This window comes from Phascolarctos cinereus, unplaced genomic scaffold (assembly GCF_003287225.1).
Source record: "Phascolarctos cinereus isolate Bilbo 61053 unplaced genomic scaffold, phaCin_HiC Scaffold_726;HRSCAF=1367, whole genome shotgun sequence".
NCBI classification, from domain to species: Eukaryota; Metazoa; Chordata; class Mammalia; order Diprotodontia; family Phascolarctidae; genus Phascolarctos; species Phascolarctos cinereus.
The window spans coordinates 57852145-58068640 of record NW_027556098.1 but is presented as its reverse complement, the minus strand read 5'-3'; the positions used below and the strand labels follow the sequence as shown (position 1 = coordinate 58068640).

The following is a 216496-nucleotide window of genomic DNA, read 5'->3' as shown; positions in this document are numbered from 1 at the left end:
TGGAAAAATTGATATAGTGAGAGAGCAAAGCCTACTACATTTCTCCCCTTATTCCTCTAGGGATACTTCTCAGGGATTGGATTGTCTGTCTCTAATGCCAATGATGGGAATGGGTCTGAACCCCTAAAAGGAAAAGATCATGTCTTTGGGATCTGGACCCCAAAAAGGAAAAGCCCTTGGACTTTGCCACATGGCCAAATCTCTGGCATTCTCATCTGAGGCTATATTCCCATCAACTGGCCTTTCATTATCACCTGTGCCCAATCTCCCAATTCTCTGTTACCCTTAATCTAGCTTAGCCCTCCATTGTCTTACCTCCCTATGGCGCAGGACACTTCCCATCCTTAATCCTATCTAGGCTCCATTCTCCCTTGGCTGTGTGGTCCAGGTGCCTGGCTTTCTGTTACCTCTCAGTCATCCTAGCTTATTGGCCGCTCCCATCCAGATGCTCCTTAGACCCCTCCTCCAGTCACCCCAGACTACTTGTCCACTCCTAGATCCCTCCCACAGTCTTTCTGTATATAAGGTCTATCAGGCCTCCATTAAGATGCTCAGATTCTTAAGATCTGGCCTGCTTGCATTAGAGATACAAATGCTCAGGTTCCTTAAGAGTCTGGCCGATATGGTGGATCTTAAATAAACCTTGTCTTTGGCTGAAAGAAAGCTTGAATCAAATTCATTTGGGTAGGACCCACATGTCATGATTTGGGGTCCCAGCACCCCTAAACCTCCAAATCTCGACATCACTGGATTGAAATTCCCATTTCAGTCTGAACTCCCTACTACTGTTAGCAACCAGTAACTAGTGTCTGAGTTCCATTTAACTAATATCAGTTAGCTTTTTCAAAGGGATACTTGCTTCAAAGACATTGAAGGTACAGAAAGCACAAAAGTACAAACATTCCGCTCCCAACACCTCAAGGGCACACTTTACCCTCTGCTATCTTGGACTCTGGGGAGAATGGGTCTCCAGATGGAGCTCAAGCAAATGAGTCCTTATCTCACTTCCAGTTTGCTCCTGGAAGTCACTCCTTACAGAGTGGAGGCTGGCTGCAAAACCCAGCATGGATTTGACCCCCTCAACATCAGTTGCCTTACCTGACCCCTTGAAACTCACTCACAAAGTCGTAGCCCCAGTTTCACCTAAAATGAACAATGAGACAAAAAACTGAGGCCCATATTCATAGGCTACATGTTGGCATTGTGTTTCTTTCATAACATTGTCTTTCTGTAGCATACCGATAGCAGGAAGCAATCAGCAGAAGAGGAGGGGCCACTGTTCTGGTGGGTTAATGTCCTCTGACTATACTTTCAGCCTTACAGCCACAGCCAGAGGCTTATCCTCACTGTATGGTTAGCAGACCTGAAGCAGTTACAGAATGTCTGCACATACTCTAAATCTCTCCAAGGCATCTACCATTACACAATTATTACTCTTCTGGAAGAAGAGTTCCCTGGTGTCTGCCATGTTCGGGAGGTTGGTTGAATCAGAGGATATTGCATGTGCTCTTAAGGACTGGCTGAGTGACCTGTCTCCCATTGAAGTCATACAGACTCATCTGTTATTAAAATGTTCTGAGCTGATTGTAAGATATTACAGTATAATAAAGGTGTTAGAAACAGTGAATTGGGAGGCAAGTTTTAATTCCAATTTGGCCACTATAATCTGTGACTTGGTTTCCACACCTATAAACTAAAAGGTTTGAGGTAGATAATCACTAGGGTCCTTTCCATCTTCAACATTCTCTGGCCCTATCAATGATTATTAAATTGCCTTTATAACTTGGCCTGTGTTTCTACTTACTTGACAGTAAGCAGATTGCTTTGACTTTCTGTGCCTTGATTTACTCTAAAAAAGTGCAGTGTTTCCAACCTGAGAGATGCCAATTCATTTTAATAAGTATGCATTAATTATATACATAGAGGGTACTTGCTAGTTGCTAGAGATACAAAAATATGATGCCATGCTTTTAAAGACACCTTTTTTTATGACACCTTGCTAGGGGATGGGGTGGGATGGGGACACAAGTATGAATCACATGTATACAAATAAATATAAAATGAAGAATGAGAAGAGTATAGCAAAGGGACTGAGCCCATTCCAGACATTAACATAAGGAAAAATGAGAATTGGGAGTCTAGTCTGCCTGGAACATTGAAATACTATTGGGGAGTAGTATGAGATAAAGCTAAAAAGGTAGGATAGAATCAGTTTGTGAAGGTCTTTAAATAGTAGAAATATGACATTATGCAGTAGAGAGCTACTGAAGATTTTTGAATATCAGAATGGTATGATCAGACCTGTGCATTAGAAAGGTTGACTTAGGCAGGCTGGGACAGACTTGACCTATTAACCTTATAGAGAATTTGACAATATTCAGTTCCTTATTAGGTTACTAAACCATTTTAGATTATATTTCTAAACATTCCTGGCATGCAGAATCTTAAAGTTAAAAAGAACCTCAGAAGTCACTCAGTTAAAAATCCTTTTATAGATGAGAAAACTGAGGTCCGAGGACTGCACTTGCCCAAATTCAAAGATAGCAAGTTAGGGGAAGAGTCAGTACTTGGAATCTTCCAAATCACAGTTCAGTATTTTTCCCCAAAATAATAAACCCAGAGGGGAAACACAACACAAAAATGGATGGACCCTTTTTTGAAGAAAAAAGATTATATATACCAAATGGTGTGAATGTTTGGGGAAAGAAGTCATCTGGAGGCTTCATTGAGTAGATAGAACTTGAGGTAAGCCTTGAAGAATAGGTAAGTTTTGTATAGGAGCCAGGAAAAAAGGAGGCAGTGGGCCATGACAGAAAGATTCAAATGCAGAAATAAGGTTGTATGTCCCACATCAACAACAATCTATTGGAAATTTAGAACTGGATGTTCTGTCCCTCAAATTCAACTTGTTCAAAACAGAACTCATCATCTTTCCTCCCCAAACTATCTCTTTCCTATTTCTTTCCCCTTTTTTCTAATTACCCAGATTTTCAGCCTTAGAGCCCATGTTTACTCTCCCCTTACCCCATATATACGACAAATTCCTAAATCTGGTGAACATATTCTCCCAGCATGAATGGCTGAGGTAGCCTTCCTTGGGTGTACCTACGGGGGGAAAAAAAAGAAAAGAGTTAAAAAGTTAAGGGATTTTTTAAAAAGTGAAATAGCAAAGATTTTAAGTGGAAAATCTCTCAACCCAGTGTGCAATTGAGTAAATCAACAAAGAGGATCCTAAAACTAATAAGAAGAATGAACATTAAATACACAAAGAGCAGGCAAAGATCACAACAAATGTAAGACAAAGGAAAATGAACTTAATGCCTGATGACATATAGAATCCTGTGGATTTCTAAGAGGCATGGAAGAAAAAACTTGAAAACAGCTCAAGACAAAATCTATTTTTTTTAAAAAAGGAAAGATTAGGATGGCTATAGGTCAGACCTTAGAACTTTTGATGTAAAGATTTTAAGACAATTAGCAGTTAAGAAAAAAATAAATATGGAGAGTCTCACAAGAAGGGAAAGAATTCTGGAATTCAAAATGCTGAAGTGAAGGAAAATCTGGCATAAAAAAAAGACAACATTAAAAGAATATATGTATTTATACAAAACAAAATCATTGACATTATAGACAAGATGCACAGAAATACCTATTTGTAAGGATCATAAGTCACCCAGAAGAACATGGCACACCAAAAAAAATTCAAGCATCACAGTGCAGGAAAAATAAGAGAAGACTTCGGAATACAGGTGACAGCACCAATTGAGAGAAAACCATAGACCACCTTTTAAGAAAAGTACTTCAAATTCAACAATTTCAATGATAAAAAAAACTAATTTTGCAAGTGATGACAAGAAATACCTTCAAATATAAAGGGGGAAAATTGAATATACAAAATTATTTAGCAGCACTGAAAAATTGCAGACAAAAATGGAAATAGTACATACTTAAAAGCAAAGAAACTCAAGCTGCAACCCCAAATGGTAATCTACAAACCTGTGCCTAATTACCATTTAAGAAGCTAGATATTCAACAAAAGAAAAGCATTTGAGGCATTCCTATAAACATACCAAACAATAAAAATACAGGAAAGGTATAAATAAGTACAACTACTAAGAAAGAATGAGTGATGAAATCACTTACTCCATGTAGAGACGTTATTTTTTAAAAGAAAGACTGACTTATCAGGCAAAACCAAAATAAAACAAAAAAGGGGGTCAAGGGATCCTCCATCAAGGGATGTTTAAAAAAAAAAGACATGAAGGAATTACGATATAAGCACAATTTAAAGAAATAGAAGTTAAAGTGATGAGAACTAAATAAAGGACCATGGACAAACCATGAAGCAACTAGATGGTACAGTAGATAGAGCATTGGACCTAAAGTCAGGAAGATCTGGAAGAATTTAAATAAGGATTCAGATATTAGCTGTATGACCGTGGGCAAGTCACTTAACCTTTGCTTCCTCAACTGTGAAGTGGAGATAACAGGGCTGTTATGAGAGGTTGTTATGAGGATCAAATAAGATAACATTTGTAAAGTGCCTGGCACATTGTAGGCACTACATAAATGTTTTCCCCTTTCCCTAAACCCATGATCCCCAGTCCCCCTACAAGAGAGTCAAGGTATTTTATGGAATAGAAAAGCAGAGTGGGAAGGTGCATAAATAGAGAAGGGAACTGAAGGATGTATGGCAATGGATTATGCACCCTTATAAAGTCTTTTGCTGAACATCAAAAGTTTGATGATTTCTAGAGCCTATCAGAAAAAGAGACATTTGGGAGGACAGGAGAGAATGAAGAAGAGTCTTTGAAACTGGAAGGTTGAAAAAAAAAAGATTTCACTCCAATGTGGGCAGTGGAGATGACCCTGCTGAAGGGTACACTCATGAGAAAAGATACATGCCTGTGATAGGAGATAGAGACTTCATTGTGAATTTAGTGGGAGGGGAGTGTTGAACTGGGAGGCCACCATCCCTAAAAGAGTATTGTGCCTGTGGCCTAGAATAGGAGATAAATTCCTAAGGGCAGTAGGCATACATAATGGTGGTAGTGGGTGGGATGGAGAAAATATAAACCCAGAGATGTGATGCCATAGCCTTTGGGAAAGAAAATGATCTTGGTTAGAGTGGGAGGGTGGGCTTAAAACAATTTGGGGCACTGAGTAATTTCTATCACATGGCATTGTTTCTCTTCAACAGCGCTTCTTTAACAAATTGAGCCATTGAAGAGCGAGACCCAGCAGAAAATCAGGATGATGAGGTCAATCTAAAAAATCCCTAATAGAAATTGGCTAGGAGAGAAAGCTCAAGTTCAGTAGTTCAGAAACTTTAGCCACAGATTAAAGGAGTAATAAATAAAAATATGTCCATAAATCAGAGTAAAGTTAGAATAACTGGAAGGAGAGACTTAGGAAAAAAAGAGAAGAAACAAAAGAAAGCAAAAGTTTTTTTTTAAAGTGCAGTAATAAGAGCTGCTATGAATATTTTTGTACATGTGGGTCCTTTTCCCATTTGCTTGATCTCTTTGGGATATAGCCCTAGAAGTGCTATTGCTGGATCAAAGGGTATGCACATTTTTATAGCCCTTTGGGCATAGTTCCAAATTGTTCTCCAAAATGGTTGGATCATTTCACAACTCCACCAACAACGTATTAGTGTTCCAATTTTCCCACATCTTCTCCAACATTTATCATTTTCCTGTTTTGTCATGTTGGCCAATCTGATAGGTGTGATGTGGTACCTCAGAGTTGTTTTGATTTGCATATCTCTAATCAATAATGATTTAGAGCATTTTTTTATATGACTATAGATGGCTTTAATTTCTTCATCTGAGAACTGTCTGTTCATGTCCTTTGACCATTTATCAATTGGGGAATGGCTTGTGTTCTTATAAATTTGTTTTAATTCTCTATATATTTTAGAAATGAGGCCTTTATCAGAGGGACTGGTTGTAAAAATTCTTTCCCAATTTTCTACCTTCCTTCTAATCTTAGTTGCATTGGCTTTGTTTGCGCAAAAACTTTTCAATTTAATGTAATCAGGAATTATCCATTTTGCTTTTCATAATGTTCTCTATCTCCTGTTTGGTCATGAATTCTTCTGTTCTCCATAGATCTGATAGGTAAACTATTCCTTGTTCTCCCAGTTTGCTTATGGTATCAGCCTTTATATCTAAGTCCTGAACCCATTTTGACTTTATTTTGGTATATGGTGTGAGATTTGGGTCTATGCCTAGTTTCTGCCATACTCTTTTCCAGTTTTCCCAGCAGTTTTTTTCAAAGAGTGGGTTCTTATCCCAGAAGCTAGGGTCTTCGGGTTTATCAAATAATAGATTACTATAGTCATTGACTACTGTGTCTTGCATATTTAACCTAGTCCACTGATCCACCTCCCTATTTCTTAGCCAGTACCAAGCAGTTTTGATGATTGCTACTTTATAATACAATTTAAGATCTGGAATTGCTAGGCCACCTTCCCCTGCATTTCTTTTCATTAGTTCCTTTGATATTCTGGACCTTTTGTTTTTCCAAATGAATCTTATTATTTTTTCTAACTCTATAAAATAATTTCTTGGTAGTTTGATTGGTATGGCACTGAATAAGTAAATTAGCTTAGGTAGGATTGTCATTTTTATTATATTAGCCTACCCATGAGCAACTGATGTTTTTCCAGTTATTTAGATCTGATTTTATTTGTGTGAAAAGTGTTTTGTAATTATGTTCATAGAGTTCCTGGGTTTGTTTTGGGAGGTAGACTCCTAAATATTTTATAATGTCTACAGTATGGATGGAAAATGCTGTCCACATCCAAAGAAAGACCTATGGAAGTTGAATCGCCATCACTTATTTTTACCTTCTGTTGAGTTTTGTTTCATCTTTCTGATGGTTCCTCCCATTGGTTTTAATTTTTACTTACAACTTCATTAATGTGAAAATATGTTTAATGGGTATGTAAATGTAAAGCCTATATCAGATTGTGTGCCGTCTTGGGGAGGGTGGGGGGAGGAAGGGGAAGAAAAATTTTCAACTCAAAAGCATATGGAAGTGATTGTTGATAAATCAAAATAAATTAAAAAAATAAAAGTGCAATAATAAAAATATAAAAAGCTGGAAGAGAAGAGAGGAGATTTTGAACTAACACTCAACTAAGAGGAGAAAGACAAGGACAAAAGAGGAGGATGGAGAATTAAGCAAATAAAATAAAAATAAATCAATATTTAAAGCAAAAACCCCAAATTAAGGAAAGAAGATAGGCATAGGGAAGGGAGAAAAACCCCATGGGAACACAGTTTCATTAAGTGGTTTGAGTAAAGTAACTGAAGGGACAAATTCATGATGTAAACAGGAGTTTTCAAAATGTTTTTAAACCATTTTTTTTAAACAAAAGAAACAAATGGAGGAAAACATAAGCCTAATTCTCATAACTTTAGATGTGATTGAATTAAGCAATCCTGGTGGATGTTTATCACTGAAAGGGAATTCATACTAGAATTCCAGATTCAATCAGTAATAGAAAAATAGGATCAGTTAAATACTAAAGAAAGTAATATCAAAAAAGTCCCCAAGGAGAGGCTTCCAAAGGATTAAGCATTTAGGATTGATTACACAGGGTTACTAAGCCAATGTAGAAACCCTCACCCTATCATTAAGTATCTCATAGCCCATAGTAAGACAAGAAGTTTAAGTCTATTTGATCACAAAAAGGAAAATATAAACAACTACCAGGTAGACATTAGCATTTTAAGGATGCTAAATCCATACTTCTTAAATTAGCCTCAGTATCAATACTTGTACAGGATTCAGTAGACAGGAAATATCAGCAGTTAAACATTAAACAAATAAACAAATAAAAAAGTCTGTAAATATGTCAAAAAAGACTTGTTTGATTTGTAAGGGAAATATGCACCAGGAAAAAAAAAGTACCTCACATTTAGAGCCTGAAACAGATTTTTTTTGCTATTTTTTTGTAATGAGGCAAACAAATGGATACAGCTAAACCAGTTCTGAGAGGAAAATTTATAGCTTTAAAAACTTTCATCAATAAAAGAAAGAACAAATTTTAAAAATCTCTAAAAATAAGTAAAAATTCCCCAATTAGGTAAAATTAGAAATTAAAGAAGGGATTAATAAAATGGAAAACAAAAGAACATTGAATTGGTAAATAACACTAGGAGCCATTTAAAAAAGACTAATAAAACAGATAAACAGTTATCTAATCTGATTATAAAAAGAGAGAGGAAAACCAAATCATATCAAAAATAAAAAGGAGAGCTCATAACAATTGAAGAAGAAATAAAGTAAATTATCTGAAACTACTTTTCCTGATTACATACTATCAAAAGTAATAATATAGAGTATATAGATGAATACTTGAAAAAATATAAAATATCCAGAATAACAAAAGAAAGACTATTTAAATAATACAGTATCTAAAAAAAAGAAATTAAAGAACCCATGAATTAATTCCCAAAGAAAAAAACTCCAGAATTAGATGGATTTACAAGTGAATTATAGCAAATATTCAAAGAACAATTAATTCCAATATTACATAAACTGTTTGCAATAACAAAAAAGAAATGACCTTTCCAATCTGTTTTACTTTTTTTACCCAAGTTTTTATTGACATCTTTTGGTTTTGTTTTTTAATCACAATAATTTTCCCTAGTAGCCCTCCCACTTTCCTCTGTCAGAAAATTATCCTATATTAAAACAATGATATTTATAAAGCAAAAGACAAAGAAAAAAAGAAGAAAATATTAGAGTAACTGATTAATATAATGAAAAAGTCTGAAAATATATGCAATGTATAATATGTATGGACCTCCCATCTCTGAAAATAGATGGCATGGGATTGTCTACTCACACCTCTTAATTCAAGTCATATATATTATCTATGATCTCTTTGGTGGTATAAGCATGGTAATAAAATTGCTGGGTTAAAGGGCATGAACATTTTGGTCATTTGATTTTCATAATACCAAATTGCTTTCCAAAGTGGTTATAGTGATTCACAACTCCACCAGCTAGTGTACACATATCTCTCCTCACGGCCTGTTCAACATAATTCATCATCTTTGCCAATTTTCAGGGTGTGAAGATTGTTTGGATTTCATTTTTCTTATGATTAGTGATTTGGAACACTCTTTAAAGAAATTATGTATATAATTTATATTTAATATTATATATAATATATAATTATACATATAATTTTGTTTATTTTCAATAAACAAAAATTTGCCTTCTCTTCCTTCCCTCATATCCCCTCTCCTATTAAGAATGAAGGAAAAACAAAACCCTTGTTACATGTATAGTCAAGCAAAACATTATCCATGTCAAAAAAAAATGTTGTTCTGTGTTCTGGGTCCTTCACCTCTCTGTTAGGAAGTCATTACACTGATCAGAGTTCATAATTCTTTCAAAGTCATTTTCTTTACCACATTGCTGTTTTTGTATAAATTGTTTTCTTGGTTCTATTCACTTCACTCTGCATCAGTTTATATAAATCCTTCCAGGTTTCTCTGAAATCATCCTCTTTTTACGGTATAATACTATTCCATTACATTTATATAACATAATGCTCAGCTTCCAATACTTTGCTATCTCAAAAAGATCTATAAATATTTTTGTACATTCTCAGAATTTGTTTGTCTATATGCTTCTATGGGTATTAGAATCACTTAGCTAAAATGATTCAATTTTTGGAATCCTATCATTATTAATATGATGTCAAACAATATAAAGCTAACTTTTTATTTAATTTTTCCCTCTTCTTTTTAATCATATTGTTTAGAGAGTTAACAATTTTATTAATCTTTTCAAAGAATTATCTTTTAGTCTTATTTGTCATTTTTATAATTACTTTGGTTTCCAGTTTATCTATTTCTCCTCTAAGGTTTAATAGCTCCCTTTTTGCTTATTTTATTTGTTAGCTTTCTACATGCCTATTCAGTTTGTCAATATTCTCCTTTTCTATTTTTTTAAAATGTAAATTGGTAGGTAGATTTTTTTTCCCTTGCTGATAGCTTCAGCTGAATCCCAGAAATTTTGGTATGTTGTTTCATTGTTATTATTTTCTTTCACATAATTATTCATTGTTATGGTGATTTGTTCTGCAACACACTCAGTAGCCCCTTGCAACATGAGGTGGATAGCCTTCACCATACTTGCTATCTGTTATTTATGATGGTCTCATGTAACCAACAATTGATGGGAAAGGGCTAAACTGTTCAATGTAAGCTGAGGGATATCTTTCCCCTTAAGAGTGATCAGAAAAGCAGCTTTGTTTTGAACCCCCCAAAATGTACCCGTAGACCAGAGATATTTGAGTTAAAGTTGCAGGGATTACACCATTTTCCAAATAAACATACAAAATACAAGTTATAACCAATCAGTGGTCAAGTTCACTGGGAGGTCTTAACAAACAAGTGTTGGCAGGCGAGCATGTTGCACATTGTTGGGAAGTCCAGCACGCATGTAATGACTTGTTTACAATATGGGTAAATGATGAAATATTGTGTCATCAAAATATTAAAAAGCAATGAAACCTGGCAATATTAATATAAAAGGAGTTTGCTTTTTTTTTTTATTGACTTTGCTTAAACCCCCTTCATTTCCAGGTGAAATAATGGTGATGATGCTGTTTAGGGGCAAGCCTAACATCAGCATCATAATAGTTCAGGTTCAATGTTGGAATGAAATAAGACACTTGAGAGTCATTGAACAGTTAATAGAAGGAGTTTTACCTTGCCCTAACACAGCAAAGGTATGTGACAAGAATAGAGTAACACTTAGCCTCTCTGGTCATGGCCCCTCTCATCTCCATGTGGAAACTCATCTGGTCATCAAGTATGGTTGGCATTTGAGTGATCCACTTGGGTAGTCGTCAGATATCTCTCAAGTTAGATGGGCCCCATATCCATGTGAGTGGGACTTTTTATGATCTTATGTGAATAGGAAAATGCATCAAGGAAGGGGAGAGATAATCAGACCCCAGGGACAGCTTAGTTAATTTTTAGGGAAAATTAATTCCTCTCATGGGCAAATAGGGGAAACCTGGTCCTAACACAATGATGCTGCTGTTGAAGATGATAGAGATACTAATGACACTGATCATTGAAAGAGGACATGATGATGATGATGATGATGATGATGATGATGACAATGACGATGATAGTGATGATAATAATGATGATAAGGATAATGATGTGGTTTTTTTCATTAAACAAAAGAAGTGAATTTTTCGTCTCTCCTCAGCACCTACCACAGTACTCTGAACACAGCTGATAACTGAGGAATAATAAACATTGGTTGAATTGCATTGAAGGAAGGGACAAAGGTTTTGTTACCAGGTTTCAGCTACTGCTTCCCTTCTCTGCTATTTCTTTTAGGTTAGTAGGAGAGAGAATGCATTAGAAAAACACTCTGCACTCTTTAAATGGTGGCTGGAAGACCACTTGATAATGTTCAGAAGGGGATTCCTGCTTTAGTAAAAGTCACATTATTTGATTTCTGAAATCCATTTGAACTCTGAGACTCTGTGGTTCTTTGGTTTTATATATTAGCTAGCCTAGGCTAAGGCCAAGTATCAGGTAAGTTCCCATTAGGTAGGATTTAACCAACACAGGTCAAGTTCCCAGCTGACTCCTATAACCTAAAGATATATGAACCTGGGAAGAAGGTCTCCCAAGATATATCAATATTGCCATATAATACAGTTGTCTATATATTATATGGTAACTAAAACTATTTCCTTGAGAGTTACACAGAAAAACCAAAAAGGAGCCTCAGAAATGGAACAAAATGGAATGGAGGACTAGAAATCTAATATTTCTTTGAATGCAGAAACTAACCTCAGTCTCCAATATCACCCCAATTGTTCATTCAAGAGATGTGATCTAATGATATTACCATGTGCTCTGGGTCTTTTGGAACAATGTGGGGCATTCCAGTTAATTACCAATTACCAGTAGAATATTAGTATTTCCCACCCCACCCCACCCTCACTTTCCTTAGACCATAATTGAAGGCAACTAATGTCAGACTCTTGGATTGTATTCTCTTCAATCAACAGATGGACTCTGTGGTGCTTGTGATTTTATGTGGGCTCTTTTCAGGTAAGTTTACCGCTACCAAGCAGCTAACTCAGGTACGTGGAAAGTAGGGTGTGTGTGTGTGTGTGTGTGTGTGTGTGTGTGTGTGTGTGTTTCTATTCTGACTCTATTGCATATTAATGATATTAATGCCTCAGGCCCTTTTTGAGGTAATTTCTTCCTTCTGTAACCATACAACTCCAGCTTCCTAGTCTCCGTGGCTGTTAGGAACTCTCCAAAGTACAGAGTTTAGAATGACTATGTTTTCTTTTTCTTTTTTTTTTTAATTTTCTCAACTATATTTATTTTATTTTTGCTTTTTTGGGCAATCAGAGGTAAATGACTTGCCCTGGGCCACACAGCTAGTAAGTTTCAAGTGTCTGAGGCTGGATTTGAACTCAGGTCCTCCTGACTCCAAGGCCGGAGCTCTATCTCCTGCATCACCTCGCTGCCCCTCAGAATGACTAAATTTCACACCCCATTCACCTGAGGTATCCTGTAGCCGTCTCCTCTGTTGCTACTCCCTCTCCCTATCTGGAGTAGCATGCTGGACCAGAACTTGAGAGATCCTGTCCCACTCTTGGGGGCAGTGAATACACTCGGTTCTTATTATCCACGCTGGGGCCAAGCTGTCCTGCCCCAGACATGCTTCACATCTATCCTTTTAAGGACATCTTGTTGCTAATCCCACCCTTCTCTCTCTCTGCTTCCTACCTTTGGTTTTTGGCAAGAATCATCAAAACAATATTGATACTGCTTCTATGAAAGATGTGAAAATGGTGACAAAAGACTTTTCTGTGGCTTCACTTACCATTCCTGTAATTCCCCAGACCCACGCTCACTTCCTTAGCTATCACTCTCCTACATGTGTGGTTCTCTTTCCCCACTCCACCCATAGAAGTCATACACTGTAAGCTCCTTCCAGGCAGGGACTACGTCACTTTTATATTTGTCTCCCCAGTTCTTAGCACAGGGCCTGACATATAATAGATACTTAATAAGTGCTTTTTCATTCATTCACCTATCTATCCATTCATCCATCCTGCCAATTTACTGTAGCCTAGAGTCTAGGCAAGGGTCTCAGCGCATATTATGCCCAGGAGAAGATTAGGGGACAGAAAGTTAATACAGCGCAATGTCCCAGTGTCAAGGCCTATGAACCGTAAGACATTCAAGCTAAAGAGCAAAAGGATCAGTGCCACTCTGTGTTTTGCCTTCCAGGGAAATAGATTGTCAAGGAAAATAAACAAGCCAGAGTGCTCAGGAAGAAAAGGTTAAAGATTAGAATGTCAATAAAACCAGAGGAACAGGCTAAAGTGATCACAGCTGGAGGCTAAAACCTGTAATCTCATTTTACTGCAATGACATATGACTTGTCAGTGATATTTCTTATTCCTGGTAGATAAGACATCACTGCTGAGTAATAATCATAAAAGAAAGGCAAACTTAGGCCTAAGTATACAGGCTTTAATTAGGTTGGCTGTCTCCAATGGAGGAGCTCCCCTTTCATGCCTGTATATAATGGAATAGCATTAGGATCATTGGTCTGAAGGGAAAGTTTCAAATCCAGTAAATTCTTCACGTTTTTTTTTAAGAGCACTTTATTCATTAAGATTCTAGTTTCTTCTCCCCACTTCCACTTAAGGTACATTGAATCATTTTATTTGACCAGAATAAACCTAGGGGCAGCCTGGTGCAGTGAAAAGAGGTAGGAAGGAGAACCTGCCATCCGAGGACCTGGATTCAAATCCCACCTGATGCTTACTACCTGTGTGACCTTAGGCAAATTATCTAATCTACCTCAGCCTCAGTTTCCTCATCTGTAAAATGAAGGAGTTGATGAAATCTTGGGTCACGACCAAAAAATGAAGCAACAAAAGCAAGATAGTGCATCATGACAGGTGCTGGGGAAAGATAATAAAGATAAATAAGGTAAGACTTCCAAGGTCAAAGAGCTAAACGCTGTTCACAGGTTCTTCTAGAGCTGCGTTCTATTTACAGTCAATTTAAGAAGAGAAGAGGACATAAATGTGTTAATCACAATTTTTGGTGATGATAAGGGATTAAGAAGTGAGTAGTAAGGAGGGAAAAGGTTAGACATCTTCAGTAAAACATGAAGGAAGGAGGGAGATTCAAACTTCAGTCCCTGTTACCCCTTAGAACTTTCCCTAGTTCACAAAATCAGTTTTTTCCCATTGAAGTAGGGGCTAAGCAAATGTCTGCTTCAGGTGTATTCTGTTCTTCATTTACCACTCTTACGGAAGTATTGAAATTTGTGCTGAGTCAGCTCGAGTGACCGCATTGTTTCCAAGCTTGCTTGTTTTCTGGTTAAGTGTCAACCTATCTCTCCAGAAAGGAGACATGTACTTTGATCCCATCCCCTTGACCTTTGCTTTGATAACTGCTAGTCAGCAGTTATCCACATGGGCTTTCATGCCATCCTCCTTCTCTAATCTCATTTCCCTACAATGTGGCCATGGGGTAGGAGCTAAAATATAATGGCTTATCCCCTTTTGGAAATGTGTACCTATCAGGATTGTCTTGCTCTCATTACAAAACGTTGTCTTTTTCTATATTGCAAAAGCAGTGGGTGGTTTGAAATTATATCCCGGCTTCTTTAAATGCTTAGTAGCCTTGAGGTGCTTAATAAATTCCTTTTAATTTTCACTACCGGAGTTTGCTTCATTATTGAGGGCAAAGGACCAAACAAAGAAGTTCTTTTAACAATTTGATAAGCTCAACCAAGAGAATACTTTGCTCAGGGGTGCTTACTGGGGAATTCTGTTCTGACACTTTCAGCCCCAAAACTGGACTTTTGTCCCCTGGTGAGCAGAAACTGACTCCCCTGGTGGTCAGTCAGCCATGAGGTGATCAGAGAATTTAATTCCTGAAACTCAAGTAGGATAAGGAGAAATAGGTCTTAAATCTAAATTTTGATTTTTTTTCCCCCTCTTATTTTGAATGAAGAACAGAAGAGGAAGGCAAGGTAAAAGGACCTTGCTGTGTGTGTATGTGTGTGTTTCCCTCATTTGCAAGAGAAAAACCAGTATTCATATGATAGGATCAGGTGGGGCTAACCTTCTCCTAACTCCAGGGTAGACAAACTACTAAAGCTTGGGCATAAGAACCCTGCCAAATTTTGTCTAACTGAGCTTCACAATTTGGATTGGGAAAGTTGTGGAATAAAAAAAGAAAAGAAAAGAAAAAAAATTTGGCCACATAAAGGATGGGATCTTGACAATTATAGTCAATCAGATGTGAAATGCTAAACAAGAAGGGAAAGGGAAATTTAGAAAAATCAACAAGGGCACACATGGAAGGACTGTCAACCCCATCCCCCGTATCTCCTAGGCCTAGACCCTGCTGTGGATAATGGGGATAAATAGCGACAATGACAGGAAGATGGAGGTGGGTAAGAACCAGGGGTGTCTTTGGGAGGCACCTCATTCCCCATCACCGAGCTTCTGTGAGAGGACACCGAAAGGCAACTTAGAAGGATGTGGGGAGACTGATAAAATCTTAAAACAGATATATTAACTCTCACTATCTTTTGACCAGACTCAGTGTGAGATAAGGAGGAATACTGTGAGAGTCTTTCTGCCTCCATAACTCTGGTCAGGTTGGAGAAAGCAGAGATAAGGATAGATAAGGAAAAGGAAGGAGTTTTTTTTCCTGGTTTGTAGAAACCAGTTTGAAATGATTCAGAAGAATGTAATTGTTTAGGTAAATTAGTAGGCTTTAATCTAAGTTCACTGGAAAGTTATAAAAGAAAGGAAGAGAGAAAGTTTAGGCAAGTAGGGATAAGAAGAAATGGGCAGAAAGTTAAGAAAGTGGTAGTTTGTTTGCATTAACAGTGTGAATAGAGGGCTTGAAAGTAAAGGGTTTGGAGTTAAAAAAATTTTTGGAGTATTTGAACTATAATTTTATTTACTTATTTAGTTTTAATTTTTCTTCCACTTAATAATATTTTATTTTTTCCAATTACATGTAAAGATAGTTTTCAACATTCACCTTTATAAGATTTTGAGCTCCAAATTAATTTTTTCCCTCTGTTCCTCCTCTCCCCTCTCCCCAAGATGGCAACCAATCTGATATAGGCTATCCATGTACAATCATATTAAACATATTTCCACCTTAGTCATGTCATGAAAGAAGAATCAGAACAAAAAGTAAAAATCAAGAAAAAGGAAAAAAAGAGAAAATAATATGCCTCAACCTGCATTCAGACACCATAATTCTTTCTCTGGATGTAGATAACATTTTCCATCATGAATCTTTTGGAGCTGTCTTTGTATTGCTTGTAATCCTTGTATTGATGAAAAAAGCTAAGCCTTATCAAAATTGATCATTATGTAATGTGGCTGTTATTGTGTACAATATTCTTTTGGTTCTGCTCACTTTACCCAGCATCAGTTCATGTAAGTCTTTCCATGTTTTTCTGAAGTCTACCTGCTCATCATTTCTTATAGCACACTAGTATTCCATTACATTCATACACTACAATTTGTTCAGCCCTTCCTCAATTGATGGGCACCCCCTCAATTTCCAATTCTTTGGCACCAAAAAAAGAGCTGCTATAAATATTTTTGTACATATGGGTCCTTTTCTATTTTTTATGATCTCTTTAGGATACAAACCTAGTAGTAGTATTGCTGGATCAAAGGGTATGCACAGTTTTATAATAGCCCTTTGGGCATAGTTCCAAATTTCTCAGTTTGGAGTTTTAGTCATAATTTCATTACTACATAACAGAGGTTATGTTTGCAATTTTTGTGTTTTTGATCATATTCAAATAAGAAGGATATTAAAAATTTATTTTGTTATTCTTTATGATATGGAAAATATAATATAGAAATATATTTGTAGCATTGAATTATTTGAGTATAGCATACCAGAATTCTGTCCTTGAAGGATCATTAGAAGGGTGCATTTTAGTCATAATTTCATTACTACATAACAAAGGTTATGTTTGCAATTTTCGTGTTTTAGAAAATCATGGATCCTAAAAGAGGGGTGAAAATACAAGACTGTCCCTTTAAATCTTTGGCAGTAAACTGTCTGAAAGGAGCTGGCCCTATAATTTGAAGTGTTAGCAGTAAATGGCCATTGGGACTATTGAGATTCTATATGATTCCATTTGTAAATATAGAGTGAGCTGGGATTGAATCTATTCTAGTCTCACTTTAGGTGAGATGTGTTCTGTTAGGATAATTGTGATCTTTGACACTTTATAAGTAAATCAGATCTTAATGTTTTTACATTAATATTTGATATTAAGGCAATGTGTTTAGAAACTGCAAAAATAAGTTTTAAAAAAAATATAATTGGTTCAAAATTACCCAGTATTGGTCCTGAGTGCAATCAGCATAGAATACCAAAAGTGATAAGATGAATGAGATTTTCTATGTAAGATAATTTGGAGATGCACTCAACTGAATTGATGTTATTTGATTGGTAAAAAGTTTTACTTCATGTTTTAAATTCATACTATTGAATATGTTATTATTATGTTTTAGAATTTTTTCGTATTGTAAATCTAGGAAACCATTCATTGCGTATGAAATGCTGTTAAGAGGATGGTGCAATTGCATTAGTAAATTAACTCCTCTTTTGATATGGATGCTGTGAAATTATTGTTATTAAAGTCTGGTGTCATAATGTTAAAACCTATCAAGTATTTCATTGGATATATTTTGCTTTAAAGGGAGAAAAATAACTACTTACTATATGGGAATAAAACAAAACAAAACAAACAAAAACAAGAGAGACCTTGTAAAACTTTCTTCTTGGGAAAGGTCATAAAATCTTATCAGCCCTTATCAGCCCAGAAGTTGCTAAATGTTGTGAAATTCTAAAATAATGGATTGGTTTACTGAAACACAGGGCAACTAGGTGGCACCATGGATACAGTGCCCGCCCCAGAGTCAGGAGGACCTGAGTTCAAATCCAGCTTCAGATACTTATTAGCTATGTGACCCAGAGCAAACTCATTTAACCCTGTTTGCCTCAGTTTCCCCATCTATAAAATGAGCTGGAGAAGGAAATGGCAAATCACTCTAGTATCATTGCCAAGAAAACCCCAGATGGGTTGGACATGACTGAAATGGCACAATAAGAAAAACTAAAACACTGGAATCCCTTCTTCCATCACAAACACTCATCACCAAAATGTGTATGTGTGTGCGTGCATATGTGTGTGTGTGTGTGTGTGTGTGTGTGTTTGTGTGTGGGGGGGTAGTTATAAGTTGCTTATTGTATAGAAGTGATTTACATAATGATTTGTGATTATGGAAATTATGAAATTATACCCATATTAGTATATATCGAAGTTACATCTTGAGCCAATTTAGTCTCAACAGACTCTAGTTTTAAAGATTTATTTTTGCCTCTTGTCTTAAGTCTGGAAGCTTACAGTAAGTAGTCAGTGGGGTTTTTCTTGGGGGGAGAGTTCAAGTGAATTATCATATATGTAATATCTATATGGAATTTCAGAGTGTGATTATTTTCTTAATTTCTGACTGATTTTTTTTTACATCAAGATGTGTTTAAACTATAGGAAAAAAAGAAAATAAATGAAAAGGATGATATTGGTATATGTACATATACACATACGTGTGTGTGTGTGTATGTGTGTGTGTGTGTGTGTGTATCCTGAAAAACTTTTACTGTTAACTGTTATTGCAACAATATGAGAGAAATAACTATATTGAGCCCTAAGCTGTGATTTGTGAAATTGCCCCTTGAGGCAATTAGGACTGTAATTTGATATTGTAACAGGTTTTGATTTCACTTATGATTGCCTAGATTGTTATTAAGCTCAATAGTCCCCCATTCATGGGAATGAGTTATCCAAAGGGAGTGCAGCCTGAGAAAGGCTATGAGTGGATGTCTGTCCCTGGGAAAAGTTGAGGGGACAACTTTGCATAAGTGAAGGTAAGATTCTCTTGACTCAGTTTCCCATTGTGCTATTTCATTTCTGAACAGAAAAATTTTCCAACTGGTTAATTGTGAGCCTGGCTATAAAATACCCTGCTAACAAATGTGAAACTTTGCTGTTGACTATGACTCATGCCCCCATTAGGGCTTATGTCAGCTCAGTCTGTGCCCTTGAATGGACGTGCTAATATTGTCATAACCATGTCCCTCCCTTTTGCTTTTGTGGCAGAGTTCTATAACCAAGGCAGGTGAACTGTGGAAGTTTTGTCATTGCAATACTAAACCTATTAATTAATAGACTAATATTAAAACATTTCAGTTACTATATAATAGGACACAAGCATGAAACATCTTCCTATTTTTAATCTGTATTTGTGGTTATAACTCCATAGTTCATGCAACTAGGTAAGTGAGTTTTTAGGCTGGCTATTCCTTGTATCAGATTAGGCCCTTGAAGTATCTCATTTTTTCAGGATGAGATGAGGTTAATTTACAGATCCTAAAAGAAAAAAAAAAGAGGGATAGGATAAAGATAATAGACATATTTTAAAACATTTACTGTAGTAATAAACTTTGAGAAAAGCAACAAGATTAAGCTGTTAGAACTCTAAGGACTAGGATGTGTGTGTGTGTGTGTGTGTGTGTGTGTGTGTGTGTGTGTATACACACATATGTATATGAACAACCATCAAAATGTTTCAAAATGGGACATACTGGTTTTGAGTATATTTTAGAAACAAGCTCTCAAAATATTTGAATTAAGGGTTTTACATGTAAAATTGCATTAATAATTGTCAAGAATTTTAAAATCATGTCTTTTTCATATTTTGATAATATTAAGAGACAGAAGTGCTTATTTTCCAAGTCAGGACCTCAAGGATCCCTTTCAAGAATAAAAGTAGACCTGTAAGGTCTGAATGAGTTTTCATCACATGAGCTAATTACTGAAAGACCAATCTATTAGATTGTGTCACATTTACTAAATTACACAAAATCTTATCACTAGCAGGACTTAGCAGCATTACGTAGAAAGTCTACAAAGTCACCTGGAACCCAGAGATGGTTGAGGAAATGCCTCCACAGACTTGCCTTGATCCATACACAGATGTTTGAGAGATGCATAGGGTCTGTTAGCCAGACCCCTGAAGATCATGGACTTTGCAAAAGGACTTGACACCCTTTAAGCTACTGCTATATTAGGTTTACTCATCTACTGTAACTTTGCTTATGTTAGTCATGCATTGTCATGCACCTGTTACCTGTTCTGTAAGCTGTTATCATTTCTTCTTGGACTGATGCTACTATAGGAACTGAGGCCCTTGTATCGCATGTTTGCTGGTCATGGTTTGCCCATGGTGTTTATGCAGAGGCCCTTCCTTTGGTTTTTAGCTGCCTTACTTGTTGAGTCTAACATCTCATATAAGGAAACTGTGATGAAAGGGGAGTGAAAGTGGGTACCTTGCAATCTGAACACCCACAGAGTCACTATGGTGCAGAAATTTCCCTTAGCTAAAGTATCTATTTGTGGGTTTTCTCTTGTGTGTCCTCCTAGAGATTGTGTACTGTTGATGTTTACAGTGTCTCCCTTGGTGCAAAGAACTGATACCCAAGCCAGCTCCCATATTTACAGGCAACAGAGATTGGAATGTGGCAGCTGAGGATAGAGGAGCAATATAGGTCTAAATGTGGAGCTACATCATGGGGCAAATTACTGAAATTTGTGCTGAGTCAGTCCAAGTGATGCCATTGTTTATAGTCTTGCTTTTCTTCACGTGTCAACCTGTCTCTTGGGAGAGGTCCTTTACTAGTCAGCAAGTAGCCACATGGGCTTCATCACATCTCCCTTATCTCTAATCTCATTTGCCTATGATGTGGCAATGGATAAGGAGCTAAAATGTAATGGCCCAACCCCTTTTGGAAATGTGTACCTATCAAGATTGTCTTGCTCTTAAGTGAAATGAGCAGAACCAAGAAAACACTGTAGGCAGTATCAGCAATATTCTGTGATAATTGGCAATGAATGACTCAGCTCTTTCCAGCAACACAACAAGTACAAAGGACTCATGAAGCAAAATGCTATCTATGTCTAGATAAAGAACTAATGGACTCAGAATGCAGATTGAAGCATATTGTTTCCCTTACTGAATTCTTTCTCATGGTTTTATTTCCTTTTGACACAGTGACAGTGACACATATGAAAATATGTTTTACTTGATGGCAAACTGCCTATCATTTTTCAAAAGAGGGGAGGAGAAGGAGGGAGAAAAATTTGGAACTCAAAATCTTGTAAAAATGAATGCTAAAATTGTTTCTTGATATGTAATTGGGGAACAAATAAAATACTATTTAAATTTTTAAAACTAGGCATAAAGAGTCTACAGCCAAATAAATCTAATTATAGTTTAAAAAAAAAAAGATTGCCTTGCTCTCATTACAAAAAGTTGTCTATAAAAGCAGCAGGCCTCTCTCAATGCCTTGAGGTGCTCAACAAACTCGTTTACATTTTCTCTACCTGAGTTTGCTTCATTATTGAGGGCAAAGGCCCAAACAAAAATTTTCCTTTTAACAGAAGGAAATGGAGTACATATGTCTTGGCCTATCCTTCTAAAGACCTGAATGACTCAAAATTGGAACGAGAAGATTTGTGTTATTTACCCACTTCACAAAAAGTCCAGTCTTCTGCACTCAGAGGACAGTGTCCAAATTTTCTTCCTAGAGTTGAAATAGATCCCCTTTAGAGAGTATTTGGTTGGATCCAAAAATGCAGGTAGTATGCAATCTAGTACTAATCACAAAGAAGATTCTACAGGCAAAATGGCTTCCAAAAAGAAAAGTTTTAATGGAATATTTCATTTTCTCTCTGTCTCTATGATTTTTTTTGCAGTTTTGTATCTTTTAAAAAATTTACTTATTTTTAGTTTTGTCTCTATGATTCTTAAAGGTATTTGAATACACATGACACTGTAAAGTTGGTAACATTCTGAAACATTCTTGATTTTCTCTCTTATAAATACAGTGAATTTCATAGAGATCTTAAATGATTGTCTATGGATTTAAAATTTACCTTTTGTAAAACTGACTTTTGCAATCAGGAACTATGGACATTATGAAAAGGTAACCTCTTTTTGAAAAAGAAGACATAATGAGATTCAATGTGCCATAGAATAGCAGGCTTAAGTTAGTATTTTAATGAAAAGCTTCATGCTGAAAAGGGCAATTGTGATGACATATACAAGTCTCCAGCATCCTCAAAAATTTGCTATATCCTACGATGCCTGCAAGCTATCATCCTAAATCTCTTCTCACTTTCTCAGCCAAATTCCTTTTAAAAAAAAAGCTTTCCTCTAACTCTCCTTTAAACCCTGTGAAATCTGGCTTTTGACTTTATCTAAAGTTACTTTATATTTAACTGAAGTTCTTCTCTACAAAATTGCTAAAGATCTCTTAATTGCCTAATCCAGGGGCAGGAAACCTGCAGCCTAGTGGCCCTCTAGGTCTTCAAGTGTGGCCCTTTGACTGAATCCAAACTTCACAGAGCAAATCCCCTTAACAAAAGATTAGGGCCTCTAAGAGCCTCTTCTTAATACTCATCCTTTTTTTGATCTCTCTGAAGCATTTGACACTGCTGGCCACCTTTTTCTCTTGGATATTCTCTTTGGATTTTCATGAGCCTGTCTGACTGATCTTTCTTAGTTTCCTTTAATGGATTACTACTCATATCATGCTCCCTAACTGTGGGTCTGCCAAAGGCTCTGTCCTGCATCCTCTTCCATTTTCTTTCTCTACTCTCTTTTGGTGACTTCATCAGTTTTAATGAGTTCAATTACCAAGCCTGAGGAGATGACTTTTTGATCTATGTCCAGTCTCTTTCTTGACCTACCCCAGTCTCTTACCACCAATTGCTTCTTGAATATTTTGAACCTAACATCTTAGATTCATCTCAAATGTAACATGTCCACAACTGTACTCATCATCTTTACTCCTTTTCCTTGCCTCCTTCACCTGCTATTCCTCTTCCAAACTTCCTAATGACTATTGGGATCATTGCTATCCTTCCAGTACCCAGTTTTGCAAACTCAATGTCATCCTTAAGTCTTCACTCTTACCCCACATTTCAATTGCCAAATATTGCCAATTCTATCTCTACATCATCTCTCAAAATCAGCTCTTCTCTCCACTCACATCACCTTAACCCTGGTATAGGCCCACTCCCATGCCTTGACTATTGCAACAAGTCTCCCCTTCAATTTATTCTTCACACAGCTGCCAAAATGATTTTCCTGAAGCATAGGCCTCATCATGTCACTCCCTACCCAACAAATTCTTGTGGGTCCCTAATACCTTTAAAGCCCTTCAGAACCTGGTCCCAACCTCTATTTCAGTGTTACACATTAGTCCCTGTAATATTCACTATGGTCTGGTCAAACTATTTATTCCTCATATATAGCATTCCATTTTTGTTTTTTGTTTTTGTTTTTCAGGCAATTGGAGTTAAGTGACTTGCCCAGTGACACAGCTAGTAAGTGTCAAGTGTTTGATCTGAGGCTGGATTTGAATGCAGGTCTTCCTGACTTCAGGGCCGTTGCTCTATCCACTGAGCCACCTAGCTGCCCCTAGAGCATTCCTTTTTCCATTAGAATGCAAGCTCATTAGTGAGTAGGGATTGTTTCATTCTTTGTACTTGTATCTCCATCTAACATTTAACATAGAGACTTACACATTTTCAGTTGTGTCTGACTCTTTGTGACCCTTTCTTGGCAAAGAAATTGGAATGGTTCTTCCATTTCCTTCTCCAGCTCATTTTACAGATGAGGAAACTGGCAAACAGGGTTATGTGACTTGCCCAGGATCACACAGCTAGTAAGCATCAGAGGCCAATTTGACCTCAGGAAGAGGAGTCTTCTTGACTTTGGGCCTGGCACTCTTTCCATTGTACCACCTAGCTGTCCATAATTATGCTGAACTTAATAAACACTTGCACAATTGCACTAGGTATCCCCATGCTTGGAATGTACTCCATTCTTTTAAAGTCCTTGGTTTCCTTCAAACTCAGCTTGAGTCATTAAAAACTTTTCCCAACCCTGCTCCTTTTCCACCCAGTTATGGTGCCCTGTCTCCCAAAACTACCTTGTATTGATTTCATGTGTGTGTGTGTATGAGTGTGCGTGTGTGTGTGTGTGTGTGTGTGTGTGTGTGTATATCTTATCTCCTTGGTTAGAATTTAAACCATTTAACATCAGGGACACTTTTTTATCCCCAGCACTTGGCACGGTATTGGCACATAGTAAGCAAGTAGTGAATGCTGGCTGATTGATTGATTTGCTAGCTTAATGTCTCAGTGTTGTTACAAATAATTCCATCATTAGGTAGGAAAAACCTAGATGATAACATTATTTAGCATCCTGTGGCAATTTCATCAAAAATATTTTAAATGCTTATACTAACACTCTTGGCCTTAGGATACATCTGATTTAAAAAGGCACATCCTCTGGAACAACGGAAGTTTACAATTCTTATATACGGATACTAGAATGGTTTACTATTTCCTTTTTCAGCTCATTTACAGACGAGTAATTGAGAAGTTAAGTGACTTGCCCAGGTTCACACAGATACTAAGTGTTTGAGGCCAGATTTGAACTCATGAAGATGAGTCTTCCTGACTCTAGACAAAGCACTCTATCCACTGTGCCACCTAGCTGCCTTTGCTTTATCTTAGCTGTCATCTAGAAGAAAACAAAAAATAGCATACATGGGTTCAGTGAACAATTTTTATTGAATGGTTGATTAGCACTGATTATGGCACATAGGCATTTCATAACATGAAAGAAATGGAAAGCAACGAACCTGCTCTCAGGTTGGAGCAAAACTGTAAGTACATACAGAGAATAACATATAAGTCATATGAATTAACACTATACACAATATGTAGGGAACATAGGAAAGAGTGTGCTAGTGAGCTGGGGTTATTGGCAGAGTACTTCCTTGTACAAGGTTTTGAGTCAGAGGCAAAGGGAATGAGGACTGAATGTAGGAATCAGGAGAGACTCCTGGCTGTACCACCAAGGAAGTGGCCTTGTGACCTCATAAGCAGGTTCCTCCCCCTCTTCGGGCCTCAATTTCTTCATCTGCACAATAAAAAGGTTGATTGGATGAAGTCTAAAGTTCCTTCCCACTCTCTGGGTCTGTGAGAGAAGGTGGGAGAAGGAAGAGATAGCCCTTAAGAAAATTAAAATGGTCACAAAGGTAGGGAGTGAGAATCAGGGCACAATGAGTGAATTTTCTTGACTAAAGTCTGAGAGTAGCAAGCAAGGAAACTGATGAGACAGATTTGAAGGGAGGCTTCAAAAGCCTCCCTTCAAAAGAAGACTTGATGGCAGAGGCAGTCAGGTGTTGTAATTGGAAAAGAAAATCTAAAAACCAAAACAATAACAACCCAATAATCCACTTTCTGTAATGGGGAGTCTAAGTGCTTTGAATTCCTCTAAAAAGGGGCCTTTTCAGTTTTTCAGGAGGAGCCCCCTTTTATAGACTAAGAAAAGAGCAGCTGCTGAAGTCAAGACTGTAGATAATCCAATCAGCCTCAGAAGTCCTGGTACAGAAGGCAAGTTCCTCTCCAAGAAGGTGGTGGTGATTGGCTGGGCTGGCACATCCTAGATAAAAGAACATTTTATGTTAGTCCTGGGACAGGTGGAGGCACAGGGCAGTTGGTGACACGGGATAGAATGCTGGGGCTGGAGTCAGGAAAACTTGAGTTAAATCTGGTCTCAGGCACTTACTAGCTGTGTGATCCTGGGCCAGTCACTAACCCCTGTTTGCCTCAGTTTCCTCATCTATAAAATGAGCTGGAGAAGGCAATGGAAAACCACTCCAGTATCTTAGCCAAGAAAACCCCAAAATGGGGTTACGAAGACTCAGACATGACTTAAACAACTGAACAAAAAGGTGAAGAGGCAGACTAATGTTTATATCACAGGGTCACAGGATCTAGAGATGGAATGAGCTTCCATCATCCATGGTCACACAGGCAGCAATGGATATAAAGAACCCAAACCAAACAGACTTTATTATGCTTAGATGCTTCTGTGTAATAGACTAAAAGCCAGATGGGGGACTTTGGCCAAGCCATTTCCTTTCTTTGAGAATCAGCTTTCACACCTATAAAATAAAGGGTTGAACTTGGGCTCTCTAAAATCCCTTCTTGCCATGATTCCCATGATCTTCCTTTCATGGTGGCATTCTCTTCTATTTTTGAAATGATGGGGGGCATTGTATTTATTTGAATTTTTTGGTTTTCCCTTGATCGGGGGAGGAAAGTTAGCCAGTGATTAGGTAGGGATGGTGGTAGAGCATCTCCAAATATGTTATTCAATCAGAAAGCTTCCTGGCTGAGTGATAGGGAACCTGGCAGTGTAGAATGTATGAATGAGCTAGAATCAGCACACTCAAATCAGAAAATCCCAAATCGGTGTGGGAGTATGTTATGGTGGAAGGCACCAGACAACCCAGAGCTGGAGAGATTCGTGGGGCAAGTAAGGCGACACCTGGTGATCTTAGTTTATAAAACTTAATCATCTAGCCCATTGCTTGTTAGCTGTCTTTCACATACATATCTACTAACCTTATCCTAGTAAATTATTTATAGATTGGTGTAGTCTCTTTTCCCTTATAAACAAATCCTTGACTATGCTACTTGTTACAAGAATTTTTTTTAAGTTTTCTTTTTCTAATAAGGTGGAGAGTGGGATAGAGAGAAAATAGATTAATTTCTTAAAATAGAGGGATGGAGGTGGTGCTACATTTTGAAATGTTGTACCCACTTGCAGATGAGGTCATTGTATTATTAGTTTTACTTAACTCTTTTACTTTGTTACAAGATACCTAGCACATAGTGGAAATAATTCATAAATATCTGTAATATGAAAACAAAGCACATCAATAAAACTTAAAAAAAATAATGAAACTCTAAACAAACCATTCTTGTATTTTGGAATGTGGATGGCACAGGTAAGAAAGGAAAGAGGGAAGGGATGCTAGGATTCTGGCATCTAGTTATAGTCCAGTAGAAGAAGGGTAAAGGTAATCATTTATCATATGCAGCAAATCTCTGAATTCATGGTCAAGCCACCCATGTGGACAATGGACTTAGTAACTCAAAATCATCAAGCAAGGTTATTTACAAAATAATCAGTTAAACTGGGTATGATATCATCTGTGAATGTGGGAAGCTGAGGCTGGTGGAGGGCTGGAGCTCGGGAGTTCTGAGTTTCAAGGACAGTCAGGTGTCCATATGAAGCCCGGTACTGACAAGGTGAGCCCCTGGAAGTAGGTCCATGCAGCCACCAGGCCGTCTACATGCCTAAGGATAGGCAAATCAGCCTATGTCAGAAACAGAGCAAGTCAAAGCTCCCATGCCAATTCATAGGGAGATCATGAGTACCCTCCTCACTTCCAGACTGGGAGAGATAGGGATCTCTTTTTCTTGCTGTCTCTCTTTTTTTCTTGAAAAACAAACACACATACATATATGTGAATATATATGCACATGCATACATATATCATATATATATTCATCTCCATGAATTCAAATCTGGCCCCGGATACTTTTTTTTAAGTGTAAAACTAAAAAACTTGTTTTTCTTAGTTGTCTCTTATGAAGCCTTGCTGCCAATGAATTTTATCTAGATGTTCGTGTACTTGGTTGTCTGTTTCAGACTGCACCACTTCCTGAGGTAGGTTTGGACAAGTCTATGAGTATTTTAGCTTTTCATGTTTCAAGATCTGCTTCTGGGTCATATCCATTGTACCCATGTCCTAAATCATATGCACAACCATATAATGTAGCTTTCTCTCCATCTTCATCTTTACCAAAAGGAGAGGTCTAATGATCATGAAGAAGTGAATTTTTTCAGGTATGCTTTGGATTCAATGGTCACTGAAGATCCTTCAAACTGTGAAATTCTATGGATGCTTCTGTGCATGAATAATTTTAGTCCACATTCACCCTGAAGCCTACTTCATTGTCTCCATCATTTGACTTAAAGCCATCCTTCCATATTTCTGTTACATCCTGCTTTATGTTTCTTAATAAGCACTACACAGTGTTCAAGAGTGGGACAATTTTTACTTTCATTCTGAAGCCTTTCTTCATGATGTCTAGCATCATGTTAGCCTATTTGAGCCTGATGCAGCACGAACTTTTTGGAGCAGAACAGTCACTAAAAATACCCTTTTGAGATTAAAGCATCAAAAAGGGTCTCCCTCATTCCCATTTACCATTTTCTGAGATTTTCCCAGTTTTCCCTTATCACTTGACTTTTCACAACTCAGAAAATCTTAATGTCTTTTGTAAGATTAGAGATTTTACCGAATGCTTCTCTTACAGATCATTTACAAAAAATATTAAACAAGACTGATCTTAGCACTCATTTCTGAGGTTCCCTTCTATTCAGAAAAAAAAGTTTGTTCCTATTCTTTTTACCTTTTATTTTCTATCTTGTTAGTTCTTTGTGACAAAAACCTATACAACCCTCCCATCTCCAGGCCCATCGCATTTCCTTAAAACATTCTTTGGTTGAAGCACATAAGCATTTATTTTATGCCATTCATCCTGCTAAGCACAGGGGATGCACAAATATACACAACCTTTTCACTTCCAGGCCCATGGTAACTCCTTAAAATATTCACTGGGTGAAGCACATAAGGACAAAAAACCAACATATTCTTTTCTTAATTTTAAAAATAATAACAATTTAATTTAGTAATAATAAAAGAGATTTATACTAATGTCATCAGATATTATCTGAAGCCATTAGTACTTCTGATTACCATGAGACATCACTTACCACAGATTCTGGTTCTGACTTCCAGATTTCATCCTCTGGAATTTTCCCCATGGCATGTAATACCTGAAATGAGAGCATTTCCCAGTGAATCCTACAGCTTAAATTTAACTTGTAAACCTGCAATAAAGGAGAAAAAAAAGAACTCTCTCCTCTCCCTCATCCACCCTCCCTTTCTTGCTCCCCTCCTCAGTAAAATGAAAGACCGCCAGGTCATCAGTTAATCATTGAGTAGTCTGTATCTTTCCACCTCCCTTAGTAAAACAGAGAATTGACCTTCCTCTTTGGTTACAACTGACTGTTTCAAAGCCAAGACCTCAATAAAATGCACAGATAATGCAACTCCATAGATGAAGTATAAATAAGTGTATGCATTTATAAAAATGACTGTAGTTAATTTTTCGCCCAAGAGCGAGGGCTCAAATTGCTCCCTACCTCCTATTACCCTTTCATTTTATTTTTGAAAAAACATATCTGAACTTGTTATCTATGTATTTAATTAGTCATTTCCTGGCCTGAACTGAATTTCCCAGGCTGCTGTTCTGGTTTTCTTTCTTAACTTTTCTGCTCCAAATAGAGGGCCTTTTTTGGGTGGGGCTTGGGTGGTAATCAAGGCAGAGGAGGAAACAGTATTGTAGAAAGAACTCTGAATGTAGAGTTAGGAGACCTGGGGGGTTCAAATCCTAGCTCTGTTATTGTCTCTGTAATCTTTGGAGCTCACTGAACTTCTCTGGGCATCAGTTTCCAAGTCTGCAAAATGAAAGAGTTAGACTGATGAATTCCAAAGTCCTTTTCAGCTCTAAGTTCACATGATCTTAGACGTCATGTATGAGTTACATGTCTCAGTAATGGACAGAGTGGTGAGTCTTGGTGCAGAAAGTTATCTGCAACCATTTAACTGTCTCTCTTCCCTCCACTAGTGTAACAGTCTTGCTTTGATGGGTGCTAGGAGAGGGACATCACTTGTGTATTCAGAATTTCAGAGAATGTTGCCTTCCAGATTCTGAGGTTGGGTTTTTAGCAGTGTTATAATCTGCTGGCTTTTATCAAATATAATACAGAAAAGGAGAATTTTTAAAAAAGATATGTTGTGTATAATACACACATATATATTTGGAGGACTAGATCTGTGATTTCTTGGTTTAGGGGATTCTTGGTTAGGAAACACTTCCCAACAATGCAGGTCAACAACTGTTTTGCAACTGAGTCTTAAATAACTGTCTGTGTAGCTAAGTGGCGAAGTCGATAAAACACCAGACCTGATATCAGCAAGACAAGACCAGGGTTCAGATTTGGACTCAGCTTACATGCTGGCTAAGGCAAACTTAACCTCCGTTTGCCTCAGTTTCTTCATCTGTAAATGGGGATTATAGTAGCACCTACTTCCCAGGGTTGTAGGAAGCATCAAATAAGACAACTGTAAAGTTTTAAGTACAGTGCTTGGCACATAGCAGAAGGTATATAAATGTTAGCTATTTTTATTTCATGACTTTCCCAAGGTCGCATAACTGGTTTGTGTCAGAGGTGGAGCTTGGACACTTGAGACACCAGTCTTCTATGCACTAGCCTGTAATTCCCTCTCTTTATATACAAGTGATATTTTCAAATGATAAAAAAAAATGCCTTTTACCCTACTTGGTGACTTAAAAATATGAGCATAAGAATAAAACTAAATTTGGTACAACAAATTGCAAAAGCTCCCACAACAACCTCTTCTACCTATAGGAGATAAATAGTATGTGAGGCTTGTCTAGTTGGTTTATTCAGGGTCATCTTTTAGAAGTCTCAAATGTGAATTTCTAAAAGTATTAAAGCTGGAAATAAGCTGGAATAAGTATTAAAAAGAAGTATGCAAATGAATTCCTAGCTTTATCAGAAATGAAGGAAGTTTAATTTTTGAAATTTTGGGTACATCTCAACTTTAAATTGTTTCAGCCTCTTATTCAATAGTATTGTCTTATGGACAACTTAGTTCTAGCTTATTGGATTTTAGGAGGGGGAAGGGAAGAGGTACATTTGCATTCTTCATATTGGGAAATTATTATAAATAATGTGACATAATTCTCTAGAAGGAATAGAACAAAAAGCGTGGGATATTTATTTTTGTAATAACCTCAAGAAACTTGGAAGTTGTTGATTTACTTTTAAATCTCTAAAGCATTCTGCTCATATGAAGGTTGAGGCGTTGGGAAAAAAAAAAAGAATTCCAAAGTGGACATGGGATCAAAAAGAGAGTTTGGGATGTATATGTTGTTAAAATTGATACACGATCTTTTACAAAAACAAAATGTACAAATGGAACTTATGCTTCCATGTCCAATATTTAAATTTTTTGTTTGTGTATACGAATGTTTGTTATTGTGATAGTTGCTTAGAAAATAATTACAAAATTAATTTAGTTTTAAAAATAGACGTTAGCTCCCTTCCCATACCTCTCTAGCTGCCCTCTCTCCCGCTTCCACTGCTCCTTCCATATATCCACTCCAGTGTGTAGCAGTCTCCGTTCCAGCAAAATAAATCCTGCCAACTGGCTGGCGAAGAATCCTTGAAACCAAAGCAAAGAGAAAGAGAGGGGGGATAAAAAGGGAAAAACAGCATTAGAATTCCAAAACAAATGTTCTTGTTATGGAATGAACTACACTGGCTGTGTTCCAGGGAGAACAACAGTAACCAAGGACTAAAACTTGCCCCGGCTCATGGTGGTATGTAGGGCACACTGAACAAAAAGAAATGAAACCCGGCAAGTGCCAGTCCCTGCCCTTTCCCTGTTCTCTATAAAGTGGGATAGAAAATAAATGAGGTAAACCACACTTTGGGGCCTCTAGGTGGTGCAGTGGATAGAGTGCCAGGCCTGGAGTCAGAAAGACTCATCTTTCTGAGTTCAAATGTGGCGTTGGACCCTTACTAGCTATGTGACCCTGGGCAAGTCACTTAACCCCATTTGCCTCAGTTTCTTCATCTGTAAAATGAGGTAGAGAAGGAAATGGCAAAGTACTCTTAGTATTTTTGTCAAGAAATGAGGTCACGTGACCCAAAAGGGGTCTCAGGGTCAAACATGACTGAGCAACAGTGTCTCTTCATTGGATCCCCAACCTTAGGAGACCTGCATCGCATTCAAAGGAGCTTAGAGTTGGCAGGGATATTGGAGGCTATTTAGTGCACCTCTTTCACTTCACAGTTGAGCAAACTGAGGCCCAGAAAAGTTCAGATTTATCTGAGATCACATGGCTTATTAATAGGTGGTTAAACCGAGACTTGATCTTTGAGATGTTTATCTGTTCAATTCATCAGGTTCTGGGATTTTGTAGGGATGGGCTGTCTTTCTACAGTGTGGTCTGAAAGTCTTTTGCAATTTAGTAGATGGCCTTCATAAGATGCTATGCTCAAAGCAAGTTATCAGCTTGAAGTCATCATCCGTTGATGAGTCTCTCTGAGCTTAGCTAGGCAGGCTTAGCTAAGTAGGCCCACCTGTGGGCTCGCACTTGAAGTTTTGCCAATGTGTAAAAGAATTTGCCACTAGTTAGACACTGTTGGCAAAGCCTTCAAGAACCCAGGGTTACCACAATGCCATGATAAGGCATTAAAGTCTAAAGTTAGGGGGGAAACATGATTAATAGCAATGAAAAATAGTATCCTTAACCTTAAAAAAAAAAGCAAGCCAACAGGCAACATGATCACAAAAAGGCCACCTATCGTGTATTTCTTGTTACAGGTAAGATGAGGTAAGACATATCAATTTGCTACTGAATTGACTATATAATGATATTTCAAAATATCCTAATAAAAATCTTTTTAAAATGGGCATTCTACTTTCTCTCAAAGGTGGTGGTTAGTCAACACTAGCCTTGGTCTCCTAAATTAGAAGATATCAGCACACATTTGATAGCCTAAGGTAAGACCCTTAACAGCCTTTGAACCTGCACCTAAACGACAGTTCAAATCTAACTCTGTCATTTAGGTGGCATTGCTCTAAATTTGGAGTCTGAATAGCCTGGGCTCTTCATCTTAGCTCCTGTCTCTCTGATTGTGGCTTAGGTAAGTTAATAAACCATTTTATGTTTCAGTTTCTCCATCAGTGAAAATGCAACAATAAATCAGGCCTGACATTTTCAAGAGAATGTTTTTAACAATGAAAGTAAATTATATGTGGAACCCTCAATGTTCAATTGATCCCTTTCTACCAGGGAACACGTAAATAAGAGACAAAGAATTACTTTCCAGTTTATTCTGTTGTTGGGCTATGCTTTGTCAGCCCAACACATCTAGTTATCCCCCCTTTAGGTTTCCTTATAATAGAATAAAAGTGGAAATCAAGAATATGTTGACAGAAGAGCTAATGCTGAGCTAAGGCGTTAGATTCTTGGCTGTCCAACTCAACAGTAACTTTCATTGCATGTAGGTTTAAGTGGGGGGGGTAATGGCACCTCAAAAATTGCCATAAATCCATTAAATCTGTATTGTTTTGTCTACATTTTATTGCCTTTCCTTCTTCCATACCATGTTCAGTCACTGTTTCCTCTAAAGCATTGGAATAAAAAAACCATATGCATCTGCCTACCACTGATACATATGAAAATGGTACAAAACAACAGAAAGGAGGGAAAAGAACTCAGAGAATCATATAATTGCAGAATTTTAGAAATAAAAGGGAAATTTCAGACCCACTACCTCATATTTCCTGATTTAGAATATATCCATTCTAATATAAGCTAATATCAAGTGATGATTCTAGTTCTTGAAGACCTTTCTCTCCTTTTAGAAAACATTACAAATAATGTCTCTTTCCCCCCAAAATAAGCTGAATGTTTTATATATATATATATATGATATTCACATCGTAATAATGTTTTGTTATTGCATCAAAGCTTTACATTTGGAAACAAAGTTGCCGCATTGCCAGGAAGGTCACTCACAGCAAACTGAGAATGGTTTCATCCAGAAAAACGTATCTGCTTTTTGATAATGTCAACCTGTTTCTCAAACATTCTAGGTTAAACAAAACTTATCCCACATTTTCCAAAGCAATTTCTTCCTTTGTTTGCAATTTACTTGTCAATTCTTTATGCTATAAATTCCTTAGGACCCAAGTCTTCCTTAAATCTATGCATTACTGACAAGCACAGCTTGTGATATGACCACAGAGAATTCCAACAAAACCATGATCCTGATGACCTGGGACCGCTGAATGAAATCATTCTCAGTTTGCTGAAAGCAGTAGTGGCAGCCTTATGGTGCCTTTATTTCTAGACACAGTATGAGGCTTTTGACATGGTAATGAAACATGTAGATGATCATAATACACAAAGAAGCCATTTGGGTTAATTGGAGGAAAAAAATAGAGACATTCTCTATATTATCTCCTAAGGAAAAAGAAAAGGCTTCAAAAACCAGTAGCATAGCTCTGTAGAAAGCTACTCGATGCATCATGAATATTGACATAAGAGTAGATGTCCTCTAAATGAGAGGGAATTGAGGCAGTAGGTCTGAAATGTCCTTTCCAACTCTGAAATTCTTTTTTGTTTTGTTTTGTTTTGTTTTTCTAAAATTCTTAGAACCAAAGAAAGTCATAGCTGAAATCAACCTTAGTGATCACCTTCATCACTGGGGATCTTGAGACCTCCTTTCTTGATTTTTACCAGTCACCTGGGCTAGTTGACTGCTTGCAGGACTTGGATGAGATGAGAGCACAAATATCTACTCCTTCCAGTGAGACAGATGATCATGGGAACTACCATTTTCCCTGTACTTGCTTCTATTTAAGGTCCTTCAGGACTTACCATCTAACCTGCCTCTATGCCTGTAGACTTCCAACATTATGATTTGAACTTCTGTCATCTAAGAGCTCTCGGTCTTGCCATTTACCTTACCCCTGACCCCTAGGTCTTCTGCACCATTCCATACACCCTGCTGCAGCTGAGCTTTCTTTTAATTTTATGTGTCATCTTCTCCCAAATACATTTTATGTTCCTTGAGGGCAGGGACTATTCTCTCTTTTTTTAGTTGTATCCCCTGTACTTAGAAGAATGAATGACTTAAAATAGGTGCTTAATAAATGTTTTTTCATTCATTGATTCACACATTAATTCATTTATTTATTCATATACCCCACAGCTGTGAGAAGATGAAATAATATTTGTAAAGCTGTATGCAAGCCTTAAAGCACTATATAAATTCTAGCTATTATCATTATTATTATTATATAAGTGAGGAAACTGAGGCTCCAGGTCACTCAGCAGCACAGGCAAAACTGGAATCCAGACCCCCTGATGCCTAATCCAGTGTTCTTTCTATCTCGCTATTTTGTTTCCCTTAGTTATTCTGACTTAGTTTCATATCCAGACCAAACTGATTGAAATAATATGGTTGGTACCAATAAATTACTGCGTAAGATGTTTCTGATGCCCAAGATGATTTTTCTAGAAAATTTTCTTCTCTTTATTTGCTACCTCCCCAAACTGATGTCCTCTCTTTACCTTTCAGTTCCAAAAATGTAGGAACTATATTCTATACCTGTAGCTTCCACTCTTAAAGCCCTTTACAATCTGGTTTTTTCATCACCACTCTGCTGAAAAACCTATTTCCAGGTTTACTAATGCCCTCCTTAATGACAAAATCTAGTAGTTCCCCCCCTCCATTTTTACTCTCCTTAACAACCCTTCAGCCCTTGATACCATCACTTTATTTTTGATACTTTCTTCACTTTTGGATCAGAAATTTGGACTCTTCCCTTTCACTTATCCCTCACATTCAATTAGTCACAAAGTTCTATTGATTCCTTTCTTTAATATATCTCTCACCTCTGTCTCTTCTTTTCTGTCTTTAGGGCATACACTCTGGTCTGGACTTTCATTACCTATTGCCTAGACTATTGCAATAGCCTCTTAACCATTATCTGATTCTATTTTCTCACCTCTAATCTATCCCTCACACCATTATAGAGTAATCTGTCTAATATATAGATCTTTCATGTGACCTCTCTTCTCAAAAACCTCCTGGGTTTCATCTCTCACCTAAACCCCTGGCATACATCACCAACTGCTTACAGGTCAGCTCCAGCTACATGTCCTATAGGCACATGCAAAATGGAACCCATTTATCTTTCCCCTGAAACCTAGCCTTCTTTCTGACTTCTCTATTTCTTTCAAAGGCATCACCATCCTCCCAAGATAATCTCAGGGTTATCCTGAACTCTTCACTCTCTGTCATTCCACCCCCATCCAATTATATGTTATATCTTACCAATTTAACCTTACATTTCTCAAATCCATCTCGTTTCTCTACTTATAATACCAACATCCTAGTCTATACACTCTTCACGTCTCACGTATGGACTCACCTAAAATTATGGCAGTAGTCACCTGTCTCCACCCATTTCATTTCTCCAATCTGTCCTCTATATGGCCGTCTAACTGATATTTCTAAACATAGGGCTGACCTCGTGCCACTCACCTGCTCAAGAAATTTTAAGTGGCTTTCTGTTGCTTATTGGACAAATACGAACTCCTTCGGTTGACATTTAAAAGTTCTCCAATTTATCTTTCCTAATTTATTTCACATTATTTCCTTTGTCAGCTAGGTGGTACAGTAGATAGAGTACTGGGCTTGGAGCCAGGAAATCTGAGTTAAAATATAGCCTCAGATACTCACTAGCTGTGTGACCCTAAGCAAGTCACTTAACCTCTATTTGCTTCGGTGTTCTCAACTGTAAAGCGAGAATAAGAATAGCACTCAACTCCCCCAGGGTTGTTGTGAGGATCAAATGAGATAATATTTGTAAAGCACTTAAGACAGTGCCTGGAACATAAAAGGTGCTATATAAATGCTATTAGTTTTATTACTTTACAAACTTTATATTTGAAGCAATACTTGTCCCTGGTACATGACATTCCAGCTCCCACCTCTGTAACTTAGGAAAGGCTGTCTTTTATGCCAGGATGCTCCTCCTCCTTACCTCTGCCTCTAGGAATCTTTAGTTTTCCATGATAATAAAGGATACATTCTAACATTACTGTGTCCCTTTTATCTGTCTAAGTGGAGCATTTGAAAGTTGCTTCAGAACATACCCTTACAATGCCTTGCACATAGTAGGCACTACTAAATGTCTGTTGAATTGAAAACAAAAACAAACAAAAACACCCTCCAGTGGTTTACCATTGCTTCCCAAGGTCTTCCATATTCCAACTCCAATCTTTCAGCTTTATTTTTTTTATGACTTTCCTTCATGTACTTGAATCCAGCTCTTTTGTTCATCATCCCTCATTCTCCTGCCTTTTGGGGTTTCATACATGCTATCTCCCAAGCCTGAAATGGACATTCTTTCCTTCCTTTAAGCTCTGATTCAAGCAGCACATGTTCCAGGAAACCTTTCCTGAGACCTTCATCTATAATTGATCCTTCTTGAACCTTGGGTTTTATAATGGTCTCCCTTATACCATTATCTGGTTTTTCCCCTGTCTGCTAGGTTATAAACTCCTTGAGGGCAAAGATTGTTTTTTGTTTCATTTTTTAAATTCCCATCATTTAGCACGGTGAACTGTACAAAATAGGTGCATCATTTGTTTAACTGAAAATAGGCAGCTGTATCCTGCAATCAAGAAGCAAACTTAAAAAACTAAGAAGCCCTCACTTATTTTTAATGTCAGAAATCATTGCATTTCCTTTCATATTGCCATTCATGTGGACATTTTAATAAGTACCATTTTAGAAAGTACAAACTCAACAAAAAGTTACCATTTCTGAAGCTACTTGCTGATTATTGGAATTAATATTCTTAAAAACATAGTAAGAGGTATCATGTTGGCTTGAGAGCCATCCTTGTGGGCAAGAATACATGGTGCCATGGGATCCACAATTCCTTGGCTCAACTCACATGCCCCTCCCCTCCCTTGGACCCCATCCCTCTCCCACGGGGAAACTTTACTTAAAAGAAGAAAAAGCTGCCTTTGGGGCCTGATTAACTTCAACTTCCCTGATGCAACTTCCTTCCCCGCTTTGCATCCTGCCCCCCACCCCCCAATCCTTAGTCAACATCAATAAGGTCCAGGACAAAGCTGACCCTGAGCTGTGACTAGCACCAGTTTTCTTGATGCACCTCCCTGATCATTTAACTGCATCAAAAGTCCCAGGCACATGGAGTCTGGGCCTCTCAGATTTGGTAGGTGCTTAAGACCACACAACTCACCATATCCTGATGACTTACTGACCTGACGTTATTTCAGATGGAAAGAAGGGGGGGGGGCATCTCCAGAGAGTCTGAGGCTACTGGACCCTTGTTGCATATCATTGCTATGTGTTAGGGCAAAGTAAACTTCCTTTGTTAAATATTCACTACCTTATGACAGTGCCTCACTTTGTCTCAATATCGAACCTGAACTAAGGGTGTTGTAAGTACAGCTGTGCCTCCAACACATGGGTTCAAAAAACTGGATCATCCACATGAGCAGTGATGGGCAAGGGACTTATCCTCACCATTCCTACAAGTTACAGAGAGGTGCTATCTGCATTGGTGAAAGGATTCCCCTACAACGACGAGACTGGGTACAGACCCCATCATCTCCTCAATAAAACAAAGACAGAGCCTGAGATATTGATTTTTATAATGAAAAGACAGCAATAGAAATATAACGGTGCTGAATTCTATCTACTTAATGTTGAAAAAATAGAACTCAGAGACTGAATTTGTATACCAACTTCAAAGAGAATCTTTCTTAGCTCACCCCAAGGCTCCTGTACATAAGTTCCACATACAGTACCTCCCATACTGAGTCATTATTCCTGGAGGGAAGTAAGTTGTGTAGCAGCCTCCTGAGTATTGTTCCTCACACCAGTTCTTCTCTTCATAGTGCACTGGCTGTAAGACAATTAGGACAGTTTGAAAGAAAGTCAAAGGAAGACAACACCAAACACTATCATAGCTTCTTTCCTAAACAACCTCATCTTCGAATCTCAGAGTTCCGATTCTCCTGCTATTATAGGATTTGGCTTTGGGCCACCAGTCAGCAATGTCCAAGTATATGGAAAAACAAAAAACAAACACAAAAACGTATTAAGAACTCTAACTTTGTAAGTTAGAATACATGTGATACATTCATATATTAGTTCCCATTTTACATGTCTTAAGTTTCCATTTCCCTTTTTACAAGTTTTCGCCCTTTGCATCTATTTCCTTGGAAAATGGATTATTTAAGAGGCATTTACTGTTTAGCATTTTGGGATCGGAAAGGGTCAGAAAACTAGGCCAATCTGGGAAAAGGGTATATCCACCTTGGGTATGTGGGCAGATTAGAGAAAACTCTGTAGTGGTAAGGAGTGACAGCATGTCCGGGTGGGGGGGAACTGGGAAGAAATATTATGAAAACAAAACATAACATTTCTTCAAGAGACAGGAGCCATTCATATTTTGAATCTATCTTACCATTACAAACGATACTTTCTGACACAGTATGACATTACTGTGTTCACTTTATCAGATTCATTTGGCAAGCTGAACACACAAAATTTGTTCAGAGTGTGCTGTCTGCCTGTAGTTACAATAAGCTGCCACCAAAAGCTGGCGGTACCTTGGTCAAAACCAGTCAGAGTTCACACTTAAATCCAATTCATGTGCATGTCAAGACATCATCCTCATGATGTCACTGGTTCTCTTCGAGTATGAAAGACAAACAATAAGCAGTGCACGGTAGATCTATTCCATGGATGTGGCTTATTGGCGCACAGAGATGAGCAAGTTCTTTTTCCCTTACAAAAATAAAATTCTGTACAAAAATGGAAAGAACAGTGGGATTGGACCCAAGAGGCCTCAGGCTTGAGTCCTAAATTTGTCACTGACCGCTCATTTGACCAAGGAGAAGTGATTTTTCTCTATTTGGATCTCAAGCTTTCTCATCTATAAAATGAGAGGTTTGCATGAGATGATCTCAAAGGTGCCTTCTAGCTCCAAATCCCGTAATGTTATAGTGTTTTTGGGAGGGCATGCCAATATTCCTTTTAGGTTAAAACTCATTAAAGACATGTTAATACTTGAATATACAGTGTAGTAGAAACTAAACTTAAAAAGATTAAAAATGGTACATTGTTTACAAAACAATCATAGCTTAGATTTGTAAAGCATAGATTGAATTTTGTAAAATTCTTTCCCTACAACGACCATGGTGAGTGTCACATTCAAGACTTGACCTTTGGTCCTCATTAGACCTCATATCTCTTGCCTATAGGTTTTACCTGGGTCAGAAAACAACTCCTGGTACTCTCCTAATGGGGTTAGGAGCTGCTGCTTATTAATGTCCAAAATAGTCTGTTGGATCCATAAGAGCAGGTAAAATATTCTATTCTTTTCTGATTCTCCCTTAGAACTAACTTAGCATAAGGCCTTGCAAACAGTTGACCCTAAATGAAGAAATGCTGAATGAATAAATGAATGAATGGATTGGATTGCATATAGGGTACTTTGGTTAGATTTTTTCCCCCATGGTTTATTTTTATGTTAATCTCTATGTTTGTTTATTTAAAGCTTAATGGACAAATGGCTTTTGTACTCACTTTCAAAAGGTGATAAAATACATGTCAAAATATTTCAAAATGAGCTGTCTAGTGATTATACCCAGAACATTAATTAATAGGCAAAAGCCAAGAAAGTGAAGAAAGAAGATAGATTTTGCTGTTGCTTATGAACTCTACATTAGGGCCCCTTGGTTTATAATAAAATGTACTAAAAGGGAAAGCACCATCTAAGAGCCTTTGAATTTAAAAGGAGAAAAAAAATCTTCTCTTTGAATTGTTTCCATAGTTACTCAAAACACAGCTTTCAAATGCTGCTTCAAAGAACAAAAACGAGAGAAGCAGCGACAAAGGTAGTCAAGCATACAGGCAGGACCGCCTCTAGGTGGATGGGCTGGCTAAATCACACCATGTATTTTGCTGCTACTCTTCCATTTTCTACTCTCCCACCACCCTTTTATTTTATTCCAGTAAAATTAGGGTAAGATAAACACCGAAGTTGTCTTAGAAAAGGGAAAAAAAGTCCAGAAGAGCAATCTATGTACGTGGAAGCTGGGGAGGGGAAATCACCCTATTTGCTTTGCCTGAGTGATAACCGCAGTGCTTGCAGCTGGAGGTTTATAGCCTTATTTATAGACCTATCAAGCATTATCTTCAGGTTGTCACTGCCTTTTCCTAGTGTTGCCACTTCGATCTTTCTTGCTAGCTACCTTCTCAAGGCCCTCTTTATTTGACAAGAGCAAGGTCTCCTTGAAAGTGAGGGTCCTGGGCAACTGTCTGGTTCACCAAACCTGTCAAGAGCAGTATTGATATACAGGTTTGTGAGGTCACTAGCCAGCCAGGAGCTGACTCAAGATAGACACCCTTTATGTGGGTCCTGGTATAGACAGATCACACATGTAATGGAAGAAATCTTTTCTTTCAACCTGCTTCTTACACAGAACATTGTTAATCATATCATCACTGACTTAGTGAGTCCCCCTTTGTGGGGGAGGGAGGAAAATCTGGCTAATTTTGTAGGAAGTATTGTTCTTACATTGAGTGCTTCTTTTGATCCCAAAACCTTTGCATAGAGTTCGCAGAGTTTCTTCTTCCTTCAAAGGCAAAGTAGAATCAAATAAGCACCACCTTAACTTCTACTTCCCCTCCCTTACCTCTCAAATAAGACGTTGCTTATTCATTATTGTTTTATTTTAACTTGGCTAAAAGGGTCATTTCATATCCAAAACACAAAACAATAAAGATAATGAAATGCTCAAACATTTTGAAGGCAACTTTTCAGGTCAACAGAATCACTAAGCAGGTAAATCAATCACTTAAGGTTTGCTGTAGTTTATACCAAACTGATTGTCATACAGTACAGGCAGTGCAATGTTGAGGAAGGAATGATGGACTGGGAGTCAGACGACATAGATTTCCATCCTAGTCCTCCTCCTTATTAGCCATTATTATTTCCCCATCATTGGGAAAAATAAAGACAGGTCTGCTTGTAGTCTCTAACTCATTGTTGAGAGGATTAAATGTGATTATGTAACTAAAGCATTTTGTAACCACAAACATTAGATAAATGTACTTAATATAGAACCTTAGTATTGGTTCAGCTCTCTCATTTCACAAGGGAGGGAAGCAAAGCCCAAGAGAGATGAAGTGAGTTGTCCAGGGCCACATAGTTAGGTAGCAGCATAGTTAGAACTAGACCTAGGTCTACTGACTCCCAGTTCAATATACTTCCCATTGCACATTGCTTCTAAGGGAAGACAAATGTCACTTCCTTTACATGATAAGAAAGTGGAAAATATACCTTTCTGGTCTCCATTATCAAGATTCTTAATAGCATTGCACAAATATTACCTCATTTTATTATTACAGCAATCCTCAAAGAAAAGATCTATTATTACCTTCATTTTACAGTTGAGGAAACAAAGGCAGACAGAAGTTAAGTGACTGGCCCAGGATCACACAGCTTGAGTGTTGAAGGCAAGATTTGAACTCAGGTCTTCCTGACTCCAGGACCAATGCCCTATTTACTGAGCCACTAAGCTTCCTTTAAGTGACAGACAGCTTATTTTTTTTCCATTGGGCAATGGGGGTTAAGTGACTTGTTCAGGATCACACATCTAGTGAGTGTTATGTGTCTGAGGCTGGATTTGAACTCAGGTCCTCCTGCATCCAGAGCCCTTGCTCTATCCACTGCGCCACCTAGCTGCCCACAGACAGCCTTCTATAATATACGTGCTGTAGATAATTCAGTACTGATAAGACTGGGGAAAGATATTTAGCCAGAAGAACGACTTTTCTGACAAGAATATTCAAGACAATATAGGGTGTCCTGCTTTCTATAGCTAATTAGATCAGTCTGATTAGAGTAGCAATTGCCTCTAATAAATTCAAAGAATACAATATTTAGTAAATGACGATGAAGTATCTGTCACCTTTGAAAAGGAAATGAAGAACATTCATCAGATGCTACCAGTGAGTAAGTGGCTCTATTTAAGTTGTTTTATAAAGTGCTCTGTGGATTCCTGACTGGTAGCATCTATTCAAATAGGAATTTACTGAATAAATTAAAAGAGTTAAGACATCTCCCAAAGCAGATGCTTTAAGTAGGTTCTTGGCAGAAAATCTTTCTCCCACCATCTGAATGAAGGGAATGTATGGAAAATTTGAAGAGTACCCTCCCCATTTCTCATGTGGACAAGTAAAAGAGGTTCATTTCTACAAGATCCCACAGCATGTCACTTAACCCCCTTTGCCTCAGTTTCCTCATCTGTAAAATGAACTGGAGAAGAAGTGGCAAAGCACTCCAATATCTTTGACAAGAAAATCCCAAATACGGTCATAAAGAGTTGGACATGACTGAAAAATGACTGAACAACAATAAAAATCATCCCAATAATAAGCATGTTTGTGCTGTTAATTTAGTATTTACCACATATTGCTTTGTATTGTCCAGGGTATCAGTCTTATCTTCCTCACTAGACTATACTTTTTTTTTAAGGCAACTGGGGTTAAGTGACTTGCCCAGGGTCACACAGCTAGTAAGTGTTAAGTGTTTGGTCTGAGGTGGGATTTTGAGCTCAGGTCATCTTGACATCAGGACCAGTGCTCTATCCACTGCACCACCTAGCTGCCCCTTAGACTATAATTTAATTAAGATCAAGGACTGGACCTTAACTATTTTTGAATTTCCCCACATAGACCTATTACCTTGCTCATACAGAGTACTCAAAATGGCAACTGTTCTGCAGAATGAATTAGAAGACCGTTTTTTTTTTAATGCCAGCTTCATACTTTTCCTAAAATAGCTTCTTAGCACCTCAGTAATTAACAAACGACCAGTATTTTGTGATATGTATATAAATTGTTAGATGTTCTAAAATTCACAATAGTAAACTGTTAAATCATAAGCTTTATTTCTTACCTTTCTTCTTTGGTAAGACGTGCCAGTTTCCTTGCTTTATGGGCAAGAATAAATCTAGAACATAAAAAATAAGAAAAATAATATGAAATTGTCTTCCCTCTTGCCCTGCTCATGTAACTTTAAACACTAATAGCATTCTGCTTTAAAAGATTGATAAGAATGTCCCAAAATAATTTATTTTGTCCTCATACCCCTTTTATTTGCAAGTTATTCCAATTCTAGGTACTGAATGCCACTTTCAGTCTTGAGGAATTCTGGGGGATAAATAAATGTATCATTTTGTTGGCAGTCCAGGTCAGCATCATATCGTTTTCCTTCAATTGTCATAGAATGATAATTGCCTATTAAAATTCCCTACTTAGCCTCATTCTTTGCCAAGTACTTTCTGTCTAAAAAGTATATCATTATTCTAATAATTTCAACAAGACAACCTTCCTGTGAACTGCTGTCTTTCTAAACCCAAATCAAAATGATGATAGATGTAATAACTGTCAAAATGTAAACAGAATTCTACTTTTTAAAAATATGAATTTAGTAGACATTTTGAAAAAGTAATAATGCTGATTTATGGAACATTACACTTGAGGAACCATTTTCTTGTGTAAGAAGACATTTCAAAATGATTTTGGTTCATCTTTCTTAACAACATTAGTTTCTTCTTTTTCAAGAAGCAAAGAAAATAAAAAAAAATATATCCTTCATCACCATAAATGCTTGGACATTATGAAAGGATACCCTATCTTTCATTCTTACCCTATTATGGCAGCATAAGTACCATCAGGCTTGGTGTCATCTAGAGTATAGGCAATTGGAGCTTCTTCCCCTTCAATGATCATACTTCCACAGTAATCTGGGTAAACCAGAAAGAGCAGAAAGAACTGAATTTTCCAGTTAAATCACTTCCAGGTTCAACAATGCAACATTAAATTCACTGAGTAAAACTGGTTTATTGTTTGGACAATAAATGCAGAAAGATCAGACAAGTGATTTATGTTGAAAGGAAAGGTAACCAATAGATCATTTCCCTTCTTTATTTCTGAAAATAAGGCTACAGATTTGGGGTGGGGGGAGTAAAAGAATATAGTACTAAGGATAAATGCATGATTGATTTAGTACAATCTTGTCATTAATTCTGTTTCCAACATAATTTTCTGTTCCTTTTTATCTAGAGAATAAGAACAAAAATGCAGTATTTCACCACATAATCATTGCAGATTTCATGCCAAATTTTTTTGCAAAAAGTGGAGTGTGACCATTATGTAAAGCTTTTAAAAATTGTGCTGGTATTACCTAAAAATCATTTGTTACTAAACTGTCTTTGGTACAAGATTAGGATGCACAGAATACTTGTGAATATACGTTAAAATTGAATACTGACAATGCGTGTGCAATGAGAATTCTAGGTTCGTGGCAATGCCTGAAAGATAAATGCATACCCATATGCCACTGGTGAATACATGCTGCTCTGTTAACCTTTTAATCAGTGTGTGAGGAACAGAATTATACCATGCAACAATTACGCGATGAAAGCTTATAAACCAATTTTTGAACTGGAGTGGTGGAGGAACAGGGTGCAATGATTATGCAGTGAAATGTGGTAAAAAAGAAGATTAAAAAGGTAAAGGATTCTAATAGTTTAATGCAATATAGAAATAGTGTATCATGTCTAAAAATCAGGCAATTTGCAGGCTTTAAATTTATGGTTATTTTCTTTGTAATTTCCCCCCAGGACATATATGACAACAACCATTTGTATTAAATTTTCAAAGAAATATCAGTTATCTGAGAGACAATGAAAATATAGATAATAGAAATCTACCAATAGGACAAAATCTTCACTTCAACCAATCATTTTAACTTCTTTCATGTAGGGAACTGGTGAACCCCTTGTGTTATCTCATTTCATATTGATGGGTCTCCCCTGACCATTCACAAAATTGATGTCAGATCTAGAAAATGGTGATACCAAGGCATGGCGAAGATGCAATGTTTAGAATCTGAAATATTAGAATATACACTAGAGAAAAGCTCATGATGAAAGCTGTACTTGATCCCTCATTTATTCAACAAAACAAGTCATTGGAGTAATAAGATTATAACAATAACTAGTATGTTTATAGCACTTTGCAGTTTGCAGAGTGCTTTAAAATATCTCATTTATCCTTACAACAAGCCTGGAAGGTAGTTTTATTAATATAATATTATTACAGATGAGGAAACTGAGGCACAGAGAGGATAAATGATTAGCTTGAGGTCATACACTAGTAAACATCTCAGAGACAGGATCTGAACCCAGGTCTTCTTGACTTAAGGTCAAGGGGTCTACTCACTGCACCACTTAGTGGCCTAATGAAGATTTCTAGTACCAATGTATTCTTTAAGTTGTTAGAATAATTTTATAGATTTTGTAATACTTCCATGCTTTGGGAAAACATGAAATCAGGGCTCGAGTTATCGTTTTGTTGATTGTCTAGGCTTTATAAAGTAATAGGGGCAGCTAGGTGGTGCAGTGGATAGAGCACCAACGCTGGAGTCAGGAGGTCCTGAGTTCAAATGTGACCCCCATACACATAACACTCAACTAGCTGTGTGACTCTGGGCAAATCACTTAACCCCAATTGCCTCACCCCCAAAAAGAAAGTGATAGAGAAAATATTAATCAGTAAATTAAATTTAAAAGTATGGTCCATGGACCTTCTTATTCAGAGTTAGTTATTAGATAGTTAAACATTTTTACCTGCACACTCCTGCATGGTAAGTATATATAAAATGTATACAAAATAAATACAAAGTAGGAGACGTTATCAGATGGGGAGATCAGGAAAGACCTCATGCAGGAGGAAGAATTTGGATTGAGTTTTAGAGGTGAACTACATCATATCTAAGGTCCCTTCCTGAGCTTACATTATATGATGCTATTAAGTAAGAAGACTGGCTTTTTTCTCTCCCATTCCCCTCTCTCCTGGCACCTTGCTCCTAGCCGGTCACTTCAGAGAAAGTGCCAGCTCCTTGTTATAGAACCACTTTTAATCTTCCTCAGCATACCTTCTGCTGAAATGCTATTTATAAGTACCAAAGCTGATTAATAGGATTTTCATCTCTTCTCCTTGTTTATCCTCTGAAGAGACATGGCTAAAAGACGAATAAGAGAAAGGGAGAACTAAGGAATCCAGCTGACTGCTTCTCAATCAATGGCTCTCAATACCTTGGTTTCTTTCTATAGATACTATTTTATTTTTTAGTAATGTTTTTATTTTCCCCCAATTACATGTTAAAATAATTTTTTAACATTTTTTAAAAAGTTCTGAGTTCCAAATTCTATCCCTTCTTCCTCCCTGCTATGGTAAGCAATCTGAAATAGGTTGTACAGGTGAAATCATGTAAAACATTTACATAGTAGTCATTTTATACAAGAAGACTCAATGAAAGAGAAAGGAAGAAGGAAAGAAAGAAAGAGAAAGAAAGGCAGCATGACTTTGGTTTCTTACAAAGACATTCTCAGCCTACTTGAGATGGTGGGGGTGAGGAATAGAGAAGACTGAAGGAATTAGATTTTGGGAAGAGGGAGGACTGGGATGGATGATAGAAGCAACACTAACTACAGTACAAGGAGGACAGATCACAACTGATATGTTTCCATCTTGAAGTTGAAAGGTTCAATGAATAGATAGATGGCTGGACAGGTGGATGGGTGGCCACTAGTTGAGGCAGAGAAGAGGAGGCTCCTTTCTTCCTTACTGTGTCTGGGAAACTCATCTGTGCTAAAGGTTTAAAAAGATTGGAAAGGACCTATCTAGAGAATCCACAAACTAGATCAATTACATCAGTCTGCAAAAATTAATGGTCTAATAATACTTAAATATTTTCCTTTTAATTATCAAAATTCTATCCAATTCTATCCAGTTTATTAAAAGGTAACATACATAAATGGCTAATTACTATTTTCAGAGATCTGTGACTTCCTTGGTATGGGTATGCCCTCTCCGACACAGATCAGAACTCCTCTTTGCCTTAGTAGACAATATTCACAAAAAAAATCATCACATGGTAATGGCCATTCTTCTACTGACAAACTTCCTTGCATTTGGTTGCAAGTTTGCTAGGATGATAAACATAATCTGTCACCTGGCCCATACTCAAAATCTTTTCATTTGTAGAGTTTGTACTCCACTGGTATTACCTTTGAGAATTCAAGGTCACTTCCATGCCATGAGGAAGACTTGGAAGAAGACTTAAGTGGTAGGAATGATGAATAATTGGTGCATAAAATCTGCATGGCTGATTATAGAATTTTCTCATGGACTTTCTCATGCTTTAGTAGACTGATTCCAGGCAGTTATCCTCAAGGATTATTCTAAATCGAGCTTTGGAAACAAAAGGCCAGGGTTCATGTCCTGACTCTGCCTCTTAGCAGCTGTGTGATCTTGGATAAATCACTTTTCTTTTCTAGGCCTCAATTTCTCATCTGTAAAATAACTTTTTGGATTACATGATTTCTAAATTCTCCTCTAATTCTAAATCTATGATAGTAAATTCCATTTCCCTCAATCTGTCAACAGGTAATGGTGTTTTACCTTAGCCATCTTATCTATTTAGGTAGATCAGAATGTTTCCTAACCCATTAAAACCAGAGATAGCAACAGCCACAAATCCCTTCCTTCCTTTCTTAAGATGTTACAGTAGAAAGAGATATCTGAAATTGTTTAGACCATGACCGTCCCAATTTTCAGGCAAGAAAACTGAAGTTCAGTTTCTGAATTGACTTAATTATTTAATTGTCTTGCTGAGATCACACAGGTATATTAAATAATAGAGCTGAGAATCAAACTCAGATCCCCTGAGTCCAAATTGAATGTTGTTCTCTGTATGCCACAATGTATCTAGGTTGAAGGAAACTGACTGCTTGAAAAAACTATCATATATATCATGTTAGTTATGTACTGAGTAGCAGTTAGTTTCAAAGAGCGATTCATTTTATTTCTTAAATGAAATCATGACTCTTAACTCAAAGTTCTAATTTATTAAATTGACTTTCAATTCCATTCAATAAACATTTATTGACTGCTAATTCTGTGGAAGACATTGTATTAGCTGAAGAAGATAACAAAAGCTAACATATGTGTGTGTGTGTGTGTGTATAGAGAGTGTGTGTATACATATATGTATATATATATATAGAGAGAGAGAGAGACAGAGACAGAGACAGAGAGACAAAGTAGAGAGACAGAGAGAGGCAGAGAAACAGAAAGAGACAGACTGACAGAGACAGAGAAAGAGAGCTTTAAAGTTTTCAAAATGTTTTACATAATTATCTCACGTGATCTCCACAACAAACTGTGAGGTAGGTGCTATTATTATCATTTTACAGATGAAGAAACTGTGGTTGAGTCAAGTTAAGTGCCTTCAGAAAGCTAGTAAGGTCTTCCAGATTCCAAGTCTTCTGTCCACTACACCAGCTCACTGACTCATATAGATGGAAAGATGAACAATACATGGTTGCTGCCCTGAGGGGGATAAGTGGGAAGACTAGGTACGTCCATACAACAATGTAATTGAATGCATAGTATACAATTGCCTAAGAGAGGTACAAGGAAAGTGCTATGAGGAGGAAGGATCATTTCTGGCTGAGGGAATCAGGGAAGGATTCGTGGAGATGATTTTGAGATTTGAGACTTAAAGGGTGAGCTGGATGTCCAGTTCCAGAGATGTTGGGAAGGAGAACTGCAGACTTAGAGAACAGAACATTCCCTAAAGACATGGAGGTAAGAAAGGATTCAAAAAATGCCAAATAATTCATCTTGGCAGGAGTAATGAGCAAATGAATAATTATATTAGATGAGGCTGGGAAGGTTGTTTGTGGAGAGCTTTGAATGCTAAGTTAGAACTTGAAACTTGTGTTTCATGACAATAGAACATTATAAAGAAAGAGAGTGACAAATCCAAAATAATGTGCATTGGTGGAGAGCAAGAAGAGATAAAGAGCCCTCTAAGCATTTTTCTTAGCAGACCTCTGGAATATTCATAGAAATAAGATACCTACCCTTTTTCCTCCAAAAAGGTTCTTGGTAATATACTATACATTTGATGACTGAACCCAAAGGAACGCGACTAATCAACTGGTTTCTCATCATTGGTAAGGGTGGGTTATAATGAATCTTCATACCCAATACTGGAGGAATAGCACTAATGACATATTTGGCCTATAAGGAAACAAATGGCAAAATATAATAATAATAATAATAATAATAATAACAATAACAATAATACAACAACAACAATAATAACAATAATAATGAAATGTATTTTCATAGGATCATAGATACGGAATTGGAAGAAATCTTAGACTCAATTGAGTTCAACCTTCTTATCTTACAGATAAGCAAACTGAAACCCAAAGACATTTATTGACTTGTCCAGAGTCACACAGTTTAAGTGTATGAGGTAGGATGTGAACTTGGGATTGACTCCAAGTCTAGCACCCTATCCATCACACCAAGACAATCATTACCTATTCAGAGAGCTCACATTATTATAGGTCTTTGAATGTTAACTCAAAAGGAGAAAATACCACTTCTGCAAGATAAGAGAATATTTTTCATTCTTCATTAGAAAAGATACTACGTTAGGAGTCTGGTAAAATCTGGCCATATTTAAGTGCTGGGGATTGGCAGAACTCCGACATAAAATCTTATCATTAGAAGGGATTTCAAAGGTTATTTGGTCCAATCTCCAAATCAATCAATTGTAAAATATTTATTAAGTACTTACTACATTCTAGGCACTGTGCATGGCACTAGGGATACAAAAACAGTGAATTAAATGCTCTCTATTTCCAAGGAGCTTTAATTCTAAAAAGAGAGGAATCTTCTTTTGCCCCATCTTTGACTAATGATCATTGGGGCCTTCCTTGCTGGAGTGTGGTAACAAGAATTTCACCACTTCCTGAGTATTTCACTTCGTAAGAAATTCACAAGGTGTCCATTTAATTTTTTTGATAGTTCTAACAATTAAAAAGTTATTCATTACATTGAGCTGAAACATCTTAAATTTTAAATTTAATTGTTGCATCTTAAAAATCTGAAATTTCCAACCATTGGACCTACTTTTTATCCTCCTTCCTTCCCGTCCTTCCTCACCCCTACCTCTGTAACTACCTGGAAAAAAAAATCTAATTTCTATTCCACATAATTCATCAAGTATTTGAAGACAGTTATGATTTCTTCTCTCTCCTCTTCTTCATTTATTTCCTCCAACTGTTACTCATAAAATATGGTTTTTAGCTCCTTAATTATTCTAGTTACTTTCCTCTGTACATGTGCAGTTTATCAGAATTAAGAAGAATACCTGAGATGTCTTCCAAACAGTTCAGAGTATAGAGACCAATGGACTTTACCTCTTGCATTACAGAAACTACATTTCCACTGTATGAGTGCATTATGGCAGCCTATGATTACACTAATATTTTTATTTACAACAGTTAGAATATTGACTCATTTTGATCTCATGAGCCACTAGCTTCCAGCTTTTTTGTCCTCCCTACCCTATGAACTACTGTTAATATAGTTTTCCTGTATCTAAAACGTGTTAAGTTGGCTTGTTTTTAGTCTAAACAAGGAATTCTACATTTTATCTTATTAATTTCAACCCATTATTACTATGGATTAATCTTTCAAAAATTCAAATTTTGCTGTTTGATATATTAGCTATTTCTTCTTGCTTTTAGGGCATCTTTAAAATTTGCTAAGGGACCTTTCTATATCTTCATCCAAGATATTGATAAAAATGTTTAGTAATACAGGACCAAAAAAGAATCCTTTGGCATGTGTCTAGAAATCTTCCTTTAACTTAAATTAAAGTCATTAATCACTGTTTTTGAGTACTTCAACAAGCCAAAAATCAACCTTAACTAAACATATTTATATATCTTAAAAGATGTTTGTTAAATGCTTTGGGAAATTTGGACACACTATGTTTATAACATCTCCCTTAACCTTCTGGTCTAATAACAATTTTTAAAAGTATTGTTTTCACTTAGCATAACTTTTTTAAAATTTTATTTTTTTAATTTATGGAATAAAACAAGCATTTCTATAACATAGTGTAATGAAAAGATAATTGCACATGAAACTTCAAATCTATTATGTACAGCTTGTTATTTCTTTTAAACATATAAAGTTATCATGTAAACTTTTTTCTTCCCTCCCACACCCCCAATCCTAGAGATGGCTATCATTAGACACAAATCGGATATATATATATATATATATATATATATATATATATATGTATATATATATATATATATATATATATATAATATATATATATATATATATATATATATGTATATATATATATGTATGTATGTATACGTATACATATATGTAAAATTATTCTATACAAACTTCTATTTATCAATTCTTTTTCTGGATGCAGACAACATCTTTTTTCATTGTCTTTTATAGTTTATTTGGGTATTTACAATAGTCAAGATGATTTATTCACTCAGAACCATTCTTAAAACAATATTGCTGTTACTGTATACAATGTCCTCTTGATTCCGCTCATTTCATTCTTCATTACGTCATGCAAGTCTTTCCATGTTTTTCTAAAATCATTGAGCACATCATCTCTTATAGCACAGTAGTATCCCCTCACAATCATATACCACAACTTGTGCAGCCATTCCTCAATTGATGGGCATCCCTGCAATTTCTAGTTCTTTGCCACCACAAAGAGAGCTACTATAAACATTTTGGAACATATAGGTACTTTTCCTTTTTCCCTAATCATCTTTGGAAATAGGCCTAGTAGGGGGTATTGCTAGATCAAAGGATATAGACAGTTTAATAACTCTTTGAGCATAATTCCAGAGTGCTCGCTCTCTCTGGATAATTTTAATTACATTAAATTTAAAAAGATCTTGCACAAATAAAACAAATGTAGCCAAGATTAGAAGGAAAGTAGGAAATTTGGGGAAAAATTTAAAGACAGTTTATTAGAAAAAGGTCTCATATCTAAAATGGATAAAGAACTTTGTCAAATCTATAACAATATAAGTCATTCCCCAATTGATAAGTGGTCAAAGGATATGAACAGGCAGTTTTCCAATGAAGAAATCAAAACAAGTTATAGTCATATGAAAAAGTACTCTAAATCATTATTGATTAGAGAAATAGAAATTAAAACAATCTTGAGATATTATTTTATACCTATTAGATTGGCAAAAAATGTTGAAGGGAAAAGAGACAAATATTGGAAGGGATGTAGAAAAATTGAGATGCTAGTTCATTGTTGGTGGAATTGTAAATTGATTCAACCATTTTGGCCTAATTTGTTCTAAATAATACATTCTGGCTCCTAGATATAATTTATACAACTCTGAATCATATATATATGTGTGTGTATATATGTATATATGTATATATATATATGTGCGTGTATATATATTATATATCTATATCTATATCTATATCTATATCTATATCTATATCTATCTATATCTATATCTATGTCTATATATCTATATATCTATATATATTTTGTTTTTAGGCAATTGGGGTTAAGTGATTTGCCCAGGGTCACACAGCTAGTAAGTGTCAAGTGCTTGGTCTGAGGCAGGATTTGAACTCAGGTCCTCCTGATTTCAACACTGGTGTTCTATCCACTGCGCCACCTAGCTGCCCCCTATATAAATATATTATTAATTAAAATACTATAAGGGCTTAAATTACCTCATACATCTCATGATTCAGTGTCTCCACAATAACTCTATCACCTGACTGATCAATATGAATTACAGGCCTTTCCAGCTTTACTCGGTCTCCGAGAAGTTCCATTATCCTCTCACTAACTTGACCAGAACCTCCAACAAACTTCCTTTCCTGTAAAAGAAAGACATGCTGTAAGAGGTGGGATAGAGGGAAAAGGAAATAGAATTTTTAATTTCCTCCTCTCAATGACTGTCTTTATTACCATCCTTCCCACTTTCATTTTGTTCTTCTCTTCTCCTACACTCCAGAGGTATATTTAAATCTTTATTGGCTGACTGTGGGTCAAATGTAATATAGGGAGGAAAAAATAAATTATTATTAATACCATTTGTTCTGGACATTGAACTTCAATTAATGCAGACAAAGGAATAGAGAGAGATGTAGAAGAAAGGGAATGAGAATACAATGAGAGGGAGATCACAAATGCTCGAGAGGAATTTCCAAAGAAATTTTCATTTACTCAGAAGAAAAATAATTGCTGCAAGGTTTCCTCATTACACTTCACTGTAGTTCTGTTAAATTAAATTTATTACTCTAAAGACTGTATACCCAATTACAGGAAGTGGACTGATCACATCCACCTCCAGTGTCTTTCCCTGGCACTTCCTCCTCCCATCATCATATTGTTGAAGAACTGGAGCTCTTATAAGCTGATTAGCGGTGGTGGTGACGCCTGCATGAGCTACAGCGATTTTCTTCTCCCTCTCTATTGGCTTCTGATATATTTATTTTGAGTTCTTCATAGATGGTGGTGTTCCATATCTTGGTGCTATACAGCAATAGCAGTAAAATGATAGTATTAAACAAAAAAAAAATTGAGCACTTGCATTCTTGGCAAAAATACAAAAAAGATCTTGGTAACTGGTCCTGTCATTTCCTGGCAAATAGAGGGAGAAGAAATGGAAGTAATGTCAGATTTTATATTCTTGGGCTCAAACATCACTGCAGATGCAACTGCCTCCATGAAATTAAAAGACACTTGCTCTTGGAAGGAAAGCTATGACATATCTGGAGAGCATACAATAAAGCAGACATCAACTTGCTGACAAAGGTCCATATAGTCAGAGCTATGGTTTTCCCAGAAGCAATGTATGGCTGTGAGGTTTGGGCTATAAGGAAAGCTGAGCACTGAAGAATTGATGCTTTCAAACTGTGGTACTGGAGAAGACTTTTGAGAGTTCCTTGGACAGTAAGGAGATGAAATCAGTCAACACTTAAAGAAATTAATTCAGACTATTCACTGGAAGGCCAAATATGGAAGCTGAAGCTGAAATTAGACCATAATGAGAAGACAGGACTCATTGGAAAAGACCCTGATGTTGGGGAAAATGAAGGACAAAAGCAAAAGGGGATGGGAGAAGATGAGATAGATAGATAGTGTCATGGAGGCAATGAATTTGAGTTTGCACAGTCTTCAGGAGATGGTGGATAGAAGGGCCTGGGATGCTACAGTCCATTGGATCACAAAGAGTTGTATGCAACTGAATCATTCAACAACAACAACAACAACAAATTCTTGGCACCTATGAGACCCTAGACAGGGCTGTAATTTGGGCTATTCTATTTAAAAAAAAAACTGTTCCAACCATTCTAGACACTGAAAAAGAAAGCGGTAAGATTTTTTAAAAAGCAAAACAAAACAAAACAAGCTCTCAACATCTGACTATCTGAAAGCCATAAAAATGTGTTCATGTGGATTTTATATTTTAAAATTTAAAAAAAAATCTTACTGACAATATACTCAATGTGTCCATATTTTTTTTGTTCTTACTGTCATTTTGTTCTAGAGCTTCATAAACATTCTGTTAAATTTTTCTAAAAATCTTTGGTCACATTGATTCCAAATGTGTAATTACAAAAATTGAATATATTTAGATTTTTGTCTTAAGATTACAAGTCTGTTATTTTGAATACCTATCAACAAATAGTGCCCTTCTAAAAATATAATAAGAAAGTTAAATTACTATACCACCCTGTTCTTTCTCTTTTTCTCTGTCTCTCTCTCCATGTCTCTCTGTGCATGCTCTGTTGTTCTCTCTTGCTGAAGTAACTTTCTAACTAGCAACATCTGTTGATAATTGTGAGTACCTGTCCTCCATTGGTTGTTGAAAGAATTCTGGTTGTGCCCCCACACTGCTTCACATACCACAGGAACCAAAGGGCAGAGACTTCATGTGTCTCAGCAGTGACACAGAGATTCACAAACAGTAGGGCAAGCTGTTTGGCAGATCTGTATAGGAAACAAAAGTGGAATCATCACTGCAATCATCCCCAGGGAAAAGCATGTACTTCATTCTCCAAGAAATGTTCAGATGAAAAATTTAGATGACAAGATAAAAATTAATACTGTCAAGCTCCTCAGTCTATAGATGAGGAGACCAAGATCAAGCAATGTTATGTGACTTGAGAGGCAGCATGGCATAATGGATGGAACACTCTAGGTATGATAGTTCTTTTCACCGACAGTAAAGCACAGGTACCACCATGCCACCTCTGTTATACTCAACAAACTCTAGTTATTTCCTTCTGTTACCAGGATTAAACGCAAAATCCTTCATTTGACTTTCACCATCTAGTCCTCCTCCCTTACCCCCCACCTTTCCAGTCTTCTTACATCTTATTACCCCCACCCCCACCCCTTCGATCCAGTGACATTGTGGTCTCCCTGCTCTTCTACAAACAAGATACTTTTTCTCTTGGCTCTGGGCATATTCTCAGGCTGTCCTCCATGACTGGAATGCTCTCCCTCTTCATCTCTACCTTTTGGCTTTCTGCAAGTCCCAGCTAAAATCCCACCCTATACAGGAAGCCCTTCCTAATCCCTCATAATTATTTTCTATTTATCCTGTATATACTTCATTTGCACATATTTATTTGCTTGTTTCCTCCATTAGCTTGTGAGCTACTTGAGGGTAAGGACTGTCTTTTGCCTTTCTTTGTATCCCCACAGCCTGGCATAGTGCCTGGCACACAGTAGATGCTTAATAAATGCTTACTGACATACAAATAAGCAACTTGCAGCTTTAGAGTTGCCTGGGGCACTGAGAGATTTAGTGACTTGTTTATGATCACAAACCTACTATGTGTCAAGAGGAAGTATACTCTGCCACACTGCTGCTCCTTATATTGGTGAAACAACAATTTCTACCCTAACTTGGTCCCCATAATGCTGTTCCCCAGGCATCTTGACACTATGCCACCACAAACATACTGCTCCACCTCTCCCCCCAGCCACCTCTTTCTTTTATGTGTTTCCTTCCTCTATTACAATGCAGACCTCCTAGAGGGCAGGGGCTGTCTTTCTTTTTGCATCTGTATCTCTAAAACTTAGCACAGTACCTGGTATATAGTAAGTGCTTCATAAATGCATTTTTGTTCATTTATCATAGAGTTTTGAAAAAAATTATTTTCCTTTCACCAGTCATATCTTACTAAAAGTTACCCTCGAAATAGTGAATTCTCAAATTCTCAATGGATTTGTGATCTCACTGATAGGGGTACTCTGACCAGTGATACAGACTGAAGACAATTCATGCCTTTTCATCCTGTGTGACTTTTGTCCAAGCATTTCTATAAATCCTTTATAGGTGGTCCACTCAATGTGTTTTTGCGCCTTTTCCAGATTGTCAAACATTTCCCGGGTACTACTGGCTGTCTAAGGACTATCCCTCACCTTCATTAGCCTGCATCTCTATGATAATAAGCAAAGCAAAATAGTTTATGATTTTGAGAATCGGTTAGACGTGAAAATAAAGGTCCTATCACAGAGACCCTTAGTTGTAGCTCTGGCTAAAATTCTTCTCATATTAATTACATTCATAAAGTTTCCCTGTCTGCTGCACAAGACATGATTCTTAGATGTTGAGTAAGTTCTATGCAGTAGTTGAAGACTTTCTCCAGGATGAACTGATGTTGAAAACGCTTTTGCTCTGGGAAAAAGGCTACCCTCCTTTATAAATGTTTTACTCAGAATTCTCTGATACACAGCTCAGTTGTGTGTTCTGATTAAAGACTTTCCCATGTTCATTATGTTCACATAGTTAATCACATTCTATCTTAGTCTGATGTTGAATAAAGTCACAGCTTCAGGTGAAGGCTGCTTCCTATCGTATTCATAAAGTAACTCTCCACTATGAATTTTCTGATGAATATCAAAGATTGTATTCAGAAGAAAAGTTGTCTTACCCTCATTACATTCATAAGGTTTCTCTCCAGTGTGAATTCTCTGATGTTAAGTAAGCTGTGAGATTTGTTGGAAGGCCTTTACACTTTCATTTCATTTATAATTCTTCTCACCACTATGAATCCTCTCATGTTCAGTAAGAAATGTGTTTTAGCAGACCTTTCAAAATTTGTTACATTCATATGGTTTCTTTCCAATGTGAATTCTCAGATGCACAAAAAGTTGGGTGCTGCTGTTGAAAGCCTTCCCACATTCATTCATTCCACATTCTCTCCCCCGTGAATTCTCTATGTACAATAAAGTTTGTGTTCAGAAGAAAGCTTTCCCATACTCATTACATTCATGTGATTTCCCTCCAATATGAATTCTCTGGTGTATATATCTAAGTTGAGTGCTCCTACAGAAAGTGTTTCCACATATACAAAGTTTCTCTCTAGTATGAATTATCTGTTATTGAGCAAGATGCGATCTCCTCTGGAAGACCTTCCCATAATTATGACATTTTGTAAGGCTTCTCTTCAGCATACGGTCTCTGAGTTTCAGTGAGGGTGGAATTATAACTGAAGGACTTTTACCCTCATTATACTTAGGGGATATTTTTGAGCAGATTATAATAGTTTCTGAGGATAGTCTGAAACTATTTCCATATGTATCACCTTTAGGGAGAGTATTTCCTAATGATGCTTTCTATTGTGGAAAATGTACTGGTCTCAGATTAGCAATTCTAGCAAATTTACTATGGTCATACCCTCTCACTTGATTAAGATGGATGATTTTTACTAGTTTAGAATGTTTTCCCTTATTGCTCTGCTCTCTCTCCAACCTGGCAGAATATTGCCAGGCTTCTCACAACTTGGAGATACAGATGCTAACCATGAGAAAGCTTCCCGGGGATAATTTTACCACAGAAAGGCACAGTGTGGGAACTGATTCCTAGTTTTTAGGCTGGCCTCCTAACTTGCACAGCAGATTTCACCTCTAGCATCTAAGGTGCTTCCCTTTGCCCCAGCTGGTGGATCCTATCTCTTGGAAATGATAAGTCCCAGGCAGACCAAGTTCCTGGAGTTATCCTGCATTACCTTCCTATACAGCTCCTTCAGGGAAGGGTCTGGGAGTTTCCACTCTTCCAGGGTAAAGTTGACAACCACATCCTGGAATGTCACTGACTTGTGGGGGGTTACTGACCTCTTGTTCCACAGTCAGAAAGGAATCTGGGTGTATTGGCCCCTGGAAACCAGAGGCAGAATTGGAAGCCCTGTGCATGTGCACTGGTTAGGTATCCTGTGGCCCTGAGGGAGACCAGGGTCCCTACTCCAGAACCTTGGGATTCTAGAAGAACCAGCTACAGGACTGACTTCCAGTACAGGGCAGGAAGTGGAAATGATGAGATTGTTCTGGAGTACAAAGGTACCATTTTGGTATGGTAATGCAGAGATAGACATGATATTGCAGAAGCAAAGCTGATGCATGTATATGATGGGTACCTTCCTGCTAAAACCAACAGCCTCAGGAGGCCTGACCACCAGACAAGACAGCACTGGGTGTCCCTCCTTCCCTTCCCTTCTAGTTCCTACAGGGCTGCCAAGGGAGACAGCTGAGGTCTCTGGTCCTCTGCCCACAGTGACTTTACCTCAAAGTCTTTACCTTTTCTCTCCTTTCAGAACTGTGACCTGAGGCCACGTGTTTGTCTTCTAATACCATTAAAACATAACAAAACCATGCATAGACTCATTATCATTTTAACCTTTAGGACCCTTAAGTATAGTAGGGTTCTAAGAACACATTTGTTTCTTGTTGCCATATTAACATGTAAACAATTCATCCCCACATATTCCCTTTCAATTAAACATGTATGTGTTGCTCAGCTCAGATACTTCTTTTTTTTTTTTTAGATACTACCTTCTTTAGGAGGCCTTTCTGTTTTCCCCCACTGCTAGAGCCATTCCTTTGAGATTATCTTTCATTTACACTGTTTATCTTATATGCACTTTTTTTGTTTATCTGCTCCATTAGACTGTGAGCTCACTGAGGGCAGGAACTGTGCTTTTACCATTCTTTACATTCCCTCCACTTAGCATACATAATAAATGTGCTACTGACACATAGTAAGTGTTAAATCAAAGATGTATAGTATTTTCTTAATAAATGCTTGTTGACTGACTCACAGACTTGCCCAAGGTGGTATAAGAGTTAGGATCTTTCCACAACACCATGTTCTCCAGGTTCACCTGCTTTGTGGCTAAGCAGCTACTTTACAAAATCATCATTCACTATCTGACACACACATGGCATGAATAGGGAAGCTAAACCTGCAGCTTTATAGTTAACAGCAGCCTTTAAAATATTTCAGTTCAGTTTGTCAAGGAAGGCAAGCATGGAATAAAGGAAGTAAACCTGAACTTGGAGACAGACCTGGGTTCTCATTCGGACTCTGCCAGTAAGGGACCAGCTTTGCTTTGGGCAAGTTACATTTTCTAGGCTTTTTTCTTTCCCTGTAACATGAGGACACGTGACTAGATGATCCTCACTCTTATTTCCAGCTCTCAATTTCTATGACTCTTAAGTATTTATTGATCATCTGCTAATGATACTACCATTGTAGTGAATTTAAAGTATTAGGTATGTGCCCTGACCTAATGCCAGCAATTTCATCAAAAAGGCATGATCTTCATTGAATTATTGTTGTTGTTGTTGAGTTGTGTCTAACTCTTACTGTTCTCATTTAGGGTTTTTGTGGCAAAGATACTGGAGTAGTTTGCCATTTCCTTCTCCAGCTCATTTTACAGATGAGGAAACTGAGGCAAACAGAGTTAAGTCGCAGCAGGGTCACACAGCTAGTAAGTGTCTGAAGCGGCAGTTGGACTCGGGTTTTCCTGACGCCAGGCTTGGCATTCCATCCATTGCACCTCCTAGCTGAGGAAAGAGCTCAATTGAAAGAGTAGGTCATGTGTGACTGCTCATGTAGTGTGGAGGAGCAAACAGCAGACAAGGAGTCAGGAGACCTATGTTTGAGGCCCGGCTCTGGCATTTATTAGATCTGTAGCCATGGAAAACTCATTTAAACTCTGAGTTTCAGTCCCACTAACTGGAAAATTCAATAATCCTTGCACTATTTATAATAAACATATCATAGAGTTGTTGTATGGAAAGAACTCCATAAATCTATAAAGTCCATTTTTATTTGTGAATCATAATAATAAATATGTTTTTGGGCAGGACACTTAAAACAGTACTTCTATGCAACCATAATAATACCTAACATTTACATAACACATCAATATAAGATTGTACACGAGTGACAAACTGTTGGAGCCAAGACTCTAAGGCCATTTTGCCCTACTGAGTCAAATGTTTGTTTTTTTTTTTAACCAGTAAACAATAATCACAGTAGAATCTTGCATTTTTCATACATCGCAATGAATTGCGAGGCTGGGAAGATAGAATTTGCTATAGAAAATTGTAAAAACATCACTCCCTTGGCATACCCTAGATCTACAGACACAGACCATTCTCATGAAGATTGATGCAGATGAAACAGAAGGCATTAGGGCCAGTACTTGAAGATGCCTCCTTAATCACTTTTTTTTTTGAGTATTAAAAGTACTTGATCTTTTTCATTCTTTTGTAATATCAACAGTGAAGTATCTCTCATACCTATAGATGAGACTTGAACTTACAAAATCCTCTGGCAGATAGAACCAGAGTTAACTTTGTTCAGTGATTTGCATATACTTAGGAATATTGCCCAGATTGTGCCATACAATTAGATGGACTACCATAATGAGAATTTGCTAACCAGATGTAGTAGGTCACAGCTGTTTCCTTCAAGGCATGAGGAAAAGTCAAGTCAAATGCATCAGTATTTCCTGGACTCTATTCCCTTTTAATTTTGTCATTCCTATTTTTATGCTATTTCCTTTTTTAAGGCTATTTTCCCATGCTGATTCCTTAGCTCTTTTGATTTGGGTATTTTATCCTGCATTCTCACCAGGGTCTTTTTGCCCCTATCTTTCTTCCCTTTTCATCATCCCACCGAGCAGTGTGATCAACAAGAATAGTGTAGATATCAGCCTAAACATCTATTACTACTGCATTCTCCTTCTACCTCCATCAAGGGTCATCATACTTCTTTATCAGAAGTTCATAGTGCCACTAGAAAACAAATAACCCCAGGGCAGCTAGGTGGCACAGTGGATAGAGCACTGGCCCTGGACTCAGGAGGACCTGAGTTCAAATCCAGCCTCAGACACTTTACACTAACTAGCTGTGTGACCCTGAGCAAGTCACTCAACTCTGATTGCCTCACCAAAAACCAAAAAACCCCAATAACCCTCTGAATCAGGGACAGCCTCAAATTGTCTTCTTACTCAGGGACGAAGACAGATCTGTGATCTCATAGATTCAGATTCTCTCTCCACTGATGCACACTACAATTCTAGCATGCCTTTTTGTCTTTTGTGCTCTTTAGCCATGTCTTTCTGTAAATCCTCCATAGATATACTCACTATCCTGCAAGCCTCCTCTAGCTCTTTTAATATATCAAGGGTATGTATCATTGTAACATTCCGCTATCTATCCATAATTTCTCATTCTTATTACATTACCAATCCATCTCTTTTGCTGGTCACACATGTCCTGCATGCTTTCCTTAACAAATTACAAGATACTGATGATCACCATTGTCCATATCTGTTCACAGCCATTCTGTTTGATGAAACAATCAGTCAACAGTCATTTATTACACATTTACTATTTGAAGACACTATGCTAAGAGCTGGGGATAAAAAGAAAAGCAAAATCATGGTCACTGTCCTCAGAGAGCTCAAATGAAGAGGCATACCTCTGAAATATAGGAAGCAGACTCAACAGTGATGAGATAACATGAATCAGTTACAAAATAGAGTTGGTTTGGTGTGATAATCGAGAGAATCAATTGTATTCTGTCTCCTGAACACTGACTTCATTTTGTGCTGCCACATGTATTATCTGCCATCTTTTTTTTTTCTGTAAACCATCCATGAGAAACTAGATGGTATAGGCCATTTACTGTTTCAAACAACTCAACTAAAACTCACTCCCACCTCTCAACTTGGAAAGCCCCTAATCTTTCCTCTAATTAGAAATTAGATTATCTAATTTTGTATCTTTGTATTTTGTTAATAGTTTTTAAAAAAAAATAATTGGTCTTATTTGATTAATTGTTTTTAATACATAAAAATTTGTCTCACTCTGTATTCAGGGTCTTTGGACTGAGGAATCCAATGACTCATTTGTTATGTCTGTTTTGCTAATAAATCTTACAGCTCAGGTTTGTGTTTCCTTGGTTATTATAAATTATCCATCAAACGGCCACCTACAACTTCCTAAAATGAAGCATTTCTCATTTAAGACAAGTGAAAGAGTGGGAAAATATTACAGAAACTACTTTGCAATATAAATCTTCCCCCATTCTATTTTCCCTGGATGGCTTGTTTATTTTTCTTCATGAACAGTCCTACAAATCTAATCTGATATGGAGCAGGCGATGAGCCTGTGTGCTTGAAAGGATTTGTTTTAAATCTGCCTGTTTCTAATCAGAGCTACTGCTATACCACCAAATGACCAACTGCTATGACTGTAAATGTTATGGTTCTTAACGGTAATTACCTGCATTTCTAATTGTGTTTTCCTTATTTATTGCTCCCCTTAAATGATGCCCCAGGACCTGCCAATGCAATAAGTAATAAAGGAACACTATAGCAAATGCTATTTTCACTTCAATGCAATATTCCAAATGAATGTTTGGGTATTTGCTTTTGATGGATGGCAAGCTTTTCTTTGATAGGAGAGATACTGCTCAGCAATTGCTAACTCTCCATTTACTTCAAGAGATATTACAAAATTCTCATAATAAAATTAAATCACTTAAATTTTTTAAAAAGCTATGCCATTAGCAATTTTGAGGGGTTGGGGGTGAAGAGGCAATAACAAAAAAGAACCAAGCATGACAGCTTGTCAGCTTGTCACAATTCCATTATTGTCAGCAATTACGTATGATACATCTGTTGATTCTAGTCCCACATATACACAAAAGCAAGTTTCAGTACAACAGAAAGAGATCCTTTGCCAATGGGATCATTGATTAGCTGAAAATACTTTTAAAAATAGTCACTTTGCTTTTTCTGGCCTCAGTTTCCTCATCTGTAAAACCAGAAGTTGTACTAGATGATGTCCAAGGTTCCTTTCAACTCTTAAAGTCACTTGAGATATACCTATTTCTAATCAGCCAGATTTCTAGTCTAATCTATAAATTACCTGTTCTTTGCCTTTTATAAATATTATTATGAAATAGAGAGTGCTAATGTAGGAAACCAAGGACAAAAGGCACATGAGAAGTGACAGTGTAGTCTTCCCTAATTTCTTCCCTCAATCCAACATTGTGATGAAAGCTGGTCAAATATTATCTTCATTTTAATATTATCATTCATATTTTGCCATCTAGGTGGCGCTGTGGATAGAGGGCTGAATCTGGAATCATGAAGACCTGAGTTCAAATATGGCCTCAGACACTTACTAATTATGTGACGCTGGGCAAGTCACTCTGCTTGCCTCAGTTTCCTTATGCATAAAATGAGGATAGTGATAGCAAATCCCAGTGTTGTTATGAGGATTAAATGAGATAATAATTGTAAAACAGGATAGTGCTTGGCACATGATAGATACTATATGAAAATGTTAGCTCTCATTATTATTTCTTAGCACATGAATAATTGATGCATAAAGAGGGGGAGTGGGTTGCCCAAGGTTACAGAAGATAGAAAGCAGTAGTACTGGAACTCAGGCACAAGTCTCCTGACTCCAAACCTGTTGCTTCTCTCACTATAACTAGTTAATTAACACTAAAGGAGGATCAGAGGTATGGTGGATGATTAAGTAAATCATGTTTTTGAATTGTGCCTTCAAGCTTGTAGGTGAATAAGGGTATGTCTGATAGTCTGGGAACTTATTCCAAAGAAATTATGAAAGCATACTACTAAAACCAGAATTGGAAGACGTTGCAAAGTTGTTCATTTTTTCCCATCCTGTCTGTCTACTGGTTCCTTTCAACTCTCTCCACTCCGCAAAGAGCCTTACGATAGGAGATTTGTGTCAAAGCTTCCTCCAAATTTCTGGAACATTCTTAAATGTTTAAAAATTTCTTCTGCATACAAGATCATATAGTAGGCTCTTAATGTAATGAATTGAATTGCATGGAAATAAAGGGAGCTCAAGCTCCTCAATCAAGCACCTAAGAGGAATAAGGAATTATTTTTTTAAAATGATTTTAATAAATTTAAAAATTTAATAAATTGGAGTGCTCAGAAGCACTACAAATGGACACGTGACTTAGATATAGAGGGTGATGTCAAAAACAAATTAGGGGAGCAACGAAGAAATTACCTTTCAGATCGATGGATAAGGGAAGTGTTCGTGACTAAACAAATCCTTTTGAGGATTATGGAAGATAAAACAGACAATTTTGATCATACAGGATTTTTAAGTTTTTGCACAAGCAAATCAAAATTTAGTTAAAAATAAAAGAGAAATAGACAACTGGAAAAGTTTCTTTGCAGCAATTTTCTTTGATAAAAGTCTCATTTTTAAGACATGTAAGAAAATGATTAAAATTTATAAGACTAAGAGCCGTTCCCCAATAGATAAATGGTCAAAGGACAGGAAGAGGCAGTTTTCAAAGGAAGCAACTTAAACTATTGGTAACTCTTTGGAAAAATACTCTTGGTAACTAATTATTACAGAAATGAAATGAAGGGAACTTTAGGTCTACTTCACAGCCACCAATTTGGGAAAGATGACAAAAGATGAAAATGACAAATGTAGAGGGGCTGGGAAAAGTCAAACTACTGCATTGTTGGTAACCTCATGAATCTGGCCAATTCTGGAAAGCAACTTGAAATTAAGCTCCTAGAGTTACAAGCCTCAGTTGAATATACTGGTCCATGGAAGACTGTTTTGTCATCAGCAGCATCTGTTGTAGTAAAAAAGAGCATTACATCTGAAGTCAAAGGATCTGGGTTCAAATTCTATTTATACCTCTCCTTGATCTCAGTTTTCCCAATTTTAAAATAATAGAGTTATATAAGATAATCTCTTGAGGTCCCTTTTTAAGATTCAAAGTTTAGTTCATGTGTCTCGACTCAAAGCCATGTTTGCTTTGGGCGTGTATCTTTATGCCTTTGTCCAGATTTACATCTAGATCTAACTATTTTTCTCCAAGCACAAAATACCTACTGAACTCCAACATATAAAAAGAATTTTATCTATTGGTTAAGATATAAAATGTGGGCCCAGACCAAGTCAATCCATTGAAGTGAGGTCTCCCTACCTCGCCTCTTGCCCCCACCCAATACTGTGTACATAATTTCTATATACTTATATGTATATGTGTTGTCTTTCCTGATAGAATAGAACCTTTCTGAGTCAAGGACTGTTTCATTTTTATTTTCTTATCCCTAGCTCTCAGCATATGCCCAGTACAATGTAAATGTTTAATAGACACCTAATGATGGATTGGAGGGATCCATCAAGTCTGAAAGAAGTATGCAGTGTTCTGAGAATAATTCATGTATTTTATTTCACCAACAGTGGTGGGTTAAAATTAAAGAAATAAAAAGACAAAACAAAATGGAAAATTATTTTTGTTGATATAACTTTTTTTAAAGTAAACTTTCGTGGAAAAAAGCAGTTCAATTCTGATATGTTCCAGTACTTTTCTTACTGTAACTTTAGAAGAGTGTAATTCCATTTGATTAAAAGTTTAATAGTTTAAAATGGCGCTAAGACTTTTGAGACATCCTGTATCATATACATGGCCTGGTCAGGTACCATGTCTTCTAATATTCCACCCAGTGACTAGCAGTGTCCGGCATATAACAGAAGCATGTTGAATTAAATTGCTAAATCAAAATGAAAGATTATATATTATTCAGGAATTATGTGGGAAGTTACTTCTTACTCAGTCCAGCAGATCTTATCCAATAGCTCCTTCATTGTCATGAAATCCCACTCTTCTGCGAGAGGCGCTTTCCAGGGAGCATCACTTGGAATCTATGCAGAAAAGTGCAAAATGTTTTTCCATTTCGTTATCATTTGGGGATATCAGTCAAATAGTATTTTAAAGTGTAACTTAGAGACCACAAATAAAGCTATGTGTCTGTACTATGCAATTCCATAAAGTTCAACTAGACAGCAAGAAGACAGTGTAAATACATAAGCTATTATGTTTTTAAATATTAAGACAGAGATAGATAGATAGATAGATAGATAGATAGATAGATAGATAGATGGATAGATAGAATGTATGTATGGTGTAATGGATAGAGAGTTGGCCTCAGATCCAAAACAACATGGATTCAAGTTCTTAATCTCATGTATACTGACTGTATTTGTTGTTGTTGAGTCATTTTTCAGTCACGCCCAATTCATTGGGACCCCCATTTGGAGTTTTCTCAGCAGAGATACTTGGAGTGGTTGGCTACTTCTTTCTCCAGCTCATTTTACAGATGAGGAAACTGAGGCAAACAGAATTAAGTGATTTGCCCAGGGTCACACAGCTAGTAAATGTCTGAGGGCAGATTAGAACTCAGATCTTCCTGACTCCAGGTCTGGTGCTCTCTCCACTGAGCTATCTAATTGCCCCACACTAACTGTATGAAACAGTCCAGGGGTGGGGAATCTGCAGCTTTGAGGCCACATGAGTCCTCAAGATCCTTGGGTGTGGCCTTTTGACTGAGTCCAAGTTCTACAGAACAAATCCTTTTATTAAGGGAATTTGTTCTGTGAAGTTTGGATTCAGTTAAAGGGCCACACTTGAGGACCTAGAGGGTCACATGTGGTCTCCAGGCCACAGGTTCCCACCCTGAACCAGACCAATGTATTTAAGCTCTGAGTGCTCCCAGGCAACTGTCTTAGACCATAAATCACAGAAGAGTTGTTCATCTACTTTGATAGAGAAGATTTTTCTCACTGGGTGTCTGCCTGCATTGATGAAATGAAAGGACACATATATGTGTGTGTGTGTGTGTGTGTGTGTGTGTGTGTGTGTATATATATATACACACACATATATGTATGTATGTAAGTATACGTATATACACACACACATGCATATGTATATTTTGTATATCATTCAGTCATTTTATTTTATATGTACATATTTATTTTTTGGCCTGGACCTTTGATGAAATCAAAGTCTCCCCCTTCCCCTCCCATCTGTGTGTATACATATAAACATATGCATGTTACAGTTATGTGTACACATACATGTGAATATATGCACGTGTACATTTTTGCATGTGTATTTGTGGGCATTAGCCAGTCTGCCCTCTGTTTTCATATGGCCTACAGGCTAAAAACAGTTTTTACATTTTAAAATATAATACAATTTTGTAAAATTATTCTTAAGGGGTGAGCACAGTGGGTCAAATCCAGTCTTATGAGTCATATTTGCTAACCTCTGCATTACACCATACTGCCCTTTCTATGAAATATTTTTTTGATGTTATTAGAATTATTTAAATTGTTACCTTCACTGCCATAATTTTATTTGTTTGGCATTCACATTATTATTTCTACTTATTGAACTCTATTAACTGAACTCTTGAATTCATGATGAAACCTTTTCTTTCTTATAATAAATCTTGCCTTTAAATAGATGGTCCCCAGACATGTATCATGATGTCTAATTCTAATTTAAAACCAAGCCACTGTGTCAGATTAGCCTAATAAAGAAGTGATTGGTGGAAAGGAAATACACAGATGAAGCTTCCCTGGATCTGCCCAGAGAGGGAATAAATTTGCCTCTGAACATGTCAACCCAAATTCAAAATACTTCAGAAATGAGGTCTGTTGTTATTTAGTCATTATGACTCTATGTGACCCCATTTGTGGTTTTCTTGGCAAAAAAATATTAGAGTGGTTTGCCATCTCTTTCTCCATGTCATTTTAAAGATGAGGAAACTGTGGCAAATGAGTCAAGTGACTTGCCCAGGGTCATACAACTAGTAAGTGTCTGAGGCTGGATTTGCCCAGTGGTCTATCTACTGTCTCTTCAATTTGCTCCAATCTACATTTCCAGTTTAATTTCACTCTTTACACATTCTACATACTAGTCAAAGAGACTATTATCTCTTTCCTGAATGCAAGCTTCCATCTCTGGCTTCCTATAACAGACCATGCTCCACATTGGGAGAGTGAGCCTTCTTCATGGCCTCCATGGACCTCTGCATCCAATTTTCTTAAGGTACTCTTTGGGGAGCTCTCTCTTGTCCCTCCCTCATATGTATTGTCTCATATGTATTATTAGTCGTGTCATATTCCCTAGCGGAAAGTAAGTTCCTTGAGGAAAAAGAACTGTCCTTTTTCCTGTTTTATTCCCAGAACCTCATATAGCCCTTTGTGTATTATGGGCATCTCATAAATGTTTCTTTAAATGCTGGCAGAGAAGTCAGAAAATTGAGACACTAATGCACTGTTAGTAGAGATGTGAACTGTTCCTACCATTCTGGAGAGCAATTTGGAACTATGCCCAAATAGCTATATAACTGTGCATACCTTTTGATTCAAAAATAGCACTACTAGCTCTGTATCCTAAAGAAATTAAAAAAAAAATAAAAAGGACTTATATGTATAAAAATATTTATGGCGGCACTTTTTATGGTGGCAAAAAACTGAAAATTGAAGAGATATCCAGCAATTGGGGGAATGGCTGAATAAGTTGTGGTATATTATTTTAATGGAATACTATTGTGCTATAAGAAATGATAAGCAGGATGATTTCGAAAAACTTGGACTTATATGAACTGATGCAGAGTGAAGTGAGCAGAACCAGGAGAATATTGTATTCAGTAATAGCAATACTGTACAATGATCAACAAGAAATGACTTAACTATTTTCATCAATATAATGATCCAAGAAAATTCCAAAGGACTCATGATGAAAAGTGCAACCTACCTCCAGAGAAAGGACTTATGGAGTCTGAATGTAGATTGAAGATGCTTTTTCTTCACTTCACTTTTAGGGATTTTTTTTGTCTGCATCTTCTTTGACAACATGACTAACATGGAAATATGTTTTGCATAATTGCACATGTATAACCTATATCAAATTGCTTACTCTCAGGGAAGGAAAGGAAGGGGAAGGGAGGGAGAGAATTTGGAACTCAACATTTTAAAAAATGATGTTAAAATTGTTTTTATATATGTAATTAGGAAAAATAAAATATTATTTAAAAATAAAAAGAAAAATGTTTCTTGAATTGAAAAGAAGTGGAATGAAGCTCTGTGTAGAGATGTGGAGTCATAGCCTATATGTTGGAGAGAATGAAGACTTGGGGAAGCATCAGCTGGTCCTAGTTGGTTCTGAATCAATGACCTACTGCAAGCACCATAAAAATAGAGAATTTTAAGTAATTTTAAAAATAAATGTACTATTTATAACAGTAATTGTGCATCAAATTTTCTTTTTTCCCTTTTTTTGTTGAGCGCCATAAAGAATGGAAGGGAGATAAGATAACATAAAAATTAACATAGTTGAAATGTGATCTTTTCAAAGCTTAGGGGAAAAAAATGTATTTTCTATTTAACTGACCAGCTAAACAAGAAGACTCTGTGCCTCATCAAAGAAGACTGTACAGGCTCAAACATTAATACCTGTTTTCCCATGTCATCCATCGTTCTCCATAAGTTATTATGATCCAAGAATGTGATAGGGTTCCATACCGGAGGAAATGGACCTTTGAAGGGATAACTTTTGCCCTGTAATGTATAAGATAAAAAAAAACTTTGACAAAATGTTCTATAATCTTTCATCCCTTTGTGCATGTTTATGCTAATTTCATTATAATGAAAACTTTCAAAGGAGCAATATTAGACTTTCAAACATTTTGTCTTAAAACACAGCACATAATACAATTCCATCCTATTGAAGAAAGAAATGATTAACTAAAACATGGATTCTTAACATATATTCTATGAACTTGGTTTTAAAAAAATTTTGATCATTGCATTTCAACATAACTGATTTGCTTCATAACCACATGCATTTTATTTTATGCATTAAAAACATTATTTTGAGAAGGTATAAGCTTTAACAAAAAGGGATCCATGACATTCCTGCATTAATCAAATTATACAAGTGAGGCAACCAGAAAAGGCCCAAGATATGTCTAGTTTGTAATGAGGCTACAAGATCATAATTTTAAGTTGGAAGGAAGATCACTTAGTCCAAGCTCCTCATTTTTCAGATGAGGAAACTGAGGCGATTTATCCAAGGTCACACAGGTAGCAAATGGCAGGTAGTTTGATCCCTGGTCCTTTGGCTGGAAGTCTTTGCACTATTCCATTCTGTTTGCTTGAAATGTGGTATACAACATAAACTGTAGCTCACATGTATATAGCACTTTATTTTATTTTATTTTTCAATCAACAAACCTTTATTAAGCACCTACTGTGTGCCAGGCATTGTGCTGAGGATAAAAAGATATATTTTAAATTTTATTTTTAATTTATGGAACAAAACAAGTATTTCCATAACATAGTTTTAATTAAAAAAAAGATGATTGCTCATGAAACTGCAAATCTACTACATACAACTAACTATTGCTTTTAAAATACAACCAAGTTAACATTTAAATTTCATTTTTTCCCCTTCTCTCCCCTCACCCCACCCTAGAAATGGCCAGCATTAGACACAAATAGGTATACACACATACACATACACGCACATATATACATAGAGATATATATACACATATGTATATATATATATATATATATATATGTATGCACGTAAAATTATTCTATAGATACTTCTAAACAAATGTCTGAAGAAAGAGGCGTAAACATCATGATTCCCATTTTATAAATTTGTAAACTGGGACTTAATGAGGCTAAATGATTTCCTGCAGCTCTACATCTTATAGAGGGAACACTAGAACTAGGACTCAGATTTAAACCTGACTCTGTCTGGTGTCCTTTCCACTATACTGCATTGTCTCATCTAAGATTTTATGAGATATAGGCACATTAGGGGATCATTCAGTTGAAAGTAACCCTGACTCACCAGAAAATATTATTCTTGAACCTATTTTGTTAGTAGAGATGTGAGATGAAGTTAAAAAGATAGAAAGTGATTTCCTATTGTCTTTCTGATATTATACTAACATAATACATTGCACATAATAAAGGCTTAATAAATGTTTATTGAATTGAATTTGTTGCAGATTTTAAATTTCATAAGGGGAGATGCTGTCTCATGCTTCTTACCTCCTTCTCCTAGTGTTTTGTATATTACTAGTCAATAAATAGGTCCATGTTTATTTTCATAGAGCTCTTAGGGCAGACTGAAGGGCAGGAGGTTTTGTGGGAGAAAATAGCATTGGATTAGGATTTGCCCCTGCTCTGCCACTACTAACTAGTTGTGGGATATCAAGTCAAGTTATTTCTCTGGCTCTTAATTTTCTTATCTATAAAATGATGGGATTAGACTGGCAGAGTTCTAAAAATTTTATGATGAATTTCTCACCTAGTTACCTTATTTTGGAGATGCTTTATCAGTGTTCCTCCTAGAATATGACAGCTGGAAGAATTTCTTGAGAGTCATTCAAAATGGTATATTTGTTAGGGATACGCCTGATGCCAGTATCCTGTTCAGGTTTGATTTGGGGATGAAATAAGATGCTTGTAAGGCATAGAACAATTAACAAAAGGAGGCTTACCTTGCCCTAAAAATTTGCGACAAGAATACAGTGGTACTTGGCATCTACACAGCTCTCATCTCCATATGGAAATGCTTCTGGTTGGTAGGACAAATTGGTGACTCTTGTGGCCTTCAGATGGCCACCAAATCTGATAGCCTCTAACTCCATTTGGGTGGGATTTTTTATGCCCTTGGTTGGCCAGGAAGCTTTGCCAATGGAGAAGGACAGGTGAGGTCCAGAAGACAGTTTTTGCCTTGAGGGTAAATAAATCCCTGTTGTGGGAGGAGGAGCTGTAACCTTGAGAGATATGGATCCCATCACGATATTCAAAAAAAGCCCTAAGTGTAGAGTCAGAAGATTAGAGGTTATTCTGGGCTAGTAACTTCAATCCTTTGTAAAATGGGGATAATAATAGTTGATTACCTACTTCTCTGAGTTGTTTGGGGAGGAGGGAAGTGTTTTGTAACCACCTACCGAAATGATTATTGTTATTACTGACTAGAGATGATTTACATTAAGTTCTCTGGCCAAACAATTCTCTCTAGGTATCCGTTCTAGCGCAGTTTGGAGCCACAGGCTAATGTGGGGGCAGAGAGACTCACGAATTCATGACTTATTAAATAGCCATCCCCTTAAATATGATTTACAGGTAAATTTTATTTCTTCAAAGTCTCAGAAAAAGAAAAAATAAAGACTACTTTGTTGCAAAATAGTTTAAAAAATCAGTAATTTCCATAGAATAATCAGTCTATCAATAAGCATTTATTAAGTACCTACTAGTGCCAGGCACCATGCTAAACCCTGGGGATGTAAAGACAAAAAAGAAAAAAACAGGCCCTGTCTGCCCTTGAGGTATTCACATTCTATTGGAGGGGAGCCATGTACATATATAAATGTATGCAGAATAAATGCAAGGTGCTCAGGGAGGGAGGGCACTAGAAGATGGTGGGATCTAGCTCAAAATGCCCACTCTACAGCCTTGGATATGGGACTAGAGCTCAGGAGAAAAACTTTGGCTTTACATAGTTCTGTGACTCATCTGCATAAAGATGTGATTAAATTGATGGGAGCCGATGAGGTGACCAAGAGACTGAATATAAAGAAAGAAGCTCCTGATCAGAGATTTGGGGGATATCCACAATTTGGGGGTGTGATATAGATGATTAGCCATCATATGAGGGTGAAAAGGAAAACTTAGATAGGTATCAGAATCAGTCCTGAAGACCTAGAGAGAAGGGATTGTCCAGAAGAGTATCAAGTGTAACAAGGACAGCAAGAATGATGAAAACAGAGAAAAGATCATCATATTTGGCAATTGTTTGGTTTTGGTAAATTTTGGCAATTGTTTAGATTGTTGGTAACTTTGGAAAAGAGGACTTTGAGAGATGACATCAGAAGCCAGTTTGCAAAGTGAGAGAAGTAATTTTTTTCTATTATATTAATAACCAGTATTAAATTAGGATTAAGGCTTTTTCTCTTTATTTCCTCATTCAGGGACCAGCCCCTTTGTAACAGTCACCCAGTATATGAAGGACAAGGCTGATAGATGACATTGCCCAATCCTCCAAGAACGTGCTCCATGATCTCAGGCAGGGCTTCTCTCAACTAGCAGACCTTATTTCTGTTTAGAGTGTAAACAAAATCTAATCGAGGTGGATTCCAGCCCCCCCAAAAAAGCATTAAGCCCATTTCCTTGTATCCCTCATTGGAGTTTAAGATAACTCAGCTCAAGAAGGAGAAAACCAACCAGAGAGGTCTGGGTAGAGGTAGATTTCTTTGTCCAGACTGCCAGTCACAACTGAGTCTCGTGATCACTAGAGAAGATTAGAACCCAAGGGAGTATTGGGCAATCTGCCAGAGGAGATAGGAGACAAAAAGATCAAGGGCACATGTTGGCCCTTAGAGGGTTGGCCTTGGAAAGAAGAAGTGCTTCATTATCAGAGACTAGAAGAAAGGAGGACAGAATATGGGATAAAATCAAGTGGTTTTGAGATGAAGAGAAAGGGACAAAAGAGGGAGCTGATGGTAAATGGACTGGATTTTCTCAATAAAAAGGTGAGGTAATCTACTGAGAGGGTTGTGGTGTGAGAGGTTTGAGGAGATAAGATAAGGAATGGAATAGCTTTGGTGGCAGGTAGAATGGGGAACTGAAGCAAAGTATTACTTTTACACAGTAACAGCAACATTGAAAGCATGATCTTAGCTATTCTGATCAAGGCAACGATCCAATACAATTTCAAACCTGTTTGGTTTTTTAATCCTTCATTACCTGGCCCCTTCATATCTTTGCAGTCATCTTGCACCTTATTCCCATTCATGTAATCTGTGATTTAGTGACACCAGTCTTCCCTTGTTCCATGCACAAAACACTCCATTCCCTACCTGCATCCATTTTCATTGGCTGTCCCCCATGCCTGGAACTCTCTCACTCCTCATCTCGTGGCTTCCTTTAAGCTACAGCTAAATTACCAACTTCTGTAAGAAGCTTTTCCCAGTCTTCCTTCATCTTAATGCCTTTCCCTCAAGTTTATCCATCAACATAACCTGTATAACTCTTGTTTTTACATAGCCATTTGCATATTGTCCTCCTTATTAGACAGTGAGTTCCCTGAGAGTAGGAACTCTTTCTCGTTTTGTTTTTTGCCTTTCTATCTCCAGTACTCAATACTATGTCGGGCACATAGTAGACACTTAGTATATGCTTACTGACTGCCTGAATGACAAAGGAGGTGAGCTTCCTGAGTGATGATGGCAAGGAGACAGTCTAGAAGTGACAATAGAAAGCAAGAAGTATTTTGAATCACTCTCAAAGGCTGATAGTGGGTGTGGGAGAAGATATAGCCCGTACTGGAGAGGAGGAAGAAGCTAAGGTCTCAGTAAGAGCAAATCAATGGAAGGTATATGAAAGGAAGAAGTCCACAATGAAAGACATTTATTATGGAATGGAAATCCCAGGGGACACATTGGAAGGGGTGCACAGAGTTGGAATGGGAGATGGAAGAAGTAGGATTGAGAAAGATAAGACGAGAGAACAGGAGATAGGGTTGGGGTGGTTTGCTCCTAGACAGTGGTTAAATAACAAGGATGGAGAAGGTAACACATGATGGGAGTTCTCTAGTTACAGAAGTGAAGTAGGGGTCGGATGATTTAGAAAGCTTACTGTGTCTGTCCACTTTGAGACTCATAACAAAAAACTTTTGAGAGAATTAAATCACATCATTTCAGAAAACTAGAAAGTCATTGAATTGGGGGAAATTGAACTTGTCCATTAGAAAACATGATATTTATTTTAAAAAGAGGTGATAGGAGAGTCATTGAATTTACTTTTTTTTTTCTGGGAATGGAGCAGGGAATTTAGAAGACTGCTTATGAATAGGCTGCTATGGCTAGGACATTGACCAACACCACATGGGTATTTTGTCTTCTACTAGAAGCTAAATGGGAGCAGCTGGGTGGTGCAAGGGATAGAGTGCAGGGAGTCTCATCTTCCCGCATTCAAATCTGGCTTCAGACACTTACTAGCTGTGTGACCCTGGGCAAGTCACTTCCCTCTGTTTACCTCAGTTTCCTTATCTGTAAAATGAGCTGCAGAATGAAATGGAAAACCACTCTGATATGTCTGCCAAGAAAACCCCAAATGGGATCATGAAGAGTCAGACATGACTGAAATGACTGAACAACAAAAAGAGGATAAATGGCTGGAAAAATTCAGACATAGACTTAGCTTCAGGTCCACTCTTCCTTGTTCCATAGGAATGTGTCTCTGTGCAGAAGGTATAACGTGAATATATGCACTACCAGGGCTGGAGGTGGGAAGAAGAGAAAATGATACTCCTGAATATCAGAGAACACAGGAAAATCCAGTGGCATAGGAGAAATTCCAAGTCACCAGAAAACATTCTGCAAAGTAACTACCACTCCCAGAAAGGTTTAAGACATTGAGAGTTTGACCCCTTTGGGGGATATGGAAGGAAGTTGGTAGGAAGATGGGGTCTGTCCTTTTATAGGGCTTGTGAACTGAGGAGACAACTTGGTTGGCAATTATGACTAAAGTGAAACCCCATTGTGATGTTTTACAAATAATCAGAAGCTGAATACTTCATAACAGAAAAAACCTTGTGAGGGCAATATATTTAAAATTCCAAACAAAACACTTTTCAGACAGTTCCTTTGACTTTAGCTAGACATTTGATGATTCTTTGTAATGGAGGAAATCACCATTATTCAAAACACTTCTGCCTCCTACTTGTTCTTCTGTTCCTGCTCTCAGCCACACCAGTCTTGGTATGACCCATTCTCTTGAATGCAGTTTCTTGGCTAAAGCTCCTGAAGCTGGTATGATCTTTGGACTATTACCTTTTGCCCTTTTGATTCCTAGAACTTGATCTTTCAGCACACTCAATCCTACCTCCCACGGAGTTTATCTACCCTCTCTCTTATTAATCACTCATTAAGCTTGTCAGATGCCAGTACCTTTCTGTTTCCTTCCATTGGAAAGGAAACTATAAAAATAAAATAAAAAAAAGAAATAATGAGGTCCTTTATGTGAGTAAAAGGTCAAATGAGTGTAAAATGATCCATGATTTAAAAAAGGAATAAAATCTCATACTTGTTTAGTATCCATAACCATTTTTCTCCTTGGTTAGTGTATTAAAGAAGCTCATTGCTTAGTAAAATTTATAAAAGTAATTAAGATTTTCAAATGGGTAAGAAAAACATCGCATACAGAAAAGCATTATTATATTCATATAATCTCCATGCCTCAATGAGTCAATTTATTACCAAATAGGATAGAGAGGCAATATTTAGCTCCTAGAGATTTATATATGTAGTAGGCTTACCATTCCTTCCATTTTATCATTACGCTTTCCACAGAAATGCTCTTTTACCGTTCTTTACAGTTTCCTGAATATGCATTTTTGAAGATGGCAATTCAGAATAAGGGGAGGAAAGTCAGGTTTTGGTAAGAGATCTACACAAATACCACGAAGTTTAGGAATTTTCTATGGATTTCATTTATCTCTACTTATATGTGTTATTCTTGGTCATCCAAATAGCCAATCGGTCAACCATGAATCATTTATTGATCTTTCATTGTGTTGGTGGGAAACAGCATGTACACATATAGTAATATATAAAATATATAAAAATATAAGATAATTTAAGGGAGTAGGAATTAGCAGCTGAGGGAAATCAGGAGAAGCCTCATCTAGGAGGTGTTAGGCACCTAAGCTTCCAAGGCAGTTAAGGATTCTGAGAGATGGAGGTGAATTGGGAGTGCATTTTAGACTTGGGGGAAAGACTAGGACAATGACATGAAAGGTGAAATGTCCATAGGCCATTTGAAATCAAGGCTCTCTTTTACTGACTGGACTTTTGGTTTCTCTGAACTATGATCAAAAAGCAATTTGGAATCATACACACAAAGTTACTAAACAGTGCATTCCCTTTGATCTAGTTGGGTTAATACAGCTAGGCTTACAACGTGACTAATGTGGAATTATGTTTAATATGACTGGACATGTGTAGCCTATATCAAATTTCAAGCCACATTTGGGAGGAGAGAGAGGAGGGAGAAAAAAATTTGGAACTCAAAATCTTGTGAAAGTGAAAGTTGAAAACTATCTTTGCATGTAATTGGAAAAAAATACTATTAAGTGGGAAAAAATACTGCTAGGCTTATACCCAAAAGTATAAAAAGAAATAGGTAAAGGTTTTATATGTACAACAATATTTATAGCAGCTTCAGGTGTGTGAGTATGTGTGTGTGTTTGTGTATGTGTGTGTGTGTAGTAAAAAACAGGAAACTAAACGGATGCCCATCAATTAAGGGATGGCTAAATAAGTTTTAATACATGAATATGATGGAGTGCTATTATACTGTAAGAAGTGGAACAATGATTTCAAACACACATACAAAGACTTAACACGAACTGATGTCGAGAGACGAGCTGAATCGGAAGAACAATTTATACCATAACATCAACATTACAAAAACAAACAATTTTGAAGACTTAAAAAAACTGATGAAGAGTAAAATAAGCAGAACCTGCAGAATGGTTTACATAATAGCAACAAAGCTATAAAGACAAACCACTTTGAAAGATGTAAGAACTATGATTTTTATTGATGACCAACCATGATTCCGAAGGATCAGAGACAAAACATACTGTTCACCTCCTAAAAGAGAGGTGACAGCTTATGGTACAGAATAAGACATATATAATTGTTACAGTCAATGAGGGGATTTGTTTCCATTTTTTTTTTTGTCCAATGACGTGGAGAGATGGGAGAGAGAGAACACAAAAGTCTTTTAATTTAGAATAAAAAAAAATAGGTTGGGATGGTTCTAAAGATGTGGAATGCTACATGCACTTTCATTTGAGATCACTGTTTTGCTCATTTTGCATAATTGATTTACTTTGTTACAAGATATTTCCCACACAGTTGGGGGAGGGAAGAAATCTGTAAATGTTTGTACTATAGAAGCCAAACTTTAAAATAATGATTTATGCCCCTAAAAGATCCCTAATAAATCATGAGATAAGTGTAGACATGTCTAAAGGAACATATCGCATAAATATGTGTAACTGAGTAGTTCGTCTAGGAAGACTATAATATTGATGAAACTGATGTCACATCTGGCTCCTTGAGTGGTCCAATTAGCTTTGCTTGCTTCCATGGCTAGAGACATGCCCATCAACTGGGGAATAACTAAACAAGTGGCATATGATTTTGGTATCATACTGTCGTGCTATAAGAAATAACAAGCAGGGTGGTTTCAGAAAAACTTGGGAAGACCTAAATGAACTGAAGCAAAGTATTACTGTTACACAGTAACAGCAACATTGAAAGGATGATCAATTGTAAAAGACTTAGCTATTCTGATCAAGACAACACTTCTTCACATTGGTCTTAGCCCTCAGGAACTACCAATACTTTTTTATAAGCCTTATTTATTTTAGTATTTGAAGTCAGCTATTTTCTCTCTCCTCACCCCAAAAGACTTTAATTTGCATTTCCTAACAACTTATTTAGCTACATAAAAATTGCTGCAAAATTCCTTTTTAGAAAGAATTACTGGCTGTCAAGATAAATCCTTCAGAACTGTCTTCAAGAATTCTTTACTTTTATGGTTGGAGGTCACCTTATTTGAAATTTCTGAGATTATTAGAGGAAAACACAGTTTTGACTTAACCTTAGAGTCTAAGATCACATATTCCCCAAACTTCAATGTATTCTAAGAGGACCAAAAACCTTAAGCTTTTTATTCTGTAGAGTTAAAAAAAAAGTTAGATTAATACATTAGTATATGATCCTAGTTGAGGTTCTTTCAAGATTCTATTTAAAAAAATCTGTGATAGTCAAAAAAACCTTTTTTTTGGAAGAGGGGTGTGTGACTAGATGCTATTAGAGCTGAATGTCTCCTCTGCTTACTCGTTTCTGAAAATTTATGGTAACTTCCACGTCCCAAGTTTGACCAGTGAAGGCTTTCCAAGGTTAATCTCTGTAGTCTTCTTGTCTATGTCACCAGAAATGTGCTTGGGAAAGAAACTGTCACCTCTCTCTAAGACCCACAGTCCTCATCTGAATCAGTGTGGAGAGGATGAAGGACCCTTCATTAAAAATAATGAGTGTCATGGAACCTGGTGGAACTAAGGGTAGTCTCTTACAGAACCATCCCCTTTTTTTCCCTCCTTCTCCAGTGGCCTGACAACCCTTGAACTTAACATTCTAACAACCTCCTTGATTCTTCTTTGTTTGACCATGCTGCCACTCCTGGGCATGAAAGTATTATAGGATCACAGATCCACAGCTGGTAGGGACTTCAAGAGACCATCAAGTCAAACCCTCTCATTTTACAGATAAGGAAACTAAGTTTCAAATCAGGTCTTAAGACTTCTCTTATGTGAATGCATTGTAGAAAAGTCCTATGGCCTTAACATTACTGGTCTGGAAGACTTTTGGGAAAATACTCCCAAACCTCAAAATCAGGTAGCTAGGTAGCACAGTGGATAGATCATGGGACTTACAGCTAGGAAAACACTGAGTTCAAATCCTGCATCACTATATGATGGTAGGTAAGTCACTTACCCTTTATTTACTTCAGTTTTCTCATCTGGGGACGATAACAGCATCTACCTCTCAGGGTTGTTGTAAGGATAAAATGAGATAATATGTATAAAGTGCTTTGTAAACTTTACTGTACTCTATACCATTTAACTATTTACCGAAAGAGACAATGTCATGTAGTTTACTCAGTTAATAAAGGCACTGTAGTGTTGCTACAGAGGAGAAATAGAGATAATTGTTTGCTTCATATGTGTGCATATCTATCTCTCCATATGTATGTATGTATGTATGTATGTATGTATGTATGTATCTACCTGTCTATCTATATCTATAAAACCATTTCAAAGCCTGCAAAATGTTCATATATACATCAATTGACTTTCTTGATAATGCTTCGTAATTAGTAGAAAGGAAACTAAAAATGACAATTTAGTTTCCTCTGAAACCATCAAGCAACAGATTGAGACTTAATTTAACTACATTTACTGGAGTGCCTTAAAATATAATGCCTCAAACATGAATGATTGCTTATTAATGCAATAGTTAAACAAGAATCATACTTTAAATCCATATTTTGGATTTTTCTCAGTTCAGGACTTTCATACACTCTGTATTTCTTTCTTTTCATTAAGCATACTGTCAACTTGCTACTCCTTTCCACAAACACCACAAAGACTGACTATTAATGCTTTCTACAAATATCACAAAGCCTCATATGCAACCAATGGGAATTCATTTGACTGAATATTCCCTTGCTGACAAAGGGATCAACCAGAAATCCAGAGTATCTTGCCATGCCAGAACCATTGGATGGCTGAGAATTTATACTCAGAAAAACAATTTAAAATTGTGAAGAAAAAAAAAGTCTTTAGCTCTTCTCAGTAATGCAAGGATCTAAGACAACTCCAAAAGGCTTATGATGGAAAATGCTATCCACATCCAGAAAAAGAACTATGGAGTCTGAATGCAGATGGAAGCATATTATTTGTTCTCTCTCTCTCTCTCTCTCTCTCTCTCTCTCTCTCTCTCTCTCTCTCTGTTTCTTCTTTCTCTTAGTTTCTCACATTGGTTCTAATTCTTCTTCACAACATGACTAATGTAAAAATAGGTTTAATATGAATGTATACGTATAGCCTATATCAGATTGCGCACCATCTAGAGAGAGGGGGAGAAAATTTAGAACTCAAAACCTTATGGAAGTGAATGTTGAAAACTAAAAATTAATTAATTAATTAAAAAAATAAAGAACAAAAGTTTTTCTTTTGTCATAGTAGGTGCACATCTGTTCTAAGGATTTTTAAAACAATTTCTGAATCCTAAGTCCTGTGACAATCATGACCTAATGTCTTCAGTCGTTGCCAAACACTCTGGCTAACCCGCAACAACTGTAATGTCTCCTAATCTGAATTAGTTATACTCCTAACACAGGTATCCAGAGATCAAGTGCTCTCTTCTTCTTTCAAAGATATTATCTGAATATATTTGATGTCCCTGATACATAGGATAAACACTCTTGTGAATCTGCTTTGATGGAGTAAAGCGGTTAATTGATTTGGGAGGAGAGGGCAAACCCAAGAACCAAAGGGATTAAAATAATCTCTTTAATGCATCCATCCTGATTTTTTTCTTAAAATACTTACTGAGTTTTCTCCAAGAGCTAACAACAATTTTTTGGGGGGAGGGGGGAAATCATCATATAGTCTTAAAAAAATTAACCAGTGCTGTAATTTTACTGGTAAGAACATTACCTGCTCTGCAACTTTTAGGCTTAGAGAGCTGCCTAGGTCATTGAGGTACAATCTCTCTGCCTACGGTCACAGAGCCAGTTGTGAGAGGTAGGACTTGAACCTAGGTCTTCTTGTCTGTCAGAATTGCTTTTGATCCATTGTATTTGTTGTTGTTGTTCAGTTATTCAGTCATGACTCTGCATGACCCTGTGTACCATACTGTCTATGGGGTTTTCTTGGCAAGGATACTGGAGTGGACTGCCATTTCCTTCTCTACCGGATTAAAGCAAACTGGTTAAGTGATTTGACCAATGTCAAACAGCTAGTGAGTGTCTGAGGCCAGATTTGAACTCAGGTCTTCTGTTATATTACTAATCTTTAAAGTGGCGGCTATGACCTGACCCTAAGGGGTATATAGTGAAACAGTTAAGGAGTAGGAAGATGGGTTACATACCATCTTCCCTGCAATAAAGCCTTTGCCGGTCCTCCTTAATGCTACTGTGTTCTTGTGAAGATTATCTTCAATGCATCCTGCCTGTATCTCATTTATACATAGTTGTTTTTATGTTGTCTCTGTTAGATTATGAGCTCCTTGTGGAGCTGGGACTGCTTTTTGCCTTTATTTATGCACTTAGCACAGTGCATGACACATAACAGAAGTATAACATATGCTTACTGATTTGTTTCCAGCACAGACATAGCTTATCCCCTTATCCTCTCAAATTTCCCTTTTTCCTCCCTACCCACTCCCTCCATTGTGTAAACTCCTTCCACTGTACAAGTTCTCAACCTCACTTCTTTTGCTTCAAGTACCAAAAGTTCAGGGCGGTTACAACCTAATCACAACCTGTGTGCCCTTCTTACCTCCCTTAGTAGCTGTGAAGGTACTATTAGGAGATCTCCCACCTCCCCACCTAGCATGCCCATGCCCAACCTCCCAGAACACCCAAGGCTACAAAAAGCACCACTGTGTCGGGCTCTGGGTTTCAGGAGTTGGCACAATAGGGGCCTTGATACTACATTCTTTTTCATTTTGGGAAGGACAGTGTACCGCATAGAATAAGCAGATTTGGGATGGGTTGGTATATGCATTACACATCTCATTATATTTTTCATTGCCCACAAATTCAGTCTTCTTCCACATTGCCCTATTATTGTGAAGGTTACCACTGTCCTTGTAATCACCCAGGTGATTCCATTTCAAACACTGTGTTGCTAACTAAAGTGGCCTATCTGCTGTTCCCTGATTATGGCATTCCATCTCCTTCTTCCATGCTTCTGTTCAGCTTGTCCTAATGGCTGGAATGCTTTACCTGCCCTTCTCTCCTCCCTTTTTCTTGGCTCCTTTCATAGTTCTTCCTTTTGTTAGTTCCCTCTTCACCTTCATAGGATGACACTACTTTATATGTGCCCTTTATTTCTTTAACTCTGTACATGTTCTCCTAAAATGTTAGACTTCTTGAGGGCGGTGACATTTTTGCTTTCATAACTCCAGCACTTAGCAGAGTGCTTTGCCCATGGTACTTAAATGATTTGAATTGAATTAAATTGTAAGTTAACAAGGAAACTCCTTTCTCCGACACAAATTGTAACCTACGAAAAATTGCTGTGGCTATAAGTCACCATATCACCCTATGACTGACCTGGTGATAAGCTTCTCTGGATATAGGCTAGTTCTTAAGTAACTTCCACCATCAAGCATATAGGAAAAATCTCTCCAGCCTTTCTTCCTCGGACTACTAGATAAATTAATGCCAAGGAGAAAGGAAAGTAGAATTATTGCTCCTTGTTCAAAGATATTTGTCTTCAACGTTTAAAGGCTGCCTCACTAAATAGAAAAGTATTCTCCAATCTCAGGCAGCTAAGTGGAGCCATGGATAGAGTGCCAGGCCTAGAATCAGGAAGATTCATCTTCCTGAGTTCAAATTTGGCATCAGATACTTAATAGCTGTGTGACCCTGGGCAAGTCACTTAACCCTGTTTGCCTTAGCATCTCATTTATAAAATGAGCTGCAGAAGGAAATGGAAAACCACCCCAATATTTTTATTTATTAATTTTTTATTAATTTATTTTTAGTTTTCAACATTCACTTTCATAAGATTTTGAGTTTTAAATTTTCTCCCCCTCTCTCTCCACCTCCCTCCCCAAGATGGTGCGCAATCTGATACAGGCTCTACATATACATTCCTATTAAACATATTTTCACATTAGTCATGTTATAAAGAAGAATTAGAACCAATAGGAGGAACCACAAGAAAGAAGAAACAAAACAGAAGGAAAAAAAAAGAGCAAATAGTATGCTTTGATCTGCATTCAAATGTTATAGTTCTGTCTCTGGATGTGGATAGCATTTTCCATCATGAGACTTTTGGAGATGTCTTAGATCTACCAAAGTTAGTCATTCCACAACATGGCTCTTACTGTGTACAATGTTCTCCTGGTTTTGCTCACTTTACTCGGCATCAGTCCATACATGTCTTTCCAGGTTTTTCTGAAGTCTGCTTGCTTATCATTTCTTATAGCACAATAGTATTACATTACATTCATATACTACAACTTTATCAGCCATTTCCCAATTGATGGGCATCCTCTCAATTTCCAATTCTTTGCCACCACAGAAAGAACTGCTATAAATACTTTTATACGTGTGGGTCCTTTTCCCATTTTTTTAATGATCTCTTTGGGATATAGTCCTAGAAATGGTATTGCTGGATCAAAGGGTATGCACATTTTTGTAGCCCTGTGGGCATAGTTCCAAATTGCTCTCCAAAATGGTTGGATCAGTTCACAACTCCACCAACAATGTATTAATGTTCCAATTTTCTCACATCTTCTCCAACATTTATCATTTTCCTGTTTTGTCACATTAGCTAACCTGATATGTGTGATGTGGTACCTCAAAGTTGTTTTGATTTGCATTTCTCTAATCAATAGTGATTTAGAGCATTTTTCATATGACTATAGATAGCTTTAATTTCATCATCTGAAAACTACCTGTTCATATCCTTTGACCATTTATCCATTGGGAATGACTTGTATTCTTATAAATTTGACTTAGTTCTCTATTTTAGAAATGACACCTTTATCAGAGACACTAGTTGTAAAAATTCTTTCCCAGTTTTCTGCTTGCCTCATAATCTTGGTTGCATTGGCTTTGTTTGTGCAAAACGTTTTCAATTTAATGTAATCATTTTGCATTTCATAACGTTCTCTATCTCGTTTGGTCATAAATTCTTCTGTTCTCCATAAATCTGACAGGTAAACTATTCTTTGCTCTCCCAGTTTGCTTACAGTATCAGCCTTTATATCTAAATTGTGTATCCATTTTGAATTTATTTTGGTATAGGGTGTAAGATTTTGGTCTATGCCTAGTTTTTACCGTACTCTTTTTCCAGTTTTCCCAGCATTTTTTGTCAAATAGTGAGTTCTTGTCCCAGAAGCTGGGGTCTTTGGGTTTATCAAACACTAGATTACTATAGTCATTGACTACTGTGTCTTGTGCACCTAATCTATTCCACTAATCCACCACTCTATTTCTTAGCTAATACCAAACAGTTTTGGAAATTCCTGCCTTATAATACAATTTAAGATCTGGTATGGCTAGGCCACCTTCCCCTGCATTTCTTTTCATTAGTTCCCCTTGATATTCTGGACTATCTTTTTTTGTCCTTCCAGATGAATCTTGTTATTATTTTTTCTAACTCTATAAAATAATTTTTAGTAGTTTGGTATGGCACTGAATAAATAAACAAATTTAGGTAGAATTGTCATTTTTATTATATTAACTCGGCATACCCATGAGCAACTGACGTTTTTCCAATTATTTAGATCTGACTTTATTTGTGTGAAATGTGTTTTGTAATTGTGTTCATATAATTCCTGGGTTTGTTTCAGCAGGTAGATTCCTAAATGTTATATAATGTCTACAGTAAGTTTAAATGGGATTTCTCTTTCTATCTCTTGCTGTTGGGCTTTGTTGGTAATATATAGAAATGCCAATGATTTGTGTGGGTTTATTTTATATCCTGCAACTTTGCTAAAGTTGTTTATTATTTTGAGTAGTTTTTTACTTGATTCTCTAGGATTCTCTAAGTATAACACCATATCATCTGCAAAGAGTGATAGCTTTCTTTCTTCTTTGCCTCTTCTAATACCTTCAATTTCTCACTCCAGTATTCTTTGCCAAGAAAACCCCAAATGGGGTTACAAGGCGTCAGACATGACTGAAAAATGACTAAACAACTACTGAACTAGGTGTCAATTTACTCATTTGTAAAATGGTGACAATACCTGTAATGCCTACCTTTTAGAACTTTTTTGAAGGTTAAATGAGTAACTAGATACAAAACGCTTTGTAAACCCTAAAGTCATATCTCAAAGGTTTCCAAACAAGGTTCTCACACTTCTTAGAGTATGTGTAGCTGGTCAAGAGGATTACGTATTTGACTTTGTTCTGATAAATGTTTAACAACTTTATGATTCCAAATATGTTTTACATTCTACACAAAATTTTCTTCATAAAAGATGAACATATGAATATATATAAACTATGTATACAACTATTTTTTACTTAATTCTTATGTACATATGAATGGTAAATTATAAAATTTCTTCCCTTTTATACTGAATGCAGGGCAAGTTTACTGAAATTCAAGGGTACAGAGACTACAAAGGTTTGGGAACTTCTGTATTTTGTCCCTATCAGTCACTAACATTATTATTTAACCCAATTGATTAATAAAGGTTCTAATCCAAGGCTCGTAAGCATTGGAATGACATCCAAGTTGGCTTTATAATTGCATGGGACTTTTTCTATTTTGTGTGCCATTGAATCTCTGATGTTTTCTTATAATTGGTGACAATCAAATTTGGCACAAACCTTTTTTTTCTTTTTTCCTTTTCTTTTTTTTTTTCAAACTCATGATTTAAATGTCATCAATCTGGGGTCCCTGGTTAAAATTTCAAAAAAATCCTCTTTAATCACTGCCTCTCTTTCCTTTGGCACACCATACCCTAAAATACAAAGGTTATTTGCTCAGCATTTACTCCTCTGGTAGCACTATTGAGAAACTCTAGCAGTTCTGCACAAAGCTTAAACAGAAGGACAAAACCGATTTTCTACAATTAGTTTTGCAATAGCCCAGTGAAGCTGAATTTTCCCTTCTTTTGTCCTCTAGCATAATCTCCAAATCACCTCCTACCCCATTCTATTCATTAATACTTTTATCTGTACATGTTAGCTGTGCTTATTTCTCCTGTTCAGCACGAAATTCTTTCCAGGGAGTTACCAAATCTTATCTAGTAGAGTCCTTGTGGGCAGGGACTGATCTGTTTTCCATTCTTACCTCCTTAACACCCAGCGTAATGCTTTGAATATAGCAGGTAGTTGAACTGAATCAAACTGAGTTGAATTGAATTTTTAAGATGGTTCCCAAATAAAACATTGAATTCTATGAACAATCAATAAGTATTTACAGACTCATCCAGAAGGACTACTACAAATTCAGTCATGGTGGATGATTTTAACCAATTAGTCTACATAGTGAATTTGTATGCACATCATGAAGTCCTAATGGATTTCATCCATCATTTTTCAGAATTACTTGAATTTAAGATATATCATATATTAATTCAATCTGTGTTTGAAGGGGAAACATTATTTTTCTGAAATATTTGTCATTGCCAGAAAATGTGGGGATAGTGTGGTGGTGAGGGGAATCATTAAGCCCATCTCAGAAATTTCTAGACTCTTAAATGTGTCAGACAGGTTTCCTGGTGCCAGATTAGCTCTAAATAGTATGTGTGAAGCTCATGTGAATCAGGAGGCTGTTCCTGTGTGAAACAAAAGCATTTTCCTATGGATTTCAACCATCATAAGCAAAAAACCAAAACAAAACAAACTATGATTACAAGCAAGCACAATGTGAACTTTGATCCAGGCATAACAGGACTGGGGATTGGAGTCTGTCTCAAATTTCTTGGTAATGCTTAATTTTTTTAACCAGTCCTGAGGCTCTAATATAGAAGATTGGGATGTTTCCATATTTTGTCTTGCAAATTTAGTTATTTAAATATTTTCTTTCCCAACTTGTCTATTCCAATTCTATCTCCATTCTTTAAATGTAAGAAAAGCTTTGGACTCTATTAACTCTTTGGCAAAATTCAGTGCCCTGGAATTACAATTATTCTCTCTACCCACCCCAATTGTTCTTCCATTTCTCGACTTTATAGCATCCTTAAATAAAATGTTTTCAAGCAGATTTCAAGTTTGTGGCTATTATTAAAGGACAGTCCTTATTGCTCTTTACTCTTATAGAATTTGGCTAGCAGTCGCAACAACAGCAAGCAGAATTTGCTTCATAGGTTACTCTGCTCCATCTCTTACATTTACTAGCTGTGTGACTTGAGCAAGTCATCTGATCTCTCCTAGCCTCAGTTTCCTCATTTGTAAAATAAGGATGATAATAGCATTGACTTCAATGGGTTGTTGTGAATATCAAATAGGTTAACATATGTAAAGCACTTTGTAGATCTTAAAGGGCTATGTAAAGCTATTATTATTATAATTATCTCTGTGCTTCTTCAATATAGATCACCCATTTTTTTTGTTTTGTTTTTTGTTTTGTTTTGTTGTGTTTTTAGGCAATTGGGGTTAAGTGACTTGCCCAGGGTCACACATCTAGTAACTATCAAGTGTTTGGTCTGAGGCCAGATTTGAACTCAGGTCCTCCTGACTTCAGGTGCTCTATCCACTGCACCACCTAGCTGCCCCCCATTTTGATAAATGGGGCAGCTAGATAGCACAGTAAATAGAGTGCCAGGCATGGAGTCAGGAAGATCTGAGTTCAAATCTAGCCTCAGACATTCCCTACCTGTGTGACCCTGGGCACATCATTTCACCCTGTTTGCCCCAGTTTCCTCATCTGTAAAATGAGCTGGAGAGGGAGATGACAAACCACTCCAGTATCTTTGCCAAGAAAACCTCAAGTGGGGTCATGAAGAGTCAGAGATGACTGAAACAACTGAATAGCAACAACAACCCACCTAACTCCACGTCTAACACTTACTTCTCTCACTATGCCATGTTGTCTACCGTGTTGGAAAAACTAGAATTTTTTTTGACAGATGGTATTCAATGCTATTGCAACATGAGGAGAATGGCGTGTGGGCAGAGAGGTGGTGTTGTGATATCAGTGATTGAAATGATGCAGAAGTGTAAGAAACTGCTTTCTCACAACATGCTATGTTTTCTCTCATCCACTGACTCATGCCACTATATGTAAATGGTATAGTTTTAAGGTCCTAATAGTCTCCACACAAGAACAGAAAGTTCTTAGAGTGTTATAAAGAAGTCCACAGCCAAAGTCTGTGACATCCACAATGGGAGACAAAATGCTTAAATGACAATTTTGTCAAAAAAGATCTCAAAGTTTTGGTGCACTGAAAGTCAAGTCAGTAAATGTTTACATGCCAACTCTGTGCCAGGCACTGTGCCAAGTAAACACTGTGGCACTGCGACTTCAATAAGAATTAATATTGTGACACAGGCTTCACACATAAGTACTTAATAAATGCTTTTTCATTCATTCATGACAGCCCAAAAGCTGATGCTATCTGAGTTTGCATTAATAAAATTTCAGTGAAGAGAATGATATAGGCAATTATTCTGCTCTCTTTTCCTCTCAGACCACATGTAGAGTACTGTGTTCAATTCTGGGAACTAAATTTAGGAAGGATATTGACAAGATGGAAAGTTTTCAGAGGAAGGAGACCAATCTGGTGTGAAGACTGGAAAACATGTTGTTGAAGGAAGTAGAAATCTTAAGCCTAGAAAAGAAAAATTTAGAGTTATGAGAACTGGCTTCAGGCGTGTAAAAGACTGTTATGTGGGAAAGGCATTAGACTTGTTCTGCTCAACTTCAAAAGACAAAACTGGAAATAACTGGTGAAAATTGCAAACTGGCAGATTTGGATTCTAATAAGGACAAATTTCTTAACAATTTGAGTTATGCAAAAACGGAATGGGCTGCCGCAGGTGGTAGTGGGCTCCCTCTTCAGAGTAGGCTTTCAAGTGAAGGCTGGAAAATTACGTGTTAGGAATATTGTAAAAGAGATTCTTGGTCACGTATAGGTTAGACTAGATGGCCCTGGACATCCCATCTAACCCTGAGAGTATAATTATGTGAAAGTTCAGCAAATTATCAGTCACTAGAGACAGGGCACAAACCAATACTATTGATTATCTTGTTGATTTTGGAGCTAAACTATTCCCATCACTTGACAAATTGTAAACAGATCTCTCTTTGTGCCTAAGGGAGTTTATGCTTACCTACATTAAGTTTTGGTTTCAAACATATAAATCTTCTTAAACAAAGGAATTTCCTTCGTCAATGACCTAGTTCCTACCGATTACCAGAGTCCACCAAAACAACTAGATGAAAGCCAAATCACAACGTTCCTTAAAATTTGTCTTTTCTTTTAATTAGATCAATCCAAGAAGAAAAAGGAAAGCAATTTTACCTTAGTAAACTGCTATACTGTAAACTGTGCTAACTGCAATTTCTGAATTTTTTAAATTTTATTTTTAATTTATGAAAACAAGCATTTCCATAACAGAATAATAATAAAAAATGACTGCACATGAAACTGCCAGTCCACTAAGTAAAACTTGCTATTCCTTTTAAATATATAATAAAGTTATCATGTAAATTTCTTTTTTTCCCTTCCCTCCCTCCCCCTCACCCTAGAGATGGCTATCATTAGACACAAAGAGGTATATATATGTAAAATTATTCTATACATACTTCTATTTATCAGTTCTTTCTCTGGATGCAGATAGCATCTTTTTTTTTTTTACCACTACTAGATCTATTAACAAATATAATTAAGGAAAAAGGAAAAGAACCTATATGTTCTAAACTGTTTATAGCAGCTCTCTTTGTGGTGGCAAAGAACTGGAAATTGCAGGGATTCCCAATAATTGGGAATGACTGATGTTTTCTGAACGAGATTCAGTCTCAACAGATCATATTGTTCAGCAGTAACAAATGAATCATTGGCATCAGAAAAGTGAGGAAAACACCTTCTGGATTATAGTGCTTCAAGCGAAAATCATTGTTTAACCAGACTGAAAATTAAATCTTAATTAAGCTGTGATGTTTTATTCATGAACAAAGTTCTAAAAAACTACATGTTAACCAGAGTGGGATATACAGCAATACTAAAAATGAATGATACCCTGGAGAATCATAAATAGTTCCAAAAGAGATCTTGTCAGACAACTGAGGGGAGTATATGTTCATCACAGGGACAGTTAATTTATTTAAAATTTTTTAGGGACAAGAGAAAAGATGGCTAATGTCTTAGGAGGTGATCTCAGTAGCACAATACAGTAAGTCAGCAGATGGTACAAAGTTACGTGTGTGGTATTTAGTCTTGTGGGAAGAATTCTTTTAGCTGGATAATTTTCCAATGATGAGTTGCCTTATAATTTCCCCTTCTTGGGTGCCTTCCATTCTCTTTATGAAACATCCAGGTAGTAAAGTGCATAGAATGCTCGGCCTGGAGTCAGGAAGACCTGAGTTCAAATATGGCCTCAGATACTTGGCAAATCATTTAACCTCTGCCTGCTTCAGTTAATTTTAAAATGGGGATAATAATAGCACCTATAGTAGAGTTGTTGTAAGGATCAAATGAGATAATATTTCTAAAGTGGAGGGCTCATGGTAGGAGGTTAATAAATCTTGCCTAATTTTTCTCTTAAGGCGCTGTGGTAGCATTTCCCACTGAAAGAGCCCCAACTTCCTGATACACCAGTTTTCCATTAAATTCCTTACTAAAACATGCAATATAGCCTTAAAGCTGTAGGAACTTAGTAGTTTGAATTCTTGTTACATATAGAAATTTTCAAATATTTCTTGTTAAAAATAGTAAATTACTTATGTCAGATGCAAAATACTCCCCAATTAAGAGATGAAGAAGCTGTCACTAAAGTTAAATCAACATTTCTCAAAGTGTGATCTGGATAGGTACCTTTATGAGTCCCTGAGACTCTTTCAAGGGATCTGTGAAGTCAAGATTGTTTTCATAAAAATATTAAGATATTTTAATTTTTAACATGGTAAATATTGAGAGATATAATCTGCATTAACAAAAGTTCTTTGCGGTGCCTAGTAATTTTTAAAAGATCAAAACATTTGAAGACTGCTGTATCAAATCACTATTTAGCATGGGAGGTGGGCCAGTGGAGGGGAGGAAGAGATAGCAGATTTTATTGCTGTCTTTGTTTCTTAAACATATTCCTTGTTGCTGAATTTATTCATGAAGCATTTTAAATTTCAGAAAGCAAGACATATATGTGTGTGGATATATGTGGATATATATACACACGCACACATATATATGTATATATAAATCTTTCTACAAATATTTGCACGAAACCATCACAGATGGTTCTCAGTTAACAGCCAAGTTATTTAGAAGAGAATACAGGGCAGAAAGACAGGGGCAGTTTCTACAAAGCAGTGGCCCAACTTCTTCCATATAAACAGACCTGGATTTTCTACTACAGCTGTCAGGTGAAGGAGAACTTGGAAGCTCTCAAGTCTTGTGACTAATTCCAGAAATGAATCCTGCTAACAGAAATGTATTTGGAACATAAATCAAGAAAGAGAGAAATGAACCCCAGAACTCCAGACCAAATGCTCAATTTTGAAAGCTATTACAAACATAAGATATTTATTATCATAAAGCCTTCTATGGAAAAGATCTATCAGGCCTCAAAATAGATAATAGTTAAACTAATATTTAGAAATCTTTGGAGTCAAACTGTCCGAAGAAATTGTTCTTTTGTAACTGAGGTTAAAAAACTAAAATGAAAACCGGAACACTCACCTAAGCTTCAAATTTCCTCGCTTAGAGGTCAGAAAATGTCAGGGCTATGGAAGAGTTATGAGTCCAAAGAGCTCTTTCAACTTGATAGTAGCAGAACAATGAACAGGGGCCAGGTGCACCATGTTGTTTACATCATAGCCCTGGTACCCATCTTAACTCCCTTCACAATGCCTGGTAGAATTGCAATATCACTGCTGAGGTTGGTTACTATAATCAATTTTCCACCCATCAACAGTACTAAGTTGCACTAAGAAAAAGATCAATCTAATGCATAGCTTTTACAAATAACAAAGTTAAAGGAACAAGGTCACTTGCAAATTCATTGACTTGTGCCAAGAATATGTAATCTATGATCACCTCTTTTTTATAGATAATGTTCTAGAAAAACATCCAGGGTAAGGCAAAAGCCTATTAAAAATTTGTAAAATAGGCGTAAATTATAATCAAATCTAAACAAGGAGACTTAAAAAACAGCGTGGGCAGTTAATTTTATCTTTTTAGTGGGAAGTAGTGATTGGTGTTCAGTGAATCTCATAATTCATATACCCAATTCTTAACCATACATCTATAGCAGAAAGGGATCTTGATTGTCATATGGCCCTACACTTCCATTTTTCAGATGAAGAAACTGAATATCATAAAGTGTCAGAGGAGAATTTGAATTTAGGCCTTCTTCTGACTGTCTGACTCTTCCTATTGTACTAAAATGTTCAATAATTTTAAAAAATGATAATTATGTCTTGCTGCTGGATAAACCCAGAAGCAGAGTTGATGTGTTCATGAAAATCTAAATTTGATATGGAAACAAGATATTTGTTTAAAAATTAAGAAGTATTTACCCTATAACACCATTAATAGTTGGTTTTTATTTCCTATCATACTAAATTGTTTCTTATGCATGTTCTGATATTTGGTCTACTTGCTATTATCACCCACTAAACATGGTGATATTTAACATAATCTCTCAGATCTCTTTGAAATATAATTTCTTGGGCAAAGTATTGTGATACTTTCAGTCAGCTTTTAAAAAAATCACAAGATACAACATAGCTTACAGTATAAAACTGAAAGAAATCAACAAATTAAATCTCAAACATATTTCTGAGATTTTTCAACTATTATTTGGTTAAACAACACTTTCATTAAGTAGGCAATGACCCTAAGTTAATGCCTTCTCTTTATAGGGTCAAGACCCCACATAATTCCCACTAAGGAATATGAATGAAATTAAATTTTAAAATGTACGTAAGTGATAGAGATAGAGAAAAATACAAGGGAATATCATATGGCCCTTGTAAGTAGAAACATCTGTGTAGAAGGTTTAGCATCTCTCAGATGTGAGTCTGAGCTTACCTTGACGTGGTGGATGAGACGCTCTACTTCATTCACTTTATAGGTCTCTAATCCCAGCTCTTTAGCTAACCTTAATATCCGATTCTGGGTTGGCCCAACATAAGATCCTCCAAGGTCTACATATTTAACATTTTTATTCTGGTTTTCCAATAAAAAAGAGAAAAAAAGATATATTATTGAAAATAATAAATAGAGAAAACTAATCAGCATGCTGAGATTTAATACTTTACCCTACCTATTGCCTTGAGTGCATATTTGAAACACTTTGGGTTAATATGCCTACTTCCTCGGATTATATTTATTTGAAAATTTACAATATCATCAAATATTGTTATTGTTTGCTTTTCTTAACTAACAACAAATGGTCTCTCTCTCTTCATATGTAAATAAAATACATAACTATTTAAACGTACAATGTAAAGGCACAAATGTTTATACATGTACATAAAATATTATTACAAAATCTAAAAATACATGTACATGTGTTACATATAATATAATTACACAAACACATATGAGAAAAGCTGTTATCCTATTTAGACAACCAATATCTGGATAAAAAGAATCACATGGTCTATAACATTTACTCTTTTTTGGGGTGGGGCAGCTATACACTGAATCTGGATTACTGAGTTTTAAAATAAGACATGAAATGTTATGAATTCTCTCCATTCACTTCTTCAGCCTTGTTTAGATAAAGTACCTAGTCATTTGGATGCCCAAGAGAAAAGCAAGGGATAAAATTAAAATTCAAACCACTCAGTATAGTTTGCTAGTCTATCATTTGGAAAGTCACAGGTGGACAGGGAAGGTACAATTAGAGTTTAACTTGTTAAAAATCTCCACATCCTTAACAATTTGAAATTTGATAACTGTTTTGACTCAGCTACTAAAGAAATAACCTTCTATGAATTAGAGCTGATCAACAACATTAAGGTATGGTATGCTTCCTCTTTAAGTATTATTCAAGAAGAAGTTGGGGGACCATTTGGCTGAGCTGCTGTAAAAGAGTTTTCAGCAATTAGATGGAGAAAGTTGGACTAAAATATGCTCTAAATTCTTCATTTATTCAACAAATATACATATACATATATATACACATGTGTGTATGCATACATATCCTCATACATATTGGTGAGGCAATTGGGGTTAAGTGACTTGCCCAGCGTCACACAGCTAGTGAGTATCATGTTTCAGAGGCCAAATTTGAACTCAGGTCCTTTTGACTCAGGGCCTGTACTCTATCCACTGTGCCACCTAGCTGCCCCGTCAACAAATATTTGTTAAGACATCTACTATGTGCAAAGCACTGTATTACGTGCAATGAGGAATGCAAATATGTATAAACATGTTCTTGTCTTCAATAAGCTTATGATACAATAGACATGATTTTAAAATGTATAGAAACAGCTGAAATAAAAAGCAAAATGACATTAATGCAATAAAAAGGTATAAAAAGTTCTATGAGACTTCAGAAGAGGAAGGTATTGCTTTTGACTAGGAAATTAAGAAAATGCTTGAAAACAAACTCATTCCAAGCAGGGATTGATTCATTCTTTGTACTTGTATTCTCCGTGCTTAACACAATGTGGGCACATAGTAAGCACTTAATACATAATTGATGATCTATTGACAGAGAAGTTATCATATGAAGTGCATTTGAAAATTGGCAGAACTTTGATGGACAGAAATGCAACTCAGGCATGGGAAATGCAATATCTATTATATGTCAGATAAGTGATCTAAACTAAGGACTATATGAATTCAGAGGAAGAAGGGCCCACTTATAGTTGCTGTGTTGAGGGGGGTATCATGGAAGTTAATATTTAGACTAGGTACAATAAATGGTGTGCTTTAGCTAGGGCAAGAGTTTCATAAGCAGAAATTACAGGCATTCATAGTAGAGAGAATAAACTAAGTAAAGATATGGAAGTGGGAAAGCACAATACCATATTTAGGAAATAATGAGGAGTACAGGTTGGCTGGGGCATAGTGTTGATAAGATAGGTTGGAAGCAAATTGTGGAGGGAATTGAATGCTAAACTAAAGGGCTTGAATTTTACTAGGTCGTAAATGGAAAGGCAAGAAAGGTTGTTGAGCAGGTAAACATCATGATCAGAGACAGACTTTTCAAATACGCATTCTTGCTTGAATTATTGGAAGCTCTAGAACTACTTCAATCTCTAAAGAACTAACAAATCTTGGGCAGAAATCATTGGAGATACTAACTAACCAAAAAAAAAAATGAAAATGCTGCTATAACCCTCTGATTTTTTTTATGTAAGGGAGTGGGAAAGGGAAGTTATTTTCTAATTTGCCCATCTCAAGTTCTGATTACTTACTCTTACAGTAAAAGTTCTTCCACCTACTCGATCCCGGGCCTCCAGCACTACAACACTCTGTCCAGATTCATGAAGCAATTTGGCTGCTGCCATACCTGAATGAGAAAGGAGAGCAGAATCATCAGATTCCAATATTCTAAAAGCCTCCACTTACTCTAGAATGCATTGTCATAGTTTCCAGATCCTTTCTGTATCATACTAACTAGTGAAACCTCCTAAGTACATGAGACTAAGTGAACCATCCACTAAGTGAATGGATATTTCTAATAAGAAAAAAGCACAGAAAACATTTCACATCTGGTAAAAAGTCAATTGTACAATCCTAGGTCTGACTATATAAAGTAAAGCTTAGCTGAACCCATGGTGATTGTTCCAAGAAATGTGTTGACCACACCTGGGGCAATATACAAAACTAGTTAATGATTATGTTAATATATGTATATTACTTATATATATTAACACAAAATATATAAATAATATTTACATGGATGTTATGTGTATATTATTTATATAGTCTATATAAATGAATAACATAGTATATAAATATATGAGTTATAAACTATAAGAAGTATATATTATTTTATATATTACATTAATATTACCTCTATACAATAGAGACACAAAATTATTTGATTATACTCTGTGTGTGTGTGTGTGTGTGTGTGTGTGTGTGTGTGTGTGTGTGTGTACACAAAAGCCCAGGAAGTCTGGGTCTTTGCCACCATAAGAGCACATAGGACCTGTTATTAGGTTGATATTTTTGTAAAATACAAATAGACAATACCATAATAAGTAAGTATGTAAAGAAAAATACTCCACAGCCCATATCACATTGCTTAAAATAATAATCTATGTTAAAGCTTTCACTGTGACCAACTAAATTCTTCTTCCTTGACTTGTGGAGTTTATTCTCATGAGGAACACTGACTTTCTCATTCTTCATACTCTTGGATGAGATTTCTAAGGCAAGCCTTTATTAATAAATTTTATTATTTAATGAAATACATTTTATTTAATTTGTAAATTTGATTAATAGTCCTATGATATAGAAAAGCACATCTTGAAAAAAATGCTATGAAAAGGCTTAACCAAAGTAGCCTGCTGACAATAGGTCCCAAATCATCTTACTATAGTGAGAAAAGGCAACTGAAAGAACTTTCATTTATTTTTGCTACTGTACAATGAAATGAAATGATGATAAGTTGTTCATTAGACTAATAAATAAAAAATAGTTGGGCAAAAAATTTGTTAGTTTTAGCTAAAGAAAATGACCTCTGATTGTCTTTTGTAGGAAGTACAATTTGAAGAATCTGAGACACAGTAGTATGAAAAACCATTTAACAAGAGAAAAAAAACATCTAAGGTATTCCCATTGGAAAACATTTCTACTTTCATCATTGATCTCACCACCTAACTTCATGCTTCCTCACTATGAAGAACAGCAATTAAAACAGGAACTTTTCAATTTCTTTTGCTGTACTTGTTTCTAATTCACATTTTGGTTTTTTATCTTTATCTGGTAGTTAGCTAATACTCCAATTTAGTGTAAAATTAGAGGACTTTTCAAAGTTATAATGAAAACATTAGTTAGCTAACTAGTTCCAGTAGCTTTTTATTCATTGTTTTTAACAAAGCAAATGTTTTTAGAGATGCACAGTTTTCCTTTTGGAAACAGGTCTGATTTGGCTCTTGTTTTCCTATTTACTTGAGCATTCTATTCACTCTGTCCTTGGGTGTTAGACCCTTTAAAAAAAAAATTAAAGTCTAGAATCCATTATAGGGAACTGAGTGCCGAAAAGAACATCTGAACTACACCCTCCACAGCACCTGTGGAGGTTGAAAGTGCAAAAATGAAAATGAGTATGTGAACGAAAAAATTTAGGAGATAGGTAGCTGGAAAATTGGCCCAGGGCTTACCAATTTCATCCCTCTGAGTTAAGGCTCTTAAAATTTAAACACTTTGATTCAGAAATGGTAAATAATTCACTGAAGTTCTACATATTGCATTCTCAGTTGAGCAAATAAAATGACATGAATACGCAATGGCGTAACTCTGTCACTAATAAACTCTCTCTTTTTGGCAATAGTAACATAGAGGATAAGCCCAGAATACCCTCCTAGCTGCTCTTTAAAATAATGTTATTCTGAATTTGAAAAACAGGAACTGAGCATTTCTATGTACAAAGAAGAACAATAACGAAAAAAGATTACATATGAAACAATAAATCACCAGTATGTCTAGGTTATTTCTTCTTTAAAAGTTTATGATAAACAATCTATTAGTCTCAAAAATGTATATGACGTAGATCCATTTTCAAACATGTCCAATGTGTGGATTTGTTTTGATTGTGCTTGAGTGCTATGCCAGGATTTTTTTTTGTTTGTTTGTTTTTTTTGTTTTAGGCAATTGGGGTTAAGTGACTTGCCCAGGGTCACACAGCTAGTAAGTGTCAAATGTTTGGTCTGAGGCTGGATTTGAACTCAGGTCCTCCTGACTTCAGGGCCAGCACTCTATCCACTGCGCCACCTAGCTGCCCCATGCCAGGGTTTTTTAAAAAGGGAGAGATAAGGGAGGGAGTATAGAGGGGTTCTTGATTTTATGCCCCCTCCAAAAAAAAAAAAGAACAAAAGAAAGAATTTTCAGTGAAGCATTTAAAAGCGTACCTAGAAGAGAAAAGATATTCAGAGGAAAACAAAAGTGAGCATCTGGAGTCAGGAAGACCTGAGTTTAAATCTGGCCTTAGACACTTACTACCTGTGTGACCCTGGGCAAGTCACCTAATCCTACTTGCCTCAGTTTCTTCATCTGTAAAATGAACTAGAGAAGAAAGTGGCAAATCACTTCTGCATCTCTGCCAAGAAAACTCCAAACGGGATCATGAAGAGTTGGACATGACTGAAAAATGGCGCATCAACAGCAGTACATCATCAACTGCCTTTTTGGATATTTTGAAATGCATGTCCAATGGGCATCTCATACAAGTGCAAAACACAATTTATTATCTTTCCTCCAAAAACCTACCCATCTTCAACACTTCTCTATTACTACTGAGGATATCATGATCTTTTCAGACAATTAGATTTACAACAGGTTCAGAGCTATCCTTCACAGCTCATTCTTCCTTTGCCCACATATCCAATAAATTATCAAATCTCACTATTGCTATCTTTGCCACCTTTCCTCCCCTTGCACAGCTGCTTTCTTAGCACCTCATCGCCTCTCACTCCAGACTACTGAAAATAACCTCCTGATGTTTGACTTGATTGCTTATCATCTGGCAAGTGGGGAGGAGAGGAAAGGAGGGATAGAATTTGGAACTCAAAACTTTAAAAACAAAAAAAAGTTTAAACAATTGTTTCAACATGTAACTGGGGGAAAATAAAATATTAATTTAAAAAAAGGGGAAAAAAAAGAAAATAAGCTCCTAATCTGTTAGCCTGACTCAAGGCTCGCTCCACTCCAGTCTCCCCTTCATACCAGTGTTGAAATGATTTTCCTAAGTCTGACCAAATGTCACTCTTCTACTTGATAAACTGCAGTTATTCCTCCAATAGGAACAAATAGCATCTTCTCTGCAGGGAATTAAAGTCATACACAATCTGGCTCCAACCTAAATTTCTAACTTTATGACACATGACTCCCCTTCATACACTCTGCAGTCCAGTAAAGTTGCCCTTCTTAATGCACATCATACCTGACCCTGCACTGCCTGCCTCCATGCTGTTGTCCTGGCTGCCTCCATACCTGGAATGAACTCTTCCTTGTTCTTTTATTTCTCTTCTAATTTCTAATTAGTTTTTCAAGACTTAGCTCAAGTGTTACCTTCGGGAAGCCCTTGCTGATCCCCAAGATACTTGCATTCAAATAATCTTTTATCTTTTATCTATTTGTGCCTATTTTGTATATTTAACTATATGTACATGTTCCCCATGATAGAAAGTAAGCTCCTAAAAGGCAGGGACGGTTTCATTTTTGGCTTTCTATCACTTAGCATGGTGCTTGGTACATAGTAATTGCTAATAAATGCTTGTGGATTGATTCATTGATTGCTAAAGGCAGCTGGTGGCACAGTGGATAGAGCACCAGGCCTGGAGTCAAGAAGGTATGAGTTGAAATTTAGACTTGGACACTACTAGCCATGTGGCCCTGGGCAAGTCACTTAACCTCTGTTTGTCTCAGTTTCCTCAAGTGTAAAATAGGGATAATAAGAGCACCTAATTCCCAGTGTTGTGAGAATCAAATAAGACAATATTTGTCAAAAGTACTTAGCACAGTGCCTGGGATATTTAAGGCACTATGTAAATAGTTATTGCTTTCCCTTCTCCCCTACTAAGACATATTCAAATCTGTCCTTAAAGAAAAGTAAGCATACTAAGAAGTTGTTTCTTGAAAGAGATTAACTGAATTGTGTATCATACACGCACACCATAAAAAACCAACAACCCATAAATGTTTGTTGCTCCCATAAATCTTAGCATCTAATGATTCTGGTTTTCTCTGTGAGAAAATCAGAGACAGAAGCTGTGTAACAGAGCTGGATAGCAAATGCATAGGTAAATGGAAGGTGAAAGGCCAAGGGAAGAGGTCCTTTAAAAAGCCTCTTCGTCAACTAGAAAAATATCAAAATTGAAGTACGATGGGTTTGAAAGAAAATAGTCTGCCTCACACATCAATTACAAAGAGCTCTTTGCCTCATCAGTAAATTTTGTTCATATTGCAAGCCAAAATATTTTTTAAAGGATGACAATATATTTATTTTGAAAACATGATGAACAATCCTAATTTAAAAACTCCAAGTAGTTTTCCTTTCAGAAGAGTACATAGCTCAGTTCTAAGCTGCCAAAGGGAAGAAGTGATCTAAAATCTACAAATGAATCTCACTAGCACCTTGACATTTCTACCACAATAATATTCATAAAACATATCCCTCTTGGTTAAGAATTAGAGGCAAAACAGGCTCTTGCCCATCACTTTTGAGATTCTTTCTCAAGTAACGGCTTTATGAAGCCAATAGCCTTCATTTCAAAAGTCCAAAAAGCTTTGATGTAGAAAATGCTTTTTTGCTTGCTTATTTGTTTTTAAGAGTAATTCAAAATATATACATGACCTAGATATAAAGAGAGATACTATAAAAAAAATTTGAAGGACATGGAACACATTACTTATCAGACTTATTGGATAGGTGAACAATTCATGAATAAACAAGAGATAGAAAGCAAAATGAGGCACAAAATGGATAATTTTGATGAAATTAAAAAGGTTTTGTACAAATAAAACAAGTGTAGGCAAGATCAGAAGGAAAGCAGAAAACTGGGGAAAAAATTTGTAGACAGTTTCTCAGATAATGGTCTCATTTCAAATATACAAAGAAATTTGTCAAATCCATAAGAATATGAGTCATTCTCCAATTGATAAATGGTCAAAGGATATGAACAGACAGTTTTTAGATATGGAAATCAAAACAATTTATAATCATTTGAAAAAATGCTCTAAAGACATCATTTAGAGAAATGTAAATTAAAACAACCTTGAGATATAATTTTACATATATCACATTGGCTAAAATTGCTTAAGGAGAAAATGACAAATGTTGGAGGGGATGTGGAAAAACTGGGACCACTAATTCATTGTTGGTGGAATTGTAAACTAATCTTACCATTTTGGAGAGTAATAGGGAATCATGCCCAAAGAGTTATTAAACTGCCTATATCTATACCCTTTGACCCAGCAATATCACTTCTAGGTCTGCTTCCAAGGGATGAGAAAAAGGAAAAGAACTTATATGTTCTAAAATATTTATAGCAGCTCTCTTTGTGGTAGCAAAGAACTGGAAATTGCATGGATGCCTGTCAATTAAGGAATGGCTGAACATGTTGTGGCATATGTTTGTGGTAGAATACTACCGTGCTATGAGAAATGCTGAGCTCAGTGATCTTAGGTAAATTTGGATAGACTTGCATGAAATGATGAAGAGCAAAATGAGCAGAACCAAGAGAAAGTTGTAACAGCAATATTATTTTAAGAACAATTTTGAGTGACTAAGCAATTCTGACTATTATAAATACCCAAATTAACTGAAAAGGCCATATGAAGGAAGATGCTATCTGCATCCAGAGAAAGAACTGATAAATAGAAGTATGTGTAGAATGATATTAACTACACATATATATTTGTGCCAAATGGTAGCTATCTCTAGGGCAGAAGTGGAAGGGGGAAAAGGGAAAAAAAAGGAAAAAAACTCTATTGTATATTTAAAAGGAATAGCAAGTTGTACATAATAGATTTGGAGTTTCATGTGCAATCATCTTTTTTATTGTTATACTATGTTATGGAAATGTTTGTTTTATTCCATAAATTAAAAATAATTTTTTTAAAAAAGAGTCACTCAGGTAGAACAAAGACCATTACAATATGAAACCAAACCTCTAGTCTGTGTTGCTGAATGGAATTCAGATGTCAATGGTTGAACTCTCTTAAATGGAAAAAAAAGAGAAAACAGTGAACTTATAAAATAAAAATAAAATCCAACAACAAAACTGTCTTCTGAGTGATAAGAATCTTTTCATCTCCTCAGTGACCTGCATCAGTAGAAAGAATTCTGAGGAAATCAGAGGTCCTTAAATATTAAAAGATATATATTTACTAGCTATATGATTATGAACTAGTCATTTAACCTATCTCAGACTCAGGCAACTCTCTAAGACTATAAATTGAAACTATATTGTCATCTGTAATGGTGAAAGGAGTTGCTACTCTGGGAGTTCCCATAAGAAGTCCTTAATATATTGGAGTTTACTTGTGTATCCTCTTATACATACATACATATATATATATATATATGTATATATGTATATATGTGTATATATGTATATATATATATATATGTATAACCTATGCTTCAAAATACTAATGTACGTTTATACAACCCTTTATAGTTAAGAAAGAACGTTCTCCTATGCAATGTAATTATCTCAAATTTAAAGATAATTAAACTGAAGCTTATGGGTATCCACATCTTTTGTGTTGGTGGCAGAGTCAGCCCTCAAACCCACACAGGGACCCTGACTCTCAGTCCAATTCTCTTCCCACTATATTACACCACAATGCCTTCTAATTCAGAGATTGGTGAAGTAGTTGATCAATGTAATTTCTTGAACCCCCAAAACCAAAATGTTTAAATATAGACAATTTCTCTGTGGAATTTCAACGATTATGATTTTTTTAATCCAAAAACTTTTCTTACCCAGTTTTTCTAATGATGGGACAAAGGAAGTTGAGGAAATCAAGACGGATAGAGGTTAAATGACATTGCTATAAGTATATGAAGCTGGATTTTAATTGAAGCTTTTCTGACTCTAGGACCAGTGCTCCAACTATCGCACCACCTACCTGCCTCTAGGTAGCAAGGTAACTTATTATTAAACCATTCACTTCTCCATTTGTGTTTCCAGTTTTATTGCAATATTGATAATTTGCAGACAAAATGTGGAATTATGTCATTCAAGATGAAACTGCATAGTAGAAAAGTCAGATGCCAAGCTCCCTTGGAAGTAGAACAGCTTCTGTTCTCCCTGATCTTCTAAAGGGATCAACATCTAAAATATAAATCCTAGTGACAAGGCACATAGGATTATGGAGGGCTTTGCCGAAGCCTCAAACTGTGGGAAGACTTTTGCTCTGATCAAGTTGACTGAGGGTAAAAAGCAGCCAGCTTTCATTAAGTTACTATAGCAACCTGATACCCAGATGCAGCTACTTCGGGATACTAAAATGAGATTGCTTTCTAGTAGGATTCAGGCTATGTTTAAAACCATTAAAAAAAAGAGTTATTCCCTCAAACAGTACATGCAAATGACTGTATTTTATTGAAATAATAGCAATCATCACAATTCTTTTTTTTTAAGTGTTTCAGCTGTTCTCCTTTCCATTTTATTGTTTGCACAGAGTTGACTACCTTCTGCATTTTGCAGTAGTTTTAGGTAAAATAGATTTCCCCTTACTTCACCATGGGCTCTAAGGACAAAAGAAGCAAAGAACAAACATGAAAACATGAAGCTTTTTCTAGGTTGGGTGTCTAGGCATCATTACTTCCCCTTTACATGTGTGCAATAGATACACAGCAAAGCTTCCAATTTGATACATCTATTCAACGAATACTTTTGTGAAAAATATAATGCAGAATATGGCAGGATACTGTTCTCTGAAATGGCTTTAAAGATTAAATAAAGCAGTTGTCTTAATTGCTCTAGGAGATATTTATTAATATTTATCATAAATATTTATCATCAAAGCAGAAATATAAAATTAGCTGCTTTCCCTCCAAGCAAAAGATTGGGTTTCTCCTCTAGAATATCTTTGTTCTAGCCAAAGATAATTAAGTACAAAATAGGAGATTCTTAAAAGACAGAATTCCTATCAGATAAGCTGCAGTATATGCTGAGAACATAATTGGGGATAGGGGAGAGAGAAAGAGAGAGAGAGAGAGAGAGAGAGAGAGAGAGACAGACAGAGAGACTCAGAGAGACATACAGAGACAGAGAGGGACAGAGAGACAGAGCAGACACATAGACAGACAAGAGACAGAGAGAAAGAGGCAGAGAGAAAGACAGAACCAGAGAGGTAGTGCCAGAGACAGAGAGAAACAGAAAGAGGCACAGGCAGATACAGAGATATAGAGAAACAAAGTCAGAGAGAAACAACAAAGGAATCAGCAAACCAACAGGTCCATCTAGGCAACTAAGTTCAAGGCAAAATTGCTTCTAGGGACTATCTTTCTCCCTCTCTTCTGGCTTATCCAGTAAGTTTGAGGATCCTGAGCCAGTAGTTTTGTCAGCTCCCCCTTTATAACAACTTTATAAAAATGCACAGGGAGATAGGTCGTGGCAGTGTGACAAAAGCAAAAACAAAAAAATCAACCGAACAAACAAAAACCAAAGTGGGAGGAATAATTTGTTGGGGGAGGGAGGAGAGGACAGGGAAGGAGGAGTGGAAGGGGAAACTCCAATAAATGAATGAGGCTAAAATAGTGTGATTTGGGGAAAATGTTCTGATCTTTGAGACAGGACATCTGGGCTTTAAGTCTAGGTTCTGATGCTAACTAGTTGTGTGATTGTGAGTAAAAGTCCCTTCACTTCACTGGAGCTGAGTTTTTTCCTCTGTGAAATGAGGGGATTCTAATTTAATAAAACAATATCATTTTATATTATCTCTAATCTAAGGTCTTTTCCAACTCTTCCTTCTGTGATTTCTTTTTTAGGAGGGGAGCTGAAATTTGAAGAGGCAGTTTGGTGCAATGGATATGATACTGAACTTCAAGTCAGGAAGGGCTGGGTACCACTGCTGCTTCAGACATCTGCACTCTATATGACCATGGTTAAGTCACTTAACATCTCTGAACCTTAGCTTCCTTATCTGTAAAATGGGAATAAAACATCTTTATCTTAAATACCTCATAAGCTTGTTGTGAAGCTCAATCAAGATAATGTATTATTGCTGAGTAAACTTCAAAATTGTTACTTAAGTGGTGATGATGATGATGATGATGGTGATGGAGGTGGTGAAGGCATTGGTGGTAGGTCGACCACAAGGCAATTGATTGCTTCAGACAATCAGGAAAACAAACTTCTTAATTAAAGGTGGGTGGGTCCAGTTATGATCTGGTGGATATTAAATAGACTCATTGGATTCTTTTATACCTACCCTCACAAAAGATTCTAACCAAAACTTTGACTTTTAGCCAGCATTAATTACATTATAATCAATCAGTTAACACGTTTATTCAAGCACTTACTGTGTAACTATGTGGCACAGTGGATAGAGCTCTGGACTTGCAGTCAGCAAGATCTGGGTTCACACTTTCTCAAACACACAGTAGTTGTATAACCCTGGGCAAGTTACTTAACTTCTCTTACCCTCAGTTTCTTATTCTGTAAAATGGGGATAACAATGGCACCTACCTCACAGAATTGTTTGTGAATGAAGCGAGAGAATATATTTCGGGATAGAGATGGAAGATGAAGTGTTGTGTGCAAAGAACAGCAAGCAAGCCAGTATAGCTGAAATGTCAAGTAAATGGAGGTGAATAAAGTATGAAAACTGGATAAACAGGAAGAGACCAGGTTAGGGAAAGTTTTAAATGTCGGCCCTGGAGGAAATAGGGAGTCACTGGATTTTACTGAGTAGGTATTGTTTGTCCTTAGTTCTTGAAGAGGACCGGTGACATCAGGAGTGTGATGTCTCGACTTGCAAGTGAATTGGATTTAAATGAGGCAGGGCTGTGCAAAGTCAGCAACCTCACTTTTCCCTCCAGGGTCATCCCAGTCCAGTAGCAGTGGGAGACCTTGGCCTTTTTAAGCTCAAGTCTTTCCCAGGTCTCAGTTTATCTGAGGTAGCACTCATTCAGTGATTTAAGGTAAGGTAAGAAATGAGGCAAAAGAGGGCCTAGTTTGCCTACTTAAAAAACAAAAATCAGACTGGGAAGGGAAGACCCTCAGGGTTTCTGGTCAGAACAGGAACAATGGCTATTTACACTCACCCTGACTCATCAAAACTCAAACAATGACCAAGTGAGGCTTGGGCTAAGTAGGTAGGTGGTATGGGCGGACCAAGGTTTAAGGAAAATCACTTGGGCAGCTATGTAGAGAGTGGTTTGTAGCAGGAAGAGACATGAGGCAGGAAAACAATTAGATGGCTATTACAACAGTCCAGGTGGGAGGCCATGAGGACCTGAACTAGGGTGGTGGTGGCACAGGTAGAGAGAAAAGGATATACAAGAGAAATGTGGGTGAATCTAAGAGTTTTCAGTCTTGTACAGCATTGGAAACCATAGGCCTTAGGAATTAAATGCAAAGTAATAAGTAACAGCAAGAGTTTGTGAATGATCCATTAACTAAATAGTCAATGAAATGTTTGAATTCATGTATTAAGAAATCAGATGTAGTCAAGAGCACTGCATGACCTGCTAATTTCAAGCCAAGAGCATTTCATTGAAATCCCATGAATTGCAGGATGGCTGATAGCATATTTTCTCATTAAATTAGAAACTATCAAAGCTATTTTTCCAACTCACCCAGAAGCAAACTATAATTTCATATATGTGTGTGTGTGTGTGTGTATGTATATATATATATATATATGTATGTATATATATATATATGTGTGTGTGTGTGTGTGTGTATGTATGTATGTATCATCTTTCAATAACAGAATAAAAAGTTATTTATGCACATGTATGTATGTATGTGCATGCAAGTATGCATACATATATATGTAGACACACATATATGTATATTTATACATATTCCCCATTATGTTAGGTATTATTAAATACTTGCCAGCTTTCCAATATAACTGTGATAATTCAACAAATATTTGTTAAGTATCTACTGTGTGCAGACTATGGTGCTAAGTTGTTTCACAGTTTCCATGGAAAGGAACCTTTGGGTTCTGTGGCATCAGCATTTTACAGATGATGAAACTAAAGCCAAGGAGGTTAAGTGAGTTGCCTAAAGTCACAAAGGCGGTGAAAGGAGAGATGAGACTTGAATTGAGATTCTCTCACTGCAGACCCAATGCTCTTTTCTATTGCACCACGGCACCTCCATTGGAGGAAGACACTATGTTTGAATGATTCATATGCCCTGCCCTCATGGAATGTATATACCCTATTAGGGAATAGGACACATACGCAAATAAGTTGGATATATAAAAATATAAGATAACTGCATTAGAAACTACAAAGTACTCGGCGAGGTCCAAAGGGAGAACTTTAATTCTAATAAATGGGGCCAAGATAGACTTTATAGTGGCTGGATCACATTACTTTCTGCCTTTGGACTTGAAGGAGGGAGGATGAGAATGTGATTAATTTAGGTGGCTAAAAACCATATAAATCATCAGCATTCCTTTATATCACAAAGAAAATTTTGCAAGAAGAGATGGTAAGAGATACCCTCATTTAAAATAACTCTTGTAGTATAAAATACCTGGGAGTATACCTACAAAAGCAAACCCAGGAACTATATAAATGAAATTATAAAAAATATTTTTGTACAAATAAAATCAGATTTAAATAACTGGTGAAATATTAATTGTTCATGGGTAGGCAGGGCCAATATAATAAAAATGACAATTTTGCCTGATTTATATATTCAATGCCATCCCAATTCAACTACTAAAATTTTTACTAGATTAGAAAAAAATAATTATAAAATTCATTTGGAAGAACAAAAAGTCAAGAATATCAAAGGAAATAATGGAAAAAAAACATAAAGGAAGGAAGTTTAGCAGTAGCAGAGCTTAAACTACATTATAAGGCAGTAATTACTAAAGCTATCTGGTATTGGCTAAGAAATAGAAAGGTAGATCAATGAAATACAGTAGACATACAATTTATAGCAGCAATAACCTTGTATTTGACAAATGTAAATACTTAGGATTTTGGGAGAAGAATTCATTATTTGGTAAAAATTATTGGGAAAATTGGAAAGCAGCACAACAGAAATTGGGCATAGACCAAAATCTTACATCATTTGGCAAGATAAGGTAAAAATGGATATGTGACCTAGATATAAAGAGAGATAGTACAAAAAAATTTGAAGAACATGGAACATATTACTTATCAGACTTATGGATAGATAAACAATTTATGAACACACAAGAGATAAAGAGTAGAGTAACGGGTGAAATGGATAATTTTGATTGCATTAAATTTAAAAGTTTGTGTACAAGTAAAACAAATGTATCCAAGATTAGAAGGAAAGCAGAAAATTAGGACAAAAAATTATAGTTTCTCAAATAAAGATCTCATATAAGAACTCTGTCAAATCTATAAGAATATAAGTAATTCCCCAATTAATAAATGGTCAAAGGACACAAACAGCTAGTCTTCCAATGAAGAAATCAAAACAATTTGTAGTCATAAAATGCTTTAAATTATTATTGATTAGAGAAATGCAAATCAAAACAACCTTGAGATATCATTTTACACTTATCAGATCAGCTAAAATGATTGAAGAGGAAAGTGTCAAATATTGAAGGGGATGTGTAAAAAATTGGGACCACTAATCTATTACTGATCCAGCCATTTTGGAGAACAATCTAGAATTATGCCCAAAGAGTAATTAAACTTCCTATAACATTTGACCTAGCAATACCACTATTAGGTCTATTTCCAAAAATGATTAGGGAAAAAGGAAAAGAACCTGTGTGTTCTAACATATTTACAGTAGCTCTTTTTGTGGTGGTAAAGAAGTGAGAATTGTGGGGATGCTCATCAACTGGAGAATGGCCAAACAAGTTGTGGTCTATGAAATACTTCCGTATTATAAGAAATGATGAGCTCTATGATCTTAGAAAAACATAGATAGACTTGTATGAAATAATGAAGAGCAAAATGAGTGGAACCAAGAGAGTGCTGAATATAGTAATAGCAATATTGCTTTAAGAACAATTTTGAGTGAAAAAATCATTTTGACTATTATAAATACCCAAATCAACTACAAAGGACATAGGAAGGAAAACACTGTCTGCATTCAGAGAAAGAACTGATAAACAGAATTATGTATTGATTGATTATACATTTATGTATACATATATTTACACACACATATACAGCTACGTAGATAATTGTGTCAAATGGTAGCCATCCTTAGTGTGGGGGGGGAAGGAAAAAGGTAAAAAAAATTTATACAATAACTATTATATATTTAAAAGGAATAGTAAGTTGTACATAATAGATTTAAAATTTCATGTGCAATCTTCTTTTTAAAAAAATTATATTGTTATGGAAATGTTTGTTTTGTTCCATAATTTAAATTTTTTTAAAATTTAGGTGGTCAATCCAGTAGTTTTTGTCTATGAATCTGATAAGGAGTCCAAATCATTACATTGTTAAGTCTTACCTCATTGAGCTTTTATTTAGAAAGCATCTTCCAATGTGGCATTAACAAAGACTTAAAACAAAAAAGGAAAAGGATGATGGAATCAATTCTCCCATACCACACACCAGCATGCCTTAACCTGCACTGCCTAACACCTTTCCCCTCCTATGTAGACTCATGTTACTAATTACTAATTTGCATTACTAATTGCCAGAAGCAATGGTCTATAAGGGTTTGCTCTTCTCAATTGTAAAATGTGGCAGTATTTTCCAACGGCTAACTGGAAAAACAGAGTACCAAATGAATTGTTAAGAGAACAAGATAGATTAGCAAAGCACTTGGGACAAGAGAAAGAAAATGATAATCCTATTAAAATAACAATCAGTTAACATTCTGATGTATGTATTTCAAACAGATCATGGATACTGACAAGTTGATTTTGGATAATAAAATATTCTAGATAATATAAATATTCTAGATTCTAGGTAATAAAATGTAGATCTTCTCTGTTCTCCACTTAATTATCTAGTGAATGTAAACAGTGGCAAAAGGTCTCATACTACTACTTATTCCTATAGTTGCAAAAATAGGAGATGGTTTTAGCAGTCTTTAGTAACAATATACTAAAAAGCCGCAAGGTGGTAATATCACTCTACAGAAATTTCGTTTTTGATCTCTCTCTCTCTCTCCCTGTCCCTTTTTCTCTGCATGTTTTTCTAGCAAAGGGCAGAGAACCAGATCCAGGAGGAATCATGGATCCAGAAAGACAAGACTTCAAGGCTTGAAGATGTTTCAAAGAGCATGATCTCTGGCAGCTGAAAAGAAAGCCAACCACGGGATTACAGAGAGAAACAGCCTTAGCCCTTGGAGGTTGTCCCAAGGGAAGGAGAAGAGCCAGAGGGCCCAGTTGAACAAGAAGCTGAACGGGGACTTGTGCAAACAGGGGAGCAACATAAGGACATCACAAGAAGACAGATTATCTGGGCCTTGTGTACTAGAAGCAGCCATAAATGTTCCCTTATATAGGTGTCTCACTACCAGTGTACTCTAAGTTTGTGCTTACTCTTCAGAGGGACACTGTTTATTTGTGGGAGAGTTATCCCCTGTTGACGAGAGAAATACTTTGTAGTAACCATTTTTCTGATGCCTTCTTAGTAAATACACTTGCTATTTAAAAATGTTTTTATTTAAATTTCTGAGTCCCAAATTCTTTTTTTCCCCCTTTCTTTCTGGCTAGGCAATGGGGTTAAGTGACTTGCCCAGGGTCACACAGCTAATAAGTGTCAAGTGTCTGAGGCTAGATTTGAACTCGGCCAGTGCCCTATCGACTGTGCCACCTAGCTGCCCCAAGTCCTAAATTCTATCCCTCTTTTCCTCCATTCCCCCCCCACACACTCCCTGAGACAGTAAGCAGATATAGGTTATAAATGTGCAATCAAGTAAAATATTTCCATATTAGTCATTTGGTACAAGAAGACTCGAATAAAAGGAAAAAAATAAAAGAAAGTGAAAAATAGCATGCTTCAGTCTGTATTTGATCAATATCAATTCTTTCTCTGGAGGCAGATAGAATGTTTCATCAGTCATTGTATTGCTAAGAATAACTAAATCATTTACAATTCTTCAATGAATAATATTGCTTTTACTATATACAATGTTCTCCTGGTTCTGTTAACTTTACTATGTAGGGATCAGTTCATGTAAGTCTTTCCAAATTTTACCGAAATCATCTCTTGTCATTCCTTACAGCACAATAATATTCCATTGCGATCATCTGTTGTACAGAGAAATCAGTGAGCGAGACCCAGACATAATTTAAAATGTGGGTTTATTAGTGCGTGGCTGCAAGGGGTATGCACATCCAAATCAAGCAGCCCCGATCAGGGGTCGAACTAGGGTTTATATGGAAAAGAGCATAGGAAAGAAATGCCAGGAACACTGATGAGGTAATCCAAAGGTGTAGGTGTCTTTGGGGGCTATGGATGGGAAAGTACAGGGAGTATACCGGACAGGGAGGGGGATGGATCTTTGGAGTCTGGCAGGAGGAAGAGTCCTTGGGCTGTCCAAGGACATCCCTCTCCCTTTGTCTTGATGAGAGAATGCGCTGCAACAGGGGAAAGCTTTCTCACAACACAGGAGCTTACTAAGGAATTGGGAGGCTTCCAGAGACATGATCTGAGGTCTAGGGCCTGAGCAGCCCAGCTCTGTGTAGCTGTACCAGGAAGAGAGATAAGGGTCATGCTGAGGACCATGCATGAATAACTGCTAGGCACAGTGTCCTTGGGCTGGGGAGTGGTTGTCAGAGGCAGTGTTTCTGAGACTAGGGAGAAATTGGGGCACAAGTACAAGCACAAGCACCCAAGCACCCCATTATTACGGATCAGAGATCACACAAACCAGACCAGGTGTCCTGGTCTCTGGTATAAACATAATTATGTAAAGCAATTATATCGCAAGCTTTCTTATCCATTTGTGTTGGAGGTATGGGCTATGCTGAGCTATGCTGAGCTATGCAAGAGCACATTTCACTATTGTTTAGATTTAGGAGGAAAGAGGTCTAGGGCAAGATTAAGCAGTAATTTCTGCTTTCCATGGCTTAATGGGCCCTACTGCCTAAAATGATAAAATACATTACACATATACCCCAGCTTGCTTAGTCATTCCCCAATTCATAGGCATCCTTTGATTTCCAATTCTTAGCCACCATAAAAAGAGCTGCTAAAATATTTTTGTACAAATAGGTCCTTTTGCATTTTTTTAGATGTCTTTGCCAATGCATCCAAATTTAAGGAGAGCAGAAAACTAGGAAATTTGCAACAAGTATCTCTGATAAAGGCCTCATTTCTCAAATATATAGAGAACTGAGTCAAATTTATAAAAATACAAATAGTTCCCCAGTTGATGAATGGTTGAAGGATATGTACAGGCAGTTTTCAGATAAAGAAATCAAAGCTATCTATAGTCATATGAAAAAATGCTCTAAATCACTATTGATGGGAGAAATGCAAATGAAAACAACTCTGAGGTACCACCTCACACTTATCAGACTGGCTAACAAGACAAAAAAGGAAAATGTTGGATGTTGGAGGGGATGTGGGAAAACGGGGACACTAATGTGCAGTTGTGAACTGATCCAACTGATTCTGGAAAGCAATTTGGAACTATGCCCAAAGGGCTACAAAACTGTGCATACCTTTTGATCCAGCAATACCACTTCAAGGTCTATATCCCAAATACATTTGCTTTGAGCTAATTAGGTCAGTGGGCAGCTAGGTGGCATAGTGGAATGAGCACTAGGCTTGGAATCAGAAAGACTCATCTTTATCAGTTTGAATCTGGCCTCAGATACTTACTAGCTGCATGACACTGGACAAGTCACTTAACCTCTGACTCTCTGCCAAAAGGATCCACTACAAAAGGAAATGGAAAAATCATTCCTGTATGTTTGCCAAGAAAACCCCAAGGGTAGATATTGTCAATAGGGTCAAAAAGAACTGGACATGACTGAACAACTGAGCAACAAAAAAGATTTAACCTATAATCTTGTGAGAACCAAATTGGGAGTGTAGCCCAGAGCAGGTGCTATACTTGGAAAACATCATGAACTCCCAAAGGTAAGAAAATGTCAATAACTACTGGTCCATGTGCATACTTTTCCATGTCTATAAAATCTTTACGAAAATAATCTGCATACCTATTGATGGCTCTCTGATGTGGGTATGTAAAGGGGACAGATAAGACTTTTGCAAAATAAAGATTAAAAAATATTCTATAGTAGGTCACATCTTTACAGTGGTCTGTAATACATGATGTTATAATTCTGTGCTTATTGTTCTTTTACTATAAAAAGCATTTGATTGACAGTTAAATGATGTTTTCCAGGCTCTTTCCCAACAAGGTATTGCATGTCTGTACAACAAAATCATAGAATATTGCTTGAAAGTGAACAGATAATTTTGTTCAATTACTCTGTAATTAGTAATATCAAGACTACAGAGTAAATACTAGGATTTCTCTAGAAACTCGTTTTGAAATGACATTGTATTGCTATGATCAAACCCTCTAACATTTCAGAGCTCTTAAAATAATGCCCACAATCATTCAAAAGTGTTCAGACTAACTATTAACATGGAAAAAAAACACTGGAAGATCACCTATTGTCCAGATAATTATATATAGTTGAAAAGATGACTCATAGACCTATCAGGGAGAACTAGACACTGTGAATGAGCAATGAGTTAATTGAAAAGGAGAGAGCTAAATTTCCTTTGCAAAACTACTTGTGATTTCCCAATAATTTACAAGATATATTATTTACTGACAGCTTCTATTTGTCAATTTTAGTTTTTCTTAACATACTCACCAAAGCATCATTTCTTTCAACAAAGAATTTAAATTTTTTTTTTAAGTCCAGCAAAACCATATTATACGTTGTGTGTCACATCCAGTATTCCACTTCTGTAAAGAAAGGAAGATCTTTTCATGTCTTTTTTCTTGGCAGCCAAACTTAGTAATTTTGCTTCATTGCATTTAGTTTTGATTGTTTTGCTACTGTTCTTTCCATATATGTTGTTGTAGTCATTGGTTATTTTTTTTCTTGGTTCTGCTTATTTCACAATACATGAAGGTCTATATTAATTAGCTTTTATTGGATTATGGTCTATAAGGGATATGTTTAGTATTTCTCCTTTTAAACATTCATTTATTTTTTCTCTGTATTCAAGTATATGTTCTCTCTTTATAAAGGTGCTGAGAAATACACACACACACACACACACACACATATATATATATATATATATATATAATATTTACATTTAGAATATCTTTCAGCTCTTTCTCATGCTTTTCTATATTCATCATATTCATTGTTTTATACAGCACAATAATATTCCATTACATCTGTGCACTGTTCCCCAGTTAATGACCATCTGTTTTATTTCCAGTTCTTCTCTACAAAATTGTTGTTAGAAATGGTTTGGCTGAACTCCTTGACTAATGACTAATGAATCTCTCTATCAGGAGGTATGAGCATTTAAGTTTCTTCCTTCATATATTCCCAAGTTGTTTTGAAAAGAACTAGACCAGCTCACAACTTCACCAACGGTATATTAATGTGGCTGTTTTTCCATAACTCCACTAAAGTTAACTATTCCCATCTTTTGTCATCTTTGCTAATTTGCTAACCTTAAACCACTGGGTATGAGGTAAAACTTCAAAGTTGGTTTAGTGTGCATTTCTCTTACCATTAAAGACCAGAGAATTGTTTCACATAATTGCCAATAATTTTTAGTTGTTTTGAGAGCTGTTTGCTTGTATCCTGTAGGAAATGACTTTTGGTCATATATGGGTGTAGATGCGTATGTGTACATGTATGTGTGTATCTATATAGGTGTGTGTATTTGAATAAATGTTTTCAGATTCTTATCAGAAACATTTGATACAAAGATTCCCCTCTCCATCCCCTAAGGATAGACTTCTTATCCTAGTTGTATTAATTTTGTCTGTGTTTAATCTTTCCAATGTAATGCAATTGAAATATTTTATTCTATCTTTTGTGATCACCTCTGTTGCTTGATTAAGAATATGCTTCTTAGGGGCAGCTAGGTGGCACAGTGGATAGAGCACCGGGCCTGAAGTCAGGAGGACCTGAGTTTAAATCTGGCCTCAGACCAAACACTTGACACTTATTAGCTGTGTGACCCTGGGCAAGTCACTTAATCCCAATTGCCTAAAAAAAAAAAAGAATATGATTCTTGGTTATAGCTATGAAAAAGTAACTATTTTACTTCTCTTCTAATTTTTTGTTTTATGATTATGACCTGTAATATTCAGTTCACATGTCCATTTTGAGCTTATTATAATAAATAATGTAAAATGTTGGTTCAAGTTTATTTTCTATCAGAATGTTTTCAAGTTTCTCCAGAATGTTTTGTCAAATAAAGAGTCCTTCCCTAAGTAATGTATACTCTTGATTTGTTGAACACTGGGTTACTGAGTTTAATTGCTTATCTAGTATGTTTCATTGAGCTACTTAGTCTGTTACATGATCTAATTTTCTATTTTTAAAAAAGGCACCAAATGTAATTTTGATGATTATTATTTTATAGTATAATTTGACATCTAGAAGGTCCTAACTCCCACCCCCCCATTTCCCTTGGAGATCTATTTTTCTTCCAAATTAAATTTGTTATTATTTTGTTTACCTCTATAAAAGATTACCTTGACAGTCTGGTTGGTATAATACTAAATCTATAAATTGATTTAAATAATATAATTTTAATTATAGTAATATAGCCCAGCCATGATCACTGAATATCATTCTATTTATTTAGGTTATTCTTTATTTCTTTAAGGAACATTTTATCCTTTTATCTCCATAGATCTGAGTATTCTGTGGAAGATTGATTCCTACATATTTTATGTGTATTGTAATTATTTTGAATTTGAGTATTTCTTCTTGAAATCTGAAAATATTTCCTCTTTGAGTTTGTTATTGCTGTGTTGAAAACACCATTGATTTTTATAGGGTTAGTATGTATGTTAGTATATTCTTTACTGAACTTAATTGCTTTTTTTTTTTGCTAATTCTCTGGGATTTTCTAAGGAAAGCATCATAGCAGTAGCAAAAGAGATAGCTTTGTCTCCTCTTTGTCTATCTTTATATCTTCAATTTCTTTCCATTTTCTTATTGCTATGCCTATGATTCCTAGAATTATGTCAAATTACAATGAGGAAAGAGGGCATTCTTATTTTATTAGGAAAGCTTCATATATTTTCCCTTTTGCATATTATACTGCAGGGTTTTGGTTTTAGGTAAGTACTTTCTATTGTACTTTTAATACATTTTTCTATGCTTATGCCCTGCAGGGTATACACACACACACACACACACATATACATATATATATATATATATATATATATATATATATATATATATATATATATATATATATATATATATATACATACACGCACACACAAAGATGTTGTGCTTTATCAAAGGCGTTTGCTGCATCTATTGATATCATTAGGTTATTTTATATTCTTTTGTTTTTATACATTTAATCATATTATTTTCTTAATGTTGAACCACCCTTACACACCTGGTATAAACCCTTCTCTTTGGATGTATTGTTATATTCTTTTTGCAAGGATTTTATTTTAAAATTTTAATTCCTACACATCAATGAAGCTAGTTTATAGTTTTCTTTGCTTTACATTTCCTGGCTTAGTTAATAATACTATATTTGTCATATAAAGATTGGTAGATTGTTCTATTTCTCAATTTTTGAGAATAATTTGTATAATATGGGTATTAATTGTTCTTTAAAAGTATGACAGAATTCTCCATCTTGATCAGGGTTTTGCCTTTTTGCAAAGTATGAATATCATAGTTCCGAGTAGGTACGTATCTTTTTTATGTGTTCCTTGTATTAGCTACTATTTTTACTGTTTAAGGTCTGTAACAATGTGATTGTTTTTCTTTTACATTTATTTGTAATTTGTTATATAATTTGTTTTTGTAAAAATGTTATATGAACGGAGACATACTTGGGTATATTAATATGTATATGTTTATATATGTATACATACATATATATAGTGTGTATATATATATGTATATATTACTGCTTCCAATCAGAAGATGCCATAAGTTTTTCAGCTTAAATTCTCTAACAATTTGTTCAATTCTATATTTTCCTTTTCATTTATATTTGTGTTACATTTGTCCAGTTGCAGAGAGGAAAATCAAAATCTTTAACCATTATTTTGTTACTAGCTATATTATTTACAGTTTAGGTTTTTTCTTTATAATTTATTTGCTTTGCCATTTGGCACATATGTTTTGCATTGATATTAGTTCATTGTCTATGGTTCCTTTAAGCGTTATTCTTTTTAATCTCTAATGATATTGCAAATTTTTGCTTTGTCTGTTAACATGATTATAGTGACTACTTTTTGAGATTGATGTGATGAACAGTAAGTTTTGTTCAAGTCTTATTTTCATTTGTATCTTTACCTTCTAGTAAAATGATGACTATACAACAGAAAAGAGAGGCTAGAAAGTAAATGATGGGGAAACTTCTTTTAAAAGGTGTAAACTGAATAAACAGATAAATCAACAGAGAGTATCTTAAAATCAGAAGTAAGAATAAACAAAAATTTAAGGAGAAGTAAAAAAACCCTACAACTCCAGTAACAAATATCATGATACAAAAGGAAATAAATTAATGCCTGATGAAAGACAACTCATGGATCCCTCAGAAAGTGTGGAGCAACAAAAAGTTCAAGAACGGTTGAAAGGAAAAATAATATTTATAGAATAAAAAATCCAGAGTTACTATATGTAGAAACTATAGTAGTCAATATGGTATTTTTAAGAGGCAAATTAGCAAAATCAAAAAAATGTAATCCATGATGAAAAGGTTACTTATGGAGATTTACCACAGATCTCTATCGTAGGATAAGACTAGTCAGAAGGTAGTACATTTTTTAGCTCTCCTGCTCCACCAAGGCTCTTCTTTCATTCCTGCTTCTTTTAAAACAGTGGATGCAAGGATGTTTATTCAATCACTATAGCAGTGCATGTAGGAGGGCTCCCTATCCTAGTCAAGCCCTAATATACAAGTCTAAAAGTTTGGTGCATGGATTTGGGTAGAGGAGATCTGTGGTGTTAATTCAAACAGGATTTTACCTTATCAGGGTTTCTCTCTTCTTCTGCGGATTTAGATGTAATCACTCTACATATAGCACATAATTCCTGTGAGGTTTAGGGGGATGAAGGATAGGGTTTAAGTGGTTTATAAAAAGTTTTTGGAGAAATCCCCTACCTTGTTGGTTATGTGGCCTAGAATTTGCATATCACTTTTAATGACTGCAAGTTTCTCCCTGAAGCAAAGGCAATATTTATTCTTCCAGTGATGCTATATGGCTTCAGGTTAGGAAATAGCATAGTTTCCAAAAAATTAAAGTCTCAGGTTATAGTGCAGGAAAAAATGAGAACATTTCTTTTGGAGTCAGCAGATTTGGGTTTGAATCCTAGATCTGTCAATCATCCATAAAATAAGTGGCTTGGTCTAAATTACTTCCAAGGTCCCTTTCAGCTCTAAATCTATATTCCTATGACCTTATTATTATTGTTTAGTCATTTTTCAATCATATCTGACTCTTTGTAACCCCTTTTGGGGTGTTCTTGATATACTGGAGTGATTTGCCAATTCCCAGAAGAGAAAACTAAGGCAAACAGGGTTAAATGACTTGCCCAGGGTCATACAAATAGTAAATGTCTGAAAACTGACTTGAACTCAGGTCTCTTTCTGACTCCAAGTCCAGCACTTAATCCTCTGTGCCACCTAGCTGCCCTTTCGATGACCCTGTAGTAGTAAATGTTGTGAATAGTCTATAATGTATTACCAAGGAAAAATTGCTCCAGAAAAATGTTGTCAGGAATGTCTTCAGAGACAGGTATGGAGCAAGAATGAATGAAAAAAGGAAAGAAGCGTTTATTAGGTGCCAAGCTCTTTACTAATATTATCTTATTTGAGCCTTGCAACAATTCTAGAAAGTAGATGCTATTATTATCATTTCCATTTTACAGTTGGAGCAACTGAGGCATATAGAAGTTAAGTGCCCAGGGTCACACAACTAGTTTCTAGGTTATTTGAACTTAAGTCTTCTTGACTACAGGCCCAGCACTTCATTTACTGCACCACTTTGATGCCACTGGACAGACAACCGGGAAAGTTCCATATGCTGCGTGGTATCTACTGAAGTCTAGAGGAAGGCGCCTAGAATGTTGAGTGGGACTTTGCTGAACAAAAGATGCACAGGATATAAAGGTATGGTTGGGCTGTGATTTGCACCATCGAAGAGAATACCCATATCAGTAACATTTGATAAATTCAATACACAGATTGTTGAAGCATTGAAGTATTAAGTTTTATTTTTAGAATAAGTTTTTATTGATATCTTTTCTGGCTTTTATATTACCAGATTTTTCCAGTATTCCTCTCCCTCCTCCTCCTCCAAGAGCCATCGTATATCACAAATAGCATTTTTTTAAAGAGACAAAAAAAAAAAGAGGAAAAAAAATCAGCATAATTAAACTATAAAAAAAAAGTCTGGGTGTATATACATATGTATGTGTATATACATAAATATATGTCTTTGTATGTATCTATTTGTAAATATATCTGTGCTAAATTGTAGCCTTCTGGTGGGGGTGGGTGAGGAAGGGGGAAAAAAGAACAAAGTAAAAAGTGCACAGCAGAGAACAAAAGAAAACTAATAAGGAAGCAAAGAAAAGATGGACAGCTTTCAACATAATGTGGAGTATTCATTATGTAAGCTTTCTTGAAACGGAAATTTAGTGCTGTCTATTTTGAATCCTCTCATATTCTGCTGTGCACATGACATGCTTTTTTTCTTTCCTTATTTTGTATTTAAGTTTCCATATTTAGGTTTATAATATTTCTTTTTCTTTTCTTATTGTGTGTTTAAGTTTCAGTAATAAAAAAAGCAAAAAAGAGTAAAAAAAGTCTGGGGATATATGAAATATATAATGCTTATGGACCTCTCACCTCTGAAAATGGGTGAGGTGGGAGTGTCAAACTGTTAAGTTTTATGTTTTCCGATCTTAACTTTAAAAGGGAATGAAGCGAGACATGACACAAACTATTGTGAAATATCATGCATTTCTCATTTAAAGAAAACAATTTAAGCTAAGATGTTATGGGAGTGACATTTATTGACTGATCCAGACCTATAGTTTCATTTGTTTGAACAACTCAGACTGAGAAATCTCCTTCAAGCAATGCAGATAAACAATTATTCTGCAATATCATAATCTTGGAGAACTGCCTAGGACACCAAGAATGTCTCTGTTAATTTTAGTTATACAACAAGTATGTGTCAGAAGTGGGACTTGAAGCCTGGTCTTTCTGTCTCTGAGGTGAGCTTCCCATACATTATACTATGTTTCCCCTCATTGGTATTTTTAAAGTGTTTTAAAATTTACTGTGTATTTCACATATTTGATCTTACTTGATCCTCTCAATAGCTCCATGAAATAAGCACTATGGGTATTCTTTGTCATCTCTGTTTTACACATGAAGAAATTAAGTCTCAAAGTAGTAAAGGGTGGATTGTAAAGTTAATCACAAAGGTAATATTGAAGGCGAGATTTGAACTCTGGTCTTCTTAATGCCATGTCTGGCCCTTTACCACTATATCATGCTAGAAGCCTGGGTTCTGGATTCTTCAGTCCCAGCTAATTTGACAGGATTTGGTGATTGACTGGAGAGAGCTAAGTCAGTGTTTCAAGCGGGATAACTGAGAGAATGATTGTATCTTTGATTCAAAAGAGCATGACTGGACAGTTGCCTGGTTTAGAGTAAAAGAATAAATATAGAATTTGGTCTGGTGAAAAGAATAATATAATTTCAAAACTAGAAGAGAAGGTTCAGACCACAGACTGTAGATGAGGAAAATAAAATTTAGAGAGATTAACTTCAACAAGGTGTCTGTCTTTGGTTCTATGTTGAAACAGAGTAACAAGGAAGATGAGGAATGGACTTATCCTCCCAAGGGCTCTAGATGAGGGCGGATGAAGAATTCAAAGTCCCAGGAGACCCTGAAAGTAATTTAGCTCTTGGGAACAGAAGTAAAACTAATTAGCTTAGTGAGATCTGCAGATGCCATCACAGTCTCTGGTTGATCTCACCTCTTTGTTCTTAAGTGAATTCCAAGACTACCCCTACTGAATCTGGCTACACAGGAAAATGCCATTTATGGGTTTTTGTCTCTCCTGAATGTCAGCAAAGCATGTTGAGTTGCTTTCTAGAAAGAATTAACTTTTAGCTTTTCTCCTGACCATTCTTCAGATAAATGCTTCACTGTAAGACAGTTTTGGCCACCAATAAAATACAATACTTTTTTTCATGATACTGTGCTTTTATATCACATAGAGCTGCCATACCACAGTCCCATTTCAGGGAGCTCAAACCCACCTGGATCCCTTGCAGCTCTGTAAAAAGGAGAAGGATCACAACAATATGTGTGTGGAGATTAAAACCATATAAAAGGCATTTCAAAAGAAGTTCACTTATCTGATTAGACCATTCAATTCCATTCAGCAAGCTTTTAATTACAGTAGCAGAATCAACCCATGGCTATTGCTGATATACCTGAGGAAAGGACTCTACTCCATGGAAAGCAGCTTTGAGACATACACTCAAAGACCTTCATTATAAGATTAAGCACTACCTCTGTAGAGCAAATTTACCAAACGGTAGATTTCAAAGCAAGATCATAAAAAAATCCTGGCTAAATTATTTAAGACAGTTAGTCAATCAGTCAGTCAATCAACAAGCATTTATTAAGCATTTTCTATGTACCAGGCACTGTGCTAAGAACAGGGGATACAATGAAAGGCAAAAACATAGTCCTTGACCTTAAGACATTCTAAGGGGGAAAATGCAAATAATTAGCTTTCTAGATCTACGCAGAACCTAGGATCAACTGATCCCACCTTATGAGTTTAGAACTGCTCAGGGAAGCAAGAGAAGGGAGTTGTATTTGTTTTTGTCCCCCTCCACTTCATAGTATTTTATTTTTTCTGATTACATGTAAAGATAGTTTTCAACATTCACTTTTATAAGATTTGAGTTCCAAATTTTTCACCCTCCCTCCCCCATTCCCCGAGACAACAAGTAATCTGATATAAGTTGTACATGTACAATCATGTTAAACATATTTCCACATTAGTCATGTTGTGAAAGAAGAATCAGAACAAAAGGTTGGAAAAACCACAAGAGAGAATAAACAAAACCAAAACCAAAACCAATAAAAGTGAAAACAGTATGCTTCAATTTGCATTCAGATTCCATAATTCTTTCTCTAGATTTGGTTTTTCCTTTTCTTATTTTGTACTTAAGCTTATAATGTTTCTTTTTCTTTTCTTATTGTGTATTTAGATTTCAGTAATAAAAAAGAAAAAAGAAAAGTAAAAAAAAAGTCTGGAGATATATACACATGAGTCTTTTGGATCATTGTATTGTGGAGAAGAGCTAAGTCTACCAAAGGCGGTCATCACATATTGTGGCTGTTACTGTGTACAATGTTCTCCTGGTTCTGCTCACTTCACTCAGCATCAGTTCACGTGAGTCTCTCCAGGTTTCTCTGAAATCCACCTACTGAGCTGACTCTTAAAAAAGCCAAGGAAGCTAAAAGTATGAAGTGAGTATGGAGAGGATTCAAAGCATGGAGGACTGGCCAATGCAAAGGCATGAATGAAGGAGAAAGAGTGTTATGTGTGAAGAAAAGCAAGTAGCCCAAAGTATCTTGTTTATAAAAAGGTAGGAAGGGGACAGGCTATGAAGGGCTTTAAATGTCAAATAGGATTATATATTTGATCCTAGATGTAACTGAGAACAATTTGAATTTATTGAGAAAGTGGGTGACATGGGAGGAACTAAACTTTAGGAAAATCACTTTGGCAGCTGAATGGAGGATAGATTGGAGTAGGTAGAAATCTGAGGTGGAAAGATTTATTAGAAGGCTATTGTGAAGTCTAGGCAAGAGGTGATAAAGGTGTGAATGGAGAGGAGATATATGCAAGAGTTGTTGTGAAACTAGAAATGAAAAGACTTGACAACAGACTGGATATGTGGACATAACAAGTCTGTGAAAGTAAGAGTACGTATTTCCTTCAGCTGTTCTGAAGAAAAGTCAAAACCAAAATTAAAACAATTATCACTCATAAAGCAAGCCAAACATGGAGCTTCAGTGCAGGGTGGAAGGAGAAGGAAGGTATAGTGAGTCTCCAGTCACTCAAATTTTCCAGGCAGAGGCAGGAGGATACTAACTATGTGTCATATACTCTACATTCCAGACAAACTGACTGACCTATTGCTTCTCTTATATAGCATTTCACCTGTATCTAGGTACTTTTACACAAGTGATTTCCCATGAGATGTCCTCCTTACTTACTTTTACCTCTTAGAATCTCTATCTCTTTTCAAGATTAGTTAAAATAACATGGCCAACAAGGTGGAACACTTGATATTTTCTTCAATCCTTACCACCTCACATACCTCTCCAAAATAGGAATTAAGTACAAGAGATAAAATGATTTCAGCTGTCTGAGACATCAACAACCCCAAGAAGGTAACAATTGGATGAACTAACAGCAGAAAAGGCTAATCTCTAACTTGTAACATGCTTACTCAGCAGCCCCTTCCCCAAATGTCCATTAGGCTCTGGTAGGGCTACACAGGACAACCCATATGCTTGCAACCAAACTCAACTCTACCCCACTCCCCATCTTTCCTTCTAATGTCAAGGAAAAACAAAAAGAAAAAGCTTATTTTGGATGATGAAAAAAAGATTGAAATTACCAAAGATCCCAGGAGGAAGGAAACTAATCAGAGATCTTGAACATAGGCAAATAAACCAATACGGAAGGTATTAATAACAGAAAGGAATATGGCCTCCAGATCAGCTAAACAACTCTAGACATCTATGAATAAATACTGAGATGAAGGAAAGTGAATCAACATCTGATGAGGCAGAGGACCTTTGGACTCCTAAGAGAGCATGGAGTCACAACAGAACATTCTGAATAGTTTAAAAGAGAAGTAAGAATTCTGAAAGTAGAATTATGGGAGACTAATGGATTCTCAAGAGAGAATGGAACCACAGCAGGATGTTCCTGAATGGTTAAAAGAAAAATATGAATTGTGAAAGCAGAATTTCTGCACAGCAGAAATAATTGGCAGAAGAGAATAATTTTAATCAATGGTGGCAAATCTCATCAAAGAAACTAGAGGAATAATTGATTGGCAATGCAAATACACAAGGTGAAAGATAACTTGGAAGAAGAGAAGAAAAAAGCAATAATATTAAAAACAAAGCATGATTTTCATATAAGCAAAGCATATTTATCTCAAAAACAGGATGAGTAGAGAAAACTTAAGGATTGTAGGTCTCCCAGAAGAATATAACAAATCAAAAAATTTAAACACAGACATGTAGGAAATAATGTAGAAAAATGCCTAGAATTTCTAAACACACAGACACAGTGTCAGTTGAAACAATTCATGGATGGAGTCCAGGGGAAAAAAAAAACAACCTGTGCTGTAAACGTCAAGATACACATCAGTTAACTTTAACAGTTCCATTGACAAACAACAAATTCTTCCAAGTGTCCAAGTGAAAAAAACCTTCAAATATATAAGGGAAAGAAAATTTTAATAGCACAAAAACTCAGCTGAAGTACTGCTTCCTACAGGAGGCTTTCTTCCTTATCTCCTTTAGTGCCTCCATGCCAAAATTACTGTGTATTTAATAGCTAGCATTTACACAGTGGTTTAAGGTTTATCAAGTGAGATATGTATATGTATACGTATATGTATGTGTATATGTATATGTATGTGTATGTGTATGTGCATGTGTATGTATGTATGTATTTATGTGTGTATATATATCATCTCATTTTATCCTCACAACAGCACTATTATTAGCTTTTTAGTATTGTATTGTGTTAGTATAGTACTATATATGTGTGTATAGTATTATAACATATATAGTATTATACATATATAATATTGTACATTATATATACTATTATACATATGTATAGTATTATAATATAGTATTAGTATAGTATTACATATTAATATAATATTAATTAGTATATTGAATAATACCACTGTTTATATGAGATATATTATCTCATTTTACCCTTGCAACAACTATTATTATTTCCACTTTACAGACCAAGAATCTGAGGCAGATGGATGTTAAGTGACTTGTCCAGGGTTACACAGCTATTAAGTTCTGATTTGAACCTATATCTTCCTGATTCTACATCTAGCACTCTATTCATTCTCTACTTAGTGCCTGGGATTCCCTTTGTATTTATTTATGTATATACATGTCATTCTTCCCATTGAATGGAATCTAAGCTCCTTAGGACAGAGACTGTTTAATTTTTGTTCTTGTATTCTAATATAGTGCCTGGACTATAGCAGCTTGTCAATAAATGCTTATTAATTGATTGATTGTTCTAGACAAAACAGAATTCATGACTTGGGCAGGATGAGGGTGGAGGTGAAGGAAGAGGAGTTAAAGGGATAGGCAGTGAACTCCTAGACCTCTGAGATTTTTTCTATGTCTCTAGTGTCCATGATCACATAGAATTATACTGCCATGTAAGCAACTTTATTCACTTCCTGAAAGAAAACAGGCTGAGTTCTTTTCTTCCTAACCTTCCCCTCTAATAAAAATTTATACACTTAAAATGTAGGGAAAAGATTCACTAAGTTGAAAGAAATCTCAGTGTATCAGTAACTGGTTTATCCTCCTGCCATCATTAACCATCCCTTTTAGGAAAATATATAGAAATAACAAAATACTAACAACTTTGAAAATACTAACAATTTGCATTTTCCAGAATACAAATGTATATTAAATTCTAATAATAAGTTCAAGTTTTTTCAATACCAAACTCAAGCTGGGAAAGAGGGTTACTCTTTATTATTACTTTTTTTTAAACTAGGCAGCTCTTTTAATTTTTTTTCTTTGAATGTAACCTACATATTTTTGTTGTTATATCTTTATTTTATTATGGTGTTAGCAATTAGAATCCAGTAACATAGTTACTATTGTGCTTTCTACACTAATAAACTAAATCTGATTATTGTTCTTTAATTGGCGGATTGAATTTGGCATTAGCAATCTTTAACTCCACTTCCATTAATCAACTGGAATCCCTTAGTTTATAGGAATGGAAAGAGTGACTTATGAAAATATATACCCACATAATATGATTTACTAAGTCTGTTGCACATATACACTTCCATTCATTCATTAATATCTACCTCATTCAAAGGAATGACATTATAACACACGCTAAGTGGTATCATTCAGTCAGTCAATAAGCATCTATTAAGCACCTACTATGTGCCAGGTACTGTGCTAAGTGCTTGGGATACAAAGAAAAGCAAGACACTCCCTCTTCTCAAGAAGCTCACAATCTTCCAGAATTCAGTGCTTTCATCTATAAAACAGTAATGACAATATTTGCACTACCTACTTCACAAGGTTATGAGGAAAGTATTCTGTAAATCTTAAAATGTGATGTAAATATGCTATTATTTTTATTGCTATTATTATTAAGGACACATATATTTCTCATTTTCTTTTTTTCCTTTTTATTTTTTTTTTTGGTGAGGTAATCAGGGTTAAGTGACTTGCCCAGAGCCACACAGCTAGTAAGTGTCAAGTGTCTGAAACCGGATTTGAACTCAGGTTCTCCTGACTTCAAGGCCACAGCTGTATCCAACTGAGTCACCTAGCTGCCCCTAGGACATATATATTTCTGCACTAAAGTATGTTTAGTAGCAGAATGAATACAAAATTAATGTAAAACATAGGGAGTTGGCAGACTAAATGTGTCAATTCTTGATTATTCTTTCTAATGGTATGGACAATCCAAGAACAATGTATAATATAAAAATAACTTTGATTTGGCTTCAAAATGCAGTGAAAGACTTAATCAGACCTTTTTATGGGGGAGTGGGGGAATGAAGCCAGAGGGTTTGGACCTGTGATTTAATCCATGTGGGCAACTAATTTGTGACTCATAGTCTTAAAAGGCTTGTTGACGAGGCTGAGAGGTTAAATAACTCACCCATGTTCACACAGGAAATATGATTCCAAGGCTAGCCTTTTGTCTTCTACTATGCTCATTCTTTATTTGATGATACTCATGATTAATGTGTAATAAAGAGCAACTAACAAATCCATTAGTTAGGTTCTTATTTCTGCTTCATTGTGGACATGAATATTTTCCATTTTCAATATTACTCTATCTTCATTAATATTAAATAAGGCCCGTTGGATTCAGAGGAATGGTGCTATTCCATTCTGTGTTCCCAGGGAGAAGAAATAAGGAATGTAGAGCTGGCATGATAGAAAAGTTGTCTTCCCATTAAATATAAATATTAAGCATTCTCTATCTTCCTAAGTGAAATACATTAGCTGTATTTTACACTAAAGTAAAGCTAGAGTCTTTTTTGTTAGAGTTTTAAGAATATGATGGGAAACTTATTAACTTTTCCATCTATACTATCTCACTTGGTGATTTTGTCAGTTCATGGACTCAGTTATCATCTCTATGAAGATGATTCTCAGTTCCATTTAGCCAGAGCTCATCTCTCTCCTGACCTCCAGTCTCATATCAACAATACCTATTGAACACCTTGAAGTAAATGTTCCATAGGTATCTCAAACCCAACGTGTTCAAAACATTCATTATCTCCTCCCCCAAATAATCCTTTCTTCTGAACTTCCCTATTACTCTCAAGGCTACACCATCATGCTAGTCACCAAGACCTCATGTTCAGGCTTGACTCATGACTCAAACTCAACCCACATATCCAATCTGTTGCCAAGTCTTGTCATTGTTACCTTCACAAACATCTCTTTTATATGCCTCCTTCTCTCGACTTACAAGGTTGCCATCTTTGTGCAGACCTCCATCACTTCATATCTAGCTCTTTGCTTTCTGGTTGGTCTCCTTGGTTCAAGTCTCTCCTAACTCCAATCCAATTCTCTACTCAGCTAACAAAGCAATCTTATTAAAGTGCAGATCCAGCCATGCTACCCTATCTAGTCAATAAACTCCATTGGCCCCCAATTAAGCCTTCAGGATCGAACACAAAATCTTCTGTTGGGCTTTTAAAGCTCTTCAGTCAGGCAGTTTTCTACCTTTGTAGCCTTCTTTTCTTTAAATTTATTTAAATATTTGCTTTTAGTTTTCAACATTCACTTCCACAAGATTTTGTCTTCCAAATTTTCTCCCATCTCACCTCTCCCCCACCCCAAGATGGTGTGCATTCTGAATACCCCTTCCTGTAATTTGCCCTCTGTTCTACATTTCCCCCTTCTATTTTCCTGTAGGGCAGGATAGATTTTCATACCCCATTGCCTATATATCTTATTTCCCAGTTGCATGTATAAACAATTTTTAACATTTGTTTTTAAAACTTTGGGTTCCAAATTCTCTCCCTTCCTCCCTCCCCACCCATCCTCTTTGTAGCCTTCTTACTCTTTATCACCCCATCCCAACACATATTTTGTGATCCCCATTGATCAGGGGCTACACAATAGAAACTGGAGCCTAACAGACTGACCCAAACCAAATATAAAGGCAAGATACAGGAAAATGTGGAGTCTATTACATTTATGTTAGGCCATTTGTCTGTTTTTTAGAAAGGCCTTTGCAGATTTCCAAAAGGCACATAGCATTTAAAACCAGAAGACAATGTAGAGATTATTTAACTTAATCTGCTCAATAAGGGAAAGAATGCACAAAATAAACTCACTTGGCTAATTTCATAAGGAAATAAGAGAATTGATATTCACAGGCAGGTCTTCTTACTCCAGATTCAGGGTATCATCTGCCATAATGTGTTCTGAACTTGTTAACAGCAGACGGTTTTCATGCCTGTACCACTTCATTTCCAATTATATGGAAACAAAATGTGAACACCTACCTTCATTTAACTCAGAGGGGGAAAAACATTGTGCTGGAAAATGACAGTTCATTACAGTGCAGAGACCACTTCTCCCAACTACCCAAGAGAGTGTGTATGTCATTGACATGTACGTTAACTTGGATTTGGTAGGACCATGGGAGGAGTAGATGTGGTTACAGTTGTAAGGGATGTGTTTTCTTGGGATACAATATTTTTGTCTGCCTTAGCTTCTGGGTAACTGAACTACCACTTGCTCCCTCCCTTTCACAGTATCTTTTTAATTTTTTCCCAACCTTTAAGCAGGTTTATCTCTGGGCAACACCATAAAATACCCAGCTTGCTGTGGAATCATAGGACAAAAGTGAGAAGCAGGTCCTGTCATAGGACTACAGAATCTAGAATTGGGCAGGACCTTGGAGAGCGTCTTCTCCACTTCTTCATTTAAGATGGCAAAACAAGACCCAGAAAGGTAAAGTGTGACTTCCCCAAGGTCACACAGCTAGCAGATCCAGAAGCTAAACCCAGGTCCTGTGTGTCTTGTTTTCCAGCATAATGACTGGCACATAGTAGGTGCTATATAAATGCTTATTCCCTTCCTCAAACCTAAACCCCTAGAAACTTTCACCTGCTTTCCTCCCTGTTTTTCTCCTAGCTAATTATCAGTGAAGGGCCTTAAAGTATCTGCATTTTGACAAAGTCTAGGAGACCTAAAAACTTTCCATACCAAGAAAGGAATTAGTATCTCTAAAAGTGGAGTTCCTGACTGGTATAAGACATGTCATGAATGGTAGCAAAGGTGAGTAGCAGGCAGATACATTTAAGAAGGGGAGCATAAGCATCCTTTAGCTTCACTATACTGTATTGGCAGCTGCTGACTCCACCTATGTGTAAAGCTAGCCTTATGTTCCATATACATGTTAGCACAGTGCAGCAAGTGTATCAAGAGAAAATATTGGATTCCCCCCATCATGATCATGCAAATAATTAAAATAGATCCAACAAATATTTGAGGTTTCCCTACAAAGCACTTTACTAGTCAGTATGGAGGAATATAAATAAAAACAGTACTAGCCTAAATAACATGCATATTCATAACTCTCTGATGAGATTTTATCCACTATGTTTAAAAATTTACATCCATGGATACTAACCCAATATCTTTCAAAGCATCAAAAATGACAATTTCTAAGCAGCATGGTCAAAAGATTACTTGCCAAACCCTACAGTATTTTTTGAGGCAGCTGATTGCACCAGGGTTAGAGCATTCAGCCTGGAGTAAGAAGTCTTAAGTTCAAAAATCCAGCCTGAAATACTAGCTGTGTGACCCTGGGCAGGTCACTTATTGTTTGCCTCAGTTTCCTCATCTGTAAAATGGAGATAATAAAGCACCTACCTCATAGGATTGTTTAAGGATCAAATGAGATAATATTTATAAAAAGCACTTAGCACAGTGACTGGCATTTTGTAGGTTTTATATTAGCCCTTCCCTACTTGAACAATTATCTCTCACTGAAGAGTGAAGAACTGAATGAGAAAAAGTGTCGCATTCTCTCAGAATCAAGAAACCTTGGAGGTGGAAGGAATTTTAGATATCATTAAATTCATGCTATACTTTTTACAAATGTGGAATTGAGGCCCAGGCAAGGCATAGGAATTGTTCAAGGTCACTCAATACACGCCTGGCAGAGCTAAAAACCGAAGCCATGGTCTCTGCAATCCTAATCAAGGATGTATTTGCTTTTTAAAAATTCCTTTTTCTCAACCTGGAAAGACTTACATGAACTGATGCTAAGTGAAGTAAGCAGTACCAAAAGAACATTGTACACAGTAACAACATTGTGCAATGATCAACTTTGATAGACTTAGCTCTTCTCAGTAACACAATGATCTAAGACAATTCTAAAAGACTCGTGATGGAAAATGCTATCCACATCCAGAGAAAGAACTGTGGAGTCTGAAAGCAGACTCTTTCTCTCTTTTTTTCTCCCTTTTTCTTCGTACTCAAGGTTTTCCCCTTTTGTTCTGATTCTTCCACAATATGACTAACGCAGGAATATATTTAATATGATTGTGCATGGATTGCTTGCTGTCTTGTGGAGTAGGGAGAGGAGGGAGGGAAGGTGAAAAAATTTGGAATTTGAAATCTTAGAAAAGTGAATGTTGAAAATTAGTTTTACATGTAATTGGAAAAAATAAAATGCTATTAACTGGAAAAAAATTCTCTTTATCTTTACTAGAACATTTTCCCATATGGCACATAGATTGAAAACCATTTAAAGAGAAACAGTTTTCCTTTCAAATACAGAATTTAGAAGAGAATGCCAACCATTTGCTTCTAAGAAGAGGTATTACTGCTTGAATAGTTAAAATGTGAGGTAGTGGGAAGACCATCAAGACTATGAAATCAGAGACTTGGGGGATCCAGATCTTGGCTGTACCATTATTGACCTCAGGCAGCTTCTTTAATATCTTTGAAACTCAGTTTCCTTAAATGTAAAATTAGAATAACAATTACTTCACTAACTGTCCCACAAAACTGTTGCAAGGATGAAATTTGACAATGTATGTGCTAGAATAATATGAGATCCAAAGTCAGAAGACCTGGCTTTGAATTGCAACTCTTGTACTAGTTACCTGTGTGGCTTTGAAACAGCCACTTTAACCTTGTTTCTGTACTCCAAAATGAGAAGTTTGAATGGTAATTTAAATAAACAAATGACTGAAATGAGTTAGAACTGAGAAACTCTAAAGTCCCTTGTAATTTTATCCTATAAAGATTTCTAAAATTTAAATACTAATTAAATGCTAGTCATTGATAAGTAACTAGGACTTGTTCACAATAAGTGGCGCATTTTGCATAGAATCTGCCAACAGAGTTTGTGAAAATACTGTGCCCTCTTAACTGTTGTTTTTGGAAGACCAATGAGATCATTAGTAACAACTTGACTTGCTTGTGAATTGCCATACTGGGTGTTGGGTGAAACAGATGAACACCAAAGGTGGATGAGCAGCCTTGAAAAGAGCTGAGCAAGCCCTCACACCAGAGGTGCTAGTCCTCCTGAACACCATTGTCCTCTCTTCCTCTGCCCCTGGACCAGTAAATCTGATTTATGAATGTTTAGCAAACTTTCCTTCATAAAAAGTACAAAGGGAAATTAAAGCTTAGCCTAAGCTGAATGATCATGAATTTCCATTTTGTGCATTTAAAAAGATTTTGTAGGGATTATTTTGTAGTTTTTGGAGGCCGTCCGCTATAAATAACAATCTTTTAAAGCTCTCTGCTATTTTGACAGAAATTTAAAGCTACATTTTTTTTAAAACAAAGTAACAAACACACCCATAATGTCTCGCCTATATTTTTCAAAAAATTGTCCTAGGATCATGAAGTGGTAGATGAATTACACTGGATACATTGGGATGTACATGGAATGTGCTTAACTGAGGGACATATTTGTCTTGTATGCCAACTCCGTGGAGTACATTAAGTACTCTTGACAGAGACAGTGTGCATCCTTAACTTCTTTCCCTAACATGGCACCTTTTCCCTACTCTCTTCTTCCCCAACCTTTTCATCTTCCTTTTACTTAATGGTTTTCCCCATTAGAATGTAAGCTCCTTGAGAGCAGGGACTTGTTTTTTTGCTTGTAAATGTATTTCCAGCTCTTAGTACAGTGCCTAGCACATAATAACTGCTTAATATTTTTCTTAACAATATGTTGATCTTTACATTTCTTTTTTTAATTTTAATTTTCTTTTTATTTTGAACTTAATCAACAAACATATTAGACATGTGAGGTTAATGAGAATCAGAAGTCAAAGCTGACAACAAGACTATGGATGTCAAAGACTGGGAGGATAGTGCTGTCCTTGACTTTATTAGAGAAAACTGAAGATGATTTGGGGAGGAATGATAATAAATTTTATTTTGGACATGTTGAGTTTATGATGCCTATGGAACATGCACTTCAAAATATTTTTTAAAAGGTAGTTGCTAAAATGAAACTGAAGGTCAGCATAGAGACTAGATATAGAAATATAGATCTGGAAATCACATTCAGAGATTACAATTAATCCCATGGGAGCTGATGAGATTATTTACTGAGGGCATAGACAGTATAAAAATAAGATAGTATAAAAGAAGGGTTTTCTTAACAAACATACTGGATTGGTTTGTCAGTTTCTTCTCCAGCTCATTTTACAGATGAGGAAACTGAGGCAGACTGGGTTAAGTGACTTGCCTAGGGTCACACAGCTAGTAAGTGTTGGAAGCCAGATTTGAACTCAGGAAGATGAGTTTTCTTGACTCTAGGCCCAGCACTCTACTCTCTGTACTGCCCAGCTGCTGAGCTAACATTGATACAGTGCTTATTGTGGTCCAGGAACTGTGCTAAGCACTTTATAATTTTTGTCTCATTTGATCCTCATGACAACCCTTGAAGGTAGGTGCTTTGATTGTCCTCATTTTACAGATGAGGAAACTGAGACATACAGAAATTAAGTGAGTTATCCAGGGTCACATAGCTTGTAAGTATTGGAGTCCAAATTTGAAATCAGGTCTCCCTGACTCCAAGTCCAAGGGCTGTACTCACTATACCATCTAGCAGCTTCCTCTAACAGTAGAGGCAATATGGTAGAGAAGACTGAATGGCTGGGATGATTGCTAAATTTCGTGATTCCTCCTCCTCTCCCCCAACCCCAAAGCTGGTAACTATCTTTTCTCTCTTGGTGCTGCTTGGGGGCAGTGGGCACTTGAAGCACTCAGTTCTTGTGTTTGGTTTTATAATTATCTATTTTACAACTTTGTCTATTTTATAATTATTTATGTCAGTGTCATCTCCTTCTACTAAACTTTGTGTCTCCCCCTAGCACCTAAGACAGTGCTCTATATTGGGGTGGAGGATACGATTTCATTAATGTGGAGAATTCCCAGGGGAGGGATTTTTTTTTTTTTTACAGATCAACAACTCCACTGTAATTCATAATCTCAAGAAGTTGCTTGGGCCCCTGGGAGAATACATGATTTGCTCAGGGTTACACAGCTAGTAGGTATCAGAATTAGTACTAGAACTCAGGTCTTCCTGATCTTTATCTTATCTACTATCCCATGCCACACCTCTCTCTGCAAATGCTTAATAATATTTACTGGATTAAACTGAATAAACATTTTACATTTCAATTACTGAATATAAACTATTGTTCAGTACCATCCAGTTCTTCATGACCCTGTGGGCCATAGCACGCCAATACTGTCCATGGGGTTTTCTTGGCAAAGATACTGGAGTGGTTGTCATTTACTTCTCCAGGTTAAATGACTTACCCAGAGTCACACAACTAGTACATGTTAACTCAGGCCATTCTGACTCCAGGTCCAGGACTTCTTATCCACTGAGCCATCTAGCTGCCTCTGAATATAGACTATACTTCCAGCTAAATCTATGGTTGTATAAAACCTGAGTGTAACTGTGCTCTTAGTTTTACATTTTTATCACCTCTCCTCACCCCCAATATCTTTGTGGCAAATGAAAAGAGAGCAGTGGTGACAAAACTGAATAAAACCAATTCCTTTGAACTGAAATATAAAAACACTTTTTACAATAAATATATTTATAGTAATTTTATGTAATTACGTTTAGTGCACACACAAACACATATCTTTTTTGTTTCCTTTCAAAGAAATATCATTTTAATAATGCAATCTAGAATATGGCATTGCCTATTTTCAGACAAATACAGTACATTTCCTGGACTGTTTTAATGAAAAGGAAATGTTATCCTTAACCCAACATCCTGTGAAAAGCATAAACCTGAATAATATTCATCACGAAGGAAACAGAGCTGGACTCAGAGTCCTAGTACGTTGAGTACACTTTAGCAAGTTGTTTAAATTTCATCCATTTCAATTTGTTTTGAAAGGAAGAAAATTTGAACAGTTAGTTTACCTTTCCCCCAAACACATTATGATAGTCTTGTTTGCTTTTCTCCTACACAGAAACAACCGTCACACAGGCTATACTACATTTCATAAAAAAAGAGGTATGGCTCATTTGGGTCACAAGACCTCTCTTTTGTGGGTACTCATGATTAATACTATACCTTTGAGCATAATAGTGGGTCTTTGATTCCAGTTAATTGGCATTACATAAAAAGATTATCTTGATTAAGCAATCAATATTTTCTTTCTATATCCTTAAAGCAAATCAAACACAGAACAAGCTTCATATACAAGCTACAGAAGACACCTACAATTTAAGAGGAATATTGTTGTTTCATCAGCAGCTCCAGAGGTTGTGGTAAAAGGCTTACCTTAGCTAGATGCCTTATCTAAATGATTTTAAAATCAGCTGTTAGATGTTTGATTGTAAAATCACTTTGTGGTTCTAAGAATCTTGGGATTTTAAGGTTGAAGCTGACCTTCAAGAATCCTGGTCCAACCTTCTCATTCTATAGAAAGAGAAACAGACCCATTAAAAGGGAAGGGGCTTTCACATGATGTGAACTACACATATAATTCAATGGAGCTCATACAGAAATAGTATTGTGTCAAGGTGCCATCTTACTACTATTCTTTTATGTTTAATGTTGTGATGACTACTGCAAAATGGAGAAATAATACCAGTAGCTAGTTAACACTTAAATAGTGTTTTAAGTTTTACAAAGCTTTTTACAAATATCACTGAGTCCTCACAACAACCATGTGAAATATTATTATCCTTATTTTACAAATGCTGAAAGTGAGGCTGAGAGAAATTAAAGAACTTGTTCAGGGTCACACAGCTAGTAGTAAGTATCTGAGGTAGAATCTGAACTCAAGTCGTCTTGACTTCAAGTCCAGCACTCTATTCACTATTGCCTAGATACTTTTCATAGTTGAATAAATGTATGCAACATTTAGAACTGAACATGGAACAATTGATTGGTTTAAGATGGGAAAAGGAGTGTGACAAGGCTGTATGTTGTCACCTCATTTATTTAACTTCTATGTGGAGTACATCATGTGAAATGTCAGGCCAGATGAATCAACAGCCAGAATTAATGTTGCCAGGGGAAACAACAACAACTTTAGGTATGCAGAAGATACCATTCTGATGGCAAAAAGTGAAGAATTAAGAAGCCTCTCAAAGAGGGTGAAAGAGGAGAGTATAAAAGTTAGTTTGAAGTTTAACATAAAAAAATCCACTAACATCTTGGTAACTGGTCCCATGACTTCCTGGAAAATAAACGAAGAAATGAAAGCAGTGTCAGATTTTATATTCAAAGATCACTGCAGATGGTGATTGCAGCTGTGAAATTGAAAGACACATGCTCTTTGGAAAGAAAATGATGGCAAATCCAGACAGCATACTAAAAAGCCAAGATAATCACCTTGCTGACAAATGTCCAGATAGTCAAAGTTATGGTTTTTTCAGTAGCAAAGTATGGCTGTGAGAGCTGAACAATCAGGAAAGCTGAGTGCCACAGAATCAATGTTTTTGAACTGTGGTGCTGGAGAAGACTTTTGAGAGTTCCTTGGACAGCAAGATCAAATCAGTCAATATTTAAAGAAATTAATTCAGACTATTCATTGGAAAGACAAAAACTGAAGCTGGAGCTTAAATACTTTGGCCACATAATGAGAAGACAGGACTCATTGGTAAAGACTTGAATGCTGGGAAAAATTGAAAGCAAAAGGAGAAGGGTTAGCAGACTTACCCAAATAAAAAGTTCAATTCAACTCAAGTTGCCTTTATGTTCCAGGCAATGTGCTCAACACTGGCAATACAACAGAGGCAAAATACAGTCTCTGCCCTCAAGGAACTTATAATCTAATAGAGGAGACAATATGCAAACCTATATATACAAAAGAAGTTATATTCAGAATAAATAGGAAATAATTAACAAAGGGAAGGCACTGGAATTAAGAGGGGCTGGGGAGGGCTTCTACAAGGAGGTGAGATTTGGGACTTAAAGGAAGCCAAGGATGTCAGTAGTCAGAGCAGAGGAGGGTGAGCATTGCAAGCATGGGGGACAGCCAGAGAGAACGCCAGGAGCCAAGAGATGGAGTGTCTTCTTTATGGAATGGCCAGGTGGCCATTGTCACTGGATCAAAGATGTGCTGGAGGAGTAAAGTGTAAGAAGACTGGGAAAGTAGGGGGGCACTAGCTTTTGAAAGGCTTTGAATACAAAACAGAGCACTTTTGTACTTGTTCCTATTGGCAGTAGGAAAGCACTGGAGTTTATTGAGGGAGCCAGCATGATCAGACTTGTGTTTTAGGAAAATTTTAGTTGCTGAATGGAGAGTGGATTGGAGTGGGGAGAGACTTGAGACCCATCAGCAGGCTATTGCAGTAATCAAGCTGTGAGGTAATGAGGGCTACACTAGAGTGGTAGCGGTGTCAGAGGAAAGAAGAGGGGGGGGATATTTGAGAAATGTTGCAAAGGTGAAATTGGCAGGAGTTGGTAACAGCTTTATATGGGGAGCGGAGTGAGACATGGTGAGGTATCGAAGATGACTCACTTCTGGATTGTAAACTTGAAGGACTGGAAGGATGGTGTTGCATTGTATAGTAATAGGGAAAGTAGAAGTGGGGTTGGGAGAAAGATAATGAATCCTGTTTTGGAGATGTTGAGTTTACCATGTATACTGCACATCTAGTTCAAGAGGTCTAAAAGGAAGTTGAAGATACGAGATTGGAGGTCAGCAAAGAGATTAGATCAGGAAAGGTAGATTTTTGAATTATCAGCATAAAGATAGTAATTAAATCCATATGAGCTGACAAAATCACCAAGTGAAGTATTATAGACAGAGAAGAGAAGAGAAGCCTGATAGACACCTATTGGTAGAGAGTATGATCTAGCAAAACAATCAGAGAAGGAGTGGTCAGATAGGTAGGAGGATAACTGAGAAAGAGAGAGAGAGAGAGAGAGAGAGAGAGAGAGAGAGAGAGAGAGAGAGAGAGAGAGAGAGAGGTATCCTAAAAACCTGGAGAGAAGAGAGTATCAAGGAGAAGAGACTGATCCATAGAGTCAAAGGCTGCAGAGAAGTCAAGGAGAAAAGGCCACTGGATTTGGCAACCAAGAGACTATTAGAGACTTTGGGGAGAGCAGTTTGGGTGGAATAGTAAGGTCAGAAAACAGATCATAAGGGGTTAAGAAAAGAGTGAGAGGAGAGAAAGTAGAGGCACTGATTGTAGACAGTCTTTTCAAAGAGTTTAACTAGAAAGGGCAGAAGAAAAATAGGATGAGAGTTAGCCAGGGTGGAAGATCAAGTAAAGGTTTTTTCAGGATAGGGGAGACCTGGGCATGTTTGTAGGCAGTAGGAAATGAACTAGTAGAAAGGGAGAGCTTAGGATCAGCTAGGTGGTACAGTGGATAAAGCACTGGCCCTGGAGTCAGGAGGACCTGAGTTCAATTCTGGCCTCAGACACATAATACTTACTAGCTGTGTGACCCTGGGTAAATCACTTAACCCCAATTGCCTCACCAAAAAAAGGAGAGATTGAAAATAAGTGAGAGACTTATCAGATTGGCTAATATGACAAAACAAAACAAAAAAAGAAAAATGTCAGAGAAGACATGGAAAAATTGGAACACTAATGCATTGTTGGTGGAGTTGTGTACTGATCCAACCATTCTGGAGAAAATTTGGAATTATACCCAAAGGACTATCAAACTGTGCATAGCCCATGTAGTAAGTAACAGAATTGAGTTTCAAACTCAGGTCCCCAAACACAGCCAATTTTATCTCAACAAGAGTTGAACCTCCTTATTTTGACAGATGGAGACCTTAATAGTGACTATCATCTTTTTAGTCTTGTATAATTTTCAGGGTATAATTTGAAACCTCAGAATTGTTTTTATTATCATTAGTAATTTGGATTAGATGTTTTCAAATGATAATTTCTATTTTGTAATTCATGCTTTGGAAACTGTTCATAACTTTTTGCCACTTATTACGGAATGATTCTTGATGCTATATGTTTATGTCAACTCTGTATACCTCTTGGACATGTTTTTATATTCTGTTTAGTTGTATGTAATAAAAACTGCCTATTTTGTCTTTTATCATCTCCTCTATCCTTGGTTGGTTTAAGAATTCTCCCCCAGCAGTGGCTACAAAAGATTCTCTTCTAATTTTTAATGGACCCTTTGTATTCAGTTCTAGTAATTATTTTAAATATTCTATATGGTAGAAGATTTTCATCTAATCCTAACTTCCGCCAAACTATTTTCCAGCTTTTCTAGTAGTTCTTTTGAATATGGAGTTCTTCACCAAATAATTTATGTTCTTGAGTTTATCAAACATTATGCTATTTTTAAAGATTCTTTTCCTTCTTGTTTACCTAATTTGTTGCACTGATTTGCTTTTTAATTGTACCAAATAGTTTTGATAACTACTGTTTTATAACATAGTTTTAGGATTGGTAAAGCCCTCTTCATTTTTTTCCCATTAGTTCTTTTGTTATTCTAGAACTTTTGTCACTCCAGATGAATTTTGCTATTGTTTTTCTAGTTATATAAAATCATCCCTGGTCATTTGATTGATTGATAGCACTAAATTTGTAAATTAATTTGGATAATATCATTTTTTATTATACCAGTACAACACAGCCATGAGTAGTGAATAGCTTTCCAATTATTTGTCTTCTTTTACTTAAAAAAGTGATATGCAGTTGTATTTATGCATCTTGTATATTTGTTGTTAGGTTAACTATAAGATAATTTATGCATTTTTCATTTTCTCAAATGGAATTAAACTTATTTCTTCATGGTTCTTGCTGGTATTTTACAAAAATACTGAAGATTTGGGGATGTTGTTTTATATTCTGCTACTTTGCTAAAATTATTAATTGTATAAAACTATTTTATTTACTGATTCTGCATTTGATGTACTGATGTTTATAAATATACTATGACATAATCTTGGAATGGAGATCACTTTGTTTACTCATTGGTGACATTTACAAATATACCTCAGAGATTTTGCAGATTTGGTTCCAAGCCACCACAATAAGGCAAATATCACAATAAAGTGAGCTGCATGAATTTTTAGTTTCCCAATAATACATATAAAAGTTATTTATACTGTAAAGTATGTTTACTGTAGTCTGTTAAGTGTACAATAGTATTATGTCTAAAAACACCCAGTGTATACGTACCTTAATCAAAAAATACTTTGTTGCTAAAAAATGTTACCCATCACCAGAGCTTTCAGTAAATTGTAATTGTGTATTATAATGTAAATTATTTTCCTACTATTAAATCATCTATGCAATTTGGCACAGCAAATTATTTTTAGGATATATTGTTGAAGGGTTTTTTTTTGGAAGATTTATTTAACATTTTCACATCAATATTCATTAGTAAATATGGGCTACAGTTCTCTTTGTTTTATTTCTCCATATTCTGGGTAGCAGAAACTTATTTGTCTTGAAAAAGGAAGTTGACAGATGTCTTTCTTTCCCTATTTCTGAAAAGAACTTTTGTAGGCAAGTACTAACTGGTCTTTAAATGTTTGAAAGTATTTACTTGTAATAGGCATCTATTCAAGGAGGGGTATTCTGGGCAATTCATTTATGTCTTCTTCAATTTCTATTTTCTGAGATTTGATTATTTGTTATATTGTTTTATTGGTTTAATTGTTTCATATTTTTGTAAATAGTCCTCAGTTTCCTTTGATTCTCAGTTTTGCTGGCATATAAATACATAGATTCTTTATCTATCTTTAATATGATGTTTCTTCTAATTTCTTCTCCAGTTGTAAATTTACCTTGTTCATTTTTTTGACAATTGATTTTCCTCCTTCATTTTCCATATCAGTTTTGTTAATTGTTTATCAATTTAATTAGTCGTTTCAAATTGCTGTGCTTAGGGATTTAAAAAATTTTTTTATAGGTTTAAAAAAATTCCAACCTTTTCCAATTTCCAGATTTCTTCTTTTGTACTTGTTATAAGATTGCAAATTTATTGTGTTTTCTAGCTATTCTAATTGCATGCTGTTTGTTATTCTTATCCCATTTTGTAAATAAAAGTTTTAAGAGAAATCTGTTTTTCTCTGAAGACTGCTTTAGTTGCATTCAGTAAGTTTTGGCTTCTTGTCTCATTAAACACCACAGAGCTTGCTTTGTGAGTTATTTGTTTGCATATTGTCTCCCTCATTAGATTGTAAGTTCTTTGAGGGCAGGGAGTGTCTTTTGTTTCTTTCTATCACCAGAGCTTAGTACAGTGCCTGACACATAGTAGGTGCTTAATAAATGTTTATTGATTTATTAAAAATTGCCTTTTCCATAATCATTTTTTGTTTCTATGATTTATTTCTTTGACCTACAGGATAACTTTACTTAGCTTCCATTCAGGTCTGAATCTTTTTATCATATTTACTTTATTAATTATTATTTTATTTTCTATAAAAGAAATTTTCATTATGTCTTTCTTTTTATATTTGTTTTTAATTTCTTTATGTTCTAAGACATCTTGCTTTGTATAAGTACAAATGCTAAGATACTGAGAAAGGTGTGGATTATTTAATATTCCCATCAAAAGTCACAAAATATCAATTTGTTCAGCTACATAGTAGTTTCCTTTCTTATAAGCTTTCTTTTGGATAGATCTAGATATAATAGACAAGTATTAAAATCTCCTACCATCATTTATAACTATCAATATATTTTCTCCAATTTGCCTAGATTTTCTTTTAGGAACTTAGAAGCTATGCTATTTGGTGCATATGTTTTAGAAATTATTTTCACATTGTTTATTATACTTTCAAGCATAATATAATTTCCCTAATTAGTTCTCTTCATGTTATCTAGAGTCACATCCTGTGTTAAGGTTGAGTCTTCTTATCGTATAGGGCGTTCATTTGTTCTTTCAATACTGTTTTCTTTTGACTTTGTTCGTATATTTTTCTTCTATAGCTGCATCTTTTCAATAAAACTTTTTTTCAGAAGATATATTAGTTTTTGAATTTGTTTCTGCTCCCCCTTTTAGAGTTGTTGATTTCTACCATAACAGTGCTAATTCACGGATTTTTCACTTAATACTTTGATTGCTTTTCTGAACATTCTCTAAGTGTTGTTCTAATGTCCTTTCCTGAGGGCCTTGCAGATTTCTGGAATGCCTTAATTTTATGGGTATTTCACTCAATTTACTTTCTAAGTAAAGTAGTTGTTCACAGAGAGGGTCTTTTTCTTCTAAATTCTGTTCACTTCTCCTCAGTTAGCTTTTGTCTGATTATGTGTTACTCTGCTCTTTGTTTTTTATTCCCAGTATATCTTTACACCAGCTGTCAAGCCATTTATACCTGAGATCTTAATACTTTTATCTTTTGAATTCTAGCCCTGGAACTTTAGCACTCATTGGTAAGTGCCTCCTAAGGTCTACTATTTTATACTAGAACTAGTTATGCCTGACTTACTTTCTAAGCATCTTCTCATCAGTGGCCTTGTACCACCCAGGCCAAAATCACAATCTAAGGACTTAACCACATTATACCTTTGCAGTTTTGGAACTAGTTATCCCTTCCACATCATGACCTTCCCCATCTTGGCTTCACTATATCACAGGTTGGCATAAGTGGGAATGTTTTGTGGAAGTTGCAGACAACACAAAAAGTTTAGAAACTCAAATGCTAATATACATGTGTGTGTATCTATCTATCTATCTATCTATCTATCTATCTATCTATACATATATATTTAAATAATTTTTAATAATCATTATCTTGGAGATTCAGAGCTTTTCCTAGTCCCCTTCTCCCAAAGTCCTGACTTTAAGTTCAGTTTTTCTCAGAAGGACATTACTAATAACAAGATTGCATGGACATTCCTTATCCTGTCAGTCCCCATCTAAGCCCACAAATAATTTAATCTGAGTTAGGGAACCCCCATCATTTTCTGCTTAGGCTTGGGTGGAGACAGATTCTTCTGTCTAGATAGCCCAATGCTGGGAGTGGTCTGTTATAGAGATATTTTCACATTCCAGGGGTGAAATGATGATGAAGTGACATGCTGAAATCATGTATAAACTGTGCAGCTTAACCTCAAAATGAATCCAGTTCCAGACTGGCTCCCTTAGGGACCCTAATTCTAAACTGCAGCAGCCACGCAAGCACATCGCACTCTTTGAGAGAAATAAACAATGGATTCGGACAACCTAACTCTGTTTGTCTTTCTTAAATCAAACTCTGTGTAAGGTTGTGCCTGGGACTCAGATTAGGACTGGGAACTAGAGACTGGATCCTCTCCTGAGGGACTGGGACTGCTTACTGCTCAGGACTTATTCTCCTGAAAGTTCTGGCCCTGACAGGGTAAGTAAGTACCTTCTCTATCCCCTGTTCCTAAAATTGGACTCCTGCCTGTCTGGTACAATCTGAATTTTTCTCTCTGAGATGGCTCAAGGGGCAAAGACCACTTGCATAGGTCTTCTCTGAAACAATATCCTCTGCAATTAGGTAAAAGTAATTAGCATGTGATGAATTGTATTGTAATCTCAAATGTGTTACTTATGAGTTGGGCTTTTAGAAGATGTGGGAAAAAAATTAAGCAACTGAAGATAACCATGAATTTTGACTGGTCTAGATAGAAATGGGTTTATCTTAAAAAGAAACCAAGCAGGGGCAGCTAGGTGGTGCAGTGGATAAAGCACCAGCCTAGAATCAGGAGGACCTGAGTTCAAATCTGGCCTCAGATACCTAACACTTACTATGTGACCCTGGGCAAGTCACTCAATCCTGATTTTCTCATCAAAACACAACAAAAAAACTAAGCCAAAAAGTCAACAACAAAATTAGATTTGTGCACTTTGTTGTCTTGTTATTTTGCCTGTGTTTGTAAAATGACTGTATCATGTTTGTACTGAAAGATTTAAAATGCAGCCAGCCAGAAAATTTCTAAAGACTGTGGTTAAAGAGAACACTAGAAAAGAACTCCCATCTTAGGTTTTCAGGTGGAGATTGACTTTTTTGGGGGGTTCCCAACACTGGCCAAGTTGGAGCTACAAAAATAGTTAGATAGTAAGTAACGGAACTGAAAAAGCAGGGTGAGACTCTCTAAAGAGTTAATTTGGAAGGTGGGATCAGAGAAAGGATCTTCTCTCTGAGTAAAAAAACCAAGTTTACTTTTTTTCCCCTTTGGATGAAGCTCTAGCAGTAGCTTTAAGCTGATAAAGATCTAGAACAGGCCTGCACAACATCACGTGGCTTATGGCCCGCCAAAGGATTTTGGCCTACAAAATACGTAGAGAATGTAAATCAGGCGTGCACAACATCCAGCCTACAGACTGCTTTGGAGGACTGTATGTTGTTCAGGCTTTATCTAGACCCAGCAGCCCAAAGATAGCAAGGGTTGATGAGGAAAAGCTGAGAGATTTTTGTTACTCCAAAGTTAGATGAATTCAGGTTTAATTAAATGTACAAAGCTAAAATTTGTAGATTATGTTTAAATTAAATCTACAGAAATGTCTTTGCATCCCTCCCCCCAACATATGTGATAGCTGGGCAATGTATTTAAAACTGCAAAAATAAGATGTTTGGTTTTGTTTGTGTTTCTTTGTTTGGTCTTTGGGCACTTTAATGAAAGCTTTTATATCACAGCCTTAAATGCAATCACTTTAGGACTTCAGTTATTTGTTTAAAATGTTATTAACATTGTGAAAGCTTTTGGGGTGTGTGTATGTGTGTGTGTGTGTGTGTGTTTGTGTGTGTGTGTGTGTAATGTTTATGAAGGGTATGAGAGAAATATAGCTCTTCTGATTAGTAAATTATTAAGTGTTAACTCTCTCCAGATTCTAAAAGGTGAAGAGAAGCAGGACAAAAAGGGAGGGGAGTGAGTATGATTTTTACTTTGGAAAACTGTGTTAATTAGGCAGTAAAGCCCTTTGTAACTTGTTAATAGGGTTTGGGAATAGCCAGAACCCCACTCTTGTATTTCAACAGGAACTTAAGTCACTTCATGTCTCCTAAAAAAAATTTTGTAATCACTAAAAACATCTAAACAGATTTTTGAAAAGGATTTGTCCCACAAACTTCTTTCTTTATTGGGACTAAGAATAGACAGTGCAGGTTTCTATCTTCTTTTGGGAGAATAAAAGCTCTTGGATCTCCCAGAGAACACCTGAATTTTGGGATACGCAGATTAATGAAGAAAGCCTCTTGGCTTGAAATTAACTCTATAGCCCAGAAAAAGTAGGGTTGTTGTAAGGATCACATAATTGTAAAGTGGTTGGCACACTGCTTAGCATAGGGCAAACACTATCTGAATGTTAATTGTTTTTATTATATCTTTAATTAGATGTAATTGCTTCATATCTGGTAACTTTATATGGATTTTTAGATGTGATCAGCATACAATGCCAAAGGTGATGAGATGAATGATTTTCTGTGTAAGGTAATTTGGAAGTGCATCCAACTAAACTAAGGTCACCTGACTGGTAATTAATTCATTTTGTTTTAAGTTTAAATACGTGATAATTGTTTATGGTATGGTTATATTTCTAACGTTTCTTATATTGTGTAATTTGGTAAAGAATTGTATCACCTATGTTGTTAGAAAAGCAATTTCTCCTACAACCTAGATGTCGTTAGATTAAGAATTATACTGTCAGAAAAAAGAAAAGAATGGGTTAGGAAGCTGTTCGGTCATTCTATCTGACCATGTGTCACAATATTCTGAAGTACTGTAATTTAAGAAATCATAAACTTCCAAGTTTTGTCTATATTTAAAAGGAAGTTTCAGCTAAAATTATTTGGCTGTCACTTATGAATGTTATGAGACTGTTAACTAAGCTGCTTGGAGTTATTGTTTTAATCAAGTATTTACAAAGGTTTTTTTTATGAAAGGAAAATTGGTAATTATACAAAGAAAAGACCTTGAAAATCTCCTTTGTAATTCTTATCAACCCTGTGCAAAAGTTTTCTTTATTGTGGAATTCCTCCTAAGTAAATGAGAATCCTTGCACAAAATAGGGTGTGATTTTCAAATCTGTTTTATCTAAGAATATATTTATATGTATTAATTTGGAAGTTTGTGAGCTATAATTTTTAAAGGCCTAGTAAAACTTTGTTATTGTGATAAGGCTAATTGAATGAGGTATGTTCTTGGCTTATAAAAACTGAATCTTCTCCCCATTACAAACACCTTTTTGACAAGACAATTTAGGTAATTAGGAATTTTGTGCTTGGGAATTTTAGTTTGTTATAATACTTTGGGGATTTATTTACGATGCTTAAAGACATTTTACACCAACTTAGTTTTGAAAATTCCAATTTTAGAGGCTTCAACTAATGTACTTCATGAAAGTTTAGTGAATTTTCCTTTTAACATTGGGATAAATTTTAAAGCTGTTTTAAAGAAAGGGACATACTTTTACAAAGAAATGTTTGTAAAAATCTTTTGTATAATATTTAGAAGACCTACTAATTTTCATTTGCAAGCTAATTTATTTTGATAATTTGATGTTGATAGCAAATTATCAAAGTCCAAACCTACTGTGAATTTCCAAGTTTCATTCCTAGGTTTATTGTGTCCTTGGACTGGATGCTTTCAGAGAAATAAGAGTCAGAGTCGGCAGCTCAATGGAAGCAGCATCAGAGATCTAAGGCTATTAATACTAAATTAATTTATGATTGATAATAATATATAAATAATAAAGTGATTAATACTAAAGCATCTGAATTAGTGTAATGAATTGTAAATGGGAAAGATTTTGCTGTTTTGATCTCAATTCATTGTCATTCCATGGCCTAAGCAAGAGTTGAAACCAGTGTTTGAACTTATATGTATAAGACTCAGCTCCTGAAGTATCTCATTCTTTCAGATTGAGTATGATTAGAGAAGGGTAAACAGGCTTAAGAAACAAAGATGCAAATCTATTGAGTTGTAAGGTTAAAGTCAGGAACTTCTTTTGTTTTTGCTTTAAGGAACAGGATTTCAGTACAGAGTTATGTTAGTGAAGAGTAGCAACTTATGAGCTATCTTATGTTATCTTAATGGGAAATTTGATTTTACTTATGTTTGTTATTTAATCTGGAATATTCACCTTAAAGATGTTTAAAGGGATTCTGAGAGTAATAATATTTTTCTGTGAATGAATCTCTTACTCTTCCCAATGTGGGACTGTAATCACATATGTGATCCTTGAGATTTGAACCCACCAGAAACTGTTATTATTGCAACTTGCTATTCAAGACCTTATGGGACTGTTAACTGATGTTATTCTGAGTCTTACTCCAGGTATGATCATCAATGAATGCTATTGAGCCAATGGTCCATGATGCCAGCAATTTTATGGGGTCTATGACCTGCATCTATAAACTACCAAGGTTGTTCTTATAGGAAAAGCTAGGAAAACAACTATTTTCATGAACCGAAGTAGGATTGTCCTGACTCAACTTCCCCAATAAGATACCTGGCTGACTTTAAGCCTGGCTCAATGCAATTGGCCATTTACATAACTTTTGCCTGGAACTGACATGAAGTTAGGGAAACATTATTCCCTTAGTACAGTTATGTCCCTATTCTTTTATAGCAAATTTCTATAATCAAAAAGTTTTGTAAGAACAATATTAAATCTATTAAATAATACATTGATACTGGAACATCTCTGAGTTACTATAAGAAGACTAGCTATATATTCCTGTATAATTAGGGTCCTTTAATTCCTCATAATGTTATGGGGATAATTAGGTCAAAGACTTATGAAACCAGGATATTATTCTGTTATTTAATTACTGTCTCAGTTCTGTTACAATTAGTTAATTTTACAAGAATAATGGCTTGTGTCTTATTTTACAAATGCCTTAAAAGAAACATCCACTTTAATTGTAGGTTACTTAATTGAACATGACTAAAAGTTAGAAATGTTTTTACTTGATATGCACTCTTCTAAAACTGATTCCTTAATATATTTATTATAACATATATATTCCTGAACCTTTTGTTATAATTGTAGTTAATTTGACAACTTTTTAAATGAATTAATTTATGTATCAGAGTCCATCTTCTTATAAAAAGTGTTCTGTTATTAATTCCTTACTTGAATTTCATCCTCCTAATGGGGGAATGAATGAATAATGAGAAGTATAAAAACTGGTAAAGTGAAGTATAAAAAATGGGTTCTAATTTTTCTGTTTTTATTTGAGTTTCCTAGACATATCAACATGACAATTGGCCAACCTAAAAAAATCTAAGTTCCCTGGTCTAAAAGGCTCCCATTTTGATTTTATAGTATTAGAGACATAACAGTCTTTCATTGTTTGACCTGATTATTGGCAAAGTGATTTAAAAATGTGTCAAGACCAATTTTGTAGGACATTTTTAACAAAGAAAGAGGATCTCTATAAGCAGTCTAAGAAGACAATCAGCTGGAAACTGCTCAAGCCACATACAGACCAGAAAACTTCATCAGATGGTGTCCAGACTGATGTATGAGGTGACACTTCTAAGCCTTAATGGACAATTGTATTCATTGTTCACTTTTTCTCTTTTTGTCTTTTATCTGTACAAGTCTACTTACTAAAAGAGGACTGCCCCCTTTTGATTTTTCAGTGCATTGATCAATTTCTTCTCTTCTCCCACCCCCCATTGTTACCCATCAAAAGTCCCAAAACCTTTGATGAAGTGTTGGCCATATCAATTAGTGATTTATAATGAGGTTGCCTTGACCCTCCTTATTCTGGTCAGCCCCTACCAAGCTCACAAGTAATTTAATCTAAGTTAGGGAACCCCCATTGTGTTCTGCTCAGGCTTAAGTGGAGACAGATTCTTCTGTCTAGATAGCCCAAGGCTGGGAGTGGTCTGGTATGGCTGAGAGTAGTCTGGTATAGAGATATTTTTACATTCCAGGAGTGAAATGATGATGGAGTCACATGCTGAAATCATATACAAACTGTGCAGCCTAAACCCAAAATGAGCCCAGCTCCAGATTGGCTCTCTTAGGGAGCCCAGTTCTAAACTGCAACTTCCATGCATGCATGTTGCCTGTTTTAAGAGAAATAAACAATGGATTCAGACAACCTAATTCTGTCTGTCCTTCTTAGCCCAAACTCTGTGCAAGGTTGACATAAACACATACATACATACATGCACATATACACACACATATATACATATATGTATATATTATCTATGTATACATATGAAATATCAACATATTTTATCTTTTCATACCTAAAAATTCAGACTTGTTCTCTGGTATGAAAGGAGGGCCAAAAAAATTTACCCAGATCTTCTAGGTTGTGGGGATGCTGTGGAAGGGATAACTGTATAATCAACGAATATTGCCCTTACACCTGGAAAAGGTGTGTTGGTTTATTCTCCATAGCTCCATTCCCCAAACCTGTAACTTTCCAAACCAAACATGCTTCTCTGGCCACTACTTCCCTCTATGTATTGTGTCCTCCTAGAAGAGTTCAAGCTTTTTGAAGGACAGGTACTATCTTTGTTTTTACAATTTTATCCTGACCGCTTAGTACAGTGCTTCATTAAGCGCCCTTAATATTTTTAAAATTCATTCTTATCCTCAATATTTCTAAAAGCCCAGAGCTGTCATGCTCCTTGCCTGTCCTTTAGAACTGTATAACACCCGTTTCCTTCAGAGGTTGAGAGTAGCCAGTTTAGACACTGCTGCAAGAAGAGATTAGGAGGCCATTTTAGTTAGACCTATTCTTCCCCTTTCCCAGATGTACTCCTCTGAACAACACTTTACTTTCTGGGGTTGGCTTTCTTTAGTACCTAGGTTGACCTCAAGGAACTAGTCAGGAAGTGGTGCTGAGGTGAGAGAAACAAATTGTGAGAAGCATTTGAATTGGGTCTCTTCTCTACCTTTTTATCACTCATTCTGCTAGTTGCATATTCAACCCTATAAAGTATTAGTTATCACCAGCATTGCACTTCTAGGACCCTCCCTTCTCTGCAATCTTCTCCCTTGGGCTTTCTGACATTATTTTTACTGCTACATAATTACCTTCCTTTTGATCTTCCAGACTGTTTGATTCATGAGCCTCAACCAGCTCATAAACCAGCCCAAACCAGTTTGGTTTCACTCCAAAACGAAATGTCCAAAATTGCAGTTTTTGCCTGAGAAATACAGGGTTGTTACAAACCAGCACAGATACAGGCAACAGGAATGCCAAGTGGTTGATTTGCTTTTGAACTAGATTTCAGTTACTTTTTCTATAAGAATTACCCTGAGGAGAGTTCATTCCCCTTTTCTCCTCTAATCACCATTTCTGCTTCACTTGGGGCCATTTTCTAATGCACTTAGGGTGGAGGAAGAGAAGCTGTGTCCTAGGTGTTACCAAGGATTCTGTCTTTAAATCCACTAAGCTGCAGAAACACTGTGAACTACATTGGTGGAAGCATTACCCCACTGACAAAATTACAAATCCTTAAAGTATTAAAATACTTAAGTCCTTCTAAGTATAATTCTCCTTTTATGTAAAATAGAAGTCAAGATTTGAATATTTTTGCCTCCTCTCCATTATCCATTATCATTTCTTCAGTGACACCTACCTGAAGTGCTATCCATTCTTTAATTGTCTTCCTGCCTCCAAATATTTCTTTAAGCTCCTTCTGTTGTCCTTGGTAAGTTTTATCTATCCTGACATTACTCCTACTGGAACTCTTTTTTTATTCATCCTCAGTTAACTCCCCTCATTGTCATCTTCTACATACATCTTTTAAAAAATCTAAGCTGTTCAGCAAATTCCCTGTGGATAATGTATTATCCTTCACTCCCTCTTCCCCTACTCCTGTCTTAACGGATGAGGTAGCCCTTTTTGCCAAAGCTATGTCCTTTATTGCCTACCTTTCTCATTTTCTCTCTGAACCTGCCCCTTTCATTATCCTTTTCTTCCTCCCTAATTTTCAGCTTTTCTTTATATCCTTGTTATTTCTTTGCTACTTAGGAGTATGCCCAGATCTCCCTTACTCAAAAAATTAAAAAAAAAAACCTTTTATCATCCCCTCAAATTATAATTCTATATTACAGTCAAACTTCTAGAAATAGCCACCTATACTCATTGCTTCTGCATTTTCACTTCCCGCTCACTTCTGAACACCTTACAGTCTGGTTTTCCATGTCTCCCACTCAACTGAAACTGATCTCTCTAATGTCTTTTCTTGGTGCTCATATATCCTTATTGACCTCTCTGTACTGTTTGACACTGTTGATCACCTCTGCCTTCTCAGATTCTCTTCTCTGGATTTTTCTCACACTACTCTATTGTGGTTTTCCTATCTGTCAAGCTGATTCTTCTTGGTCTCTTTTTCAGATTCATGCCCAAGTTTCACAGGTCTCTGAACCCCAACAAAGGTATACCCCAGGTCTCTATCCTGGGCTCTCTTCCTCTGTCTTCTGAAGATTTTCTCTTCCTACACTCTCTCTTTTGGTTATCTCATCAGCCACTACTGAGTAGACTATCAGTTTCTTGCAGATGGTTCTCAAATCTATATATCCAGACCTCATTTGAGCTCTAGTCTTGTATTGCCAACTTCCTGCCTGATATACTCACCTGAAGTCAATAGGTCTAAAACCGAACTGATTAATTACCAAAATTATTTTATTGAGCTAGAAAAAAATAGCAAAATTCTTTTGGAAAAACAAGAGATGAAGAATATAAAAGTTATTAAAACTATAAAGGAAGACAGTTTAGCAGTGCTAGATCTTAAATTGTATTATATGGTGGTAATTATCAAAAGTATCTGATACTGGCTAAGAAAAAGAATAGTGGATCACTGGAGTAGAGTAGATACACAATACACAGTAGTAAAAAATTTGGGGGATAACTGAAAAGCAGTCTGGCAGAAACTAGGCATAGACCAATATCTTACACCATTTATCCAGAAAAGGTCAAAATGGATACATGACCTAGACATAAGTAAATTAGAAGAACATGGAACATAGCACATATCAGATTTATAGGTAGGAGAAGAATTTATGAATTAACATGAGATAGAGAACATTGTGAGATGTAAAATGGATAATTTTTATTACATTAAAGTTTTGTACAAATAAAAGGAACTTTTGCAAAATTAGAAAGAAAGCAGAAAACTGGGAGGGGTTATAGATTATTTTTTGGATAAAGACCTCATATCACAAATACATACAGAACTTTGTCAAATTTATAAACATATGAGTAATTCCCCAATCGATAAATGGTCAACGGATATGAACAGACAGTTTTTAGAAGAATAAATCAAAGCTATATATAGTCATATGAAAAAATTCCCTAAATCATTATTGATTAGAGAAATGCAAATTAAAACAACTTTGAAATACTATCTCATACCTATCAGATTGGTTTAAATCATAGGAGAAAATGACAAATGTTGGAGGGCATGTTGAAAAATTGGGACACTAATACACTCTTGATGGAACTGTGAACTGATCCAACCATTTTGGAGAGCAATCTAGAATTATGCCTAAAGAATTATAAAACTGTGAAGATACCCTTTGACTCAACAATACCATTATTAGGTCTGTTTCCCAGGGTGATTAGGAAAAAAGGATAAGAACTTATACGTTATAAAACATTTATAGCAGTTCTCTTTGTGGTGGTAAAGAACTGGAAATTGAGGGGATGCCCATCAATTGGGGAATGGCTGAATAAATTGTGGTCTATGATTGTGATGGAATTCTGCTGTGCTGTAAAAAAATTATGAGCAGTTTGATTTTTAGAAAAACATGGAAAGAGTTGCATGAAAAAATGAAAAGTAAAGTGAGCAGAACCAAGAGAATGCTATATACAGTAATAGCAATATTGCTTGAATAGTAACTGTGAATGATCAAGCTATTCAAATCAACTACAAAGGACCTAAGAAGGAAGATGCTATCCATCTCCAGAGAAAGAACTGACATAGAGACATATGTATTGTATGGTTTCACATACATATCTGTGTCAAATGTTGGCCTTCTTTAGTATGGGTTTGGGAGGGAGGGAGAGAGATAGCTCAGAATTCAAAATGTAAAAAAAAAAATTAGTTAAAGAAAAAGATTGCCAAAGATGGAAAAAACCCAAAACAAAACTGATTATATTTTCCCTTAAACTCATTCCTCTTCTTAATTTCAGTATTTCTGATGAGGGTACCTCCATTTTTTTCAGTCACCCCAGCTGTCAACTTTGGATCCATTAGGACATGTAGATGTTGTAAAAGTAAAATATATCAATAAAACTTATTTTTTTTACAAAAGAATATCCAATCCCTCTTGCGTACCTTCCCCTTGGATTACAAAATTCTACCTAACCCTTCTTTGAACTTTTTGAAATTTCATCTTCCCAAGTCTATGGGATCTATGAACGCAAGACTACCATTTTCTTTATCCTTTTTTAGATAACAAGATAACTTATATCACATATTATCTAATAAACGTTTATTAAATTGAGTTGCCAAATCCCTCTGAAACTCCAAGATATCAAAGTCACTTTCAATAATACTTTTTAAACAAGTTCTTTATTTTCCAGAGTCACATTCAGAAAAGAGTTCTCCTTACTCCCTCCTCCTTCTTAAGGAATCTTCTTAATTGACTGCAAGGACTCAACAATAATAAATATCTGATTTCTTTGATTGGTTGATTGTTCCTACCCAGAGTGCAACCCCTTTTCTTTACTTTTTCTAATCTTTCTCATTCTTCAGGCCCAGTTTAGATCCCAACTCTTAGAAACACATTACCCAGTAAGTGTTCTTGGATCATAAACTTAGAGCTTGAAAAGACCTTGCACGTCTTCCAGTCCAGCCCCTCCTTCTACATAAGAATCTGGCAACAAAGCTGAGGAGTGGCTAATTATTTCCTGTGTCCCTAACAAAGGTAATAATTAGTAATAATTAGTAAGGTAATAATTAGTAAGATCAGAATTTAAATTCAAGTGCTCATTCCAAATCCTTTGCCTTTTCCACTCCATCGATTTTTTCACACTGTCCAACCTTTATAGTACTCCCAGTGTTCACTGTAAATTTAATATATAATTATGTGCTGTTTTGGATTGTTCACCATTGTTTCACATATGATAGTTTTATCTCCTTAACAGATTCTTAATTCCTTGAAATCTACTTTTTCTTGTTGACTGATAAACTGAGCGTCCCATTTGCTTACCATATTAACACCTGAGGTCAAGGATGGATCTGGTTTTTGTTCTTTAGAGTGAAAAGTATGCTGGAAGTAGAAACTGTAAAAAATTAGCATAAGATCTTTTTGTTTGTTTGTTTGTTTTGACAATTGAGATTAAGTGACTTGCTCAGGGTCACACAGGTAGTAAGTGTCAAGTGTTTGGTCTCAGGCCAGATTTGTACTCAAGTCCTCCTGACTTCAGGGATAGTGCTCTATCCACTGAGCCACCTAGCTACCCCCAAAACAGCATTTTTAACTACTTGCCCAGAAATATAATTTGATCAAGTTTTGTTTTCCAAACTCCACTTCGTATTGAGGCAATTCTATTCCTCTTCAGTTATCGTTAAAAGGAGCTGAGCTGTGTTATTTTAGACAAGTCATCTAGCCTCTCCAAGACTTGGTTTCTGTATCTGTAAAATAAAAAGGAACAACTAAACAAAACTCTAAGATTCCTTACAGTTCTAACATAGTATAGCTTCCTGTCAATGTCATATTTTGTAAGCACTAGACAGACATTGCCCTGCCTTCTTCTTCCTCTGTTCCTAAGCAAAGAAAAAGCAGGATTGTTTCCCAGTTTTTCTGCTATACTACAGTTATGTAGCACATAGAGGCAGCCTGCAATTGTCAGAGTGAATCCCCAGACAAGACTTTTCCAGGCTTAAGGTGCTCTGTGGATTTTCATTCTCTTGAAATCACAGCTCTCAAGCTGCCACTGAAATATTTATCTTTACTAGTTGTAAGGAGTAGGCCTAACTGAGGCCAGGAATATGTTAGCTCTGTTTACAAATTGGAATGACATGAGGCACTTGGACACAATTCAGTGGTTAAGAAAAGGAAGTTTACTTAGCCATAATACAGAAAAACAGGAATACTATAGGGCTTAGCTTGGGTCAATGATAACTGTCCTTCATTTCCAAATGGAGGCTGGGGATCAGGGCAGAATGTGTTAATTTCACTGCCTTAGGGGACATCTGCCAAACCTTGAGAGCTCAATTCCACATGGATAGCCTTTTTTATTTCCTTAGGTGATAAAGAAACCTTGTCAGTATAGCTAGAGATTACAGAGTCAAGGGACAGGCAGCTTCAGCATTTCTAGATCAATCAAAGCTTCTTTCCAATTTTGTAGCCTTTCAGAAAACAAAACAAAACAAATGAAATAACAGCTCAAACTGGCTGACCATGCCAGTCAGCCAGAGTATACAATTAGTTTAATACAAAGGCATTTACTGAAATGGAATAGCAAGAAAAGTAGCCATAAATTCTTTTCTCTATAAACCCGGGGCAAGCTCTTCCCTAACTACACAGAGTATCAATGGGAAGAGCGCACACACATGGAGAAGAGAATAAACATTTATATAGTGCCTACTATGTGCCAGGCATTGTTCTAAGTGTTTTACAAATATTGTTATTTCATTCTCAAAACACCCCTGGGAAGTAGGTGTTAACTGTGCCATTTTAAAAGGAATCGGTTTGAGTCCTTTCTCTTCTGCCCAGTATAAGCTTAAACATTTTCAATGCCATTGTAATCTGGTACAGAACTTCATTTATGCACATACATTAATGACTGATATTGATTTGTGACCTGCCTGTAACTTAAAGTTTCAGAGGGAACATTGAAAAGTCAGTGTGGCACAGAAAGGCCAAGAACCTAGGTACCCAGACTTCAATGCTGTCCCTCCCTCCACCATACCATACAGTCTTTCTTGGTTGCATCTGGTGATCCCTTGAAATTCAAGGGAAAAAAGGTGCAAATATCACACTGATATATGTATCAGCAATGATTATCCAAGTTAACATTTTTATGTAAAATTTAAATTATGGATAATACAGTAGAAGAGGTCACTATGTTGAATAAAGTTTATTAAGTCTCAGTCATAACTCAACAAATGAGTTTCTACTATGTATGTAACTGGGCTAGGCACTGGGGATGCAGAGAAAAAAAAATTCCTGCCTTCAAGGGGTTCAATCTAATGGGTAGAAGGAACCCTGTTGTACGAGGCTTTAATAACTACAACGATCAATAACTTCCAGGTCATTTTGGGATCAAAAGGATAATTGAAGTTCCCCTGTTGCCTCCAGGATCAAATACAAACTCCTCCACTTGGGTCTCTGGTCTACCTGTCCAGACTTACTGCACTTTACACCACTTGATGCACTCTGGCTAACCCAAATCAGATGACTTGCTGTTCTTCATATACACTATTCCATCTCCTGAGTCTGTGCCTTTATAGGCTGTCTCTCACACTTGGAAGGCACTCTCTAGCTAGTTTCCTCCAAAGTTCAGTTCAAATCTTACCTCCTACATTATGTACCTCATCCTCATGTCCAACCCCTAGATGCTCCATTAGATCATATGCTCCTTGAGGGTAGGGACCATCTTTTGCTTCTTTTTGTACCCTTAGCACTTAGCACAGTGCCTGGCACACAGTAGGTATTTAATAAATGGTTATTAATTGATGGTGCCCCCATCAAAATCACCTTATGTTTAATATATATGTGTATGTATATATGTATATATGTATATATGTATATATATATACACAAATATATATATATATATATGTGCGTGTGTGTGTATGTGCGTGTGTGTGCAATTTGTATCTTTTCATGAGTATATGTTGTTTCCCTCAATAAAATATAAGCTACTTGAGGGTAGGGATTGTTTTGTTTTGTTTTTTCTCTATCTCCAGCACCTGCCATAAAATATGGTACAATATAGGCACTAAATTAATTAATAATAGCTAACATTCATATAGTACTTTAAGGTTTACAAAGTATTTTACATATATTAACTAATCTGATCCTCACAATAACCCTCTGAGGTAGGTGCTATTATCACCCTCATGTTGCAGATGAGGAAACTGAGCCCCAGAGGGAGTAAATGATTTGTCCAATGTCACATAGCTTGTGTCTGAAGCAAAATTTGAACTCACGTCTCCTGACTCCAGGTCTTTCGTTCTACCAACTGTGTCACTTAACTGCCTGTTAATTAATTAATCATGCTTATTAATTACATATGATTGTAATAATACTGCTTATTAACTCTGTTGATTATTTCAAATTTATCCCTCATGACATAGTTGTTTGCATGTTGTCTCCCCAATTAGACTGTGAGCTTCTAGAACTGGGACTCTCTTTTACCTTTCTTTGTAAGCCCAGCACTTAGCACAGTGCCTGGCATAAAGTAGGTGCTCAATAAATTGACTGACCAACAATTAATAATAATACATAGTAATCAATGTTTATTGATTGCTTAATTAAATCATCTGTTCAGCATCATGTTGCAATAAGTTAAGGCCCAGAAAGCAAGCCTCACTCTGAGCTTGGCATAACAAAAATCCTTTGTGTTCACCCTCTGGCAAAATCAATTATTATCTGAGCTCGGGCAAGTACCATGTTCTGGTCATGAAGCCCAGCTATGAATCAAACTTGTTTCACTGGTGCTGTTACTCATCACTGTCAGGGCTACAGCCCACTGTGTTAGCCTTTGGTATTAAGTATTGAGATCTCCCCACACTGCCTCAGGTCCCCTCCCCACTAGGGGTAGGGCCCTGGTGCATGTGTCTAGATGCCCTCTTTGTTTTGAAGGCCTTTCCCTCACTTTGAAATTAAATTTTTGTTTGATTCCTGATTCTCCAGACTCTAGCCTGCTCTGTCAGGTTCCCATCATCCACAGATTGGAGGCTGGTTTGGTTCAGTTGACACTACTCAGATACCAAAGCAATATTTCTAAAGAGCAAGTTTGACTATGGTCCCTCCCTACTCAACAAAGTCCAGTCGCTTCCCAGAATCACATAGCAAATCATCTGTTTGGCTTTTAAAACCGTTCACAACCTGATCCCTTTCTACTTTTCCAGTCTTCTTACACTGTACTCTCTTCGTGTATTCTGTGATCCAGTGACACTGTCCTCCTTGCTGTTCCTCAGACACAACGTGTCATATTCTGACTTGAGCCTTTTCACTGGCTATCCCCCATGCCTGGACTGCTCTCCTTCCTCTCTTCTGCCTCCTGGCTTCCTTCAAGTCTTAGGCAAAATCCCATCTTCTTCAAGAAGCCTTTCCTGGTCTTTCCTTCGGAGGAACATTAACTCTGTTAGTCCGCCAATTCTTCCAACACAGGTGTTTAATATGAGTCATCCTTGATTTCAGTGATTCCTGCTTCCATTTGAACCAGGGCCCTAGGATTGACTACAAACCCAAAGAGGAAGCAGCTTAGAATACAGCACCTTCATTTCAAGGGCTATAACCATCTTACTCCAAAGTTTCTTTTTTTTTTTTCACACCAAGTAAAGTTAAAACTCATTTGACTGGCATCTAAAAACTCTTTTAAAGCCTGCTAAGCTCACCTGCCAATCAAACTATCGACAAGTGGGACAATCCCTTCCCCCTTTCCCCCTGGATTTTCTCCTATTCTCCCTACTCTTTAGATTCTTTCTGTCTGCTAACTCCATCACTGGGCATCAAAGAAAAAGTCTTTTGGACTGCGGCCAAATACAGGCTAAGTTAGCCAGTATACAGTTCTTGGGAATGAAACCCTCTCAAGTTTCCTGAGTAACAAAATTCTTTCAAGTTGACTAGAAAAAACCTTCTAAAAGAGATGCAGGAAAGGAACACCCTTAAAAAGCAGAGTGCCTCAGATTGTCATTCTGCTCCTTAACCACAAATCTTTAGCGTTGAAAAGTACCTTGAACACTACGACCTTGGCGTCCCCTTAAAGCTTGCAGCTGAGTGCCCAACCCCTCCCCGCCCCCGCCAGCGCGTAGCACAGTTCGAGGCACATAGTAAGCTGTTAAAAACTGTTTACTGATTGATTGAAAGGACCTTCCCCTTGGGACCTTACACTGAACTTTGTCTTGAACCTCTTTAGCACTCTTATCGGGTGATGTGTATTGCATAATTATCAGTATGTGAGGCCAAAACATCTATTAGCCTAGATTCGAGGACAGTATCTTATGCAAACTCTGTATCTACCCCCTCCAACAGTGTTTTGAATACAATAAATGTTTAATAGGTCATTTAGTAAAATTCTAAGATTTTTACGATGCTCCCATTTTGTATTCATGTCATTCAAAGGCTTAATTTAATTCTTTGCCCAGAGTTTGTTTTTGAGTCAGACTGCATAAATAACACAAGAAACACAGGAACCGACACACAAGATCTGAGCAATCATATTGACCAGGTCTGGTAACAAGAGGCTTTCACATGCATTTTATCATCACAACATCCCTATGAGGAAGGTAAGTCAGCTATTATTAACCCCATTTCAAAGATGGAGAAATCGAGTTTCAAAGCCGTTATAGGGACTTAAACTGGGACTCAAAGCCAGATCTTTTGGACTCCAAGTTGAGTATTCTCTGTACTAAATACATACCTCTCCACCATTCCACTAAATCACACGGCTTCTCACTACAAACATCTCAACATTTTTATGCATTACTTGCAGATTTGCTCCTAGTGCGACAACTCTGAATTTACTAGTCTCTCTGCTCCCTCTTCTACCCCCAAACTGTCTTTACCTACAAACAACCAAAGCAAGCCAGGAATACAAAAGTTTGGCCTGTAACCCTAATTCCCCGCAGCTCCTCTCACCCCCCACCCCAAACCCCGCAGTCACTGTTATAGCAGGCAATATGGTTTGCCTCCTTCCCTCTCCCATTACAATTCAGGGGCCGCAATCCAAGGTGGAACTGCCACCGATTGCGGCAAGAAGGAAAATGGAGCACAGGGTGAGATCCCGGCTGATTTATCTGTTTCTAGCTGGGCCAGGAGGGTATCGGAGTTGCGTTATTCTTCACACTCACTAGCACCAAAGGAGTCGGCAAAAGCTCTGGCCAGAAGACTTTGCATTTAAGACTCTGCACTCCTGCTGCCTAATCCCTGAATGGCCTGATTAGTTTTTCCCAGGAGTTGAGAGAGAAGAGTGGGACGCAGCGCGATCAAGTCACAGGATCGGGGTCTCAAGAGTTAGAAAGGAGCTTTCCGATTCCTCCTCCAGCTGTGGCGCAGTCACTGGATCTTTAACCAGTACCTCAGCTCGCCAGAGCTGCTGAAAAAAATCCCCAGGGCTATCCCTCAATCTTCACCCCCTCATCCTCCTCCTTTCCTCCCGATCCATTTCTCCACTCCTCCTTTCAGCGGGTTAGACTCAAGCTCAGCCTCTGCGTCAGAACCAAAAGGGAGGGTGGGAACAATCGAAGGGGCAAAAACCCCGGTCAGACTGACCTGAGATTCCTCCGCCCACCACGATCACATCGTATTTGTTGCTCATGGTGCACGTTCACCCGACGTGGCTGTGACCTCAGCTGTTTCTGTGTCTGCTCTGACCTCTGGCTCAAGTTTCTCTCCACAAGGTCTCTTGGGCTGAGCCCTCGGTCTTATATATAACTGCTCCAAAGGGCTCAGAAACTGCTCCGCCCGCTAATACGCCAAGGGCTGGGGGAGGAGAAGTGGGTTTAGTAAGAAGGAGGTGGTGCCACAGCCACCACCACCGCTCATTCCCTCCCCTTCTATCCCAACCCCAAATCTCACTCCCCCTGCTAAGCTCACCTGCCAATCAAACTATCAACAAGTGTGATAATACTTTCCCCCTTTGCCTTGGATTTTCTCCTATTCTCCCCACGTACACACCCCAGTGCTTCTTGATACCAGACTAGAGGAAGGGGAACTCGGACCTGGGCTTCGAGATTGGACAAAAGGGGTTAGTTGACGGTTCGGAGAGGAAGCCACTAGCTGAAGGATCTCAACTTTAATGCTAAGTTTAGTGTTCAGTTAACCCTGGTCCACTTTGCTTTTCCTTTAGTGCCGTCAGTAGTCTATTGAGGTCGGGGGATGGGAAAAGAAATGGAGAAAAACTTGAAAGAATGGGGAAGCTTAACCGCAACAGGATTGTAACGATTTGACGGTAGCTGTCCATAGCGTAGAGACAATAGGTGGAACATGACCGCTTGTAAACTCCCAAGTTCTTCTACCACCAGAAGCTTAACACATTCCTTTCTCCCCACTCCTTACATATTTTTAAATCCTAACCTTCGAGCCCTAATTCTCTCCTGAAATCCAGTACCATCAACTTCCTTTTGGACATCTCCTGAATATCACCAAAGCATCTCAAACTCAAAATGTTGAAACCAGAACTCAGTATTCTCCCTTTCCCCATCTTTCCATCTTGGAAATTCCTCTGTTTTCTCTGGCGGAACTCATCTTCTCAGGTGCTCAACTTTGTAAGTTCAGGGTTATTCTCAATTTTTCCTTCTCACCTACTTGTAGTTGTTGTTAAGTCGTTTTTCAGTCACGTCTGACTCCTCCCGACGCCTTTGCGGGTTGTCTTTGCAAAGATACTGGCGAGGTTTACCAAGGCTTTCTTCAGCTCATTTTACAAATGAGATAACTGAGGCAAATAGGGTTTAGTGACTTGCCCAGGGTCCCACAGCCAGTAAGTAACTGAGGCTGGATTTGAACTTCTGAAAATGAGTCTTCCTGACTCCAGGCCTGGGACTGTATACACTGTGACACCTAGCTGCCTAGTTTCCTGACTTATGCCCACCCAAATCTAATCAGGTCTTCATTTTTATCTCCACAACATAACTCAAATTGATCTCCTTCCTTCTACTCTCACAGCCAACCTCCCCACCCCAAATTCATCGTCTTGGGCTTGGAGTATTGCTAATGATCCTGCTAAATGGCCTGTCTTTCCCCTCTCTCACCATCTCCAATTTATGTGCCAAAAGAGTCTTCTGAAGGCATGTCTGACCACAGGACTCCCTCCCTCAAAACTCTTTAGTAGTAAATCACTGCCAACAAAAAATGACATAGTGCCTACTATGTGCCTATTAACTCTGGGGATACAAAGAAAGGGTTGGATCTGTGATTTCATTTGGTATAGGTAACTCCTATGTGATGAAACTCCTTTACTTTGCAACCTCTGCTAATTATAATCTTTGGGAGTGGTCCAGAGCAGTGGGAAGTTAAATCAATTATCTAGAAGTTAAACTAAGGCAGCTAAATGGTGAAGTGGATAGAGTGTAGGGCTTTCAGTCAGAAAGGCTTATCTTCCTAAATTCAAATGTGGGCTCAGACACTTCCTACCTGTGTAACCCTGGGCAAGTATCTTAACCCTATTTGTCTCAGTTTCCTCAACAGTAAAATGAACTACAGAATGAAATGTCAAACCACTTCAATGTCTTTGCCCAGAAAACCCCAAATGGGATCACAAAGAGTCAGACACGACTGAAAAATGACTAAACAAAGAAGTTAAACTAAGTATCTAGGTATTGTAAAGCCAGTAGCTGTTAAAGGTAGGATTTGAACTCAAGTTTCCTAATTCCAAGGGCAGCTCTCTATGTACTAGACCACATTGCCTATAATAGCCGAGGGCATAGATTATCTCATTTGGTCACATAGCCCCATAAGGTAGGTACTATTATTATACCCATTTTATAGATGATGAAACTGAGTCTGAGAGGGGTTGACTTGCCTGAGTCACAGCAATAAAGTGTTCCAGGTAGGATTAGAAGTGAAGTCTTCTTGATTGCTAGTCCAGTGTTGAAACTGTCTATAAAATAAGACACAAACTCCCCAACTGATGTTCCAGTTCATCAATAGCCTTGCTCTTGTTGACCTGCCTAGTCTTATTTTCATGAACTCTATACTTTAGACAAAGAAGACAAATGACACCACACTTGCTAATCAAGACCCACTTCTGCACACACTGTGCCATAGGCCTGGAATGTTCTTGCTACCTGTTTATTTCTACTTGACAGAATATTTACCTTTTTTCAAGGCTCAACTTTGGGTGCAATCTCCTCCCCAAAACCTCGTATCTCCCAACTTGTCAGTATTTCTTCCATCCTCAGTTTTACTGGCACTATACACATCTCTGTTCTATACTTATATGCTAGAATATAAACTCTTTGAAGGAAGGGATTTTCTTTCTTTCTTTCCTTCCTTCCTTCCTTCCTTCCTTCCTTCCTTCCTTCCTTCCTTCCTTCCTTCCTTCCTTCCTTCCTTCCTTCCTTCCTTCCTTCCTTCCTTCCTTCCTTCCTCCTTCCTTCCCCTTCCCTTCCTCCCTCCTTCCTTCCTCCTCCCTCCCTCCTTCCTTCCTTCCTCCTCCCTCCTTCCTTCCTTCCTTCCTTCCTTCCTTCCTTCCTTCCTTCCTGTTTTTTTCTCTCTCTCTCCCTTCTTTTCTTTTTTCCTTCTTCCTTCTTCCTTCCTCCTTTCCTCCTTTCTTCTTTGTAACCCCATGACCTAGCACAGCACCTTCCTAATAAGTGTCCATTGAATGTAGCAGAAGACCCAGCTCCAATGCCATCACCTTAGGCAGCCTTCCCTGAACACCCAACATGGTAACAGACTTCCCTGACCTACAACTTTGTTTTGTAGCCAAGTCTGGTATTGTATACTATTTGTAATTGTGTTTTTCACCTTACATTAAGTCAGTAGCTATGTTTTCTCTAATTTTTTTTTCTCTCGTGTCACTTAGCTTGGTGCTCCGTGTAAGTACAGCAGGTGTTTAATAATAGAAGCCACTAAGTGGCACAGTGAATAGAATACCAAAACTGGAATCACAAAGACTTAAATTCAAGTCCAGCCTCGGACATTAGCTGGGTAACTCTGGGCAGGTCACTTAACCTCTGTTTACCTCAGTTTCCTCAACTGCAAAAATGAGGATTACAACTGCACCTACCATGAAGGGTTATTGTACCAAATGAGATAAAATTTGTAAAGTGCCTGACACATAGTAGGTGCTATATAAATGCCTTTTTTCTTTTCCTTTTTTTTTTTTACTATGCCCCCATTTCAGATGAATGACTTTAGTGAATAAATAGATAAGCATATCCCTGTGGGTTTGGTTCAATTTTGCTAAAGAATGCATAGCAATCTATTAGACTTAACATTTAAAACACAATGTGAACCCTTAGAAACACACAACAAAACCTAGAATAAGACCTGAGGATTTTAATATACATAGCTCAGTCTTCAGGGATTATATGGAGATGGATTATGGCCATCTCCTAGCCATTCCAAAAAGCATTGGTAGAGAAACACAAGGCTCGCAATAGACTGGGAAGAGTAGAGGATAGCAATTGAACATATAAAATTTTGAGATTTAGAACCGGTTGGGATTTTAGATGTCATTTAGCCTAACCTTCTCATTTTACAGTTAGGGTAACTGAGGCCCAAAGAAGGAGAAGTAAAGTTACCTGCCAAAGGTAACGGATCTGAGATTCAAACCCAGAATCTCTTCTTTCAAACGTCATGTAGCTTTCATATCACTTGATAACCTTGTCAGCCTTCTCTCCTTTACCCAAATATCCCTCAGGCTGAGGATGGCTCATTTGTGCCACCTTCCCTTCTTTCTCTGGTAAAGGCTGCCTTTGCAGTTTAATTTAGAGTAGAACAACAATAAAAAGATGGCCTCAGAAGAGCAATTTATATGGTGTGATACGAGCCAGGCTTCATATCAAGGCAAGTACATCCTTGATTATAGCTGAGTATAAAAGGCTCAGAGACAATTTAGTTACCAGACATATTGCTTCAAAACATTCTAAACCTAAATATTTATTCAAGTTTGTATAGATGGGGATGGGGTGGAACTAAGCTTGCCCAGTCCTTAGAGCATGCTTGATATGCTGTGCCTTCTGCACATCAGTGTGGAAATTTAGCCTGCTTTTGGAAGTGTGTGATGGATGTGCTTTTCCCTCTGCAATTCAGAACACATGTAGGTATCCTGTGACTGTTTCCTGTTGGCTTATCATAAGGTCCTGAAAAGCTTCTTGACTGGCTACTGAGCCAGCACTGAGTGAGCATGTAAAAGGCATGACCAAAATCTCTCTTTCTTTCAATGGCAACTGTCAAGTGAGGAAGAATAAATCCACATTTGATGTCATCCTATATCTTTCCCCCTTTCATGGCTAAACTCCTTATGGAATCTATCTACAACTTGTGTCTCCAATTCCTTTCTTTCTTAACTCTTTAAGATCTCATTTCCAAATTCATTATCTAATTGAAACTACTTTCTCCAAAGCTATCAATGATTCCTTAATGGCCAAATTTAATGGCCTTTTAAAAATTCTTATTTTTCTTGACTTCTGAAAAGTCTCTGAAACTGCTGATCATCCTCTTTTCCAGAGAGAAGGAGACTCACTTCTATCTAGATTTTCATGGCTGCTATGTTCTACTTCTTTTTCTACCTGGTTGACCACTCCTTTTTAGTCTCTTTTGTTGGATCTTCATCCAGGTCACTTCTGCTAACCAGGAGTGTCCTGAGACTTCTTCTCTTCTCCCTCCAGACTATTTCATATACTATAATTTCTCATCAGCTCCTATAAATTCACTTATTCTACCTATGAAGATGATCCTTCGATCTATTTGTTCAGCCCTAACTACTTTCCTGACTTCCAGTCTCACATCTCTAACTGCCTAATAGACATCTCAGAAAGGGTGTCCCATCAACATCTTAAACTCAATCAATCCAAAACTGAACTCATTGTCTTTTTCTCCAAACCTTCTTCTCTTCCTAATTTCCCAATCACTATCAAGAATGCCACCATCTTCCCAGTCACTCAGGCTCACCTTATAGTCAAACTGACATGCTGGAGTCCTCAATCTCTCCCCCTGCTTATATTCAATCTATTTCTAAGTGTTGTCAATTTTGCTTTCATTATATCTCATGCGTATGATCCCTTTTCTTCTCTTATATGGCCAATACCTTAGCACAGGCTGTCATCACCTCATACCTGGACTAATGCAATAGACTTCTGATTGGTGTCCCTTCCTAAAGTCTCAATCCATTCCCCATTATATCAGAGTGATCTTCTTGAAGAGGTCTGACCATGTCACTGCCCTATTCAGTAAACTCCAGTGGCTCCCTAATACCCACAGGATCAAATATAAAATCCTGTTTGTCTTTTAAAGCTTTTTATAACCTGCCTACAACTTATCTTTTCATCTTCATTACTCGTCTCTACATACTTTGTGATTCAGTGACATTGGCCTCTTTGCTACTCCTTAAACAAGACACTCCCTCTCTTTTTTAAATTGTATTTTATTCCTTATTTTTTCTTGATAATCAATTAATTTATTTTGAGTTTTCAACATTCACTTCCATACGATTTTGAATTTTTATTTCTTCTCCTCCCACTCCTCCCCCCCAAGATGGCATGCATTCTGATATAGGTTCTACTTATACATTCTACTTAGACCTAGGTTCTACATATACTTATATATCCACGTTAAGCATATTTTCCTGTTAGTCATGATGTAAATAACAATTAGAACTAATGGGAGGAACCACGAGAATGAAGCAATAAAACAAAACAACAATGGAAAAGGAAAGCAAATAGTATGCTTCCATCTTCATTCAGACTCCATAGTTCTTTCTCTGGATGTGGATAGCAATTTCCATTGTGAGTCTTTTGGAATTGTCTTAGATCCTTGCATTGCGGTGTGATGCTCCCTCTCTTAACTCTGGACATTTTCATTGGTTATCGTTCATGCCTGGAATTTAGACCCTTCTCATCTTTGTCTTCTACTTTCCCTGGCTTCCTTCAAGTCTCAGCTAAAATCTCACCTTCTTCAAGAAGCTTTTCCTGGTACTTCTTAATGCTAGTATCTTTCCTCTGAGATTATCTCCAATTTAGCCTGTATAGATCTTGTATGTACATAGTTGTTTTTCTTGTTGCCTCCCTGTTAGTCTGTAAGCTTCTTGAGGGCAAGGGCTATTTCTTTTCTTTTCTTTTTTTTTACCTCTCTTTATTTGCCCAGTGCTTACCCTGGAAAATAATAGGTGCTTAATAATGCTTGTTGACTTCACTTAATTTGACCTCTGGGTGAGGAGAGAACTAGTGTCAGTACCAGCAGGAGAGGCTGCTGTGGATACTTGGTCTCCCCATCCAGGCCTCCAAATGGTCATGGTGCCTATCTTAGAAAAATGGGTATCAGAGATGGATGAAGAAGCTTATAACAATTTAACCTTCAAAAGTCTGGAAAACCCAACAGACGTCCAATAATTGGAAGTTACAATAGTCAGCTGGTTGCCTCACAAGCTGGGCTGTGTAAGAACAAGCTATCAGGTCCAAATTGCTTGAACTAGAAATTAGTAAGTCAATCTGGTAGCTGAAACAGTATGTCCTACAAGCAAAAGAGTGATTCATCCATTGGCTCTGCCACACTTAGAAGAGAATCTTTCTCAGGAACTGAAGTAAAGAAAAGAATGTTCCCCATTTCAGGAGAATAGATTTGTACTTCAGTCTTTGCTATGCCTTCTCAGCAAATATTTATTTGAAAAAGTTTTTAGCTTTCAGTCATTTTTCAGTTATGTTTGATTCTTCATGACCTCTTTTGGGTTTTCTTGGCAAAAGTACTGGAGTGGTTTGCCATTTCCTTCTTCAGCTCATTTTATAGGTAAAGAAACTGAGGCAAACAGAATTAAGTGACTTGCCCAGGGTCACACAGCTATTAAGTGTCTGAGGTCAGATTTGAACTCAGGAAGATTCATCTTCCTGACTTTGGGCCAGATGCTCCATCCACTGCACCACCTAGCTGCAAGTTTGAAAAAAACTAATCGATATTAATTTATTAATTGATACTGATGAGAGAGCAATTGATTGAATGATATTGGGGCAGTAATCACTGATTAGATGATTTTTTTTAGGCAATTGGGGTTAAGTGACTTATCCAGGGTCACACAGCTAGTAAGGATCAAGTGTTTGGTCTGAGGCTGGATTTGAACTCAGGTCCTACTGACTTCAGGGCTGGTGCTGTATCCACTGCGCCACCTAGCTGCCCCTGATTAGATGATTTTGAGGAGATCCTACCTAGTCAGTTGACATTAGATAGTAAGATAAAGCAGTGATGGAGGAGAGGAAGAGGAGCTGTGTCAGACAGAGGCTTGTGAGAAATTGTATTTGAAAAAGCCCCTTTAGCTTTTGTAGGTTCCTCATTTTGGGGACTTGACCTGCCAGTGCAAATGTGAATTGGGAATGTGGCCCCAGAGCCCATGTGCTATGCAGAATTTTTGAAGTACTTTACACATAATAACCCCGCATAAAAGGTTGTGTTAGTATTATCCTCAATTTCATATGATAAAACTGAGGCTCAGAGACTTTAAATGACCTCTTTAAGACCACAGTTAGCGTCATAACCTGAATTGCAATTCAAATTGTCTAAGATCAGTGATTTTTCTATTGCTCCACACATATTGACAAAACTTATAAATGTTCTCACCACACTTCCCTACATAATTGGCTATAGTAGGGAAGAATTTATGAGGTGGCCTATCAGGCCAATTTCAAGTCAATTATATACTGTTTGTAGAAGATAAAGATTTTCCAAAAAATCTGTCGCTTCCAAAGTGTCAGTCATTATATAAATATATTACTGGTTATTACTATTAGTTAAAGTCATTACATGTTATTCTGTAAGGGAAACAATCACAGAAGTAAGGTCACAGAATTTGACAGATGGAAAGGACCTCAGTGGTTACCTAGTCCAATCCTGTACACATGAAAAAAACAAAAACAAAAAACCTCCACTATAACAAAATGCTTCAACACTTTCAGTGAGGGGAACCCACTGCCTACTGAGGCAGTCCATTCCATTTTCAGAAAGGTGGTTTTTTTGTTTGTTTGTTTGTTTGTTTTTGCAATTTTTTTCCCTGACATTAAGTCTCAACTGGGATTTTTGCAATTTCTACCATTTATCTTGAGACAGCATGATGGCTCAATGATTTGAGCACTGGTTCTGGAGTCAGGCAGACCTGTATTCTAATCCAACCTCACATGCTCACTAGCTGTGTAACCCTGGGCAAGTTACTTAACTTCCATTTGCCTTAATCCTCTGGAGAAGAAAATGGCAAAGCACTCTGATATCTTTGTCAAGAAAACCTGATAAAGGGTCATGAAAAGTCAGACACGATTGAAAGACTAAACAACAAAATCCCCATTTATCTTGCTTCTGCCTTCTGGAGCCAAACTGAACAAGTTTAATCTTCTACCTGACAGTCCTACAAATATTTGAACACAGATATGAAGCTTTCTTTCTATAAGCAAACATCTGCTGTTCCTTCAACCATGCCTCATATGACAAGGACTTGATTCCCTTAACTATCCTAGTCTTCTTCCTCTCTATGCTCTGCATATTTTTAATGTCCTTATCCTGTGTCATCCAGAATAGAGCACAATGCTTCATATGGGGTCCAACCAGAGCGGATCACTGGAGGCTTTGCATCTCCTACAGAACGCTCAGATTGCCTTATTTTTCTTGGCTTCTGCATCACATTGTTAAGTCATATTGAGCTTTCAGTTCACTAAATCCCTTAGATCTTTTTAAGACAAACTGCTCTCTAACCAGGCCTCCACCATATTGTATTTGTGAATTTGGTTTTTTCCGAGCCCAAGTATAAAACTTTATATCTATGCCCATTAAGTATCAGTTTATTAAATTCATCTCCATACTCTAACTCTTCAGGAGGTATTTTATCAAATGCTTTTTTAAAGCATAACTAAGCTATGTGAGCAACATTCCTGACCTATCAGTTTGGTAACTGTGCCTTTTGAAAAAGAGAAATAAGATTAATTTCTCATGGCCTTGATGAAACCATACTGGCTCTTTGTAATCCTCTCTTCTTTTCATAGGTAACCATGGTTTTAATGATCCATTTTAGATTTCTCCCAGGAAATAAATTCAAATTCACTGACATAGTTAGAAGACTAATTTTTTCCCCTCTTTTAAAAATCAAGATAATATTTGCTTTTCTTTCATTCTATATAATCTTTCAAAGATTACTGATAGTGGCTCAGGAAACACATTTAACTTCTTTCAGTTCCCAAGGATATAGTTCCTCTGCTTGAGGTGACTAGAATTCATGAATTCTCTTCCTATTTTAAGAATCTATCCCTTTTAGACTTTAGCAAAATTGAAAGTCATAAAAGATAAGATCAGAGGGAATGAAATATAAGGATGAGGCCCTTTTAGGTATAATCTAATCATACTGTGCCTCTTAAAGGTTATGAAACTTTGAATAGCTCAGCTGTTTTTGAAAAAAAAATTAGAAACAATGATTACTTCAGTAGTTGTTCTTTAGTTACTCTCCTGCCTAGGAAACAGGAGAATTTGGAAAGAACACTGGGTGGTTGCCACAAGCTTGTGTGAGGTCCCTTGCTAATTTGAACCAAGCTCTGAATAAGGAAGAATATTCAGTACGACCAGCTTTCAACTCCTGCCTGGAATGTGCTAAAAAACTTCAGAGCCAAAGCCCTGAAAAAACAGAGTTAGAGAGGCTTCTGCCAATCTTAGGCAAAGGGATTCTGCTTTTTCTCAAAGCTCAGGAATGCCCCAGCTAAAAGAGTCCAATTCCATACCATTCAAATCTAAGGATAGTCAAGCCTAAGTGGTGGGAATGATACCTGCCAATTAAAGATTGAACCCGAGGAGTCCAATGAATTAACCGTCACAGCAGAGTTGTCACGCCCTGTGAATAATAAGTTCATCTCAGCCACCTATCCAGCAGAGATGCAATGCACTGTGAGTGACAAGACCACCTGAGCCGTTCAGTCTGACCTAGCAACAGGTGACACACTCATCATTCATTTCATACTTTGCAGTGGACTCCATGAGAACTCTGTAGTTGTACAGTTGTGAGTTACTTTGGCCGCATATGCTCCTTTCACACTTGCCTCACTTCTATTTAAGTTTGTGTCCTCTGTTCCCCATGCACTGAGTACATTTATGGAAGATTAGGTCCCAAAGATCGGGGGCAGGGAGGAAAGAATCTTTTGTAACTACTGCTTTTGCTATGCCAAATGAAAAAATGCCTTTGTTAACAGGTAATGAACCTATATTTAAGAACCTTTGGGATAGGCGAAATCTAATCTACCTGGTCTTCCAAGCAGAGAAAACTGTAGTGGTCAAGTTTAAACATTAATATTGTTTTTTAGCACCAGTGATACTATGTGGCTGCAAATTGCTAAACCAGGGGTAGGGAACTTGCAGCCTTGAGGCCACATGTGGCCTTCTAGGTCCTTGGGTGCGGCCTTTTAACTGAGTCCAAGTTTTACAGAACAAATCCTTTTATTAAGGGGATTTTTTTCTGTGAAGTTTGGATTCAGTCAAAGGACCACACTTGAGGACATAGAGAACCACGTATGACCTTCAGTCCCACAGGTTCTCCACCTCTTCTCTAAACACTGTGAACACTTTCTTCTCCGGGTTGTACTCTGGAACTCCTTTCCTATGCTCCAGCTCTTCATCCTGAACCTTCACTCTGCCCTGGAATTCGCACATTGAAAGTACCACTTCCCCTTTGGCCTCTCCTTCTGATTGTGATTGTTCCCAGAATCTCCATTTCAGGAGGATGCCCAGGCCATCTATGTCTCATTCCTCTTCAGGTTGACTTCTGGACTTCCTCCACCATCCCCTCAGTTTTGTCTCCCTCCTCTTTCAGCTTCCTTGTGTGTGTTGTCTTCCTCCATTAGAATGTAAGCTCCTTGAGGGTAAGGACTATACTTGTTTCTACTTGTATTTATATTCCCAGTGCTTGGCAGATAGCAAGCACCCAATAAATGTTAGTTGACTAGATAAATGATGGGCTATAGCTCATGAAATAACATAATAGTTATCATTCAGGAAATATATAATTAAAAAGGGAGACGGGCCATTTATGTTGGGAGAGTGACAGATAAATGCACAGTCCCAAGTGCTTCCATTGGTACCCATGAAATGTCAAAGAGATTACTTTCACTACATTAAGTATATCCTTTATGGATGCTTTGAGGACAAGGTGTGCATAGAACAAGAAGGCATGGAGTGTGTTGTGATTTGCACTGTTGGAAGGAGTGTCCATATTGATGAGATTCAGTATTGAACTAAGCCGCCTCTCAAACTATGACTGTAAGCACTTTGAGAAATGAGATGTGGACTTATTTGTACTCTTTTTTGTCCTTCATAGAGCCCATCATATTGCATTCATATACTTAGCTCTCTAGCTGTGTGACCCTTATTAAGTATGCTCATTTTTTTGAATGAATAAAAACTATATGATACACAAATTCAGGTAGTGTAGATTTGCAGAAATGGTCATGTTTCCCAGCATTTTTCCTGATACCTGCCTTGATGGCTTCTCTTTTATATAGAATATGACAGTTGAAAAGGACCTAAGAGATCACGGCATCACTGATCCTATAGATAAGGAACCCGAGGTTAAGGGAAGAATAGTAAATTGCCTAGGGTCCTATTGCAAGTCCTTTTCTCTGTTTTCACTCTTTGTCTTGCTTCTCTTATTCCTTACAACAAGAAATTCGGTTTCCCTCTAGTTTGAGTTATTTGGCATTGAACACAAATGAAACCTATGTGTCTTTTAAGATCATATTATATTTTTATTTTATTCTTTATTAGAAGATTGGCAAAGAGATAGTGTCTCTACTGACTCATTCCTTGCAGAAGGGTATTTCTACAAGTCTTTTGCCATGGGAATTTTTGATAAAGATATGGGTGGTACAGAGCTCATCAGATATAATCTATGTTGTACAGTTTGCTTGTGTGAGGAGGAAAGAGGAGGGGGAAGGAATGGCTTCCTTTGAAATCATATTATTTGGATTCTTCCACCTCTACTTCCCAAATATACTATTTTAGGGGGTCATTTTATTATTATTGTTCCAATCATCCTGGCTAAATACTTGAATTTATCTTTCACTATTTTTTTTTTGTGATTCTGATATCCAGTATGTCATCAGATTTTAATATATTTTCATTTCACCTGTCTCTCAGATTTATCTCTTTATCTTAATCTAGACTTCTGAAATAGCCTTCTAGCAGTCCTCTCTCTTTGCCTTCCAATCCCATCCTAAATATTCTGATAGACTAATCTTCTTAAACACTGCTTTTTTCTTGTCACTCCCTTCTCAAGAATTTGCAATGGCTACCAATTGCCTTCTATACCAATCCTAATCTACTTTCCCAGGATTTCAAATCCTTCCTAATATTGCTCTACCCTAGGTATTAAATCTTATTTCATATTGTTTGCCAGGGAATATAAATGTAAAGAGTCTAGAGTAAGTTATCTCAGTTTCCTTATCTATAAAATGAAATTGCGGCAGCATGGTATGCTTTGTAGAAAACTAGAGCCACAAAGATTTTGGTTCAAGTTCTGTAACTAATACAACATATTAGTTATATAACCATAGACAAGCCATTTAATCTCTTGGTTTCTAAGGTAACTCTCTATGACCATAAATTATAGATGAGTTATTAATCTACATTAGTGGATAAAATTTCTATCTCTGGCATCGTATACTGAGATATCAATGTAGCTCAAGACAAAACAAAAAATGGGAAGGGAAAGGAAATGCTGGTATTACTTCCCAGGCCTGTAATGAGAAAGGCATGTTATAAAACTTAAAGCATTATAAAACTGTGAGTTTCTATTATTAACAATTTTGTTGCCTTTTCATATTTTCTTTATGCATATTTCTGTAATCATAGTGTATATTATTCTTTCAGCTCTGCTTTTTACTATATATAATTTCATATGTGTGTTTTGATGTTTCTGAATTCTTCATATTCATCATTGGTTATGGCATAACAATACTTCATTATACTTGTATGCTATAATTTATACAACCTTTCCCAGTAATTAGGCACATAATTTGTTTCTAGGTTTTTATTATCAAAAATAACCCTCCTGTGAATATTTTTGTATGGATGTCTTTTCTTGCTGTCATTAATTTCCATGCAGTATAAACCCAATAGTGGTATCCCTGGATCAAAGAATATATGAATAAATTTGTGTGCTTTCTCACATAGCTCCAAGTTGTATAGAATGGTTGGACTAATTCAAAAATTTACAATCTTCCTCCTTTTTTAAATTTTTTTTTATTAGTAATATATGGAAATGCTCATGGCTTTCATTGTTTTATTTTTTGTCTACTATTTTACTGAAGTCATTGTCTTAGTTAATTTTCTGTTGATCCTCTAGGATTCTCTAAGTAAATCATCATTTGTCTGCAACCAGAGATAATTTTGCTTCCTTTGTGCTTATGTGGATTCCCTCATTTTACCTTTGTTTTATCTTATGTAATAGCCACCATTTCTAGTATTATATCAAGTAATAGTAAAGACAGTAAAGTTGTTATTCTTGCTTCACTTCTAATCCATTTGGGAAAGTTTCCCAGGTTTCTCCATTTCAAATGCCACTAGTTCTTTGTTTTAGATAAACATTTTGATCATCTGTAAAAGAGGTATTTTCATCCCTTTGCTTTTCGACATTTTTAGCAAAATAAGTGTTATTGGAGATTTTTTCTTCATATATTTATGTAGATATATGCTTGCTACCTTTTTTTTTAATACAAATCTGATCATGCTAACAATTTTCCTTACATTTCTGATATATATCCAACTTCGTTATAATAAATAATCTTTTCGATGTGTTCGATGTGTTTTAAAAGACTATAGTCTTGGGGGCAGCTAGGTGGTGTAGTGAATAGAGTACTGGCCCTGAAGTCAGGAGTACCAGGGTTCAAATCTGGCTTCACACCAAACACTTGACACTTACTATCTGTGTGACCCTGGGCAAGTCACTTAACCGCAGTCGCCTCACAAGAAAAAAAAAGACTATAGTCTTAAAAACTTTAAATTTTCTTAACTTGTAACAGCATTTATTTCATAGCAATTGTTGCCTTTGTTAGCTTGCAAAAAATTGCATAAATATGCCAACATGCAAAAAAGTCCAAGAAAGAATTATATTTGAAATCATGAGCTTCTGTTATGTACAGTTTCTTTTTGACGTAACGTCTATCTTTTATCAATCTATCTAAAATTTAACACAATAGTAACAATACTATTCTATTTGTGTGTTCTTTTTTTGGTGCATTCCTTGTTTCCTTTTATGGATTTAAAATGTTTTGTTAATGCTCTTATTTTTACATATTTGTCACTATCCACTAACCTATCATTCCCTGTCTCCTTCCCCAAGTAGAAGCTTTTCCTTAATAACAAATGTACGTAGTCCAACAAAATAAAGCAACTCATGCCCAAGAATGCATATCTCATTCTGTATCTTCAATCCATTACCTTGCTCTCAAGTTGTGGGCAACATGTTTCATCATTAGTCTTTTGAAATCACTGTGGTCTGCTGCTTTGATTAGAGTTCTGAGGTCTTTTGAAATTGTTTTTTTTCCTTTTTGTTATTGATGTTGTAGCTATGTAAATTGTTCTTCTGGTCTTGCTTATTTCACTCTGTACCACTTTTCACAGGTATGTCTGTATTTATCTGAATCTATCATATTTGTCATTTCATACTGAGCAATAATATTCCATCATATTTATGCATCACATTTTGTATGACCATTTCTCAGTTGAGTGGGACTGTTTTTATTTCCATTTCTTTGCTAATGCAAAAAAAAATCTTTCTGTAAATATTCTTTTAGCTGCAAGTCCTTTCCTTCTATCCTGGATTTCCTCATTATATAGGACTAACAGTAGTATTATCAGATCAAAGGTATGCACAATTTAGTGATTTCAGGGAAATAATTCCAAATTGTTAGTCCAAAATGGTTGAAACAATTAATATCTCCCTCAATAGTGCATTAGTGTGTTTATTCTATTGCAACCATTCCAACAATTCCTATTTTCCTCTTTTGTCATCTTTGCCAATTTGATCAACATGAGGTGGAACTTAAGGGTCTTGTAAATTTGTGTTTCTGTATTAGTCCTTTGGAACATTTTTCATACGGTTGTAAATTTTTTCTGTTTCTTCATATGAAAACTGTTCGTATTCTTTGATCATCAATCCATTGAGGTATGACTCTTGTTCTTATATATTTATACGTTCTTTATATGTCTTAGTTATAGACCTTCTCTATGATTGAAATTATTCACTTTTTAATTTTAACAATGATGCTGGACCCAAAGGATAGGAAATTAGGTTCTAAACCTACCCCCTTTCCTTTAGGGGACCTTTTATTCTAGACTTAGGTGTGTAATCTAGTGGGTAAAGTCCTGGTATGGCACTAAAACTATACATTAGCATAGGTAGTATCATCATAGTAATTATATTTACATGGACCAACCATGAAAAATTAATGCAAGTCCCAAAAGACTTAGTGCATTTTTAAGCTTTGGTAGCTTAGGACGCTATGTTTTGCCAAAATTGTTTACCTTCATTTATTTTTATAAAAAGTGTTTCATAGTTGTATTCATGTATTTCATGAATATATTTGCTACACTTCCAGATATTTTACATATTTTATAGTTATTTTGAATTATTTTTCTTTTTCTGTCTTTTCCTGCTTTTCTTTTTTTACTCTGAAAGATAAATGCTGACAATTTTTGTGGGTATCTTGGAATTTTTTGAAGTTATTTAATGTTACAATTAATTCTTTGGTCAAAATTCTAGGGTACTCTGTGTATACCATCATATCATTTTCAAAAAGTGATATTCTCATTTCCTCTTTGTCAGTGTTTATTCCCTCAATTCTTCCCAAATCTTATCACTAGAACTGGCATACATAGAAGATATTAAATAATAGTGGTGAAAGTGGACATCTTAACTTTACTTTGCTATTTTTGGAAAGACATCTGATGTTTTTCCATTACAGATGTTGTTGGTTATGATTTTTAATAGATACTTCTTAGGACATTAAGGAAAGGTTCATTTATTTCTCTGCTTTCTAGTGTTTTCCTAATATAAATATGTTGTATTTTCGCAAAAGCTTTTCTACATCTGTTGCTATAATCATGTTTTTTAAACTCTTTTTAAAAATTAATATGTGCTATTATGTTTATAGTGATAGGGATAGGGGATGGATGTGTAGTTGCATTAGTATTTATATGGGACTCCTGAGTGAGAAAACTTCCTCTACCAATGCATGTTGGTACCTTCTCTGCAACCTGTGTTCTTTAGAGTTGCCTAGACTACTGAGAGGTTAAATGATTTATAGAGAATCAGGCCGACATGTGCCATAGAAGGGACTTGGACCTAGATCTTCTAAATGAATGAATGAAAAAGTATTTATTAAGTACTTGTTATTTGCCAAACACTGCACTAAGTATTGGAGATATAAACAGAAAAATTTGATACAATTCCTGCAGTTCCTATTTGGAGGAGATAATACATTAAAAAAAAAGTTTTCCTGAAGGGCAGGTAGAAATGCTCAGAAATACTCTGGATATAATGGTTAGGGACTTAGGACTGGATAAGTAAATCTGAGAATCATTAGTATAGAGATGATAATTGAATCTATGGGAGCTGATGGCATCACAAAGTGAAAATACAGAAAGAGAAGAACAGAGCTTTTGGGGATACTCAAAGTTAATTGCCATGATCTGGATGAAGTTCCAGTGAAAGAGACTGAAGAATGGTCAGTAGGAAGAAAACCAGGAGAAAACCTGTCTGTCTGTCTGTCTGTCTGTCTGTCTGTCTGTCTGTCTCTCTCTCTCTCTCTCTCTCTCTCTCTCTCACACACACACACACACACACACACACACACACACACACACACACACAACTAGAGAAAAGAGAGTATGTAGGAGAAGAGAGTGATTGACATTGAGAAAGGCTGCAAAGAGGTCAAGAATGATGGAGATTGAGAAAAGGCTATTTGGTTTGGCAATTAAGAGACCACTGATAATCTTAGAGAGAGGCATTTCAGTTAAATGTTGAGGTAGGAAGCCAGACTGCTGAAAGCTAAAAAAAGAGGAAGTGGAGACACTAATAGTAGATTGTCTTCTTAAGGAGTTTGTTTTAAAGGGAAGGAGAGATGTAGGTTCATAACTGATAGGGATGAAAGGATCCAATGAGAGTTTTTTAAGGATGGGGGAGACATAGTATTTATAGACAGTAGAGAAGCATACAGTAGGGAAAGACTGAAGATTGGTGAAAAAGTGTGAATGATAGAGAGGACAATTTACAAGAGAAGATGGGTTGGAATAGGATCCATTTTGCTTGTAGAGGTGATTGTCTTAGCAAGGAGAAGGGACACTTCTTTTTTAAAATTTTATTTATTTTTAGTTTTCAACATTCACTTCCACAAGATTTTGAGTTCCAAATTTTCTCCCCATCTCATCCCTCCCCCACCCCAAGATGGTATGCATTCTGTATATCCCTTCCCCTAACCTGCCCTACCTTCTATGTCAACCCCCCTTCTCTTATCCTCTTCCACTTCTATTTTCCTGTAGGGCAGGATAGATTTCTATACCCCATTTCTCAGTTACATGTGAAAACAATTTTTTTAACATGTGTTTTTAAAACTTTGGGTTCCAAATTTTCTCCCTTCCTCCCTCCCCACCCAGCCCCATTGAAAATGCAAGCAACTTGATACAGGTTATACATGTGTAGTTATGCAAAACACTTCCATACTAGTCATGTTGTAAAAAACTAAGCATATTTCCCTTCATCTTATCCTGCCCCCCATTTATTCTATTCTTGCTTTTGACCCTGTCCCTCCTCAGAAATGTTTGCTTCTGATTACCCCCTCCCTCAATATGTCCTCCCCTCTATCATCTCTCTGCTCTCTTGCCCCTTCCCCCCCATTTTCCTGTAGGGTAAGATAGATTTCCATACCCAGTTGAGTGTGTATGTTATTCCCGCCTTAAGCCAAATCCTATGAGAATAAGATTCACTCATTCCCTCTCACCTTCTTCTGTTTCCCCTCCACTGTAAAAGCCTTTTCTTGTCTGTTTTATGTGAGATAATTTACCCCATTCTACCTCTCCCTTTCTCCTTCTCCCAGTATAATCCTCTCTCACTCCTTAATTTTATCTTCCAGATATCACCTCTTCATCTTCAACTCACCCTGTGCTCTCTATCCATCCATCTATCTATCTATTTATCTATCTATCTATCTATCTATCTATCTATCTATCTATCTGTCTATCCACACATATAATTTTTACCCTCCAACTACCCTAATACTGACAAAGGTCTCATGAGTTACAAATATCTTTCCATGCAGGAATGTAAACAGTTCAACCTTAATAAATCTTTTATGATTTCTCTTTCCTGTTTACCTCTTCATGCAAAAAAAGACACTTCTTCACATGACAATAGGGTGGAGAAGAGTGTGGCAGAAGCATTTGAGTGATGTGAGATGAAGAACAAGGAAGAAACGGGAACTTTCTGTGAATAGTCTCAGTATTTTCAGCCAAGTATAAGACAAGTTTCTTAGCTAAGAGGGTGAAAAAAGGGGCTGTGAGGAGGGATAAAGGGATAAAAACAATTGGAAAAGCTGCTGCAGTGTGTTGGATAGTGAACTGGTTAGGAAGGTATAAAAGGGTCACTGTGCCACATTGAGGACCCAGTTAACTTTATGTAACATAAATTTTCAGTGGAACTGATCAACACAGTCCCATCATCATTCAGAAGCATAGGAGTAGGAGTGAGGGAATATGGGTGGATGAGAGGAATCCAGGCTCATTAAGGCTTCACAGGGCAAGATCAGCATAAAGAGTTAAAGGATTCATGAGAATGAACAGTATGGAACTGAACTGGTTTACTAAAAGGTAAATACAGAAAAAGGAATATAGAAGAGCCAGCATAAAGATGACAACCTGGGAAAGAATCAAGAAATGAAAGAACTGGAGGTGATAGCAAGGATAAAGAACAGGGTTAAGGGTCACAAGGCAGAGGTAACATTGGAATGACAACAGATTGTGATTAGATGAAGAAATTTAAGAGTTCTTGAGCATGAATGTGGCACATTTGTGGGTGATGGCAAAATCAAGGTTATGAAGATCTTTGTAACTAAGTTGGAGTGCAGAAGTATGTCATAAAAAACAAATACGTTGATGAACTGGGAGGTTAGGCTGTGTGGGGGAATGGCAAGATGTATGTTGAAGTCCTGTAGTATGAGAGTGGGAATTGTGGATGAGAGAAAGGCTGAGCTAGACACTGAACTCATTAATTAAGCAAATAGAGTAGATAACAGCTACAAGAATCTTGATTGGGTGATAAATATGAATTGAATGAACCTTAAAGGAGAGGTTACTGAATAATGGTGGTAGAAAGCCTGGAAGTAGCAAGGAGTATCCCCTACCACAACCAATGTGGGTAAGGATGGGGAGGGAGAGGGGTGGCATGAGTGAAAGTACAAAAAATGCTGGAAGAGGTGGCCAGGAAAACTGTGTTTTCAGAAAGGAACCAGGTTTCACTAAGGGCAATAAGGTAGAAGGAATGACAGAAGAAAAGGTTTAATGAAATCAAATGTTACCTATGGAACAGGCATTCCAGAGAATCCAGTGAAAAGGTGGATGGCTTTAGAGTGGGATATTGGAGGAGATGGGTTAAAGGAGGGTGGGGAAAAGTGAGAGAAGGAGAACAGAATTTGAACAATTGTAGTTAGAAAGAAGGGTTCATTCAGACTCACTGGAATGAGGCAGGAATGACATTCAATATGTTAATCATTGAGAATTGAGTTCAAGAAGATTATTATTGTCTCTAGGGGTTCATCCTAAGAGTGGAGTTTCACTAGTGTGAAAGAGGGGTAGGATACTAGGCAACTAGTATTGGGTTATAAGAGGACAGAGATGGGAGTGTAATGGCATGGCTTTGCAATGTCTGTTTCCCTCCCCACCCCACCCCATGCCTGAAATGCATGGAAGACCTCTTCTTCTTCACCTCTTAGGATCTCTGTCACCCTCCAAGACTCAGGTCAAATTGTTCCCTTCCTCAGGCAACCTTTCCAAGTCTCTCAGCATTAATGCATTCTCCCCTACAGATATCTTCCATTAATATATATCTATTTATGGAAATGTCTTCTTCATCACAATATAAGCTTCTTGATGGTGAGAACTGTTACTTTTCATTTTTCTTCATTTCCAGCACATAGCACAATAGTTGGCAAATAGTAAGCACTTAATAAAACACCCTTTTGATTGATTCTTCACATCTGTCTGCCTATCAGTGTCCAAAGGTCTTTTTGAGTTTTAAGACAACTTTGCCTTTCTTGTCCTACTTCTGTCTATCTTAATAACCATCAAGAAATACAAGCATTCAATTCACAAATAAACATTTCTTAAGACTGTACATGAAACTGCAAGCTTCTATTTGGTATTGTATTAATGCACTCTTGGTAGAACTGTGAACCAGTCCAACCATTCTGGAAAGCAATTTGGAATTATGCCCCCAAAGCTATTAAACTGTGTATGCCCTTTTGACCCAGTGATGCTGCTATTAGGCTTTTACCCTAAAGAGATCAACAAAAGGGGAAAAGGTCTCATATGTACAAAAACATTTATAGCAGTTCTTTCATGATGGCAAAGAAATGGAAACTGAGGGGGTGCCTAAAAATTGGAGAATGGCTGAACAAGTTATGGTATATGGATGTTATGGGATAATATTATGCTATAACAAATGATGAAGGGGTTCATCATGAGTGAAGTCATTCAGTGCTTTAGCAATAGCAGCATAATGTTTACCAAATTTACAGAAGTCAGCAAATCCTATGAAAGTTCTTAGGTCTTGATGGTCCCAAGTTAAGGGCACCATGAAACACATACTTTATAGAGACTGTAAAGTTGTACCCATTAATTGAAAGCTTTAGATAATCTTCCTCTAATCTATTCACCTCTTTTATCAGGAATTCCTCATGTTATTTCAGTATCTTCCCAAGATAATGTTAAATTTAAGTATAACAACATTCGAATATAGTTCATGTTTCCAACTACTTTCTGTGATAGTTATTGGATAATGGCAGGTACCTTCAAGGTGCCTTGAGGCATACAGTAACACTGCTAAAATACAGATGAAAGCAGTCTTCTCTTTGCCTTCTTCAATAGAAATCTGGTAAGTGTCATTGTACGAGCCTAGTACTAATAGTCCCTGGCTGCAACAGACAATCCAGAGCACCTTGAGCTCTTGACATGATATACTCATCTCCTTTGGTTACCTTGTTCAAAGTCTTTTTGTCTACAAACATGTGTGTCTTACCACTACTACAGATGATACAATGAGTTATTGATTCTATGATGATGCTATTGACAATCAAGTCTTTGAAATGGTCTTTGAGTCTATCCTTCTCAATCGATAATCAGCCAGTAAACATTTATTAAGTGGCTACTTTGTTCCGGGCACTGTGCTAAATACTGGGAAATACAAAAAGAAAAATCTTCTGAGATTGTTCCCACAATGGTCAAGGTCAGTGAGATGGATTTTGTGATTGTTTCTTGGGCATGTCCCATATCCCACTTGTACCATGAATCTGCTGTCTTGCTGAGCTTCTATCTCAAATACTCTTTCCATTTTTATGGAACTGAGGACCCATTGATGTAAAAATTTCCAGGATCTATTTATGAAATTAAAGAGTATGTGCCTTTTTGAGGTTAAGTGTTACCTGACTTCCAGTATGCCCTCTGTATAGATTATCAAAGCATGAAGGTATTTGAACCCAGCTCTTTTTTTCTCAGTATCTTGCTAATATCTTGACCAGACTAGGTCTGGCTTAGAACTGATTCTAATTTATTCCAATTGGTTCCAATTATTTAGAATTAAAATTGGTTCCAGTTAAGGCTAATGTGTTTCTGAGGGTGCTAGTGGGTTTGGACACACTAGAGACAATATCCTATTGACACTAGCAAATCCTTTGTGAAATTTTGAGGTCACCCAATCTATCCCAAGTATGGATACTTCTTGTCACTTAAGTCAATTAAGGCCAAATCTTTTCAAAGGTTGTAAAGATATTTTTCTTAACATATCTGACAGAATGACTTGGAACATGATGGCCACTTATACTCTATTGTTAAGAACCGGAGGACAGTCCACATCCTCCACCTTCACTGTCAACTAAATGCTCTTAGATGAGGCCAAACCCATGTTACACATAGAATCAGAAAAAAGATTCAGAAGGGAGCATAAAAAACAAACAGGACAGTTGTGTTGCTATCTAGTTAAAGTTAATAGACATTAGTATTTTGTAACAATGTATAAATACTAAAAGTTTAATCCCACCCCCACCCAGGTGTATTTGGTGGTCCCCTAAAAAAAGCCCTGTGATGCTTTATTCTGTGTATGTGAGGAAAGGAGACATGATTTCTGATTGGTTGAGAGGCTTATGGGAAAGAGGAGCAGAAATGGGAAAAAGGAGTCCAAGGGCAGACTTTGAATGACTAATAGGAGTCCTCAGTGCCTTAACCAAGCATGTGGATCAATTTGGCGCCTGAACATATCTCTTGATTCTTAGTGCTTCCGCCCTGAGGAGCTGCGAAGAAGCAAACTTCTAGGGTGAAGTATTTTTCTTATTAGTTGATTCTGTGTTTAGCACAGTTTCATAGCTCCTTTACTCTTGTGTATTCTAGCTTTTGAACTAATCTGTTCAACTTCCCCCATTACTTTTGTACTGTTTGCTTCAAAATAAGTATGCATGCTCGCTCTCCATGATTATTTTTTGTGTAAAAATTTTTGATGGGAAGGGAACTAAGTTGGCTGAGAGTGAACTACCACTCTCCCAGTCTGTGGTGGGATTACTTCCCACATGGAGTGATCAGGGACAGTGACTTTTGTCTAGAAACCCTTATGAGTTCCAGAATGGAAATATCTGACATGGAACCACAGATATAATTCTAGCCCCAATACCCCTTCTGAAGATAGTAGCAGGAATAATTGTCAGTCTTCCTTGGAGACATAGAATGGGTCAGTCTAGATCACAAAAATCATGTGATATACATGCTGCCTTGTGTCCCTGTGGTCCAGTTCTTCAACATGCTATAGAAGTTTGCAGTTTCCCACACAATCTTTAAAAACATTACTTATTTATGAACTTGAATGTATTTGTCAATGGTGATTAAATTTAAAGTAAATTTATGAAAAGTATATGTAGGTTAGTGCCTACAAAAATAAGAACAAAATATCTAAAACAATTGGAAAGTTGTAATACAAGAATACTATACAGAAGTGGTGTGCTTAGTTATATAAAACTTACTGTCATTGAGATTTGTGCTGGTGAGCATTAGTTAACATATTAATTTCATTGTTAAAGACTAATTCCTAGAAATAGATATTATGCAATAAAACGTTGAATCACATATCAGAATGGATTTTTTAAACCTATAGCTTATCTGACAAGTTTTTCCATGTTGAAACTCTCATGTGGTTGCTCCTTATTTACTTAATCAGAGGTAGAGCTTCAGAATGACTTCCAAACCAAGCTCACATAGAATTTTTATTCATACTTTTCACTATAAAGGCACCACAGAAAACTTAATAATCAAGCTAAGAGACCAAACAAAACAGATTTATCTTGAAAAAAGACACACTGGTGAATTCTACAAAAATAATTAATCATATCTAGGAAAAAGTAGTTTATGGGCCTCTGGGTGGGTGGGTGGGGGCCTCTCAACATTTTTGGTTTAATTCCTCAGCCTCTCAAGGACTAGAATGAAAACAAAGAACAAAAGAGTTAGAAGGAACAGAAGAAAGAACAAAAAAAAAAGAAAGAAGAGAGGAAAGGGAAGAATGGGAGAAAGGACAAAGAGAAATTGATCATCTCCTCCCATCATACTTTAAAGTATATGTGCCAAGGGGCAGCTAGGGAACACAGTGGATAAGGAAACAGGCATAGAGTTAGAAGGACCTTAGATACTTGCTAGCTATGTGACCCTTGGGCAAGTCACTTAACACTGATTGCCTCAAAAAAAAAAAAAAGTAAACATATCGAATTCTGATTCTTATACCCCTATGATATTCTGCTGATTTTACCCTTCTTCAGCTAGAATTTTGATAAATTGTTTATTTTCCATCCAATTAGGATGATTCATGCTTCTTACCTATCTAAGGAAATACAGTTAAGATGAATGAAGAACCCAGCCCTGTGCTAGATTCTGTGGAAGATAAAAAAAAAAATCAGAATCTCTCACTGCAAAGAGCTCACAAGCCTAATTTTTTTTTAAGGCAGTTGGGGTTAAGTGACTTGCCCAGGGTCACACAGCTAGTAAGTGTCAAGTGTTTGGTCTGAGTCCGGATTTGAACTCAGATACTCCTGACTTCAGGGCCAGTGCTCTATCTACTGCGCCACCTAGCTGCCCCCCCACAAGCCTAATTTACAAGCCTTGCCTTCCTACAGGTAAGACTAAAACATTGAATTAATGGTAATTAACAATTAGTAGTAAATTACAGTATGATAGGAGTCTAATGGGTAGAAGGCTGTTCTGGGAGTCAGTAGGACCTGAATTCCAGTTCACCCTCTAACATATACTAGCCTTGTGATTACAGGCAAGTCACTTAACTTCTTAGAGGCTATGATTTCGTCACCAGTTTGCATTAGTCAAAGTAGTTACCACATGGAGACTCCTCAGTGGTAATGAAATCACAACTCCAGAACAATATATGTATGTATGTATGTATGTATGTATGTATGTATGTATGTATGTATGTATTATATATGCATATATAATATATGATAAAAATAAATAGAATATGGCCAAGTTCTGGTTGATATTGTTCAGGGTACAAGCACGATATAGTATGAGCTCAGGGAAGAAGAGTGTCAGTAGAAGTCAGAGTCCTTAGGGAAAGTTTAATGGAAATATGCTTGTATTGAGCTTAGGAGGATGGGTAAAATTTGACTAGAAATAGAGGAATGGGAAGAGAATGACAATATGGGACTGAGAAAAGAACTCAGAAATAATAGGCATTTGCAGGGAATTGTGGCTCTTAATTCTCCATATCACAGTGAAATTTCTAGACTTAATAAAAAAGAAGCTTCTGGGTCCTCAATAGAAAGACTGGAAGTATGGTTTTATATCACTGTCTCTAGCCTGGAGGATTTTAAAGAAGCAACAGAAAATAATTCCAGAATCTGGAAGAAAATCCTTAAAGCTAACTTATTCAAAAAAAGATAGAAAACTTATAGTCCTATAAAAATGATAAGATTTACATATACTTGGATGAGATCTTGGGTAGCATCTCATCCAGTCTCCTCGTTTTACAGGTGAAGAAACGAGGTCCTCCTCAGTGAATTGTTTTGGTGGGGATAGAGATGAGATTGGAATCTAGGCCTTTTGATTCCAAATTTAGGGTTAAGATAAACTTACCCTTAGAGGTGAATCCTGCCCAAATGAAAACCTGATGCTTCAGTTAGAGGACAGAGCTGAAAATGCAGTTCAATTCCTTTCCGTTTGAGGAAAAGAAGAATCATCTTGGACAAATAGAACCTTTTTATTTATCAAACTTGCTTTTAGGACAAATGGTAGACCCAAAGTACAAAAGGAATAATGAAGAAGAGCAGGAATGAGTTCCATTAAGATCAAAGAAGGCCACTTCTAAGTCCCAGTGTTCAACGGGCGTGTGCCAAATTTAGGAATTAAATTGCCCAGTGAAGATGAATTGTACTTCAAAAATGAAGATCTAAAGGCTAAGTGCAGGGATAATAGTTTTGAACAGATTATTCTATGCTTGCAATTTTTTACAGAAACTAAATTATTCAGAATAAAGTGTATGGAAAGAGTAGGAGGCAGCATTTGAAAAGAATTGGACCCCGATCTGATGTGACTCACTCTAGAAAATGAAAAGTGTCCTGTCAATTTGGCTGCTCTTTGAAATCAGCACATAGAACACTAGTTGATAACCTGAAGTGAGTAGATCGGTCAGTTCTGCTATAATGAGACATACATGTTCCCAAAAATCACTATGCAAAATCAAACACCAAAACTCACAGGGCTTATGAGAAAAATGAGGGTAGTGGCACAACACTCAATAACTTCTTCAGTGACACATTAAAAAAAAGTTAGGAGCCTAATAAAAATGGTAGCACAAGTTTATATGTGTTAAATGATTAAGAAATACAGTAGTGTGTCAAAGGTCACAGGCTACTGCCTGGCTGGTTCCCATAAGTCTGGGCTAGCAAAGAGCTATCTAGAAAATGTTGGGGTAGAAGAAATGAGTATGGACCAGCCTTCCTCCTCCCATCACATTTCTTGCACCAGAAGATATAGAATAAATATGGCATTTTTTCCTTAAAAAAGACCTGACATTTGATTGTGGAAATAGTTTTCATAAGGGTTGCAGTTAATGAACCATTGTGAAGTGGTGCCATTCCCCCCGCCCCTCCACATTCTTGCTGATTCTAGTGAACTAAACCATGCATAAGCAAGTTTCATAATATATCAATATCATTGAAACAAATTCACATTTTCAACATAAGCTATAGCAGAGTGGACTATATTTGGTTGTTTTCCCTTTATCACCTTGCCTGAGACACACTATTTGAAGCAATGAAAAAGTCATAATTTTCATTATGTTGATGCCTTGCTGAATTAAATAATATAATGTAATACCCCTCTGGGGTACTTCCTCAGTTTATTCTCTCACTCGTATGTTGGAACTCCAGAGGGCAGTTGCTACATTAGTTAGCTTGTGGGCTTCTAAAGCTGTAAGTTCACAAGGCCTAACCTACGTGCTTTTCATGAAGAATCAGCCGGTGGATAGAGCTTTTAGCCAAGGCAATTACTGTAATTGCATTACAAAAGAAAAAAATTGTTACAAAATATTCCCCTACAGAAACACAGGACTCACTTTGCCACAAATACACATTGGAAGGGTAGGCTCAATGTTAATGAGACACATGTCACAGGATCCCTGTCTAGCAAAAGCAACTCAAAATTCCTTGTACTGAAGTACTTTCTTTGTAGAGTTCTCCTGTAGCTCCTCTTGGGTGCAGCATTTTTTCTCAGAAGGTTACTCAGCTGGGTTCCTGGGGTCTGCACCTTTCCATAGCTTGCTTTCTTCTCTGCTGCCATGGATCACTACATTATTTGAAGAAGCTTCCTCTTTCTAGTGACCACATTTCTCTATTTGTGTTTGTCTAGAATGTGTTTCTGCTTACTTAGCTGTATCTTGATTTCTTTTAAACTAATGAACTCTAGAACTGCTTTGTGGGGAGGTCCCACTTTGCTGCTAGAAAGCATTGTTAATGTCACAGGGAAGAATGAGTAATCTCTCTCTTTCTTCCCCCTCTCTTCCATAGGAAGCTCCCAGGCCTGGGCTGTCTCCTACTCTGCAATTGCTGAAATTCATTCAGGGTATAACTATTTAAAGCCCCCAAAGATATGGCTAATTTGTTTGCTTAGCCAATAATATCGATCCCTTCTTGACTCAATTTCAGGGTTGTTCACATCTCATAAAGACATATACTTTTTTAACATATGAAAACCTTATCATGTGTGACTACTTCATGTAACTCCATCAACTGATCTGGGTAGGTGTGTGGAGATCACAATCCCCAGCCCATTACAATAGCAAGTATAGGCAGTGAAATTATTTAATCCTAGCTATACAATAAATTAAGGACATCTTTACAATGGGAGTTATTCTTTTTTCACTTTGTTGTTACTGTTTGTTGTCAGTATTGGATAATCTTAGGGAGCCAGGAAATTAAAATCTTTTGGTAGAGTCATTTCTTTTTATAGATGTATTAATCAAAAGTTAGGATTCATGATATTAATAGATAATAGAATTAATAAAGTTAGTGCAGCAAAAACAATGGAATACTTTGAGTTCATACACTGAGTTCTCATTGATGTGAGCATGCCTACTGGTACAAATCAGACCCATCCATGACTTCCTTACCTCTGTGATTCTTGTCCACATGCTTCCACAAATTTCTCATAGAAGTTTTTTAGAAGCAATCACTGCTTTCATAAATTTTTCAGAGAAGTTCTCCCAACTCTCCTGAGTCTATTTGTGGCTGTATGAGTTATTGATAATGTCTGATGTGCCAACCCTTGCGGTCATTGTTGGTAATGTGTTTCAGTCTGCTGACCTATATGCATCTCCTCCTTAGTCTGGAGGTCATCTATATTTTTTATTCTTCTTGGAAAAGATGAATACATATACTATTAGGGCAATCTGGCACAACTGAAAAAAAAAACCCAAAACAGTAAAAACAAACTCCCCCCACTTCAGTGGCTCCAACTCCTGTCTTGTGATAAACATCTCCTCTTCCCTGTCACAAAATTTCCTCCAGATGAGAAGACAACATCTCTCTATCTGGACTATGAATCTCAGGATTACATGGCCCCAGGCTAAACACAGATTATTAAAAGAGCCAAAGGAGGTCTCCAATACCTGGGGTAGATATGCTATGGAGGAATTATAGAAAGCTAAAAGTGAGAATCATGCAGAACAAGAAAGTTTGACTGGGTTGCTATCTTCAAGGGCGGAAGCAGTACCCACACTGATGAGATCATAGACCTACTGAAATATTGAACACAGGGCTGAATAAGCTGGAGGAAGTCAGGGTTAATCTTACAGAAACAACTTGGCACTGTCTAGCAGCTGTCTCAACGCGAATAGGAGTCCTACCTAGCAGCCATTAGACTTCTCTGTTCATGGCCATTGTGCCCACCTGTTGGCCTAGCACTATCTGCAGATGCATACCTAATTGTCCCTTACACAGGCAGTACTGACAAGAGCCATTAACATCTCAAGGATATTATTTCACTTTGACATAAAGGAAAATATAAGAGATGGCAGATCCTCTTGCCTTCTGTGGATCATGATCAGCATTGAGTGTTCTGTGTCCAAGGGGAAGCATTTCCTAGTCCTCTTCATTGTTGCTATTATCTCTTTCCTTCTTAACTCATGCATACACTTGTTCTTCCTCTTCCTCCTCCTCCCTCTGTCCACATGGGGAGTTATATCCTTACGTCAGGTTTTGATTGCTTATACTTCGCAAGATATCTTGGGGATTAGGGGCTGGTTCCCTATTTCTTTCTTTCTTTATTCTGTCATTGTTCTTTTTTTAAACTAGGACAACTGATTATTTTCCCTCATGTAGTTTTCATTCATGATTTTTTGAACTATAGCTAGGTAAACCAGGCTTTGATAAAGCCCATTGGGATTCAAATAGAACTACTTGATTATGCCTTTAAACCCTTTAAACACTCTGGTTCTCACTGATTGGCCAATAATAGGTCTCAGCCCAGGCCTCACTTGGAAATTGTTTGGGTTTTGATGGCTCAGAGTGAGTGTAAATAGCAGTTGTTTCCATTCTGGCCAGAAAAACTGAGGGTCTTCCCCTCCTGGATTGATTCTTTAGGGAAGTCAAACTAGGCTGTCTTTTTTTTTCCCCCCTTAGGGAATTGGGGTTAGGTGACTTGTCCAGGGTCACACAGCTAGTAAGTGTCAAGTGTTTGATCTGAGGCCACATTTGAACTCAGGTCTTCCTGACTTCAAGGCCACTGCATCACCTAGCTGCCTCTGCTTCAATCCTTACTTAGCCTTTTAATCACTGAATAGGCGTTGCCTCAGAAAAACTGACACCTGGGGAAAGACATCAGCTTAAAAAGTCCAGGGTCTCCCACTGTCTCTGTGGCCATCGCCAGTTGCCTTGACCTATGTCTTGCCACTAGACTATGATGACTCTGGAGAAGAGAGTGAGGCAGATGACTTTGCACAGCTTTACCTAACTTCAATTCAATTCACTTTCAAGTCAAGACATCACCCTCCTGGTGTCATTGATCCTCTTTGAGAACTAAGGACAAACAATAATGCATGCACTTATCTGTTTTCATGTTATATTCCTCTATGTGAATTGTAAGCTTCTTGAGAGCAGGGACTATTTTTTAATTTTATCTTTGTAACTCTAATTTCTAGCAAAATGCATTGTATATGTCTAATAAATGCTTCTTGGAGTATTTGGTTAGGACCAGTCAATTTCCTGTCCCCTTCAATTTCTTTCCTGGTGATAGTGAAAGGTGAGCTTATTAGAATCAGCTCCTTATTTATCTTGGAACCTTTATCAGAGAAAATTGCTGCAAAGCAAGTTCTTAGTTAATTATTTCCATTGTAATCTTAGCTTTATTATATTTGTTACATTAAAACTACATAGTCATATATGATCAAAATCATTCATTTCATCTTCTATAATCTTATTTCTTAACTTAGTCATGAACTTTTCTCCTATCTGTACATCTGATATGTAATTTCCCCAGGTTTCTCTAATTTATTTAGGATGTGACATTTTATATCTAGGTCGCATATCCATTTGGATCTTATCTTTGTATAAGGCAGAGATTCTATTTGGCCTACTGCCCCCTTCTAAAAAAATTACTCAGTGCCCCCCTGAAAATCTACTTTCTTTAACTCTTTAACAGTTTTTTAAAAAAAATTTGCATCATTTCAAAAAATATAGGTTTTTTTTTAAATGACACATCTTAAATTTAATAATTTATTGTAAATTTGTGGAATTTTATTCTGCTCTGAAATTGTGATAATGCAATATTGTGTCATGTATAGTATATAGTATAGTATATATAGTATATATAGTATCACACTGTAAATAAGTTATTACATGCACATATTCCTGCCAATGCATGCATGCTGGACTTTCCCACAATGCCTGACAAGCTCACTTGCCAACACTTGTTTGTTAAGACCTGTCAGTGGACTTGACCACTATGAGTTTTAACTTGCATTTTGTGTGTTTATTTGGAAAATAATGTAATGACTATGACTTTAACTCTGTTACACAACAGATGAAACATGTACAAACGGTTTTTCAAAATTTTCTTATCTTCTTTTCCTGATGCTTCCACCATCTCTTTATTTTTACTCAATACCTCCCCAATTACACCCAAGACTATTACCACCCCTCTAGATCTTTCTAGCACCCCCTAGGAGGCACTATCACCCACATTTGGAATCTGTGCCTAATTTGTTTAGGATGTAACCGTTTATATCTAGGTCACACATCTATTTGGATCTTATCTTTGTGCAAGGTGTGAGATGTTGGTATAAATTTAATTTCTCCCATACTGCTATCCAATTTTCCCAGCAGTTTTATAGTGAATCAAATAGTAGGCCCATATCATTTTAGTCCTTTTTATAAACATTGTAGGAAATCTTTCTGTACAGTATTTAATCATTCATCCATTATCATTCCTCAAACAAAAATCTTTTGAGCACCCACTATGTCAAGCCCCTGCTCTTGCCTACAGTACAGGGATGGAATCTTCTGAAAGTCAAGTATATTATGAGAAGTACTTCATATAAGAACACTAGTTCGGGGCTAGGCTCATGAAAAGCTCTGAGAAAGAACTTGAACCAGGTGTCCTGACCCTAAATCTAATGTCTTATCTAGCTGTGGGTTATTGGGTAAGTTATTTCTCTGGGCCTCAGAATCCTTATCTCTATGAGCTACAAAGACGTTTACTATCACTTATGAAACTGGGCAGCCCTTTTCTAGTGACCTTTAAGCTGAGCATATTTTCTGCCTGTTCTACTTCCTACAAATTCAGGGGACTTGAAATGCCTGCTGGAGGATGACTTTTATACAGGGCTTTGTAGTTTGCAAAGTACTTTCTTCCCAACCACCCCCTGAGATAAGTAGTGCCAGAATAATTGCCCACCTTTTAGAAATGAGTAAAAGTTTATTATAGGGAGGCGTGTCGCACTAAACAATATTTCCACTGAACTCCACCCCCACCCCCTTCCAGCCCATACCACTCTTCACCTTGGTCCCTGCTGATTTGGGGTATCCAGGTCAGGTGGTATAATTGGGAAATAAGAAGAAAGCCTTGGAAAAGGGGTGTGAAGGCCAATTAGTAGGTCCTTTCCATGAGTTGTGCCTGAATTGTAAGCAAGAGGAGGGCCTTAATATATTGAACATTAAATAAATATTTATTTGTTGAGTAAAAATGGATGAATGATCAAATATCAATGCCAGCTCAGGACAGGTAAGGAAATAAGGTCAGTTAGGTAGCAGGCAGTCTTAAGGGAGATGAAGTAGCATCCCACCATGTCACTGTCTAGGGTTTAGCTCCAATCACCCTGTGCTACTTCTAATTTTGTCTCTAGGATTGTTAGTGCACCTGATATGCCTAGAAGTGATGGAGGAGGATTGGCAAAATGCATGCTACACCTGACCCTTTGAGTCCTAACAGAATATGTTATTTAGTATTATAAAAATAGTAATAATGTATACTTAGAATAAATAATTTTCATCACTAGTATTTTCTGTTTGCCCAGCCTTCAGGTAACAACTCTGAAATTAGATCCTGTACAATGGTAGCTGTGTGAATAAATTCCCCAAACATTTCAGTTCAAAGCTGTAAATAGCAATAACAATAAAACCAGGGGTTGTAGAAAGTAAGTGAACACTTTAGTTTCATGTTTTCTATCCCTTTGCCCTTAGGTCATCCTTTTGGCATTCAGCCATTCACAGGTTTGTCAGTCTAGATATCATAGGTACCTTGTCATATGCCCTGGCATTGACCATCTCTCTTCACCAGTTAGAGACTCGGCTCTGTAGAGATCTGGCTGCCCTATCCTTGGGGAATGAATCTATTCATCTTGAGGACTTGTCATGGGTCAGAAATGTTGTGGTTTGGAGGGAGGGTCAATGCTCACCTCTGCCTTCTGTATCTAACAAGCCTCAGCCCATATTTCATCTCCAACAGCTATCTACCAGAATATCAGGGTGTAGCCAGCATGGGTATCATAACATCTGACCTGCCTCTATACATTAGAAAAGGTGTGGCAGCCTACTTGGGCTATGACTCCACTAACAATCTCAGTGTTTCCCTAGCCCAGAGCTCTCTTCCCTAATCACTTCTCTCCAATAGATTTTATACAGTTATCCCTTTGACATCACAGAGGTTAGGGAAACGGTGTCCTGTGATTGTAACATCTGCATAAAATTTTTAGCCCTCCCTTCATACCAGAGAAGAAATCTCAATTTTTTCTTTTTCTTTTATGGGGTGTTTACAGTACCTCATTGTAATATTTGGGTTAAGTATTTGATCATAGGTTTGTGGTGTCTGCTGGCCTTTGTCACCTGCAGCTTCTGCAAAACTCCCCCAAAATTCCCATTTATTATTTTTTTTTTTACTTTTAGGCAATTGGAGTTAAGTGACCTGCCCAGGGTCACACAGCTAGTAAGTGTCAAGTGTTTGGTCTGAGGCTGGATTTGAACTCAAGTCCTCCTGACTTCAGGGCCAATGCTCTATCCACTGTGCCACCTAGCTGCCCCCCCCATTTAATTTCTTATGCTGACCCACGAAATATCAAAACTGTGATGGGGAAAGTCATCATGTGGAAAGGATGACTATATTGCCCTAGTAGAATGGAAGCTTCTTGAGGGGGGCAGGGACTGCATTGCTTGTTTATTGATTTAGGCGAGAACACATATTCAATATGCCAAGACAAATGAGAATCTATTTTAGAATCATAGTATGTGGGCAATGGAAAGGATCTTAGAACAAGTAATGGAAACTGATTATTTTGTAAATGTGGAAACTGAGGCCCATGGAATTTAAATTTTCTGAGATAACACAGTTAGTTTGTGGCAGGACTGGATCTAGAACCTGGTGACCATTACACTGCAATCCAATCTTCCAAGACTGAGAAAAGAAACTTGTCACTTTCTCTCTTCTACCCTCTGCCTTGTTCAACCTTTCAGGGTAATCCATATTGGTGTTTAAACAATTTTAGTTGTCAAGAAATTTTTTCTTATGCCTAACTTAAATCCTTTCTTTATAGCTTAAGCCCCTTATTTCTTGCTCTTCTCTCAGTGAAGATGGAAGATAAATGGGTACTCACCTTTTCAGTCATATGTGTGTGTGTATATTTATATATATATGTGTGTATGTATATGTGTGTGTGTATATTTATATATATATGTGTGTGTGTGTGTTTATATATGTGTGTGTATTTTATATATTATGTGTGTGTATATATATGTGTGTGTATAGGTGTGTGTATATACATACATACATACATATATATATATACACATATATATATGTATATATATATACATATATATATATATATATTTCTTTAAGTTGCTTCCCGCTTTCTCTTCTTTAGGCTTAAATGAACAAACAAAAGCAGCCATTTCAGCTTTTATGTACAAATCTTGCTTTTCTGATGTTTATGGTTCTCTTAGAAGTGGCTAAGTGGCATAGGGGAATGAGCTCTCAGCCTGGAGTCAGGAAGGTCTGAGTTCAAATTCAACCTCAGATACTTACTAGCTGTGTGACTTTGAGCAAGTCACTTAACCTCTCTGCCTCAGTTTCCTCAACTGCAAAATGAGGATCATAATAGCAGAGTTGTTGTGAGGATCAAATGCAAATTCATAAAGCATTTAGCACAATGCTTGGTACAGAGTAGGTGCTTAATAAGTACTCCTCCCTCTCCCCTTGCTTCTCCTCCCTCAAGACCTTTGAAAGTTCTTCAGGCCCTTCTTTGTCATTGGGGCACAGCTAGACACATTCTGTCCAGTGGAGCTATAATGGTGTAGTACATGGACATGGTGTTATAAGAGCTGCGCTCAAGTCTTGGTTCTGTGGCTAAATAGCTAGGCAAATCAACCCCTTTAAGACAGTTTCTCCATCTATAAAATTAGCATAAAATTCTGCTTCAGAGACTAGTTCATAGATGGAATTACAATTGGAAAGGACCTCAGAGGTTATCTCATTCAACCCACTCATTTTCCAAATGTGGAAACTGAGGGCCAACTAGTCTAGACCAAGGTCACACAGGTAGGTAATAAATGGCAGAGGGGATACAAATGAAGAGCTTCTGACTCCGAATTGATTAATCAATAAGTATTTATTAAGTACCACTTATGGGCCAGGCACTGTGCTGAGTGCTGGGGATATAAAAACAGGGGGGAAAAGATAGTCCATTGCCCTCAAGGAACTCACAAGGAGAGAACAAGCAAAAAAAAATGTTTAAAAAAAAACTGTGTACAAGATGAATTGGAAATAATTGAAAGAAGAGACACTAGAGTTAAGAAGAATTGGGGAAGGCTTCTTGCAGAAGATGAGGCATAAGTTGCGACTAAAAGGAGGCCAGGGAAGGAAGCCAGTAGGCCAAGATGAGGAAGGGGAGCATTCCACACATGAGGACAACCGGAGAAAATTCAGGCCAGTTCTGCTGTTGTGAAGAAACCCTACATACGTGTGAGCTATTATGCTATTATGCATCTCGAGAAAATCAAGTTATTTCTCTTCACCAACTGCAAGCCAGTAAGGATGAACTTTATATTCAGAATTCATTCACATACAATTTACTTTTGATTAATTGATTGATTCAAACTTGGTGCCTAGGCCCTCTGTGATTAATTGGGGAGGGGATAAGTGGGGAGGATGACCCTTGCAAATATGCTGTCATTACTTTTAACAGTGGGAGCACGAAATAATATTTAAGCCATTTGCCTTTGCATTAATATGTGTCCCAAACCCCATGAATAAATGAGCTTCTTATGGTCAAGACTGGATTTAAACTAATACTCTTGGTTATATTTGCATGTGCCCTATGTGTATTTGCTAAGCACGCTAAACCACAGTTCCTAGGCCTTGAAGTATCAAATGTCAAGGAATTCAGGTCTAGAATCCCTTCTTGGCCAATTCTCACTGAGTTTCAAATATTCATTTTATTTAATCTCTTGTTCAGCTGTTTAATGTGTATTGTCATTACTTTTAATCTATAAAATCCTTAATTGCCCTTCTACAAGGAGCTTTTCCCAACCCCTGTTAATTCTAGTGCCCTGGAATATCACAGGCTAAACTTCTTCAAGACATTTTTGTACAAGTTTACTTAAGCAGATCTTTAGAGATATAGCGTACCTCTACTTCAACTAAAAATGTGCGTAAGCATGTCTAATATGTGCATATCTAATTTATAAACTAGTGTACTCAACTGTAAAATGGAGATAATAACAGCATCTATCTTGTTGGGTTGTTGTGGGGGTCAAATGAGATAATATTTATAAAGCACAGTGCCTGGCACAAAATAGTATGATATAAGTACTTATTTCTTTACCTTTCCCCCATTTCTAATCTACATTTCCTCTATACTATTTTATTTGATGATCTCATCAGCTCACATGGATTCAATTTTCATCCCCTCTGTCAACATCTCAAATATCTATATATCAAGCCCTATTCTCTCTCTTAAGCTGCAACCTTGTATCATCTTGTACAGGACTTTATGATAAAAACTTTATCTGGCTACTCAAGACAGATGGTTCTGATTTCTTGTCTATGGAGAATTTCAGGGCTTCCAGGTAAAGGAAAGCATAGAAAGAAGGGAAAGCATATAATGTTGAAGAACAATAATAGTTGGCATCAAACATATATATGTATATGTATATTTGTATGTGTATATATATATATATTTTTTCTTCCTTGACTTTTTTAAAAAGCTGGCCACCTTACAATCACTCTTTTATCCCCTCCCTTCCTATCTTCTCCAGTAGATCATACTCTTTTTCTCATTCCAGTTTTCCAGTTTTGCCCTTATATCCCCAGTGCTTAGCTCAGAGTCTAGGATACATTGGGCTCTGCTATTATTATTGATTACTTCCTTATTTGTTTTGTGTTTCAGCCTGCTCACACTCACCATTGCCCTGTGAGTGGTACCTATTGTTGATTCTTCAATGATCAGCAGTCATAAGTTTAATTATTGCTCTTTATATAATTTCTTTGTCTAATTACTATATATTTTTTGCTTTATTTAAATATTTTCTTTTTCTAATTATGTGTAAAACCAATTTTTGACATTCATTGTTTTTAAATACTGAGTTCCAAATTCAGTCCCTTTCTCCCTGCTCTCCCCCCTTATTGAAAAGGCAAGCAATTTGATACAGGTTATAATCGCGTAGTCAAGCAAAACATAGTTCCACATTAGTCATTTCATGAAAGAAGACCAACAAAAACTCAACAAAAAATAAAGTAAAAAGAAAGATCATTTTGATCTACGTTCAGAATCCATCAATTCTTTCTCTGAAGATGGATAGCATTTTTCATCAGAATTCCCTTGGAATTGTCTTGGATCATTGTATTGCTGAGAATAGCTAAATCATTTATGGTTGATCATCATACAATATAGCTATTCCTCTGTACAGTGGTCTCTTGGTTCTGCTCACCCCACCTTGCATCAGTTCATTTAAGTTCCTACAGGTTTCTCAAATAATTCTGCTTGTCATTTCTTATAGCAAAATAGTATTCCATCAAAACCACAATTTGTTCAGCCATTCCCAACTGACAGGCATCCCTTCAATTTCCAATTCTTTGCCACCACAAAAAGAGCTGCTATAAATATTTTTGCACATATAGGTTTTTTCCTTTTTTTTTTTACTCTTTTTTACAGACCTAATAGTAATATTGCTATGTCAAAAGATATGCATGGTTTTAAAGCCCTTTGGGCATAGTCACAAAGTGTTCTCTCGAATGATGCTTTAATGTCCCAATTTTCCCATATTCCCTCTAAAATTTGTCATTTCCCTTTTCTGTCATATTAGCCAATCTGATAGCTGGGACCGCAGGGTTTTAAAATGTGCATTTCTCTAATCAATAATGCTTTAATGCATTTTTTCCATATGACTATAGCTAGTTTCAATTTCTTCATCTGAAAACTGCCTTTTCATATCTTTTGACCATTTATCAATTGGGGAATAACTTGTATTACAAATTTGATTCTGTTCTCTATATATTTGAGAAATGAGGCCTTTAGCAAACCAACTTGCTGTAAATTTTTTTTCACAGTTATGATTACTATGTATTTCCTTCCATCTTGTTTTCTCCTGTTTATCCTTCTCTCCTTCTCCTTCTCCTTTCACCCTATCCCTCCTCGAAAGTATTTTGCTTCTGACCACGACCTCCCCTAAATCAGCCCTCTCTTCTATCAGCCCCACCCCTTTCTCTTATCCTCTTCCCTTCCTACTTCCCTGTAGAGTTAGATAGATTTCTAAACCCAGCTGAGGGTGTATGTTATTCCCTCTTTGGCCTAAACCCCCTCCTTAAATCAGAGGTTCTAGGAAGGAGTGGCCAATCAGAGAGAGAGACTAAAGGGGCAGAGGGTACTTCCAGTGTGTGAAGTCTGGGGGTGGAATGAATTTTCAGGGTGACAGGTTTCCTGGAGCAGTGTAGAAAAAGTCCAGAAGTATCAGGAATGCAGAGCAAAAAGGAATTAAAATGAATTGTAAAATTAGTGTTGGGAGCCATATAATTTTATTAGGAAATTTTCTTCGCCTTCTTTCATGCATAGATTCCACGTCCTATTCAATTCCATATAAATGTTTACATAAACCCTGGTGATTTATTAATAATTGTGAAAAAGATAGTGATTGTTTTTTCCCCTCCAGACAAAGAATAGGCATCTGGGATGTGCTTTTTTTAATTGCTGCAAAGATTTACATTCACTTTTTCCTTTGATATCTTTTAAATGAGAATCAAAATTGAAAACGGTATTTGAAATTTTGTCTAGTGATTTCTAATACCCTGAGCTCATTAGAATGGCAAAATTACCTGCTGAAAATTTATCAAAAAACCATTGCCAGATGAGGCAATATACAAATATTCAAATAAAAATAAATTTAATGTGGAATTTAATTAATGAATAGAAGATTATAAAAATCATATTTTCAGAGGAAAACTGCTCTTAGAAACTTATAGCTTAGTAATCAATGCAGTGGTATGCTTGTAATTTGGATATTTTATGAAATTTAAATTCAAAAAAGGGTTAAATGTATTTTATGGATAGGATTTGTTTCTAGGAAATTATTAGTGCTAATCTCAGTTATGACAATGATTTCTTGTGTGACCTGGAGTGCATCTTTGCCTTAATTACCAATTAACAAAACTGAGGCAATGATTTCCTCCTATTTCCTGATGTGAAGAATGATTAGCATTGCTGAGGTATATGACAGAAAAGAAACCCATGATACAGTATGAAAAATTATAGTAACTTGGAGGGAATAACCATTTAAATATAACACAGAGCATGGAGGCAGCTAGGTGATGATGCAGCGGATAGAGTGCCAGGCCTGGAGTCACAAAGACACCTCTTTGTGAGTTCAAATACGGCCTCTGACACTTGCTAGCTACATGACCATGGGCAAGTCAGTTAACCCTGTTTGTCTTAGTTTCCTCATCTGTAAAATGAGCTGGAGAAGGAAATGGCAAACCATTCCAGTATCTTTGCCAAGAAAACCCCAAATGGGGTCATGAAGAGTTGGACATGACTGAAAAATACTGAACAACAAGAAAGAACAGAGTATGGAGACAAACTGAAGCATGAAAATAGCCATGTCAGTGTTGATGGGTAGAATAGGTAGAATGTTACTAACTAGAATCAAATCATGGCATTTAATTCAGTAAATCCTTGACTTGAGGCCTGTTATTTCTTTAGTATGATGAACCTCGTTCTATCAATACAGACTGCCACCTTCTCTGCAACTTCTAGTCTCTTACAGAGTTGAGGGTCACACCCAGTATGTGTCAAAGGTGGGACTTGAATTGGGGTCTTCCTGACTCCAAGACTACCTCTAACCACCATGCAGTGCCACCTGTGTATGGACATAGATGATCCAACAATTGCTTATAGCGAATTTTTACATTCGGTACATGGTGGCTTTGGGAGTTACAAGGCAGATGAAGCCAATTCCAATTTCTGATCAAGTTTTCCTTAGGATGACACAAGAATTTTTTCCCTAGAATATATATACTTGGCTTCCAAATGAAATGAAAATAGAATTCCTAATAAGAAAAAATTTTCTCCTAACCTGTTTTGATCATCATTAATACATTTTTGATCACTTGTTTCCTGTCACCTGCATCAGTATTGTCTACTACTGTGCATGAGACTATTTCTCCATGGTCATGATGTTACATTGGCTTTTTTTTTAAGTTAAAAAAGAAAACACTATTTTCTATATAAGCATAGTGAATTACTTTACTCCCAAAGCCCTTTATTTTTCAGAGATTTAAATTTTTTTTTTTTTGCCGTGGATCATCAAATGACCTATGAAGAGGCTGGCAAACACTATCCGTTACATTGGATAAGCTCCAAGGGCAGAAGTAAAAAGACTCTGTATGGGCAGCAGTCACCTAAATCCAACTGACAGTACCCCAGGGAATTGTTAAATAAAAGCCCAAGTCAATAGCAGTGAAGATCTAGATACAAATGCCACAAGATCAGATCACTTCTACTTCCAATTATAAGGAAGTTATTCTCAAGGATCCGAGTCATAATGATGCAGATGTTGCAGGAGCATCTTCATTTCATTTTACTGGAGTTGTTCCATCTTCATTTATCCTCCCAAGAAATGTTGTTTGCTTGACATGACACTTTTTTTAAAAAATTCAAATGCCATTTATTTAATTATAAATGAAGTGGCATTTTGGTGGAAATTTGAGCTTCTTTTTCCCTCCTGCTTAATAGTATTTTTTTTCAATTACATGTAAAAAATAGTTTTTAACATTCATTTTTGTAAGATTTTGAGTTCCAAATTTTTTTCTCCCTCCATCACCTCCTCCCTTCCCAAGACAGCAAACAATGTGATATACATTATACATATACAATCATATTAAATATATTTCCACATTAGTCATGTTGTGAAAGGAGAATCAGAACAAAAGGCAAAAACTATGAGGAAGAAAAAACAACAAAAAAGGAGAAAGTAGTCTGAACATAGAGCTTCTTAATGACAGTAAGACCACTTCTTTATCTAGCCAAATCTTCTTTCCTTTTCCCCACATATTTTGGCAAAGTCTTTGGCAAGGGATATGCATCTGTGTATCAAAGGATCAGATATTTATAGCTGGAAAAGAACCTTGAGGTCCAGTACAATCCCATCATTTTACAGGAGAAAAGTAAGGTCTAATGTCTGACTTGGTTGGAGGACTCAAACTTTGATTATCTGACTCCAAATCCAGTGCTCTACCACTATACCATTTAATGGAGAAATTCTATGTCATCTCTAAAAAAATGTGCTGATAGTTTAATATTTTGTGTCAAAGTAGGTGCTCTCGCAGTTTTTTTTTTTTGGTAAATTTTATTATTTATTTTAAACTTACATATAAAATGAGAAAAAAAACACATTGCCATGTATATAGCAGAACACAAGAGAGGATTCAATACAAAACAACAAATTTCTATTTCAAGAAAACCTATATAATAAATACATGTTGTTTTCAAAGTTGCCCAGATTTTCTTTGCTTCCTTGTAGATTTTCTTTTGTTCTTTGCAGTGCACTTTTTACTTTATTTTCCCCTCCTTCCTTCTACCCCTACTCTAAAGAAGACTGCAATTAAATGTATATATATATATACACACACACATATATATATTATATACACACACATACATATACAGGTAGATATCTATAAAAATATACGTATATACTCATACACATACATGTAAGACTATGCTATGATTATTTCTACTTGTCATCTTTCTATGAAAGTGGATAGCATCTTTCTTCATAAGTCCAAGTCTTCCCATGTTTTCCTAAATCAACCAGCTCAACATTTCCTACACCACAGAAATATTCCAACCCAATCACATGCTGTCTGAGAGACTGTCTATGAAAGTTTCCCTCCATTTTTCTGCAGTCTTTGTATTCTTGGCTGCATAGATTTTATTTATAGAAGAAAATTTTTATTTAAAATTATCAAAATTATCCATTTTATACTTCAACAGTTTTCTCACCTTATAATATAGTTTAAGGTCTGATACTGCTGAATCTGTTTCCTTTAGACCTTTTCTTCCTGGTTTCTTTGAAGTTCTTGACACTTTGTTATTTCATTTGAACTTTGTTATTATTTTTCTAACTCAGTAAAATAATTTTTAGTAATCTAATTGGGATGGCACTGAATAAACAGATTAGTTAAGTAATTTTTTAGTCTTTTTTATTATATTGGCTTTACATACCCATGCCTTCTTATTCTAGCACTTCAAGGAAATTTTCTTTGATAATTTCTTATAATGTATCAAGATTCTCTTTTTAATCATAATGGGTATGTACATACTTCAATTATTTAGATCTGACTTTTATTTGTATAAAAAGTGTTTTATGTTTATGTTCATATAGTTCTTGTGTTTGTTTTGGCAGGTAGACTCTCAAGTATTTTATACTGCCTCATTATCTTAAATGGTCTAAAACAATATTAAGTAATATTGCTGACATGTAGTGTAGTTTCCCTATTTTCCTCTTTTGATTAAATCTATTTTAGCTTTAACTTTGAGATCATGATTACTATCCCCTGCTTTTTTCTTTTTGCAAAATAAATTCTACTCCTGACCTTTATTTTATCTTTGTGTGTATCTCTCATTTTTATAGTGTTTCCTGAAAGCAATATACTGTTGAATTCAAATGTTTAATCTGCTAACAGTTTCTCTTTTATTGGTAGATTCATCCCATTCACAGTCTAAGCTATAATTACTTATTGTGTATTTTCCTCCTTCCTGTATTTCCTCACTATTCTTCTCACACTATTCCTACCCTCCTCACTCCTCTGCTTTACTTCTACCCATTATAACACTGATAATATTTTCACATATAAGAAGTAAACAATTTGATCTCTTTGAGTTCCTTATAATTGGTCTTCAATGTTTACCTTATGTTTCTACTGGATGTTATATGTTGAATTTTCCCTTAGGTTCTGCTGTTTTTGTTGCAAATACCTGGAAGTCTTTCAGTTCATTAAATGCTTTTTTTTTTTCATTCAGGTTTATAGTTAACTTTGCTGGGCAAGTTACCCTTGGTCATACACCCAGCTCTTTTGCTTTACGAAATATAGTATTCCAATACCTATGGTATTTCAACATAGTAACTGCTAGATCTTGCAATTCTTATTGTAGCTCCATGATATTTAATTTTTTTTTCTTGTTGCTTTCAGTATTTTCCCCTTAACCTGGGAGCTTTGAAACTTGGCTATCACATTCCTGTAAGTTTTTTTTCCTGAATATCTTTCAGGTGGTGATTGCTGGATTTCTTTTTTTCTACTTCTGCTTTGCCTTCTTATTCTAGCACTTCAAGGAAATTTTCTTTGGTAATTTCTTATAATGTTGTATCAAGATTCTCTTTTTAATCATAATTTTCAGGTTGTCTGACTATTCTTATATTATTTCTCCTTGATCTGTTCTCCAGATCAGTTGTTTTTCTGATGAGATGTTTCATATTCTCTTCTATATTTTCATTCTTTTGATTTTGTTTTATTATTTTTTGGTGTCTTAGAATGTCATTAGCTTCCTTTTGCCCAGTTCTAGTTTTTAAGGAATTTCTTCCTTAGTTTTCGAATCTCTTTTTCAAATTGGTTGATTTTCTTTTCATAATTTTTTTTATTTTCTTGGAATGCTCTTATTTCCCCCCCTCATTTTCCCTCTATTTCTCTTATTTAATTTTTAAAGTCCCTTTTAAGTTCCTCCAAGAACTCTTTTTGTGCTCTGAATATGAACCCAGATCTTCTCTATTCTCATAGTAGCTATGTGTGTTTGGGTTCTTTTTCCTTTGCTTACTCATTTTTTTATTTTTGTTTTATTTTGTTTTCAGCAGCTATTAGTGTAATCAAGTTATAGTTCCCAAGGTATGGGGAATGATACCCCAAGTCTCAGGTCCTTATTGTTATTTCCTCAGGGCTGTCCTGGGGTTCAACGTCGGGCTATCCTCTCCATTCCTAATCCGTGGCTGGGGCCCCCAGCCACACTGTCTTGCAAGTGGTCTAGCTCCCTGCGGTCCCTCGGATGGCTACAAACAATAGCTGTCCTCTCTGGCCCAGAACTGAAACCAGGAACTCTCTCTGCATGCCTGCAAGTCTCCACAGCCAGCAGCTACTACAGCTGCACCCAGCAGGTATGTGCTAGCTCCTTCTCCCCCACAGCCTCAGACTGGGACATGGCTGGTCTCTGCAGCTGTGCTTGGCCAACAGTGGAAGATCCTTCAATCTTCTCCTCCGCAGCTGTCAGACCCCACTGAGATGACAGTTTCTAAGGCTGAGGCTGCCTCCCAACCCAGTTGCCCTCGGGCTTGTCGTTTGTTGATTCTGCAGAGTCAGCTGGGAGGTGTTTGGACTTCACTCAGGCTGAACCTGAGCCCTCAGAGGGCTGGTGTTCCTTGGGATCTTCTCAAGTTGTCTTAAAAGAAAAACTGCTTCACTCTAACTTGCTTTTTTCTGTTGCTCTACATTCCCTGTGAAATGATGTTCTGGCTTTTTTTTTTTTGTCCAGGAAATTAGGTTTTCTGATTTACTCCACCATCATCCTAGAATCCTCTTCCCTCTTGCAATTAAAAAGTGCATTAAGAGATTAAGCCTGGGCCTATGATAACACGGAAGTCCACATTCAATTTCTAGTTCCATATTTGGGTTGCTATGTGATTCTAGTCAAATCCTTTAATATATCTGTACTTCACTTTCTGGAGGCAGCTACATGGCACAGTGGTTAGAGTGCTAGGTCTCAAGTCAGGAAGACTCATTCATCTTTGTGAGTTCAAATCCAGCCTCAGATACTTACTAGCTGTGTGATCCTAGTCAAGTCACTTAATCCTGTTTGCTTCAGTTTCCTCATCTGTAAAATGAGCTAGAGAAGGAAATGGCAACCTACTCCAGTACCTTTGCTAAGAAAACCCAAATGGGGTCATGAAGAATCCCAAACAATAACAAACTTCAATTTTCACCTATGGAAAAAGAAAATTCTCATTCTCTCTCCCTCTCTCTGTTTTTCTCTACCTATCTATGTAGAATACTTCTTCACTTTGACATTCTCCTATCTTATTGTATTTATAATCTATTCACTTAAGAAATTCCATTCTCATATCATGTTTAAACATTTGGAGACTATAATTTTGGCTGCCATAGCATCCTGAGGCAGGAAGAGAGAGAGTTGCTCTGAACGTATAAGGTCTGCGTTGTCTGTTCATCTTTGAGTTCATTTACATGATGAACTCCCAAGTGTATGTGTTCCACAAGCCCTGAGAGAAATAAACACTCATATTGCAGACCATTTTGTTTGTTTTTCTAAGAATGAACTCAATAAAGGTTGACACTATCTATATGGATATAGATATTTATAGATCTTTCATATACACACACACACATATATATCTTTCCCCTAGAGCATTATGATAAATTATTAGTTTAAATTTTTTTTACAAATGTACATGTGTATGTGTTATTGTTCAGTTGTTTTATCAGTGTCTGAGTCTTCATGATTCCATTTGAGGTTTTCTTGGCAAAGATACTGGAGTGGTTTGCCATTTCCTTCTCCAGCTCATTTTGCAGATGAGGAAACTGGGTTAAGTGACTTACCCAGGGTCACATGGCTAGTAAGTATCTGAGGCTAGATTTGAACTCAGGTCTTTTTGATTCTAGGCCTGGCACTTCAACCAGTGACACTTCATCTAGCTGCCCACATATGTACATAATACATACATATATACATGTATACATGTACATATGTGCATAAATGTATCACATAAATATGTGTACGTATATTTATATGATATATCTATATCTATGCTTATCACATAAGGTTAGAATAAAATTATGCCCGGAACTTAAGCAAACAAAAGATCAGTCTACCCTACTGAAAGTTTTAAAAGGTATTGGTCTTCCTCTTCAACATTACTCTGATACTTTTTCCTGCTTCCTTTTTAGAATTCAAATATACGCAGACTTTATTGCTCCATAATTCATTGCTTTAGGTACACCTTCCCTGACATCTTTAGTGCCATGTCATTCACCCAAAAGCTGCTGAAACAAGACCTACCTCAATATAGTGGCCCAACTGTGCCAAATTTGAGAGTGGAATTATAGTAGAATCGTTTCTAGTAGTTGAGAATTAGGTTCTAAAATTAGCATGTCAGACAGCAATCCCCTCTAGTCAAATTTGTCCTTGAAAACCATAAGTTGCCCATAAAGTACTGTATAATATTTTTAAGCAGTTGCAGTTAGAAAGTGGCAGTTTAAATATACAGGGAAATTTATATCAGAGAGGCAATGGACCTGAGATGGTTGCTACAGAAAAAAAAAATGAAGTGACCATTTTATTTTTCCAGACATTCAGCTAACCCATTGATCAGGAGAGAGAGGTGAAAACCAGAACTTCTGTTCTCATAAGAAGAAAATAAAAACAGGTCAAATGTTTGCTAGCAGGAAAAGTGTTGATTAGTATGATGGAAAAAAGTGCTCTTGAAAGGGCTTCACAACTAATAACCACTGTATTAGAGTGCTTGACTGTGATTTTTCCTGCTTTAATGGAGAAAAGAGAGGGCACAAAGAAAGCCCTAGAAACACAGCAGGGTCCTTCTAGGTAACTAAGAAAGCCTCAATAAAGTTGGACCAACATTATTTTCGGCTGCTCAAGCAGAATGACTACACTATATCTGTGGTGAACGCGGAAGATCCTAAAATCACACTCAGTACACTATGGGAAGCACACAGAAACTGAGACCAACTGAGGCATTAACTGAAACATTTATTCATTGAATGGAATGGCATGTTGCCGACATTATTACAATTATTTTTCTTCTCTTTTTTGAACCATTATTAAATTTTATTTTTAATTTATGAAATAAAACAAGCATTTCTATAACAGTGTAATAAAAAGATGATTGCACATGAAACTGCAAATCTACTCTGAACGACTTGCTATTCCTTTCAAATGCACATTATCGTGTAAATTTCTTTTTTTGTTCTCTCTTCCCTCCACCCCCAGATGACCACTAGACACAAATAGCTTTTGTACACACACACACACACACACACACACACACACACGCATACATATATATATATATATATATATATGTAAAATTATTCTAGACATAATTGTATTTATCAGTTCTTTCACTGGATGTGTCTTTCTTCATATGCCCTTCATTTTTTTTTGGTATTTATAATAGTAAAAATAATTTATAATATATAATATTATATATTATGTATTATGCATATTACATATACATAATATATAATTTATAATAGTAAAATAAATTTATAATAGTAAAAATAATTTTTTTATTCAAAGTCATTTTTTCAGTCATTCTTAAAACAATATTGCTGTTACTGTATGCAATGTTCACTTGGTTCTGCTCATTTCATTCTTCATTATTTTGTGCCAAGTTTTTCTAAGATCATTGAGCTCATCACCTCTTATAGCACAGTAGTATTCCATCACAATCATATACCACAACTTGTTCAGCCATTCCCCAATTGATGGGCATCCCTTCAGTTTCCAATTCTTGGCCACCACAAAGAAAGCTGCTATAAACATTTTAGAACAGATAGGTTCTTTTCCTTTTTCCATTTTTGAGGGGCCAAATGCATATATAACTAAATTCATATAAGTTAGGTGAATGTAGGAAATGACTCCAATGTGGTTGGTAATCCATCTGAGATGTCTACCCTACCAAGAGGCTTTAGAATCAAAGAATAAACTAATAGCTAAAAAGGGGATATTAAGAGACCAGCTGATCCAGTGCAATTATAGGAAATCATTTAACTTCTCTATGTGTTTCCTTATGAATAAAAAGGAATTAGTAACACCTTTCCTAACTAACGACTTTACAAGGTTATTTTAAAGAAAACCACATGGAATATAAAAACACTTTAATACATCTGTGACTTCATAGATGTGGACATTCTTGTCACTGAACAATGTACCCAGTGTAAACTATATCTAAATATAAGCCCTATATAAATGTGAGCTGTGGTTATCATAACTAGTTATGTAACCTTTGACAAATACCTTTTTCTTTTCTTGGTCTCTGTTTCTATTATTATCAAAAAAGACCTAGAGTGAAATAGCAACAACTTGACCCCGGGGGAGGAAGCGGAAATCAAGCAAAAGTCCCTTCCCTTGGACCTGAACCACTTCGTGATGGAGAACACATTACATTCCTAGGAGCTTTTCTGTCTGGGATCTTGGATTAGACAGTCTTTCAATCCAATGCAAATTTAACAGATGTTGGAGGCTGTGATTAGAGCAAAGTCAATTCTGAAACCCATATATGAGATTTCAAACTGAACCTAGAATCCAGAACCAGGTTATGTTTGTGTATGTGCATGAGCACGCATGCATATATTCTTCCCTACCTTCACCAATTCAGATAAGAGTGAGGTTCAAGTGTCAGCTAGTCACCCATTTCCTCTTCCTTGTTTGTATAGACTTCTAGTTGCATACTTTTATTACATGAGCTACTTTCCCCTAACCTTCCTTTACCCTTTTCCACAATGTATTTCTCTTCTCCCTTAACATTTTTCTTCTAAGATAATTAAGACATAACATAACCACTTTGAAACCTTTTGCCCAATTAGATTCCCTTTAGACTCCTGATAATAATAGGGTTCAGAGGAGATACACGTATCATTTCCCTGTTTCAGGATGTAAGCTGTTTGTCCTTGTTTAGTTAACGATCATTGCTCATTTGCGTTTGACTTTTTATGTTTCTCTTCATTCCTGTGTTTGAACTTCAAAGTTTCTATGCAGCTCTGGTCTTTTCATCTCCTATGCTTGGAAGTCCATTATTTTATGAAAAGCCCATTTTTCTCCCTGTAGGATTATTTCTTGTGTAAGTTATTCTTGGCAGTAAGCCTATATCCTTTTCCCTTCAAGAATATCACATTCCAAGCTCTCTGCTTCTTTTATAGTGGTGGTTGCTAACTTACGTCTGTTTCTGATTGTGGCTCTTGATACTTGAATTCTTTTTTTCTGACTGCTTGCAATATTTTTGCTTTGATCTGAAAGGTCTGGATATTGGCTACAATGTTCCTGGGAGTTTTCATTTTGGAGTTTCAGGTGGTGACCAGTTCTTGCTATTTTCACTTTGGTTATGATGTTTAGTTATTCTGTTGATTCTTATTTTTTCCTCTTCAATCTGTTTTATAGGTCATTTGTTTTTAATATGAGATACCTTGTGTTTTCTTCTTTTTTTTTTGGCTTTCAACTTTGTTTTAATATTTCTGGTCTCATGGAGTCATTTACTTCTGTTTGATCTAGTATAGCGTTTAGAGAGTTTGTTGCTTGAGCGAGGTTTTGTGCCTCTTGTGCCAAGCTGTTAATCCTCTTTCCATTTGTTTCTTCCACAGCTTTCATTTCTTTTCCATTTCCCCCTCTCTATTCTGTTTTCCTTCTGTTCAAGGAAATTCTCATTTCATTGATAAAAAAAACAAAACAAAACTCTTGTTTTATCTCTTGTAGGAATTCATGTTGAATTTGTAGCCAAATTGTATTTTTCTTTGAAGCTTTGCTCGTAGATTTTTGGAGTCCTTATCTTATGGGGTTTGTGTTTGAGCATCCTTGTCAATATAATATATCTCTTTGTGGTGGGATCATTTGTTTGTGTACTCATTCTTTTACACTATTTCTTGAGTTGATGTTAAGGCCAGGCTCTGTGCACTTTGGGAGATAAGATTTGGCTGGTCCTATTGCTGTTTTCTTAGTGGTATTGAGAGTTGTACTTTTCCAGGCTCTCAGGAACAGTTCAGGCTTGGGACCTGCAAGCTTTCAGCATTCCCAAAGTGTTGACTATACCTTGTCCTGGCACATCTTTGTGAGCTTTAATATGGTCTCAGAACCCAGGGCCAGGATAACAAGTCAGAAAAAGTGCCATGACAGAAAGATTTCTTATTAAAATAGTGGATTGAAGCCTGAGATAAACACATGCAAACATGCACACACATGCATGCATGCATGTACACACATTCTTCATTAAAATGATAGTTATTTAGGAATTCTAACCACCTGCCATATCTTTCCCTTGTGAATGTAAAATTTAACATTGTTTGCTTTTACTGAATAAACAAAACCTTTGCTCTTGTAGCCTAAGGATTCATAGCTACTTTTGTATTATCATAAAGAACCCCACCTCACTAATTTTATATGTTGCAAGATAAGGAAAAGCCCTGAACAATCCTCTAGGTATATATTTGATGTGTTAGTACTCACTCCACAATCCAAGATGCTTTATTTATGAAGCTTACTCCTGCCTTTTTTTTTTGTCTAGGTTTAAGACCACTGAACTAAACCTTAGAAAATCCCAATTGGATAGAAGAATATTATAATCCTTTTGCCCTATATTATTTGCCTGTTTTCTGTTGAGACTTAGAGAAGATACAATTGTTTTCTTACTAAACTTATTTCAATCAGTGGGAGCTGTCTTCTAAATAAAAAAGCAGACAAAGAAACTGGAGGACTGTTTGAAATGAAAACTGATATTGATTTCTATGTCACGTTGTGTGTAAAACAACCATAAAGAAATCTCAAAGACAATGGGATTCTGAAAGGACACTCATTTCTTCTCCCCCTACTGGAATGTAAGGACCTTATCATCATTAAACTCTTTCCAATTGCTCAAATGTATTTATCTTTAAAGGTTTTTCATGTCTCTTATGTTTGCATTTCAAAGATTCTATTTAACTCTGGTCCTTTTATCAGGCATACTTGAAAGTCTTCTATTCTAATAAAAATCCATATGTCTTCTGTTGGATTATACTCAGATTTGTAAGATGCTATTTTCCCCCCTGACTGCTTCCAGGCTGTGACATTCCTGGTGTTTTCAGTTTTGTGTATCTTTCAGGAGATGACTAGTGGAAACTTTTTTTTTTTGCTTTTATTTACTTCAAAGATTCTACTCAACTCTGGTCCTTTCATCAGGAATATTTGAAAGTCTTCTGTTCTACAAATATCAATTTTCCCCCTGTTGGATTATACACAAATATGTAGGATGCTCTATTTCCCATTCGACTAGATTTTGGCTACGAAGTTTCTGGGTGTTTTCAGTTTCAAGTGTCTTTCAGGAGGTGATTGTGAAGCCCTGTCTTTTCATTCTCTCTTTTCGTACTTCAAAAATGTTTTACTGATGCCTTTTATTCTTACATTACAGTCATTTCTAGGTATTTGCCACTAACCTGGTCCTTCCACCCACCCCTCACTCCCATCCTCAGCCCCCCATTGAATCCTCTTCCCCCCACCCCCACCGTGATGCAATTCCTCTGGAGGGCAAAGTTAAGTGACTTGCCCAGAGTCACACAGCTAGTAAGTGTTACATGTCTGAGGCCAGATTTGAAGGCAGATCCTCTTGACTCCAGGTGCGCTATTCACTGCACCACCTAGCTGCCCCCCAATGAATCTCTTTTGTAACAAAGAAAAACAAGTAAACAAAACTAGCTCGTAGTCACCATCTCCGATAATGTATACAATACTCTACTCCCTTACCTTTGTCCAAAGGTGATAGATAGGTATGCTCCTTTATCTATTCTCTAGGACTATTTTTTGCTTTTTCAATCACTCTGAGCTCAGTTTTCTTCTCATGATCTTTTCCTTCCTGTTGTGGCAGTTATGGTGCATGTTCTCATTCTGTTTATTGTACTCCATGTGAGTTTATAAAAATCTTCCCAAGTTCCTCTGAATTTCTCTTATCTTATTGCACAAAAATATTCATTAAAGTGAAGTGCTACAGTTTACTTAGTTATTCTCCATTGAATGGGCACCTGCTTTGTTTCGTTTTTTACTATCACAAAGAGTCCTGATGTGGCTCTTTTGTTTTTGTCTTTGAGCTCCTTGGGGAAGATGCCTAACAAAAAGATTTTTGAGTCAAAAGGTATAAACAATTAAGTCACATTTTTTTTTGCATAATTTCAAATGAAGAGCCAGAAGGGTTGGACCGATTCACAGCTCTACCAACAGTGTACTAGAGTTCCTTTCTTCCCACAACTTCTCCAACATTGAGTATTCCCATTTTTGTTATCTTGGTCAATTTCTCCGGTGAGAGGGGAAATCTTAAAGTTGTTTTAATTTGAATTTCTCTTACAATTTTTGATTTGGAGCATGTTTCTAAATAGCAATTAAGGATTTTTATAATTAGCAATTATTTCAAAAACCGTTCATATCCTTTGGCTACTTATCTATTCAGGAATGGATTTTGGCCCTACTTTCTATTCTTATTGCTTCCAAGATAGTGCTGTGAATACAACTAGTAATACCTAAATTCTTCTTGTTCATTCACCTCAGTAAATATTTGTTGAAATAATTCTGAGGTTAAACTATAGTGAGAAGAAAAAAGTACTTGGACCAAGTAGTAACCTTTTGAAACCAATTGTGAAAGTAATATTAATCTTGTTGAAATTGGATTTTTCTCCCTTTCCTTACTTTTTTTTTTGGTTAGGCAATGGGGTTAAGTGACTTGCCCAGATTCACAAAGCTAGTAAGTGCTATGTGCCTGCAGCTGGATTTGAACTCAGGTCCTCCTGAATCCAGGGCCAGTACTCTATCCACTGTGCCACCCAGCTGATCCCCTTTCCCTACTCTTTAAAAAGCAACTTGAATATTTTTTCAAGTCTATTTCTTCCATTCTCTGGAAACTGGTAAAGTTTGACAGCTTTGCCTCTGGAGTTCCAAATTTTATTCTTACATGTTATATGTCTGAGTAACCCACAGAGCCAAATGAGTGTGAGAAATCAGACTCTAGCTGATAGCTGCCACAATCCAGCTGTCTTCAACAAACGAGATATCTGTAAAAAACAAAGCAAAACACTAAAACAATGCCAGGCACATAATAAGGCATTATATAAATGTTTATTCTTTTCCTTTCCTTCTCCCCTCCATCTATTCCATGCTTACAGCCCTGAACACCTTGAAAGCAAAAATCTAAATGATGGCACTGTGTTGAGAATATTGGGTATGAGTTAGGAGTTAGAAAAGGCTGAGGAGTTATGTGACTCTGACTCCATGGGTGACAAGAAGGGCAAAGATAAAAGTGTTTCTTTGTGCAGATTCTAGGCTTCCTCTTTTCACCCTGCTCTGGGAATCTGAGAAGAGCTGACTAGACATAAACTTAGTCCAATATGACATGAGCCAGACCAATGAGGCTTTTTTCATGCTCAATATAGACTTCCTAGTGGAATTTTCTGTTTTTGCTTTGCCTTCTGTTTCTAATAGAGCTGGATAATTTTAAATATGGTCTCCAGACTTTTCGTTTGGTCTAGGTTTTCAGAGTCTGATAATTCTTAATTTATCTCTCTTGACCCGTTTCCTGGTAAAATTTTAAATAGTCTCTTACATGTTCTAATTTTGACAAAAGAAAATACCTACTGTGGGGCAATAGTTGTATCTTTTCTATCACCTCCAAAAACTGGTATTCCCCAAGGGTGAGATACAACAGAAAAAAACAGGTCCGGCAGTCAAGATTTACAAGGCAATAAGAGAGAAATTGTTTAGAAGAGAGAACCCAAAATAGGTAACTTAGGACCTTAACTTCCATGAGGAACAGAGAGATTAATGAAGGAATAAAGAAGTATGAGGGTCATCAATAAAAGGGTAAAAGTCTAAAATAGAAAGAGAAGATAAATAATGAAGAGAAGGAAAAGAAATCTTTTCTTTTAGAAAAAATGTAATTTTAAACTCACAAAAAAACACACTGAAGGAAAATAGAGGAATTGGCTACATAACTGAGAGGAAAAAAGAGGGGAGGAACTAGATAACTAGATAAAGAAATAAAAAAGAATTAATAAATTAAGTAGTCTTGCAAGTGAAGGGAATAGGGTTGCTTTAAAGTACATCAAGATAAAACAATTGAGACAAAATGCTATCTTTAAAGAAGAAGAGGGCATAATCCTAACTGGGATGCGGGGATGGTATTAGAGACAAATAGAGGAAAACATGAATGTAACTCTCATAACTTTAAATATGAACAGATTAAACAATCCAATAAAATGAAAAAGAGAAACAAATTGGGTTAAGAAAACAAAACTCCATAATCTGTTGTTTCCAAGAAAAAAAAATCAGAGATATACACAGAATAAAATTAGGTACTACAACACAATTTACTATGTATTTACTATGTATTAGTTGAATTCAAAAAAGCAAAAGTTGTAATCATGCAATTAGATGAAGCAAAACATAATCAAAACATAAAAAAGGAATAAAAACAATTGCATTATGCTGAAAGGAAACCTAGGAACAACAATCCATCCATCAATCAATAATCATTTATTAAGTGTCTACTATGTGCTAGGCACTGTACTGATGCCAATATTATACTCTAAAAGCTTCAGCATCTAAATAAAGGAAGAAAATAACTGAATTGCAAGAAGACATATATAGTATAGTAAGAGATTTCTGGCAAGAAACCTGACAATACTGCAGGAGATTTCAAGGTCCATTTCTCAGTTTTGGACAAATCTAACAGAAAGATAAACAAAAAGGAAATACAGAATTGAGCACATTTCTGGAGAAACAAGAGGCAATAGACTTTAGGTATTTTCTAAATAAGACTTCTAAAGAACACATATATTCTGCACACCATATGGAACTTAAATAAAAAAGCCAGAAATAATAAATGCATCCTTAAAGATCATGATACAATAAAAATACTGATCAGTTCAGAGTGAACAAACAAAAGACAGAGACCTAATGGAGCCTTAAAAAT

At 36.5% G+C, this 216496-nt stretch overlaps 1 protein-coding gene and 1 long non-coding RNA gene across 6 annotated transcripts; one reads left to right on the top strand and one right to left on the bottom strand.

The window, feature by feature from the left end:
- Positions 1 to 24779: 24779 nt before the first annotated feature.
- Positions 24780 to 161798, bottom strand: LOC110214856 (amine oxidase [flavin-containing] B). Of its 5 annotated transcripts, XM_078146575.1 has the most exons (17): positions 161592 to 161798; positions 136593 to 136730; positions 115106 to 115200; positions 96862 to 96956; positions 94520 to 94657; positions 70425 to 70529; positions 66730 to 66821; positions 55643 to 55784; positions 53516 to 53665; positions 49822 to 49981; positions 44535 to 44631; positions 43782 to 43835; positions 41397 to 41454; positions 38581 to 38714; positions 31297 to 31408; positions 28868 to 28930; positions 24780 to 25675 (listed from the first exon to the last, which is right to left on the bottom strand). In XM_078146575.1, the coding sequence occupies exons 4-17, from the start codon at positions 96952 to 96954 to the stop codon at positions 25523 to 25525; spliced, it is 1551 nt and encodes a 516-aa protein (XP_078002701.1). In that variant the 5' UTR covers positions 96955 to 96956; positions 115106 to 115200; positions 136593 to 136730; positions 161592 to 161798; the 3' UTR covers positions 24780 to 25522. The 5 variants fall into 5 exon arrangements, with proteins under 5 accessions (XP_078002701.1, XP_078002702.1, XP_078002703.1 ...); XM_078146576.1 differs by lacking the exon at positions 115106 to 115200; XM_078146577.1 differs by lacking the exon at positions 136593 to 136730.
- LOC110214858 (uncharacterized) lies at positions 76711 to 98329 on the top strand. Its single transcript, XR_002326379.2, has 3 exons — positions 76711 to 76807; positions 77374 to 77435; positions 98153 to 98329. It is a non-coding gene; the product is annotated as an uncharacterized LOC110214858 (long non-coding RNA).
- Positions 161799 to 216496: the final 54698 nt, after the last annotated feature.

Excerpts from the sequence above, each read along its gene's own strand:
- LOC110214856 (XM_078146574.1), bottom strand. The coding sequence starts at position 161,637 with ATGAGCAACAAATACGATGTGATCGTGGTGGGCGGAGGAATCTCAG. Across the intron at positions 70,530-94,519 it reads GTCTCATCCACCACGTCAAG|GGCAAAAGTTATCCCTTCAA; the intron begins GTAAGCTCAGAC and ends TATACATTACAG. Across the intron at positions 38,715-41,396 it reads GATCAAAAGAAGCACTCAAT|CCAGTGCACTATGAAGAGAA; the intron begins GTAAGAACAATA and ends ATTGTCTTACAG.